The sequence below is a fragment of the Diabrotica undecimpunctata genome, chromosome 10, assembly GCF_040954645.1.
Source record: "Diabrotica undecimpunctata isolate CICGRU chromosome 10, icDiaUnde3, whole genome shotgun sequence".
In the NCBI taxonomy this organism is placed as follows: Eukaryota; Metazoa; Arthropoda; class Insecta; order Coleoptera; family Chrysomelidae; genus Diabrotica; species Diabrotica undecimpunctata.
In genome coordinates, this window is record NC_092812.1 from 55,372,559 (window position 1) to 55,575,442 (window position 202,884).

Here is a 202,884-nt window from a genome sequence, read left to right on the forward strand (position 1 = left end):
GAATTTTTTTTTATTTTGTGTATCTGATCAGAAATTATATCTCTGATTTTTTCAGATTTTCCCGTATGGTGCGCCATCTTCAAAAATCCGAAAAACTGTTTTTTAGTGAATTTGATATATTTTGAAGTCTGTAAAATGGAGAAAATCCCCTTAAACCCTAAAAATCTGAAAAAAAAATTAAAGAGGTGTTTCGCTCAATTTTTAAATGTCTTGACGGCCTCATTGAATTTAGAATATATATAACCTATAGAAAGCCTCGATTTAATCCATTTTGAAGTCTATAAAATAGTGAAAATCTCCCAAAATTATTTTAAGATGGCGTACCGTACAAAAAAATCTGAAAAGAATCAGATATATAGTTTTTGATCAAAGTTATACGCTTTATTTTTCGAAAAAAGTACATTTTTAGGTTATGAACACTTAACTTATGGGCCTATAAAAAAATTACCAAGTTTTTTGAAACTTCAACTATGCGTGTCAATTTTTTGAAATTTTTAGATTGATTTCATCCCACCTAAAAGAAATAAAAACGAAAAATGGACGTTTTTGAGGGTATGGGTGGGGAGAGGGGGGTAGCGGGCAAAAATTCCACTTAGCCTTATTTTTTAATCACATAGAACGTAAAATAATGAAAAAAATTGAATTATGGGAGGGAGATCATGTTGCCGTTTTGTCAACGTACCCTTTGAAATTATGAATTCAGTTTATGTAATAATAAATCGCTTCGCTTTTAAACACTTGGACCTTTTAATGTTTCAAATGATGCTTTTTAAATTCCTTAATATTTATAAAGAATGCCCTGGTGAATTTTTGAAAATATAATAGTCACTTTTATGGATTTAAAACAAACGACTGATAAAATATGTAAAGTAGATACTGAAATAATACTATTACATATTCGAAACAAATATTTTTAAATGCCCATTTTATGTACCTACTATGTAAACATTAAACAACATGTAATCGGTGAAGGATTACCTTTGGATATAGGGAACTTCGTTAAAACTACAAGCATGATATTTCATATAAAATTATTGACTAACTTTGCTTATCATTAGACTTCGGCAAATATGCATATTGCATATTTTGCATATTGTGCATATTTTATGCAAATATTTCATATTTTGGCATATTTGTATAAAAGTTTGCATAAAGTGCATAAAAGTTCAGATTTTTATACTGTATTTGAAAATTTTTAAACATACCAATTTATTTCAATTCTTGTATAAAATTTTGTAGTCATTTTAATCAAGAAATGATCCAAGTACGTAATCTCTACAGGTACAAAACATTTACAATTTCAAAGAAGATCAATTTAAGTAGCCCTCAACATTCTTAGAAAGTCTCGGTCACTGAGGCATTCAGTTATTGGATAATCGCTAAGGGTTCGCTCATTTGCATTTTATGATCTAATTACCAAATCTATCTACAATTTATTGTATCTTAACAGCAGGTAAACGGCTAATAGTTTTGTTCCTAATTTAGGGATTTTCCAAAATCTCCCAGTTTATTGAATTAGGTACCTAAACATTTCTAATTTGATGCTCAGATTTGTAAATCATTTTTGTTTTGATATTCAAAGCGTAAACACTCGTTGTGCGTAACAAAAAGGAAGATTGTGATTTTATAATGCCTAAAACAACCAGTGCTTCAACTTGGATTAAACCTTATAAAGAGCTGTCTATGGATATGGGAAAAATCTACTGTTCAGTCTGTGGCAAAATTGTAAGTATCTAATATTTTCTATTAAATATCTAATATTTCATACATACAGGGTGTTTCCAAATGACACTTACAACGTTTGACTGTAGATACTTCTCGAAAAATTGAACAAAACGATATAGTTAATGAGGGGTCAAACTTATTTACTTTTCGAGATACAGGGTGTTAAAATTAAAAAAAATTAAATTCTTTTAGTTAATAACAACAATAACTTTAAAACCAATAAACGTATTTACTTGAAATTTAGTACTCGTAGGTTGTTTTTAAATGAAAAATAGCTTCCTTTAGTGAGAAAAAATTGTCCATGGTACAATACAATGGTGTGTATTTAGAAAAATTTTTCACCTTTACTTTTTTTTTATGAAATCAGCTATTCTAAAACACAATTATTTTTATTGTAATTGAATTAACAAAAAAAAAACTTTTGTTGAATTTTAAAATAAGTTATATGATGTATCTACTAATGGTTAGTAACAAAAACTAATTTGTGGATTAATACTGCATTTAAAACACTTAGCGAGTGTTTTTTTTTCCAAACCAGTTATTTGATTAACCAAAAACACCTTGTATATTTTTATATTTTAAAGGTTGGGTTAAAATAAAGGTTTTTATTTTTATTTATAGATAGCATGTGAGAAGAAATTTCAGATAGACCAACATGTGAGAACTGCTTCACACATTGCAAAAAAAGGAAAAATAGGAGGAAAACATCAAACTTCAATGGCTAAATGTTTCCAATCTACTTCAAAAAAATTAGATGAGCAAGAAACTTTTAATAAAGACTTGTGTCGCGCATTAGTGTCTGCAAACATACCGCTTTCAAAATTAGCAAATGTAAATTTTAGTTCGTTTCTAAAAAAATATTGCAAACTTAATGTTCCAAGTGATCGGTCTCTAAGAAGAAATAATGTGAACGGGCTATACTCGTCGGTGTTAATTAATATTAAGGAAGAAATTGCAGATAATTATTTTTACATATCTGTAGACGAAACCACTGATTCCCCAGGAAAGTATATTGCTCATTTATTGATTGGTGTTCTTAAAGAAGATACCTTACCAAAATCTCATCTTATTTCATGCCAGCAACTTGAGAAAACAAATGCTTTAACAATATCGCGTTTTTTTACAAGAAACATTAGCAACTTTTTTTCTTCCGACAACTATTCCTTCTAATAAATTACTGCTTATTTTATCGGATGCTGCTCCTTATATGGTGAAAGCAGGACAAAATTTAAAAATATTTTTCCCAGATTTAATACATGTTACTTGTGTAGCGCATGGATTAAACAGAGTTGCAGAGGAAATACGAAAAAAGTTTCCTCTTGTAAATACCATGATATCCAGTGTCAAAAAAGTATTTCTTAAATCTCCTATAAGAATTCAACTTTATAAAGAAATGCTACCTAACATTCCTCTTCCACCACAACCTATTTTAACGCGATGGGGAACATGGTTAGAAGCAGCTAATTTTTATGCAGATCATTTTGTTAAAATAAAGAACATAATTGATACGTTAACAGATGAAAGTTCCCAATCTCTTTTGGATTCTAAACAAACTTTTCAGAGTAACTTGCTTCAACAAGAACTTTCATTTATAAAATCAAATTTTAGTTTTGTTCAAAAAACAATTACTCAGAATCACCAAAACTGTCATTGTTCGAAAGTACAGCATTAATAAAAGAATTTGCGTCATGTTGTCGGAACGTTAGAGGTAATATTGGAAAAGATATTTTAAAAAAATTTGAAGCTACTATGGAAAAAAATAAAGGTTACCATATTCTTTCTGAAGTAGTCAGTGTTCTAGCTGGAAATATTTCGGAAACAATTAATTTAGAACAAAATGTTTTGGTTAGTTTGAAAAATGCTCCCGTTATATCAGTTGATGTTGAACGAAGTTTTTCCATATATAAATATATGTACTCAGACAGAAGCCACAAGTTTTTGTTAGAAAATTTTGAACACCACTTGGTCATTTATTGTTACCATAATTCTAAATAAGTTTATTCATACTTAAAAATGATGTAGTTACTTAAAATAAATGTAAATCTTAATGAATAGTAGGAAATATTTAGTTATGTACACTTTTTTTTTTAAATAAAATTGTTACTATTTTACGATTTTTTTATTTATTTGTATGCATATTTTGTAAAATATTTGCATATTTTCGGATAAACACGTGCATATTTATGCGCATATTTTCTACATTTTTATTTGCATATTTGCCGAAGTATTTTCAAGCCGCTGGGATAGGTCATAGGAGTTAGTTTCCTTAGCTACCTTATGTTCCGGATTTCAATTAAATAAATTTCTATGTTTGAGGATTCCATTGTTTACTTTAAAACAGCAGTTGCAAGGTCGGACCTCACCATTTATTTTTTTAAGAAAATCGGTTGCCAATTGACTAAAACATTGAATAATTTCCATTCTTAGTCACCCATATGATATACTCGTAGATAACCCAATATTGACCCTACAGGGCGCGACATGTGTCTAACGGAGTAGTGATTCATTTTTATTACAATTTAGTCACCAGTCATTAAACAAATTTATTTTATAGCACTGTAGGACAGGTAGATGTACTCGTACATAAGGTCCCCAACTTCCGGAAAGAAATTCGTAGAATTTTACCTGCTTCGCTTAATGTATATCTAGAATCAGCTGACGCGACGTTTCAAATGTACAGAAGATTTGTTAAATTATCATAATTAGGTGGTCTAGGCACGTAATTATATAAATATAAACAAAATAATTCCATTGGAATCCGCCGACCACAGTCCATCCGATGAGAGGATATAAATAGGCCTGCACTTGTTTATAACGATAATTCATTAATTAATAGTTCAGTTAATTGTATTAAGAGCGTGTATTTATATTTCGGCAAATAACTAGTTTGTATTATATTTTGAAAATAAAGTTTTTAAAAACAAAGTGTCTACAAAAATAAACTTAATTGGCGCAGTCAGTAGGATTCCTGAAGGTTGAAGCAGTTTCCTGAAGGCGAATTATTAGAAAATTCCCAAGAAAAGCAAAAATCAACCGTTGGTTTCCACCATTTGTCTGGAGAATCTACGTACCAGCATAACAAAGTAAGTTACTGAGAAATTTTATATTCCTGTCTTACTTTCCTTTTACTGGTTATTCTTTTTATTGAGTATAGAATTTTTAATTTAACTAAGTTTTTGCCGAACAAGAATATTTTCTTTCTTATATATACTCTTGTTAGAGATTTCTAATTTTGAAATTCTTTTTCTACAGAGTAGATTATTTTAAAATATATTTGTATTTGAAAGTTTAATAAAAAAGAAAATTTTTATATATATTATAGAGAATATTTTTTAATGCAAACTGATATTGAGGATCTAGTTGTAAATCTAAACAAAATGGCACTTAATCAAACACCTACTATTCAAGCAGCAAAAGCTCTTGCAGACTTTTTACCTACATTTAATGGCGATTCTCTGAAACTGGAAAGTTTCGTACAAAGATGCGACAAATACTATCTTACGTACGGACAAACCACAGATAATACCTTAAATGATTTTACTTTCAATGTTATTTGTTCAAAGTTACAGGATAATGTTTTAAATTTTATTATGTGCCGACCAGATTTAAATACCTGGCCTCTAGTCAGAGAAACGTTAAAAAATAATTTTGGCGATAGAATTGATAGACAAACGCTCACTAAAGAATTTTTACAATTAACGAAAAGTAGAAACGAAAACATTCTTGATTTTGTTGCAAAAATTTCTCAACTTAAATCAAGAATAGAAGTTAAGATTAATTCAGAAACAGAATTAAATGCGGATAGAAAATTAATATTAATGGATCAAACTGAAAGCAATTCTATCGACATTTTATTAGCAAATGTAGACGAAAAAACAAGAACAATATTAGAAATTAGAGAACCTAGAACATTTATTCAAGCTTCAGATATTATATCTAGACAATTTTACAATGATCAAAGAATTCAATCTTTAAATCCTTTTAATAAATTTAATAAAAGTAAACCCAATTTTCAAAATCATAAATATATGCAAAATTCGAACCAAAATTTCAATTCTAATCATAATTCTAACTTTAAAAATTTCCAAAATAGTACAAATAAACATTTTCAACAAAATCGACCTAATTTTTCAAATTTTAATCATCAATATACAAATATGCATTCTTATTCACATAATCCTAATTTTAACCAACCCAGTCATTCGAGGCAAACATTTCCTAGCCAACCTATAAATATTCAATCAAAACCAATTCATAAAAAGTATTTTACTAATGAACAAGTATTCGGTAAACCCAAACATGTTTTCGATCCAAAAAATGCCCCAAAAAATACATATCAGCCAGAACCAATGTCCACCACATCGAGAATGCCGTCCGTTAAACAAAAATTCCAATTTCAACAAAGGGCTCCTCCTAATTTTCAAGTAGAAGAACTTTATAATCTATCAGAAGATGAAATTGAAAATAATCCATGTTCATGTTCCTGTTCTCAAAATTATCATTCCTATTCTCCAAATTCGAAAAATTACAAATACGAATCTCAAGATCAAAATCAGTCAAATTTTCCCGAGCGTATTCAGCAAAGTCCAAACGATTAGCAAAACAAATCGATTTAAATAATATAGTCCCTAATTCACTGCCATACATTCAAATAAATTTTCCAACTCCAATAAAATTATTAATAGACACAGGATGTCACCCATCTCTTCTAAGACCTTATGTTGCAGAAAAATATTTCCCTGATAAAATTACCCGTCATACTACTCCTATAATTACTTGTGCAGGATCAAGAGAAGCACAATTTAAAGCCAAAATTCCCCTTCTAAAAGAATATAAATTATTAGATTGCTTAGATTTTGTACTATTTGATTTTCATAATTATTTTGATGGAATTATCGGAATAAGAGATTTACGAAAATTACACTTAAATTTAGATATAAACAGTGGAATTCTTTTTAACAAAACCGCAATGATACCGCTGAACTATAGGAAAAATTTTAATATTCAAAAAATAGAAATTCCCGCTTTATCTACGATAATAAAAGAAATTTATACCTCATTGCCTAGTGGTGATTTTTATTTACAGGAAATAGAAAACCAAAATAAAACAATAAAAATTCCATCTAGCCTAATAAACATAAACAACGGAAAGACCAAAATTGAATTTATCAATAAATCTTTCCACACTGAATTAATCAGTATAGATGATAATTTTTTAAATAACTTTGTGGAAAATATTGAAACAAACAAATACAATTACTTTTCCATGGAGGAAGTTATGAATATTTCCACAAGTAGTAATGATTTTAATGTAGAAGAAATAAATGATAATATTGAAGAAAATTTTAGAACAAAACACTTAAACGAAGAGGAAAAGAAAGCACTTCGGTTATTAGTTAGAGAATATCGAGACATATTTCATCATCCTAGTAATAAATTAACATTTACAAATGAAGTAAAACATAAAATTAAAACTAGTGATGAAATTCCTGTATACTCTAAGACTTATAGATATCCCTTCGTACATAAAGAAGAAATAAGAAGACAAATAAGTAAAATGTTAGAAGATGGAATAATACGACCATCTCAAAGTCCGTGGAGTTCCCCAATTTGGATTGTTCCAAAAAAGCTAGATGCTTCTGGAAAACAAAAATGGAGAATTGTAGTAGACTACAGAAAACTGAATGAAAAAACAATTGATGACCGCTATCCTTTACCTTCAATTCAAGATATATTAGATAAATTAGGACGATGCCAATATTTCACTACATTGGATTTAGCCTCCGGTTTTACACAAATCGAAATGGATGAAAATTCAATTCTGAAAACAGCGTTTAATGTAGAAAATGGTCATTACGAATATCTTCGGATGCCATTTGGTCTTAAAAACGCACCGGCTACGTTCCAAAGGGTAATGGATAATGTACTTAAAGACATATTAAATAAAATATGCTTCGTATATATGGACGATATAATCATATTTTCAACTTCTCTTCAAGAACATGTTAGTAATATAAAACAAGTTTTCAAAAGATTAAGAAAAGCTGGATTAAAAGTACAGCTCGATAAATCTGAATTCTTTTGTAAAGATGTAGAATTCTTAGGACATGTTATAACTCCTCAAGGTATTAAACCAAATCCAAAGAAAATATATGCAATAAAAAACTTCCCAATTCCAAAAACAGCAAAACAAATTAAATCATTCTTAGGACTTATCGGTTATTATCGACGATTTATTAAAAACTTCGCTAAATTAACTAAGCCATTAACTTCTTGTCTTAAAAAAGGTGTCCAAATTAAACATACTCCCGAATTTATTGAAAGTTTTGAACTTTGTAAAAATATTCTAATGAATGATCCCATTTTGCAATATCCTGATTTCGAAAAACCTTTTAATGTAACAACCGACGCCTCTAATTTTGCAATCGGTGCTGTTCTCTCCCAAGGTCCCATAGGTAACGATTTACCTGTTGCTTTCGCATCTAGAACCCTAAATCCCGCCGAATGTCACTATAGCACAATCGAAAAAGAACTTTTAGCCATAGTTTATGCTGTCAAATATTTTAGACCCTATTTATATGGTACAAAATTTAATATTGTCAGTGATCATAAACCTTTGCAATGGCTTTTCTCACTAAAGGAACCAAATTCCAAATTAATAAGATGGAAGTTAAAATTAGAAGAATATGATTATAACATTATTTATAAAAAAGGTAAATTAAATACGAATGCAGATGCTCTTTCACGAGTAGAAATTCATCCTCTCGAAACTGAAGATGACAATCTCTCAGTCTTAATGAACTTAGACCCTAGCGAGTTTATCAGTTATGAAACTGAAACGCAACTAAGAAATTTAGACTCTCAAGAAATTATATCTAGATCTCCTTTTAATTTTGATAACATTTCATCAGAAAATATAGATATTAATCCTTATCAAGATATAACACAAGAATTCATAGATGAAATCATTGATACAGAATTACCGACATCAAATAATGTCTCAGAAAATATGAAAAATAAAACATTAACACCTGAACAAACACCTGAAGTAAATTCCAGTCCAAAAATCAAAATCCTACAAGATATTGTTATTTCTAACAAAGAAGAAAATAAAAAAGATTCAGACGACTTAGAAACTGTTCATACAAGTCTAGAAGATCCTATATTAAAAATACCTTATACAGAAAAAGCTATAAATGTATATAAAAATCAAATTATAATCTCCTCTAGTAATACTACACAACCAAAAAACACATATGTAAAAATATTTGATAAAAATAGATACTATTGGCAAATACCTAAAGAAAATTTTGAAGAAAAACAATTTTTATGTTTAGTAAAAGAAATTATAAGACCCAACAAAACATATTGTTTATTGTTTAAAGATAAAAACCTAGAGATACCATTTATTCGTTTCATGGAAAATAACTTTAAAAATAATGCATTTTTCCTTATTATTTCAAATAAATTTCTAACAGACATAACAGACGAAGAAGAAAAAGCAGAAAAACTTAAATTCTATCATGAAACTAAAACAAGTCACAGAGGAATTAATGAAAACCTCGCTGCGTTAAAAAAGCATTTTTATTGGCCAGATATGGACAAAGACATTTCAAATTATATTAACACTTGTGATTTATGCCAAAAATCAAAATATGAAAGGCATCCCACTTCTCTTGTTTTTAAACCAACACCAATCGGAAACTCTCCCCTAGAACATCTATATATTGACACATTCAAATTTAGTAGTCAAAATTTCCTAACAATCATTGACAGTTTTTCAAAATTTGGTCAAGCATATCCTATTAATTCCATAAATGCTGTTGAGATAGTAAATAAATTAATATTCTTTATTAGTCATTACGGAATTCCTAACAGAATAACATGTGATAATGGCATAGAATTCAAAAATAAAACCTTCCAAGATCTCTGTCTTCTTCATCGTATAGATATTCACTATACAACTGTGTATAATCCTAATAGTAATAGTCCCATTGAAAGATTCCATTCTTCTATAATTGAAAGTTTAAGAATACTAAAAGAAGAAAAAGAAAATATTCCTATTAATATTCTAATGAGTTACGCGATACTAGCATATAATAATAGTATACATAATAGCACAGGTTACACTCCTTTCCAAATTATGCGAGGAAAACTAGAATATAAAAATCCTTTTGAACTAGATGAAAACGAACGCATAACACAATACATATATGAACATTCAAATAACTTAAATATACTTAATGATTTTATTCGAAATAAACTAACAAAAACAAATAAATTCAAGTTTATACAAACACCACACTGTTCTAGTCGAAATGTCAAAATCATACGCAAAAAGCTTTAATATTCTTAAAGAAAATCAAAACCTGATTAGTAAACAAATGACAATAATGGCACAAGAATTAAAAGAAATAATAAATGTTGAAAAAGCTTTCTCACTAAATATAGTAATCGATAATCTAATAAATCAATTACATGATTTGCAAATTGTTATTAATAATATAGAGACCGCAATATCATTGGCAGAATTGAATATTCTTCATAATTCTATTATTAAACCTTCTCAACTAGAATCAATAATTACAAGTCTAAATACAGTATATGGAACACAAAATATTCCAAAACTTAAAAATTTTATGAATTATTATAATCTCTTTTCTACTCAAGTTCAAATTCACAAGAATTTGGTTATTTTTAAAATTCATACTCCAATTGCCAGTAATTCCTATAGATATTTCCAAATTTATCCTATACCTCTAAATAACCTTACAATTATTCCTGGCCAACCTTTCCTACTTCTCAGTAGCAAAGAAAATTTGATGACAGCCAAAAGATGTCCCGAAATTGAAAATTATTATTATTGTTTAAAGAAGACTTTACAAGAAAATTCTCAACCATGCTTAAGTAAACTTATAAAAACTGGAAAAAATGAATGTAAAAGTACGAATATACATTTAAAGAAAACCACAATATCAACTATTAATTCGAATCAACTAGTAATCATTCCTGTTAATTCAGCAACGTTAGAAACCAATTGTGATAAAAATGGAATATATAAAATAAGCAAACCATCAGTCATCACTATGGGAAAATGCCAGATAACAATCAACAATCAAATATATGAAAAAGAAGAGACAATCCACGAAGAATATATATTCGACTTACCAAGATTTGAATATAAAGAAAATATAACGAATCTACCCATACTAAAATTGAAAACATTGGATAGCAGCGAAATTAAGAAGATACAGAAAATAGCAGAAAATATAGAAATGCCCGAACTAAAAGCAGTCCCAACATATCACAACTGGACCAACTCAAGTTTAATTATTATAATTGTACTAATAATTCTTGTTTTAGCAATCTTTAAGGTGTTCAAAAGTAAATTCAAAGAATACTGTACCAAAAGGAAAACCCAGAAGACAAAAAATGGCTCAGAAAAACCAAGTCCCTTGTTTTCAGAGCTTAAGGAGGGAGGAATTATATAAATATAAACAAAATAATTCCATTGGAATCCGCCGACCACAGTCCATCCGATGAGAGGATATAAATAGGCCTGCACTTGTTTATAACGATAATTCATTAATTAATAGTTCAGTTAATTGTATTAAGAGCGTGTATTTATATTTCGGCAAATAACTAGTTTGTATTATATTTTGAAAATAAAGTTTTTAAAAACAAAGTGTCTACAAAAATAAACTTAATTACGTGCTTTTAACAATATTGTGGCTACTGATCTACAAGAGGATAATATTTTGTGGTTTATTTTACTAGGGTTTCAAGTGTTCTAATAACTCTTAAGAGAAGTAGATGTTTAGGAATTTTACCTTTGTCAAAAAATAATATTTAAATGGACCGAAACGATTTTGTTATCTTTTAGAAATCGCAATTCGGAAAATACGTTATAAATTCACTCAATTTATAGGGTTGGAAGGAATGTGTAATATGATGGTAATAAAAAAAAAATAGTTACTTCACGGAAGATCTTCCAATATACTGAAAGACATTATTTGGTTTAATCCCAGGAAAGCTATTTGATAATGTAGCAAGCGGGTTATTTATTTTTTTATTTATTTATTTATTAAAACTTACAAACACCACCTAGGTAGTAATTACATGTAAGAGTGCTCATTACTTGGTATAAAAATATACACACAAAAAATACAATATACTACAATATACACACAAGTACAAAATAAAAACACAGAAAGTAAAACACATTAAAAAAAAAGATGCAAGTTAATAAAATTTTAAAATTCAGTCCATTACTTATCTATTCATAACATTTTTTAATACCCCTTACACTACAGGTAAAGAGGTCTATATCAGAGATCTATATTAACTCATTACACTGATATTGCATATAGTTTATTATTGCACAAGAATTATATGGACTACAAGAAAATAGGTCATTACTGTTTACCCTTAGGTTGACCTTTGGCACATGAAACCTAATAAAGTTGATCAAACCACATGTCTTATATTTAACATTGTTAATGACATTATGAATAAACACAACACAATGCATGTTTCTTCTTTGGTCTAATGACTGCAAGCCAAATATTTGAAGCAACTCTTTTGATGGCGTAAGGTGAATATACACATTGTATTTCTTAAGGTATAAATACCTTAGAAATCTTTTTTGTACCTTTTCTATATGATTAATATGAACTTTGGCCTCAGGAGTCCATACCACTGATGCATATTCCAAGTTTGGTCTGACTAAAGCGTTATATAGTCTAATGGTTGTGTTTATACTAAAGTGTTTGGAATTTCTTATTACAAATCCGAATATTTTGTAGGCCTTATTAACAATATTTATATAGTGTTCATTAAATTTCATGTTAGCCTGTAAGTATATTCCCAGATCTTTACATTTGGTTTTCCTAGCTACTACACAATTGTCAATTCTATAATTATTTTGAATGTAGTCGATTTTGCGAGTAAAAGATATGACTCCACACTTCTTAATATTCAAGATCATATTGTTGTTCCTAAACCATTCCACAACTGAGGTCAGGTCCTGCTGTAGTAACTGACAATCATTTGAAGTATGTATAGTCTGAAAAAAAGCTTAAAATCATCAGCATAGATCAAACTAGAAGAAAATTTAAGAGATTGTGGTAGTGAGTTGACAAAAATTAAGAAAAACAAAGGCCCTAAGTTGCTCCCTTGGGGGACACCAGATGTAGCCTGAAATTTATCTGATAAACACCTACCAATTTTGACTCGTTGAAACCTTGAATCCACATACGATTTTATAAATGTACAAGCATCATGCGAAAAACCAAACTCATTCAATGTCGATAAAAGAATGCCATGGTCAACCATATCAAAGGCCTTTGAGCAGTCAGTCATTATTAAATATAATTGGAGTTTATTATTTATTGCCTCACTAGCAAAATTAGACAGAATGCACAGATTACTAGTTGTGGATAACCCAGGCAAGAAACCATGTTGTTCTGGAGCAAAATCATTTTCAAAATTTTTCAGTATATTCATATAGAGAATAGATTCAAATATTTTAGCCAGTGAATTAAGGATACTTATAGGACGATAGTCTTCTATATTGTTTCTATTACCTGATTTAAAAACTGGAGTAATGGTAGCCTCTTTGAGTTTGTCTGGAAAGGTGTTAGTTTTAAGAGATAGATTAAATAAATGTGATAATGGCTTTTGAAATATATCAGAAAATCCTTTAAATATATAGGCAGGGATATTATCACTACCTGTGGCCTTTTTTGGCTTTAATTTTTTTATACTAACCTTCACATCTTCTTCACTAATAACTGAAAAGTTAAAAGATCCCTGTGAACTACCCTGATGTGTGGATGATACCTGATAAATTGAGCTAAAATGATGAGAGAAAGCCATGGCAATATCCTGAGGGCCTGTATATGTATGATCATTTAAAGACATCTCGTGAGGAAAACCGCTGGTTTGTCTCCTACTTCTTATGAATGTCCAAAAACTATTTGGGTCATGCAAAATGTTATCTTCAATATTATTTTGATGCTGCATAAATTCATTTTTGATTTGCTTTTTAATAGTATTTCTAAGACTCTTGAATTTATAGTTATCGATAGCACTAGCTTTCCTTATTTTTATATGTTTGCTTAATTTGTTTTTTTGTCTGATTTTTTTAATAAGGTCTATACTAAAATAAGCTGGATATTTCTGTTTTTGTCTATTCTGAATAATTTTTTTTGGGATGGCTTGATCAATGCAGTCATACAATATATCGTAAAATTGATTAATACAATCTGTAGCAGTTATACAATTATACATATCTGACCAGTCAGGTCAGATCAAACAACGGTATGGGGTGTCACTGAGTAGGGCAATGTAAGTTACCAATGAAAATACGTGTACAAAAAATACATATATAAAAAAAATATGTCGCAAATACATTGAATTTTACTGAAGTGAAAGACGAAAGAAACCTCGAAACCAAAATATCGGAGTGGACCTTCTTCTTTTTGTGATATTGGCGACCACATTAACCGATCTATTCTTTCACATATAATTAGTAATATAAATTATATAGTTACATACCTAAATACATAAGTTGTTTCCTTCCGATAAGGAGGCCTGTCATTATCAGTTTCTTCATTTCCCACAGAAATAATAATTGGTTCTATTGTCTCCTCTATTAACATATCGAGTTTCCAGAAGCTTCCTCTGATATGACACGTCTCAAAGCTTTTTGCCAATTGTCAGATAAAATTTATGATATGGAGTCAGATAATAGTTGACGAACGATCTTTTATTTAACTTCAATTTCCAGTTCAGAATTCGTTATCAAAATAAAAATTCAATAAATTATTTATTTTGTATGATAATGATTTCTTAAGTGGAAATTAAAATGTCTAATAAAAAGATTATTTTACATCACATTCTGGCGTATTCCTAGTAAATATTATTAGTTAATGTAATGTTACAACAAATTTTAGGTATACTGCTACAATAAATGATTATGAAATTAAATATCTTACAACACAGATGTGGTGTTTGTCAAAAGGTACTTTGAGAAAACTAAAAGTAAATTATATATTTTTGTTGATTTTTAATGTCCAGTCCAGAACACATTACTAAAATATTTTGAGAATGAGTTCGGGACTGGCAATAAGGTCAATAAAAGAGTAATTTTATTTTGCCTTTACTTTTTAAATATTGCTTGTAACTGATATAGGCTAATTGTGTCTTAAGGTTTTGATATGAAGTTAGGAATTACTTCAGAAATTGTCACATATTAAAGATCTATTTCAAAGGACACTACCACTAATACATAAGAAAGGAAATAAATAGTATAGTAAAGAAATATATTTATTATTAAAATCTACAAACTACTATTACTAAAATTATAAATTCTCTTCATCTCCTCTTCTTCCTTTTCATAATCCTCTTACAATTGTTGTACAATTTCCAAGGTGCGCATTTTCGCTTTTGCTTGATTATGCCTGGGCAATTGTTTCACTAATAGGTCAATTATTTCAAAAAAACAGTCAACATAATCCTTTTCCCCACTTTTGACATTGCCTCTATCAGTTTTAACCTATTATTCTGAGAATTCTCCAATAAGCCCAGTTTATTTGTTGTGAAGGTGTTTTCTGCTCCAATTTGTCCCGTGGGACAAAATGCGGAACAAAGTGCTGGAGAAAGTCCGGCGTGCATCCCTAATATCGACTCTCTAAGTTACTTTCATCAACCACTCGCAACTAGTTTGGAGAATAAATTGAAGCGTTTATTTGAAAAACAACACTTGTCCAAAAATTAAATTTTTTTGGCAAATCAAGAAAAACTGCCCAGCTTCAATTTATTTCAAATCTTACTCTTACTAAGATATTCATTGGAAGGAATGTGGATATCAAAATAATTATACAAGTTGATTTCATATTTTTATTGATATTTTAAACAAAAATCGGTAGAAAGTTAGCAAAATATATTGGAAAATGAACATACACCATGCGGTCCATATGTATGGAATAAATTCATTTTTAGCGTTATTATGTACTATCTGAAAAAAAAACTGAAACAGGTCAATTTTTATTCTTCAATTGACAATTTGCAGTATGAAAATATTATCCCCTTCCAGCACCCCCTTTGAATTATAAGCACCCCCTCGAAAATTTTAAATAACAAAAGGGGTCGTGTGGCACCTTGTTAGAAAGGGATTTTAGTCCTCTGTTTAGCAATATAAAGTTTTTTGAGTTTGTGCGATCATAACTGAGAAAATTGATTTTTACAATTAAATTAAATGTTTAACTTGACCACCATTATTCACCTCTTGACAATAACCGAGGCGATTTTGGAATTCTCGTACAACATTTTTTATGACCTCGGGGGTTATTTTGTTAGTTTCTTCCGTTATCCTTACTTTTAAATCAGCAATATTGCCTGGTCTATTAAAATATACTTTAGAAATAATCAGGTATTTTCGTATCTGTTCTGCTAAACATTAGGGGAAAAACTTTGAAGATAAAAATATTAGTCAAAAAGCCAAATAAACAATTGATATGAATCTAGTAGGCTGCTGCCATTTAGGTATTTAAAGTTACTAAAAGACGTAAGTATAATATTTGTGCGGGTATTAAATTTAATTATGGCTCATTGGTCCGAGACTCATAGAATAGACATTTTAATTATGATTGGTTTTCGTAATAAAACAAGAACTCAAAAGGAGGTTTGTGAAATGTTTAATAATAAATACCCTGGTCAACAAGTTTCGCAGTCTACAGTTAGAAAAATTGAAAAGAAGTTTCGTTATACTGCACATGTAAAAAATATTGAAAAACCAGGTAGAAATGTTAAATTTACTAATGAAAGAATGTTAGATGTACTTCTAGAGATTGAAGAAAATCCGCATAAGACAACTCGAAAACTGGCCACCGTCAATGATGTAAGTAAATCATCTATTTTGAGAGTTTTGCATAAAGAAAAATACCACCCTTACAAAGTTCAGTTGGTTCAGGAGTTAAATGAAGATGATCCCGATAGAAGGCAAGAATTCTGTGAAATGATGATGGACAGAATGAACGCAGATTTGCAGTTCATAAACAAAATAGTTTTTTCTGATGAAGCGCCGTTTCATTTAAAAGGAACGGTTAACAAACTCAGAGAAAATCCTCACTGGGTGTGTGAGACTCACGCAATATCCTAAAAAATTAACATTTGGGCTGGTATCATTAACAATAAAATTATTGGTCCATATTTTTTTGAGGGCACAGTTGATGGTGAGATTTATCTAGATTTTTTTATTAACTTTTTAGTGCCTACATTACGAAGATTTTTTCCTGATGTTAATCATCCAAATTAGATAGATCGATCTATTTACTACCAACAAGACAGAACTCTTCCGCATTTTGCACGTATAGTTAGAAATTATTTAAACGAGGTTTTTCCCAATAGGTGGATTGGAAGACGTGGAACGATCGAATGGCCGGCTAGATCCCCGATTTGACTCCTCTCGATTACTTCTTATGGGATTATTTAAAATCGAAAGTATATTTTAATAGACCAAACAGTATTGCTGATTTAAAAGTTAGGATAACGGAAGAAATTAACAAAATAACCCCCGAGGTCGTACAAAATGTTGTGCGAGAATTCCAAAACCGCCTCGGCTATTGTCAAGAAGTGATATTTATGAACAGAGGACTAAAATTCCTTTCTAGCAAGGTGACACACGACCCCCTTTGTTATTTAAAATTTTCGTGGGGTTGCTTATAATTCAAAGGTGGTGCTGGAGGGGATAATATTTTCATACTGTAAATTGTCAATTTAAGAATAAAAATCGACCTGTTTCAGGTTTTTTTCAGATAGTACATAATAACGCAAAAAATGAATTTATTCCATACATATGGACCGCATGGTATAATATCCTTAAACAAAAAATTCTATGAGGCCAATTCGCCACCACTTCTTATTGTCATCGCTAAATAGTTCTACGACTGGAGTATGGTCGTTGGTATCCCCGGATTCTGATTCTAGATTAAGATAAAATTCTTTATTAATAGGATTCTTTAGATATTTAGCTAACTCCATTAGATCGCGAAACATTGGTTGACTTATTTTATTTTTCGCTTTATTTGAGAGTTTTTATTATTTCGCTCTTATCAGAGTTATTTTGTTTTGGCGTTGCTTTTCCAGTAGTGGCGTGGAACGTCCATGGACCGTGATAACTTTGAACTAACTATTAAAACTTGTCCAGAATATTTCTCAGATATTCGGTAAATTCTTGTTGGTTTGAATTAAATTTTTGGTTTTGGATTCTTAAGTTTATATATAATACAACTAGTACCTAATTTTTGTACATTTTACCGTTAATATACTTGTATACAATGATTTATTTGCTATTATAGGAATGATAAGATACAGCTTTTATAAAATCTAACCTACGTATTTGTTGGGATCGTAGTTTATCCATCATTTTCTCCAAAAATGCCAATTTAGCCTTAACAGTAGTATCTTTGATTTTTGCTGGTATATGTAAACTATTGATTTTGACATAAGTGTCTACTTGAAATTCTTTTAACTTTTCAATAAAAATAAAAATAGAAGGATGTGTTGAATAAAAAGAAGAATTAAATCTCGAATGAAAGGATTCACAGGCATTTGTGGTCCTCGCAATAGACGGATTCTGATTAGACCATATGTGTAGTGGAAATAGAGCGCTATCGAAAATGTAATTTTCCAGTAAATAATCTGCATATATATCAAGTGTTGCGTTTATAGGTTTATATGACATTAAATCATAAAGAAAGCATTCTTCAACTTCTGCTGGATTTAAATAAGCTAAACCAAACGTATGCCTTAACCATTTTCCAATTTCTGAATTGGTATCCTTATATTCTTGTACCAAACCCAAAGATTGAATTTTTTTAAACCAGTTTTGGTGTAAGTGAAAACGGCATCCACTAATTTTTGCATTGGACCACATATACAATAAAGCACAGTGAATTGCTTTTTCAAAGTCCACAAATATTTCAGTTGGCTCTAATGATAATTGAAATGTTTCAAAAATCTTAGACCTTAATAAAGAAAATAAATTTTTGTATGTCATTGACAATTTGTCCTTTAACAAACAGTATGCTAAAGGAACATAATGTCCATTTTCCAAGCCATGTATAGTAAATAATTGTAGAAAATATTTGGTACTGTATGAAAATGTACCATCCATATACAAAGTTTTTAATTTACACAACAAACGAATATTTGTCTCGCATTAAAATACAATTACATTTAATTCAGGATGATTTAAAAACAAAAAACTTTCATTGCGACAGGTTTTAGGAGAATAATTACTAACCGCGTTATGGACTTCTGATATGCTTCTTGGTAACGGACCTGGTAACAGTTTACGACGACAGTTGTAAATGTTCTTTCTTATGCTAGCTATGTCAGGAACCGTCAGCAAATTGGCATCACACTCAGCAACAGCAGTTCTTGTAATTTTGGCAGGCTTTTCCGATATGTCCTCTTGGGCTTTTCTTTTACATGCATTGGTTACCATCTTTACTTCAAGCTTTTTTGGATCGGCTTCATGATTATGTACCAAATCACTTCTTGTGATGGTGAGGTCCTCACAGCCTATTGTAAACACTTTTGCGGAACACTTAGTTTTTCTTTGGATGCAGCGCCAAAATATCTCGCCGCTTTTTAACACTTTCTGTTTCGAGAACGAATGATGCTCCACCACTAATAAATCTCGACCACGGGAACTTTTTATCAAACTCATTTTTTAAATATCCGTATACGTGCACAAGTCAACGTCAAACAAGAAATAAATTACAACTGAAATAATTTAGTCACAAGTACACAAGTGCCACGCCCCCCGCCGTGACAATAAATATTGGGAAAACCCGCTTGTCCTGCTTGGGTGCAAATGTCCATCGCCGCTAATTACCTACCTACCTGCTTTACGCCGCGGTGTCGAAATTTCCTATAATAAAATTTGACCCTTCGATTACCCCAGGTACAAAGACAATTTGGTGTCGAAAGTTCGCCCGCCGCTTTCGACTGTCCCAAAATCAAATATAAAAAACATAAAATCAAATTTTATGTTTACCTAGAACCATGATGCATTTACTTGATAATCTTACTCATTTAACTACAAGCAATTTTTTAAGTTGAGTATTTTCTACTAGAATTTTCATACGAAACCGATTGTGAGTGATTTGCTCAGGTAACTCATCCGTCCCGTTTTTTTATATAAATTGTTTCTGGTGCATGGTTAAGAAACTGGAATAAGTCATGGCCAGTAGGCATTTCACAAGAAATAAATAATAAGGCATTACTTTTTACTTGGTGGTTTTGGTTTACGTTTGCGTTATGAAATTTCGATTACTAAAGATTGTTGTGCTTGCGAAGTATTTACAGTGCGTTTCAAACAAAGCACTTCCTAAAACTGGTATATTTATGCAATAATAGTTGTTATTTATTTAGGAAACTAAACAGATGTAAACATATCTTTTACTCTGAGCGTTTTTAGAAATATTTTATAATAGAAGTACCTATTAAAAGTTAATGATGTCATCATCATATACAAGGCGTTTAATTAGTATGTGTAAATATTTTACCTGCACAATTTTGATGTTAAAATATGACTATGTATTTAACCCAAATCACACAAAAAATATTGTTACATTATGAAATTGAGGATATTGCATTTATTAGTTTATTTATTTTCTTTAATTTATTTTTATTTTATTTTATTTTACAATAAATTTGAGCAGGGGTCGCAAAACCCATATGCCCATGTGAATACAATGTTATGTAGTGTGCAATTAAATGGTTACATTACAATAGTTACATTGCTAATAAATATACAAAAACATAGGTATAATAGCAAGTGTTTAGTACAAATTAAATGTTCAACTATGGAGCAAATGGTCATCCAGTTTATTTTTGAAAATATTGACAGATGGAGCATCTATGATCTCAGCCGGAAGGCTATTCCATATCGAGAACACTCGATTACAGAGAAAAAATTGTCTAGTTAATGTTAAAAACATTTCCTTTTTAAACTTAAATTTGTGGCCACGAAGACGATTGTCATTGTCTAGTATAAACATATCCCCCACATTTCTAAAGTTGTATTTTACTATCTGAAACGTAATAATTAAATCTCCTCGAAGTCGACGTTGTTAAAATGTAGTGAGATTGGCCATATGCAGTCTTTCTGTATACGTAGGTCTTGAGCGATCAAAAGACATCCTAGTGCACTGCCGCTGTACGTTTTCGAGAATATTACGATAGCGCATTAATACCGGACACCAAACAGTTCCGCAATATTCTAGACCTGGACAAATTATAAGAGCCTCGGAATGCTAATTCTGTTTACAAATACATAATACAGAACACTTATTAGATACTATGATTTGCTATTATTTACTATTGACCAAGACGCCCCATTAGATAGTATTTCAAACATTGAATCTCCCGCTTCAAGTACAAATAATGGTAGCGACGAAGAAAATGAGAATAATGAAAATTACGAAGTCGTCATGATTGTAGACAATAATTCAGATAGTCAAGCAAACAATTGAAAATATTTAAGATTTATCTTTTTTAGATATGTAAACAACTGACTGAAAAAAGGATTAAGAAGAAGCGAACATCCGAAATCGAAGAGTTTATGAAAGTTTTAACCAAATCACTATCCGCTCCAGACAAACCTGATGACGATCTGCCGGTAGCCAGAAAATAAAATTTCTCATATGCCCCTCAACAAGGTTTAATAGATGCTTAAATGAATTTTCTTGTATAGATTTCGAAAATCACTTGGATAATTTTCCCGCAGCTCTCTCATTAGAAACATATGAATAGAATCTTTTCGTCGTAATAACCACTTTTTTACCCACATTTTTCTCATTCTTTTTTTGCGTAAATGTTTATTTAAAACAAAAATTCCTGTACAAGCTTTTTGCTTTACGTTTGTTGTTTTTAGAAAACATTTTTAAAATGTCAGTCCGCGCTCAGATCTTTTAGCCTGATTAAAATACCACGAGCCAGATCAAATCTGCCTAAAATGCAAGATTTTACTCCACTAACGCGTGAATTTGATACGTCGAGCCAGGCACGCAGATCTGATTCGTATATTTGGTATGTTGGTTAGTGGTTCATCCGAACGAGATTTGTCGCTCGTGTATAGGGCCCTAATTTCAAATTAAAACGAGCTTGATAAAGCTTATTATGCTTGGAAGACTGAGCGGGACTTTCATCCATCCGCATAACGTGGTACATCCATATTGGGTGGTTTATTTTGATTGTTTTCACGATATCTACATCACTAAAAAGTCTATAGAGTTCTTCACATATCCTGGTTGTTAACTCCGCCATATATAGTCCTCAATACTTTTCTTTCAAAGATTTTATAACTTGTTAAAGTATTTTTTTTTTCATCACTTTTAACATCCTTTTTATAAATTTGTTATAAAAATCCTTTTTGTTATAACATAAAGTTTTTCTATTGCTCGACCGTTTATAAAGGTCTTTTACTGGAAATTGTATAGAATTTCGTCAGAGTTGCTCGATTAAAGCCATTCCAACATTATAAGCGTAGCCGAGTTTAACCAGAAAAAGTATTTTTAACGCATTTGTTTAGAGCAGGATTTAAAAATATGAATAATAGCAGTTGCTCATTATTTTTAAAATGCAGGGACGCTGGCAATTCATGGGGCCGAAACAAAAAAGTATAAAGGATTTCTTAGTACAAAACAAATAAAAAATGGCAATTTAAAGAACTAGTCAGTAATTAAGACTGCCATGATATACGAACTGTTAAGAAAATTAAAACGGAAATTAAATTTCTTTCAAACCAGTGGCTTAAGAAAAAATTTCAAATTGTTATTGAAATTAAACAGTTTGTTAGTTCAATATGGTTAATACACTGCTCCAAGAAATTAACGCACCACTTTAAAACTTACTATATAACATGGAAATATTGACTGAAATGAAATGCATTTTATATCGTATTACTTTATTTAGTAAAACAAATAGATTTGGTGAAATTGTCGCTGACCATCTTCAATATTCATAAACTTAACACAATCTTAAAACAATGAACAACAAAATCGCCAATTCTAAAAATTAAAATTGTTAAAAATTTTTCGACCGTCTTCCAAAAGACGTATTTTGGCCCCTGTTACGGATGACACGTTGGCATCGACGATTCATACTCCAAATAAACGGTATTAAAGTATTCTCATCCAGTTCATTCCAAATTTGGACAAGACCCATTTCCAGTTCCCTCAGAGTGTTTGGTTGATTAGGAAAATTCTGCAGACATCTACCAAGCAAGTCCCAAACATTCTCTATAGAATTGAGATCTGCACTATTCGCTGGACATTCTATAACGTCGATTACAACTTCTTGACAATTTTGCACTATATTGGCAAGGTGCGACTTAAAGGTTTTCACTCACGAAGGTACTTTTTAAAAAGACCCTTTTTAATAACTTTTACAACTATACTGCACTGCTTTATTGATTGAAAATAAGTGAACTTAATTACAATAGTATTTCTTTTATATAAAAATTAAATGCTGACAAAACTGCTGATTGGGATTGCTAACCTCCGGGGTTAATGGACCACAATTTCTCCATCCCATTTGGAAGTTTTGTGAGGGATGAACAAAACTGAAGGTATAGATTCTGAATCAGCTGTATCTTCTTCTTCTTCTTCTTCAGTTTTCTTCTTTTTCCATAACCTTCGTAATTTTTAAACCAAAATAATGATAAGGGCTGTTGCCATGATATATATTGGTGGTGTCCATAGATGATAACGATCCATTGTTTTTAAAGACACGGGTTGGAGTCTTTCTTCTTCTGTTGAGAGTTTATGTAGTTCGTCTAATTGGATTCTATCTAATTTTAGAGGCTTTATTGTTGGATCTTCCCCTTGAAACTTAATTTTTATCTTTGGCAGGGTTAACGGTTATTCCTTTATTGTTGCTTTGGGGTTGATATAGACTTCGTTGTTGGTTCTAAAATCACATCCTGGGGTAAATGTTGGCTGTCGTGGTCTGGACGGTCCTGAATTACTTACAAAAAATGGTTGATGTAACTGTGGCCTGGACATACGTTGTTGCCATTGTGGTGTTGTTATGAACTGCGGCTGTCTTTGGGGTTGTATGTGGGGAGAAATATTATTTGGTAGAAAAATTGATTGTTTTCTGCAAGTATCTAACATTGTCCATTCTCCATTCTCCAGCTGATTCTCCAAGGGAAGGTAAATGGTAAGAGAGGACCGGGAAGAAGACGCATTTCCTGACTTCAAAATTTACGAAAGTGGTATAACACGACTACCACTGAACTGTTCCACGCTGCAATAAACAAAGTAAAGATAGCCGTGATGATCGCCAACATCCGGAACGAATAGGCACTTTAAGAAGAAGAATCTAACATTGTGCTCCTCCTGGATGAATTGAAGAGCGAAAGCAAGATTTGTAGGCCTCATTGATCGTAGGGTTGATCACATTGGTTCTCGTAATGTCTGTTGTTAAAGAAATTCCTTTTTGTTTCTCTTTACATCTGCATTGTCAGTATGTAGTTCGATGTGATTCGAAATTGTGTTTAAAAGTGACATAGCTTTCTCGTGGAATTGTTGAGGAATTTCATTGGGCCCTTGCTTCAAGTTTACCATGTCTCTTGTAAGTGTATTTTCATTACTTTGATCAGCAAAATTATGAATTAGTGTGTAACTTCAATGAAGTTGCAAAGTTCATTAGGGTTACCATCGTAATCAGGTACGATAGAAAGATCTTTATTGACATCAAAAACGAGAGCGGGAGCGGGTGCCATGGTCATAGTATCTAATTGACTAGCGGGAGTAATAATTATAGATGGTATATCTAAGCTATTTAAAGTATTACTTAGAGAACTAACGTTGGTTTTTAAACTAAATTGAGAAGTTGAGTTATTTTGCAAAATAGAAGCAGCACCAGGTTCGACAATCGATTCACTAATAGTTGAAAGAGAATTACTAATTCTAAGAGATGAAGCTTGTGAAGCAATTAAACTATGATTAGAAAAATTTTTAAATTTGCTTACAGATAAATGATGATGCTTGGGTGCATTTCTTTTCGAAGGAACTGGTTTCTTTTCTTCTTTCGCTTTCTTTTTATTGGTTTTGGTATTGGTCTTTCGTCGTATAAATTGATTTCTACACTTCAACCGTGGACTTCTGGGGTTGAAGCGCTGTAGTTTCCCCTGGAAGTTGTTTCGTAGCGGGTAAACGTTTGAGAACGACGAGGATCTTCTACTCTCCCACTATCGTACTGCAGTGTGTCACTTAAAGGTTTTCACTCACGAAGGTACTTTTTAAAAAGACCCTTTTTAATAAATTTTACAACTATACTACATTGCTTTATTGATTGAAAATAATTGAACTTAATTACAGTAGTATTTCTTTTATATAAAAATTAAATCCTGCAAAACTGCTGATTGGGATTGCAGACCTCCGGGATTACTGCACCATAATTTGCGGTTGTGCGATATCGTGCATTAGAACAAAATTTTCTCCAATATAAGGGGCAAATGGAACAATATGGTCTTGAAGAACGTCAACGATATATCGGTGACCGTTGATGGTATTGGCGTTATTCAACACTATCAAGTCTATACGAACCGTTAAAGAAACGCTACAGTCAAGGCTGGCCCTCTGGCAGGTATACGATTTACCAAATTACCTTCCTTGGGGCGTTGGTGAACAGTTTCACAGCTGATTTGAACATTATGAACATCTTTAAGTTGGGATTGTAAGTTTCTGGTAGCTACAAAACGTTGTCTTAAGGTGCGTTTTCTTAAACGTAAAAAACGGACTTGAACAGGAGTTGTTACACGATGTCGACCATGTCTTGGATGCCTGTCTCTATGTACCATTCCCATAAACATCTGCAACTCCAACCTTCTTCGTGCGAAATCACTATTTGAGCACACTCTTCATTAGTCAAATTTCTCATTTTGCTATTAAAACAATAGCAAAATGTTAATAGTTCATACAACGACTTAAAAATTACACTAACCTTTTATCGACATTAGTGACAAATTATAGCACCTTTGTTTTCTGTTCCTTAGAAACCGGTTGAAATAAAAAACAAAACAAGTACCTGATAAAAACGTTTCAAATACATGGTACATTCAATACAAAATGAATACAATTAAATTTAAAACCCCAATAAATCGCTTTTTTTTTGTTTTTGTAAATCGTTCGTTAGTTTCTTGGAGCAGTGTAGTAAGCTTTACTTTAAATTTTTCTACAGGTTTGTTGAAATTCTTTAAATTCTCTCACAAGAATAATCATGCTTCTTTGTGGGATCTTACTTATTTGCAAATAACTTTTCGGATTTACTAGCTAATTAAACAACATTACTTGTTCTACAGAAACGAGTTATTTATAAAAGATGAAAAGTTTAAAATGAAAAGAGAGAGAACTTTTAGATGAAAAAACTTTATTAAAGTCGACTTATCATTATCCGGCATCATTTATAAATAAAGAACTTTTTAAAATAGAGAAAAGGGAATCACAAAAAATAAAGAACACCCTTAAATGATTTTTCCTTGTTTTACGTTTTTTTAAATTATTTCTGTCTTTTCATTAGTTATTATATTGGGCGTTTCTGATAGGATTCTTCATTATTTTTAAACATTTATGATAAGCCAGTAAATAAACGTGAAATACGGCGATACCCTGTAATTTTCCGTGTCACCACCGAATTGCATGAACATTTGGATTTAGGTTCTGCTTACCATCCACTTCACTTGTGTCATTGGCTGCTTTTTGTTTGTTAGGGGTGAAAACTATCCCTATTAGAAAAAAAATCGCATAATTATAAATTAAAGCCGGTAATTGATTCAAAGCGTCTATTAATTAAGTGACTAATTGTCAAATAAAGTTTTACAACATAATTTAAGATTTTGTTACAGTTTAACCCCTAAATGTCACCTCATAGATTAGTTACAATTAAAACAGTGTCATTTACTACCTTGTCTTAACTGCTTTGTAAGGAAAATTTGGATTTAGTTTATACTTACCCTTAACTTTATTTAATTATACAGTGACATCAAATTGAGATTTCTTAAATGTTTTTGAAATCTTCTAAAATATCTGATTAGTTTTTTACTTATAACTCGATTAGCTTCTAAGCTATGAAGTACTTAAAAAAATCATTTTGTAGGTTTTTTAAGGGCAATAAGATTATTCAAATTAATTTTTTTCAACACTTATTTTTAACAGGGATGTAGTTGAAAGGGCTTCAACGAGTCACGAATCACGAGTGTATGCAAACTTTGAACAGCAACATCTTAATCAATTTTTATCTTAAAAAAACCAAGATGTTCAGAAAAACAATGCCTACTTATATTTTTTTACTTCTCAAATTTTTTTAATTAACTGTGATTAAACCAAAACGATAATTAACTGGCGTATTATTTTAGCTTATTTTTATACTTGATTATAATCCAATTGCAAAGAGGTTTAGAAGGAGGAGAAAGAAATCTCCTGAATTTATCGACATTCCATTAAGGTATAGCAAGGACAAGTTTTACAAATACTTAAGAAATCTGTTCCAAGACTGTTCAAATCGAATAATTATCAGATCAACACAAATTACGTATTCACTATATCTTAAGTCATTGAGAAAAATTGCATTAGATTATATTTTTCATAAGATCGTATTATAGTCGTATACAGTTCAAGTCTATTCTTCGCTTAGACAAAAAAATCCAAACTGTAAGATCCTTCGTCACATGGTGCCATACCCACTTTGAGCGTAGGCTGCTCATCTGCATATCTGTGATGTTTATGATTAAGTGTGCACATTTACAGGGTGAAGCACTAACGACGGGATGGAAATTTACAGCATCTGAGTTCCGTCCGACAATATGAAAAGTTGCTTGTTTGTCGAAATCTAGTTATAAATAATTTGATTGCTCCTCGGAGCATAGGAATATGAAGACTTGAGTGCAGCCTCAAATTCTTCATATTCCTCGGCTATCGGATAGAGAATTTGGTCTTGAATAATAATTTTTATTCAGTAGTTTATTAACAAAAATTTCAAATTTTGCTGATGGTACTGATGATATTCACAAAATTATTTGTTTGTTTGTTTATAAATAGAAGTTTACTTTTGGCATGAATCTATTTGTATTGAATATAGTTTTCAAAATTTGATACTTTTATGTAACTGTTGTATGCAGGTTATCGTGAAATGATCATATTGACGTGACAACGTCTTAAATTAGGTTGTGGCTCGGAGTCACTCATGAAAAAGTGTAACGCCCGCTCACGTCTGTTACGATGAGTCACCGAACGAGAGAGAGGCCCGCCGGACCGGCGAATGCCTTGCGTCTCTCTCCCACTCAAACATGATCGGTCCGCTGCGCGCGCAGCAGTAGAGAATTAGGCGCGTTGAATCGGTGCGTGCTTGTGTTTCTGTCTTTCTCGAGCGTTCTTGGCGTTGGAAAACCGAGAAAGCGTCATAAGACAAGTTCACACGTGTGGTTAAAGTATCGTCAGCTGTGTCTGTAGTGAAAATGTGGAGTGCTTAGATTCGTCATTTACAATAACTACAACAATAAAGGTAAATAATTGTACACTAATATTTCATTATCGTAAACTATGATTGATTGATTAATTGTTAGATTGACACAAAAGTTGAGAAACTGAGTTTATAGGTTATGTCATACTATTGACAAATGTTGATAGTGTTAAGTAAATTATTAGTTTAAATCACTCTGCAATCAATCGTAATTCAGTCGATTGAGAAGAAACAGCGCGTATTGGTAGTCAAACATTTAAAATAACAAATTATAACCTCTAACCTGTCAAAACAGGGCGACCAAACAAACGAACTAAACCGACCAATCACCACGCGCGGAGTTAGAATTTAACTGTGTTTAGCAAGAATTTCAAATTCCAATTTTAGTAAATGTTTTAATTTTCAACTTTACCATTTACAATTACAAATTTTAATTAATTTCAAATTTATTTAGCAAAAATTTGAACCTTCGATCTGAATAAGTGTTTTGATTTTCAAATTGATTCTTTAAAATTAAAAATATTAAAATATATATAATCAGAAGTGAACGTCACATAACATTATCTGTACTTATTATTATTTAATATGTAGGCAAATACATGTGACCATACTTGGTAGACACAATTGGAAATAGTAATTTTTTATAACTGAAAAAAATAAATATATAAAATACTGGTAGCAAACAATAACTTCAATGATCGATATCTCCGCAACTAATTGATATATCGAAAAAATTTTCAAATAAATTTTGTAGAAAATAATAAGATCAATAATATAATATAAAATAAATAATATATAAAATAATATATAAAAATATAATATATAAAATAATAATATAATAATATATAGTATATAAAATAATATATAAAAAATATAAAATAATATATAAAATAAATATTAAATAAAATAAAAAAGACGTTGTTACGTAAAATCTTCGCCCGTAAAACCGACTTTACAGGCAACCGATTTTTTTTGAATTCATAATCCCACCAGACCGGAATTCGAGATTTTAACCAAAAAGAATGTTTGATATTCATAGAAAATGAGGCAGCATCGTCAATTGTCTTTAAAAGGAAGTCAAAACGTTCCGCTGAAGTGATATTCTCGATTATATTTTCAGACAATGTTTTTTCTAAATGACATTTAAAGATATATCAGTTTCTTGAAGACTCTTTCCATTTAGAAGATGGAATTATTGTGCAGGGGTGATATTTCAAGTCAATAGTGATTACTACAATTAAGTGAGTTGAACCCAGGGTATGAGGAACAGGATTCCATGTAGTGTATCCAATTAAATTGGGTGTAACAAGGGATAGATCCACCATTGATGGAAGTTTATTAGGTCTTGTTACTTTGGCCGGTCTACAGACATGTAGAAAAATTAATGACTATTATCTAGAGCGTCCGCTATACTGTTCACTACTCACGGGTTCAGGCATAAACACTGCGTACCTCATGTATATGTCTTGCTTTCCAACAAGGAAACCGATTCGTACGTACATATGTTCCAGTTTAAGTGTACATTTTGCGATTGATTTTGGAGCAATCTTAGCCAGACATCCAGCAGTTAAAAAATTTGCAGATTGCCTGGTGGAGAACTACATCGCTGAAGACGCCAAATTTCCACCAACCATGTCGGCCGAGAATATTACATTTCTACAAAGAGCGACGAATGCGCGCGAGAGCTTTTATTCAAAATTCAATTCTTTGTTTTATAATTGCTTTCCAAACATTTTCCAATTTGTGCAGGTTATTAAAAATTTTCAGGTAGATACTTAGATTTAATTAAGAAGTAGTAGTGTCACTAAAAGAGTATACTGAAAAGCAATACGTCTTAAAAGAAATTTCATCAAATATCAAATACTTCTTTTACAGGAAAAACGTATAACTACTTTTGAGTTGGTAAAATATATGTCAAGAAGGCCACTAACTGTTTAGTCTGTAAGTTGCAGTTTCTTTAACAAATAAATTATTTACGACTACATTTCTAATTTATAGTGTACATATATTATACCTGTTTTCCTCCAAATCCAAGTTTCAGAATAAGATTTAATTTCTGGGAATTTAGTAATGAGCGGAAGCCACTTCATGTATGGGGTTGGGAGCTAATTGGCATAAAATTAAAGTGGTTTTATAGAGCTCGGGAACCAGTTAACCCTTTTTGCCCAAATTAAGATTTAAAAAAAACAAGTTTTTTTTTACGTGTATCGATTTAATAAGATAAACCTAGCATAATTTATTTTTTTTTGCTGCAAATACTCTTTTTCCAGAGATGTGACTTACAAGTCCCGTCAGGAATTAGAATAGAAGATTCTGTCAGGAGATAACTATTAGCGATTTCTGTTGCTATAAAAAAAATGCTAAAAATAAAAGCTTTTATTATTTTTTATAGATGATTACTCTTAGATAGAACTTATAACGAAATAGGAAGGTTATGGTACATTTATTTGAATTACAATACAAATAGGCACCACAAAATGAATACTTTGATTGAGGTGTAGACTCTATTGCAAGTTAGAGCAATATTTACATCTTCCCCTTTTGGTGGTAAAAACAGGCCAGTATTTTCTCAAATTTCCCAATCTAACGTCATCCAACGCGCTGTAATTATACTTCCTCCTTTTGTTAGGTATAGATGACTCCACACTTGGGGAGCCTCGCTTCTTTGCTTCAGTGGCATATGTTAAAAGTCCCATAGCAACCGATCTTCTTGCCTCCAGCTGGCTGATTTTTTCGAATAATTCGTTGTATATAACTATATATGTTTTGACAAAGGCAATGTCCAACATGCCCCAGAATAAACGGTGCCACCATTTACGTGATTTTTTATCTACACAGTATGAACTACGTAGTTGGTCGGCAAGATCAACGCCGCCCATATTTTTGTTGTAGTCCTCCACAACGCTGGGGCATGGTAAGCTTATATTCGAACCATCTCTGTGTTTTCTGGAAACATGTTTTACTTCTGACCCATGAAAGTTAGTTGCAATGTGAACTGCTTTGTTATCCATGCACATAAAATAACCAATGTTAGTATTAGATAAGTTATTAGAATAGCTATAATCAAAATCTACGAGCTGCAATTCCTTTACTTTTACATTTCTATGTAAGTTAGTTGCAATGTGAACTGCTTTGTTATCCATGCACATAAAATAACCAATGTTAGTATTAAATAAGCTATAATCAAAATCTCCGCGCTGTAATTCCTTTACTTTTACATTTCTAGGCAAGTCCTTCCTGTTCTTACGAATTGTGCCACATGCTAATATATTTTCTAGTTTTAGTCTTTCTAGTAATTTTACGCTCGTAACGAATAAATAATTCTTCCTTGATTCCAGTTCATCTTGGTTAATGCTAGGACTACTCTTTCTTCTAAACCATAGTTCTCGAATTCGGTCTGCAATTTTTCGTTTTTGCCATAAGTCAAACTGTAAAATAAATCCATTTTGGTCTGCAATAGATCATAATTTGTAGCCCCTTTTGATGGAATTTATCGGATTATATTGTTTAAAGCTATGTACTTCGTCCTTTAACAATGATCATAGTTTCATCCACACTAAGTAAGTTTTCTTCTACCCTGATAACATGTAGGAAACTGTTTGTTTAGAGTATCTAACATCGGTGGAATTTTAAGTGCCTTATCTTTATTGTCGTTGGAAATTTGATGGTTATCATTGACATGTAGATTTGCTAATATTATCTGGAAACGATTCCTTGACATGGTTTTCGAAAAAAGAGGCACATGTGAGTCTTCTGAAGTATTCCAGTACATTTTCCACGAGGGAAGTTGATGGTAACCCATTAAAAAGTTCAGCCGATAAAGGCTAGTATTTCACCATATTCGGTATCTTGTTGTTATTCACTGCATACAAATTACTTTGATAGCTAATTTGTCTTCTCCACAATATCTCCGAGTAGTCTAACAAAAACGTATGTGGGTGTTGTGCATCTGCGAACTCTGGACTTACTGCTCCTTCTTCTAAGTGATAACTTTGAATAATTTCGATGCCATTTTTTTTATGCTATTTCCGGTTAGCTTCAAGAGGTTCAACTCTTTCATTTAGGTCGTCTTAAACTACAGCTTCTCCTGGTCCTGATTCTTCAATATCACCAACATCTTTTTCAACTAATTCACTTTCTTCAGCTGCAGATGGACCAACATCTCTTATTTCATTATCGTCAGAATCGCTGTCTTCATATTCACTAATTTCGACATCATCTGGTAGGTCCAGAATTTGTATTGCCAGTTCTTCTAGTTCCTTTTGCCTTTAGAAACTTTTGCCGAAATAATAAAATCATAACGATTTAAAATTTTGGGACTTCAAGACTCCCGTCGGGCAAAAAGGGTTAAGGTGCGCCGTTCAAACTTACATGAACCATCTGGTATATTTTTGGATAATTTTCTTACGATTTTTTCAAGCCGCCGTCACTACAGTTACGGGAAAGTAATGTAAAACCAAAAATATTTATAGTAGGCGAGATTATACGTAGTTTTGGACATATTGTGTTAAGACTGCTACCTTACCATTATAAATTTAATTCCATTGAACATATTTGGGGAATATGCCAAACTTACTTCGAACTATATTGGACGTAACAGTGGCTCAGCAGTTTTGGAAACATGGTAAGAAGCATTGAAGACTGCTACTCCTGAAATTTGGGAAAAAAGTGTGCGTAAACGTGAAAAGTTAATAGAAGAATGTTGGATGCGTGAAAATCGTATCGAAGAGGTCATCATTTACAATCCAAATGAAGATACTGACGACAGTGATTATGAGTACGGATTTAATTCTTGATTAGACGGTAAGGTAATGTTTTCATTTTCTCATTAAAAATTTTTTGAGTGTTATTGTTATTATTTTATCAAAATACTTATCACTACAATTAAGAAACAATTCAATTTGTAGTTTTCTTCTATTTTTGCACTAATAATATTGTATAGTTCTCTAAATGATGTAAAATAAATTATCAGTCAAAACTGATAGGCTTAATATTGAACTCTGATTTTTCTAGTATTCAACATATATATTTAATAAATAAAAGATTTTTAAAGTTTCAAATAAAGCTCCTCATTAAATTAATTACCTAAAAGAACACAAGGATGTTGCGAACTAGACTACGTACTAGGTTCTTCCTCTGCAGGTTGCTTTCTGCACAGATGGCAATAATTGACAAATATCAGACCAGGATCGGAATAAAAGACAAAAAAACTTGCTATTAGTTCTATCAAGATCTTGGTAATTTCTCATTAAAACTAATTAACAATTAAAATTTATTTTTGTACATTTTGTAATTATATTAACTAAAGTACCCTATATTTACAATTATAAGTACAATCACAATTATTTTTAGAAGTGTTTTTACGACATGGATCTCCGGTATCTAGAACGGAAGTCTTTGGCAGAAACGCTAGAGTTTCTGCAAACTAAGAACCCCATACAGAGTGAGCTACCAAACATTTTTTCCTCTTGATTGTGTTCTTATTATTAAAAAACAAAAAAAAGGCTCGGACCTGTCAATTCTTATTTTTAGGGATATTTTAAATATGATCATTCTCAAATTTCAACTTCCAAAGTAGGGTTCCCTACAATTTTAAATGGAAGAGAGTATATTGTTCTAAAGGTTATTTATTTATTTTTTCAACAGCATCTTGTATTTTTATCTTGGACATTCAGTTCTCGAGAAATAAATTCCAAATATCCATATTGTTCGAATCCAAAAATAGTTAACTAATAAAAATTTTAGTTACGGGTAACAATTGCAATTCAAAATAGCAGGTACATTGAAGAAATAAATACTTCGGTGCTTATTTGTTTCTGTAAATTTAATTATCACAATGGTGTATATTATTTAACAAATAGTTGAAATTGTTTCTTTTTTCTTTCTAAATAATGATAATGTTGAGCAGCTGCAAATGCATTTAATGTCGGACGAACTAAGTAAATGTCAGGAAAATTTCAAGTACCTGTATTTGTTGATTCGCTATTTAATTCATCCATCATATTTTGTAATTCTTCCCTTTTATCTGTTATTAATACAATGTCGTCTGCATATCTCAAGTGATTCAAGTATTGGCCATTTATGTTAATACCCCGTTTTTCCCATTGTAACTTCGTCCTAACGTCTTCCAAAGCTTGATTGAATAGTTTGGGTGATATAGTGTCACCCTGTCTGACTCCTCACCGTATCTTAATGGGCTCCGTTTGTTCAACTATTTGGATAGATGTTGTTGCTTGATCATATATATTGGAAATTAAATCCGTATATCTATATCTAAGTCCGTATAGTATAAAAATGAGAGACATTTTTAAAACAAATACCCCAATTCACCTGAAAAGGAAGGCATTTAACCAATGCATCTTACCAGTCTTGACCTACGGAGCAGAGACCCTAACTTTAACGAAAACTACTGCCGAAAAACTAAGGGTAACACAAAGGCAAATGGAGAGATCAATGCTGGGCCTGACCTTGAAAGATCGCGTGAGAAATGAGGAGATACGCCGACGAACTGGCGTAGACGATATTATACTGCGAATCAATAAACAAAAGTGGAGGTGGGCTGGACATGTTGCTAGAATGGAAGACGGAAGATGGACGAAAAGATTATTGGAGTGGAGACCAAGAGCCGACAAGCGAAGTCGAGGCAGACCACCCACCCGATGGACCGACGACCTAAGGAGAATAGAAACAAACTGGATTGCAGCAGCTAGAGATAGAGAGAACTGGAGACGTTTGGAGGAGGCCTATATCCAACAATGGATGTGAAAATGGGGCTGGATGATGATGATGATATCTATAGTCTATTCTCCCATTTTGTAAAGACTTCTTTACTGCCCAATGTTCCACCTTATCCAATGCTTTTTCAAAGTCTACAAATGCCATATCCATTGGGATTGGATATTTGTTGGCCTTTTCAATTAATATTTTTTATTTTAAGCAGATGTTCGCTTGTACTGAATCCTTTTCTAAAACCGGCTTGCTCTCTTGATTGGTAATTATCTAACTTAGTTGTTAATTTGTTTGTTAGTAGTTTAGTTAATAGTTTGTACATTACATTCAGTAGCGTTATGGGCCTATAGTTTTTCAGATCTTTTCTATCGCCTTTCTTAAATAGTAATAGTGTTATTGCCTCGTTTCATATGGTGGGTATTTGTTTTGTGTTCAATATTTTATTCATTAGTACATAAAGGACTTCCACTGTAGTTTCCCCACATTTTTTAGCATTTCCACAGTTCATCTTTCGCAGGAGATTTGTTATTCTTCATTTCTTTGAGTGCCTTTTTTATTGTCTGTGCTATTTCTTTACCCACTTTCAGAGTACCACAGAGTTTCAGTAAATATCATGTTTATTTCATCGATATGTTTGTGTTCTATATCTTCCTTGGTCGGCAATATTTCCTTTTTTCTCTCTTCGTACGTCTGTTTTTCTTGTTTTAGTTTTTCCTGTTACGTCTTTAACCATGGATTTTTGCGTTGAAAGAATATAATCAATTTATATTTTTATTATATTCTCCTCCATGCTATAAATACTAAATACAAAAACTAAATAAAAAAATACTCCCGCTTGACAGTCAAAAATGTTGAACCAAAGTAGCAGTACAAAGTACAACACTGTATAAAGGAACACCTTGTTGGTTGGTAATGCGGGGTATATCTCAATTATAGAGTAGATTTGTTTTTTTACTACCTGAGTATTTCGACTTCCGGTGTTTACAATATCTTCATTCAATAATGTTCCAAGAACAATTATACAATGGAAGAGAGACAGCCTTCTAAGTTTACTCACTAATTTATCGATTTATAAGTACCCACTTAAGCGTAAGCAGATAAAATCTATCTTTGTGGCCTTAAACCTACCATTCTATTATTGTTCAAATCACTTCCTATTTATTAAATGTGAATTTCAACTTTTAGAAAAGGAACTTTTCTAAAAGTAAAGTATCGTAAAGTAAAGATAATATCTTCTGACAAATGCTCTTATCATTTATATACGGTGGTCTCTCTTATATATTGTGACAAAAAATAACAAAAATAATTTTCGTAAGTTGTTAAAAATGTTAGTTACACATGAATAGAATACTAAATTTCACTGTTTTATACATACATTTTTTAAAATCAATTACAAACATAAAATCTCTGGCTTATTCCGAAATACTCTCTCCCTTATCTAAGGCATCTCTTCTTTCTCCCATGTCACTTCCTAAATGCGATTGACGACTATTATGCAATTTTTCCCCTGCTCTGAGCTTGATTAAGTGGCTTCCTGTTGGGTGGTCCAATCTCGTATGTTATATATACCGTATTTCAAGAAATTGCGACTGTTTTGGATTATCGCTAAACACTCGACTGCCGATGCATGGTCCACTATTATACTGTACAGCATAAGAAATACGAAAGTAAATTACTCTAAAGTCTATTTGTGTGCAACTGGCAGCTCATTACAAATGCAAATCTTTAAATAGAGGTTAAGGGTTACCGCCAAGACCATAAATCCAGGCCCGTCCAGAGGGGGGGGGCAGGGGGGCAAAATCCCCGGGGCCCGGCCGTTAGCAAATTTAAAAAAATTCCTTTTATTAAAATATTTTACAACAGATTGAAGAAAATAACTGGGACAAGATATTGTCTGAATGCAAACATGTTGCAAATGCTTATGGTATCGAACCGGAACACTCCACTTCCCGTGCGAGAAAGAGGAAGACTTTTCACAATGAAACAGCTACAGAAGATGTAATGTTAAATTTATCCCCGGAAGAACCCTTCAAAACAGAAGTTTTTTACACAATAATTGATGTTTTGGTGGCCAACCTGAAAACGAGGTTCACAGCACTGAGAGAAATCGAAATGAAATTGTCATTTTTATGGAAGTATAACGAAATGGACGAGAATACGATCTCAGAAAGTTGTGTAAGATTCGCCGAAGAGTACAATTCAGATGTAAGCAGGGATCTAGTTGATGAAATGATTTACTTGAAAACTGTTAGTAAATCAAACATCTCAGATACGTCGCTGAAACCAGCAAAACTTTTGAACAAGCTCGTGTCCCTTAATGTTACAAATCTTTTCCCCAATGTGTGCATTGCTCTTCGAATATTCTGTTACCTACCAGTATCCGTTGCTCAGGCCGAGAGATCATTTAGTGTTTTGAGCCGGATTAAGAATTGTTTAAGATCTACTTTGGGTCAACAACGATTATCTGATTTGGGACTGTTAAGCATAGAGTCGAAACTTGCAAAAACTCTTGATTTCGACCACGTGATCCAAAACTTGCAAGAAAAGTTATGTTGTAACTAACAGTTCTATTGTAAATAATTAAAAATAAAGTTTAATTGTTAAAACTATTTTAATTTTCTTCCTTCCTGTGTCAATAGCATGAGTGTTCACTATTACATATCCCAGTTTATGAGTTATCAGATTTTTGGGAATTTTCGTTCAACTTCATCCCCGGGGCTCGGCCTGGCTCTGGGTGCATAAATCATTGCTGTACGGATGTAGTTGAAACCAATAAAAATTCCGAGTTATGCATTAATTTGTTTAGTTACTATAAAAAAAGACTCGATGAAATTAAAAACTCTTAACACTAATAATAATAAGAAAATAGCAAGCATGAATATTGTAAAAGTTGTATCTTAGACACATAATTATCTATATTTTCTTTCCGCTCTATAATTTTTTTCACGAGCCATCTTCTCTTTTTTAATAGTAGTACAGTGAAACTTCTCCATAACGGACACCAACGGGGAAATAATTTTCCGTTGTGCAGAGTTGTCCTTTGTGTAGAGATATCGCTTAATGAATTGAAATAAAAAAGAGGTTTCGATTTGCTTCATCTTTAATTATACATCTTCGTACATATTTGCATAAGCATATACACAAATAAATTAAACAAAATACTAAATAGGTAGGTAGGTATTACTTCTTAAAAAAATCATCAATTTTGGTATATTTTTTGTTTTGAACATTATTTTTCACAATTTCTGATTCAACATTTAGAATTACATCAGATATTTTTTGAGTTACTCTTGCATCACCTTTATATATAAAAAATAACACTAAGTCTCTTAATTTTAGGTAAGCATCATTTAAATTACTTACAGTTGTGGTAAGTTCTAGTTCATTGTCACTCTCGTTGTTGGAAATTAATTCAAAATTAAATTTTGAATTTTGAATTTTGAATTAAAAAATTAATTCCTCTGTAATTTTCCGGCTCCGATTTGTCTCCCTTTTTGAAGAGAGGTATTAGGATGCTTGATCTCCATTCTTGAGGAATTCTGTTTGGTTCTATTATTTTTTGGATTAGTTTTAATAGTTGTTTTGTCAGATCTGGTCCTTCGTACTTTAGGAATTCGCTCGGTACTATGTCCTCTCTTGGTGATTTTCAATTTTTTAATTTCCTTAATGCTTCCTTTAGCTCTTCCTCAAAATGAATGTAAAATACATTATCAGTTAAAACCGTTTTTTGTTTGTCTTCGATAATGCTTCAAATATTGGGAGAATTTGCTATTCACTTTCTTAGCACAGCAGATCGTTTAAGCGAGAGCTTTCATTCCTAATCCAAAATAGTAGCAAATTCGTGAAATGTACTATATATTACCAAATTTTCAAATAAACAGTTCATTGGTAGTTTGTAGTTTCTGTATTATTTATTCTGCTATTAGCGTAAATAAAAATACAATACATTTTTACTTTCATAAACTTAATTATTACGATTCAGTAAAATGCACTTTACGGACAACATATTTATAGGAAGTATTTGGACCTAAAATGATTTTTAAGAGTGCAATATCTCTACAGTGTAAACACTACCGTTTTATTACTTTTCCTGCGGATTACTATTGAAAAACTATAACGCTTCCTTCTTACAGCAATGAAGCTTTTCCAGGTAGTAGGGACATAACCTAAAGCAATGTGATAGAGTGCGAGTGAATCCAAATATTCGTTACGGTTTTCGTTTGGGAAATTCTTGCAGAAGTCTGTGCCGCCAAGCGGAAGTATAAGTGGCAGTGAAACATTGACCTTTGACCTCATCGAAAATGCGGCATTGGTGAGAACAGATTAAGTTGAACAACGATTCACAATGCATTAATTATTAACAAATTTTCACTATAGCGAGTTGACATTGTTTATACGTAAATTTATAATACATGCAGAGGGTAAGTCATAAGTAATTGGCCAATTTATAACTCTATATTCAGAAAACAGGTTGCTTTCCAACGCTTTTTTGCTTGAATAAGATTTATGTTTTTGAAGATGTTGCTATTTCGAATATATTCTTCATATAAGTTTTTAAATTATTTTATTTTCGTCTTCTCTTTTTTTGTTATATGTGTGTAACACATATACGTGTGTAACACGAAATTCTGTCCAATAATTCCAATTTTATTGGTACGATTTGTAAATTTTTATAATTTTGAAACACAATTTACTTTCAAGCAAAATATAAGAAATCTTTCCTTATTTTGGTCAAATTTCGTTCAAATATTTTTAATGATATAATTTATCGCTCAGCTCTCTTGTCGACTGCTCAACATTTTATCAATCTATTCGAATTTTTTGTACTCAAAGCTGCCTAAAAGTTAATGCCGTCAGTTTTGATGTGGTACATCTAATGCGGTGGGTTAGACCGGCTGACGCAGTTGCGGCAGTTTTCATACGTGTTTAAGGTATCCACTATCGCCGCTCCGTTTAGGCTTCTCACTTCCTCCGCGCTAAGCTCGTATATCTAACTTTAGCGTAAGGTAGGTGACGGTAATAACTCCAGGGTGGTAATAACTCCAAGTTATGATTTCTCATCAAGTATTGGTGCTAAGTAAAATGTGGCAACACAGATTCATTCATTGAAGTCTAACTCGATATAACTCAAATTCAGTGATCTATAGCTTCCTCCTGAAGAACAAAATAGTGCATTCAGATTGTTATGATAGTGTTGGTTACTCTAGTAAACTCGATAGATAGACATTCAAGTACTTTGGTAATATCGCCAAGCCTAATACACGGTAACAGCGCCATGGCGTTATCACCATACGACAGTAGTCATAATACGAGTAATCTAAATGACTAATTAATAGGGACTTGGTGTTCAAATTATAAAAACAGTTTGACCATGTCGAAATACAAAAACCGAGGAATAAGAGGAAAATGAAATAAGAGGATATGCGGAATGCCTTATCAGCTGTTAGGTGGATGGTCTGTTAATAAGGCAAGTAATCACTTTTCAGTTCCACGTAGATTTCTTAGGAATAACGTAAAAAGAAATAAAATGACAAAATACACAATGGGACGTAAATGTGTTTTAAGTTCCGATCAAGAAAAAGATCAGTGCAGAAGGATAGTTCGTTTAGCAGAGATCGGATATCCGTTGACGAGTAGAATTTTGCGACGGTGCGTATTAAATTTTTGTAAATTAAATAATATGAAAAATCCTTTTTCTGTGGAAAAAAAGATGGAAGAATGTTATAGGCTCAAAGGGTTCAGAAATCAGAAACCAAAAGGAACAAAATATGAATTCTGCTAGAGCTCAAAAATTAAACAAATTTATCGTCAAAGACCATTTTCAAAAACTTCAAAAAATACTCACTGATGAGAATCCTCTGGATAAACCCCAAAGTATATATAATATGGACGAAAAGTGATGTCGGCTGACGTTGCATCACTAACAAACAGTTTTAGCAAATATATATATATATATATATATATATATATATATATATATATATATATATATATATAAATATTAGCACATATTAGGTAAAAGCACAATTATTACCGACACACCTGAGAAAGATGCGTTGCTAGAGAAAGAAAGAAGAAAAGGAAAAGCACTAATTAGCAAAAAGGTTAAAGATCGTTAAAAGGAATTCCCTTCAACAACCACATTAATTACACGGCAAAAACAGGGTCTGACTCCAATGAAGAAAGTGATATCCAACCAGCCAACTCCTCAGATGATGATTTCGTGGTGGTATATTTTTCTAACAAGGTCCACTATGTTGAAAAGCTACTTACCGATGTTAATGGCCATAATGATTATGAAATTTCATATTTACAAAAATGTGTTTTGTTTTTTTTTTCATTATGTGAATTTTTAGCGAATTTCGTTCTTAGAATGTTAAGAAAGTTAGTGTAACATACTGCTTTGAACAATTTCCTTTTCATTCAAAAATAAATTTTTTGAACTCAAAAACTTTTTTTTGTTTCACTGTGTATTAATCTCCACTGCGCTGTAAATAATAATACAGGCACCCATCCTGAAACTGACTGCTTCCACAATTGTATTACTCGGCGGCGATTGCGAAAACACTATAGAGAGAATACTGTTTTTTTACTGTTGTTTTAGGAATTAAAATTGTCCATTGATAAATAAATAAAAGTTAATCTTGATCTAAATTTAAAAAAAGTATTTTTAATTTTTATGTTAATATTATTTTTAGTTGACAATCACTTTTTAATCATAACCTTGTTTAGAAATTCGTAATATTGCACCCAATATAAATTTGAGAATATACAGCAATGGACAAAAGACGCAAATGAACAAAAAAAATTCTGGTTGGTGAAATAAACTAATACTATTTTCACAAATAAATGGGCTATAAGCCTATATGCAAAGTAATAATGGAAATAGTAATCCTTTTGAATAGGAAATGAATGGCGCCAAAGTTGCATAATCCGAAGGGCCGGCAAAAGGACAATTGTGGGGGCGCAACTTAGCGTATATTCCGACGAACCATGCGCCCTTCTATTGATTCGATTCCAACTAAACTCTCGCCAACAACGAAGCACTCTATCTCGAATTCGCCAAGGTGGGGCTCGGCATGTCACACGATTGTTCGACTTGATTACGACTACAGTCGTCCAGTGCCGTTCCCCCAAAAAACTGGGGCCCTGCGCGCATCTTGGTGTATGGCTTCCTGGCCCCATTTCACAAAAAATTCAGTGTTTAAACGCTAGAACTCATGATTGGCTCGTTTTGGAACTTGTGCCGTGCTTGCCCCTCGATGCCTGTCGATAAGGTAAATTTTCTGTATATATCTGCAATTATAAACATTTGCATGTGATGCAATTGACTTTATGCCGGTCGTAGAACACTCTAATTAAACTACCGGTAATCTACAAAATCCGACAGCTACTAGTTACCGAAATTCATTACAAAAATGAACAATTTACTTTCAAATTATACAACAATCGTTTAAAAAATGACCCATATTTAATTTTCCTATCCTATAACATATAAAAAAAGTATAATGTTAGCATTTCTAATGCTAATAAACTTACTTTTATATTGAAGTTATCCGAAATTAAAATGGGATTTTATATCTTGGTAAAAAAAAGTTCGATTATGAAAAATTTTAGCTTAATTGAGGTTATGTTGAAAGGTCAATAAGGGTTCATCAAAGGGATCAAATCAAGGATCAAGGGATCATCTAAGAAATGATAACACATTTGCGTGAATTGGGGTATAAATTATACAAAATTTTAAATTAGGGAATACAAAAAAATAAAAGAAATAAAACATTCTAAAATTAATTAATCGATACAAAATGCGGAGATTGAAAATTTTGGTGCAAAATTTACTAAAAAATTAATTTTAGGGTAAACTAAATATATAAAATTTTACTCACTTATCTAATAATAAGATATTTAAATTTGAGAAAATTAGTAAATAATTTAATTTATATTCACTTAATCTACTAATATTAAATAGAGTATGATTTCAAGGAGAACTAAAATAAAATCGTTGAAGTATATCATATCGATTGGCCTGTTCTTGAAATTGCCTTCCTTTTTATATTGTAGGGTTTGTGAACAAACATGGAATCAATTACGAAAACTGATTAGGTTTAGTATTACACTTTTCTTTAAGTATATTACTGACTTTTTACTTCGACTTTTTGTCATATCATGTCTAGATTTTTCACTTATTCAGACTTTAAGTACCAGTGTGAGAACTATCTATTCCGTAATTTAGAGTCGTAGAAAATGTTATCCCTTAGTTGACTCCAAGACTGTTTTTAATTTGCCAAGGATTAGTGTTTGGCCTTATCATTACAGCATTTGGTGCTCTATCAACTCTAGATTTCTACACAAAAATTCTTCTTATTATCATTACGAACCAGACTTAAAATGTCTATCAAATTTTAGCAGGGATAGTAATGAAGACCGTGCTTTTCAATTACGAATATAGGATCCTCTTGTAGTAGAGAGTAGTTCCATTCTCTTTTTCTCAATTCATTGTATTTGGTATTTGGTTTATATTGGAGATATTTAGGTAGATATTTCTGTTAAGGAATGATTCCGCAAGCAGCTGGTAAAACTTTAGAAGAAACGTATTCCATCCTATGACCATCCTTTATCCCCCGGAAATGCTGGTAAAACAGCTGGTAAAACTTTAGAAGAAACGTATTCCATCCTATGACCATCCTTTACAACCCGGAAATTTACATCTAGAAGCGAAGTCTTTTCCGTCATGTTCCGGTAAATAATCCATTCCATCCAAACGTACTTCAGTAATGGTTTTAATTTTAAATTTTTGTACTGTATTATTTTTTACGAATATATTATAGTTTTTAAGTTATTTTGAAAAAAAAAGAACAATTTTATAGAAATTTTCAAAATAGACGATATAATTTAATATAAATTTTTTCAAAAATAATGCATTTTAAACCAGTCAAACTCCTGGATCTAATGAAGAACACTAAAATAAAATGTATTGTACAAGGAAAACGATTAATTTTATACTGCCATGTTACCGTAAATCGAAGAGGTCATTTTTAATGAGCTGTAACTTACTCAGTTTATATGCAAATAACTTTTTATTGTATTCATCGTAAACGTTTTTTAATGGACTATAAAAAACTTTTATTTCCTTCCCCCTGAAAAATCAACCCTTTTCTTACTATTTATCGTTGAATAAATTGATTCAAGTATTCGCAAAAAAGTCTCATTTCACCGACCATATCCCACTTTGTATTCTATCTAGAATATATTGGAAAAAATGAATCTCATTCTTCTTTTATAAGCTTCATTCTTGTTTTACATACTTTTTCGATCAAATGCACATTTTTGGGTTATTCATGAAAAACCGGTTAAAAAACTTTTCAATGAAAATTCGCTGTTTTCAACCATAAACAACACAAACAGTATTCACTTTCTGAAAAAATTCCATCGAACAAAAGTTGTTAAGAATTTAATCCTTTATCGATTACCGAGATTATTTTTAACAACAGAATTTCCACCCTCTAGAAGGGATGGCAACCAACACTAGGGCGGAAGCACACATCGGCGTTATTTGAGTTTTTCATCAACATATAAACTATACAGTATAGATACATTTGTGCCACAGATAATGTAATAAATTATAGTTGGAAAAATAATTGTGATGAAATAATCCATACTTTCTAACATTTATCCTTTCCCAACCCAAATACATCTAAATGCTCTTGTGGTAGTTACGAACAGGATTCTTAATAGATAATAGTATGAAATCATACCTACATAAAACCATTACTGCCACATAAACAGAAAAGTTTTATGCCCCATGGTGTGGGCTTATTTTTAACATACTTTTTTATTTTCAGGCTTCCATTGAATGGGAGCCTGAGATCCTCTCTTTTTTCTTCTACATATTCTCCTTGCATTCCTTCTTAGTCCTTCAATTTCCTTGTATTTAATCGGGAATTCCTTTGTAGACATTTCTGCCTAGCTCTATTTTTGCTATTTATTACTTGTTAACAGTCTTGGTCAAATCATTCCTCGTTTCTTTTGCTAGAGGTTGCGCCTAATGGTTTCCTTCTGTATTGGCAATTGTCGTTTGGATGATATTCAATTCGTCTTCGATGCTATTTTCTTCTCCTCTTTTATTTAATATTAGCTTCATTTCCTGCTGGTACTCATTCTTCTTCTTATGATTTTTAAACATATATGTGTTCCATTTTTTTTGTTTGGTGCCTTTCACTTTAATTTAATTTATTAGGACCAGGTATCATCCAGGTTCTTTTATGAATATAGAAACATGTGAGGGAAACACGTACTAACTACTCTCAGTTTATTTGCCATTGCCAACTGTCCAACTCATATACCGCTGTTGCTAATAATATCATATAAACCAAAGGATTCTGCATATATTGGCTCATTTTCAAACTTAGGGTTCATATTTCCCGTACTATAAGTGCATCTCCCTTTTACTTTTACACGTTTTCACATTCTGCTTATAGTTTGTCGTAGAATTGATTGGTTACAAGTTCATCTGCTGTTTCTGTTGGGGCTTAGATATTATTAATAATTGTAATATTATAAACTTACCTCTTGGGCGTATTTTACATATTCTTTCATTAACTGGAGTGAAACCCAATATTGACCTTGCGGCATCTATGGTTTACTATAAAACCCACTCCAAAGTCTCCTTGTCTTTCTGCTCCACAGTAATATAAACTGTAGTATTTTTTATTTATGCATCCATGCTCTTTAAATCTGATATCTCGGGGAGCGGCTATGTCTACTTTGTATTTCTGCTGTTCCTGGCCAGTACTTTTACATTTTGCCTGCCTGCAGCATGGTTGGGATACTTCAGGTTCCCAATCGTAATTCTATAATTAAGACCTTATTCTGTAGCTTTAGTCGTTGTCCATTAGCCCGTCCGGTTTCCATAGCATTCATGATAGCTGAACAGGTTATTGCACTTGATTCCAATGCCAGGACTGCTGGCTATAGCTTATAAATTAGCCTCGGTTAACTTCGGTTATAGTAGTTGGGCATTTCCTGCAGGGCAATGGTGTTATATTATGTGTTAAGTTAAGGTTATACCGGTCATGTTCGTTCAGGGGTTGGTGAATATGAATTAGGGTTTGGGGATTAGCAGGAGTGCTGCTGCATTCAGTCGTCCTTTACGACAAGTAGGAGAACCTGTGGAAATATTCTTCTTTGGTGGCCCGTACCTCACACATGGGGGTCTTAATGGAATTACATTTCCTTAATTCCAGCTGTTCCAGATATTCCGCTAATACTTGGTCGTCAAAGCCTCGCTTGTGATAACATGGTTCACCGACGTAAAGGTAAGGTTGACTTTTAAGCAGGAGAGGCTATTTGAAACGCATCACTACCCTATTAAAAACCCCAGGTACATTTGTGACTAGTTATTGAATTTTCTCCTAATGTTGAGCTTTGTTCTTAATGACGTTTCCATTGCCCTTCTCTGCTGATAAGATTATTATGAACTCATCTTCTTTTAAAGATTTTTTGAGAATATCATATTTTGTACCCAAAAAAGATGCAAAAAAATTTGCCACTACTACCCCTGGCCTTTCCTAAAATCCCGTCGGTTGGTGAGAGGGGGCTTGGGGGGAGAAACGGAAAATATCTGATAAAAAATTCAAAATCGCCGGTCGCTTCAAGCGTTGTTTCTGAGTGAACCGTTCATTCCACAGAAAAATGCTTAAAAAAGACATTTTTGTTCAAAATTATCTTAGCTACATTTCTTATTTCAAACATTTTTTCCTACTGCGGTCAGATTCTTAGTAAATCGATGTTTTCCGTTTTTCCTACGGAAAAACGTTTATTTTTTTTTACGTTTTTTTTTTCTACGGAGGGTTTTAGGGGTAGAAAGGGGGTAGGAGTAGCAAACTTTTTTGCATCTTTTTTGGGGTCCCAAAATTAACATTCTCGGCAAAATTTATCTTCTTCGTACAATTGTTAGAGGTTCAGTGGCCTTTTCGTCCCTGACGACTGGGCTATTACATTTTTGTCAATGTTGTGACTTTTTTAAATGTAATTTTTATTCCAATTCATTGCTGGTTATTCCTTCTTCTTCTTCTTCTTCTTTTTATATAGAAATGACTGTCTGTTTTTCAATGTGCCTCCAGTAAGTTTTCGTGGTCTTCCTACTGATCGTCTTCCTATTGGGGAACCGTCTCTTGCCGTCTTTACTACTCTATTTTTTGTCATTCGGCTTATATGATCGTTCCATTCTACTGTTCTATTTCTTATCCAGTTCTTGATGTTCTCTAGCTTGCATCTACGTCGTATATCTGTACTTCTAGCTCTGTCCCATAGTGTCTTACCATCAATTTTTCTAAGTGTTTTCATCTCTGCTGTTTCTAACATCCTGTATGTCCTCTCTGGGTCAGGTCTTGTTTCTGCCTCGTATGTAAATCAACTTCACTTTGAGAGAGTAGTATTGCGTCGTCTGCATTGCAGATTATTTTAAGTGGTTTTTCTCCGATTTGTTATCCTTTTTTAGTTCTTACTTTTTTTATTATTTCATCCATAATCAGGTTGAACAATAGAGGACTTAGAGAATCTCCCTGTCTTACCCCATTGCCAGCTTTAATAGTGTTGGTTAGTTCTTCTTCTACTTTTACTTTTATTATGTTGTTTACTTTTATTGTGTGGTAGATATTTTTGATCGTTTTGATTATTCCTAAAGGTATATCTCTTACAGTAAGTGGATAACGTCTTTTAATTCGACCCGGTTAAATGCCTTTGTAAGGTCCATGAGACATAGATATGCCGGTTTTTTGTATTCTAATGATTTCTCTTGCCCTTGCCTGATTATAAATATAGCGTCGGTGCATGATCTTCCCGATCTAAAACCTTGTTGTTCTTGTGCTAGTGTTCTAATTTCATTCAATTTATTTGTTATCATTTTGGTTGTTAATTTTAGTGTTGTGTTTAATAAAATAATTCCTCTGTAATTTTCCGGGTCGGATTTGTCTCCCTTTTTGAAGAGAGATTATTATTTTGTGGTTTAGTTTTAGTAGTGGTTTGGTCAGATCTGATCCTCGGTACTTTAGGAGTTCGTTTGGTTATTCCCGTATATAAAATTGTGTTTTTTTATTTTTTTTTTAATTTGTTCCCAAATTTTTTTTTAAATATTTCATAAATTCTGAATGAGCAAAGTCAAAGTGAAATTCAAGCAGCTATTAAAGCTTAATTTCTACAGCAGCATAAAAGATTTACAACAAATTTACTATCTATTGTTAAAACATGCAATTTTTGTAGATTTAATTCAACTCAGTGAATTTCATGGCACTAATTTGTATTAAAGTCTCTCTTGACGTGTCGCGCATATTTCTTCTCAAACAAATCACTTGAGCGTAAAAGCTGGCCTGAAATGTAAATGATAACACCGAACATTGCCTACATATATTGTTCTGTCAACCTGTTTTTTAATCGCAATAAAACCCACTGTATTCCCTTAAATAAGCAGACAATAAAAAAAGGGTTAACCGAAACTAAAAAGATACACCATAGTGAAATTTTGTTGACTAGTTTTTATCTAATTAACTTTAGAATTTTGCATTAAAGAATATTCTTCTTCTACTATTATAGTGCCTTGGCAATAAAAAGGTTAAAAAACAACTTCTTCTTCTGTTGGTATATTATTTTTCTCCGTCTCATCGTCTACGTCTCCATTGTGGTCATTTATGTCATTCACTTCTCGGTTGCCTATATTTAATTTCTCAGCAAAATTCTCCGCCCATCTCTCCACTATTTGATCCGGCTCATTGATAATTTCGGCTTCCTTACTTTTTATTATGGTTATTCTAGGTTTAAATTCTTTTCTGTTGTGGTTCACATTTTTATAAAATTTTCGCGCTCCGCTTTGTGAATTGAGCCGTTCTAGTTCCTGTAGCTGGTTTTCTAAATGTAATTTTTTTATTTTAGTATCTTTTTCTCTGCTTTTCTCATCTGTTTGTACTCCTCTTGATTTTGTCTTGTCCTTCTATTTTGGACAGATTTTCCCATACGCCTGATTCTTTTTTTGAGTTGCCTGTGCACATTCCGCATCATACCATTCTGTCCCCTTCCTTTCTTGTTTCTTATTTCCTAAAAGTGTTGTTGCTACTTCTTTCAGGATATTTTCGCACTCGTTCCAGTAATTATCTTATATTTCTTGTACAGAATAATAATTGAATGATTTAAAACTAATTAATTACTATTAATTTGGGTTCTAGTAACTATGAGAAATACATCGATTGTATTGCTAGTATCCAAATATGCTTTTTAGAACAAAAGCCATACAAAATTTTGGTTATAGTTACCATAATATTGTTGACCTTTCTTAACATTTTTCTCAGTGAAAGCAATGATTAGTAAATCAATCTCACATTCCCGGTGGTCTCATATTTAAATATACAAATTAGTATGATGGTTTGATTTACTAGTTACTAATCACTTCTTCTTCTTCTTGTGCCACTCCTATCGGAGATTGGAAATCATCAAGGCTATCCTGACCTTGTTTACAGCTGACCTAAAGAGTTTATTAGTGGTACATACTAATCACTATGGATCCCTTAATTATTGAGCCATACATTACGTGGGCTTATTAATCACGATTTTTGAAATTCCGAAATTTGCTGCCATAGAGAATGTGGGTTGTATTTACTAATTACTATCGTTGGACCTCCTAAATATGCAGCTATAGGGTCTTAGCGATATCTTTAAAAGGCTCGAATATATGTAATCCAATTGAAGACGCTGCTTACTGTTTTGTTTGTCGATGTTTTGAAATGAACACTTACAGTTTTACGGAGGGAGTTATAGAGACCTTTTTGTTTTTCTGGGCCCTCCTCTTGAAATAAAGCTGTAGAACGATTAATATTTCATCAAAATATCACATACCACGTCAAAATAAGCAAGACAATTGACAGACAACTTGACGAGCATAAAGAAGTTAAACTAAAAACTTGAGAAAAATAGCGCCAAAAAATGTATTTTACTTTTAAAAAAACTTATTGATAATATTCGTACGTTAGCCAAGGAAGCAAAACCGAGGTCATGATGAACAAAAGGATAGCAACGAAAGAGGCTAAAAAATTTTACATAACTCAGTTACCTTATTCAGTTATATAACAGTTATATTATAACAAAACGACATTCTAAAAGCTCTAAAAAAGTTATATGCCGATACATAAATTTTCCTAGAATTGTCAGAATTGGTCATTGATCTCGAAACAATTTTGAACAACGTTGAAGCTGTTTGCTTCGATTGATCTTCGACCATGTCAGGTAATTTTACTGGAGTGCAAACACGATGAAGAGAAAGCATAAATTTATCTTATACGTTCAATAACCTGGTCACTGACAACCTTGCTATTGTACGTTCATGTGCAAATCATAAGCAGAATCCCTTAATATTTGATTTTTTTTGGGTTATACAGCTTATGGTTATTCTTGAGCCCGTCGGACCTCCTAAGACGGATCCATTGTATCACCCCTATCACACCGAGTAGGCCTATAGGACCTAGTATTCGGTGTTTCTGGCACCAAGGCTGTTCCGGAATCCCATATCTGCTATAAGCAGCAGGAGTTGATTATAGCTCCAAAGTTGCAAGCTCCGAGCGTCTTTAGTCACGTTGTGGCCTCACAGAAAGCCACAAGTATCTTTAAGGGTAACTCTCTCATTTGACTCGGTTGCATAATGGTGGATCCCAGGATCTGCCACCTTTGATAGGTCAGTACCGGCCACTTCCAGAGGACATGTGAGGAGGTTTCCTCCTCCTTATTAACCAGAGGGCATCGTGGACCATCCGCAAATCCAAGCAGATGAAGGTGCCGCTTGAGTTGGGTTATACAGTTAATATATAGTTTTATTGAAGGAATCCCGAAAAGGTACGGTGTACTCGAGGAAATTGTTAAATCAACCAACAGTCAACTGAAAACCATAAAATCGTTATCAGAGACACGTTGGGCTTGTCGTACGGCGGCAGTCTCAAAAGGAATTTTATTCTAAATAAAGTCTTTTGATTTAATTATACCTTTAAAGATCATGCATCCTATTATACAGCTCATTGTAGTGGTGAGTAAAATGCTTCAGTCACAGCAAATCGATCTCTGTTGGACTGTGGATGAAGTTCAAAGTTCAGCTCTCTCTTTGGAAGAATTAAGAATAGAAGAAAGTGTTGATAATACATACTCTAGAGCAAAAAATACTTCCAATCGTCTTGGTATAGGAATTCCGGAAATAAGAAAACGTAAAGATCCTTGAAGGTTGGACGGTAATCGTAATACGGCTTTTGTGGTTGAGGGTAAAAAAATAAACAAAATTATTTGATTTTTATCCAGTGATAGACAAGATGATTTAATATTTAAACGATAGGTTTAGCAAATAAACAAAGAACAAAGAATATATTCACTTATACTCATCAGAAATACAAAAGATCGAACACAAAGTGAAGGCTGTCACATAAATTAACAGACTGTCGATGTAAGTTCAACATTTTTTCGGTAAAATATTCGTTGAAATATATCGAAGCGGAATTAGAGCTAAAATGTTAATGTGAATAGACTCCTTTATTAATTTTATTTCAGGGTACTGAGAGCAGAGTAACACCAGACCCTAGACATTAATTTTTGAAATGTTTATGATCAAATTACATTAAATTTTTAGACTTTAATTTTAAATTTTATTTCAGCTTCATTCCGAATATAGAAGCACATATCGATGGCATGAATATACGGGGCCAAGACAAGAAGTCGTTAGAAGACCGCCTCAAACTAATGTCCCTGAAAAAACTAACGATATAAATGAAGCTAAAATTAACGAGGATGACTTCCATGCTTCTGAAGCAAGTAAGTATACATATATATGACTATAAAAGGTTCATTAGTACTTTATCCCGTTAAAGGTTCCTGTTATACAGCGCTAGTCGGTCTAACCGGACGACATTGCTGTTCGTATAATTTACTCCATGGTAGTGCCATTGTTCGATTGGGCTGGCGCTGATGCGGTGCTGCTAACGCGATGACATTAGGGCTCCTATAACAGGGTCCTAAGACAACGGTGCACGAATTGCTTCTTTATTCTTATTTAATTTAGCTTTATAAATAACGTTTTTTTCTTAGTATCGACTCTAAACAAGTATAAATTTTTTATTGGTAATTTCACATAATTGGGATATATTATGCTTTAATGTTTTAAAGTCTATTTGGTATGAAATGTGTCAAATGTCACGCAATAATTTTAACACGGAAAATGTGTTGTAACAAGAAAATCGCAAAAAATTGTACTGATTGTACTAAATTCCATTGAAGAGGACCCAAAACTTATTGAAAAGTATAAGAACATATGCCAAAGCGCCTATTAATGCACTGGAAATGCCAACTTCACTCAAAGTCACAAAATAAGCAAATCAACATTCAAAACAATGGTTATTGTTTTTTTTTTTTTCGATATTCATGGGATGGTGTATCTTCATTTGATTTCTAAGGATGTTTCGTCTGGAATCTTATACATGATTGCTAAGTAATTAATCCATATCTTTTTTTGTTGTTTTTCTGTTTCACAGCACCTTCCACGCTTTTTTCTGCGCATCTTTTCGAAGATACGATTATTAAATGTAAATATTTCTCGAAAACTTTTTAAACGCAAAAAGTTTTATTAACCCACTGCACACTGTCATTTTTCTTCGAATCACTAATTATTGCACCTATCTAATTATACAGTAAACTTTTGGGTTTGTGCTGCCAATTTTTATCTCTAATACATTCCAACACCCATAGCATTAATATAAGAATCATAACAATATAATACACCCCAAGAATATAATAGATGTGCGCACTCTATCTTCCGCCAATGTAGGATCCGACCATGGCCTGGTACTAGGAAAAATAAATATAGCAATCATCACCCACGGCAAGCGAAATACAAAAGTAGAAGAAAAGTTAAACATAGAAAGCTTAGAAGAAGAAGGAACACAAAACGTATAGAAACAGACTAACAGAAAAGCTAATCAGCCATAACCTAGAGACTAAAAAGAATATAGAAGAAACCTGGAAAATTATTAAAAAATGTATCCTACAAGCAGCGGAAGAAGCTTTAGTTAAAAGAAAAGTTAACAGAAATAAACGGGAATACAAAACTCCATGGTACGACGAAAGGGTGAAAGCACTAGCAAATGATAAGAAACAAGCTTTTCTAACATACAAAGGAGTGAAGACACCGGAGGCACGAGAAGACTACGTGAGAATCAGGAATAGAGTAAACCAAGAAATAGATAACATCAAAAAAGAACCCTGGGAGAAATTTACCAAAGATATGGAATACGAGCTCTATGGATCCCAGAAAAAGGTGTGGAAGATGATAAGGAGACAAAAAACAGAAATGAATGAATTTGTACGCATAGATAACATTACGGAGGAACAATGGACTGAGCATTTCACGAAATTATATGGAGAAGGAGAAGAAGAGAACAGAGAAAGAATCATTAACAAAACTCACGATAAAGTACTAATATCAGAAGAAGAGCTACGAGAACGAATAAAAAAATTAAAAAACAGAAAAGCACCTGGTCCTGATAAGATAATGAACTGCTAAAATATGGAGGAACAACACTACGCAAATGGCTCCTAAAATTATTCGTCGATATAATAAATACCGGAATAGTACCAGCGGAATGGAAGGAAAGTCTCCTGCTACCGATACTTAAAAAGAGAGACTCGAGAAATCCTAAAAATTATAGAGGCATCAGTCTGATGAATAGTACCTTAAAATTGTTAACAGCAGTCATAAAAGATAAAATCGAGGAAAAAGCGAACATGGCAGATGAACAACAAGACTTCCGGAAGAAGCGCAGCACAATAGACGAATTTTTTATTATCAGACAAATAATAGAGAAGTCTATTGAATATGGAAAACCAGCATACATGTGCTTTGTAGATTTAAAAAGTGCTTTTGACAGGGTGAAGCGAAATGACATCGTAAATTTATTACAAGCTGAACAAATAGACCATCAGATAATAAGGACAATTAATGAAATTAACAAGAACAACAAGACCAGAGTTATAATGCCAACAGGGGAAACAGTGCATAGAACTAAAAGGAGGAATCCGCCAAGGAGACTCGCTCAGCCCATTGTTATTCAATATGGTGATGAATCAAATAATTCACGAAGTAAGAAAACGATACGGATACCACATGGGAGCGCATAAAATAACGATACTATGCTATGCCGATGATGCAGTACTAATTGCTGATAACGAAGATGACCTACAAAGGCAGCTCCACACCTTCAATATCACAGCAAACAAACTTAATATGAGAATATCAGTAGAAAAAACTAAATGTATAGTGATCCGTAAAGAGCCGCGTAGATGCAAACTAGAAATAGACGGCAAAATTGTAGAACAAGTAATGAAATTCAATTACCTAGGAGTAGGTAATCCCTATCACTAGTGACAGGGATATAAAAACAGAGATTTCAAGGCAAGCATCAAAAGCATCAAGAGTAAGTGGTTGCCTCCGAGAAATCATATGGAGAAACAAATAACTGACCACGGAGAACAAAATTAAAGTATACAAGACAACAGTAAGACCAATCCTAATATATGCAGCGGAGACAAGGACCGATACAAGAAAGACGAAATAACAAATTAACAATATCGAAATGAAAGTATTAAGATCAATAGCGGGCATATCATTAAGAGACAGACAAACCAACACAAGTATACAAAATATTAACAGGTGGATAAAAACAAGAAAAAAAAAACTGGAACGAACATGTAAACCGAATGGGACCTGATAGATTAGCGAAAATCTGTAAAAACAACAAGCCGTATAGCAGAAGACCCGTTGGAAGGCCGCCAAAAAGGTGGAAAGATAATGTAGAGTCAACAACGACTGAAACGGAATAAGAGGCAGACAAACAGGAGTAATCCTAGTCGCACGAAGACGAAGAAGAAGAAGACAATATAATATATAATATGCTATTTAAAATTTAATAACAATTGGATGTCTTATGCTTATACTAAGTTTTAGAATAATCCTGTGTAGGTATTTATAGAAATCGATAGAAATTTTAAAGGTTTCTTAACAGATAAATTACAATTACTTCATTTTAAATACACCGACGCCCTGTCAGTACAGTTTCTAATTTCGTTATATACTGACTTCTACAATTCTACAAAAATCGAAAAACCCAGTAAGTGTTGATTAATTTCAATGAATTTTTACAGAATGTGCGGTATGAAATGTTATGAATGGCTATGAGTGGATCGGGGGTGGTAAATTAAGTTGTTTGGTGGTTGGATTAAATTATTATTCGAGTGCGACAGATATGCCACAAATATCACCAATTGGTGATAATTGGTGATAAATAGCAGTGCAATAGTTGCACTACGTTACATATGTACTCATTCGCATTTAAATTCCCATTTTCCTGTTCTTGCATTAGCAGTGTGACCTGTGTTTACTGTATTATGTGTAATAATATTTGTGCCTCCGATGACTAGCTCGTAATCGCTGTGGTGGTCTTCGTATTAGGAAACTTCTTACTGGCTTTTCGTCTCTTATAATCTTGACTATTCTATCATCTTCCCATTGTGATTAGTTTGTTGATTGGTTTCAGTTCCTTCTTCGTCCCTTTCCCCTTCGTAATATGTCCTGAATATTGCTTTGTTGTCTAAATCCCTGTTTCTTACTCGGTTCCACAAAGTTTTCTTTACTAATGGGTCTCATTTTTATATTGGCTGTTCTTAGGGACTGATTTATATTTTTATAAGTGTATCGCTTTTTTTCAAATCAGATGATTGTTATAACCATAACGATTGCAGCTTTCCTTATTAAATTGGTTGTTTCTCTATAGATGTGTCGGTGACTCGTTACACCGACTCCTAAATATCTGAACGAAATTATCTGGTTTATGATTTTTCCTCTGTTTTCCAGATTGGATCTTACTGGTTTCTTGAAAAAAGTTGGGAATTTTGCTGTGTTAGTTGAGATTATTAAATTATATTTTCATCAATTTGATTGAATTTGTATAACTACAGTAGCGCCTTCGTAATATATAATATTATTGTTTCTATTTCCTATGTTTTACAAATAGTCTTACTACAATTGAACAGGACTGTACTCAAGCGGCCACCTTGTATTATCCCTGTATCTATTAATATTTTTTTAGTTAACCTTCCTTTAGTTCCTGTTTTAGTTATATATTACGAAATTAAAAAAGAATATACTTAAGCAGTCATCTTGTCTTATCCCTGTGTCTTCTCTTAGTAATTCGTCAGTTTTTATTTTAGTTAAATAGCCAGTATTGTTTTTCCATAATCCTTATTATTTTTGGAGGTATATTTTTGCCTTTATTACGTCGCTGAGTCTTACTTTATCGAATGCTTTTGTTAAATCTACGAAGCATATAAAGGCGGGACTTAGAACCAGACGATATCTGATATCCTCTGATAAGGACTCTTCTTGTAGCCTAATAATAGAATTTTCTGGTTCTCTTCACGGCCACTTCTCTCAGTGATGGGTACTAGAGCCTTTCTTAGATAGTTATACGTAACTCTGTTCTGCCATTGATATCTTTTGATGAGTATGTAGTACACCGTCTCGGTTTTTATCATATTATTCCGGTTAGTGTCTACTGTAGAATTCCTTATTGGTATTATTCAGGCCTGGTATTACTGTATCTTCTTAGCCTGTAATAGAGGACTGGTCCTGAATATATAAGGTTGGATCATTCTTTTTATCACTGATACCTTCATTTGTATTTTTTGTCAACGTAGGTCTTCTGTCGAGGTGAACTCCCATGTACTAAATGACTTCTCCTTGGATTCTGTTCCCTCTTATTCTAATTTCTTCTCTTGGTGGTAACTAACCTGCTGATTTAAGGTTATGAATTTTTATTTTCTATTTATTCATAAATTGTGGTATTTTCTCCCTGTGGTTCTCTAGTTTCTATCTACATCTTCACATGCCATATCAGAGTTATCCGACTTTGCCTCATTAGTTTTTCTTGCTGCCCAAGGTACCTTCAGCATCCGTCTATGAATTTACATTTCCAATGTTTTAGTTCTGTTCATCTTCTTCTTCTTTATGTGCCATCTCCTCTAAGAAGGTTGGTAACCATCATGGCAATTCGCACTTTCGATCCGCTGCTCTAAAAAGGTCAGCAGAAGTGCAGTTAAACCAAGCTCTCAAATTGTTTAACAAGGAGATGCGTCTTCTTCCGCGACTCCTTCTACCCTGTATTCTTCCTTGGATTATTAATTGCAGCAAGTTATAACGCTCGCCCCTCATGACATGTCCCAGATATTGTTCTGTTCATACTTGATACTTTTAGTATCCACACTTACATCCATACAAAAGTACAGACCAACTATATCACTTATCCATTCTTTGTCTTAGTTCTAAACTGAGATGATTATTGCTAAGAAATGTCATGTTCATTTTCATAAAAGTTGTTTTAGTAATTGCTATTCTTCGTTTTGTTTAGTCTCTATATGATTCTTTTTTTGTCCTTCGCTGCTATGTAGATTGCTGTGTCGTTAAAGGACTGTATTGGTTCTGGTTCTTGCATCAGTGAGCATATGTGAAACAAAAATGTTATATAATAAAGAATATGAGTTATAAGGGGAGGCGTATTCTATCCATCTTGAATATTAGTGCTTTATTTCAAGGTGTATCATAGGTTTTTCTATGCCCCATATGGTCATTCCTGTTCTTCTTTTCCTGTTAAAATTGATTTTTGCATCACTGATGACTCCTGCCAGTTGCAACTCAATTTTTTCCGTTTCTGAATCCAAATTGGTCTTGGATAATTCTTCTGCTTGCTGCATATGTATGAAAACTTGTGAATATTAGTCCTCCCAATATTTTTCCTAGTGGTTCCAGTAGGGATATTAGGCCTGTAGCTTTCTGATCCATTCCATCTTTTCTTAGCTTCAGGATTGGTATAATTTTCGCATGTTTCCAGTTGTTCGGAAAGACCTAAATATATAATCGAACACCTCTCTACCCTAAGGTGTAAGGTAAATTACAAATACAGGTTACAGATATACATTACATCTCAAATCCAATGAAAATACAGATTTTTTTTTTCTATTCTGTTTATATTTAAATGGGAATAAGCCTCAATTAAAGGTTAAAATACGTTTATTGAAGTTTCAATTTTCACTTCGGAAATCGTTCTCAAAATACAAACATTAGTAAATTAAACAAATTTTTTTTTTTGTTTAATTTACTAATGTTTGTATTTTGAGAACGATTTCCGAAGTGGAAATTGAAACGTCAATAAACGTATTTTAATCTTTAATTGAGCCTTATTCCCATTTAAATATAAATTAATTTAAAATGCCACAAGAAAATAGCTTCAGAACAATATTCTATTCTGTGCACGAATTTTGTCCATTCTTTCTTGTTTTTTGCCTTATTTTAAGCTTCTGTCCATTCCATTCCCCTACTTTTCATAATCTGCCCTACTTCGTCATCACAGGTTTTCCGTGGTCTGCCTCTGGTTTTAAACTTTTTCACTTTAGCCTTCCAGACTTGCTTAACGGGTCGGTTGTCGCTCATTCGGCACAGATGACCAAACCATTTTATTTGTTGTGTTTCAATAGCATTTCTTATTTTGTCTCGTCGTGTTATTCCTTTGACTCGTCTTAGATATTTCATATCAATGGCTTGTATCTTGCTTTTTAATTGCTTTGTTAAAACCCAGCTCTCGCTTCCATATATCAAGATTGGTCGGAATACTGTCTTATAAACTGTCATTTTGGTTCTTCTGCTGATTTCCGGTTTACCTATGAATGCTCTACTAAGATTATGGTACACTTTTGAAGCACTACTTATTCTTTATGTTATTTCATTCTGCATGGTATCTTCTCTGTCTATTGTAACCACTAAGTATTTGAATGCATCTACTTGTTCTATGAGTTGTTGGTTAATTTCTATATAAACATTTCGGTTAGTTTTCGCTATTAGCATCACCTTGATTTTCTTAACATTAATCTTCATGTTTCTAATTGCCAGCTCATTATTCCAGCTATCTATATTTTTCTGGAGGTCCCTTTCGTTGGAAGCGAATAACATGAGATCATCTGCGAATGCACACTCAGCTATACCAACCGGTCGTATTTTACTATATCCGATATGTACTTTGTGTATACTTGCTTTTGTTTTCTTAATTATGTCGTCAATAATCAATATGAACAGTGTGGGGCTCATAACACCTCCTTGTCTTAGACCCTCGTTTATTGCAAACATCTCCGATTCCAAGTTATCCTTACGTACATAACTCTTGTTATTTTGATACAGACTTTTGATAGCACCTGTTAGTTGATGGTCAATATTTCTATTTTGCAGACTTTTCTAAACTGCTTCCTGGGACACTCTGTCAAATGCTTTCTCAATATCTAGCAAAGCCATATATATTTCTGTGTTCTTTATTCTAGCTTTCTCAATTATTTGTTTCAACGTAAATATATGGTCTTGCGTACTGTGTCCCTTCCTAAACCCACTTTGTACTTCATCCAGATGTGGTTCAACGATGTGTCTTAATTTCTTTTCTAGGATGCTTTCATATATTTTGGAGACGATACTGAGTAGATTAATTCCTCTATAATTTTCACAAGAACTTAGTTCATTTTATACCAATTCTAGAAGCAGGATTTGCCACTTCCACTATCCACAATGTACCGCAGATGATATTTTCCACCGTGGCTGTCATTGTGGTTTTCACCCGTATCCCTGGCAAGGAAGAAGTAGTATATCCAGCAACATTATATTCTAGAACTGGGTCATCGGCTTGGCAATCCGATCGATCTCCATATGCACCCGCTGAGGTTAAAGCTTATGAATGTATCCCTAAGTACAGAACTCTTTAGGTTGTTATAAATGTCTCTTTTAATAATTTTATTTATTTTGTAGTATCTTTAAAAATTGAATGACCAAATATTAAATCACGAATGTTCATTACAGTGCATAAGCCGGAACCTGCCATGCCTAGAAGAAAAAAATATCCCGATTTAGCCTACCGACACACCGAGTTCATATCCAGTGACCGTGCAAATGATTTTAATAGTGCAGATAGAGCTAGGGTAAGTTCATAATCGTTATTAGTATAGTATTTAGATTTAATATAACTTATAGCACGCACTGCAAATTTAGTATTGTTTGGAACGCGACTGCTAAAAGTATTATACAAGGAGTTCACACCGCTAGTACCTGCTTTAAACTTACCGCATATATTTTCCAGTTTCTTTACTATCTGGATCCATAAAGTGTTTGTAGTATTGATTTTAAATATATAGTATTTTTAACATCTTCTATTTTCTAACGATAAAACGAAAAATCATATTTTATATGTAATTAGATATAAAAAACTAAAAACATTTAGTATTATATTCTCTAATGTCGTCTTTACACTACCATTTTTTCTAAAATAAAGTAACAACAAAATGAAATAAGTATCTAAGGACATATCCACTATTTCTTACTCCCACCGTTACTCTAAGGAATTCACAAAACACAACTTTTTAACAAAAATTACAAACATTTTGTAACGTGTGCGTGATCAAAAAAATTGCCGGAGTAAAACTTTGACTTAATAGACTGGAGCCATGACTATCCTTAAAATACTAAGTCGTATGTCATTTAACAAAGTTGATTGGTTTTCTGGGGACATCTTCCGTGCTGCCGGCTTCTTAGGAAATATATACTTTGACTTACGACTAAAAGAATTTAAAGCCACGTTGCCGTATGAATGAATATATACATTTGTCATACGGATGTCTCTGTTGGGGTCCTCCTGTATTCCCATTTGCAAGATAGTCGGCAAGCTTTTAAAAGATTTTAAGAGCCACTTCCAGACTTACTCCCACTTTTACAATTATATCGATCTTGGATTTATCCGTATAATTTACAAGTAAATCTACCTTAAAATAATGAATTGGTTGTACAATGTACATGGTACTCCAATTTTCTGATCATCTTCAGGTCTCCGAACAAGTTAAACTAAAATGCTAAAACAATTAAATATCGCAACTAAAAGAATTCTATCAGGCTTGTTGTAAAAAGTTCCAATATTATGTATGGTTTGAGGAAGTATATAAATATTACTTACATGCCGATGCAGGAATTGTTGTTAGAAAGGCGTGTACAGAACGCTCCTGTATGCTATAGTGTTGTCTATAGGTCTTCCACTAGTGAATTCTACTACTTCAATTTTGTAGTGATCAAAACTGGTCTCTTAAACTAAATAAAATAAATTGTAAGTCTAAAATTTATTTCTTCAACCCTGTTTTAAGTCTACCTTTTACCTATAACCACTTCAAATAGCGTATCAAAGTTGAACTTTACTACAATGGTATAAGTTGGTTGGATCAAGGCTTCTAATAAAATGTTCCCCTTCATCCCGAAGTGACCAACCTTGTAAACAGGTTTCATTTTTTGTATCTGGTTTAGTTTTTAACCACTAATTGCTGGAGGTAGGCTCAGTATAGGTAAAAATGTTTCATTTAATCAGCAAATGTTGCGATGGTGCCATTTCGGGAGATTTATCGCCTATTTCGGATGGTAAAAATCAAGTTTAGTTGTTATCACTTAATTTTCATCAAAGTTTGCTGGAGTTGGACAAAGACAAATGGAGTTTTAATTCTTTACATTAGTTATATTGCTGCAGCAGTGACTCCCTGTTACTACTACTATAACGGATAAACTAAGTACATTTAAAAAAATAATGCTAATGAGGGATTATACTCACCCTCATTATTACATTTTATTTTTCAACTTCAAGATAATTTTTTTCAGAAATGTGGTAGCGTTCATGACAAAGTAGATCGATATTTAGGCATTTCAATAATTTCTATCGAATTTTTTAAAATAACTTAGAGCGGATACGTTGCACTTGTCATTAATCATAATAAAAAAAGTCATTAACAGTGTATTTCGCTTCAGTATTACTGTCTTAAAACTAATATTTTTCACTTGGATCACTTTATTATTATCATTTTACTACTCGTCCTCAAAAAGCATTAGTAAGGCAAGATGTTTTCAGAGTATACGATAAATAGTGCTGGTGACAGTATGCAACCCTGTCTAACTCCTTTTCCGACTGTGAAGATCTGGAACAGTTCATTTTCGAATTGCACTGTAGCTTTTTGTTGGAGATATAAGTTTGAGATTAGTCTTATATCCTTACCATTGAGTCCTGATATTTTTAGGATATCGATTAGTTTCCTATGTGGCACTTTGACAAATGCCTCCTCGAAATCGATATATATATTTAGGGATTCTACAGTATTCACTGCCTTCCCTCGCTCAACCGTTTCCATCTCTCTCTGTTGTTCCATTCTCCATCGTTTAGTCCTCTCTTACTCATGGCGTCGTCTACTTCGTTCCTCCAGGATTTTCGGGGTCGTCCTCTTTTCCTCCTTCCTATGGGGCTCCATTCGGTTATTCTCTTTATCCATCTGCTGTCGCTAGTTCTTCTTACATGTCTATACCACTTTAGTCTTTTTTGTTCTATATATGTTAGTATGTCTGTTTCTATTGATGCTCTTTGCTTTATTTCGTCATTACTTCTCCTATCCATTCTTGTTACTCTGCAGCATCTTCGCAGGCATTCCATCTCTGTTGCTACTATCTTACTGCTGGTTTTCTTGTTTATGATCCAATTTTCAGCCCCATACGTCATAATACTTCGCACTAATGTTTTATAAATCTGCGTTTTTGTCTTCATATTTACGTGTCTATCCCACCATACTGAGTTAAGTTGTCGGATTGCTGTTCTTGTTTGTCCTAATCTTTGTGTAATTTCTTCCTCTGTTGTTGCCTTTTTCGTGATTATAAACCCCAGGTATTTGAATTTATCCTTTCCTTTGATTGTTACGTTGTCATCAATCTGTAGATCTTCTATGTCTTCTTCACTTGTAGATAGGTACTCTGTTTTCGCGAGGTTAATATCTAGGCCAGCCTTGGTATATTCTTCTTGTAGTTTCTTCATCATGTAGCTGAGGTCGTCTTGGTCTTGTGCAATCACTACTTGATCGTCTGCAAAACTTAATGTATATAGGTATTCGTTCCGTACCGGTACCCCCATGCCTTCGCATTTTCTTTTCCATGTAGTCAAGGCTTTCTCTAAGTATATTTTGAATAGGGTTGGAGATGTGGAACAACCCTGCAGGAGCCCTTTTGTTGTGGTGAAGTCTCCTATGATTCTTGTTCCCATTTTAATGGACACTTTATTTTCTTTATACAGAGCTTTTGTAGCTTCTATGAGTTCCGTCTGTATTTCTAATTTGTACATTGCCTCCCATAGTTCTGACCTTGGTACAGAGTCATACGCCTTTCTCAGGTCCACAAATGCCAAGTGTATATCTCTATTTTTTGCTTTTTTCTTTTCCAACAGTTGTTCCAGTGTGTATATGTGGTCTATGCATGATCTTCCTGCCGTGAAGCCTGCCTGATCCTCTCCGATTTTGCCTTTTATCGCTTGCTCTATCTTTTCTCGCAATCGATGAAATATGCAAACATATCGCAGTTAAATTATACTAGAGCTCGGTATTGCTCTCCTGACTGTCTATAAAACACAGTAGAACAATATTTACATTTAGGAAAATCTTAAAAACATATCAATCATACCACAATTGTCTTCAAATCTTGAATGAGTACCAAATACGTTGTTTTTTGAGTTAAGCTTCTGCTCAGACGCAGGCGTACACCTACATGCTTGCTTCATTGAATATCACAAAGGAGTCAGTAGTGTTTATCATCACAAATTTACACAGATTAACTCAAAAAACAAAACCGGGAATGAATAAACTTTATTTTAAATTTTTGTGATGTTCAAATACGAATTGTTTGCCTCTTACATAGAGAGCTTATTCGAAAAAATATTGAAATTTTTATAGTTGGTTCTAATCTTGATTTTACCGATAAGATTATGATACTGATTCTCAAACATTACCTTTTTCAAGAATTGCTTTCTGGAACCAAAACATTAACCCTTATATAGCCAACAACAAAGCAACACACGATGTTTTAAGCATTTGAAATATTGATATATTTCCGGGTTATTGTAATTTTCTGGAAGAACTGTATTTCCAGAATTTTGGGATTGTTTTCTGATAAGATTCTGGGCGTAGAGCTACTTTATAAAGAAAAAATATTGTTGAAAGCCCCAAATTTATCAACCAGCAGTCCAAAAAGTCCAAAGGAAGAAAAATAAGAACGAGTACTCTGCGCATCTAAATATTCTTCTTTAAGTGCTGTTTATACTAATAGATACAAGCCGTAAAATCGTGTCTGTTATCATCTATTCTTATTAATTCTTTAAAGTTAAATCTTGTTCGGTTCCTGATGTTAAGCAACAAGGACAACCTCTTTCTGCCTATACTATCTATTAGTTTTAGTTTTGGATGAAATGATGTTACGGCATACCTCATACTTCTTTGTGTGGCACACAAAACAGTCCACGTAGTTTTCTGAAGGTATTACTATTACTCGCTGCAGAAATTATGACCTTAGTCTGATTTTTCGGACTACATCAAAGAACGTTTTCGGACGAAAGTCCATCGTCAGTGTTGTTACCAGGTATACTAGAGTGAAGCCACTAAATATGTGGGTCAAAACCCTTTCAATGGTATTAAATTTGTTATTTATTACACCGTCGTTGATAAATTCGTAAGATGGTAAAGTTTAAACAAATTTATTCATGGCAAGGCAAGACTCCCAAGTGGGGTTGCTGGCCCTGAGACGTAGTCTCTATATGGACCCTAGGTAGCAACATTAAACAAGAAGTTACCAATAGAATAAAGAACACCGAAGAATAACTAGAAGATCCAGAGGGACTATGGAATGAATTTAAAAACCAAGTTAACGAAATCTACACAAACAATGATTTTAACAGTAATTTAATCAAGAAAGATATCGAAATCGATAAGAGAAGATCTAAATATTATATTCTTTTTGCGCCAAATATTCTATTACAAAAATACTGTGGTCAAATAAAAGAAGTATTTGCATGCTTCGAAAAGACATTTGATAAAGTACAGCAAAATGAATGCAGTTGCTAAAAAAATATAGGAATATATGACAAATTCATGTTATTAAAAATCTGTAGTGGAATTACACTGCTATCGTAAAAATTGGAGATAACTACACTGATGTGGGGTCCATACAACGAGGATTCAGACAAGGTTGCTTTTTCTTCAAGCTTCAACATTGTTGTTTAAGAATCAACAAAAAATTACTGAGATATGCGGACGATACAGTAGTTCTATCAGAAAATCGTGAAGGTCAAGGTTTCATTTTCTCCGAGCTTCAACATTGTTGAATAAAAATTAACAGGGAATTACTGAGATATGCGGACGATACAGTAATTCTGTCAGAAAATCGTGAAGGTCTACAAATTCTGCTTGATTATATTCACGAGAAGAGGAAATGGGCAATAAAATAAACTCAACAAAACCAAATTTTCCGAAACACACATCCAGATGGCTTCAATTAAATGTAGTCCAAGTTGAAAAAGTTCATAAAATTACATACACACATCAAAATAATCTACGAGGACAAAAACAAAATGCGAGGTTACAGAAATGTTTCAAATAATTTATTTCAAATGTTTTTAATACAAAGTTATAAACAGTGTCCCGAATATAAAATAAACATTTTTTCTTAGAATTATCGTAACAGCTCTTAAGAAAATTAGAACTAAATAAGTCAAAAAATGGTAACAAAAACTCCCAACCCAACTTAATACCCCACAAAGTAGTTTTTAGGTTAAGTTAGTATAGTGTATGACCTCCACGGTTGTTGATTACTATCCTACATCTGTAAGTCAAACTCATAATCAGATGGTCAATTTCTTGCTGCTTTATTCTGTTCCTCTCCATTGAAAGACACTCAAACAGTTGCTGTCTTGTATTGAACGCAATATTTTTTGTAAAATGCATCTGCCCAATATGTCCCATAGATGCTTAATTGGGTTTAAATCTGACGATTGTGTAGGGCATGGTAAAACCTCAATTTCATTATCTTCGAGGAATGTTCGCACGAGCTTGGCAGTACGCGGACGCACATTGTCGTGCAGTAATTAAAACCAGCGCGTTATGCAAAGGGTACAACAGTAGGTTCAACAATAATATCGCGGTAGTCTGTTGCATTTAGAAACCTTTCCAGACAAACGAGGTTCTTCCACCAAGAGTGATGACACCCCATACTATTATACTGCCGCTTTCCTGTCTATAAACCTCCTGCACGGTGGCCAATCGTTCAGCATTGCCAGAGCGTCTCCAAATTCTTGTCTGTCTTGTATCTGGTACAAATGCAAATCGGGACTTATCTGTGAACAAAGTAGAGGCTCACTCACGTCTAACCCAATTTCCGTGTTCTTGTGCCCACTGAAGTCTATGAGCGTGATTTCATCTGGATAACACAGGTACTCTTACAGCTCTTCGAACATTTAACCTTACTTTATGCAGTCTATTTCTAATGTTTTCTAGGGCAATTTTTGGGAGTCTATTCTCATCCATTCGTCTTACATGATTGTACCACATCCTCTTACGCTGCCTTCCCCATCTTACAATATCTTGAATTTTGCACTGCTCTCTGACGTTTGTATTTCTCACCCTGTCTCTTCTTGTTTTGCCCACTATTGTTCTTAGGGTTTTTATTTCGGCAACCCTTAGCTGTTTCGTTTTGTTGGTATCTTCGCGCACTTTTATGCCATATGTCATGATCGTATGCAAGTCTTGTAGATTCTAATTTTACTATCTGTGCGCATATACGGATTTGACCAGACTATCTCGCGATAATGCGGATGCTTTGTTGATCTGACTCCTTAGGTCCTTTACTGGGTCGTGTGTGCTTGATATATCTATACCCAGATATCTGAATTGCATCACCTGTTCTATGGGGTTGTTCTCAACCACTAACTTACATCTGAGCGGATCTTTTGCTGTTGTCATACATTTAGTTTTGTTGGTAGAAATGGTCATATTGAGTTGGCAGCTTATTTGAAGGAACTGAAAGAGCTGTCAGCTCTTTGTTTATAATTTTGCCCATGAGTAGGTTAAACAAGAAGTGGCTTATACTGTCGCCTTGTCTAATTCCTCCCGGTGTTGGAATATTTTCAGTGAATTGGTCTCCTGCTCTAACTCTAACATCAAAAATCAAGTACCAATAAAGAATTATTACTTTTTGTCTTATAGACAATTACAGCATTACCGTCCAAGTTGGTACAAGAATCGACAAAACAACAAAAAAGATTAAAAACATACATTTATTTGTGTATTAGCAGCTATTGATTTAAAGCTATTTATAAGTGTCCCCTAGATTATTTTGATGTGGTATAAACTGTCAACTAAATCCAGACATAGAATTTACTATTTTATTGGGAATAAACCCAAACAGTAAAACAAAACAGAGATTAAACAAATGAACGAATTCCAAAGAAATTAGGAATAGAATAATTATTCAAAGATGATAACAAAAATGTAACGTTTAGAATGTTATTTGTCTGGCCATAGCATTCTAGCATGCAAAAAATGCTTCCCGTGTTCCCAATCGGTTTTGAAACCAAACTGAGCCTCTCCCGACCTCTTGTCACATTTATTATAAATGTGTCTGTGAATTACCTTTAGAAACACTTTGCGTACGTGACTCATTAAAGTAATTAGGCGGTGATTTGCTCAGCGACTAGCGTTTACTCCTTTGTACTTCCGACAAAGGTTGATTTTATCCAACCTGATTGTACTTTCTCCGGTTTGTATACCTTGTTAAGCACTTTGCATAGGCGTTAAATGCTAAAGCGTTTAAGTAATTTTCGCATTGACTTTAGACTCTGATAATCTTATTATTTTTTAAACTTGAGATTGCATATTCCAAAGTTAGTTGTGTTTTAATTATTAGCATCTAAGTTACGATCGACCTAGAGTAGCTTTTTTAATGTAGGTAATTATGTTTTTAATTTTAAGCACCAATATTTTTCAAAAGAGACGTGCGGTTACGCATACCTGACGACCAGTACCATAGATAGTGTGGGACTCACCGGCCTTTCATACCCAATAAAACACCCCTTTTTCACCACGTATTAGTCACCCGCAAATATAATTTCTGACGTAACTCTATAGGCTTTGTCTTTACCTTTCCTCGTCTTTTTTACTGAGCATGATGCGTCTATTGTCCTATATATTGTCCGGAGTTTGTTACTCCTCCAAGAGCAGGTTGATTTCCTGCCGCTCTCTGTGCCATATCTCGCACACAATTGTTGTTTGTTATGTAGTGTCACATTCATTATTTGACTCGCCTACAATTATTAGTAAATCTATATTTTGTTTTAAACATTTTGTGTAGGCTAGGTAAAGAGGTATTCAAGTCTCGGAACTTTGGACACTTATTTGGATCAGATCAGTGATTTCTTTGTTTGCATATATTACAGAAGGGATCTACAACTCTTCGACTTGTGTCCTTTCTCACCATAGTTCAGGCATTCATCAATTTTGCCCATATCATCATAGCATCTTATTAGCTTTACTCTAGCTAAAATTCTACAGTTGCTTCATCCAATTTTAATCTTAAGTGTTCTGATCATGTCTATTGCATCCTTAACCTTATGATCCTCAGAATGGTTTAGATGAGGACCGCATCTATGTCGTTTACTTAATACAGACGTCCATGTAAGGTACTTCATCTTTTATGGTTTGTTTTAATTCTTCTGACTTGTCTTGGTCTACACATATCTCTAATATTAAGACGCCTTATGCTGTTCTTTAGATGTTTTTTATGGTAATATCCATTTGGCTTGTGTCTACTTTCGACTTGATGTCCTTGAGTAATTCAGCGTATGGTCTACCCACTACCTTTATCTGTTGCTCTTCTTGGGAATATGGGGAGTTTTGTTGATCCTATTCAGTTTTAGATTTTTATTTTTTAGATGTTCATAAAGGATCATTATCTCACATTCTGTATCTCTATAGGCATGTTATACGCAGTACCTTAAGAAATTTGGTACATATCTGCCAAGTGTTTTTATCACGCGTTTTGTTGACGTACTTTCAAACAACTGTGGGATGTCATTTACTCAACTGTCTTTATATTTATAAGGTATAAGGAAAGACACTTAATTTTTTCAATCGCTTCCACTTTACTGGATACTGTGCTAGTAAAGCTAGAGGCGTACCCAATCTGTCCTTAGTTAGACTTTCTTTGACAATGTTGTAAAAACCGTGGTAGTGTTTAAGAGTTTCTAATGTCTCCTAATATTCTGGGTCCACAATGAATACGAATTAATTATCTCTCAATGACATCGGATTCCCAGAGCTTTACTTAGTTATTTTAAACTAGTTTTTTGGTCATTCAAGGTTAATTATCTTAGAGAGGGTGCCAAAATCTTGTTTTTCTGAATTTAGGATCAACAATTTTTGACTGACCATCGATTTTTTAGGACCTTTACTTATAAAATTTAAAAATAACATTCGATGAGTAATGTGTAGTGTGGAAGATGATGCAGAACATTGCCTTTTGTTATGCAATCAATTCAGCCAGGAAAGGAGAGAACTGTTAAAAAAATAGGAAGGATCACACAACAAAGAGTAGAGTATAAGGGGATGCTACAACATAGGCAAACCTAAAAGATTAAAAGGAACTGAGCAAATAAGGCAGAAAGTGATATACTGGAAGTTACACTCGATAAAGTACTCCCGAGTATGCCGTAGGAGATAGAGTTTAGTGGGTAAGGTCTGGTTAGCATACCTGAAGTCTCACACTACCCTAGAACGAAATAACAGGCACTAGGGTGAGCACGAGCGAGACATCTTAAAAAAAAAGTATACTTTACATCCTCGCAACATATATATGCATAATAACTTTCTTTACAATACAACATTACGATGAAGTCTCACGATTTCCTGACGTTTTGTGACGGTCACAATATTTTTACTTGCAAAATTCTACATAAGAAACATTTTTGCAAATTTGCATAAACTATTCCGCCTTTACCGACTTTAATTAACCTACATCTTATTTACACTTAACGAAAAAATAACTCTTCATCCAAATATTTTTATAAATCCGATTCTCTTTTCCTAGGCCACTGGCTGGATTAAAATAATATTATTTTCGTTTATAGATTCATTAGTCTATATATATTAGTATAAACCAGACCTAAATTTTTTATTATTATACATTATATTTTATTAGTATAATTATAAAAACGATAGAAACGGAATGATAATGATGATCCATGGGAATGGTGGTAGTAAGCATGTGTTTTCTCCACCTAAATATCGCAAAAGCCACGTGGCAATCACTAGACGTCCATTAAAAAAACCAAATTGACCGTTTATTTATTGATAGTCGATATTTCTTCGAAGTATTTGACGTAAGAGTATTAGACTCTGACCACTAACGTATAAGAGCAAAACTCATATGAATAGGGGCATGTAATCAGGCTAGAGAAAGATGCAACAGTCACAAAAATTTTTGACAAAAGGGAGCCTATGGAACAACGACTCAGGGGAAGACCAAGACTTCCGAGGTATCAAGACAATTACGACGGTATATAATCTGTTGGAGTTGAAGCATGGAGAAGAGTTACCAGAAGAGTTGCCTGTGACGTCACTGACGAAGATAATAAACATTTTATCCATTAGGAAATATAAAAACCTTCAAATCACCGTATTATAACATTTTATAAATTAATTTGTTGCTCCAAAAACAGCAAAATAAGGCCAAACCATCAATTATTTATAACTTTTGTAAAAATGAACTTACACTTATATTATCGCTTTCAAAGAGGGTCTTAGATTGCTTAACAAACCTTCAAAATTTATGAGGAAGGGGGTAAGGTTTATTTTCAATATTTTAAACATATTTTTAATATATATTTTTTGAAAAATTGTTTAATATAAATGTATTTATAACATTGGTACATTATAGTACAACATTTCAATACTATTATGGGAAATATTGGTACAACAAAATTAAAAGTTAAGAAAATGACAGCTAATTTTTCAAGTTAAAAAAAAGTTACTTTGCGGTGTTCATCATAACTTATAACTGCATCATCTTTTGACAAAAAACCAAAAATATTTCGCTAGTTTATGAGTTTCCCTAGGTTCTAACGTCGACATCCTGTTCATTTTGTCGTTTTTTTCAAATTTTAGAAGTAAAAAAACAAATATATTTTGAATTTTCGAAAAAATTTTGTTAAAATATGTAATTTATCTATAAAAGGAGTGTGTGAAAGTTATGTAAATTGTTTATTTAGTATAAATAAGGTTATTTTTTAATATGCAATAAAAAAAATTTAAAAATTTATTTTCAAACCAAGAATCGTTTTGCAGAGTTACTGTTATTTTTAAATTATAAACAATTTGAATAACTAAACAAAAAAAAGTTATTCTGGCACGATTACATAAAATTAGGGAGTTTTTCTTTAAATACACATTTAATTTGTTTATAATAATTAAGAAACGTAAGTAATTTAGTACAGTGAATGAAGGTAAAAATCAACTATTACCTTCGATTTCGGTGAACCTCCATCGATTTGCATGAAAATTTGGAATTGAGTATATTTTACCCTCAGCTTCAAAAGTGACATATGCTCAACTTGCGTTTTTTGCATTTTAGAGGTGAAATCCATCCCTTTTGTTAAAAATGGTAAAAAATGCAGATTTAAGCATTCTGGCATAAGTAATCTCGATTAGTTAAATAAAATAAATATTTTGCAACATTTATGAGCATGATTTATGATTTTAATTAATTTTTCAACCCTTTTAGCAACTATCCCTTAAATCGAAAATAATGGAAAAATCATTTTTTATATTTCTGAAATATCAAATCGCATATTAATATTACCCAAATACTTTCTTTAATGTTTATGATATAATTTTTGATTGACTGTGAAATTTCAACCCTTAAAAACCACCCCATTAAAGCAGAATCATTGAAAAAATTAATTTCAAGAAACTTTCATTATTTGAATAAAACATTACTAAATTGAAATCTCACTTACTGAGTATTAAAGTATTTATCTATTTATTGCGTAATTTTGCACCCTTAAAAACTACCCCTTGTCATAAAAATAATGGAAAATGTTTTTTTATTAGCTTTAATAGCTTTAATCATTTAGAAACTTTTTTATTGGTTATGATAAACTTTATTAATACATTCCAAACTTTATTAATATTATTCTTTCCACATTTCCTGAACAATTTTTGCAGTGCTTATGTGACTGATAAAAATTTAATTTATTAGTTAAGAGGAAAACGTATTAAAATAAATATTAAAATATATGAAATGTTCATTTACTTTTTATTTAAGTAATGTTTCATAAATTAATCAAATATTAATAGTGATTTAATTGATAATTTTTTACTCTTCATCAGAATCAGAGCTCTCTTCACCAATTTCTCCTTTTTCATTAATTAGAGGGCTATTTTGGCAATTGTCCCCACTGCCTGATCCGCAGACTGCATTGCAAAATAGCCCTATTCTTTGACACCCGCAAGAAGCGAGTTTGGAGCGGGGAAATGGAGTTATTCTCAAAAGAAAATGAAATTTATGAAAATTTGAAAAATTCTGATTTTTTTAAATCAAGTTTTTTTCAAAAATATGCATTCTTAACCGGTCAAAATTTTTGAGGTCATCACTTGTGCTAAAATAAAGAAAGTCTTATAGGGATTACTATAACTTTTAATTTTTGTGGAAATGGCTTATGTTTTATTTTTCACTTTTTCCAAAAAAATTCCAAAGGGTCCTCTTATTTTCATCATAATTTGCTTAACATTGATGCTATCAACTTCTTCTAGAGCTCATTTTATAGGTATTTCTGGGTACTTTGAAAATTGTTCAATAAATATATTTTATAAAATGTATTCTTTTCCCGTTATTAAAGGTTGAATATTCAGATTTGAGTACTCGCTGAAAAAAAAAATTACATTTAATTACCTATAACTCACTCTAAATTAATATTAAAAGGTTTTTCAAGCAAGGAATTTATTTAATTTTTTATTAGCTTCAATTTTGGTAATGACAACTTTTTTATAACAACTTATATTCTTTGAGTTATTTATGAAAAACCGCTTTAAAACATGCATTTTTTCACTAAAAATCAAAATCATTGATCTTCAGTAACTCAAAAATTATTGATTTATTTTAATAACTTTATAAGATAAATTTTGTTTAGATTTGGTCCCTCTATCGATTCCTAGGGTTATTTTTAATAAAATAATTTTCACCCCCGAGAAAGGGTGGCATCCACCCTCAGGGTAAAAGCGCAAGTTGACACCATGTCACTTTTGTTTCTTAAGGTATCGTCTAACTATTCACCAATTTTAATAAAAATCGATTCAGGTTCAACGAAATCGGAGTGAAAACCTTCAATGACTGTACTAATTAGTGTCAATTAAAGTTTCATTATACTGAATGGTAGATTAAGCTCAAGAAGCATTGTCTGTGCTTCAAAAAAAATTCAAATTTTAATTGTTGACAAAACTTTTGTATTTAAAATGAGATCAATTACGTTTCTTATTATTAAAGTTTCTTATTATTTAAAATTATAAAAAAATTAGCAGCAAATTATAAAATATCCCTACATTTACCTAATCGTCCTAGAATAACTTTTTTTTTAAATTCGTGTAAAAATCGTCAGCTCTTAAAATATGAAAAAGTATTTCATCTACGTGTAATAGTTAAAAAATTATTCTAATTGTTTATGTTAAAAATAATAATAACTTCGCAAAACGATTTCTGATTATAAAAATGATTTTTTTTAACTTTTTTCGATGCACATTAAAACTAAACGTCGCGTCGCCACCTTTCATATGGTACCCGTAGAATTATTATATCTTTAATATTTTATGTCATATTACAAAAAAAATACCTTTGGGATAACTAATTCATAGATAGAGCTGAAAGAGCGTTTGTTAAGCACTATAAGACCCCCCTGTAAGTTAATTTTAACAAAAGTTTTGCGTTATTTTTCAGTTTTTGGGCAACACATTAATTTAAAAATTTTTATATTACACCATTTTGAACGTTTTTATATCTCTTAATAGATAAAATGTTTAGGTGTATTTAAGTATAAATAAAATTTATTTATACTTAAATACACCTAAACATTTTATTTAATACCAGGTATTTAATACCTGGTTAATGGCAAGCGAATATTAGAAAAAATCGCATTTTTTGCACTTAATTGTTAATAAATAGTAAAAAACTAAACTATTACGATGTCCAGAACATTGTCAAAGTTTGTTTATTTGCCAAGAGTACTATTTCCAAATTTCTTTCTTTCTTTTAGTTGTAATTTCAATTAAGTATCACCTCTAGTAATATAGATATAAAATTTACCAACAATACAATGGCAGTAAAAACGACTAAGACATTGTAAACTATATTATTTTTTTAGAACTTTTCGAGAAGTAGTTAATAAATATTAAGGAAAAAGGAAATAATTAAAATAATATTATTAAATAATCAATCCGTAAGGAAAAAGCATGTTTTAATCTAACATTTGGCCTTGGGAAAAAACTTTTGGTCGAAAAAATTTGGATTGATTTTACAATTAAATTGAACGTGATTTTTCAGTTTTTATTACTTTCACTTTCCACTTTCATTCTGGAATTTACTTTACTCGTATATTATCACACGAAATAGCATCAGGTTTATGGTAAATATTTGGTAAAAATTAACAGACTTTTGTGTCAGTTGTAGTGGTAACTAGCCCTGTGAATTTTAAGTAGATAATTGGTAGTCACGTAAATTCATATCACTAAGAGAAAAAAACAAAAAATTAGAAAAATATATCAAATATCTGCTGAAATCAGTTGACTGAATGTTTTTCTGATGGCAAAAGACCTTGTTTTTTTAACGTCAGTAAGTTTTTGTATCCCTTAATCGATAAATGTTGTCATTTGATATCAGCAGAGGTCAAGAACGAATAGTGGTTTAGAAGATAAATTCTTTTTGATATAATCAGTTCATATTTATCGGGCAGTATGAACTACTAAAAGTTGTAGTGTCACACTAGTAGGTGGAGCTGATGAACCTTTTCCAACATATTAAAATTGAATAGTTTTCAAATTTTTTAGACAAAAAAGTATTCGCATTGACTATTAAGTGATAATTATTATAAATGTTTAACCAAAATTTTATTGTAATATCTACAAGAAATAGTGATCGTTTCTTAAACAATAAAATGATTAATTTTGTTAGGTTAATATGCAAAATTTTTTAATTTAAATTTCTGATTTTATAAATATTGCTTTAAACTAGATTAATTAAATCAATTGTTAGGTTTAACATACACTAGCCCTAAGGACCATGTAGGTCGCATCTCCTGAGTTCTTTACGAACATTCTATCGGACACAAAACAGAATTAAGCTCTTGCAACAAATCACAGCCATCCTATATTATGGTTCCAAAATGCCACCTCTTTCAACCTTATTCCAATTCTTAAACAATTTTAAAATATTTCTCTTAAATTTTTCAGTATGGTTGAAGTAATATATATGAGGGGTATAGATGCAAAACCCGCCATGTTACATTTTTGTAAAATTTGCGTTTGATACGGGAATTTGTTCTTTATGTGTATACATAAGTTCAAGGTGCAAGTTCCACCTTAAATCGAAGTAATTTAAAGGAGAAAAGACGCTTAAGCTGCCTTGTCCAAAAAAATTTAGTTGCAAAGACCGCCAAGTCCGACCTGACCAATCGCGAAACGTTTGGACTGACACGTGATTTATCCATTTCCGCGAAGTGGCAGCATCTAGCCATGTAACGTTTTTAGTGTTGTTTAGATGTTTTTCAAAGTATGTTCACGTAAACTTCCTTTTGTTTTGTGGTAATGTAATGGATAACGATAATATTGGTATCTCTATAGAAAAAACGACTCCAGAGTGTAGCCGGAAAGAATCATACAGCGTGCTAAACACAAAAGAGTATTCGTTATGAAAAATAGGTAAGCATAGAGAGCTAGATAATGCATCGAACTAATTATGTTTTGTTTTTATTAGATATTCGGCTAAAGGTTTGCCTGAAAAACCAAGTTGTGTTCATAAAAATAAGGTCATGAAGTGCAATTTATTAACTATGAGGAATCTGCAATTAGTTCATGAAAGATTTTATAAAATTCCATCAAAACTTAAACAAGATGCTTATATTAAAATGTTGTGAAGCTAAGACACCACAGAGAGACACTTGTCTAGTCTCTCTTCCATATGCCAAATGCCAGACAGGATACCCGATTACCATTTAAGAATTCACGACAGCTATTCGACAAACTAAAGATGGTAAAGCTGTAGGGCCTGACAAATTTTAAATTAAATGCAAAAACATGCAAAGACTACAAAATAATTAGCCTAATGAGCCACTTACTTTAAACCTTTTTAAAAGTGATACTTCTTTTTCAACCTTAGTAATCCAACTTTGGAAATAGGCCTCTCCCAAATCAATCCAGTGTTTTCTATTTTGCGCCAGTTGCTTTCAGTTGTGTCCTCCGATTGCACAGTGCCCTTTAGTAGGGCATTGTGTTCTGCGAAGCTACATTTTAATTTGGCAGCATGTTCTCCTGCGTCTTTTACTTTGGTTTTGCTTCTAATCCATTTGTTTGTTTTTTTGTCTATAAGTCTCACCCCGAGCATTGATCTTTCCATCGCTCTTTGTGCTTTTACTATTTATTCATATTAGACTTGGTGAGTGTCCACGTTTGTGAACCATACTTGAGTATAGGGAGCATACACTGATCGTAAATTCTGGTTTTCAAATATTATTCTATTTTAGTGCTTTTCAACATCCAACTCAGTTTTCCAAATCCTGCCCATGCTGACCTTATTCTTCTGGTAATTTCGGCAGTTTGATTTTCTTTGTTAACTTTCATTATCTGTCCCAGATAGATGTAGTCGCTTACTGTTTCTAAATTGATGTCATTATTTTTGTTTTTTCCAAGTTCATCTTAAGACCTACTTTTTCCGAAGCTTGAAATAGTTACGTCATCATGGTCTGTGGTTTTCTTCCATTAACATTTATTCCTTTATCTACCCAGTTAATCTCTTTGAACACGTCTTCCAGTCCAAGCGTAAATAGCTTTGGTGAGATAACATCTCCCTGGCGAACTCCTCTGTTGATTGGTATAGCTTTGGTTTTCGCATCTATTTGTATTTTCATTGTAGCTTTCTTGTAAATATTATGTATGAGCATTCTGTATCGGGAGTCTATCCTGCGGTTGTTCATAGCTCTCTCTATTGCCCAAAATTCTATGGATTCGAATGCCTTTTTATAATCAACGTAGCCAATTTATAAGTTTAAGTGATATTAATCCTGCCTGCTCTACCGGTTGATAGCTATCGACCTTAACCTCTTAGTTATTACTCTCATAAACAGTTTGTACATTTTTGACAGCAGCGAGATTGGCCTATAGTTCTTCAGATCTCCCCTGTCTCCCTTTTTTGAAGAGAGAAGTATTATCAAACTTTCATTCCAATCATCTGGGACTTCTCCTCTGTGAAGACATTCGTTGAAACAATTTTTCAATTCTTCGAGAATAATATCACTCTCCTCCTTCAACATTTCTACAAGTATTCATTCCATCTGGGCCCTGAGCCTTATTGTTCTTTAGTTGTGCCATAGCTTGTTTTATTTTGAAGGATTCTATTTTAGGGAGTATTTCTGAGTTGACATTCATTATCTTTCTCTTAAGAGAAAGAAAAGTGATACATAACAGAATATATATTAAAAATGTGACACAATGGACACAATTTGGATTCCGCGATACCTTAGGCACCCGAGAAGCTCTATTCGCTATACAAGTGCTTATCCAGAGGTGCAGGGATGTCAACTGTGATGTATATATTTGTTTTATCGACTACAAAAAGGCATTTGATAGAGTAAAACATGGCAGGATCATATCCATCTTGAAAAAAGCAGGTTTGGATGATAGAGACTTGAGAATTATATATAATTATATTACAACCAAATTGCCAACATTATAGTGGATAATCAGTTGGCAGACACAATTTCCATAGATAGAGGAGTGAGACAAGGATGCATTCTGTCTCCAGTGCTATTTAACATGTACTCGGAGCGTTTCTTCGAGCAAGCACTGGGACAACTAGAGGAAGGCGTCTTAGTCTTTTGCGTCTCTTACCTGTTCTCGCAACCGGAACAACCCAAATTTCTCGTTAAACCGCTATCACATCGCAAAAAGACCTTGAATCAAACAACTTTTCAATTTGTAGAAATAACACTTACAAATCAATAAAACCATATTTTGAAATTTTTCTTATTTTACCTCACAATGTAAACGGGGAATATTTATTACTTGGCCCAGTGACGTACTACAAATTTTTATACTTGAATATAAGATAGTTTTCAAAGGATTTTCTGCATGCTACAAGTTAACAAAGTGCGTCTAAACAACTTAAGATATGCTGACGACGCAGTAGTTGTTGCAGATAGCCTAGATGGTTTACAAACAATATTGTCGCGCATATCAGATATAAGTCGAGAATATGGGCTGGATCTCAATTCGAACAAAACAAAGTACATGGTAATTAGTAAGCGCGAAATATTAAATACACATCTTTTAGTAAACCAACAGCCAATTGACAGGGTAAACAGCTACACATATCTGGGTACTAACATAAACAGTCAATAGGACCACTCTACTGAAATAAAACAACGCATAGGCAGAGGACGACCACCAACACGCTGGATGGACGACATTAGACGAATATCCAAGAAATAGCAACAAGAAGCACAGAACCGTGAAGAGTGGCGAAAAATGGGAGAGACCTATGTCCAGCAGTGAACAGAAGAGGTTGTCTCTTTCAGAAGTCACGATTTACCACTTAGTACCAAAATCTCTATCATCAGATGCTATGTATTTTCTACATTATTATACGGAGTAGAGACATAGACGTTCTCGGAAGCTTCTTTAGGAAAGCTCGAGGCCTTCGAGATGTACTGTTACAGGCGCATCTTACGAATTTCATGGAAGGATCGTGTGACTAATATTGAGGTCCTACGTAGAATGGGCAAGGAATGCGAGATCACTAACACAATCAAAGGGCGCAAATTAGAATATCTTGGCCATGTTATGAGAAATGAACAGAGATATGGCTTATTGCAACTCATTCTTCAGGGCAAGGTATTTGGAAAGAGAGGACCAGGGAGAAGAAGAATTTTTTAGCTTCAAAACCTAAGGAAGTGGTTCAATACGTCTACAACCGGACTATTTCAAATAGCTGCAAGTAAAGTTAGGATAGCTATGATAATCGCCAACATCCGGAACGGAAGAAGAGCCTTTATGCAACTTTTGGGCGTGATAAGGCGATTTTTGTTGAGGGAATAAGTCCAATAGAAAAACAAGAGGGCGACCGCGTTCTAGAAAAGAATGATCAAAAAAAGTTCTGAGTAATTTTATTGAGAGTTTTAAATGTCTGGAATCTCATTACTGCAGGAGTTAAGTAAAGAAAAGAACCTATCTACCATGTGATCTTAATATAAGAAAGCTCTTTAAACTTTACATTACATCAGTGGATATTTAGCTCTCTTATGGTTAAATTATTTTCGTTCATATTTTGCAACGCACTATAATATAGGTTTTGGAACGCCTATCACAGACTCATGCTCTCTTTGTTTAAGATATAAGGAAGAGATAAGGAAGGAAAAAGATAAGGAGCAAAAAATAACTTAATGTTTTACAGGAATTATATAAACTTAAAGCAAAAGTATTTTAATCTTTATTCTTAAAGTCAATGCACTTCTTTTCACAAACATTACGAGTAAAGTTTGTAAGTTTTTATATGTATAATTATTATATAAAAGTTTTTTGGAAAGGTTCATAAACTCCACATCCACATGTGACGTCTGTTTTTTATTAGTCCATTCGCTTTAGTGTTTTATTAATATTTTAGCGGCAATTTTAATTCATATTTATCGCATTAGTTTTGTCTAAATTTTAGAGTAATAATTAATATATAAATGAAGTGTAGTTAAAGTCAAGGGTCTTACAGGGCATTGGCACGTTTCCTTTTCCTTATTTCGCATCCACACTCAGATAAATCATTAGAAAAGTTCTATTTTACAAAATAAATCGAGTAGAACGAAAGATACAAAAATAAGTTAGTTCCTCTCGGATTTTCATTTAATTTCAATCAATCTTATTATATTTTTAATTCTACATAATTTATCATGTAGTTGTAGTATTTCCCTTGCTGTATTTTTTTAAATTACTGGTTATGGTTTGTTTGAAAGCCTCTTCCATTGTCGACTCTACTTGTGTGAGTGTTTTCCCCTTTACGGCTATACCAAGATCGTCAGCGTAGACAAAACTCTCAGTCTGAGGGTGCATTGGTTGGTCGTTGGTGTAGATGTTAAATAAGGACGGCGCCAGAACGCTTCCTTGAGGTAGGCCATTTTTTGGATTCTCCATCTGCTCTTCTTTCCATTTAGCACAACGTAGAAACGTCTATTACACAACAGTGATCTAATGATATTTACCAGGTCATAGTCTAGCACAGTGTTATAGATCTTAGTCACAAGGTTCTGTGGTTTATCGTATCATAGGCCGCTGTGAGGTCTATCAAGGCTACTCCCACTATCTCTTTCTGCTCAAATCCCTCCTCTATGTATTCTGTTAGGTTCAGCACTTGGCCTGTACATGATTTACCTGGTTTGAAGCCTGCTTGTTGTGGGATTAGTTTTGTATCTAATGTTTCCTGGATGCGGTTTAAAATGAGGCGTTCATACAATTTATACAAATGGCATAGCAGAGATATCGGACGGTACCTACTCGGTAGTTCAGGGTCTTTCCCAGGTTTCAGAAGGGCTACTTCTTTTGATTTACGCCACAGTTTTGGAATCTGGTAGGTAGAGCGACAGATGTTAAATAGATCGAGCACCCATTGTCTCACTTTTTGCTCGAAGTGTTTTATCTGCTCTGTTAGGATTTCGTCCACCCCAGGTGATTTTCCATTTTTCATACATTCAATACCATTTTTGAGCTCTTCGATGGTAAATGGGTTTCGCAAGAGAGTTGTTTCTTGGTCTTGAGTTCTTATAATCTTTGGCGTTTTGCAACAATTGTTTGTTTTGCCATTCAGAAGCAGTTGGTGGGCTATCTTATTTGGCGTTATTGCACATAGCTCTTTCATCTCTGTGGGATTACCATTAAGTTTTTTGATCATATTCCAAGCCTGCTTACTACTGTGCGTCATATCCATTTTACTTAAAGTCTCGCTCCACCGTTGTTGTCTGGAGGCACTTAGTGTTTGCTGCAGTCTCTCAGCTAGCTCTGCCGTAACTTCGCTAAATGGGTCTTTACTAAATGGAGAATGAATCTGGTTTTTTGAGAAGCGAAATTTTTTGGAGGGGAGAAAACAAAGTCTCTCCAGTGTGGTTTATACACAGATGTCACTGTGCAGGCTTCTATTTTGACGGTCAGAATTTCAATGTCGTTGTAGCATGTTTTTTCAGCTGATGTTACATCAATATCTCTTCTCACGAAGATGGCGCTTCCATGTTTTGCACTTGGATGTTCAATGATAAGCTGCATTCCCGCAACGCTAGGTCTATGTGCTGATATGTCACGGTGAGTCTCTTGTATACATAATATTTCACACTTGTGGATTTTACACAGTTCAGACAAAATTTCCGGTTTATTACAAGTAATACCCTCAATGTTTATGGTCATCATTGTCAGTGTAGGCTCTGAGAAAAGCCGTTGATTCTCGTTACTTTGTTCGGATCCAGTGGTGGAAGGATTGGCCGCCCGAGGAGCGTTTCCAGGGAGCGCCAGTGACATTTTGTTCTTATAATATCACTTGCGTGGGGGCTCCTTCCGTGCTCCCCGTAAAGACAAAATAGTTATGCGTTAAAATAACCGTTGACCTACCCGAACGGACGCCTATGACCGGTACTAGAATTTCGCAATTGATGGAATTGATTCAACTCTAGATGAAAAATAATCGTACCAGTTTTCGTTTTTTTTTTACTAGAAGCGTTCTAAAGGAATTAAAGAAAACTAATTAAAAGGAGCCGTCTTCAAAGAGCTCTAGCTCCCTTAGCAAGTATTTTTGGACTAGGTGAATTGAGTTAACTTGTCTCAAAATTATGAGGAATCTCCGGTCTTCGTTTATCAGGAGAGCTTCTGGGCACCCTGTATAATCCTTTTGAAAATGAAAAGTGTCGGTCATTCATTCTATTTGCTGTATAAAAGTAGTCTTCGGAATTTTGTTCCTCTTTTTTATTCATTTAGAAGTTTCTCAGATTGTCATCCATTTATGGCATGTAGCTTTATTTGTTTTCTTTAAGCCTTAAGTTAGTCTAAAGTACCAAATGTATTCAATGGCAGGAATCAACAATAATGGTAAGCATGAATACATAGTAACGCATACATGAAAGCTGAAAGTAAATGTCGAATATAATGATTTGCCAATTTTAAAAATGTAATGTTTTATGTGTTTGTGTTAAGAATAGCAAATAACATTAGACAAATGGAGTTTTTGCAAAAAAATAATATAAAAAAGATTGAAATTTTTATACTTAATTCAATAAACTCTCATTAAACCTAACCAAATGAAGTTGGGATACTTAAGTAAGATATTAACTACTTTTTCGATATTTAACTGTGACGTTAAAAATGCAACATCCATAAAGCATCAAAATATTTTCATATATTTTTAATATGTTTTTTGAAAATGTTATATATAGGTATATTAGGCTTTATAAAGCAGGTATGGTGGAAGAATAGTCCCATTGAGAGCAGCAGCAAACATTTCGAAATCGAATCGAATCCTCTTCGAGTTATAACCACGGCCCGGATCATCATTAGTCAGATTTTTCTCATCGTAACAAATAATACTGCTTGGTTTTATATCTTTTAACTCAGTCTCAAAATGGTTAAAATATGTATCGATTATTTCTGGATTTAGGGCCGCCCTGCACCGTTTAATATTCTGATACAGACGAGCTCACACCTTCTCCTTGTGTCGTTTTATAAAGCTTTCCACATATTCTTGAATTCTATTAATAATTTGAAGAAAATCCTTAATTAAAAGTTTTAAAGTCAGTGAATCACCTAGGTACCCCGAATCACTGCATGTGTGAATGCAACTTCAAGAGGTTTTCATCAGCTTCTGATAAATCTGTCTTGCCACCTTCTTTTTAGTCACATTTAAATTACCAAATTTTTTCAATCAAGAGTTTTATAATGAAATAAATGTCATTCACTTACACTTTTTAACATTTGCGTAATTCCGAGGCATGTTCAGCGACGTCCAATGGTCCGATTCAGGAAAGATGAAAATTAACAATAAAACAATATATTAATATGGAAGTCAAGACATTTTACACGGATATGGTGTCAGAATGATACTAAACAAAAACATTGATCAAGCGGCAGGAAATTTCACCCCATACTCAAACAGAATTATACTCATACGATTAAACCAGAACACACCCAAAATAAACAATAAACAAGTATGCTGGATGTTACAATTGAGGAGCAACTGAGCAAAACCTATTAAATCTGTCTAAATGGTAACTGTTACCAGCTGAAGTCTGTTTGAAGAGGTTTACTCTCCGGACGCTGGAACTCACTTAAGGCATGGGTGTATGTTACCTAAAGTAAAATTTAATTAAATATTAAACATCAAATATTAATAACAACATTATGTACAATCTTTGTTAACCTTATGTATTTTAAAGGGTTTTTACCCTAATATTTTGGTGGCTCAGGCATGTTAACCATTATTTTTTAACCTGATGATGGAATTATTATTCCGAAAGCGTTCGTGTTATTTGATGTAGCCCTTTTAAGGCCTTTTAAATATACCCATTTACAAAGATTTAACCTCTTTTTTGTGATACGTGGTATACAGCCAGCTGCAGGAATTATTTTCCTTGTAAATTTTTATTGTTAAGGTGTGAACGAAGCAGCTATTTTACCCTTCGTATTAACTCAGTAGTTATCTCAGTTTCATTTGCTTATGGTCAATCTTCTGCGCTTGCTTTATTTCGCGGTATTTATACATATCATTTTCACCCATGGTCTCGATATTCTGGCCATTTTTCACATCGAATCCGCCGGGCTGAACCTTTCCTTTTATTATATTTAAGACACGGCACTTGTCAAGACCGATGTGCTAATATCATTAGAAAAAATTTCTACTGTTTTTAGCATCTGATCCAGGTGGCTTCGACTGAAAGCCAATAGTTAAATCATCCATATGCAATAGATGATTAAGTTTTGCAACAACAGTAGTGTTATTCTTGATGCTAAAACCTATGTCAGTTGAGTTCAGTAGCTGGGAAAGGGGGTTCATCGCTAGACAAAACCACAGTGGGCTTAACGAATCTCCTTGAAATAAGCCCCGGTTAATTGCAGTATTTTCAGTTTCGATATTGTTTTCACCAGGTATTTGGAGGTGAATTTTTGTCTTCCAATCCAACATTATATGTTTTAAAAAGGTCACTATGTTATCATTAACTTTATATATTTTTAATATATCTATAAGCCATTTATGCGGCACTAAATCAAACGCTTTCTTATGGTCGATGAAAGTAGTAAAGAGATTCCGTTTTTTGCTATATGCTTGGTCAGAAATGACAGAGTCGATGATAAATTGTTCTTTGCAGCTCATGGAACCCTTAGCGCATCATTTCTGTTGAGGCTCTATGATATTGTTTAGAGCACAGTATTGGTTGATACGCCGGGCTACACAGGATGTGACCAATTTATACAGAGTTGGAAGACAACTAATTGGGCGGTACTTGGTTGGATCTTGGGTGTTATTTTGATCTTTTGGTATTAAATAAGTTGTTCCCTGGATTAGGAAAGATGGTATTTCCTGCGGATTAGAAATAGTGTGATTAATTATTGCTGATAAGCACTCATGAATACTCCAGAACTTCTTAAGCCAAAAGTTCTGAACACCATCTGGTCCAGGAGATTTACAGTTATGACTTTTTGATAATATTTGAAACTTCTTCAGTAGTAAAGGGTTCCTAGGGAGCAGTAACGTAGTGTTGACAGTTGTGCGCCGTGTCTTCGATCCATCCAGCATTGGTGTTAACAGCAGCTGGGGTGGAAAGTTGATTGTGTTAAAGACATGTTCGTTAATAGTTAAATTTACATACAATTTCGTATCATCAGCGTAAATGAAAACTTTACTTTATACAATGAGCGGAAGATCACTAGTGTATACACAAAAGAAGTAGCGGTCTAAGTACTGACCCTTGTGGGACTCCACTCTTGACTGGCTTATCTAGTGAGCGGGCTTCCCCAACACGAACCATGAAGTATCTGTCGGATAGAAATTCTTGAATCCAAATGTTTAACTTTCCGCGGATACCATAGTGATCCAAATTAGATAGTAATCGAAGTTTTGGAACACGGTCGAAAGCTTTGGAGAAGTCTAATTAGACTTAATTTGAAGCAATTAATCGTACGAATTTGAGGCGCTGTCACTTTTGCCTTATTAAAACAGTTCAATTGACAGATTAATTTACATGGCTTACCTTGGTATGTAGGGAACAAGTTTTCAAATCGAATGATATGTATTAACAAAAAAGTTTGTAAGTTTTTATTGAAACAGATGGAATAAAAATGGTGTTGATAGTTTTGATGTGTGTATATTTAATTTACTGTTATATTCGCCTGAAAAATATAGATTGGTAACAATAGTATAATTAGGTTTTTTATAGAAAACAAAACCCGTATTCTGCAGTTGTTTTATACTTTTTGTAGGAAATATGGATGTTTAAAACCATTAATGTCTTTTAAGCTTGGTAATACGATTGACGTGATTTATAATTACATAATATAAAATAATGAAGTTAAATTATAATGAGAAAATTTCATTAACAAGACTGACTAATGGCACAATTTATATGCTTATTACCCAATTTACATCTTAATGCTCTCTTAAAATAATTGTATTTTATGTTTTTAAATTCCTATGATTTATAATGAGATGAAAATTATTTGCGATATACATAATAGAAAGAGGAATGATTGGTACGCACACACAAAAGATGTAGGGCAAGCGTAAATATATATTTCTGACTTATTGATTTTTATCACTGTAACACAGTAAATTCAGAATAAACAAAACTGTTTTCAGAACATATAACTACAAAATAATACAGTATATTTCACGAGTTTACGACTATTTTGGATTAGAGATGAAATCTTTGACTTAAACGGTCCATTGGGCTGAGAAAGTTGTCTATCCTTTGCTAAAGTTGTTGCCATATGGCAACTGTAGGTCTTTATGAGATGGCACAGACTATTTCAGAAAATTACTACAAATGCATGTTAAAAACATTTATTCAGGCTTGTTACTCATTTTTGATACAATATAAAATTACATTCCAAACATAGCTCGACATTGCATTTTTGCAATAATTGACGATCATCCTACACCTGCACATCTCTTCCTTTTTTTTTGTATGAAGTGGGTATCAAAAGGTGATCTCTTCCATAATATCTCAAATCATCACTAATTCTGTTCAAGGAAATACTATTTCTTGGTGTAGCTGGTCTTCCATCCCCTTGAGGCGTAGTTCCATATCGAGATATATTAATTGAAGCATACTATTTTGGAAGAGGCCTTTACGAAGGCCTAGGAACGCGAAGCTCTTTTTTCATATATACTGATACAAAGATGCCTAGACGTCAATCAAGATATATACGCATGTTTTATTGACTATAATAAAGCATTCGATAAAGTACGACATGAACAATTAATGAATGTCTTGAAATCAAAGAAGATTGACTACAACGGCCTCAGGATCATATCAAATTTATACTATAAACAGCAAGCAAAAGTACGTGTTAACGAACAGCTGTCAGAAGAAATTGAAATTAGATGTGGAGTGAGACAGGGACGCGTATTGTATTTTCCACCAATTCTTTTTAATGCCTACTCCGAGGAGATCCTGAAAAAAGTTCTGGAGGGTGAAACAGCTGGAATAAAGGTAAATGGAGTTCCCATTAACAACCACTGTGAGTATGGAAAAGAGTACGGTCTAACAATGAACGTCAAGAAGACGAAATTTATGAGAATATCGAAAACTCAAAGAAATAACGAGAATCTTCTAATCAAGGGAACCAACGTCGAACAAGAGGACAAAATGATTAACTCCACAAATGATTACATTCAGGAGATCAAAATCAGAATAGAAAAGGCTAGAGTAAATTTCAACAAAATAAGAAAAGTGCTATGTATAAGGGATTTCAAATTGGAACTAAGAGTTAGGTTGGCGAGGTGCTATGTTTTTTCGACTTTGTTTTATGGAATGGAATCTTGGACCTTGAACACTGGAATCATTCGAGCTGTGGATATATAGAAGAATTCTAAAAATATTGTGGACAGAACACGTCACAAACAAAGAGGTTCTGAGAAGGATGAATAAAGAAATAGAAATTTTAAATACAATTAAAACAAGAAAATTGGAATATCTCGGACATATTACACGTGGAGAGAAATACACCTTGCTCCAACTGATATGTAGGGAAAGATCCAAGGAAAAAGAACCATAAGTGAAACATTACAGCTTAAAATAATGAATGGATTTTATCAGCACAAAGATATACATAAATTTACCTGGGAACAACCAAAGAAAAAGATAAAATCTATAATCGACTATCTCATCCAACCAGAAAACAAAAGGCTCCAAACAAATGACGTAAGGGTGTATCGTGGTGCCGAATGCGGATCTGACCACTATATGGTGGTCGCAAAAATAACCATACACTACAGGAAAGTAAACAAGAACAAAATTGAACAGGAGAAGGTAGCAGCTCCCACAAAGATAAGATATAATATTGATAGCCTCAAAGAAGAATCAGTACAATTCCTCTACAAACTTAGACTAGCCTCAAAACTAACTCACTTAACTCGAAGAGAAACAGCCGAAAAAGAATATCAAGATATAAAAAATTGCATTCATCAGGCGGCCAAAGAGGCATTGGGGTACGAAGAAGCTGACAAAAGAAAAAATCCTGAGTGGTGGAACGAAGAAGTAGGAAAATTAATTAAAGACAAAAAAAAAGCTTATCAAACATGGCTATCCACGAAAGACTCAGAAGACCGCAGAATTTACAGCAGACTCAACAGGGAAGCAAAGAAGGAAGTCACTAAAAGAAAAAACGAAATGTAGGAAGAGAAATGCGAAGAGATGGACCGATGCTTAGGAGGAACCAAAGTGACACAAGCTTGGAAATTCATAAAAAGTATTAGAAAAGAAAGAAAAGATGAGGGAAATATAAAGCTGATTCAAAATAAAAAGTGGGAAAAATATTACGAAACGCTATTAACAGAAAGTAGGCACGAATTTATGGAAAGACCTGACCATATCTCAATGACAGAAAACTCAGAGGTGCATAAGATAAACAAAGAAGAACTGAAAAAAGAATTGAAACAAATGAAAAATGGAAAAGCACCCGGGCCTGGAGACATTCCCATCGAGTTGGTGAAACATGGACCGGATGCTCTTTTGGAAAGCATAGTGAATATTTTTAATAAATGCTTAATTGAAGGCCAAACGATTCCAGACGATTGGAATTTGGCCCACATTAGCCCCATTTATAAAAAGGGAGACAGAAAAGAATGCGGAAATTATAGAGGCATTAGCGTAACTAGCTCGCTGGGAAGGTTATATGGTCGTATATTGAAAAGAAGAATAGAAGAGGAGTATAAAGAAATTGAAGAACAAAGCGGCTTCAGAGCAGGAAGATCGTGCGTGGACAACACATTTACCCTTCAACAAGTAATTGAAAAACGAACAGCTCGAAACCTCCCTACGCATCTGGTATTTATAGATCTGGAGAAGGCTTATGATACAGTTCCTTTAAAACTCTTATTTAGTGTCTTGACGAAAACGGACCTTAGTAAAACATATCTAAAAGCAATACTGAACATCTATAAATGTCCTCAAAGCACTGTAAAAACAGGAAATACTTTCTCAAGGGTATTTACAGTAACGAAAGGCTTGAGACAAGGATGTTGTCTTTCCCCCACCCTATTCAAAATATATATCCAAGAAGCACTGCACCAGTGGAGACAAAAATGTGCGGGAATGGGGTTGAAGCTTAACAACCATTATCTGACAACGCTGTTCTTTGCAGATGATCAAGTACTAATTGCAAGCTGTGAAGAAGATGCAGATTATATGCTTAGAAAGCTCAAAGATGAATACGAAAAATGGGGGATGAGTATGAATATGTCTAAAACAGAATATATGCGAATAGGCAATGAAGACGAAGACCCGGATTTGGAAATTAGACAAATGAAAAGGTGCTACGTATACAAATATTTGGGAAGTATTATCTGCAGTAAAGGAACAACGGAACGAGATATAGACTATAGAGTGCAACAAGGCAGGAAGAGTGTTCAAATTCTGAATTCGATACTTTGGTCCAACAAAGCTACTATGAGAACTAAAATGACTATCTACAAAGTAATTGTAGAGCCCATTCTTACATATGGAGCAGAATGTTGGCAAATGACAGTAAAAGGAAAGAAAAAAGTTGACACGGTTGAAATGGACTACCTAAGAAGAGCTTGCCGTATATCAAGAGTAGAACGTATACCTAATGCTGAAATTAGAAGAAAAACAGATAGAGTACATACAACTTCTGAAAGAATAGAAACTAGACAGCTAATATGGCGTGGACACGTACAGAGGATGGACGACAACAGATGGCCAAAAAGAGCTATGGAATACAATCCAAGTAATAGAAGGAAACGAGGAAGACCAGCCAAGTCTTGGATACAAGGTGTTATGGAAACCATGAAAGATAGAGCCATTGATGAAGACACCTGGAGAGATAGAAAAAGATGGCGATCGAAATGCGGGAAGCGGCAGAAGCTGTAGGATCCCCGCTTATATATATATATAAAAGAACCATAAGGAGGTGTAGAATGTCATGGCTGCGCAACCTGAGAGAGTGGTACGGACGTACATCAAATGAACTTTTTAGAGCAGCCGTCTCAAAAGTCCGAATAGCTATGATGATTGCCGACCTCCGCCGCGGAGATGGCACTTGAAGAAGAAGAAGAATTTTGGAAGAAGTTCTTAAACTAGTTTTCTTTGGCAGAAACCTCGTGGCCAAGAATAAATGAGCATGAATCATATTTAAAAACAGAGACTTTTGAGATCTTTCGAGATCTATCATCTCTTTATTGATCTTTAAGTATACATTATTGTTGATGCTCAATATTTTAAGTATAACACTGTTTTGCCTGTGGAGATTTGATTTCTGTGTGGATTAAAATCGAGAGCAATGGAAGTACAGTACTTTTTAGGCACCAATAGATTGAGAATTATGTCTACTTTATGGTCATAGGAACTATAACACACATTGCTCTGTTGTAGAGAAGAAAAAGAATTTTTTCTTAAAAAAAATTCTCCTTGACCATCTGGTTGTTTAGGTTTATAAATAACAGGTTTCAGTTTCTATGGTACTCGGGGTGAGTCCGGACTTTTAGAAAGAAATAGCCTTGATCTTCTACATAACTGAATTTCCTAGATGATGTAATGGAAATATCCGCACAATGGAGGTTTAAAAGAAGATCACTGACTCTACACTTACAATAAATCTCGGGAGATGTATAGTATCACTTAAGAATAAATCTGTAATTAGCTTTGAGATTGATATGATAGTATTATGACTATAGATTTCTTTAACAAAATCAAACAAATCCCCAGAGAAAACACGCCTTGTTCCCCAAACAGTCCAACCAGAAGTAAAGCTTTTTTATTCAGAAAATTACCAATTCGAACACAAAAAAGGCACTAAGTTTTATGGAAACTGGAAAGTATGTGTGTTTGTGTTGTGTTGTTTGTGAAGTCATGTTGTGCTTTTAGAATAGAATAGAAATTGGCTTTATTGTCACTGAAAATTGTACAATTTTGTGGACAAAGCTTACAAAAGTCAGAAAAGTAACAATAAAAATTTTAAATTTACTAAAATTACATAAATCGTCAATATCACAAAATAAAAGATAATAAAATACACAATCCATTGCAAAATTTAAATAAATTGCAAATTGCATAACAAAACCTTAAGCACTAATAAGTTTTAGTTGCTGCATGTGACACACAAATATATATTAAAATACTTTGGTTACTTGTACATGCGTTGTTACATGTACAGTTTATAAAAAAAAAATAAAAGAGGTCCTAGGTCTTTTTATTTACCAAATAAATATGAAAATATTTTGATGTTTATTGAGATACTTGCTTACACTTTATACCATGAGTAATTGACTAACCTAGTAGGCAACAAATATACAAATGAACCCAATATCTCAAACAAATAGTAATCATTTTAGTTTTGTTATAAATGTTTGTGCTCTTACTATTATTATCATTAAATATTTTCGCTTACTAAAATTACATAATTCAGTTTATATTTCTATGGTAATCTGAGATCGAGGGACTGTTGCGAATAGGAAATGCATATTATAATGAAAAATATTCGTAATAATATCTGCTATTAGAATTGGTCGACAAATTTTATTATTATTAAAAAACAGTATGTAGTCGAGTGAAGTTAAATATGGTTTCAAAACAAATTTCTCCAAATGTCGATATATTTTAGGCTCAATTAAGTTTCCCAAGTCGATATATAAAATTATCGTTATTTCTTCAGTTGATATGACATTAAGAGCCGACATTTATGTATTTTGATACGTTGGAGAAAATGCTTTAGATTTATGGGAATAATTTATATCGTAAAACAATCGAACCCTTCCAGTACATCTGAAATGAAAATATTAAGCAATAAGTCCTAGTTCTGGACGAGATACCATTAATAAATATACCTAAAAGGAATAATAACGTTAAATCAGTAGATATGTATCGGTGTCATGTCTGAGTTGCAATTATCAGACTAAATAATTCATTTATAATATAATTTTGATGTATTCATTAAATTTTCAACGAACGCAACAACAAACAGGTTACATCTGTTAATATCATTAACAAAATATTTGATTAAGTTGCTTCAATGTTAAAACAACAACCGTGTTTATTGTGGTAGGCCAATCCAAGAGCATTTTAATATTCACCAGTGAATGTTATAAATTGAACATAAATAAACTATATTTTTACCACTTAATAGTGTCGTTCAGGAGGGAGGAGTGGAATTTCTAAATAGGATATACATAAATCTATAAAATTTTATCTTCTTAATTATTTTGTGTAAAGTAAATTTAGGTTGTCGTTTAAATATTATTTGTATTATGCAATACCTACACAATACTCACAAACTCATAAAATTCTCATAATTCTAGCTTTTATTAAATTACGATCTGGTCAATTAGGTTTATTTTCGGAATCCTTTCAACTCAAATTTATTGCACTATTTATTAGTATTCACGTACTAGTTTTATCACCTCTACTCCTTTTTCTCACGTGCTTATCCACTACCAACGTTAGTTGTCAACACGGCGAGTTAAACTTTATTTGCTACATATCTGAATAACTGGACTGTTGTCATTTCACTCCACTATCGTTAGTTGTGGAGTCACGAGGCGTAGGATTTGTCAAAATCTCTGGCGTTATTGTATGTTTCATGCTCATTTAACCTAACACTTAATGGTCTTGAAGTTTCTCCCGGATAAAAATTGTAGCATTCACAAGGTATTTTGTAAATAAAATTATTTGATCTCTCCTATGTGTTGTTGGGTTTGGTTTTGGAAAGAATAGATCTCAGTGTGTTAGTTGTTTTTAAATGCTGTTGTGATGTTGCATTTATTTTATATTAATATTAAACTCAACAGACGTAATACTTAATGGATATATTATTCTGCTAAATCATCAACAATGTATTTTGAAGGTGGCTTGTTTCTAAAAATAAATATTGATAATCTGAACTAAACTCTCATTATCCGTACTTACTGCGCCACAATCTGCATTGTGCATATTATACATATCCGTGCCATGTCCGTTCCGTGTCAGTGCCGTTGTAGAACGTATAGTAATGCTCAAGTGGCAATGGGTCGGACATGTTGCCCGAGATAATCCCGAAAAATGGGCACAGAGATTAACAAATTGAAGATCAAGAGAGAACAGGCGAGGAGTGGGCAGACCACAGAAAAAGTGGGCAGATGATATCAACCAAGTTGCGGGCAAGCAGTGGATGAGAATTGCCAAGAGTAGAAATCAATAGAAGCAAATGGAAGAAGCCTATGTCCAGCAGTGAACGAATACAGGCTGAAGAAGAAGAAGAAGAAGCGTTGCCACTCCTCTCGATTCATCCATAAGTCTTCTTCTATGTCTCTGTCTTTCATTTCTCTATTGATGCCTTCTCCCCAACTAAGGCGGGGTCTTCCCCTTTTTTTTTCTACCGTGAGGGGTCCACATTAAGTACCATGAGTTATTGGGTACCAATATCGGCTACTATTGTATGTTTTACTTTCATAATTTCTCTTATTCGTTACTCTTTCTATAGTAAAATTCATTAACCGATGCAGGAAGATGTAAATATTACCACGTGTAGGCCTGCAACAGGGCCGCATTTCTAATTATCTTTTTGTTTAGTCAGAATATATATTATTTTATAAAATACGAAATTTATATTTTAATTTTGCAAAAGTGCTCGACAAAGAACCTTTAGTTGATATCCGATAATAGGAACCATTTATACAGGGCGAAAAACCCAAATAATATATATATATATATATAATTATATATAATTATATATAATTATTAATATGTCGTGACTCGTCACTGTTAAATTATCTAAATCTGAAAATTTTGGGGAATGCATATATAGGTACTATAAATATGTCATCAGAACAAAACGTAAAGTCTATAAGCTTTTATCTTTTGAAGATATTCTCTTCGCCACATTACAATGTCGTCTCTATCTAGTAAAAGAGCGTTTCTTCCCCTACGTTTGTAATGAAAATTAAGTTTTTCAATATTCGGTAAAATGTGGTTTTCGAAAAATTTGGCAAATCAGGGTCATAGTTCACCTTCTTTAAAACCTTATCAACGGTGGGTATTTCGTTGCCCATAAAAAAATTATGAACCAGTCTTCTAATGGCAAAAAATAATTTTTGTCAAAATCATCAATTTTGTCAAACTTCTTTTTCCGGGTCAGACATACTTTTGGTCCAGCGAATTGATGATTCGTTTTGTATTCCTTTATCACCGTAAATACACTTCTATTACAAACTCCAACTTTATTAGCCACTTTTTTCACAATATCTTCAACCACCAACCCGGGATTTTCTTGTCTTTCACATTTAAAAACATTTAAAATGATTTCTTTAACTTCGACGCTAAGAGGGTTTCTTTTACTTCGTTTTCGAGGAGGATTCCATGTATTTTCAACCAATTCATCAGCAGAATCATTTTTGGTTTCAATATCAGTTATTGAAATACGTTGTTATTGTTACAGTAATCACAATCACGTATAGATAGGGTCGTTATACAAAAAAATATATATACCTAAATAGTTTTAAATCGCACAATAAATAATTGCTAATTCAACATTAACAGCATAAATATAATTTATTGTCCTTTAACCATCAAGATGACTAAAAATATACTCACAAATCGATTCAAATTACAAAATTTCAATACCGAAATATAATACCTACTTAAATCGTATCCGAACCTGTATGAGTTCCGACGACGTCGGCAGTAACGAAATAAAGTTGGACATTTCAGTTAGTTTTTAAATATTCTTGAAGAACTGTTACTGCATGTATGCATAAAATATTCATTAATTTTATGAATCGGATTATTTTTTTACTTACTATGTATTCAGTGATAAAAATAATTTATATACTATGCAATAAACACTAATAGTTCAGAAAATAAAAAAATTAATAAAGTGTCATAATTATACTGTTACTTATCGGAACGAGTAGACTCATTTGGAACATCTTTAACAATCATCTGTTAAATTTATCTTTGTTTATACGCCCTGCATCGCTTAATGAAAGTAGGTATAGTCTAGATTTTCCAGCTGAACGTCTCCAGAAATCCATTTCCGTTGCCTCAAGTTTTCTCTTGTATATTTCCTTTACTTGCCATACTTCACTACTGTAGGTAATTATACTTTGAAGGAATGTGTTATATATCTTGTGCTTGTTATTATTAGAGATTGATTGATCCCAAAAGATACTATTGAGAAGGGAAATTGCTTTTCTTGCTTGGTTGTTTTTCTCCTCAATTGTGTCGTCTACGTTGCCTTCTTTTGTGATGATCATACCTAAATATTTATATGTGTTGCAATGTTTGATAACTTCTCCATCTTCCAATATGAGGTCCTGTTGTTTCCCGCCGATACACATATACTCGTTTTTTTTTGGTATTGATTTTAAGTCCTCATTTTTTATCATCATCATCATCACTGGCTCGACAACCCTTTTTGGGTCTTAGCCTGTTCTAGAATTCTTCTCCATTCCGATCTGTTTCGTGCTTTTTTTCTCCAGTTTTTTATTTTTAAGGTTGTTATATCATTTTCTATTTGTTCTAAGAGTCTCAGTTTCGGTCTTCCTCTTGTTCTTTTTCCTACTGGCATCTGTTTGAATATTTTGTTTGGTATTTCGCCTTCTTCCATTCTTTCTACATGTCCTATCCAACGCAGCCGTCCTATTTTGATGAATGTTATAATATCCGGATCCTGGTATATTTTGTATAGTTCAGAGTTGTATCGTCTTCGCCATATTCCGTTTTCTTTTGTGCCCTTATATATGTGTCGCAAGATTTTTCTTTCGAAGGTGGCTAACAACGTTTCCTCTCTTTTAGTAAGTGTCCAGGTTTCTGAGCCATATGTGAGTACCGGTCTTATTAGGGTTTTATATATTTGGCATTTTGTCTTTCTTGCAACGTTATCTGATCTTAGGTGTCTAATTAAGCCATGGTAACATTTATTTGCAATAAATATTCGCCTCTTCACTTCCTCCGTAACGTTATTATCAGACGTGACTAGGGATCCCAAGTATATAAAGTTTTTTACTTCCTCTATGTTGTATTCTCCTATTGTTATATTTTGTGGCTGCCTTATTTCTGCGTTTTTTCTTACCTGCATATATTTTGTTTTGATCTGATTGATTTTAAGACCACTATTTTGTGCAGCTCGTTCTATTTGGTTGTATGCCTCTATCATTTCTCTTCTTGATCTTGCGATTATGTCAACATCATCTGCAAATGCTAGTATTTGCACGCTTTTATTAATGATTGTTCCTCGTGTATTGACTGTTGTGTCCCTCAGTATTTTCTCGAGCACGATGTTGAACAAGATGCATGATAGAGCGTCTCCCTGGCGTAGTCCCTCATTTTTTATACTCCTCGATTAATTTTCTAGTCATATACTCAATATCTTCATAATTTTGTGCTATCACTAGTTGATCATCTGCAAATGACAAAGTGTATATGCAATTGTTGTTAATCGGCATTCCCATATTTCTACATTTGCGCTTCCACAGTTTTAGAGCTTGTTCTAGATAAATTTTAAACAATGTCGGGGAGAGACAGCAGCCCTTCTTAAGGCGTTTATTAATTTGGAATCCACTTGACAGATTATTTCCAACCTTTACCTTTGAGTTAGCATTAGCGTACAGTTCCTTCGTCGCATTTATTAAATTCATGCTTATGTTTGTTTTCTCTAACGCTTCCCATAATTTATAATGTGGTACGCTATCATAAGCCTTTCGTAGGTCTACATACAATAAATGTACTTCTTGATTAACGGCTATTTTCTTTTCAATAATCTGTGTAATGCAAAACAAATGGTCAACAATAGATCTACCTGCCCTAAATCCTGCCTGTTCCTCAGCCTCTAAGTCTTTATATTTGCTTTCTATTCTGTTTTTAATTACTTTTTCGTATATTCTACTGATCGAGTTTGTCACGGCAATGCCTCTGTAATTGTCACATTCATCCCTTCTGCATTTTTTGTGTATAGTGGATATGAATGATGTCTTCCACCCCTCCGGGGTTGTCATTCCATTAATGCAGTTTTGGAACAGTTTGGCTAAACTTGTATATAGTTTGGTTGTACCGTGTTTAATTAACTCTGCAGGAATGTTACTTGGACCCGGTGCTTTGTTATTTTTTAGAGATCTACATACATCTTCCACTTCTTTCGTTGTTATTCGTATGGGCGAAGCTAAAATATTTATATTTTGTGTTTCGTTGCTGTCTTTAAATTGTAGTCTATCTTCCCTTAGGAGTTTTTCAAAATATTGGTCCCAGTCATCCATTGTTATTATTGACACTATGTCTCTCTTAATATAGTATAACAGACTACCCTGTTATACTCCCAAAGCCGCGACAGCGGTATAAAACGGGAGACTATTATTATAAAAGGCAGTTTATTGTTAGTTAAACAATCTTTTATTTCAGTTTTGGTTAAAGACATGTTTGGTGCTTTAACAACATGTTATGGTATGGAGCATTATCCATTATGATTAGGGATGGTTCGGACAAACTTTTTAATAGTTGACTTTAAAACTACGATAAAAAATTTGCTTAATTCATTTCCCTATGTTCGGGATTTATACTGTACCAACTGTGTATATATATATATATATATATATATATATATATATATATATATATATATATATTCATACAATAATACATTTAATCCACAACTCGAAAGAGTGGCCAAATAATCAAATAACACGGTACGATCGAACAAATATTTACCGATCTATAAATTATTTGACGATTTCTACGTCAGGAATTCATTTATTATTTGTGGGGTAAACAGATACCATACAGTAATTAATTAAATTGACCTTGAGATACATTCTATTGCCATTCTGAGTTATGCTCGGGGTCCATATGATATATTTTTCTAATCGATTAGAACTTTTAGAGAACTTTTATTCTTATTACTATTTAAATCGTTTTGAAAGTTTTAAGTAATTATGAAATAAAGTCATATAGAAGTTTTGGATCAGTCATGTGTATTCATATTCTATGGAAAAGCATAACTTCTTTAAGATCTTAGAATCACACTGTCAACTATAAATTAATAAAGAAATTGTTGTTACTGGAACAAGAGAAGTAAGAGGTACTAATATAAATGTGCCATTGAAGCAATTATTTCACAACAACAAAGATTGAATGAGATCAACATTGCAGAAGACAATGCTAGTTTCTTGCTGCAGCTGAATAATGGTGGAGAATTCGACAATGAAGACATCAGAACTATTTTAAGAGAACACGGAATTACTCAGAGATTAACCGCTCCGTACACACCTAAGCAAAGTGGTTCTAGTGAACGAGAAAATCGTACCATTGTTGAAATGTCCAGAACATATAGGTACTCTAATTCTCAAGTACAGTTTCCTGAATCTTTATGGACAGAACTAGTTGGTATAGCAATTTATATCCTCAATCGAACAGGAAAGTCAATGGTGAAAGGGAAAAGTCCACATGAGCTATGGATAGGTAAGAAACCTAGAATAAATCACCTAAAAAGCATAGCTACAACCTGCTATGCCCATGTTCCAGTGCAAACAAGAAAGAAAATGGACAAAAAGGCAATCAGAAGCTATTTGATTGGTTTTGATGGAGAAGAAAGATACAGAATTTGGGTTAAGGAAGAGAATAAGGTAATCTTATCAAGGGATGTTAAATTTTTGGAAAGACTAACTAATTGTTGGGAACGAGTTCAATTGCCTCTACAAGATAATACCTCCCTATATATCTCAGAAAATTTTAAAAATGACAATGATGATATAACTAATTCTCAATTAGAATAAAATGAAATCGATGATGAAAGAATCTCACAGAATGGTGAAGAAGATGATAAAGTAATCTCACAGAATGCTGAAAAAGATGTTGATGAAGAATCTGCAGATGAAGTCATAGAAGAAGCAGGAAGATATAACCTAAGAAATCGTGATCAAATTAAAAAGCATTTACTTTTGCAGCTAAGTGATTTAGCTTTTTTTTCTCAAACCAACCTATGATATTCCACATTCCTACAAATACTATTATATAAAAGTATCTGAAATTCGATTATATATACCTCAAAAGAATGCTCCAGAGAAAGTAATTTTGATTAGATTTTGTGTAAAAGCTGTTGTTTTATTAGTCAGGCCCGGTGTGGTAGTGAATATTATATTGATGCGTTAATTTCGATCACCCTGTATTATCTAATTAATTTTATATTGCAACAATTTTCAATATGTTTTTTTTTTAATTTCTAAATATTTACACAGACGAAGTGATCGAACAAATTTTTCAATTTTGCGCGTTTTTCTTAGTTCTCCGAAAAAGAAACTTGAGTACTCAAAATGCTCAATATAGTTTCAAAATTACGTTTGGTAAAAGCAAATTTATTAAACATTCCTTGATAACAATCACTTTCACTAATTTTAATATCTCGATTAGAACTTATATTGTACTGAAAAAAATATCTCAATCCTGACATAAACCAATGTGAAAAAAACTCAAAATAAAAAAAATACTTACGCTGACTAAATAAATTTTAGATGCGAAATGAATCGACTCAATATAAAAGATAAAAGAGTAAGCAGTGTGTGAAATATTCAAACGTTGAGAATTGAATTTCTAAAATTAGAAGAATTGTTAGTATGATAAATTTTATATACTACTTTTAGGTCACAGTTATTTACTATAGGAATATTAACGAGATAAAAATTGATTTTCTTGAAGTTGCTAAAAATAAAAGTGTAATAATGACTAATATGGCTGACAAAATTAGTAGACAAAATCATTAAACAAAAACTATTTTAGTGACACTATCCTTGAGCCATTTTATATGGGGAACAGTTAATTCTTCTAATAAGCCATTGTTTGTTCCTTTTGATACAATTTAAACTGTTATATGATTTGTACTATTATTTATTGCTATTTTAGGCTTTAATTACAACTTATATATTATTCACAAATTATATAATTGTAGTAATTTAATCGAAAGCAACATAAAATATTTTCTGACGTATACAGTAAACAATTGTCTAATCTATTAAATAATAAAGAAAAATCGTCCAGATATAATCCATACGACTCTCACTTTATCTAAATGAAAAATTGACATATCGCAGATACTTACAGTATGAAAAGGATTGAGCTCTGGGGGGACTTTTTCCATGTTATCGAGACCTAGATGACCTCATGTCGGAGTATCTCTCAAAAATTTTCCATTTGGACTTTGCAATCAGTACTACTTTTTGCATGCTCTTATAGAACATAGTTGTTTTGGCAAGATCACTTTCATCCATCCGCATAACGTGGCCCACCCATCTTAGACGGTTTATCTTGATCGTTTTCACTATATCTGCATCATTTACATTCGTTTATGGAAACAATCAGATGTTTTATGTTAACCGATATTTTTTTTTGGCTATATAGAGTGGTACTTTTGTCATATGCTCTGAAATTCGCATGACAAGAATCATTTAACTTTTCATCTACTCAATATGACCGAAATCAACCCTTCATCCCAAACAGATAAGGGTTCAAAAATATATTATTCCTCTGAAATATTTAACCGGAATAATCATTGATTCACACATATGTGCAGAATGTTATGAGGAGAAAAATTTTAATCACGTTTTCTGTATAAGTACAACATTTTTCCGCCTTTCAGTATGGTTTATCTTCAATCACCGAATCAAAAATTAGTTTATGATTATCTGAATAAGTTTATCTGTATTAGATTATCTGCAATCCCTAAAATCAGAAATGGCTAAACAATTAAGAATTCTTTATTGAAATGCTAATGAACTTCTACAACACCAATAAGCGTTGCAGACAGTTCTCGATATGAAAAAAATTAATATGTGCCTCACTGCTGAAACTCATTTCACTAAGGACCCATTCAACAGATTTATTGGATTTAATCACGATATTATATCATATTCATTTCATTGTCGTCTTGTTCTGTCCCTGATTAGTTTTTCTTTTCTTTGGCGTGTTTCTGTTTGTTCATTTTAGGTGTCTATCATCTCTTCAGGATGTGGTTTGTTTTGTTGGATGTCGGCTCTGGGTCTCTGTGTTATATCTCACTGGTGGTTTGCATCGGTGGATGTTGTTCCTGCGGAAGAGGTAGATGTCCAAGGTGGTCGGAGGTGGAACAGTTGGAGCTAAAACAGAAATTATTAGTAGGTAGTTTTGATTATGTTTTGGGCTCTGATGGTTTTGATCGTATAACTCCTGCTCAGAGAGGAGAGCCTCGCATTTATGGGCTGGATGTTCGATAGTTAATGTATAAGGGCGGACGGGTAGTCGTGTCGTTGTAATTTACTTTACGCAGGATTCTCCTTTGCAACCCTAGCAGTTGTTGGGTAAGGTCGCGACTGAACATGGCATATATTAGCCCTATATTCAATCACGAGCCTGATGGATGTTTTGTATGTCTGTATAAGTATACGTGAATGTGTCCGTCCAAATTTACCACAGAGAGCGTTGCGTAGACCGACCATTCTCCTTACCGAGTTACGGGTTGCGGCTAGATCAAGTCTCCAATGTAGTGTCTCTGAAAACACCACGCTTAGATATTCGATACGGTCACGGAGCTGGAGTCGATTTCCCCATAGTCTAAGGTCAATTCTTTCGGCAACATTGAGAATTATGTGTCTGCTAAGATTGGGATGCCCGAAGAGAGTCATTTGTATTTTATTTATGATTCATATGATATATATTATATATATATATATATATAGTCGAAACAATAACCTCTGTCACATGTGGGCATGCACAGACCCATTACTGCTACATAAAATTAACGTTATTAGTCAGGAATAATTTGTGCGAAACACGCAACACAAGTTAAGATTTAAACCACATCTTTCGTTACTGTTTAAAATAAAGACCTGTTGGGATTTTTTATATTGATGTTTTAACCGCGAAATATCGGCAACTGACGCCACCGTCTTCCGCCTTAAAGTGATTCGAGATGGTATGTCTGCTGGGGCCAAGTCGAGTCACAATCAAGAGAATCACAACTGAGAAATAGTGTCTGAAATCGACATGTATATCCTTCATAATATTCTCTGTGGCTATCTATATAGTCATATTTCTACTTCTTATCACTATTTTAAAAGGCATGTGCATATAGCTACTGAACTGCAGTGAAGGTATATCTAAATTTATTAATATTTACAAAAATAGTCTCTGTTTGTGGAATAGTATTAGTGCTCTATACGCGAACCGAATGTGCGGAAAACAGCCCAACAACACCTCCTAAATGTGATGTTGAAGTTTTATTTTATTTTATTTGGCGTATGGATTTAGCACTACGATGAATACACATGTACAAATACTAAAATAAAATGAGAATTTAAAAAATATATATATTAATGTCTAATTTCCATAGTCATTTAATTCTTCTGGGGAACACTCCACAAAGTGCTGGAGGTTTTCACACTAGGCACGATTTGGGCAGTCTGAAACACAGTGGTTTATGGTCTGTCTAGGTGCCCCGCAAACTCACTGTCGATCATCCGTACGACCCCATTTGAACAGCTAGACAGCACATTTACCATGTCCCGCTGAAGCCTTCAGTTGGGGTGGATATCTGGATATAGTCTGATTCCATTGTTGGCATCCATTCCGGCAAGCATGAGTGAGACTGAACAACACAGGAGTGTATTTTGTCTTATATGCTCTTCAATCTCTATGCGGAGAACATTTTTGCAGAGGCACCGGAAGGCTATGAGTGTGGAATTAAGGTAAACGGGTTCCTGATAAATAACATTCGTTACGCCAACGACACCGCGATAATGACAGACAACGAACATGATATGCAGATGATGTTAAATAAAATAAATACCATAGGAAAAATATATGGCTTGAAGATAAATGCTGGAAAAACTAAATGCATGGCAATAAGAAAAAACGCACTTTTAAGAATACAACTGCAAGTAAATAATGCTCCAATCGACCAAAAAAACATTTAAATACTTAAATACTTGGGAATGATGATGAATGACCAATGTGATCCTCAACAAGAGATAGAATGCCGTACCGAACAAGCAAGACAAGCTTTTATCAAATTTAAACCGCTACTATGTAACCGCAATCTTTCCTTCAATCTCCGCTACAGGATGGTTAAATACTATGTATGGTTTATATTGTTATACGGCATGGAAACATGGACGTTAAGAGTACCTTCCATTAATAAGTTGGAGGCCTTCGAAATATGGACGTTGCGAAGAATGTTCCGCATACCATGGACAGATAGGGTGAGAAACGAGGAAGTCTTAAGAAAGGCAAATACTGAGAGAGAACTACTTAATTTGATCAAGGTACCAAAAATTGAATACCTCGACCATATTCTGAGATGAAAAAAATACGCAATCCCTCAACTAATCATCCAGGGAAAGATTGAAGGCAAGAGAGGAGTAGATCGTAAACAAATGTCGTGGCTACGGAACATAAAGAACTGGACAGGCATAAATAACACTGGCGATCTTTTGCATGCCGCAAAAGACAGACGTCTGGCCTTAAGATAATTCGCCAACGCACTATATATGCACGGCACTACAAGAAGAAGAAGTCTCGATTTTTAGACTTACAACCCTAAAGAAGATTTTAGACTTAGATTGTAGTCTAGGTTTGCATTGTGTGACCTCTACTTCATTATTTACGAATTGAGTGGTCGCAAAGGGCGTCCGTTGACTTTTTCACCAGTAGAAGAAGCATACAAATTGAATATTATTCGATTTATACCTAAAACACGTCTCGCTATTTTTGCTGTCAATACAAAAACTGTTAATTTTTTTCTTATATATATATATATATATATATATATATATATATATATATATATATATATATATATATATATATATATATATATATATATATCTGTGTTCTCGTATTATGTCATATTTTAACATCTTATTAAGTCTATATGGGTTTGTCTCGCCTCTAGAGACACTGAGAATTCGTGTTTTGGAATCTTTATGTTAGGGATAAAATGATGACCAGCATAATTTTGCAACTCTTCACAAGGACGCTTGTTATTTCTATGCGACAATTTATGTCTAAACGGTAGTCCGGTCATATCATTTTGAAAGGTATGCAATGTACCATTTCCAAGACTACAATTCTTTTTCGGACAATATTTATTTTTCATTATAATTTACAGGTTTGTTCTATTAGAAAGGCGTATAATGTCAAAGTATACTACTCCAGTTACACAAAAATGTATCTATATTATCAAATATTTCTTTTTATTTTATTATAAATCATATTTTCATATGACATGTAGAAACATAATTTCCGCTGAAATTTGTGACAGTAATTTAATGCAGTTTTCTCGTATACATATATTTTCTCGTGATCAAACCGAAAAATTTACCATGACATTTTCCTATTATAAAAACAATGCATTATCCAATAACCTCTTTAGTTGGTTCATAAATCTTTTAGTATTTTATATTTTTGTCTGATTACTAATCACAGCATGATTGAAAACATCGCATGTTTTTATAATTTTCATGACGTTGGAGTAGGTTAATTGCGATAATTCCGGTATCCTTTTCAAGATATCCTTGTGCAATATCCCTCCATTTTCATTTATCAAATCCTCTTAAATATTAAATAACAGGGCCTTAGCACATAAATAAATCAGTATTGTGAATCTCAGATGAGTAGAAATAATATTCTGATATATTCTGAACCTACGGGTTGATCAATTTCAAATAACAATCCACTCTATTATCTATACTTATACTATGAACTAATCGAAAATATAAAATATCATACTTTTGATAGGCTGTTCTTAATTATTTTTAAAAACTACTATTATAGATCATTTATAAAAAAAATATCATAACGTTGACAGATATTTTTTGTTTTAAAAAAAGTTCTGTTTTTTAATAAATAAAAAATTAAAAACTAAGAAATTTATTTCTAATTAAAATGTATTTAACTGTTTTGATACCGTGTATTTCCACCACAAGCATCGATTAACCCTGGATTCGAGCTCTAATACTGCTCAATCAATCATTTCCTATGCCAGATTCTTCCATTCTTCTCTACAGGCAATTGTAAGTTCATGATGAGTTCCAGAAGGATTGAATAAGTCTGGAGAACACATCCCATGTATTTTTAATGGGGATAATGTCTGGAGACATCGTAGGCCACTCCAAATGGCGAATACGTTCCGTCCCAAGATAGTCATTAACTGCTTGAGTCCTATTTGAGCGGGCGTTATCATCTATAAATACAACATTTTTACCCACAGCTCCTCGCGTAATCTCACATGAGGTTCTAAAATCAGTATGACGTACCTCTATCATGTTAGAGTCTCGTCAATAACCACCAATTCCGAGCGTCCACTTGTCATAATACCTGCCAAAAACATAGCACTGCCACCAGCGAAAGGAAGTATGGGACGGGCATGTACCAGTTGTGTAGCTCTCCTTGGCTCTTGCCATACACTTATTCGCTATCACAATTTAAACAGTTTTTAGTCTCGTATGAAAAAACACAAAATTCCGAAACTGTTGAGGGAACTGTATGTGTTCTTGAGCCCAATGGAGGTGGTTCAAAACATGTTTAGGTTCGCTGAGAAATTTTTACTGGACGACAACTCTTCAAACTTGACTCTAAAATTCTTCTTCTTATTCTAGCCAACGATATTCTGACTCCTGCAGCATCCCTCAAGTCTCTTTGGAGGGCTGGTACAGACATAGAATTTCTCGTAATGAAAATTCTGATATATCAATTCTGTTACTCGTTAGTAACTCGGGGTCTACCAGAGCAAGCTCTATTCTGTAACGAATTTGTCTCCAGAAACCTATTCCATATCCGTGAGACGTCACTCTGAGAAATATCCACTCTTTCCACCACGAACCGCTGTTAATGACATTCTTCAACTTAAGCGATAATTCTTGTACGGTTCAACTCAGAAATTACTTATAGACCAGAGAACTATGGATTTTCCCGTGACATTCGTTGATACAGGTTTCTAACAACTGCTTTTAATAAATTTGGTGATAACAATATGTAATAAACAAAATATGCAATGAATTAAACGCCATTTTTACTTATAAACAATATATTTATAAACAATGTAAGATCGGTATATAATTAGAGAGTCAAAAGTCAACACCAGAGGAACAATAATAACCAAATGTGTACAAATATTGGCATTTGCAGATGATGTTGATATTATAGCTAGAAGCGAAAGAGATGATAGAAGCATTTAATGCGATAGAAAGAGCGGCACAAAACAGTGGCCTATATATATATATATATATATATATATATATATATATATATATATATATATATATATATATATATATATATGAAAATTACTGAGTTCTCGGGAAGAACCGCGTTGAGAATTTAAAACTCGACGTTTCGGCACCCATTTTGGAGCCATTATCAAGAGTGATACGGTTCGGTTCGAGTTCGGGGTCTCAATCTAGTATCGTGTTCTATATTGCAAGAACTGTCTCTCGGCACTCAGGTCTCAATCTGCCTACTCTTCAGTGTCGAGTGACAACCAGTCTTACCCTGTGTGGCTGCTTTTATACTCGCTGTATGAGCGGGAACGGTATGCGCTGACGTGGTCTGAACTGACGTTGCCTGAGCGGTGTGGGCGGGAGGTGTGCCATGTTGCCGGCAATCGTTTCGCGTCATCGCGCGTGTTCAAGCTGTTAGGCCGTTTTTCAATTTCGATAGCTTCACGAATGATTCTCGCTTTTAATGAGCGGACGGGAGCGATGGTTTTTGCTTTTTCGAAATCTATTTTATGGCCTGTCTGAATATGATGTTGGGGTAGGGCTGAAGTGGTATCGGAATGTTTGACTGATAGAGAATGTTCGTAAATACGGTTATGGATTCGTCGGTTTGTCTGTCCTACGTATGTACGTGGGCAACTGGAACAAGGTATCTCGTAGACACCATGGTCTTCATTGGGGATTTGGTCTTTTACGGATCTGACGAGATTGGACAATTTGGAGTGAGTGGTGAAGATGGTTTTGATATTAAGAGAGATAAGAGTTCTACTGATCTTGTCAGTGACACCTTTAATGAAAGAAAGAAAGATTTTGGGTTGATCCGGCGGCAAGGTTTCTTTTTTGGATGGAATGGGGTTTAGAAGTTTTTGAATGCTCCTATTGATTTGGGTTTTGTGGTAGCAGAGTGTTTGTCTTATTGAATTGATTTCGGATGACCTGTGATTGTTGTCGCTAAGTCTTATGGAACGGGAAATAAGAGTGTTGATGACTGAATTAAGTTGGGCGGGGTGATGATGTGACTGGGCATTGAGATAGCGGTTTGTATGAGTGGGTTTCCGGTACACGGAATAGGAAAAACTGTGAAGTGGATTTTTCTGAATAAGAACATCAAGGAATGGCAAAGACGCTTCAGACTCAACTTCCATCGTGAATTGAATGCTGGGATGTATTCCATTCAGGTGGGAGAGGCAGAGATCTAATGTGTCTTTACCATGGGGCCAAATGACAAAGTTGTCATCAACGTACCGTAACCAGCAGGTGGGTTTGAGATTTGACGAGGACAAGGCTACTGTTTCGAAATGTTATTACGGGAGAGAGGGGCGATCCCATTGGGGCACCTTTGATTTGACGATAGAAATGATTTTGGAACGTGAAATATGTATTAGACATGCAGTGTTTTATAAGAGATAATGTGTCTTGGGGAATTTGATGTTTAGAGTCCAAGATGGAAATGGTTTCATCGATGGGAATGTTGGTGAATAAAGAAACAATGTCAAAACTGACTGGTATGTCTGAGGGTGAAATAGAAAAGTTTTTCAGAAGATTAATGAAATGAAAAGAGTTTTTGACAAAGGACGGGGCGTTTTCGGCTAATGGTTGTAAGGATGAAGCGAGATGTTTTGCCAATTTCTGAGTGGGACAGTTGTATGCACTGACGATGGGTCTTAGGGGAACATTGGGCTTATGTATTTTTGGAAGGCCGTATATCTTTGGAATTCGGGATGATTTTTCTCTGGGTATAAGAGATTTTTTGAGGTCTGGAGGTAGAGTAGACTTATTTATAATGGATTTGGTCGTTTTTTCCAGATATGTGGTTGGATCATTTGGGAAATGTTTGTATTCTGTGGAATTCAGAAGTTCGGACATTTTGTCGAAATAGTTAGAAGAGTTGAGAATGACGGTGGCATTACCTTTGTCGGCCGGAAGGATGACGATGTCAGGGTTGTTGTAAAGTTTGAGGGCACGTCTTTCTGAAAGACTGATATTTGAAGATGGGGGTTTGGAAGTACGGAGAATTCTGGCGACAACTTGTCTGGCAACTTCGGCTTGGTCGGAAGGAAGATGGGAAATAGCTTCTTCAGTTTGACAAATAATTTTCTCAGTTGGAATGGAAAGAGGAGTGACAGAGAAATTGAAGCCTTTTGACAGAGCTTTGGTAGCTGAATCGGATATATATATATATATATATATATATATATATATATATATATATATATATATATGTATATATATATATATATATATATATATATATATATATATATATATATATAATAATTTTTTATTCATTAAATGAGTTAATTTGAAAAATTAAGCCTTTCTGTTGAATTTGGTGCTTGCGGATAAACAATTTCAATTTTACAATAACTTTTAAGTGAAACTTCTTGAAATTTTTATAACTAAGTACATGTAATATTTTTAGAAAAGTTTATTAATAATTTTCAAAAAATCGACTTTTAAAGCTATTTTTGCAATAGTTAAGTAACAAATTAATTAAAATAAATGTACAAACTCTTATTTTAAAGGATATTCTATACTTGTTAAGTAAAATTGTGTCACTTTTTCATATAATTTACCGGTCTTCACATTTAGTAGTTATTTAAAATAAAATGGTGATCTTACATTGTTTATAAGTAAAAATGACGTTAAATATTTTGCATATTTTGTTTATTACATATTGTTAGCACCAAATTTATCAAAAGCACTTGTTAGATACCTGTATAAATGAGTGTCACATGAAAATCCATATCCAAATCCAAAACCAGATCAATTAAATGGGTATTTAAATTAAAGAAAAATACCCAAAAAGGTGTATTTTATATTAAAAAAATGCCTAATATATGATAGGGATACAGATTGATAACAGAGTAAAAATTGTTAATACAAGGGGTAATGCGTAACTTTTGAAAATATGTGTATATTTAATTTTAACAATTGCGCCTCTAGCTATTTCAAGACTTCTGCTCATTTCTGTATTAGGCAATGTTTCTGTTTATGAAACTGTCCAAACAACCACGGTTGAAACGTTGTCATTTCCACTATCTGTCGATCTTGTCCTAATGAGGAATTCACCTGTAGGCATGGTATGTCTCTTCAATGTACGTTTTTAAATAATTGTCTTCGCATAAATAACTCATGAGTTTACCATTCCGGTCAGTCATTATATTAGGCCAGTAAAGAAAAATATTAACAGACGACTACTACGAATAAGTTGGGTCGATAGAGGAGGTCCTAAGACGCCCGAACCAAACAACAAACCTGGTTATAATAAAGAGACGCAAGCTGGAATACTTCGGTCATATTATGAGACACCCTGAAAAATTTGAACTTTTACATCTGATCATTCAGGAAAAGATCCAAAGTAAACGTAATCCTGGTAGAAGGACATCATGGCTGAAAAATCTAAGACAATGGTACGGAAAATCAAGTATCATTATTTGTACATATATATGTACAAATATATGATGTACATATATATATGTACATCATTATTTAGAACTGCTGTCAATAAAGTCACGATAGAGAATATGGTAGCCAACATGATATCTAACGATAGATAACGGTCGTCTAACTAGAAAAAAAAGCTAAAAAAATCTGATACAGATTTTTAAAGGTTCTAAAAGGTATATGAGGGATAGCTTAAATCCTTGAAGGCGTACAGCTGATTTTGCTTTGTTTATAATTAAATTGTATATAATTAAAAAACCGAATCGGGCTATATTATAAAGACAAAACGTTTTCGGAATCCATATTCCATCATCAGTGTCTACGTGTACATGTTTTGAGCCACTAAATATCTGGGTAAAACCCGTTAAAAGTTATAGGTTAAAATCTAGTTCACATTATTCTATCTTATATATTAAGATGTTCAAGTTACCAGTGCATTTGACAACATGGCAACGTACGACTCTACATGAAGTTGCTGGTCCTGAGACAAAGTGTCTATGAGCACTTGACGATAGCAATTGATATTATTGATTAATTAAGTAGATGTATGAAAACTTTAAGTTATGTATACCGCTCATTTTAGATACCTTGTTATTTGTTTTCCGGTCTAACCTTTAAATTAATATAGGCGGCAATTATGAAATAGTATTCCATATTACCCTAATAAAAATGTAAATCCTAAAATTGATTTCTATTAGTATAGAAATAATACATTAAAGCAAACCGAAAAGACGGGCGGGCCACGTACTAAGATCGAGTGACGAAAGACTCCTGAACACCACATTCTGGGAAAGGCCCGATGGCAGAAGGTCAGTTGGTCGCCCAAGAAAGAGATGAAAGGACGCAGTAGCCAGTGATCTACGCAAAATGGGAATACAGCAATGGAAAATAACTGCTCAGGACCGACAACAATGGAGGGAAATAGTAAACGCGGCCAAGACTCCCATAGAGTTGTAGAGCCAAATGATGATGATGATTACAGAAATGCATCAGAAATTTCACATCGTCACAAGGCAAGAAGTGGAATGTAGAAGACATGAGAAAAGCAGTGATAGCAGTTGTTAGAAGCAAAAAAATTGGTTATTTGAAGGCATGCAAAACATTCAACGTGCCTCGTGTCACCCTTTTTAGGCTTTATAAGAAAGGAGCTGCTGGTGAGGAATGCCAAACAAAATTAGGGAGGAAACTAGATTTTTGCCAGATCTTGGCATTGTCTGGAAATGGAGAAAATCTATTAGGATTAGCCAGACAGAATGTCTGTAATCTTGCATTGCAGTTAGCCAGGAGCAAAAACATTCCAAATTCCTTCTCATTACTTAAAAAAACCGCTGAAAAGGACTGACTAAAAGGATTTAGATTAAGGCATAACGACGTGTTAAGCATACGAAAGCCTACGGGAAGTTTATTTTCACGGCCACTGGGCTTTAACAAGAAAAACGTTGGTGAGTTTTTTTATCTGTTAGAAAAAGAAATAGAAGAAAAAAACTTTTCATCTAACCAAATATTTAACGTCGACGAAAGTGGCCTTAGCATAGTTCAACCAAAGTATCCTGAGTTTTTTTCCCAAAGGGGAAATTGGCAAATAGGACCACGTCTGCAGAGCTGTCTCTGATTACTTGTGTTTTGTGTATGAGCGCAAGTGGGATTTATGTGCCCCCTTTGCTTATATAACCTCGCAAGAATGCCAGCGAATTGTTAAAGAAGGGAGCTCTACCTGGAAGTATTTTTGCCTTCCGTCCATCAGAGTGGATTCATTAGCCTTTTCCAAATAGCGAATACCGAAAACTCTATACTTTTGATTTTAGACGGGCATCACTTGCACACGAGAAACCTAGATGTTGTTAACGCTCCTAGAGAAACCCACGTAGCTTTATTGTACTTATGGCCACACACTACACACAAGATGGAACTGCTCGACAAATCCGTAATGGGGACTTTGAAAAGTTTCTACCATGAAAAAATTCGTTTATTTTTAAAGCAAAATAATCGCCCGATATCTCATTTTGACTTCATTGACCTGCTTGGTAAAGCTTAATTGAAGATCAAAACTGGCAAAAGGTAATGAATTTCGAAAAACAGGCATCTTTGCTAGGAAACAGCCAAAATTTTGACTACAACCCCAAACAAGAATAACGTATCTGACTGATTTTCTGTATCGAAAATCGAAAAAAATAAATTAAAAAAAAAGTTGGGTTCGACGAAAAGAAAAAGCCAATTGACGATGCAAAACCTGGTAGCAGCAAAATGGATGTTGTGGCAGCAAGTTTAAGTTGTGTCGGAAAAAGCGAGAAAGAAACTAGTAGAAGATGACACATCTTCAGATGATTTAAATGAAAGTATCCCACCCCTAGATGACTCGACTGGTGAGGAAGAACTCCCGAATATGGATCCAAAATATGATGCAGAATATTTTTTCTGTTCAGGACGTTTTACGGATGATTTAAGGGGAGAAATGTGGGTTTTGGATGAAATGAGTTCTGTGTTCAAGAGCCATGACCTCACCCTAGAAACAAAAATAAGGCTCCTTAAATGTTATGTATACTCAGTGCTTCTGTACGGAGTAGAAACGTGGACATTGAAGGCGGAAACTCTATCAAAACTTCAGGCTTTTGAGCTATGGTCATACAGAAGGATGATAATAACTAATAACCCTGCGCGGTTGATGTGGTTTTGTGTTTAAATAAAAAAAATAATATTTCATAGTATTCCATATTATCTGATATAGGTATACAAACATAGGTAACACAAAATATATTTTTATGTATGTATTTTTAAGTTTGTTACAATAATTTGGTATAATAAACCTTTTGGGCACGCCTTTATCATTTTTTTATTTATATTTATTTCAATACTTTTCGAAATAATTCGAAAAATAAAAATGGTATTCCATAATTCCCGACTTCACTCTAATTATATTACATGTCATTATGCAAAAAACAAGCTTTATTAAAAATAAGGTTTTCTGCAGTTATCGCGCCCAATTGCTATGTATTTTAATTTAGAAACTCGAAAATTAAAGAACTTTTTAAGATCTACAACTTTTACTTCAACCATTTTTCTCTAAAATGTATAAGAAACGTTTTATAGTCAAAAAATGAATTTTTTACTTTTTATGATTGTCTAAAAAAACAAAGCAAAATCAGCAACACGTCTTCAAGATTTTGTCAGCTATCTCTCATGTACCTTTTAGAACTTTCAAAATCTCGTATAATATTTTTTTCTTTACTGGCCTAAGTTACCTGAAATGTAAACCGTAAAAAAGTAGTTCAGCTGATTTAAAAGGTGCACCTTCCGAAGTTGAAGCGTTTATCTCGTCCTGGGACGGACCCCCAGGGCTAGTTTTATCATAAATGTCGTTCTAATTTGCTACCAATTTGTGAAAATTGTTTATAATGGATATATTGGATTCTTTCAAATAACTTTTTTTAAAGTAATAATTATTAAACATTTCTAAATTACTCATCTCCTGTTAATCCCTTAATTATGCTCAATTTGTTTCTAAAGAGATTTTGGAGCCTTACTTTGACTTGTGTAGTGTAAGTATATGCAGATAGATTATGATGTGATTAATACTTAAATGATATAGAGTGATATGATTGATTGTAGCGTTATAATATTTGCAGCATGTATACTACATATTTCTTATGAAGTAGTCTTGTTTTCCACTTAATACCTCCTACAGTTTCTCATGGTCGCTTTAATGGTACTTTTAATCCTGGTAATAATAGATATTATAAAACACTGAAATCTTTTATTTGAATTCACTGTTATAATAAAGGAAATAAAAGTTAGAAAATTATTGACTCCAATCCTGCACAAAACTGCATTAATTTTTTTTGTAATTTAATTTGCTGGCTCCTCGAAACATCGGCGATTTTGTATGATTATCTAATTAAAATGGCTACGTTTTTGCAGGTAGACGCGAACAAATTATTAAGAAATATGCCAAGTGGATACCTCATTTCAGTTTCCTTTTCACCACCACTAATTAAATTCACCTATACACATTTTCAAAAGTCGAACAAATTACATTCTTAGTTACCTGGATGCCAAATGTGCAGGTAAATTAATGGCTTTGCCCAATATATCTTCGAGAAAAAAATGTTTGACAATTAACACGATAAGTTTTGGTTGGTTCTTTTAATAATATGGAAGAGCTTTGTAAAAAACAATTTAAAATTAAAATTTCTATAATTAGAATACACGACAACATTAAAAATATGTAACGACGAACAATAAATGTACACAGGGTATCCACAAAACGCTCTTTACAAAAGAAAACTGTAAAACTCATATTTTTATTGATATCGTAAAATACGATGAAAAACCCATTGATTAACCCAGTGATCTAAACCAGTATCTAAACGTATTTCAAAAAAGCTAACAACCAAGCTTAGTCTATACTTTCTCCCCTCCCCCTCCCACTCTTTTTCTCTCTGTTAATATATATATATATATATATATATATATATATATATATATATATATATATATATATAAACTGGGGCCAAAGAGAGAAAAAACGAAAATGATGATGGATGAATCACGAAATACAAGAATGGATGGGTCAAGAGAAGCGTCCTAGAGGGGAAGAGTGGGAAACGAATGCAGCATTGGATAGCTGAAAGTGTCTACTTTTTCAGTACAAAAACACGTTTTTGTTGAAGTAGTATTTTTTCTGTAGAGTTTAGAAAAGAACGTGTTTTTTTCTCGTGCCGATAATAATGTGTGACGAAAAACATGAGCAACGGATTAATGTGAAATTTCTCGTTAAATTAAAAAAAAAACTCCGACTGAGTGCTATAATTTGTTAAAAGAGGCCTATGGTGAGAATTCTCTATCTCGTACGCGTGTTTTCGAATGGTATAAACGGTTTTCTGAAGGTCGAGAGAGCTTCCGAAGATGACCAACGTCCAGGTCGACCTGTCTGTTTCAACTCCGCAAACAGTGACCAAAATAAATGAAATTGTGCGCGGAGATCGTCGTATGAGCATTCGGTTGATTGCTGAGACTGTAAACGCCGATAAAGAAACTGTCAGAAAAATTTTACATGACGAATTGAACATGAAGAAAGTCTGTGCGAAGTTGGTCCCAAAAAATTTGACCCCTGACCAAAAGCTCGTCCGTCAACAGATCTGCTCAGATTTTTTTGAGAGGTTACATGAAGAGCCTGAATTAATGGAAAACATCATCACTTGCGATAAAATCTGGATATTCAAATACGATGTTGAAACTAAGCGACAATCCATGCACTGGAAAATTCCTGGCAAAAAGGATGTCGAAATCAAAATTTAAAGCCATCCTAATCGATTTTTTCGACATTAACGGCATGTGATGACTGAATGGGTTCCAGAGGGTCAAACTGTAAACCAAACTTACTATTTGAAAGTTTTGGCAACGCTGCGAGAGCGAGTTCGTAAGAAAAGACCGAAGTTGTGGAAAAACAAGCCGTGGATCTTGCACCAGGACAACGCACCTGCCCATAACGCGCTGTCTGTGAAGTGTTATTTAGCCGCTAGAGCCATTCCAGTGCTCGAACACCCGCCGTACTCGCCTGATTTAGCATCCTGTGACTTTTTCCTGGTTCCGAAGATCAAGTCTGCCTTAAAAGGAATCCGGTTCGAGTCGATAGAAGAGGTGAAGTGAAAAACGGAGCTCCTAAAAGCTCTAACAAAAGAAGACTTCCAGCATTGCTTTGACCAATGGAAAAAACGAATGGAACGGTGTGTGGCGAGGGAAGGGGAATATATTGAAGGAGAGTATTCGATTGTAGAATAATTTTTAAAATAAAACTCTTTTTCATAAGCAGTCTCGTTATTTAATAGCCAAAACGAAAAGGATGCGAGACAATGGATGAATCACGAAATACAAGAATGGATGGGTCAAGAGAACGTAGCATTACATATACAGGGTGTTTCAAAAAGGTATGTCATAAATTAAATCACGAATTCCGGGGACAAAAATAAATTGAATGAATCCAACTTACCTTAGTACAAAAGTGTACACAAAAAAAGTTACAGCCCTTTGAAGTTACAAAATAAAAATTGTTTTTTTGCATTATCTCCTAAACTACTTGACATTTTGTAATAAAAATGGACACGTTACTTTCTTGTTCTGAAAGGATTTTTCATACAAAAGAAACAACAAAATCTAAGCGCACAAAAAAATTTTAAGGTGTGCAGCCCTAAATCCCCCCAAACTTTTGAGTACGTTCAAATCAAATGAATTTTGTAACACATTATTTTTAAAACTTATGATTTGCTCAAATGCATGTTTTTACAATTTATTCGATCTTATCTCTACTTAAATTACCTTTACAAAACAAATATATTTTAATACGATATTTCAGGGCTCTTTTACTATTTAACAATAAAAACGTGGCTTGAAAGTATTTTTTATAGTTGCCCTTGAGGAAAGAGTAGACAATAGGAAAATAAATTTACAAAAAAAACTACGAATATATATATATATATAGCAAAATAAATCAAGTATTATAATTTTGGAATATCAAACAAAAAATATGCCATACACGATAATCAGTATAAAGGAAAATCATCATACAAACAAACATCCATCAAATCATACATCCAAACTTATTAATAAAAAATTAAATAAACTTATATCCAAATAAAAGACCTCTTATTTTATTTTTTCATTTACTCTTTTACTAGTGACTCAAAAATTTTATATTTACTTAAATTTTCAATTAAGAAAAACAACCAATTATAAACAAATAACTCTAATCTAAATAGATGTTTGTGGTTGATAGTTTCTGTTAACCAAATGACAAAACTAACCTTTTGTCTTCAGAACAGCTGTCACCACCTTATTCTCCTTCGATTGTGACCTGTACACCTCGCTCGTAGTTCCCAGTTTCTCCAAATACGCCTGCTCTCTCCTCTGCCTATTGTTTTGGATAAAACAATTCTACAACTGCATTAATCTTTGCCCAACTTCTCGCTAAAACTCCTAACTCCAGGAACAACTCCTTCTCTTCAGACACAAGTATATCTCAACTAATCGACTTGGTCAAATATAAACTATACATCTGTTTTTTACTTACAGTATGTCATCTATTTCTTCAAATTCTTTTGCCTGCCACCACAGTTGGTACTCTTTCCACAAACTCAAAACACAACTTTTCACAAAATTTACTTTTTTGAAACTCTTCTAATTAGCACTGTCGTATCAGAAAAATTGTAGTGTCGTGTCCGGGTCTCCAAATCACAATACCTATTTCTTCTTCTGGCAGGGCTCACATCGACCCCTCAAACCTCTCTCTATATTGTTTAAACCAATCAGAACGCACAAATATCTCTCTCATTCCAGCCGTTTTCTATACATTTTCTAATCGTTCGTCGTACGCCTTACAATACAAAAGCATCTTAATATTTTATTAAAATTTTTTGTTAACATAATTCTCATCTGCATAAATACTCGAACAACCGCTATTGTCCTTTTCCCCATGAATGTCCCCTTTGTCTATACACAATTATGATTCACTAATTCAGAAAAACACTTAATATCCCTCATACCTTGTTTATATTTTACAAACTTAATATTACTGTGCATAGGGTGTTGAGATTTTTTTCGATCGGTGTATATTTGTTTGTTTGTGCTTCTTTTAGTTTGTCAAGCTTTTTGTAGCTTTTTTGCAATTTTTTTGGCTGAACTGCCATGGTACTTCTTCGTACATAATTAGGCAATGACACTTTTATGTTATGCTTTTTAACATTGATGTATTGTCTGGGGTTTACGTATTCAGCAATTGTTCCAATCTGATCATTGCCTATATTACTACATATTTAACATTTTATTATTAATAATTAAAATATTAAAAGAGAAAATTATTTTAAAATTTAAATTGTTATGCTATGCACTAAACCATTATCTCGCCTGTTTTGGAACAATCTTACTTTTGTATTCGTAAAAGTTACTGCTATATCAATGCTTATACTATGTATTTGTGAAATGGTGAAATATTAAGTTCTATACCTTTTATTCAACTCAAGTATGGAACTTTTTCTAAGGTTGCGCAATTATTTAATGATTTATCGTAAGTTTTTAAAATGTGTACTCTGGTCTTGGTAAAACATATCTGATACTATATACGTTATTGGGAAAGTTACAATTTTCTTATTGACTTCTGTGTAGATCCTTTGATCCATATTTTTGTCCTTTGCCTGAAATAAATAACAACAATATGAAATATGAAATGAAGTATAAACGATGGGAAACTTTACTATATTTTAAAAAAATGGCAGATCAGACGATAACGTAGATATCAATACAATATTGGTCAAGATATACAACCAAAAGTTATAAATATAGTACAGTTTTCCAAATAATTAAAGTGTTTGTTATATAAGTTTTATTATGTATATTTTTATATGTACTTAGAAATAATAATGTAAAAGTAGAAGTAAAAATAGAAAATATTGTTAAACAATTGTACATAAATTAGAATTAATTCCATGCTAGAACAAAAACAAATAGTCCCCACAAAACATCTTGCAACGAAAAAAACGGACATTTTAGTTTTAATTAAATACTAACTAAAATAATTTTTATATTGATATATTGGTTTCCGGGTTTATAGGTCATATTCTGGAATTATTCTTGCAGACGTTTAATCCGCGGCTGCAGCAGACGTTATCAAAGGCTATAGTGCCTGATACAACGTCTTTGATAATGTTTGCTGCAGCCGAAGATCAGACCAAGCAAAAATAATCGGAGATTGCGTCTCATAAGCTCTGAAATCAATGTATTATTACAAAATACCTACAGTGAAAGCCTACACTCATTGATAAAATAATTTTATTAAAAATAACCAGGGGAATATTTGTTTGTGTAGAACTCCTCCTACAAGACGGATTCTATATAACGTAAAAGAACAGCTTAAACGTTAAAACTGCTTAAAAAAGTAAAAAGTACTGAAAATAAGTAGATTTTGCATGCGGGTCATCAAAGCTGGACACATCAAACTAGGGCATGTTTATTTTTTTAATTCCAGTCGGAAGAGCGAAATGGGTCCGAATGGAAACCCTCGAGACGTAGCAAATCGGAAGGACCTGCGCGGAATGCAATCCAGGTCGATGGCACTGTCGAGGGGGAACGGGAACGACGACGAGAATCCGATCCTGATACGGAAAACACGAACACGGTAAACATTGCCAAAAACAAGGATACATGTCATCCAGGCGACTATTTTTGACTGACTACAAAGAGATAATAAACAATTATTTTCCTGATGAAAGTTATTGATACATAAATTCTCTGCAGGCCATGTTAGCCTTGTTCAGGACTAATGTTACTTACAATATATATTTCTTAACTAAATAAATATTATTTTCAACTATTTAATACATAAACATATAATATACTCACAGTTTTGCCATTGATATCACTGCTACTTTTCTCCAGGTTCTTATGTTCTCGTGTTTTGGTTTTTCAGTCTATTTTATTGTCTTAACATTTTTGCGCGCACTTTATACATTGTTTGCTTTTTTATTTAGCACCATTTACCATCTTTTATTTTTCATTTTTTACATATATCCCAACCATGTTTTTTCTGTAGTTTGTTAGTATCTTATAGATTCGTTATACAGAGTGGACCAAAAGTGTAGAACCGCCTAATTATCTCTTAAATGGATGGTCCTAAGTATACAAAAACAGGGAGACACCCATTTTAAATATGAAGATTTGAAATTTGATATTTTTTACGTTGCCAAATTTACCATTTTTCTGATATCATTAGTTTTTAATTCAAACTATGTACAACTAAATTTGAACATAATAATTAAAAGTTTACTACATTGCTAAATTAATTCTACTTTTCAAGAATTCCCAATTAATTTTGTTTAACTTCCCAATTATTTACAATATGTAAATTGTGTAATAAGTAAATTGTGTAATTATTTTACAAGTAACATGCAAGAAGTTGTCGTCTGACAATTTCCTATTTATATGTTAATTTTAACAAAAATCATTTGTGAATTTGGGATCTACACTAAAAATATAGTGATCATAAATTGGTATTGTGCAAAATCCGAATGAAAACACATATCTGTGATAACAAAACCCCAGAGTCTACCACAAAAATAAAAGTCGAAAGCTTACAGGATGACTCCACAAGATACCTATTCCAAAAAAGAATAACCGAAAAAAGCAGAAACACATTTATCACAGAAAGTGATTGAGTCGAAGAAAGCTGGACAAAAGTCTGATATCTTAGGATAGATAGAATGTCTGATAGAAAAGGATACGTGGATTGGCTACGTAAAAAAGCTCTATGCAGAGGAAGAAGAAACGACGATAGAACCAGAAACACCAGAAATTACCACAAATGAAGAACTTAATATAAATGTACAGGAAGTTCGGAAAAGACTTGAAAAGCTGAAGAACAGAAAAGCAGCAGGTAAAGACGGGATACCAAACGATTTACTGAAATATTGTGGAGCAGCAATGACAAAACAATTAACAACATTAATTAATAAAATTCTTCTTCTCAATGTGCCTATCTTCTAGAGATGTTGGCGACCACATTGACCCATCTTATTCTATTCACAGCAGCTCGAAATAGATTTGTTGATGTTAGACCAGTCCACTTCCTAATATTGGCCAGCCAGGATGTACGTCTACGTCCAGGACCTCTCTTACCCTCAATCTTGCCTTGTAGAATCAACTGTAGAAGGCTGTATTTATCATTACGCATGGTGTGTGTGATGAATAAAATTATAAAACACAATAAAATACCGGAAGAATGGAGAACGAGCGAACTAATTCTACTATTCAAAAAAAGGAGAAAAAACAGCCAGAAAACTACAAAGGTATATAGGTACTTGTTAAATACTACGCTAAAACTTGCAACTAAAATTTTACAAGTGCTAATAAATGAGAGGATAAGTTTAGCAGATGGAACAACAGGGTTTTCGTAGTCGAAGATCGTGTACAGATGCAATATTCGTTATAAAGCTAATTATTGAGAAATCACTAGAGTATAATACACATGCATTTTTGTGTCTGATTGACCTAAAGAAAGCATTTGTTAGAGTAAGACTCAAAGATGTAATCCATATTCTGTATAATAGAGAAGTTCCCCTAAATATTGTAAAAACTATCGAAAACATCTACTAAAATAACAAAATGGAAGTCAGAATAGATGGACAACTTACAGAACCTATAGAAATAGGCAGCGGAATAAGATAAGGGGTTTCATTGAGGCCCATTTCTCTACCGGCGCTCTACCTTTATTCCCCTGCTCAAGAAAGTCAATGCAAAAAGATGTGAGGATCACAGACTCATTAGCCTGATGAGTCACACTTTAAAGATATTCTTAAAAATACTACATCAAAGATTATACAAAAAATGTGAATGGGACATCAGTGACTCCCAGTTCGGGTTTAGGCAAGGTGTAGGAACACGAGAAGCAATAGTAGCAACACAGGTGCTGGTCCAAAATTGTTACGATCAGAAGAAGAATGTGTTCCTATGCTTTTTAGATTACCAAAAATCGTTTGATCGTTTGACCAACACCACCAGTTAATGCAGATCCTCAAGAAAGTTGATATAGGCCAAAAAGACATAAGATGCATTGAAAACTTGTACTGGCATCAAACGGCACAGTTAAAAATAGACAATTCTATATCCAAACCCATACATATAAGAAGGGGCGTTCGACAGGGATGTGTGCTTTCCCCTCTTTTATTTAACATTTATTCGGAAGCCATATTTCAAGAGTCTTTGAAGGATGTAAAGATGGGAATCAAAGTGAATGGAGTATTGATCAACAACATACGATATGCTGATGATGGTGTCTTAATTTGTGACAACATAGTCGATCTTCAACAACTTGTCACTATAATCGGAGAATACAGTAAGCGAATGGGATTAGAGATTAATACCAAAAAAAACAAATTTATTATCATCTCCAGAAACTTGGATGCACTTGAAAACTCCACCATAACACTGAATACTAAGTCCATTAAAAGAGTGAGTAAATTTAAATACCTGGGATCGTGGCTTTTTGAAGACTGGGCATCGGACAGGGAAGTAAAATGTCGCATTGAGCAAGCTCGACAAGCTTTCGTAAAATTCAAGAAGGTACTGACTTGTTCAGAGTTCGATCTTCAACTGAGACTAAGGTTTACTAAGTGCTACGTGTGGTCAGTGCTGCTATATGGCGTAGAGGGCTGGACACTCAAAACGAGGGATATAAACAGATTAGAAGCTTTCGAAATGTGGCTCTATCGCCGTATCCTAGAAATACCATGGACAGCGAAAATCACAAATATAGATGTCCTTAAAAGAATAAACCAAGAACGCCAACTTTTCGAAACCATCAAGAAAAGGAAAACGGCGTATCTAGGTCACATCATGCGAAATGAAAAATAAGAGTTCCTCCAACTTATAATCGAGGGTAAAATTGAAGGCAAGAGAGGAATGGGACGCAAGAAAATGTCCTGGCTCCGAAACATAAGGCGATGGACAGGAATTAACGACATACAATCTCTGATACATATTGCAAGAAATAGAGAATTAATGGAAAATGTGATCGCTAACATCCATGAGTGGATTTGCATCTGAAGAAGAAGAAGATTGAGGCCCATGCTCTTCAATTTAATCATGGATAAGATCATCAAAAGCGTTAATCAAGGAAGAGGATAAAGAATGGGAAACAAAGAAATAAAAATACTCTGTTACGCAGACGACGCAATATTGATAGCCCGAGATGAAGATAGTCTGCAAAGACTGGTCCATAGATTTAACATAAAAGCAAAAGAATTTTATATGACAATCTCATCTCAGAAAAATAAAACAATAATAGTCAGCAAAGAACCAACCAGATGTAAAATAGAAATTGATGGCATCAGTATTGAACAAGTAATGGAAATAAAATACCTGGGAATTACACTCCAATGAGACCTGGATATGGAGTTAGAAGAAAGCAAGGCCTTACTGGGCCAAACTGGCCACTACTGGACACTGGAAATGGTCACTATAAAATATTTGTTTATCGCCGTAGCTCCTCATAATTAAAACAGTAATTCGCTCTTTTTCATTAAAAACCATCTGTATTAGAGCTTTTAAAAACACATAAAACAACTGTCAGCTTTAGTTATGAACACAATTTACTTTACAAAACTTTTCAAGAAACGTCAAGCTATTGTCAGTTTTATGAATTAATGTCAAAATCAAAGCATTCTATATTTACTGAATTACTTTAAAACTATTTGGCACTGGGAGAAAACCATGGCTAGACAACATAATAAGTGTTACATATGGTCAATCTTGTATTGAAGTGGGGATTTCAATAATAATACAATATATAGTGTTGTATTTAAAAAACCAAAGTGACTAATGATATCAAAAACGTGGTAAATCTGGCAACATTACAAGTATCAAATTTGAAATTCGGACCATCCATTTAAGAGATAATTAAACGTTTTCAAGCTCTTGGTTCACTCTACATTTATCCTTCTTCTCCACCCTTTTCCCATACGATTCCACATCTCAATATTTTATGTCCTATTATTTTAATTCATTTTTAAAACCACGTTTCGGTTGCATAATTGAATGTTGCTCTGATACAGTCCTGTGGATTCTTCTATGGATTTTCTCAAGATATACCAATACTATGAAACCAGCAGTACGAGATTTACAGATAGACTGACTGTCACCCTCCATTATTTCTTTCATATGGATCGCCTATCGGACCTTTTTGGCCTAACTCTGATTTGTCGTATAGTATTCTGATTTCATTAATTCACCAATTAATGTATTTATGCATTTAGTTTAGCAACCATTTCCTATTGAAAGTATTTAGCAGATGTTTCGATATAATATAGCAATTTATATTCAAATTATAATACAAACTTTTATTTTAGTACTGTAATAGTTGAATTATAAACACTTCTTAGACACTTAGCTTCAAAACTATTTTTATGCAAATGTATGTAGCACCAGTTCTGTAATCGATTCATTGACGCAAAATTGATACAGGTACAACAAATAAATATTAGATCATGTAATATTAACAGTACACCTTTGTGCGCCAATTATATCAACAACTGACAAAGCAATAAGATTGAAAAAACAAGAGCCGTCTTCTATAGGAAAAAAATTATTAGTTATAAAGATATTACACTCAAACTAAAATCCAGATTAATTCTTCCTCTAGCGCTACAATACTCTGTGAAGTTTGGCCTGTTTGACAATTGCATTCCATTCCCTTCTGCCATTGGCCACTCGTCTTCAATTCCGAACTCCGATAATCCTTAGATAATCCTCGACACTCTAGACACTATTATCGACCGGCCTCCATACCCAGCCAACGAATTCTATGAGATTTAACAAACTTTACTATATCGGCGTGTTTAATTAACTCGTCGAGATCAAAGTTCATGAGGATTCAGTAGTTCCCATACTGCTCCCGGACATACCCAAAAATCGCACTGATCACTTACCTTTCGAAACTGTTCAGGGCATCTTCGTCTTTCTTTTGCAGGTCCATGTTTCATAGCTGTAGCATATAATGGGTGTTATTAGTGTTTTGTATAACTGATCTTCGAATTATGCCCTAGGAATTCAGAAGTTTAGTATTTTAGCAGGTTTTTATTTGCTCTGTATATCTATTCTTTATTTATACCCTTACATCATTACTTTCGGTTACTAGGGATCCTAAGTACTTGAACTCTGCTAACTTTTCAAACCTTGTTTTCATATTTTGTAGTACTGTAGCTACTTTGGTGGTAGTGCTGACTAGTTTTTTGGTAACACCCAGAAGCACCAGGCTTTTTTTTAGTTTTTCCTGTTTCTAGTGTCAAAAGCTTATTTGAAATTATTAAATGGACTATTTATGTCGATTTTGTGTTCGTGGCTCTTTTCTAACACTTGTCCTAGGCTGTTTATATGATTAGCAGTAGATCTGTGGGGACGAAATCCGTACTGATAGTCACCAATGATCTCTTTCACAAAGATCAGGTATTTAGTTTGTTATTTAGGAAAGAAGAGAACACTTTGTATGATATATTGAATAACATAATTCCCCTATAGTTGGAGCATTATTGCCTATTCCCTTACTTGTAAATGAGGTATATAAGGTCCCATTTACATTCTTCAGGGATTGTGTCATCGTCCCATGTTTGCGTGGTTATATGAGGTTCATCATCCCATAAATGCACCATTATTTGTTTCATAGTACTGGTCCTCCATTTTTTAATAATTCAGCTAGTATTGCGTCAGTACCAGGTGCCTTAAAATGTTTTAAAGAATTTATACTTATAAATATAAATTCATCTTTGAAAAGTCTTTCATCTTCTGATTCATCTGTTCTTCGCTAACTGAAGGCTTAGCTCCGCAGTAAGTATCAAAAGCATAACAGTAACCAGTAGAACTGCACAACATCCATTCCTTGTAGCCAAAACGTACAGGCTTTGATTTGATGAATTGCTCCTCCGAATGGTGGCCAAAGTATTTGACCATTGCCTTATCGATGGATAAATTTTTATGAAAAATGCCCCATTGCTGAAATTTATCATTCAGTAAGTCCATAAGCGGTCATAGTTTCGACATTTTATCAGTTTTTTTTTTGAGTTCAGTATTGTCTGCCCAATGTATATACTTTTTAATTTCTGTCAACACATTTCTGCTCATAGCGTTGAAAATAAATCGAACATTTAGATCTTCATCCGAATTCCAATACATCCTTTTACAGAGTAATTTATAATACCCGATAAAAAGAAGATTTCCAACAAAAATTTTGATCTCATCTTTTGTAATTTTAAAATTTTGATTATTGGAGGCTGTTGCGTACAGATTGGTTTGCTCTACAATATGATTTACAATTCAATCATCAAATAACTCACTAAAATTATACCGTAGTTAGTTCTGCAAGCTCCGCTTTTATTCCTTCCATTCGTTAGAATGTCAACATCTGTTTCATTCGGGTCATCTCTATTATCAAAATCATTATAGTTAGGGTCATCCACCGTTCTATAGTCATCCTCATCTTCGGACTCGTCAATAGTGACTTTAAGTTCTCTAGGAACATCGTTAGAAATTTGGGTTGTTATCAAATCATTTTCATCAAAATCCTCCTTATCCGTTTTGTAGTCAACATTTGGTGGAATTATCACCAAATCTATTTCTGCACTATTGGTAATCTCAACACTTTCAATATCATTTACAGCTCCTGCAAGCATTTGATATCTTTTTCCATAAAATACAGATGTGGACTCAGGAAGACTCATCGTAAAATTTCAGACCTAAAAAAAATCCCAAAACCTATTTTATTTTATACCCTTTCTCTAGGTACAGAGAAGTTTGGGTTGTTAAAGCTCCGAGGTAAATCAAATATGAGATAAAACTATATTCACTTAATATTCTTACATATATATAAAACAAATTTCAGGCATGCAACAAAATAAACTCATGAATACAGAACAATATTGAGAAAAATGTTCACTTACTACCTCTAAATCACAACTGCAATGGCCATTTCAAAGGGTTCTTAAAACTACTTGAAAAAATACAGTAATCTGTTACACCTTCTGAGAGATGAAACTATGCAGAAGTGTCTGGTGCCCCAAACATTAGGATTTTCAACCACAGATGGCGTCAGTAGAAAATTATATTTGTTATATTTGCCGTACTCGTACAAGTACGCTGGGCGTTAATGGGTTAATACTAAATATGTTATTAGGTATATATGATATGTATCTTTTTATGTTTATTCTTAATTTTTATTTATTTTGCTGGTGTTCTTTTATTTGTATATTTTTTATTTTTTATCAATTTTTAAAATTTTTTAAAATAATAATTTAATTGGTTATTCTTATTTTGTGTTCTTTATTCCATTATTAATATTTTCTTTTATTTATTTTTTTTATTTACTTTTTTTTTTTTCATTATTTTACCATTTTTTGGGATCGACATAGACACTGATACGGTTATGGGTTTATGGAAAATGGCTTGTGGGTTTATTAAATTAGATGTTTGTTTAAAAAAAATTTAACTTTTTGAAGAAAAGTTACATTTTTTTACATCGACAGTTCACTTTGCCATTGATTTTTTAATTAAAAATTAAGTAATCCTGCGGGGGAAAATAAATATGGCAATTTAATTGTCTATTTTTAGAACGAACTAATTTTTTAAAGCCTAACCTGATTTTTTAAGTTTGAATAAATCAGTTGATTAGGTGATATTAAATTAACGTTTGACCAAAATATGAGACATCGAAGTTATCGTTCAAAAGTTATGAAAGATAAAAATTTCAGTGAAAATTTACAACTCGCCCTGTATACTAACTATTAAACATTGGTGACACTTTTTAATGGTCATTTGGTATTCCTCATAGGGTCCTCTTTATGAGATAGGAGTGTGTACAGTACCTCATGACACACCCTGTATAATTTTCGGCGTTAAATGTGCTCTTAACAACATAACCTATTTATTTTCGAAAAATCTGCCATTCCAAGACTTTTAACACTCTTTAAACAAATTTCTCTTTTATTTTATTTATTATTGAATCTAGTTTGACCACCTCCAATTCTCGTTATTCTTGAATGTCTTTCTTTTTTCAATTAATAAGATATTTCAATTTTAATTGTCTACTATTTCTCCAAATTGTGTCATCTCAGTAAATGAGAACAAATTTTGTTTTTCTATTTTTGACCTGAATGAACTTTCTTTCACAGCTTTTAGCTTAGCACCTAGAATGGTTCTTTCCAATTCTTTCTTATCCATTATCTTACAGTTCTTTTTCGGTATAACTTTTTTCTGTGCATAAAATAATGTATCGATAGACACTTATTTACTTTTCACTCTAATTTTTGGATCCATCTTTAAAACATTTTTATTTTTTTTTCTGCAGCTTCTGCATATCTGGAAGGAGCTTCTGCTAGCTCTGAGGAGACCTAATAAGGTCGAAATACATATAAGCGGATGGCATTAAAATGAAATCTCAAACGTCTTTCTGCTTTATTTATTTTTTTATTTTCGCATAGATCATGAATATTTTGTTCACATTTTAATTTAATTTGTAAATTTGATCGTAAAAACGTAAGAAACTTTATGTCTACATATTTGTTTATTTGTTATAGTAAAAATAAATAAAGATATTTTAACAATTTGATATGTAAAATATTATAGCTAGAACGGAAAAACCAAAATAATACATAATATGGTACATTTGTTGTATAATTAATTATCGCATTACTCACGACAATTAATTTGTACATGTTCCCAGATGTCAGAGTGTATATAAGAACAAACAGTTTCATTGGCAGATTTTTTTTAATAATAAATAAGTACAGACAAACTAAGTATCTATACTAAGTCATCCCCTGATTATCACTCAATTATAGTGTTAAAATTGTGGGTTAAAACAGGCAAAATGATGTGATTTTAGTTTAAACTATACTCATTGGCAAAAACATTTATTTAGGTAATTTTTACATAGTATTTCTTATATAACATTTATTATATTTATGTCAAACATATTGCTATAATTTTAAACAAAAAACAGGAGTATATTAGAGAAACAAATATCTAATAAAAGATGGCTTGTTTAGTCAAAAATGGTCGTTTGTATTTATAACATCATGGAGTTCATTTTCAGCTGTGTGCCAAGGATCTTATCGTGCCATCTGTGAAAAACAAGTGTGTAGGCTGAAGGAAATTACTATTGTTTACATTTTAAATTTGGTTTTGTCAATGTGATAGTTTTATTACATAGTGCTTTAGTTAGTTAATGTTATGGTGCAAAGAGTGTAATAGTGAAAGTCTTTGCACGGATTGATTAATTAGTTTTCTTAAAAGTCTGGTTTGTATTTCAATTTCAAAAAACCTAGCCGTACTTTTATATTTAATTTAAATGAAGAAACGTGACAACCTTTTGATAAAGTTAATAATATAGTGGAAAAGACGCGTTCCCAACACACCTCATTTTCACAAATCTCACTAGTTTGTGCCTTGGATGACGAAAAACACTATTAAAGAATAATTGTACAAAAAGCAGTTGCCACAAATATAGTGTTTGTTATAAATGAATTAGTGTTTTGGTCAGTCCAAATACCAATTTGAATGCAGGTAGAACATTTTGCAATAGTTATTCATTTCATATTTTCACTTAAATATAATTTTGGATCGTCCGTATAGTTGCATTCAAGTTGAAGGTTTTATTCCTTAAAATATACAGGTAATACATCTGGTATGTTTTAGGGAAAAGACGGCAGTCTTTTAAGAAAAGCTATTTCAAAATTAAGTACTGAATATAGACTGCAATTTGCTTGGCCTCAGGGACACACTTCACGTCGGGAAGCTGCTGGGTCCACACCACGTAAGAGTCATTCTATGGGAGCTTTGAAAGCACGAGCCCAAGCTAATGCCATGGTTCAAAAGAATAGGATTCATCTAGAAAATAGAGATGGTAATATATTATATTTTTGTTCTATCATTAAACATATAATGAAAATCCTTCATACAAATATTAATTACAGGATAATCTATAAGCAAGTAAAGTAGCTTGGTTTCTTACGGCTACATCTTCTATTTTAGTTTATTCATACACACTTTATTGATCTAAACTTTCTCCCATATATAGGAGAATTTGAATAAATCAAAATACCTCAGTATAGATGAAGAGACAACAGAGGACCCTTAAGCTAGCAGGGACACATGAGTGGAATCCAATTTAACCTACGCCATATTTTTTCACCCTTTTTTCACTAATTTATTACCACCCTAATAATTTTTCGCTCCTAAACCACCCTTAAGGGGAGCGATTCTGTTGACTTAAGGTTCAAGCTAGCAGAATTAAAAAAACTTTTTAACAATGGCATATTTTTTCACAAATTTTTCACTAATTTATTACCACCCTAATGATTTTTCACCCCTAGCTCACCCTTAAGGGAAGCGATTCTGCTAACTTAAAGTTCAAGCTAGCGGAATTAAAAGAAATATAAAAAAACTTTTTGCCTGTGGCATATTTTTTCACCTATTTTTCACTAATTTATTACCAAACCAATCATTTTTCATCCTCAAACCTACCCCTAACGAGAGCGAATCCGCTAGCTTAATATTCAAGTTAGCAGAATTCCAAAAAAAATTATTTATGATATACCACAGTGTTTTGCTAGAGTTTTACGAATTTATTGTATAGTTTTTAAGAACAGAATTATTGACTTTCCACAAGGGGTAGTGTAGGGGTGAAAATTACTAGGGTGTTAATAAATTCGTAACTACCTAGCAGAATACTGTGGTACTTCAAAAATAATTTTTTTTAATGCCTCTGGCTCCAATATTAAGCTAACGGGAACGTTTAGAAATAAAATTGGTTTAGGGGTGGATAATTATCGAATAATATTATAGGTTAAGTGGGATTCCGCTCATGTGTCCACGCTAGCTTAAAGGTCCTAGACAACCGACCTCTTAGAATTTATAGCACATTTTATTTATAATGCTTTGAAGAGTTTTCCAATTTCTTTCTTATTATTTCTATTGTAGGTATTTCATTGCTTCTGTAGTCACATCGCTTCTTACGATGATAAAGTTCATTTCTAACTATTTTGTATATGGTTGAAAGTGGAATTTATGTTAAATTTGCTTGACAACAGTTTTTCATCGAAACCGAATTTCTTATGCAAGTTTTTTTACACATTATATCATACTTGCTATGTTTCAGCATCTAAATGCATTTTTATGGGTACTTTTTTTATCAGGAATTATCATATTACTATTTAAAATAATTAAATCACATCAAACAACACTCTACACTGTACTAACGATCTGCTTCCCAACTAAAATACTTTGCACAGGTATCCGGTCGGTTGTAAAAGAGAAGGGATAAACCTCGCCGCATTTAAACCGTTCTTCAATATATGCTAGCTCGACTATTTATACCTTTCTATCATTGAATCTTCTAAATTAATAAAAGGGTTGATATTTTGATCAACTTTCCTTTTGAGATTGATAGGTTTTTTAATACAGGCTACAATTGAATGGCCAGTATCTTAATCTTTCATTATCTAAAAAATATATTCTATCTTTTATACAAATATGCCGTCTTTAAAATCTTATTTGAGCTTTAGAAATTTACATTTCTATATATTTTATTTTAGTTTCCACGATAAATAGTTGAATTATTTTATTCTTCATAGCTAGTGAATTGGAACCATTGGTAGACGACAAGAACAACCGAGAGAGATGCCGAGAAGAGTTCAACACCGAATATAAAAAGAAGTTTAGACCATTTTCCCAATACGAATATACCGAGAGAGGATTTGCGTCAAAGGGAGTCGACCCAATAGAAGAAGTTCACAAGACTCTTACCGAAAACGATAAAAATGCTTCTTGGTACAAGGAAGTTGTAGAGCTGCGCAAGAAAGCTGGAGAATACAAGGTATCGAATCTCTTCCCCTAATCTAGCCTTACTATCATTTTAGTATACTGCAATAATTGTTGTGAATTAAATTATTTTTAGCACCGCGGTTGGGGAAGTGAATTGGCACCAGAACGTCTTAGTGATATTTACAACAAACAAATAGAGCTATGGAATCAAGTTTCTAGACGAAGTTCTTTGTCAGCTTTATCTCTAGCTTCCATGCCTCATAAGAATTTTACCAAAGAAGAAAAAGAGGATGATAATAATAGAAAGAGTTCTCCAACTAAAGCTTATAGGAATGCCGAAAATTCTGCCAGGATGATCAGAGACATTATACGACATCATTTAGAAAGGACCACCGGTGGTTCAGGTATGTATAAAATTATATTTATTTGTAAATACTGAAAAAACTTTGATTTTAAGTCAATAATTATCAGTCTGTAGTGAAAATTTGCTAACTACTCTACCTACTTCTGTATATTGAACATCCTCACTTGACGATCTGGACTATCGAATCTTACATGACTTTCAATCCAGACTTGCTACAGCTGTCATCGGCATACAGACTGAGCATGGTTCGCGGGATGGTTGGTGTTTCCGTGGTGTATATAATATACAGAAAGGGAGACAGTACTACTCCCTGCGGTACTCCAACCCTAGCCATTCCGACTTCAGACAGGACGTGTCCTCTCTGAACCCTGAAATTTCTGTTGACTAGGTACAGCGAGAGAAGTAATGCCATTGCCTTGCTGTATCTAAGTTGGAACATTTTGTGAATAAACCCTTTATTTTACACTTTGTCAAATCATCAATACACGTACCTACGAAGTACTGAAGTCAAAAAGAAATGGCGCAAGGAGTACAAATTTCGAAAGAAGCTAGGTCCTGGCCAAATTCTCTGACAGCATCCTGATAATATTAAAAGGGGCAGTCAGAAAAAATTCCGCTAAAATGAATCAAGAAAAAACTAAGTAAATGATTAAAATTTTGTGCATTTAGTTACATTTATTAAATAAAAAACTATTTGAAAAAGGACTAAATCAAGTCTTCTATTCAGATTTAGATGGACTGATCCTTTCGCCAACGAGGGAAAAATTGGAGCCTACGATTCCTAGAAAAGATGACGACTCAAGAGGATCTCAGAAGAATAGCCCTAAGAAGAGTTCTCCATTAAAGTCATCATCATTGAAGAGGACTAACCAGAAAACCAAACAAGGTGGGCCAAAGAAACGTAAGTAACCCTAAGTAGGTTACTTTCATTATATTTTAATAATTAATTTGTTATTTATAAATCAATTTTTTAAGTTTTAAAAATTGGCTTTCGCAGTTCTTACCTACTGCATACATCTGCTGTTTCATCCACGATAATATACAAGAAATTGCCCTCGAACTCCCGCTTAATTTTGGAAATATATTCCACACAGCATTTCTATTACCACTCTCCTCCGGTAAGGATTTATTAAAATTTTGTTCAAAAAAGTACTTAAAACTAGGGTGATTAACTTTATAGAAAGAAATGTTGAATAGAATCACCATCTGGCATAAATTATATTTAAATGTGTCTTCCTCTTTTTTTAACTGTTTAAAAATATCCTGCAGATGTTTGGACTAACTTTAATTTAATTACAGAAATTTAATTTTTCCAATTTACGTTTATGAAGTGAGTTTCCGCATTGCTGTTCAATAAAGTACTTTTTACTACTTGAAATGTGATAATTAAAAAAAATAACAATCATTATAATAATAATATCACTTTAAAATTTAGTTATGGAATCAGAAAGAGGGAGAAAAAATAAACTTACCAATTTGCATCACGGTTTATAAAATGCTCCTTCTAGAGAAAGTTGATCCAAATTATGATCCGATCCATGAACTTAACTTAGAAGTCATCTTTGTAAACAAACATTTAAAATTTTTTAAAATGTGTTTTCTTTGCTTTTCGGCACACGTCATACACTACAAAACTCTGATACGGTAACCGACTGTACAACTCATAATTGTTTTATTAAACAAGGGAAAAAGTTAGAGATTTCCCAATAGTTAAACCTCAAGTCTCGATCATGTATATTTCCTAGAAATCTATTAGAAACAAATCTGACAGTTACGGCGGGCGAACTTTCGTCACCAAATTGTCTTTGTACCTGAGGTAATCGAAGGTTCAAATTTTATTATAGGAAATTTCGACACCGCGGCGTAAAGCAGGTAGGTAGGTAATTAGCGGCGATGGACATTTGCACCCAAGCAGGACAAGCGGGTTTTCCCAATATTTATTGTCACGGCGGGGGGCGTGGCACTTGTGTACTTGTGACTAAATTATTTCAGTTGTAATTTATTTCTTGTTTGACGTTGACTTGTGCACGTATACGGATATTTAAAAAATAAGTTTGATAAAAAGTTCCCGTGGTCGAGATTTATTAGTGGTGGAGCATCATTCGTTCTCGAAACACAAAGTGTTAATAAGCGGCGAGATATTTTGGCGCCGCATCCAAAGAAACACTAAGTGTTCCGCAAAAGTGTTTACAATAGGCTGTGAGGACCTCACCATCACAAGAAGTGATTTGGTACATAATCATGAAGCCGATCCAAAAAAGCTTGAAGTAAAGATGGTAACCAATGCATGTAAAAGAAAAGCCCAAGAGGACATATCGGAAAAGCCTGCCAAAATTACAAGAACTGCTGTTGCTGAGTGTGATGCCAATTTGCTGACGGTTTCTGACATAGCTAGCATAAGAAAGAACATTTACAACTGTCGTCGTAAACTGTTACCAGGTCCGTTACCAAGAAGCATATCAGAAGTCCATAACGCGGTTAGTAATTATTCTCCTAAAACCTGTCGCAATGAAAGTTTTTTGTTTTTAAATCATCCTGAATTAAATGTAATTGTATTTTCATGCGAGACAAATATTCGTTTGTTGTGTAAATTAAAAACTTTGTATATGGATGGTACATTTTCATACAGTACCAAATATTTTCTACAATTATTTACTATACATGGCTTGGAAAATGGACATTATGTTCCTTTAGCATACTGTTTGTTAAAGGACAAATTGTCAATGACATACAAAAATTTATTTTCTTTATTAAGGTCTAAGATTTTTGAAACATTTCAATTATCATTAGAGCCAACTGAAATATTTGTGGACTTTGAAAAAACAATTCACTGTGCTTTATTGTATATGTGGCCCAATGCAAAAATTAGTGGATGCCGTTTTCACTTACACCAAAACTGGTTTAAAAAAATTCAATCTTTGGGTTTGGTACAAGAATATAAGGATACAAATTCAGAAATTGGAAAATGGTTAAGGCATACGTTTGGTTTAACTTATTTAAATCCAGCAGAAGTTGAAGAATGCTTTCTTTATGATTTAATGTCATATAAACCTATAAACGCAACACTTGATATATATGCAGATTATTTACTGGAAAATTACATTTTCGATAGCGCTCTATTTCCACCACACATATGGTCTAATCAGAAACCGTCTATTGCGAGGACCACAAATGCCTGTGAATCCTTTCATTCGAGATTTAATTCTTCTTCTTATTCAACACATCCTTCTATTTTTATTTTTATTGAAAAGTTAAAAGAATTTCAAGTAGACACTTATGTCAAAATAAATAGTTTACATATACCAGCAAAAATCAAAGATACTACTGTTAAGGCTAAATTGGCATTTTTGGAGAAAATGATGGATAAACTACGATCCCAACAAATACGTAGGTTAGATTTTATAAAAGCTGTATCTTATCATTCCTATAATAGCAAATAAATCATTGTATACAAGTATATTAACGGTAAAATGTACAAAAATTAGGTACTAGTTGTATTATATTTAGATATTATTACAGTTATAAAGAAATAAAATGCACATTACTTTTATTAAAATAAATAAATTAATTAATTATGGTATTTTATTTATGTCGCAGCTATATTTATTTGGTGTCGAATATACCTGTAAGATAAAAACGGGAATTGGGGCTGGTGTCGAAAATTGCCATTAAATTTTAGTCGCTACCTGCTTAGTGTCGAAATTTCCTACGCCCGACAGTTATCATGGGTAGTAGCATAAAATTAAAAATAAAGACACAAATAGGCGGATTTTACGAAAAAATTCATATTGTCCAAAAAAGCACCTAGAATTGGTAAAATAAGCAAAAAAGACCATTTTGTATATAATCTCAGCTTTATTAATAAGTAAATACTTCTTCTTCTTCCTCTTTATAAGCAATTCTGCTTCTTCATTGGCGGATTAATACCTCTATGGAATGTTGTCACTCCATCTTTTGCGCGGTCTTCCGATACTTCTTCTGCCGATTGGTGACTTATCTCTTGCTATTTTTATGACACGGGTCTCCTCCATTCTGCTTATGTGGTTATTCCATTCTTTTTTTCTTTTTTGTGTCCATTCATTTATACACTGTAAATTATATTTTCTTCTAATGTCTTTACTTGTCTTTCGATCTCTCAGCGTATTTCCTGTAATTGTTCTCAGTACTCTCTCTCTCTGCCGTTTCCAGTAACTTTAGCAATGTGACTGTGACAAGTACTTGTGACTTGTTTCTGAGGCATATGTCATTATTGGTCTTACACTGGCTTTATAAATTCTTGACTTCATCTCAGTGTTAATGTGTCTGTTTCGCCATATAGTGTTATTTAGGCATCCAGCCAGTCTATTTGCTTTTTGTATTTGATCTCTCACTTCTTTGTCCAGCTCTCCATAGCTAGACAGTGTAATTCCCTGGTATTTAATTTCCATTACATCCTGTTCAATACTGTTTCAATTTGTATCAATTTCTGTTTTACATTTAGTTGGTTCTTTACTGACTACTACTGTTTTTAGTTTTCTGAGATGAGATTTTCATATTAAATTCTTTTGCTCTTATGTTAAATCTGTGGACAAGTCTTTGCAGACTATCTTTATCTTGGGCTATCAATATTGCGTCGTCTGCGTAACAGAGTATTTTTATTTCTTTGTTTCCCATTCTGGATCCTCTTCCTTTGTTAACGCTTGTGATGATTTCATTCATGATCAAATTGGAGAGCATAGGGTTCAATGAATCCCCTTGTCTTATTCCGCTGCCTATTTATATAGGTTCTGCAAGTTTTCCATCTATTCTAATTTTCATTTTGTTGTTTTGGTAGATATTATCGATAGTTTTTATTATATTTAGGGAGATTTTTCCATTATACAGAAGATGGATTACATATTTGAGTCTTACTCTCAAACGCTTTCTTTAGGTCAATCAGACACAGAAATGCTGGTCAATTATACTCTAGAGATTTCTCAGTAATTTTCTTTATAACGAATATTGCATCTGTACACGATCTTCTACTACGAAAACCCTGTTGTTCATCTGCTAAACTTAGAATAGTAGAATTAGTTCGCTCGTTCTCCATTCTTCCGGTATTTTATTGTGTTTTATAATTTTATTAAATAATGTTATTAATTGTTCTATCATTGCTGCTCCACAATATTTCAGTAATTCGTTTGGTATCTCGTCTTTACCTGCTGCTTTAAATTTATTTATATTAAGCTCTTCATTTGTGGTAATTTCTCGTGTTTCCGGTTCTAACGTCCTTTGTTCTTCCTCCTCTGCATAGAGCTTTTTTAGGTAGTCAATCCACGAATTTTTTTCTGTGTTTTGGTTCTATTAGTTCTTTTACCTCCTTGATTTGACCTCTTTTGAAGCGCCATATTTCCTTTTGCAGACCATAAAAATCATGTTCCATTTCTTTCGAAAATCGTTCCCAGTGATCATTTTTTATTTTTCTTGTCTTTTAATTTTGGTATGCCTCTTGTGTTTTGGTTGACATGTATTTCAGGTAAGCTTTTTTCTTTTCTTTACATTTTTCCTTCACTTCTGTACAAAACCATGGAGTTCTTTGCCTTGGGAGCGATTTATTTTTATTTGTTTCTTTTACCAATGACTTCCTTGGCCGAGGCTAAGATATTAGACTTAATTTTTGCCCAGCTTTCTTCACTCCATCACTTTCTGTGATATATGTGTTTCTGCTTTTTTCGGTGATTATTTTTTGGAATAGGTATCTTGGAGTCATCCTGTAAGCTTTCGACTTTTATCTTTTTGGTGTATTCTGTTTTTTGTTATCACATATATGTGTTTTCATTCGGATTTTGCACAATACCAATTTCTGATCGCTTCCTATTTCTGCTGATGTTAGTGCTCTTACATGCAAGATTTAAGAGAGCTGTAACTCTCTATTCGACAGAATATAGTCTATCATAGATCTTTGTCCTCTACTGTTTTCAAAAGTGTATTTGTATTGTTCTTTGTCAAGGAAAAATGTATTATTAATACATATTTAACGTCAGAGCTATATTTACATTCTTATACTTGGTGTAACAATTTCTGTGTACTAACAATGCGACTCCTTCTTTGCCTCTGGTTTCTTTCGCAACACCACTGTTAATCCATCTAACATAATTTGACCCTTTTCTTTTTTTCGTCTTTTGTAGTGCACATTATGTTTATATTTTTTTCTACAAGCTCTTTTGTAATTTCCTGCTCTCTTGTGTTTAGAGACTTTACATTTCAAGTACCGATGCGAAGTATATTTCTCGTTTCCCATAAATTCGTTGTCCTCTTTCTCGCGTTAGTCGTCGTACTGAAATCATTCCTGTTCCGAGGCATAATCCTGTTTCTATGAACTGTATAGTTTTAAAGTCTATCAGTAGGGTGCTAAGCTGGCTTTAGACCCCCTCCTTCTTTATCTGAGCTTGGGACCGATAACAGTTCTGTCGAGCTACTTGATCCACCCAACAAAACTGCATGCGGAGTTAAGTAAGTAAGTAAATACTTAACGTGTTAAAAGATGTTAGAGAAAGTACAGCAGAGTTACAAATAGTTTTTATTTTTGTTAGGTTATAAATTCGCTATCAAAGCAATATAAAGATGTTACAAGTAATTTTATTATTTATATTATAGTTATTAGAGCGTAGACGTAAGCTTCAATTAACTGTGAGATATACTTAATATTGTTTCATCACATTTTTTTGCAGTTCGATCTCAGTCAGTAGGGCCGATGACCGAGAATAATGTAGAAAAACGGTCACCAAAACGTCAATCTAGATCTACTACAGCCAAAGAAGGAAGAAAATCTTCTAGCGAAACACCTTCGAGTAAAAGACCAAGACCTTGTAAGATTTATAGTACAGGGCCACTTCTAATCTGAGACAGTTCACTAATTAATGATGAAATCAATATTTTTCATGGCATCTATAGTAATTTGACTTTACTTTTTAATGCGATTCATTTAAAATAGTATATTTAATATTTTTATGTTGTGTTATCAGGATTATGCCTGAATTGATGCCTGTTTTGACTGGAGTAGATATGACTCAAAATAGAGGCACAAAAAAGTGTAAACCATCTGCAAAACTTGTTCTACCTATAGGAAAATAACTTATAAATAGCTAAACGCTAGCTTAAAAAGCTATTAGTTCGTGGGAGATGTACAAAAATTGTAAAACATCAAACCATCTCATGTCAATAAAATGCAATTTAAGAAAGTTTTGAATAAAGGACTTTATTATGGATGCATTATATTTTTTATAATCAGACTGTTAGAATATTAAAATGTTGTATTTATAAACTGTTTCAAGTTAGAAATGGCTAAAAATTTAACCAGTGTGTGCCAAGACTCGTGAGCTTGCTTTTGGCTAAAAACATTTGCTTTCCTCATCGTTGTCCTTTCCCAGCCTATGTCTTAGTATTACCGAGAATGTGCGATGCATAAAACCAAAGGAACTTTTTGTCTATTAAATAAAATAAAATTTAAGACTATCCTAAGAATACCCATATAGTTGTATGGAAGTCTGTTTTATAATGTTACACAATATGTTATAGTAAATTTTGCTAAATATTGAATTTGTTTATTACGTGTATAGGGAAAAAGATCTTTTGGGTGTTTTGGTTAGCTATTACTGAATGGGCGGCATAAATCAGTGTGAATTTGTATTTGTAACAAATGTTACGGTGTTTTAGCATCCCTCAACACCACTGTTTCATCCCGATCTAAATCCACTTCGGTAGTAACAAAACACGAAGACGATAGATTGGCCAAACCGTTGCAAACCCAAAAAAGTATAGATTCATCTAAGCAAAATCAAAAAGTAGCTACTAAAGATAGAAAAGGAGTTAATGAAGGTAAGAATTCGTGTTATGGCACGATCCTTGGCACACGCAAAAAAATTAATCACTCTAATATTAAATAAATAACTAATTGGTTGCAGGAAAATCGTGGAGCATATCTACCGTCGAAAATTAATTTATCTTTAAAATCGGTTAACCCACCATTTTTCCAAATCAACGTTTAGTTTTTGGTTTATATATTTAAGGTGTTCAATTTTTAGGTAATAAAATTTTAACTTGCTTTTTAATAATTCAGAAAAGACAGGAATTTTAATTATGGTTCCAGATATACATTTACTAAATTTTATATCTATTTTTCAATATTTCTATCTTTTATAAAAAATATTTCGTGATGTCCTGGCTTTTTTTTATTTATTTTAAATATATATATATACAAGGATTTCCACAGTTTTCACTGTATTCCTTCACTCAACCGTTTTCTCCAATTTTTCCTGTTTAGCCAGTCCCCTTCCCGTAGGTTTCTTCTACTCATTGCTTCGTCCACCTCATCTCTGAAAGATCTTCGGGGTCTGCCTCTCTTTCTTCTTCCTATCGCGGATCTAAATATGCGACTTAAAAATATAGCAACTTTTTTATAACGAGAGTCTTTTCATTATTACACTTGTAATTTATCGGAATATCAATTGCACAAAACAACAATTAACAAGGAATCACTTAAAATACTTATACACTTAATTAATTTTCTCCTTTCGTTTTTTCTGTGTCACTATCATAATTCAATAAATTCAATAATAAATTTATTTCGACCATTAATGTGGAAGTATTATCACCTTATCCTTGGTTTTAATTCTCTAAGTCTCAATAGTCTACAAAACATCAAATACTCCACAATTCCGAGATATCTATAGAAGAATGCGAAATGAAAGAAAGCAGTTGGTAAGAAGAACAAAAAATGAACAATGGGAACAGTTTACAAAAAGGATGGAAAGCGACTTCTACGGTACACAAAAACAAATATGGAGATTCATAAGAAACCAATGAAAAGAAATGGCAGAATTAAAGGAATACAATAACATACCAGCAAACGAATGGGAAAGATACCTGACGGAACTGTTTAAAGCTCCTGAAACACGGAGGAGAAAGTATAATCCTAGAGATGACAAAACTTATACAAAAACTAATATTGCACTGCAAGCTACCAGACGCATGGAGAAACAGCACAATGATACCAATGTTCAAGAAAGGAGATAAAGAAGACCCCAACAATTATAGAGGTATAAATCTACTAAATACTGCACTTAAACTTACCACAAAAGTCAACCAACAAAATCAATAAACTAATAACTTTATCAGAAGAACAACAAGGATTGTACTAAGAAAAATAACAGAAAAGACCATCGAGTACAATAAACCAGCATATCTATGTTTTATATACCTGACAAAGGCTTTCGATCGCATCCAAGTCGAAGAAGTTTTACACCTACTGTGTAAAAGAAACATACCAATCAATATTATACAAACCATTAAAAACATCTACTTTCATAATCGAATACCGGCAAAGATAAATGGAAAACTAACACAGTGTATACCAATACAAAGTGGAGTCAAACAGAGTGACTCGTAAGCCCACTTTCCTTTAATATAATAATGGACGAAATAATGCAAGCACTACGTAAACTATATGGTTACAGAATGGGGAACAAAGAAATCCAAATATTATGTTATGCAGACGACGCTGCATTAATCGCCGAGACAGAGGTGCTCCAAAGAAATACAATATCATAATATCAGCAGAAAAAACAAATGTATGACAACATCTAAATACCCACTACGTTGTAAAATCGAAATTGATGGGAAAATAATAAAGCAGGAAGCAAGGTTTAGATATCTGGGAATAGATATAACTAGTTACGGAGATGTTGAAGAAGAACTACGACAACAAAGATTAAAAGCAAGTAAAGCGGAGGGATCTGTTAATGACTCAATCTGGAAGAACAAATATCTAAGACAAGATACAAAAACTCTATAAAGCAGCAATTATACCTATACTAACATACACGACGGAGACAAGACCCGACACATCTAAAACGAGACGACTACTAGAAATAACAGAGATGAAATTACTTCGACGAATATCAGGGAAAAGTTTGTTGGATAGGGAGAGAATAGAAAACATCAGAAGAGCATGCACTATAGAAGACATAAATGGATGGGTGACAAAACTGAAACAGGAGTGGAACGAACACATTAGTAGAATGCACAGAGGATAGAACAGTACGAATAGAACAAAATAAGTCACCAAATGGACCAAAAAGTATTGGCAGACCAAGAAAAAGATGGTGCGATAATTTAAACAATTTAGGAGGCTAATATTAAAAAGAAACAGGCTTTAAAGTCTACATACAAGAAGGAAGAAGAAGAAGAAATTTCCAAGCAACCAAAGACTCGATCTGCAAATCAGACTGTAAAATGAAAATCTGTAAAATGTTAAATCCACTTTTGGATTGTTAATATTGACTTAATGAGAAAGCTGGAAGCTTTTGGGTTGTGGAATTTTAGGAGAATTTTAAAAATACCATGGATCGATCATATTACGAACAAAATGGTGTTGCATTTGACAGAGAGCTTTTGACCACCATTTAAAGAAGAAAAACAGCATATTTAGGGTAATGCTTAAAAATGATGTAGTATGCTGAAGTAGAAGTTGTTGCAGCTGATTATGAAGGGTAAAAGCGAAGGAAAAAAAGGTCCTGGTAGACGATAAATATCCTGGCCGAAAAATATTCGCGACTGAACCGGGTTAAAAACACAAACGCTTGTAATAAAAGCAGAAGAAAAAGACGAATTTGTAATGGTTATAGTCAACCTTTATTAGTGAAGACGGCACTAGAAGAAGAAAAAAACTAATGTAGGTTTCATTTGTAAAGTTTGTTTCAGAAATGAGAGAAATATCATTTTTTCTAATGTCTAGGACAGTCTGCAATTCTTCTTGACCTTTCAGTAGTCCATTTGCATTACACAGTGGCGCACCTAGAATTTTCCTGTGGGGGGGGGGGTTTGGTTGGGCTCCGAATTTTTATGCTACCTCCATTTTGAGTCCTTACAAAATTTATGAGTAACAGTGTCGGAATAGTGCTCTGGGGGGTTTAATCCCCAAACCCCTCTTCTGGGCACGCCACTGGCATTCCATTTCATTATCTGGCATTAAAGTTCTTAGGAAAAGGTCATTTTCCTAAGAAATTAATCTCAATGTTAAAGCTATGTTTTGGGTTAGTACTTTTAATTTCTACCTAACCTATAGCGGCGTCGCTGTAGGATTTTTTATCTTCGTTGGGTTTGGATGTTTCTTTATGGCTGTTTAGGTATGGTGGTTTCTTATTTCGTATATCTTTTAGCTTCGGCATTTATTTTGCTACTTTTAATTTTAATGTTTCTTTTAATTTGCCTAAAATTGTTATGTAAGAAAAAATTCCAAATAGAAAATTATCTTTTTGTAAATTTGAAAACACTAAAATGTTTTACGACCAGCTATTAAAAACCTTTTTAGTGAGGAGTCTAAAAATAGGACCATAAATCAGGCAGGTGTATAAAATGAATCGATTTAAATTATTTTACCCTGATAAAATAAAGTTTGACTTATCGCATTTTTCTTAGAATATTATGAAATTATCTGATTTATGAGGTAATAAAAACTTTAGAAAGACATGTAGCGAAACTCGAATTTTTTGTCAGTAGGGTTTTAATAGTACGCCTCTGTACTATCGATAGGGAAATAAAGAAATGTGATATAGGGTTGTAACAGGTGTGACTTGTCTTTATTATAAAAGCCTTACTATTTAGTACAAGTAAATCTGAACAACAAATTAAATTAAAAATAACATTCTTTATTTTGACATACCTTAAAAATAATAAACCAAATACTCCAAATAGTAGTAAATACTCCAAACAAATACTTTAATTTCCTACTTTTATGTTTGTCTTTCATGCCATATTTAAAAGGTACATTTTCAAATTAACACTGCTGCATTTTTAATTTTACTATTCTGAAATTGCATGCGTTTTAAATAATTTTTAATATTATATCTACATATAAAATTTAGCTATTCATATATTAGGGCTTTTAGAGGCATAGAATAAACACTTGCATACATATCATCATCACATTTGTATGAATAATAAAACATAAATAATGCTTGTTTTGATATTTGTCCTGCAGCTGATCAAACAAAAACCGATACTGTGGAAAATAAGGATAATTCTACAAACGAAGAATACGACAGTTTAACTTATGAGCCCGTCATAAAATCTCCTCCAGAGCCTACAAGAGTCAAATCACCTGAACAGATCATAATGCGTTCCCCTGATCCAGTAAATTGGACAGTGCCTTTGGATACCGGAAAAACATTTACTGTTACTCAAAATGTTCGAGAAGGTAAAATTAAATAATTGTAATAACGCTTTTCCGCATCTATTTATGGTGTAGATAAAAGTACCCAGTTAGTTTCGCCAAAAATTTTAAAGTAGTTTTGATTTACTTGTCATCTCTATCGCTATAATACTCAAAATTTAAATGAATGTGAATATGAGTGTGAATTCATAATTTCTAATTTTTCCATTTAGAATTGTAGAGCATATTATAATAATATGTATCGAACATATGATACGCCATTTTCTGCCTTAGACGTAAATGAAGCGATGTTTTTATTTACTCCATAAATGGGAAATAGGGGAGATGTCCAGAACATCACCGTTTCTTCTTTTGTTTTATCAAACAATTATACAGTGTGGGATAAAAGTCTCCTCCCCCCCCCCTATCTTTTGAATGGTTATACTTGTAATAGTAAAATTTGGAGGCAGGAAATAAACGGGCGTATGCCTCTTAACTAGTCCTAACAGGCGACGTAATAATGATAGATGACGTTATAGAGCCACTGTGGTGTGGCCCATAATTTTAAATGCAACCTTATGACTAGTGATATTTTGTTTGAAAGATATTGAACATATCTATTCACATCTACTAATTTTGTTTGGATTTAATCTGATTTTGATGAATAAATTAAATAAATACTAAAACTATATAGTTTCAAATTTAATTAATAAAGATTCTAACGTCCGCCTCTGGGTATTTATCAAAAAAGTCGACGTTTTTCAATTCTCTAGTTGTTTTTGCAAAAGTATTTATACCGTAAATATTTAGTTTATTTATTGTTTAGCGAGACTTTTAAATGTTTACATAGGCAGAATGGTACGTACTGTTGCCGACAAAGTAGCGGCTGTCCTAATAATTGGTGAATGTAGAAACAAATAAGAGGTAGTTCAATCGCTCTATAACGAAACTTATTTGAGAGACATCTTGGGAAGTTTCAAGAAACAGGTAGTGTTCAAGATGTCAAACGATCTGGTCGACCATAAAAATAATGACATTGCAGAAATGATAGCTGCGTCTATCTGTGGAATCAGTCAAAGAATAGTACACCGAGTGTTGGCTAAAAACAAATGTCATCCAAACAGTTGAAAATTGTGCACCAACTTTCAGATTATGACCCCGACAGAAGACTAGAATTGTGAAATGTGAAAATATGTCCAATCAAATTAACTCCAGTGCAGTTTTCCGTGCCTTTTACTACAACGAAAGATTTTCTGCGAATTTCATTAATCGTTTAGAGGTGTAAGTTGGTTGAATGTACTGTAGCGTTATTTTACTTAAATCTGCGACGTAAAATCATTGCAGGAACATTGTAAGTTTTGGCGGCTAGCTGCCATCCCATTGTTTTTTCTTATAAAGCCTATATTGTCTGATGCGTATTTATTTCCTCCCATTCTTGCCTATGCTTAATAAATAGCTTGTTTTGAGACATATCTAAAAAAATATGTAGTTTTACTCAACAGTTCCTATGATGGCATACCTATGCAATCATTGGATAACAAAGATCTTAAATCGAAAGATAACCTCAAAATAACGAAAACAAACATACACTCGCTATACCATCATATCCACTTTGCCATTATAGGCGACTTTCACTTACATCCTTACGCAGAGCTGCACAAATACATAATGTAGGTGATTCTTCAGTCATGCGTGCATTACATAAGAATTTATTTAACCCTACAAAATCCAGTTATGGCAAGAATTAAATGAAGATGACTACAACAGTAGATTACAGTTGCAATTAGAAACATCAAATTTCAAATCTTCAGGCGATAACTAGGCGTTTCCACACTTTTAGTCAAGTCTGTAATGTACATCATCTACATACATACCTATATATTATTAACTACCTGTTTTTGTTTAGGGGATATTGGAAGTAGACCCCACAGTGAAGTGAAAGTCTGGACTCCACCAGATATACCACCACCTGTGGCTCAGTCAGCTCCTCCAGCCCTGACGGAACAAACTAAGGAACCAGCAGGCTTGTCTTAATACGACCTGAGTTCTGCTTCCAATATTTGATTTGATTATATTGCTTTAGGTATTGATTTTTCAGCAGAAGCTAGAACTCGGGCGGATGTAATGCCATCATAGCACAGGCAAGTTTGATAATATTTTATGATTGTAACAAACTAATTACTAAATTTTTTAATAATTGCATCAAAAATACATAATAAACACAACAAAGTTTTTTGATAATGATGTCAGCAATGAATTCATCTTAATTTTAGTGTAATCTGATTTCTATATGATGAAAATCGAACAAAAGTTACGAAGTGCACTAATTTAATGAAAATTCTTATCATAAAAGTCAATATACAACAGAAAAATCTAACAAGGGATGTGTTTAATATTCTGTGTTTCCTCCAGTAGCATTTATTACAGCTTGATACTACCTTGGCACGCTTAAAATGAAATTATCAATTTCGTTTCGAGGCCATAGGATACATTCCCGGGTAAGAACATCTCGAAGACCTCGTCTAGTATAAAAATTGTGCAGATAATTAGCAATCTGTCTCTGAAGCATGTCCCATATTCGATGGGATTAAGATCTGGCGACTGTGCTGGCCACGGTCCAAGAGTTAGATCCTCAATATAAATCCAATCTCTTACTATTTCTGCAGTCTGTGGCCTTGCATTATCCTGCACGTAACATGTAACGCAAATCAGGATCTGTAGTAGTGGAAAATGGAAGGACAACAGATTCTAAGATACGATCAATATATTGATATCGATTCGATGTTCGATGATGAAAAATAATTCCCGCCCACATCATAACTTGTAGACCTCTATATGGACGAACAACCTGTACATCCTTGAGTCTCTTGGCGATCAGACCTTATCTGGCTTTGCATACCAGCTTCATGTAATTTATTCCTTAAAGTTTGGTCACATATTAATGTTGTGGGTAGTTTTTAAGGCCCCACAGAGTTCACGTGATTATGCACATACCGATCCTGTCGAGCAGTAGTTGCACATTGGCGACCTCCAAGTAGCAAGAGCAAAGTATTTATAGCCCATCACTAGGGTGCTAACCTTGCAAAGACTCCCTCATCCTTTTTTCGGACTCTGGACCGGCAACAGTATTGTTAAGCTACTCGATCCACGAAACAGCAATGCTGGCGGAGTTTAAAATTTACTTGAAGGTAGAAATCTAATGAATTGACGATTTACCACATGTAAACCCAGTGTGGTATTTTCCAATTTTTTCTGCGTATGGTGCCATACAGTTTGATAATATCACCTTTCTTGTATATTGTGCAGAGTATGTCCATTATTGTATCTTGGCTACGATTTTTATATAGTTCGACCGGAGATTGAAAAACTAGCCAGAAATCTGATTATTTTTTAGAGATAATGAGCGTTTTGTTTATTACACCGTGTATATTCATGGCGCTTTTGTCAGATGTGATCACCTACATTTCAACATAAATATTCTATGAGACTTTTATGCTCCTATTTACCTAATTTATAGAAATATAAACAAAGTAAATATTTAACGTTAAAATATTTTCAGGAGACCGTCGTTATTTTACCAGAGCCTAGGAATTAATTAACAGAATATTGGAAACATCAGTGAGAATTAGTAATATAATTGAAGACTTAGAAAGCCCGCAAGACTCCTAACAGGGTAGTAGGCAGAACTTTCGATACCTACTTTTATCAAATAACCATTTTTGTGAACGACACCGTGCTACATCTTTGTAAAGACCAACTTTATTATAAAAATGTAACATGGTACATATTTGTTAGTCTAACCGCAGGATTTCTCTTTAAACAACAACCCACAGCTGTAAAGATCTTTTTAATAAAGAGAGTAATCAGTTCTACATAAAATCAATTGACGTTTTCTATAGTATAGTATCAAAAGTGTAGGCATAAATTCTGAGAAATGATAATTGAGTTTTAACGACAACACTGTTGCCAGGTTGTAATTATAGATCATTTATAAACTTCTACATTAATAATTCACATACAGTCATATAGCCATAGAATAACGGACTTGCTAAAGTATCTCATAAAACATGACAACGTTGACTAGTAGAAAAGAACCATAGATAATTGAAGTCCCCAGTTAGAAAGAGATATATCACTAAGTCTGGATGTTCACTGTACACACAGTAGCATATCGTTTACGTTGTTAAGTGAATTTTAAAAATTTATATGTAGTAAAAAAAGTGTTTTTACCAAAATCATGTTTTTCTATGTATTTATACATAACGAAATCGTTACATATATTTACAAAGCCATTGACCAATATATTTTCATTCCTTTCACGGAGTCCACAATACACGTTATATATCATAGGTTATATGCATATTTGCCTTCCATATTTGTTAGAACTCTATAAAAACGTATTAACCGTGTTAGGTTTACTATGGTACTGATGTATTTCAGTAATAGTAACAACAAAGTCGTTATCAATAAACCAGTTGTTGATAAACAATGTAATGGGAATTCCCAAACAATTAAAAAGGTGAAATTGTGTTTGAGAGCAAACTAAAGCATCTATTGTTTTATGTTTAAATGTAAAGTTTGAAAATGACATTGAAGTTTTTAATTCTATAAATTTTGCCAATTAAAAAACTAAAATATACCAGATCTTTTGGATCATATGATATATGGCTTATCACAAAATTTGTAATTGATGAAACTAAAAGACCAATAATAACAGAATGGTCATCGCATTTCCTGGAATTTAGAGTCTACAATTTCGAAGCTATAATATATAATATATTTATTAAGCCCTTAATATACCGCTCAATATGATATCAAAAATGAAATGTCAGCCGAAATATGTGTTCTAGAATTTAGATCTAATAAGTTGGTTAAAAATAGTTGTTAAATCCACTTAATATCCAAAATTATATGGACGAATTTTTTATTAGATAAGAGCTTTCTTTGAATGTGGGTGCGGTTGTAGAAGATGTGCCTGTAGTAAACTAAAACTATTTGCAATCCTTATTTAGCTAATTTAAGCTCAGCTTACCTTTGTAATAATATAGTAGTTCAGTATATTTAGGGATATGAGTGTGTAAGATCATACGCTATTAATAAAACAAATATGTTTACTATCTCTTTTTACCATATAGTCCTATTAGAAAAAAAATAAATACATAGAATAAACATATATAACCGCGTTCAGAATTTCTATATCTCTGTGTAATTAAAGAATTCACTATTTATCCTCAATTAATTTTACAGTAATCTACGAGAGGAATTGGTGAAAATTCTTTTAAGAGTTTTTCAAACTCCAATTTTTTGCTAAGAGCTAATTTATGTAAGGCAGTAATATGTTAGTTAGTTTTATACCTAATGACCTTTGGACAAATTGTGATTTTTTTCTAAATATACTGGTCTACAAATGCTTAATGACATATTTTCCTTGCGTCCAACAGTCAAAAACCGAGTCCGTCATAATTATCGCAGGAATCTTTTTTCTTTTTCAATTTGTTAATCAGAACTGCGTAAGTTTCTAAAAAGGTGCTCAACATATTTACGAAAAAAGGAAATATGAAATAAAATCATGTAGCAAAAACGTGAAAATTCAAAACTTTTACCTGTACTACTATTTATAGGTTGTTTAATAAACACACTTTTGAGCAACGAAGTATTTTGTTCATCAAGTTGGTGATTAATGAGATATCTTATAAAAAAATTTATTACTTGAAAAGAAATTACTCGCAAATAAAACTTTAAAAAGCTTATTACGACAAAAGAAAAATCATTCAAATACATTGTTATCGAGATATATAGACCATGTTCCGTAATTGTTTGTTAATGTCATTTCGTCTGTTATTGCGGCAGATGTGACATCGTTTCAAAGCCTACACTACTTCAAAAGAAATATCTCTAAATATTTGAAAGTAGAATTCATATACCTATACCTAATATTAAAAAAATACCTCCCTTATTGTTGTTATTACTATATTAGAATTATTTAATTATATAAAGCCTCGTATTTTTGAACTAAGTATATATATATTTATTTTGTCTTTCATGTAGTCATTCACATACATAACAGCCACTGATGATCATTCCGATCTAACATGGCGTGTCACAACTATTATATCATAGAGTTGCAGAAGGTTTGCGAAAGTATTTTCAGAATATTTTTCTGAGTTTGGTATTTTTAAAATAGCAGCAATATCTTTATCCATATTGGTAAACTTATTAGTACCAATTCTTTGGGCAGCTCATTTATCCTTCAGGGGTAAGTCACATGTCACGTTTTCTGTCAAATGTCACGTTCTGTGTTGAATGTCACCGGTCTCCAAACTTACGTCACGATCGGACTAATAACATTGCATGATATCTTCAAATAGTGCATTCGACCCCATTTTTCATCCCTTTTTAACGATATGTCACACGTCATCCTACTTTAAGCCGTTTGGCATTTACCACCGGGGGTTACGATGTAGGGTAGTGGACCAGAAAGGCCCTTGTCTATCTACTTACCCTTTAAAAATAACAAATCACTTGTGGGAGGGCGTTCAAGTACTACTAACACATTTTTTAGAGGTATTTGACCCTTTCACCCCCTATTTAATTTTATAATCTTCTAAATATTTTTCTAACAATTCGAAATTTTTTTTACTTCATCGTGATTCATTGTGTGAAAGCGATGAAGTGAATTGCCTTCCCATTTTCTCGGTGACAAATCAGTTTTTCAAGATAAAAACAATTTTGGCCAGTTAATGGAAAACCGCGATTTTGAGTATCTTTTAAATGATGAACAAGCCTGCAACCGTTGTCTTTCCAGTCAGCAATCATGGCCCATTGTTACCTTTGACAAGATTTCCAGTTTTCATGCGTTTTTCTCGGAATTTCATAAGTTATGGATACATTTCTTTTAGAAGAACCATTTTCAACAGCTTGGACGATACGAAGAAGATTTTCTTGAGTCCAAAAAGCTCGTATGAAATTATCTGGTGTCCAAAAAAATACAGATTAGATACCTACTATGGCCACCTTACCCAAAATTAGGATGGCTATCTCACCCCATTTGTTAGATAAAGATGCGAACCACTGAATTTCTAAAAAAAATGTAAGTAAACGAGACTTAAGCTAACATCTCTCCTAGACTGACTTTAATTGTTAATTACCAACTTGACTAATGTCTAGAAACTTATAAATATGTAGAAGAAAATCACCAACAAAGACAACTTGCTTATATAGGTAAAATTCAGAACAGATTTTCAGACTTGAGCTGCGATATTTAGGAAAATTACGATGTATATAAGAACAACATATTTGATTTAAATAACAAAGATCTTACTATGACAAGAATAATATTTGTTTAGGTACGAATGTAGTTAAGTATTACAGTACAATAACATCCCTCACAAATATTAGAAATTGAATAATCAAACTAGGATAAGAGAAGGGAGCTTTTTTTATGTTTGGCCTATAAATTTTCAGAATATGTAATATGATGAAAAATTAAAATATTTGAAAAGGTGATGCGTATTAGACATCATCATAAATATACGAAGTAGACACACTTTATATTAGTTTGTTAGCCTAACTCAATATTTGATAAATCTAATAATATAGTCAGCAACCACTTTGGCAAGCCAAATTCCTGTTTGTAACAAGATTTTTACTTATTTCGTCCATCGAAGATTAAATGTAGGACTTCAACACCGCTCGACATTTTACTAAAAATTGGTGTGGTTGTTCAATAATTTTATTGTTGCCAGAAACTATTAGGTTTAACTCTAAGGAATTACCACATTAGTCAAATCTACGGCTAAAACTTAGCTTTGAGGCTTGTTAAGTGATATAAAAATATTACTTTGAACAGGTTCGTGATTGCTCTAAGACTGTGGTATATATTGGAAATATTTAACTTAGCAACAATTATGTCCAAACATTTACTCCAATCCATAACTTCATGTCCAATGTGAATACAAAAATTGACCATTCGTCCGATGTTAATAGTAATAATATTAATAATAATGATAAAATAAGACATTTGAGTATTTAAGTAGGCTTAAAACACATGTATAAAGTGGTTATAAAGATATTGTGTTATTAGTGGTTGACACGGTACCTCTTTTTGTGCATGAATCACTACATACAACATCTAAGACTGAACAGGGTCGTTCTTTACAACTTGTCCTTTCTATTTACACCAACATTCAAAAAAATGACAGAAAATGTCGAAGAGACAAAATCAAATTGTAGTTGATATTGCAGAATCCACAACAAACAAACAAACAAGAAGATGAGTCACCTTTATTTTTATTGCCTTTATACGTCGTAGAGGCTCTGTGAAAATAGAATCACAGGCCTTGGATTTAATTAAATATTATGTTTGTATTAACAATAAACTCTTCAGCAATTGAAGTTAGAGTATCTTGTATCATTTGACATTGTTAAAATGCGTGTGCCATGTTCATCAACGTACATGATGTTTCTTGTACTCTTTTACAAAATACAACGTGTTTTCAAAGTTCCACATTGTGGAATTACTAATGGGAAAATTAAGCAACTAACACACAATAGCAATCCCCATACCTGAATGAGAATTGCATATCCATAAAAACATTTGGGCATACAATTCATTGAGGTGGAGAGGATCGATCCAAGTAGATCAAGGACGAATCATTAGACCTCAATGCTCTCCAGGTACTCCTCCATAATCCACTCATAGCACGCAGATGCACTATTCTCTGCGTAAAGTCGAGGACAGCATGAGACACTTTAATCCTTCTTGGTCTTCTTTTTCTTGTCGTCTTTATTGCTTCCGCAAGTCTAGTAGTCTGGTAGACTCCATCTAATCATACGAAAGTTAAGACTCCAGAGGGTGGGAAAATGGGCTTAGATGGGTTGTAAAACACTTAGCCCCTCGCTTTGCTTGTCTTTCATGGCAAGCACAGTTGTATGTTTCCTTCTCCGTCTAGATGTCTGACTCAAGTTACATGGAAAGAGATACCGTGTAAACGCGCTATAATCTATATTTACGTAATTACGTATTATATAAGAGGGATAAGTATTCTATAACTAAAATATTAAATGCGTTCAAATCTGCTGAAAGCTAATGTTCTGATATTTACTTAATAAAGCATATGTACTACTTTTTTGGGCTCTTAAGCAGTTCTGTATTTAGCCAATGCCACCAAACGTCCCATTTTTTACAAAAAATAAATTGTGATCTCTCAATCAGTACATTCGTGTTTCTGCCAAACAAAATCTAAAACATTGTGGTTGATATTCATACATTTTGTGTAGATGCGTTTGCTTGCAAAGTTTTAATTCTTCTAGTGTACATCGAACGCACTTGTGTATTATTTTATTACTATATAAGTCGAAAGTAAAGAGTTATATAAAGTTTCTGTTAAAAATAAGGTGTTTTATTTCAATTTTAAATATTCCTGTCTTCGATCCCATTACTATCATTACCGAAATCAAAGAATGGAAGAGAAAAGTATTTTTAAAGTGTGTAAACACTTATTTCCTTGCTCAACGCTTTCGGCTTATATCTTCAGACTATGCTACAATAGAATAATGATATAAATAACTAATTTAAAATTTACAATGTCTCAGTTACATCAAGTAACTGAGAGCTGAGCAGAATATTTTGAGGAACTACTAAACCCAGAGAAAAATAAAAACGAAATACAATCATAACCCGGACCGGAGCAAAGCAATAATGAGGCCGAAATAAACGAACCATCAGATCAGGAGAAATAATAAAGCAGCTAAAGAATAACATGAGCACAGAAGAGAACGGTATCACAGCAGAAATATTCACGACAAAGCAACCTAATAAAACGAATTTGTAAAAATGAGAAATTGCCACAAGGCTGTAAAAATGCATCTATATGCCCGATCCACAAAAAGGAAGATAAAAGCCTATGTCAAAATCATAGAGCAATTTGGGTTTCGCATAAGCCAAAATTTAACTGTCAAAACCAGAAATAATTTCCAACTTCATGACCATCCAGGCGATATAAAATATATCGCCTGGATAGGATAATACAGGATATAAATCCTATATTATCTAAAGTGAACGGTTTTCTAAATATTTTAAATTTAATCCGTCTTAATAAGATCGGCTTTCCATATACTGAATTTATTGCGCCATAACCATACGAATAAGAGTATACATAAGTACCGGTATTGTGCATAAAATAAAAGTAAAAAATCCATTATTTGGAAACCGATTGCCTTTAGGAAAAAATCCTGAAACAGGCCGATTTTTATTTCCAAGTGAGAGTTAGTTATAGCAGGTTAAAATTATTTTGTTGGTGCTACAGATAAACCAATTAAACGTAATTTTAAAAATTCGGGGAACGCCTCCGCCAAAATTTAGACTAGACCAGAAATAATTATTATTTCCAACTTCATGACCTGCTTTACCTCCAGGTTGGAATACTAAAATCTTTTCTGCAGTGAATCGCTTTCGAAAAATTAAATTTAACCCGTTTTAATAAGATCAGCTTACGATATACTGATTTTATTGCACCATAATCGTATGATTGAGAGTGTACATACCGGTATTGAGCATAAAATAAAAGTAACAAATCCTTTATTTGGAATCCGGTTGCTTTAGGAAAAAATCCCGAAGCTTGTCGATTTTTATTTCCAAGTGATAGTTATACCAGGTTAAAATTATTTTGTTGCTGCTACAGATAAAACAATTAGACTGTCAAAATCAGAAATAGTTTCCAACTTCACGATCTGCTTTACCTCCAGGCTGGAACACTGAAATTTTTCTAAAGTTAACGATTTTCGAAATATTGAATTTAAATTCGTTTTAATAAGATCGGCTTTCGATACACTGAATTTATTGCACCATAATCGTGCCAATGAGAGTATACATAGCGGCTTTGTGTATAAAATAAAAGTAAAAAATCCGTAATTTGGAAAGCGATTGCCTTTAGGAAAAAATCCTGAAACAGGCCGATTTTTATATCCAAGTGAGTTTTTAACCAGGTTAAAAATATTCTGTGCTGCTACAAATAAACCACTTAAATGTAATTTTAAAAATTCGGGGAACGCCTCCGCCAAAATTTAGACTGTCAAAACCAGAAATAATTATTTCCAACTTCATGGACTGCTTTAGAAGCATGTAGAAAATTGAAATCCACAACTTTGTGACCATTTCTCTAGTTGATGTAAAAGCGTTTGTAGCATATTCGTGATGTTTTCCACATTTTGACTTCTCGCATAAATAACAAAGTCGTCTGCGTATAAGAGACCTTTCAATGGTGAGTTCATACTGGCTAAGACATCATTTATTGCCAATAAACAAAGTTTAGAGAAAGTTTGAGTTCACCGAAAGTACAAGCTGATAATAGCTGCAAATGTCAAACATGGAACACAAAATTTCGGTATAGCAGTGTTGGCATGTTTTTATAATGTAGATGCTGTACTCTTCAAATATAAAAAGATAAAGCTTTAGAAAAGTACATTTTGTTTATATTATGTTATGAATTCTGCAATTTTTGATTTATATAAAACAACAATGAGTAAATATTTGTTTCTTTGGAGATTTATTGCAGTTAATTATTAGACATTTTTTTAGCTATAACCCTTTGATAGATTTGGCAATCGTCAAATGAGCAGTTGCCAGATTACAACAGATGTTTGCAATTAATCTCGAAAGAGACAAATATCTACTCGTTATTGCTTCATATAAATTAAAAATTGCAAAATTCATAAAATAGTATAATTAAAATGTACTTTTTCAAAGCTTTATCTCTTTATATTTGAAACATACCACATATGCATTATAAAAACATGTCAACACTGCCAAATCGAAATATTTTTGACATTTGCGGCTATATTCAGCTTGTACTTTCGGTAAACTCATCCCAATTCTCTAGTTTTATTTTATAAAACTAAAAAGGGGAGTTTATAGGACTTTGATCTATTTCGTCGAAGTCAATTAGATTATGTTCCTCATATTGCTTCAGTATGATAAAGCTCTGGTTATACTGCGTATCAATAGATCTATGTTTATAAGCGTTAGCCATTTCTTCTGCGATTTCGTTAATAATAACCTTATCTATTTTATAAACACGTTTAACTGTCTTTATTGTCAATCTAGTTGTGGATCGAGTTCTCTTATATTCTAGTTGGTTTTCTAGTGATTTATTTCTTTTATATTTATTAAAGGCAGTTTCACTTGCTCTAATGACCTTTAACAAGACTCGTTCCACCATGGAACTGGTCTGGTATGTTTCGTTAGAGCTGTTTTACCGATTGAGTTTTCAGCTGCCTTAAATACGTGTATTTTAAAACATAAACTATAAAACAAGATAAAATATGTGTCAGGTGAAAAAGGTGGAAATTAAAAACAAGAATAAAGTGCTTTATCCTTTATTTAATTATAAAATAGCATTCATAAACTATATATTATATGCTATTTAACATGGAATTTGTCATAAATAAAAAATAATAATGTATTAGAACCAAACAGATAATGGGTATTGCACAGGATATGTAGGAATGCTAGCAGTTTTGTTCGCCAAGAGATGATACAGTCGACACCGTGGATGGCGTACCAGTTCCTGAACCGAATTTCTGATCACCGTCACAAATATACTTTCCTGAAACGAATCTTCGTTTGACTAGAGATAGCCGGTAGCCGGGACCTACTAGTTGGAAATCAATTCCTGAGAGAGTTGTTCCTTCGCAGTTGAACTGAATAATCACAGTTTGTGGAGACCCAGGACCGTTTTCAAGATCATATCGAGCGGCAACTGAACCTACACCATGATTCTCTGAGTGTTGGGAGAGCTCAGTAAACTTCCAAATAATCCTGTTATGTTCATTAGGCCTGAAAGATACAAACAAATAATTATTCAAATCAGTTTCAAATAATAGGGAGAAATTGTGTTATAATTTCAGGCACAAGATGCTATTACATCTCGGTCCCACTGATCCCCCCTCTTCTTTTTGACTAATTGCTGTTTTTGATTGACCAGACCTTAAAACAACACTCTATACTATTGGATTTATTAAATATTTTCAAAAATGTAGAAAAATGTAGAGGTTAAAGTGATTGAAAAGATTAATTTTCATTAAAAGGTACATTTACAATTACCCCGGATTCATTGTTGTGTTAAGAGTTAATGTTAGATGCTGTAAGTTAGCATGATATAATAATACTTAATGAATGTCTGCTATTATATTAATTTTAAGCAAACACCAATCAGAGATTTAATTTTCTTATAAACTTTTTGAACACATCCTTACCACTGAGCTGTAGGCTTAGTCTGCATAACCTTTACTGTTCCTGGTACAGGTACTGCTATAGTCACGTTCAATAAAGGAGTAGGTGAACTCATGGCATGAGAATTGTACTTATAATCGATTTTTAGATCTGTATGGGCACTTGAACATTTCCAGTAAGCGACTAGTTGGAATGGACATGAGTTTGCTCCTGGCTTTGGTTTGATCTGAAAATATTAAAACATATATACATACTGTTTGTTTCTTCAATCAGCAAAGTTTTATTACTAAAACGCAATTGCGTTTCTCTGCAAAAGAAACATTTGAAGCTTTTAACTAATATTAAAATGACGGCTCTTACGGTAGTAATAAAAATTAATATTGACTGGTTAATAATTGTTTCTGAACAAAGTAATGACTTTACTTTATCGAAAGATTCTTGACATTTATTCGACCAGATGAATTCCACATTTTTTCTTAATAAGTTGTGTAGTTAGTCTAAAATGATTGTAATATGCAGCAAACCTATGATAATAATTTATTTTCCCCAATAATTGACGTACATTCTTTCTTGTTTCTGGAACAAGGAACTTTTTCACGGCAATCAGATAATGTTCGACAGGTTTGGAGGAATTATTTTTTATTACGTGACCCAAGCATTTTACAGAGTTTTTCGTGAAAGTGAATTTAGAAAATTTTAGTTTGAATCCGTTTTTTATTTTTTAAAAGCTTCCTCGGTCCTCCACAAAAAATAATGGTGTAAGTTTATAAGTAAAAAATAACAAATTCATACAAACAAAATTTGTAAATTGTAAATTTAAATTTAACAGATGGCTGGCTTCATCTGGCTGCGTGGGAGGTCCATAAGGATTTAGAGAATTACGCGATTGCCAAGGACATTCAAGATAGAATTTATAGGGTTCCTGGAATAATTTGTTAGATATAGAAAAAGGAACAATTTTTGGGATATGAAGTTCTTATTATTTGTTATGTATGATGTGATATATCTGGCTCAAGTTATCAATGTCAGTTCTTTTATGTAATGTTTTATGAAATAAAAGAGAAGAATAAATCTTAGAAGACAATGGCTGACTGCAGTGGAGAAATATTTATAGAGACTAAACGTCACAATTAAGTATTATTATTACTTATTATCTATTACCTACAATTAAGCTTACCTGATATTTCAAAATATCAACATTGAAATATGAAGCACTAGGATTCTGCTCAGACTGCTTTTTTAGTAAAGAACTTAATGCAAACATATTAAACTCAATTCCTATATGGTCAGTTGCAGATTGTCCACTGTCTCTGTAATAAATATTGTTGTATTTTCTTTTAACTCAACAAAATTATACTTACAAATAAACTAATTGGTTATTTGGTAAAATGCTAGTAAGCCTATGAGTATTCTTAACTCTAAATACTAATTTTGCTGGGTTTGGATTATTAGCGAGAATTGTGACTATCCCAGCAGGGAACGACAGCATCATTTCGCCAGACATCTTTACTTGACACCTAAAATGATAAAATATTTAATATTTTTTACAACACCGATATATACACTTATATTCACCTAGATTCGTCGGCTCCTCTAAAGTACGAATGAACAATTTCATGGAAGGCAACAGCAAGTGGAATTGTATCAGCCATGCCAATGGTTAAGGGAGAGGGTCCCCTAGATACTCCAATGGGAACTGAAGCAGTGCGAAATTCTAAACTGTTAATACTATCGGCACGGGATATAGTATTTTGATTCAACAAAGTTCTGGAAGAATCCGACCTGCGTGAGGGTGGTCTTGGAATTGACATATAACCAGATGTTGGAGTTGGAGTCTGACGCGGAGGGTGCTTAGGTGGGGGATGTTGAATTTCACCATCCTCAGAAAATATTTCTCCTAGTTCTAAAAATAAATATATTATATTTACAAACTTTTAATTATCGTCTTAGTAGAAAGTGTTAAAAACCGTATTTGAATACGCGCGTCCACACACGTATCACAACGATGAACTCGTATCAGCAGAACTCGTCTCCCATGATCATCGCTTTATTGTCATTGTGCCTTACGTACGTACGTAAGTTTTCTTCTGGCTTGTTCCAGAAAGTTTAATCGCGCAAAAACACAGATGATGCTATCTGAACATTCTAATAATCACATTTTATGAAGAACTAATGAAATTAGTACCATTGCATAATACATAGCCGGCTCCAAGCCCGGATAATATGTGAAGGGTGATTGGTAATGTTAGCAACCTACCAATCGTCAAAACTAATAATGCTCAAAGAAACAATGTACAGCCCCGGAACAGGATTGATACTGTGAAGATGACCACGGCAAGAAATAAGGACAAGCGAAAAATATCCACATCCCAGGTAAGAATTACTACATGGAATATCAGGTCGCTCAGCTCAAGGGACCAAGAAATAACCTAAGTGCTGAAAGAGACATTTCCGCTGTAGAGGAAACAAAAAAGAAAGGAAAGGGGCAATCAAAATAAGGTGAATACATACTAATCTACAGTGGAGTAGCAAAAGAAAACATGACCAAAGAAGTACACCAAAGGTACCAAAATCACATCAAAGAGTGTCAATACATATCAGAAAGGATTGTAACAGCAAAGATAAGAATGGAGAAGGAAGACCAAAACATCATCGGACTATACAGCCCAGAAAATAATAAGCCTCAAACAACAAGGGAAAAAGTGGTAGATCAAGTCAGAGGGAAGATGATAATATTGGGGAATTTTAACGCTCGAATAGGCAATCAAGAAATACCCGGAATTAAGCAAAAACATGACGAGAAAGTTAAAATCGAAAATGGAGAACTGATGATAAACTTCTGCACGAACAACGAACTTAAAATAAAGAATATATTTTTTGACCACAAAGATCAACACAAATATACATTCAATAACACCCATGGACAAATATATATGATAGATTATGTTATAACCAACACAGATTCTAGGGGTTAGAAGATGGAGGGAAGTTGCCAGGAATCGACAGGAGTGGCGACTTCTTTGTGAGCAGGCCAAGATCCACAACGGATTGTCGAGCCACTTATGATGATGATGATGTTATAACCAACAGAGATATACATCCATGAAATATAATCGACGTAAGATGCCTCAATTCACTAGATGTAGGAGAATGGAGATCAAGCATCATAATACCTCTCTTAAAAAATGAAATCGGACCCGGAAAATTACAGAGGAATTAATTTATTAAACACAACACTGAAATTAAAAACCAAACTGATAGCAAATAAACTGAATGAAATTATAACACTAGTAGAAGAACAAGGTTTTAGGTCGGGAAGATCATGCACCGACGCTATTTATAATGAGGCAAGTGCAAGAGAAATCATTAGAATACAACAAACCGGCATATCTATGTTTCGTGGACCTTAAAAAGGTCCTTGGCCGATTCAAATTAAAGGACGTTATCCACTTATTGTACGCAAGAGAGAAACTTTAAGGAATAATCGAAACGACCGAACAACACAATAAAAATAAAAGTAGAAGAACTAATTGACCCTAATGAAGTTGGCAATGGGATAAGACAGGGAGATTCCCAGAGTTCTCTATTGTTCAACCAGATGACGCAATACGCGTCGCTCTCAAAGTGAAGATGATTTACAACGTATGCTGCACCAATTTAATATAACCGCCAGAAAATTTAACATGTTAATTTTCCCAAAAAAGACAATATGCATGGTTACAACAGTAAATTTACTAAGATGGAAATTGGGACAGGAAGGTCAAATAATAGAACAAATAGGCACCACATTATCTAGCTACGGAAAGCTCGAAACCGAAGTGGAAGATCAAGTGAATAGAGCAAACAGAGCCGCAAGCTGCCTAAATGAAACAATTGGAGAAATAAAAATATCGGGAAAGAAACGAAAAGCAGAATTTACAAAATAATCATCAGTCCAATAATGACATACGCGACAGAAACAAGACCTGACAAAAAGGATGTTATAAACAGCAGAGATGAAAACACTTAGAAAAATTGATGGTAAGACACTATGGGACAGAGCTAGAAGTACATATATACGACGTAGATGCAAGGTGGAGAACATCACAAACTGGGTAAAAAATGGAAAACTAGAATGAAACGATCATATCAGACAGACGACAGACAGAGTCATGTCTACATAAAAAGAAGAAGAAGAAGAAGCATAATACACCAAATGGAGAGGTATATTTTCAATACTGTTTACGGACATCTACAAAAGTGCAATTTAGTTTTGTCACAACTCTGTTCCGTTGCAACAGGCGGAGCTCCTTCCATGACTGGAGTAACTAACCGTTTTATTAAAATATTACAAAGATCACACCAGATTTTTCATCAAGTGCATTGTATAATACAAAAAGAAGTTTGATAATCAAAAGTGATCAAGTTTTCAGCGACAAATTTTTGCGTGTTTACTGGTAAAGTGAGTACACTGGTTTATAGTTCTGGACCGATTTTGGAAACTTAAAAAAAAAGTACGCTTTTCATGGAAGTGAAAGGATAAGATGTCAGTTTATTATCCAATGTAACTTTTTACAATAATTTTAATTTATTGTGGTCATCACAAAACTTTTGACTGGCTTAAATACGAAATTGCAAGGTCCCTGTCAAGTTATAACAGATACCCACGATCATGTGAAAACATTCAAGTATAAGATGGTGTTGTGTAATCCTTCGCACCTATAAATTTTCTGGATGTCAAATATGTTTTAAAATTGAACTATGTTTGAACCAGACGCGAAAATTGGAATTTAGGTTAAGCTTGCTTAAGTATTACTATATAAAAATCAATATTATGAAATATATTAAGAAGGTAAACATATCGATGGCTTGGTTCCAAATGTGGCAACTACAATTTTTCCATTTTTGAGCTATTTACACAGTAAACCGCATAATTATTTTAAGTTTTGTTCCAAATGTGGCGAATTGCATTAATTTAAAAATTGACGCCAGAATATATAGAACCATTAGTATCTATGTACACAATGAACGTAGTTCGCAATTCCATATGTAGCTAGTAACACACCTTTGGAATGGACATCTTTCGATGTAGGTGAAGTTATTCTAGGAAAAACCTTCAGTGATAATCCAGTCGCTGGCACTCGTTCCACAGTGATATTCGACGCCTAAATGTTTTGGCAGAGACCTAAGACTATTGTAGATGACACTAAATCTTTCTTCTGGAATATCAGTTATCTCGACTTTAGTAGTTCTTTATCTTAGACGCCATTTTCTTATTATTTCGTCATCAATAATATTAAATAAAACAAGGTTCAATTTATCTTCTTTACCAAATTCAAAATTTGCCCAACAGATACTCACACACAGCTGGTAAATGGCAATCTCGAAAAAACCTTCAGTGATAATCCAGTCGCGGGCGCTCGTTCCACAGCGAGATCCGACGCCTAAATGTTTCGGCAGAAACCTAAGGGTGGTATAGATAACACTGAATCTTTTTTCTGGCATATCAGTTATCTCGGCTCTTTGTGTAGCGTCTTTCCCGAGAAAAATGAAATCTTCGAAACATTTTAGCAATTCCAGAAAGTTATGGAGTCTTCTAAGTAGGTGAATTTCTTTTTTTTGTAATTTCTTAGTTTTACTTTTATCTTATCTCTTTGATAGATCTTTTGTGGTGTCATTCGTTCTGTTTTAAACGCGTAGTTAAGTTGGATCTAATATATGGAAGTAAATTTATCAAGAAGTTAGCAATTTCAAAACTTTTGTCCTTCGTTTTTTATAGAGGCCTTTAATTTCACTTAGTGTTATGTCGTAGCACATTCTTTATAATGTTAATAAAGTTGCGTGTTAGGTAAAGAAGTGTAATATTTGCCTTTTTTAGTTGATAACGATTTTGTTGACTTTATGATCTTGTTGACGTAATGATTTTATTAATTTTAGCTTAGTAGTTTTACATCTCGGTAAGTCAAGGTTTTTTAACTCCGCCTACCAGATCATTGAGTAGATTTACTACCTCAATGCTCTTGTTGCCGGTCCTAAGCTCGGGTTCTTGGGCGATATTAGCACTTTAGCCAAATTAAAAAACCTTGTCTTTTTTAAAAAAATATATCCGGTTTTCGGTACAGACTATTTATTACATTTTTAATATTTCACACTGTCCGATCAACAATGCTGCTAAAATATTCTATCGTGAAGCAACTGCACGAACAGCTTGACGACTGTGATGAAGTTTCTAGTGGTTTTAAAAAGATCAAGAACGATCTAATTGAGAATTGAGACTATCGCGACCCAAAGGCATTCAAATTCCAGTCAGCAGACTAGTACTCATGAAAATAATCAGAGAAATGTTCCGTAAAATCGATGAATCTTCTAGTAAAACCGATGAAAAATCATAAATTTCCAGAAAGGGTAATTAAGAATTAAAAAATGTTTACAGTAAAATCCATGAATGAACATGGATCCACAACAAAACAGTTACAGAAACTCTCAAAGTATCTATGTAAGCAGTACTTTTGAAACCAGGCCATCTATATATGGTTTTGGGATTGACTTACCAGGATACGGGAGTGGTAAGAGTACAGGTGGAGAGTCAGGTTTAATAGCTAAAAATAAATATTAGTTATACTTATTTGAAAAAAATATAATACTATATGTTATATATACAATACTAATTTCATCATCATCATCAGTGGTACTAGTCCTAATTAAGCCTGGGCCTTCCCCGATCGATTCTGTTCACCCGCAACTATTGTCAGTTTGCTGTGTCGATCTTCCTTGTGTCTTCAATACATCCAATCCAAATCGTCAGCGTAAGCCATAATCTGCGTTGCCTTATTAAAGATTGTTCCCTTATTGTGTGACTCCGAGTCTCTTATAGTTTTTCCACTTAATTTATAGGGTATGTTAAGTTCATTGATGGCTTCATACAATTTATCTCATAGCACGCAATCATACGCTGGCTTAAAGTCAATACTGATTTATGTCCACAAAATCTTTTTGTAGGAATCAACTTTGTGGACGTCATACATATCTTGAAGCTTAATTCTGACCTGATGATATATTTTAAGAGCAAATAAAAGAACATTTGGAAAGGTATACATACATGGTTTTAGGATTGATTTAAGAGGAACTAGGCTTGAAGGAGGTTCAACTGGGATTTCTTCAAAATCTAAAAATATTTTTTTCATGTTTATTAAATTCTTATTATAATCTCATAGATTATAATAAGAATTTAGAAACAGAAAAGCTAAAACCTGATTCTATGGCATCGAATTCCTTTATATATATCTTCTCAGAGAAGGTAACATGTGGTCTGGTGATCTTGGTCTCAGGAAATTTAGGATGAGGATGAGGTTTACCGTCTAAAAATGGATATTGTTACATTATTTTTTTATTTTTATTATATTCTACTAGAAATTGAAAATAAAAGTGCAAAGATAAGGTAGAAGTAAGAATTAGGGATGACTTTCTGTTCCATAATCCTTCGCATTTATCAACTCTTTGGGGGTAATATATGTCTTGAAATTGAAAGATGAACAGTTCGAGAGTAAAGGCGAGATATATAGCTATAGCGAGATAAGATGGTAAAATCATCACTGAACTGGATTCTTATTTGGTATAGGGTACTTGAAAAGTATATAATTTTTAATATATACTTGAAAGTATATATTAAAAAAAAGCGTTTTAGACAAATTTTTAGCTCCCCAGGTAGCCCCAGGGTCCTCCTAAATAACAAAAATAAGGGTTTGTCGTATTTTGAGCATGTTCTGGACTAAAAATGGTAAATTTGATCAGAAACAGAAAAAATGTCAAGCCATATGTCCAAGATGGTAAAAATGACTATGGATAACACAACAAACTAAATAGCATGGAAGGGTCATAAATTAAACAATTTTGGAATGAAAAGGATGAAAGGACAGCGTATATGAAGTCTTACAAAAAATATTGAGAATTGGAAAGAAAAAGCATTATACAGAAATCAATGGAAGGAAGTGGTAAAGAAATGTGTGGAAAGACTATAAGAAATATTAAATGTATTTTATAGTTATAATTGTAATGGCAAAATAAACTTTTCAGCCCTAGGCCTTTAAGGCCTGTTGAGCTTTTTAAAAAAAACTGAACACATATAGATGTTGGGGATATAATAAATAGAACATTTGAAGCAGAAAAGCTATGACCTCATTTTTGGTATGGAATTTCTTTATATCTGTCTTCTTAGAGAAGGTAACATGTGGTCTGATAATTTTGGTCCCGGAAAATTTAGGATGACGACGAGGGTTACCATCTAAAAAGGGATACCTACTGTTAAATTGTTTTAATTTTTATTATATTAAAAGTTGAAAACAAAAATTGCAAAGATAAGGTATATAAATTTGAAAAAATATAGTAAATGAGAAGAAATTTGAGTTTTTACCGGTACACAAGTACTATAAACACAGAATATCAAGTATCTAGTTCACACTCGAGGTTATAATTATATATTTTATTTTTATCGTTAGTGTTTAGTATGTTGCAGACGTTTACATGCATCAATTCATGTAATTGATGTCTTGTACGCTAGGGGCGCTACATCGCTATATAGAACAGTCATCATTTCGGCGTCAAATGGAAAAAAAATTGAAATACTTATTAAAAATTTCTCTTTTTCAGTCTAAATATATGGTTTATGAAAATTATAGTAGATTTAAGAATGATTGTAAAGGCATCATAGTACAGAGTAAAAAGAATTGTAATTATAGTCTGTCGACTATAATTATAGTACCGTTGATAACACTAGATAGAAGAATTAGGGATGACTGACTGTCTGTTCCATAATCCTTCGCATCTACAAACTCTTTGCAATATGACTTGTAATTGAACGATAAACAGATGTTACAGTTTATCATTTAAAAATAAATAAAAAAGTCTATTCGGTGAACTCACAAACTAAAAAACAATATTTACGTTGATGCTTTGTGTGGGCAGCGGCAATTGAAAACTCAAAAAAACTAAATTATTTGTGACTTTATACAAAACAATTCCACAGTTATAACTCTTGACATTCCCACACTAGCCTAGAATCTAGCTTAGGGCTTATGAGAGGACTTAGGGAGAATTGGGATTTCAAGCAAGATTAAATTAAAATATTAATTTTAGACTAACGGCTAGCTTTTTGCGGTCGTTATCCACTGAAAGATACCAACCTATATACAGAATCTTTACAGATGGTGAGTTCAATCGTTGCCTATTTACTTAATCCGAAACCCGTGTAAATTCACCAAATAAACTTTACATCATATTTATAAAATTTTATGTACGAAGATGTATTGATATTTCGTTAGCCTAGACCAATTCCATAGATAAATAATATATTGGGTTACTACAGTAATGAAGAGATTATTAGAAGTGTCACTGTAAAGTTCCACACGTCAAAAATTCAAATCAGAGTTCAAAAAAGATGTTAAACCTGCTTAGAATGAATATGTGATGACTAAAAACGAATTAATCGAGAGTAGTGAATCGATATTGACGAAGAGCTATTTTATGACGCTACCCGTGACAACGCCATCTTGTGGCGCCGCTAGTTCCGTGATGCTTGCCTCAACATTTTACTGCAGAGAGAAAAATGTAATAAAATGCCAGTATAAAAGCTTCGTTCAAAAACCAAGCCTCCACGACTTTAAATTTTAGGCTAACAATTTTTCAATACATCCTCGTATATTCTGAAAGTAAATAAAAATAACTTAAAAAGGTAAAATAAATATAGGATAGGTAAGACCTGAGTTTACGGTGCCAAAATCCTTTGTATCTGTCATATTTCTGGACGAAACAGATAATCTTAAGTTCTTACGAGGAGGAACTTTAGGTGGTGGAGGATAGATGTTAGCATAGTTTCTGGTCCTAAAATCCTCTACATCTTCCTTATTTCTGGATGAAACAGATAATCGCAAGTTCGTGCGAGGAGGAACTTTAGGTGGAGGATGAGAGGAAAGACCTAAAACTGTGGTGTCAAAATCCTTTTCATCTTCCATATTTCTAGATGAAACAGAGATTCCTAAGTTCGTGCGAGGAGGAACTTTAGGTGGTGGAGGATAGATGTTACCATAGTTTATGGTCCTAAAATCCTTTACATCTTCCTTATTTCTGGATGAAATAGATAATCCCGAGTTCGTGCGAGGAGGAACTTTAGGTAGTGGAGGATAGATATGACCAGAGTTTATGGTCCTAAAATCCTTTCCATCTTCCTTATTTCTGAATGAAACAGATAATCCTAAGTTCGTGCGGGGAGGAACTTTAGGAGGATGAGAGGTAAGACCTAAAACTATGCTGTCAAAATCCTTTTTATCTTCCATAATTGTAGATGAAAGAGGTAATCCTAAGTTAGTGCGAGGAGGAACTTTAGGTGCAGTGGGAGAGGTAAGACTTGAGGTTATGGTGTATCTTCCTTTTCTATCTTTCATACGTCTGGATCTCTGGAAGCTTGAAATCGTGCGAGGAGGAGGAGGTAGAAGAGGAAATGCATCTAAATAATAAAATAATAATTATACTCTGAATGTAAACGTAAAAAACTTAAGAGAGTTAAAACCTATAAGAAGGTTTTACCCCTCCTAATAAGGTACTTATAGGTAAAATAAGGTAAAATAAGGTAAAATAAGGTAAAAAATAGGAGAGGTAGGACCTGTTAATGGTGTCAAAATTCTTTGTATTTTTTATATTTCTGAAGGAAACAGATAGTCTTGCATTCGTCCGTGAACGATCTTTAGGTGGAGAAGGTAATTCATCTAAATGTATCTTAATGCTAATCATTTTACGTAAATTCTGCCATTGTTGCATTTTTTTATTCTTCTTATCAGCTCCTTTGTTTCATTTGTTATTTTTCTATAGACTTCTCTGGATATATATTTAATTTGAATTACTAAATTTTACATGCCATATTATAAAACTGTCCTTGGACTGAGCTATATTTAAAAAAAAAACGGCTTATCGATTACAAAACAGATTCTGATTTAACGATAGCTTGTAACATTGTTATCTGTAACATTCATATTTGGATTTTTAAGGAAATAGTTTTTCTTCATCTGTCATGTTGACCTGTTGTGATAGATATGGCAGGCTCGAATTTTTATCAGCACTGACTTGCTGAATTTTTTTTTAGGTTAGGTTAGGTAAGGCAGTTTTCATGTTAAAGACAAAATTCTGATGACGAGACTGATGACAATTATGACGACAATTTGGCCTTTTTTCAATTTCTATGGCTTCTCGTATAAGCCTTGGTTTATAGAAGCGGATCGGGTCTATGGTTCTGGAGTTATCAACATCAATTTTGTGGCCTGTATTAAGATGGTGTTGATCTAGAGCTGAAATTGAATCGGAATTGCGAACCAAAATGGAATGTGTATTGTTTAAGAAGTTTGATAGCATTTTCGGCGATAGGTTGTAGAGTTTTGGCTAAGTACTTGGCCAATGGTTGAGTAGGGCAGTTGTATGCACTAACAATGGGACGTAGAAGAATATCGGGTTTATGAATTTTAGTAGGCTACAGAGATGTTCGGAAAGACTTTTCACGCGGAAATCGAGATTGTTTTATGGCAATAGGAAGAGAGGTTTTATTCATAATGGTTTTTGTTGTTTTCTCTAGATAGATTGTTGGATTATTAGGAATTAGGAATGAGTTTTTAGAGTTTATTAATGTAAGAAGAAGTGTTTAGGATGATCGTGGCATTTTTTTTATCGACAGAAAGAATGACTAGATTTGGATTTGACTGAAGTTCTTTCAGGGCTTTTTTCCCGAATTGGCTAATGTTCGAAGTAGGACTTTGATTATTTCAGCATTTTCGGAAGGTAAACTGGAGATGGCTTCTTCAGTTTGACAGATGATTGTCTCAATTGGAATGTGATTGGGGGTAACAGAGTAATTGAGACCTTTTGCTAAGCTTGAGCGGCAATGGTCGAAATAGGGGTAGACGCGCACGCTTCTGAGTTTCAGTCTTAGATTCGAAAGTGTTTAGGGCTGCTTATGTGTTGATACAGTCAAAACTGTCCCATAATATAGAATGTACATTGAAAGAATGAATAGATGACCAGATACCAAAAATATTGATATTTGTGACATCTAGTTTTCGTCTAGTGGAATGAATAGCTTTACAGAGAAGCGCAAAACTGGTCTTTCCAATGATTTGGAAGATATAGTATAGTGTTTCGAGTTTAGAAATTTGGGAATAACTTTATGAACTCGGAAAACCTTAAGGAATGTTAAATCACAAAGAAGACGATTCTTACGTAGCAGCAGATTGCTATATGATTTAGTGAGCTGGTAAAATTCCTCCCAGTAGAGGCGAATAAAATGTTCCGAAAGATTTTAGCGGTTAGTACAATTAAACCTAAAGTTAAGATTAATACTATTACAAGATTAATATTAAACTCGGAAATCCTGAAGAAGACATCAGAGAGGATGTCGAAAGCTCGGCGCAGTGATAATCGACGCGGTTTAACCTGGAAAACTGTTGAGTTTAATATTAATTCTTGTAATACCTTTGTTATTTTAAATGGAACACCTTAAATATTATTGCATTTTTAGATTCTGCGTAACATTCTAGATAAAGGTACTGTAGGTCAAAACTTTACTACTCATTTTTTTTAGGTTTTCATCTTTTTTCAAAAATTTTAACATATTTTTAAAGTTAATAGCGCGGGTCAACTAGAGAGGTAAAAAAAGTACCCACCCGTTACAAAGTAACGGGTATTTGTCCAATACCCAAAGTACCAATTCATCATTGTTAGAAATACTCGTTGCATTTGGTACAGATAACCAAGCTATAGTAAACAAGTTATAATATACTAAGCGAAATACCCGGATGTCGACAACAAAACAAAACAAATTATTTGTCGATTGGCATGTCAGTAATCAGCACTTCGAAAGATAAACCGAGGCGAGGCGACGCCGTGTAATGTAAACACTTCTGTTCTATTCGAAAGCATATTTTCCAAAGCCGGTCAGATAGTAGCCGAATGCAAGAACAGATTAAAATCAAAAAATGTAGAAAATCTACTATTTTTACATTGTAATAACAATTTATAAAAATAAAAAACTTTAATTTTTTCGATTTATCGATTATTTTTTATTTTGTATTTTTCTTTTGTTTTGTGAAAATAAAGTAGTTTTTATTATATTTAATAAAATCGCAGTTAACCAAGCATGGACTACATTTTTATATTATACAAGCACCGAAGACCATTCCATAATTACCATTACGTTTTAAATACTAATGACTAAAGTCACAAATATTGTACTCTAACTGAAGAATAAAAGTTCCGAAAGTACCGAGTATAAAGTACTTGATATTAATATTTAAAGTACCGAATCGTTACAAATATTCAAAAGTAACGAAAATTTACATCACTGGGGTCAACGTTCCACCTGAGGCTTCGATGGAAGTTCCAGAACAATTGAATATGTATAAAAACAATTAAATTTACAGTTAGTCGGAATTAAAAATTCGTATTGTAAAGTCTAAAATAAATACTGTATCGTCATAAATAAAGGTATATTATACATTAAGTAGTTGCGTTCTATAGTGTTGGTGTAAATAAGTTAAAATAAGTGTTAGAATATTATAATAATAAATTAAAAATTGTAAATTAAAAGATAATAAAAACGTTACACTGTGTTGTATCTGAAAATTTCAGAGAAGCATTAGACACCATCTTCAGACAGCTTAACTCTAATGGCTCTCTTGTAAAGGCATAATAGCTTACAATCAAACTTACCAGCATATCTAGATGAAACAGATAATGTGGGCGAATTTAAAGCAAGCTGTGAAGGACTCTGCAGAGGTGCATAGGGATGGGAGCTTGTTGGTGTAGAAGCATTCGAGGCTGTGGGACTGCGAAGAAAGTTTAGGCCCAAAAGGTCACTGCTAGGTTTTCCTAACTGTTGAGATACAGATTGTGATCTTTTCATAGCTGGATCTGTATCCAAATTTGATCCGCGTCTTGTAAAACTTCCCGTGGGAGACAGATAAAGATTCTCAACTGTTGCTCTTAGCTCATCAACAGAAGCAGACATAGGGGCAGATCCATTGTTCAAAGGCTTAATTTCTACATGTATTTTGCGTTCTCTCTCATCGTCTGAAATTAAATATAATCACAATATATTAGATGATTAAATTAATTTATATAAAAAAAACGTACCCGAGTCAGAGTCAGACGATGAATAAAAACTTCCTTTTTCACCAGTCCAATTGTGAGTAACTTCAGGCCGTATTACATATCCATCTTCGTCTACTTCTTGCGTTGAAGTGTCTGTTACTTCAGCAGTTCGCTGACTTTTCTGAGAATCATCCTTTTCCTCCCTAAAACAATATACATATATTTGTGTACTGTTATCTAAGTTTGAACATACAGTACGTTCAACCAACTTACACCTCTAAACGATTAACGGAATTCGCAGAAAACATTTCGTTGTAGTAAAGGGCACGGTAAACTGCACTGGTGTTCTCCATAATGTTTAACACTTTGCTAAATTTTAGGTATAAAATAAATATATGTTTCATTAACCCGTTGTTCATAGTTTTGCATATTTTGTTACATTTTTTTTAAATAAATAGTATTCTTGCATAATGTAATTTAACGTAAATTTCTTTCACCTACTTGTTTAATATTTTTTTTCTGAAATAAATACTACCGTGTTAAGGATAATTTATATTCAAAGTAGATATATAAAGTACTAAAATATCACTTTTAATTTTTGTTAAAAAATACTTCGGAGTAAACTAGAACATTTTGTCAATTTAAATAGTGGTGGTGAGATTGACCATATGTCTGTTAAGAGTGTACCGTTTTTGAGACGTCTGCGATTACAGGTTAAAGTTAGGGTTTTGGTAAATATATTTGACTTTTTATTTTCAAATGAAAATACTTGTACTAAAAATAAAATAATTATGGGAAACATTTTAATTTGTTTATGTACGGTTTCCAACCATTTCTAAACTGTTTATCAAACATAATTAAATTACAATCGGCATTCCTAATCATCATTAAGTTAATTTGCTTATTGTTTTTAGGATCTTTGAAAATATTATATTTTACCTCTCAAGCACAACAGTTAGAAAGTTTTTGTCATATTGATCTAAACTCAGTATATTGTAATTCAAACGTGTAGTTTCAAGTGACCATCATGCCTAGACGTAAATTGGATATTAATGAATTAATTGCAAATGTGCATAAATACTTTACCATGGAAAGAGACAATGGTGGACCTTTAAAGTCATTATTATGTGACTCAGGACACTCAGGATAAGTGAAAGTAAGCTAAAAACTGTAATGAAGACTGTCAGAAATTGTCAAGAAGTCTTACTGTGACTGAGTATCACGAATACAAGAAAACAACTCGAAAGACAAGTTTCTGAAATTAAGAGGACTAGCCTTTGGAAAGTGTTGAGAGATTTAGGATTTAAATTTAAAATAGAAAATAATAGGTACCTTTTATGCGAAAGGAATAGTGTGGTTCACAAAAGAATTAAATTTTTTAGAGAATATACTAGAGTTAAATCTGAAAATGCAACATTCGTATGCTTAGAGGAGACATGGATATTTGCAAAGGGTGGAATTAAAAGAATTTGGCAAGACGACAGCATAAAATCAATAAAACACACCGAAAGCGAAGGCAAAAGACACATCATTCTTCATACATGAGGGAAAGAAGGCTTTATAGAAAACGCAATTTTGATTTTTTCTTCAAAATCAAAATCTGCTGATTACCATGAAAACGTGAATGCAGATATGTTTGTTAAATTGCTTGAGGAGAAACTGTTACCTAGTCTGAGTGAACCATCGGTTATAGTTTTAGATAATGCACCTTGCCATTCCAGAAGTATGGGCCAAAACTGTAAATAAATGTGAAAGTACACTATTATAATGTTATTTACAAAATAATTGTACAGCAGGTTAACCAATATATTTATACATGCATTTTTAGCCAAATAAACAATAATATTTAAAATTCCATTTGAATTTTTGCTCCTTATTTTATACAAATTAATTATAACTGATAATACAGGCAAAAATATTCTAAACAAAGTAATTAAAAAGATTATGGAGAACTCCAGTGCAGTTTACCGTGCCTTTTACTACAACGAACGGTTTTCTGCGAATTCCATTAATCATTTAGAAGTTTAAGTTAGTTGAATGTACTGTATATATGTGTGCATGACAATATTAAACTTACAAATCTGACTTTTCTTCTTTATTGCTCTGGTTGTCTACACTATCCTTGCTCTTTTTCTTGGCTTTCTTCTGCTTGGTTTTGTCCCTTCTGCTCCTCAAGAACCCTACGAAGATAATACTTTACTAAACAAATACTGGCATAGCGAAATATATAGAGAAGGTATGAAAGCTCTGGTAAACATATCAGCAACAAGTCCGAAACTAGGTGGAGGTGCTTAAGCAATTAGTTTAAAGTGCTAACTACATATGTATATAATTATACAAATTTTACTTAGTTTCGGTTATAAGAGACTGAAGTTTTAGACATTTCAAATTATATTTAGTCAAATATCCATTATAAAAGTTCTACAATTTTTAAATGTAAGGTGAAACAGATATAATTCTTGTAGTCATGTAAAAACGTTATTTTATCCTTAAAAATGATGCTGTTCAAATGTATGAAATGGCAAAAGTATTATAAGAAAAAGCTAATTAAATTTCTTCGTGAATACACACAAAAGTGTTCATTGAAATGACTAAAAACCTGGTCCCTAATTATCATAATGTGAGAATATCAATGTAGAATAAGATTACTACATTTTAAGATTTGCCAACACAACGCCATAGAATTAACAGAAAGATGCCATGCGCCTAGATACAAAAATGAACGAAAGTAAAATATAAAAGCCATCTATAGGTCAAACTTAGGGTGTAATGCTGAAAAAGAAATATAAATAAAGAAAATAAACCTTCACCAAAAATTAAAATAGACTTTGGGGCCCATTCATGCACCTCTGATGTCAGGAATTGTAGAACAGATAAATATAAAATTCCTTTTTGTATTTTTGAAATTAAAAACTCTAATATATGGAAAATTCAAAGTAATCACTTTACTAGTAGTTAATCATGACAGATTTTAAGCAATATTTATTAAAGGAATTTTATATGTTTGTCCCGGTCCTGGTACATCTAAAAGGAGAGAAAAATTTACACTTGGATCCTCTATTGGAGTGCCTTGTCAACTGTTGCTCCCCTTCTGGAGTTGTAGGACTTGAAGGAGCGCTGCATGGACCCGCTCGACTTTCACGTGATCCTAAAAAATAGCCCAAGCCCCCGTTAAATAGTAAAATAGCCACCCAAAGGCCATAAACGTACCCTGGGAGTTAGACATGAAGAGGTTTAGGAGAGAGGTTGTTCGACGAGATGTTTTGGCATGTGTTGGCACTGATTCACTTTGACCATTACCTTCTCTCTTTGTTGTTTTCGATTCTGCTTCCGTAGTAGTGGGAGATGTTAGTGGGTCCTCCAAATCCAATGTACCTACAACAAGTTAAAAGCCATATTAACAAATAAAAGTTAATTTCAAAAGATATGAACTTATTATAGACTTATAAGGGTGAAATGTAAAATTTAGTGTTAGATTTAGGGAATGTACAATAAAAAATTAGTTTCTTAGCAAATATTATGGGAAAGCCGTTTCAGTTTTCAACGATCTTGATAAACAAAACGTAAGGGATTAACAATCTCTTTTGAGTCCCGTATCAGTTTCAAAACTTTGGAGAATTATTTTTAAAAAGTTAATTACGCAGAGTCCATTGTTAGATTGTTTATAGGGAACAAAATTGGGAAATTTAAAAGACATTTCTTGAGAACTATGTATTTTTAGCTAGGAGAAGGAGATTTTTGATTTCACTTATACTTAGAAGATGAGAATTCGGTTATCCGTTGCTGAACTTTGAAAGAACATCCAATCCGGTCAAGTGAACTAGTGCCGGTAGTTTTGAATTTTCGGCAAAATGTTTTTTCTGATTAAATTTAGTTGAAATATATATATATATATATATATATATATATATATATATATATATATATATATATATATATATATATATATATATATATATATATAGAGAGAGAGAGAGAGAGAGAGAGAGAGAGAGAGAGCTTACCTGGTCGTTCTAATCCAGTAGATTTACTGTGAACAAATTGTACAATCAACTTGTCCACAGTTAACTCTATACACTGTTGCCGGAATTCTGAATGCACAGTTCCCACCTGTTCATGTGTTGATTCAACAACATCTGAGTACTTTGTAATAAAATCTTTCATGTGAACTAAATGATTAATTTCTAAGTCTTGAAAATTTTTACAAGTCACTGACATTTTCTTTTCGAAATCTTCTTTAGCAGTACTATATTTGTCAACAAAGGATTTGTAATCTTCCTGCGCTTTTTTCAGCTTAACTTCAGCCTTTTCTATTTCTTTAGCAGAAGCGCTTTCTTTGCGTAACTTTTCTAATTCAAGGTTACGTTGGGTGTATGTGTCTCGGGATTTTTGAACGTTTAACGTTACCGTTTGCATTGCCTGGACGGCTTCCAGTGTTCCAGATTCTTCTTCCTTAACCTATAAATGAATGTACAAATGTATTAATTACTTTATTCAGACTAGATAGATACCTTCCAGAAAATTTTATATTTTTTAATCTTATTACTAGAGTTCTATTTCAAATTTGTGTACAAGTATCAATGCTTTTTATTAACTAAACCTTAGGACCGAAATAACAATGGCTAATGAATTCTCATTCAAGCCAACACAAACTTAAGTATACTTTTTGTATGCGATTAATAATAGAGAAGAAAGAAAAAGCCTTATAGTGTATTTTTATGTATGAGAGAGTAATAAAACAATAAATTATGTATGCAAATCCCTAAACTGTTGATACGGGTGACTCAATGAAAAACAGATATTTGTCAACAAGTTTACAGAAGTATATAGGAAAACAATTTTAAATTGAGTATGACCACCAGGTATAAAGGTTGAAGCAGAATAGAATACAATAGTTGTGAGGGTTACTAATCCCTAAATAAGGTTGCCAGTGTCGGAGTGATGGAGGTTAACAGGTACTAATGAATTTGCAAGAAATGTAAGATGTTTATTTTATTGGTTATATATAACCAATAAAAGTTTAATAAGTACCTACCTATTTGCAAAATAAAGTTTAATTCTTTAGATAAAATAAAACGTTTTATTTTATCTATTTGCAAAATAAAGTTTAATTCTTTGCCTATTTGCAAAATAAAGTTTAATTCTTTAGATAAAATAAAACGTTTTATTTTATCTGAAATGAGTGCATTCCACGAAGTAAGGGTTTCAACAATCAAACATTTAATTCTTTAATTCCAGGAATCTACGACAGTAATTGACTAGATAATTAGCTTCTAAACTTATTCCACAGAAAATGTGATAGTGGGTTTTTCCATTTTGTATATAGGAAGGTCCAAGTGGCGTATTCAAAATTCTTAACAGTTCACTAAAAGTAGGTACTTCAGTTGCAAGGTGCAGTTTATTGTGTATACTAGTGTTATGGAAAATTTGGAAGTGCCGTGTAAACGCCGAAAAATTGGTCCTCTAACAGTTAATGAAAAAACATTAATATTTAATTGTTTTAAATCATTTACAGACAAACGTTTATGTGAAAGTGTTGATGAGACCGTTGAGTTAGTTAGCAGTACACTTGGTGTTGGGAAATCTACGATTTACAGAGTTATTAAAGAAGAGAAATGTGGTAGTTTTCAAATGCCACGTAATGCTCCAGGGAAACCAAAATTTCAAATAGAATATCATTTTAAAGAAGGACTTCGACGGAAAGTGCATGAATTCTTCTTTAGACAAGAATTTCCAACATTGGATAAAGTTCTTGTCTCAGTTCGAGATGATAAGGATTACCCAGAAATGAGTCGAAGTACGTTATGGAAACTTTTAAAAGAAATAGGCTTCCGCTGGAAAAAGAATCCCAGAAAGTCTATTTTATTAGAAAGAAGCGATATTGTCATATGGAGAAGACATTTTCTAAGAACCATAAAGGAAATGAGAAACCAAAAAAGAAAAATATTTTATCTTGATGAAACATGGATCAACGAGGGTCATACACCAAATAAATTTTGGCAGGATGAAACTGTTACAAGTCAAAGGCACACTTTTGTAAATAACTTATCTACTGGTTTAAACCCACCATCAGGAAAGGGACGCAGGCTGATAATAGTACACATTGGCAGTTCAGACGGATTTGTTGAAGGTGGTTTATTAACTTTTGAATCAACTCGTACCGGTGACTACCATGAAGACATGAATGAAAAGACTGATGTCTTTCAAGAATGGTTCGAACAAATGATAGATCTTCTTCCTAAGAACTGTGTAATAGTAATAGATAATGCAAGTTATCACTCCAGACTTATAGAAGGACTGCCCACAACCAAGTGGTTAAAAAAAGACTTGCAGAATTTGCTGAGTTCAAAAAATATTACGTACCATCCCGGATCTATAAGAAAGGAACTTTATTCGTTGTGTGCCCTTCATAAAGAAAAATTTAAAAAATACGAAATTGATGAAATTGCCAAAAATCGTGGAATGACAGTACTTAGATCCCCACCATATCATTGTGAATTAAACCCGATTGAACTGGTATGGGCACAGATAAAGAGTGAAGTTTCAAGAAAAAATACCACTTTTAAAATTCATGATGTTAAACAGTTGTTTTTGGAGGCCGTAAATAATGTAAAACCTGAAAACTGGGAAAAGGCAGTAAATCACACTATTAAAGAAGAGGAAAAAATGTGGAAGCTGGACAATATTACTGATAAAATGATCGAGCCAGTTATTATAAATCTTGGTTCTGAAAGTTCATCTTCTGAATCTGATTTGGATTTGTAACAAGTAGCTGTAAGTTTTATATTAATATTTTTATTCATCTATTTAACATACCTTAGACGGTTTTAAACACTCTTTTTCTCTTTTGTAATTTTTAAAAATTAAAAAAAATGTGAATTTTTTAAAACCCTTTTTAATGTAGGCCAGTCAGTTCTAATATAGTGTGTGATAAAAGAGGTCACTTTTGTTTACATACACATAACACTTTATAACACTGAAATAATTCATTTATTTTTTACAATTATTCAAAGTAATTTTTCAATTAATCTTGAGCACGCCCATGGAGTGGTCGGAGCTACCAGTTAAAATTATGCTAATTACTCTCTCGTTCATAAAAATAAACTATAACAAATAATTGTCCTAAAAACTAGCAACAGTGATCTCCTTTTGGTATAGTACAAACGGAATTCGGCCAGAATGTGCAGACGTTATATAAGGTTTTAATCCCTAAGTCATATTACCGATAACAGCGATGAATGGAAATGTAAAGGTCCGGACTTGCTCTCACTAATTAATGAAATTACGTGTGTAGATACACCTTAAGCATTTTTAATTTTTTTTTAACAAATGAGATGATTAAAGATATAGTTTATCAAACTATATTATTCAGTGGAAAAAAGACCTCAAAAACCTTTGAAACTTTCTGAAAATTAGTTAGAACAGTTCTTAGGAACCTGTATTTATATGTCAATAGTGCAATTGCCAAACGCTAGAAGTTATTGGAACTCCAGCCTGAATCATCGATTGATCTCAGATGTTATGTCATGCAATAGATGGGAAGAAATAAAACTTTTTTTAAATTTTGCGAACAATAACGATGCTATTGTTGCCGGTAATCCTGGTCATGATAAACTTTTTAAAATCCAACCGATACTAAATAAACTAAGGAATCAGTTACTTAAAGTTCCGAAAGAGGAATTTTTAGCCATAGATGAGCAGATAGTTCCAACAAAGGCGCGTTTAGCTATAAAACAATATAATCGGCAAAAACCCCACAAATGGAAATATAAGGCGTTTGTTCTTAGTGGTGTCAGCGGATTTTCCTACGATTATGAAATTTTTGTAGGAAGCCAAACTAATGTTGTACCCAATGGTTTTCCTGATTTAGGGGTAAGTTTAAATGTGGTTCTTCGGCTAACTCAAACAGTACCAAGACTTATAAATCACAAAATATTCTTTGATAATTGGTTCAACAGCGTCCCATTGCAAATTTATCAAACAAAACAGAGCCTGTTACCACTAGAAACAGTTAGAATAAACAGAGTGCCAAACAGCAATATGCCAAAAGAGGCTGAATTAAAAAAGAAAGGCTGAGGAACTATGGTAGAGAAAGTTGCCACAATTGATGGTACAAAAATATCTGTTGTTACATGGTATGACAACAAATTAGTCAACATTTTATCAACATATGCTGGGAGTATGCCAACAGTTGAAGTTAAACGGTTTTCGAAAAAGGATAAGATCCATATAATGGTTCCATGTTCAAAAGCTGTAACGATCTACAACAAATATATGGGGGGAGTAGATCTCCTGGGTTCAATGTTGGGATATTATAGGATCAAACTCAGATCCAAAAAATGGTACATGCGTATATTTTTTCATATTATTGATTTGATGACTGTCGATGCGTGGATTATTTGGAGAAGAAGTGACAATGAGCATAATAATTTAGCTCTGGCAGATTTCAAAATGGCAGTAGCAGGGTGTTTATGCAAAGTTAATAAAGCTGGTTTTACTACAAAAGTGGTCGTCCAACTGGAGATATGGAAAATTTACAAAACAAGAAAAGAAGGGGTCCAGCAACCAATATTCTAATGCAAGATGTATGAACAGATGGATATGGTTATCTTCCATTATGGTGTAGTGAAAGGCAAATATGCAAATATCCCTGTGGTTCAAAAAGCCTCATATATAAGTGTAATGTTTTTCCTTGCTTAAACAAAGATAGAAATTGTTCTTACAACTTTCACACTGAATAATTATTATAATTAGAAAGTAATAATCGTCATTTTTTTTATTAATTTTAGTTGAATCTTGATTTAACGCATAGTGTGCCATATATGACACACACAAAAAAATAAAAAAATACAAAAAACTAACCAAGTAGGATTTTTTTTATTTTTTCACTGTAATCTTAAGTTCCAGTTTGTAATCATAGATAAAAAATAAATAAATTCATGCAGTAAGAGGTTAACTAATTTAATTATAACTGTAGACAATACCAATGATGACAGTGATATGTGTGATAGTGATTCTGAATAGAGTTGTAAGTAAAAACTGAATTTACTTATTTTCGGTGTAAATTATCTAGCCGAATTCCGACTCGACTATACCTAGATATTTCATGTATATATTTGTGAAGATTGTACATCCTCGACGTCCTGTATATGTACAACAAAATTGTGCGAATGAAATTTTGATTATCCGTAATACCTTCCGCCCCCTTTATTTCTGATAACAGTGTTTCTACTAAATTGACATCTCCTATAATGAAATATTCCGGAAATAAATTATCAAAATGTTCGGATTTTCGAATAAGAATTATTTCACAAGTAAATGAAATTATATGTGAATAAAATCAAGATAGTTTATTGATAATTTGGAAGCCCCTTTAAGAGTGCCAATTAGTGTAAGATAATGTGTATTCATCTGATTAGTATTTTTGAAAGATTTTAAATACTTGGAGAAACGGCAGTACAATATTTCAGAATAAGACATGTTATTTGTCAAATGATACTCAAGAAAAACTAATTGTAAACAACAGAGTAAATATGTAAAACTTGCAGTATACAAAAATAGTACTTAAGCAGATTGTAAAAAAATATATAAATTGATAGATAAAACACAGAATTTGGCAACCTTTTTAAGATTTGGTTGTATGAAGCAACATGTTTTTATAACGAAATTCAGTTAAAGTTCAAAACTTAAAATTGAAAATATTAAGAACTTACCAACTTATGTTTCTTATGTAATTCTTCTGTGTACTTATGTACTTCTTTTACCAGATCTGTCACTTTTTGTACAGTTTGCATATGCAGAACTGATAATCGTTCTGCTGATGTCTTCAATACTTGCCATAATGGGGCAAATGTACCATGTACACAACAACTACCTGTTTGCTTAGCTAACTTACTAAGTAATTTTGAATTATTTTCTTCTATGTTTGACCTGTAATATTTTTTGTCATGATATTATTTAATATATATGAATTACATCATAAATGTGATGTAATTACACTAAAATTGCAAATATGCTTTTCAATTATTCTCTAAGATAACAGCTTCAATACAATATAATTACTATATACTGTATGTGCAAAAACATTTTTGTATTTCAGTCATTTTTGTATGTCAGTGGGAGCCTCCAAAAATTGGTTATTTCACAAAAAAGATTAACAATGTTTACTCTTTGTTACAATGTCTTGAGTTTAAAACATAACAGAGAAATTAAAATTCCAGAAATTAACAGAGTAATAGAAAGAAACAGCCAAACTGATTACTATCACTGAAAATCATCTTAAAACTATTATTAATACTAAGAAGGTTTTCTGATAGATTTAATTATAGGATAAATCAATAATTGTCCAATAATTGAACTTAATCGAACAAAATAATAAAAAACCAAAGTTGCGCAACGGATGAAAGAAAAAAAAAGAAAAAATCATGGGAACAATGAAGTGAAAAATGTTCATACAAGGAAATTTTAAGTGATAAGAAAGCTAAAAAGGTAAAAGTCAACAGGCCCAGAATAAATAGAAAATCTTCATATAATAAAAATTGGGGAAGAAGAACTAATGCCCCTAGAATGGAAAACGGAATAGACCTTATTTCTAAGAAATTGGTAGAAAATTAGTTAGGTAAAGCAACTATAGTTGGTACAGTATAAACCCCTGTAATAAGTGACATCACATGATACCAATACAAAATATATGTCATAGGTATGTTTCTTTTAGAATATTTTAGCCAAGTACACTAGAACTACAGCCACTAGACATATTTTATTATATACGAGTAGAAATATTATTTGAAGATTTCTATTAATGTAAACTTGAAGAAATACACCTAACTTGTTTCATTTAATTTGTATATAAGGATTCTGGTGACATTTTAGCATAAATTGGTAACACTTATTTGACAGTGGCAGTTTTGTTTTTATTATTTACTATTAATTAAACTCTGTTCTTTTTAGAATAAAATTAGTGTGATTTAATTACAAAATGTCACCTAAGAAGTTAAATAGTCATTGTAAAGAGATGGTAGCTTCTTTCATTCATTATTTTGAACAGGAATGTGATAATAACAGCTCCATTCTAGTGTTGACTGCTGTTAGGAAAGTGTGTAATGTATTTTTTAAATGTTTATGTGGATGCTTAAACTATACTTTCTAGTTTTAGGATGTAGTTGCAGCTTTAAATTTACATATTTCAACTGTAAGTTCTATCTCTTAGGTCTTAAAACTAATACACCTCGTGCTAGGCCTAATAAAGTTACCAATACTGAAATAATAAATACAAGCGAAAATCAGAATACAGTTTACAGTATGTATGAATGAAGTAAGTATACTTTTCGTTAGATATCATAAAGTGTATTCAGTTAAACAGATTTTTTTAACAGGAAACCAAATTTAATTATATTCAGAACATGTGACTTTATGGATTCAATTGAAGGAAAAAGAACTGTTGAGTGGTTGTCATATGTCACTCAGTATTGTACTGAAAGACATTGGTTTTAAATGGCTAAACAATGCTCCAAGGCAAAGAATAATAAGGGAACGGTCTCTGTGAAGAGAGCAGAATTTTTGAGATATCAAAATATAAACATGAAGAACTGTACAAGTTTGTTTTCAATAAAGAATGTATAAGAAGCTTTTTATAAGAATAAAAGAAGTGTCAAATCGATTAAAACTGATGGAAAACAGTATTTTCGGCTTTAATGGACTACCATGTGGAAATGAATCAAGCCAATGTTTTATAGTTCTTTGAAAATCAACTATTAGAAAGTTTGTCTGAACCATTCCTAATTTTAATGGATAAGGCTTCATACCATAGCATGTTGTTCGATAAAGTACAACACATGTCTTCAACTAAGACTGAAATAAAAGATTGGATAACTAACTATAAACTGCCTTTTAATGGCTATCAGCAGGTTATCAATATTTATTTTTAGGAACAAACCACCTCCAAAATGTATTGTTGATGATTTAGCAGAGCAATATGGCCATAAAACATTACATCTGCCACCATATCACTGTATTTTCAATGCTATAGAATTAATATGGGGAATTGCCCAAAACTATTATAACTGACATATTGGTGGTGATGGCTATAAAGAATGTGATGCTTTAAACATGTGGAAAGAAGTTCTACATAATGTTACACACTAGATATGGCAACATTTTATCAGTCATACAAAAAATTTAATCAAAAAGTGGTATGACTGAGAACAAATACTAGATACGTAGGAAATTCTACCTATTATAATTCACACAAACTGTGACAGTTATTCCAGTACCAGCTGTGTCATAGACAGTGATTATTAGTAAGTAAAGCATCTAATTGCTCTTTGAGCATTAAAATTAAGTCTCACTTTTAATAGGTTTAAACTGATAATGAAACAACAATTTTCTAAAAAAAAACCATAAGATAGATGAAAAAGCTATAAGAAAGACTAGAATCTGCAAACAGAAGCATGGACTACTGCATAACATTTAAGCACCACACTTTTTTAAATTGTTTACAAATTATATAAAACCATCATATGCACATTTAAGTAATGTATTGCAACTTAAATAAAGCTGAATTTTAAAATCTAGTTGTAACAAAACATTTTAAAGTAAATAAGTAATGAAAAAAAGTGTTTTTTTTTTAATTCTGTTTTACTTCTCTATATATATATCACATCAGGATTTATACTGTACCAACTGTATATAAAGCTGTTACATAATATTAACTTCACTGATCAGACAATAACTCTCAAAATCTATTGAAGCTAAAATATCAGCAGTATTTCCAGAATGGAGAGGTGAATTGTGTAATACATAATCACTGTGTGATTACCAACAACACTAACTGACAAAGAGAATATGATACAACAGAAAGTTTTGAAGTGGAGACAAAACAATCAAAGGAAACAGCAAATAAGTACCAAGACGAAGGAATAAAGAATATGAGAAGACAAAAAACAGAGAGGCAATGAAAAAGCACTGTGGTATATACAGCCACAAATACTTTGAATTCCATTATATATATATATATATATATATATATATATATATATATATATATAATATTTATAATTTAAAAGTTTTGAAGTGGAGACAAAACAAAAAGAAAGAAGAAGGAATACGGAATATAAGACAAAATACAAAAAGAGGAATGAAAAAGCAATGAGGTCTACAGCCATAAATGCTTTGAATCCCATAATATACATAATTTAATCTATGGCTTCTGATCTGCACATTTCAAAGATCAAATTTATTTACAATTTGTTGTTTCGCACAAAATTTCCAAAAGCATAATTGAAATAAATGACATTTAATGACTCTCTACAATAGCTATGGCTATATTAAACTATGAAGACCTCAATAGTAATTTACTTTGATTAAAACTTATTAACCTGAAGCAGAATTATATGACTAATATATAAAGTATTTAAAGTTATCTACATGGGTTAATTAAATAGCAAAACAAATTCACATTGAACTGCAAATCACATAGTGGTCAGTTTAAAACTGGATGAATTTGATTTTGAATAAATATAATTACTAATATGTTATGTAAACCTTACCTTTCTCTTAAATATTCAGTAAATTCTTTGCTTGCCACCAAGCCGTACTTCATGTTATGATATAGTACATCAAACCCATTATTTTTTTCACCCTAATCAGTTTAAAAGTATAATTTGATTAATACACATTCTGTATATGGTTATTTTCAAACACTTACCCAAAAGTAGTCCTTAAATTCCATCGTCATTTTAAATATGTAGTCATACCAATTTCTATTAAATAATTAAGACTCTTTACAAAGGGCACAAGAGTTCAACTTTTGATGTAAACAATTAATTTGACAATGTTATATTGTCAGTTCATAATCTATATAAACTACTTCTCAACCAAATCACTGTCTAATTATAAATATTTTTCAGTACCACAAACTAAAAACTTAAAATCTAGCACTACAATAACTAAAATTTGGAGTTGGAGCTAACTAGGACTTTTATCATTTTATTTTATGACACATGAAAAATAGGGGGCGGAACCACAAATCTCCTTCTTCTTCTTTTTTTGGAGTGACATTTCCGTTGAGAGGAGATTTACCAGCACATTTTCTCTTTTTAGGTACTATTTAAATAGTGCAGATTTTAATGTGATTTCATTTACATTTCTTGTTAATTAATAATTAATTATGTTTATGAAGTATAATTTGTTGTGCATATTAAAATAAAAGTACATTTTAAGCCAAAATGTTGGCTGAGTTGCGCCAAATGTAGGCAACTGGAGGGACTTCAGTTCTACAACTATTGTATGATTTTTATTCGCCGTATAAGGATTTGACTTTACTTAACTATATTTATTTTCTTATTGTAGTATAACGTGAAGAAGAAAAACTATTAATGAATCCTTTCAGGCCAGTAAAAAGAATATAGATAAGCATGCAATAGTGTATATAATCGATTCAACTTGACCATAAAGTCTGTTTATTAAAGACTGTTTAAACTGTCTGCAAAAATAACGGTGTCATCTGTATAGCGAATGTTGTTTAGGCGTTCTCCATTTAAAAGGATTCCATGTTCGCAATTTTCCAAGGCTTCACTAAATATTTCCTCTGAATGTAGGTGAAAGTATACATCCTTGCCTAGCGCCTCGCAGAATCTGGATCGCTTCCATCGGTTCATCTCCAAGATTTGTTCTTATTGTGGCTGATTAGTTCCAGTATAAATTTTGTATTATACGCCGGTCTTTATCATATATTTGGACTTTTGTTAGAACATCCATCATTTTTCGGTGTTGGCTGTGCCAAATATGCTTTTTGATAGTCCACAAAGCAGGTGTAGATATCGCAAGTCATATCTCTGCATCTTTGGAATAATACCTGTAGACTAAACACTGCATCTCTCGTACATACGCCTTTCATGAATCCAAACTGTATGTCTTGTATTCTCTTTTCGCATAGCTTGTATATTCTGCGATGTATCATTTTAAGAAAAAGTTTTAGTGTATGGCTCATTAGACTTATTAGCCTATATTCTCCGCACTTTTTCGCTCCGTTTCTTTGGTAACGTAATAAATTCCGAAACTAGCCAATCTTTTGGAATATTTCCTGTATCATCAAGAAGTTTAGGAAATTCAGACTGTACTCCGTCTGGTCCTGGAAAATATTAATAGTACCTATTAACATAAAATATATGTAAATGATTCTACATTCCTAGGTGACCCTTAGTGTCTGAGGGTCTATGCATCCCTACAACATCTTAGAATAATCTTCGGCTTTTCCCATTATGAGTTCGCCGTTTTCGTCCTCCACATGACTCTATTTACCCAGTCATCTCTGATATCTCTATCTATCATAGCATTTCCTATGTATGTTTTCCATCTTAGAGCAGGTCTTTCTCTCCCAGCGGGTCCCAGTTCAATATTCTTTTCTGCCACCTGTGCTCTGGAATTCTCTGAAAATGCCCGTACCACTGCAGCGGTTTATTTTCAAATTTTTTGTAATTGAGAATTCTACTTCCATTCTGTTTCATACTCTGTGTGGGGTATTAACAAACAAATGTACTATTACGAATTACTTAATAGTACTTAAATTAACAGAACTATTCTTTCGATAACTCTGGCGAGAAAAAAATGGACTTTTCCTCATAGGTGCAAGTAATTATTAAAATTTAAATGGTTGCAATAAACAATAAAAAAACAATTTATAGGTTTAGGTAAAACTTACCGCTGGGTCTAATTACCAGGGTTTGCACTACGAAACAACGAACAAAACCAATTCAATATTGCCATGCGTGCATGGGTTCACTTGCCGGGTTACGTCTTTTCTTTTCAACGACTCGTGCTCTTCTCTCTTAAAGGGAAGCATTCCACGAGCCCGATGGCGGTACTTATAGGGATCGTAGGAATACAGGGAGGACAAATGTTTTGATTAGTTCACACAACCATATATGAATTTAAACACTCTGTTTTTATTCTATACGCTCTGGTAATTGTTGTGAAGCGATATTATTTCGATTTTATTATTAGTAAACGGCGTATTTGATTTGCGCCTCGTACAAATAATATATCTTGTAATTAAGTAATGATAATAGTAAATATAATGACTTTAATTGCTTCGCTCAAGGTTTAGTTATGTGAGATGTACATTCCCTAGTAACTGTTAGAGCACATAACTCTGTATAATTGTAATCTGTGCATATTATTTAGTGGTAAGTCCCTCTCCCTTTTAAATGATACAAAAAGAGGACAGCGTAAACTAAAATACTGTTACTACTCTAGGAGCCAGGTGGAGTTGATTATGCACTTTTATATCCCCTCGGTAACCACCATTATTTAATCCAAAATAAATCTTCCTACAGGGTAAAAATTACAAATTATTTCTGCTAACCGAGATGGTATTTGGAAATTTTTGACTAATTCTTCAACTAAAATATCAAGAGATACACTATCATATGCTTCCCCTTTATCCATACATATTGCAGGTAAGTAAGTTATTCGTAAACGTGTTCTGAATATCTGTCACTAAAGTTGTAAAGGCATCTAAAGTACTTCTTCCTTTTTTGTACCCAAATTGATGACAGAAAGACCACAATTCCAATCTCTGTTTAATCAGTCGTTCTAAAGTTTTAAGAAGGCACGACATAAGAGGTATAGCTCTATATGACTGCGCCAAATGCAATTTTTGCCTAGTTTAAGTATTGGTATGATAATAACATCTAGAAATTGAGGAACTACACTTTTATTGTTGACTACTTCATTAAATATTTCCAATAGAAAGATTTTAGCTATTTTTGGAAGGCATTGCATCATGGAATATTTAATATTATGCAATGCTGGGCTTGTGTTATTTCGTATTATTTCATATTCTAGTTCTCTAAAATTAAAGGATTCTAGCAGAAAATGGTTTTGCTCATTTGAAACACCGCTGTAACCTTTAGGTAGTTGAACTGATGGAGGAGCAATTTGGTCAAAAATTTCATCGACTAATGTATCGTTTAGACATGTTGTATTAGAAATAGGTTTTCTATTTATCTTTCTGGCTTGATTCCATAATGATGAAGGAGTATTATTGTTCAAGTCGGAGACAAAATTTTTCCCACTTTCTTTAGCTATTGCTTTTAATTTTTGCCATGATATCTTGACATTTCAAGTAATTTTCAAAGTTAGAGTTTTGTTTATAATTTGAAAGTGCTCCTTTTCTCTCTTTGATAATATCATCACAATGTGTATTCCACCAAGACGCAGAATTTCGAATTTTGCCTTTAAAAGCTTTATATTGTGGAATTGACAGTTGAGCTGCATAATTTATACAATCAATCAAAAAATTATATTTCTCTGACGTATCTTCTATTTGGTGATAGTTATTGAAAAATTGCTCAGCTGAGATTTCGTACACGGACCAATTAGCCTTCCTTATATTTCATTTACTTTTCGGAATAATTTCTTCAGGTAAATTAATGTTTTTAATCTCTATATAGATCATAAAATGATTTGATCCCCGAGTATCTGGGTATACAGACCAATTAATTTTATTGACTAGATCTGCCGTAACAAATGTAATATCGATAGCTGACTTATTTTGATCTGGTTGGGTTAAAATAGTAGGTTCTCATTCTAGGTTCTATAAATCATTATAACTAGATCCCGAAATGGTATGATAAGCATTGAAATCTCCACCTATAATTAGTAAGCCTGTGGGAATATGTTTGTCCAATCATTTACTGTGCTTTTAGATTTAGGAGGTTTGTATATAGATAGACACAGACTTCTATTTCGGTATTGAAGTTATAATTTAGTTTTAGTTCACTGAAGGTAATTGTATCGTGAATTAGAATAGCTACGCCTCCATAGCTATCGTCCCTATCTCTTCTAATAAGATTATAACCATTAAAAGAATATTCATAGTCTCTTCTAACCACGTTTCACTAATGAGCATAACATCGATTGTTTTATTGTTTAAATATTGCACTAAAATGCATTTATTTGAGATAATAGATCTAGCATTCCACTGACTTATTTTTAAAACATGTTGTAAGGCCATTAGAAGATAGTATTGTTTATTGTTTCTAAAACTTGTTCCAAACCAGTGATTATTGTCTTATCCTGTAACATTTTTATATCTTCTATGAACAAATATGTTTTAAACTAATAATTATAAAAGTTGTTACACTTTTTTTTAATTGGTTTTCTACATTTGGTTTATGCGGTAAAGGTTGGTATGTCCGAATGTAAAAGGGAAAAAGGTTTATGTATTGGAGATTGTGTGCTAGGAGAGTTTGGTTTCGTTTTCTTTCCTGTGGACACATCTGAGCTATTAATCGATTGGGGGGATGTTAGAAAATGAGGTTTGTAGGTAACTGCGCCTGACTGAGTTGAAGCAGAATTTTTATTACTTTTTGGTAGTATAGGATATTCTTGTTCATTATTTTCAGGTAAATAAAAAGGATTTTAATTCGTAAGACTAGAAAATGACTGTTGATAGAAATTTTTTGCTTCTAAAAAAGTAGTTTTTTGTTCAATCATTACTTTTAACCTTTTTTTTGTTTTTCATAAAAACACTTTTTCGATATTGTCAAATGATCATTACTTTTACAATGTATACAATACATAGCTTTATCACAAGTATGATTATCAGTTTTAGTTTGACCACACTGAATACATAACTCCTGGGAACTTTTGCACTGGTTTGAGACATGTCCAAATTTCAAACATTTATAGCATAGAACAATCCTATCAATAAATTGTTCGACAGGAAAATAAACTCTGTTAAAAGCTATAAAGTTGCGTAAAATATTACCCTCAAAAGTTAAAAATAGAGTTTCTTTATCTATATAGTCAATTTTATCTACTCTTTCTACCCTACGCTTTGTCCTATAAATATGTACAACCTTAGACGTGGATTCAATGTTTTCCCTGAGATAATTAATGTCATATTGAGTATCTACATCCCTAACTAAGCCTTTAATTTCTAACAAACAGTTTGGTATGTATGCTCTTAAATTTTGATTTTTTAGTGATTCATTTATATTAGCTTCTAATAGTGATGATAGTAAAACCTTAATAAGACTTCTTCCAATACTTTTTATTTCTAGTTTGTTAGTTTTTTTATTTCTAGTTTAGTAATTTGTTAGTTTCAAAATTTTAAATAATATATGGCCTACTGTCGTGGAATGTAGTCTACCCAAGTTTTCGCTTCCAATTTTTTCAATATATACCCAAATATTATATAAATTGTACTTATCTGAGACCAGGTTAAAACATTTAATATCCTTTTTATTTCCTATAGGCAAAGTAGCACTTTTAATTATATCACTTGTTAGAAAATTATTATATTCCATCGCACAATGTTTAATGTTCACATCAATAAAGTGATCTTTCGTCTGAGTTCCCCATTACGGGGAAACAATTTAGTTTGTTTATCTAGAAATTCACTTTATTTAAATTTATTTATTCACTAAGCTATTAAATTTACACTAAGGTACTAAACCACTATAAAATTATCTTTTTCGGGAGCTATTTTAGATTAGACTCTATTTGACGTAATTTGTAAAAAATAAACAATATTCACTACAACAGAAAAAATTGTAATGACTGTTGATTTGTTATTAAAAAAATAAAATTATCAATTTAAATAAAAAAATATGTACTTACCTACAATCTAATAAACAAAATTAAATGACTTTCAATCAAACTAATTTATATTATTTTGTTTTGTTGAAAAGTAAGTTTATTAAAAATTCTGCAAAAGTAGAATATAATATCTTTAGGTATACTACTAACCCATAAACAATATTCTTCGAACATACATCAAAAACAATTAGTAAAAATGCTTCAAATCATCTAAAATAAAGATTTAGGATTTTTTAAGGGACCGCATATTTCCTAATAAACTTGATAAATTTAAGAGGCTAATTTTATGATGTGTTATAAATTATAAGTTTATAGAATTCGTACCGGCACAGGTAATAGAAAAGAATCTAGCCGCAAAAATCATTTTAAGAAAAGTCCAGAAATTAGTCATGGTCCAGTGGATAATGCTTTAAAAACTGAAAATGGGTTATTTAGTATGAAGGACAAAAGGGGAAGGCAGGCTCTTTAAAATAAAACTAAAAATAAACTTGTACAGAAAATAAGGACCCCACTGAGAGCTTTTGGACTATAATAATCACACTATTGTCAGAAAAGTTCAAATAGGTCCATCAGCAAAATGTTTAAGCTTTATATGGAACAGTGCAAAAGTCGTGCTCAAGCTCATGTTACTGAAGTCACTTATTGTAGAATTTTTGGAAAACATTATATGTCATTTTTTAATCCAAAGAAGGACTAGTGTGAAATTTGCAACCAGTACAAGGACAAAACTATTGATGAAGTAGATTATAAGCAACATCTACGAAGAAGGAACGAAGCAGCGGAGGCAAACAATCTGACCAACTTTGAGCAGCTGAAGAAAAAACGTTTTTAAGTGCTTCGTTCGATTTATAAAGTATATTGTAAATACTATCCTCAGATATGTCACAAACGTATTATTCTCATGGAAAGATATTAATGGTCAACATGGCAGCTCCGAAATTGGAATAGCATTGATAAAGTGGATAAAAACTCTGCCAAAAGGCATCACAGAGATCAGTGTCAGTTCATTGCCGCATTATTTTTGTATGTTGTAACACATACCCAAATTGAGATTTTACAGCATAATTTTATGGAGAAAGGACATTCGTACATGGAGGTAGACTCAATGCAGTGCCATTGAGTCTGCCAAGAAAAATGTTTTTATTTTTACCATGAACGATCTGTTAAATATGTTCAAGTTGGCCTGTTCTACAAGACGCTACACAAAGAGCGGTGCCTACAAAGTTGAAGAATTACGGTATTCTGACTTTGTCGATCTTAATTCCTTAGCACAGGTGTTCTTAAAAAACAGAGTCAAAGATGAGTATCGTGGTTAAAATTAAAAGTAATGCGTTGTGAGAAAAGTAAACCTATCTGTATTCTTTATAAGTACAATTATAGTGATTCTAACTATAAGATTCTTAGAATATATGACAGAGGCAGACCAGCTGTTATTCCTAAGAACATTCCAATGTTATACAAAGAGTTTTTATCTATACCAAACAAAAAAAAGCCCCTTTTAATTGTGTAGAAACAAAATTATTCCGTCAGAGTTCCATGAGTGGTATAAATCGATTCCAGTGGACAAGATAAAAAAGGTTCTCATACCGGAACCAGCTATTAATAGATTTTATACAGATTTAAAATTTTTTTATGACTGATCATAGTTGTCCACAATATTTAAATATGGTGGTTAAAAACCAACGTTTTTAATACACAGGACATCAACATTGCAGTCACAGAAAGCTAATATCCGATTTTATAAAAAAATTCCAAGATAAACTTTAATTTCTCGAAAACAGTAATTTTTGACATGGTCAGTCTTTGCAGTATGCCGACGATATGGTTTGACTCTTCTCCAAAACCGCCTCTGGAGAGTCAAAGAGACTATTAACATTACCAGAAAGAGATCTATAGCAGGTTAACAATACTATTTATAAACAAATACTATTTATACCATTTATTTCAAAATGCTTATCAGTAAAATATTTGTCAAGGCTTATTACATTACACGACAAAGTGTTTTTTTTATCCAGGTATACAGTAATGAATGATAGACGCTAAAGGGTTCCATATTTAAGAAAAAAAGGAAATTTATACAATTAAAAACTTCAATGTCATTTATTAAATCATTGATTTTATCAACACTCACACTTTACATTTAAACATAGAAAAATAGACGCTTTATTTTGCTCCCAAACACAATTTCACTTTTTTGAATTGTTTGGGAATTCCCATTATGTTGTTTATCAACAACTGGACTATTGATAACGACTTTGTTCTTGCGATTACTGAAATATATCAGTACTATAGTTAACCTGAAGCGGTTTATACGTTTTTATAGTTCTGACAAATATGAAAGGCGAAAATAGTCAAAGGAAACGTCACTGTACGAGAAGTGTTTACAAAATTCTAAAACAATTTAAAGAACGTAAAGGTAAGTCGGATAAGTCTGTTGAAAAAACAAACCAGAGGAGAAAACGTATTCAGCTTGAAGAGGATATTAAGTACGATTTTCGCAGAAAATTCCATGCTTTCTTTTCCTGAAATAAAAGTCCAACCTTAAAGAAAGTAACAGCCGAAATAGATTCAGACGATTTGATACCCAAAATAGCACGACGTGTACTATTGAAGATATTATTTAGCGGCGGAGATATTACCTGAAAAAAAAATTTAAGAGTATCGTCGTAAATGAAGAAAATCTTCTATTTAGACGAAACTTGGCTAAATTAAAGCCATGCTATCCCAAAGGTGTGGCAAGATTTGTAAGTTAGGAACCGTCGACAAGCATTTATTGAATGGTTATCATCTGGTCTGAAAACAGCAGCGAGCAAAGGGCAAAGACTTATTCAAAAACACGCATTTTGGATTTTTCAAAGATTTTATTAAACCTTGAACCAAATTTTGTCGTTGCTATGGACAATGCATCTTATCATAGTGGACAATTGGAGCAGTCATGAACAACTGCCAGTCGAAAAACTGACATCATGAACTGGTTCTCTCAAAGAAATGTGTGTTCAAATAAAAAATCGAGTAGCGAGATTAAGGTTAACTTTTAAAATAGATTATGTGAAAGGTCTGCTAGCTAATGCTATAAAAATCGTCACGCCAGACTCATGGAGAAATTGCTTTACACAAACTATAAAAGAAGAAAGAAGAATGTGGAATCTAGACACTAGAGTGGATGTTTCCGTTGAACCTTTAATTCTCAATGTGACTAATAGTGATTGCAATAGTTCTTTATCATCCGACATGTTTTCTTCAGACGATAGTTAATACAATGACCTTTTGTGGATGTCAAAGTTAATTTTGCTTACATACATGTCAAATTAAAATACTTACGTCTTCTATAACTCCTACATACGTTACTAATTTTAAAAGCTAAATATGCTTCAAGTATGTTTTAAATACATAAAAAAATATAAATTAGGTAAAAATACTTTTTTCAGTACATAGAAATTTTTTTAAATTCACTAACATAAACGATACGATACTGTGTGTGCAGTGTACGACCAGATTGAGTGATATATATCTCTCTCTAACGTGCGGCTTCGATTATGTACTGTTCTTTTCTACTAGTCAGCGTTGCCACGTTTTATGAAATACTTTAAAAAGTCCGTTATTCTGTGACTATTTGACTGTATGTGACTTATTAATATATAAGTTGAGAAATTATCTATAATCACAATTTACAAACAGTTTTATCGTTAAAACTAAATTAGGATTTCTCAAGAATTTAGTGCCTAGACATTTTGAGTTGTAAGAACGTCATGGCTGTCTTAATATATCCAACTAAATCATCAAATGAAAGATATTGCCGGTGTGTGTATTAGAACAGGAAAATAAAACAAGAGTTTATAAAAATATCCTTTTATTTATTAATGTTTTATTTGAAACTGTCTGAATTTCACATATACTAGAGTAAAAAATATCTTAACATAATATCACTGTTTGCAAAATAGCCTAGAGCAGTTAGTATACTAGAGACGTGAGAGACAATCGTTCTAAAATAAATTTTTAGAAAATACACCAAAAAGCTGAGGAAGAAACTGTAGGAAATAATTATTAATTACCAAAGATTTGTCGGTGAAATATAAGAATCCAAACAAAATAAACAATTGAAGATAAAAAAGTAAACGACTCGGGCATCATTTCTGTAAACCAACGAAATAATCAAATTATAAAGACAACCAGTTACTCTGGAACCATACCTCTGAAACCTGGATACTAAATAGGAAGGACGAGAAGCTGGAATTAATGATGGCTGTAAGAATAGCACACCAAGAAATGTACATTTAATTCCTTAAAATTACTTTCTTAGATACCACAAAATGTCAAGTGAAAGAAACATTTACCCGATGTTTCCATGAGATACAACATAAAGATGCAATAGAAAAACCAATGACGTATAATATTATAGACTCAGTGAATGCTGTAGAGTGTCATAGACATGATACCTTTGTTTACATTATTATTATGATACTAAGTTACTTAAAAATTCACGATTATTTATAAAGGGACGTTGTGTTTTCATATTTTATGTGACACGCAAATTTTATTTTAAATTTTTGAGGGTCATTTACTTAATATTTTAGTAAAATGCAGTTTAAGTGTCCGCGGGCTTTCGAAAAGCCAAACATCACTTTTCAGGTAAGTCATTATTGTTTTATGAACATTAGATTGTGTTGATAGTCAGTGAAGGCGTTTAGTTTATTTAATAAATAAATTATTATACATTATACTGAATACTTAACCATTTCAATTAAATGTTTTGTTTTTTGTTATTAAAATCATTTAAATATAATTTTTCTAACAAGGTTTTTTTTCATAGGTTTCCTTTTAACAAAGAAAATAAACACATTATAAAATAAACGTGCACGCCAGTGTTTTAGTAAACATAATACCTTCAAGCAGGTCTTTATGACACCCGATTATATATGTATCAAGTATAGAAGGCTGAGGGGTCTATTTATTATACGTCATTGAGAAAAACAAACTGTAAATATATCGAAAAGGGATATAATACATACACGAGACGAAACATATCGAAAAATAGGAATAACCAAGATGAGGAGAGATGACAGTACATAAACAAACAATTTAATAAAAAAAAATGGTTAAAATCCACTTTAAATAATAATAAAACTTCCGGTAAGTACTTATAATAGCTAATATGAATTAACATAAAATTATATTTAACTGATGATATAAAACATACATTAAGTTACACAATTTTTAAAACGACTCTTTTAAATAAAAACACTAAATTGTTACGAAAAGAAGATTTTAACCGATTGTTTTTATATAATATTTCAAAGATAAAAATTACACAAATAGGTATAGATACGGTCACTGAATAGTTTACACCTTTATTTTTACATGCAGTATCGTACGGATTTGCTAAAAGTCAAAAATTTCGCGCCTATTGAAAAATAAAATAAAAAGTTATTAAAGATGTCCAAAATGCTTAGAATGCACGTGAATTATGCTAAAAACAAGAACAATTGCCAAACACGAAGAAGGTTAGTCACTAAGGCAAGTTGATGCAGATTTGAACGTGAGCCCTATCTGCATATGGAAAATCAAACAAAGATGGGATCATTTTCACTCTATAGCACGGTTGGAAGGTTCAAGAGGGCAGAAGATCTCCACATAGCAACAAAATAAGGTGTTTGCAAAAACACAGCGTTTCCGGGCAGCATTCGCACTGCACGTAGAAGGGTCAAAGCAAGTGAATTGATAAATTGTGCAGATGCAAGGCAACCTTTTTTTGACAGAGGATTACAAGAGTAGACGAGATGCATTTTATAATGAATTCATAAACCGTGAAGACAACTTTTGGTCAAATATCTTATAAGAGTTTATAGGCCGAGAAACTATAGGTTTGATGAACGGTAGATCATTAAAGAAATAGTGGAGGATTCTCGGTCAATGAATCATGGATGGATAAGTGCTGAAGGCAAGGGCATTTGAAAAATTAACAGGATTATATTACAAACATAATGTTGAGAACATAATATTTTGCCATCAGTGATCCAGAGATTCCCTAATAATATCTTCATCTTCCAACATGACAATTGCCCGGTGTATACGAGTAGAATAATTCTACCAATTATTGGTCGAGCATGGTTGGAAGAAAACCATGTTAATGTTCTTCCGTGGCCTTCCCGGAGTCCAGATCTCAACCCCATTGAAAATATTAAAGTTAAATGAACGAAACCTGAAGCCACGGAGTAGAATGGAACTATGGGAAGTAATTGAGCAGGCATGGGATGAGTTTGTTGAATATAATATGAGAAGATTGGCGCCTATCTATGAACAGAAAATTGCAGAGAAGTTGTGTTGACAATAATGGGTGTTAAATATCAAAATATTAACCAGATATTGATATTGATGTTTGTTCACGTTTGGCTTACTATAAGATACGAGAGTGTTTTGATATTATCGTTGCAATACATATCAACGCGTGGAGGATGATCTCAAAAGGAAAGACAACTTTGAACGTATTGTAGTCTGGATAGTGTCAATATTATGATCTTTGGGATGTGGTGAGTTTTATTAAGCAAACTATACTTGGCAAGCCTTGAAAGTAAGCCAATTAGACGATTGAGCCTGCAGTTACCTTCAATTTACCTTATAGAAGAAATCAATATATAGTCCACGAGCTATCGAAGAAGCAAAAGAACCAGGGGGCGAAACTATTCCTGATCCTAAGCATAATCACCCTACCTTATCTTATACAATGGTGCTTCCACCAAATATTAAGTGTTACTGTTTCATTATTTAATATAAAATATATTTAAAATAAATTTAAAATATTTTTAACCCAGAATTCCTTATTTTCTTATTAAGAACATAATCCGTTTTGGTAAAAAAACTTCTTTCTATAATTTGTATTTTGTTACATTTTGTAAAATAGATTTATTTTAACATTTTAATCAACCTATTATGGGTCCGCCACTGGTGATTAACGTCATTTTGACGTAAAATGTGCGTTTAAGCGAGAAAAAAATTAAAAAAATCAGCTACTAGATATGTAAGGGTGTAAAATATTCAATGGCCACAGCTGTACATAGAAATATTACAATTTAATTGTTTATAATAATATAATATCTAAAACGGCTGTTCTGGATTCCTGTTTATTTTCCAACGATTGAAGTACATCATGTATTCGTTATCCCCTTACAATCTAATTCTATATTCATTACTATCACAGGCAATTTATATAATCACAGATAAAAATGTGGTTGCTATACCCCACAATTGTCTTTTGTAGTGTTAAGGAAAAATTGTAACTAGAAAAACGTGTATCAAAGACAATTTTTCCTTCACCTGAAAGAGTACAGTTATTGTCGGAAAAAATGTGAAATCGTGAAATATTACAAATGCGATGGTTTAAAGGTTTAAGCAAAATAAAATAAGCTATGTAATCACATTGCTAAGTTTAAGTAAAAAAAAATGCACACGTTAGTATTACAACATAAAGACATAACATGCTTGCAATTTAAGATGTAGACAGTTGGTCACGGTAGCTTAAGTACAATTAATACACCAGGGAAGTAACGATTATTCCAAGACACTCTTTGGTACAGATATCTAACAACTGCTTTTCATAAATTTGGTGATAACAGTATGTAATAAACAAAATTTGCAAAAGATTAAGGCGAAGACCGTTAAAATGACACAATTTTACTGCAAAAGCATAGAAAATCCTTTAAAATGATAGTTTGTTAAGTTATTTTTGTCAATTTGTTGCTTAATTATTAAAAAAAAAAACTTCAAACGTTGATTTTTAATACTTATTAATAACTTTGCTAAAAATGACAAAAACCTTCGAGTAATTTGTTTAAACGATTTAAAATGAATATTTATTCTGCAAAATTTTACTTTTCTCTTATATCTTTTAATAATAAATTTTCCAAAAAAATTAATTAATTAAGTTTTTTTTAAATTATGCATATTATTTTTAAACTACTTTTCTTGACTCAAAAACATTACAAATTGTTATAAACTTTGTATAATTATAAATAAAAACAATCAAATTAAGTATGCAAAATGTAATATTTTAATGATATACTTTCATTAATAATTGGAAATATTTTAACTCTAGATTCCTGAGCTCAAAAAAGTAAGACTTAACTCAAATAAAATGTGGCTCCTTACTGAGTTACAGGGTGTTTTATTCAAAAATTAAAAAAAAATATATTTTTAACCAGTAGTTTAAAACTATTTGACATATCCTTGTCATATATGGAACGAAGTGAAGGTACTGTTCACTATACCAAATTTGTTTTAAATTAATTTTGTAATGTTTTTGAATCAAGAAAACTAATTCTAAAAATAAAACGATAATTTAATCGCTTCGCTTTTAATCCCTTCATTTTTAAAGGAATCGTTTTGAATTTTTTTTCAATGGTACTTTTTAAATTTCTTAATGCTTATAAACAAAGCTGCGGTGAATTTTTGAAAAAAAGGTCAACTCAAGTGTTAAGGGTCTTAAAGCAATTTTATTTTTTTTTAAATTCGTGTAAAAATACCAACATTTCGTATAAAAGAATTAACTACTTTTAATTTGATAATATAAGCCTTTCTCTTAAACTCGGTGCTTTTGGAATTCATGTAGACCCAATAGTTTACGCATAATAACGTTGTAAATAAAAGCTTTCTGGGATGAAAAATCTCAATTTTGCAATAACTCATAAGTGAAACTGCTTGAAATTCTTATAGCTGAATATCTGTGATATTGTCCCCATTTTTACGCAAAATTAACATTTTTTTATGCATTTTTAGAAAAGTTATTAATAATTTTCAAAAAATCGACTTTTGAAACTATTCTTGCAATAAATAAGTACCAAATTACCAAAAATAGCTTTACAAACTCTCATTTTAAAGGCTTTTCTTACCTTTGGTATTTAAAATCAAATAGCGATCTTACATTGTTTATGAGTAAAAAATGACGTTTACTATTTTGTTCATTAGATATTGTTACAAATTTATCAAAAGCAATTGTTAAGATACCTGTATCGAAGGGTGTCACGAAAAAGGCTTTTTTTACCAATTTCTCTGGTCTATAATAACAAATTATTATTCCCTCTATGCCCCTTCGATTTTCTCTTTTTCTAACCCTTTTAATTCGTTGCAAGTCTGGATTTCTCTTTGTCAATATTCATTCTGTGTTTTTGAAGCCTACTCACATTTCTTTTTCTTAAAAATCCGAAATTTAGGGCTTGTCTCGTAATATTGTTTCATTTTCCAAGGGTGTATGCAATACATTTCCAATTGTTTCTTAAAATTGTTGTTTTACTAATTATTTCACTGTTAAAACCTACATATTTTTTCTGAGTAATCGAAGCTACGCTAATTTCTCCAGCGTGATAAAAAATAGTACGCCCTTATTTCTTCGGATTTTGTGAATAAAGCAATAAATCGCAATCTGGCCTTTCGACGAAAGACTACTGAAATTTGTGTATCAAAAAAGTTACTTTCTAACCTTCCCAGAAGGTAAATATTTCAATCTTAGTTGTTTAGCTTCCTCAACAGAAGATTGCTCGCTTGTCGCATAATTCTTTGTATTCGCAATTCGCTTTAATTTGAAACGTTCAAACTTTTTAAATTTAGGAAATACGAGGACTAGTGAACGTGCTAAAGTGTGTGGTTCAAGAATTAAACACAAGGTGTAAGAACTACCGCAAATATCATTAGTTGTAAGTGATTAAGTATAAGTTATTGGTATGTTTTGTTTTATATCTTATTTTATCATTCCGGCAGTTTATGCTGACAGTCTTTCGACCTAGCTCCTGAGCCGCCAACGAAGTTTATAAGAACAGTTTATCATCTAGTATTTCCCATAGACTAGTCAACTGCCCGCAACTTGTTTATTCTCCTTTTTTCTGTGTGCCTAAAGTACCTGAGTTACTGTTATTGACGGTCTACATTTTCATCAGTCACGATAAAACATACAATGTTGGTTATTGGTTTTATAAAATCGAAATAATCGAATCATAAATTTGAATATCTTTTCAAATGTATTAATTTAGAAAAATGTGATCACCCTAATTAAATATATAATTAATAAAATAAAACTCACCAAATATTTAGCCTTCTTTCCATATTACTCAGGTTTCTATTTCCCAGTCTACAATTTCCATAATTCCATAGGAACGTTACTTTTAAAACAGATGCCTTTATATCTAAACCAATAAAAACTACTGTCTTCTCAAAATTTTTAATAAATTTTCACACATTATACTAAAAAACTCACAACACATGTTTTGGTATTACCTCTAGTTTCAATTGAGTAATTTTACTGTTGATTCAAAGTTATCATTAAAATACTTGGTTTGTTTTCAAGTATATCGAGTTTTTACTAATTTTTTTACTAATCGTTTGGGAGCAAATGTTTTGTTAATTTTGGCTAGTCTATCCACACTGGATCACACAAACAAAACCAAATTTTATTCTATGATTATTGAAGTAAATATAGGAGATTTGCAGCTTGTTTGTGATAATTAGAATTTTTTATTTCATTAAAAATATACATTTGTCAAATATGAGTCAAAAATCTTTTCTCCACTGATCCAATTGTTCTCATCGGATACATTTTTACATTATAGCCATATAGGGTGAAGCGGGGCTTAAAAGTACGCGGATATAAGGTCCACCATAAGAATCTTAAAAACTAATGACCTATAGTTCTTTTTATATATGTCCGCGAAGAAAAAAAGACGTGGGAGACATAATGTATCGCTAGTATTCGAGATATACGAAAGAGTCTCAAAATTTGTATTACCCCAGTTTATCTGTGAAAGAATTATTGATTTCACGTAAAAATCTTATACAGGTTTTTGATGGTTCTAAAAGGTATATCAGGGATAACTGATGATCACAAGTCCTTGAAGACTTACAGCTAATTTTGCTTTGTTTTTTTTTTAACAATCATAAAAAGTCAAAAAATCATTTCTTATATATTTTAGAAAAAACAGTTCAAATAAAAGTTGTAGATCTTAAAAAGTTCTTTCGTTTGAGAGTTTCTAAATTAAAATCATAAACAATTGACCGAGATAATTGCAAAAAAAACTTTTGATTTTTGAAGTAATTTACAAATGTCAATAAGTTTGTTTATAAGACATGTAATATAACAACTTTTCGTTACTTTGTTAACGAGTAATTGAAATGTGATAAATCCGAGCTATATAGACCAAATAGTTTGTAAGTGATTCAATTTGTTTATCCAAGAGAGCGAGTATTTAAACAACTATGATTGCCTAAGCAGTAAGAAATCAGAATTGTTATTAAAAACAGTTTGAAAAAAGGACTTTTAGCTTATAAACATTTATAATAACTTTGATATTTTTATGTTACGCGTTTGTAAGTAGGCTCACTGAAAAGATGGTGAAAATAGACAATCTTAAAAAAATCTATGACCAATAGGAACCAAGATGAGATTTTTTTCATAAAATCATATTTCCATTTTTTATTAACATTAAAAGCTGAAATATGAACAGATTATTTATTTATTTCACAACTCATTTCCAAAATAAAATATTAAAATGTAATTACAAGTATGAATTTTACATACACACATATAGAAATAAATATACCTACATGTACTGTACATAAACACATCCATATCTCAGTGTATCTATGCCAGAGGTACGCACTAAGATATAGTGATCGAAGTAGGTTGAAAGCTAGATTTAATGGCTTTGGTGTTGGTGTTGGAGATATCTATGTTGCTATTTTTTAGAATTATATTGCACTGCCTAATCATGTTGTTTATGGGCGAGCAATGTGTCTCACAATTACAAAACAACCCTCTATAACTTAACCTTAAGTTAATCTTAGGTACCAATAACTTTATATAATTAATCAAGAATAAATCTTTATATTTTAAGTTATTTACAACAACATATATAAACAGCATTGCTTGCATTCTCCGTCTCTGTTCCAGTGTTATTAGAAATTTAAAATTATAAACAAAGATCTAAATTTTATAATCCATTTTATAAATGGCATATATTGAGAGGGAGTAAAAAGGGATAACCCGTTGAAGTGATGGTACTGTGGTAACTCGAGAAAATAATAAGAACTGGCCTACTTTCACCTGGCGGAAAAAGACGGACAAATAAATTAATTTTTTTCCATAAGAGTTATTGAATTTTACTATTATTTCGTAAGAAATATTTAAATTTTAATAGTTAATGTATGTTATCTATATAAATATATAATATTAATTATACATAAATAATACAAACGTATTCATTTAAATTTAAATATGAAACGACTTATTTTTTAAGTTTTTACATTCTTTGAACAAATGGTTTTAAAATAAATTATGAAACAAATTTTTTGTACTTTACATGAAGAATTAATACTAATTATTACATATTTGTATAAATAATATAGGTTAATCAATAAAATTTAAATATTTCTTACTTACTTACTAATTG

The 202,884-nt window shown here is 32.6% G+C and overlaps 3 protein-coding genes across 10 annotated transcripts; 2 read left to right on the forward strand and 1 right to left on the reverse strand.

Moving 5' to 3' along the window:
- The first annotated feature begins 33,630 nt into the window (after positions 1–33,630).
- LOC140451719 (zinc finger MYM-type protein 1-like) lies at positions 33,631–37,554 on the forward strand. Its single transcript, XM_072545564.1, has 3 exons — positions 33,631–33,706; positions 35,580–35,596; positions 36,856–37,554. Exons 1-3 carry the CDS (start codon positions 33,631–33,633, stop codon positions 37,552–37,554), a joined length of 792 nt encoding a protein of 263 aa, XP_072401665.1.
- Positions 37,555–42,034: 4,480 nt separating this feature from the next.
- On the forward strand, positions 42,035–152,912 carry LOC140451826 (uncharacterized). Of its 6 annotated transcripts, none has more exons than XM_072545719.1 (13): positions 42,035–42,269; positions 51,669–51,825; positions 59,951–60,069; positions 118,650–118,799; positions 128,858–129,065; positions 130,795–131,036; positions 131,118–131,388; positions 132,076–132,249; positions 138,038–138,175; positions 139,023–139,184; positions 143,347–143,562; positions 145,424–145,658; positions 147,077–152,912. In XM_072545719.1, exons 1-12 carry the CDS (start codon positions 42,213–42,215, stop codon positions 145,549–145,551), a joined length of 2,022 nt encoding a protein of 673 aa, XP_072401820.1. In that variant the 5' UTR covers positions 42,035–42,212; the 3' UTR covers positions 145,552–145,658; positions 147,077–152,912. The 6 variants fall into 6 exon arrangements, with proteins under 6 accessions (XP_072401820.1, XP_072401821.1, XP_072401822.1 ...); XM_072545720.1 differs by having other exon boundaries at positions 132,076–132,234; XM_072545721.1 differs by having other exon boundaries at positions 128,936–129,065.
- Positions 152,913–155,876: 2,964 nt separating this feature from the next.
- LOC140451987 (F-BAR domain only protein 2) lies at positions 155,877–184,860 on the reverse strand. Of its 3 annotated transcripts, XM_072545985.1 has the most exons (14): positions 184,557–184,860; positions 184,399–184,490; positions 180,565–180,781; positions 174,856–175,309; positions 174,062–174,226; positions 173,898–173,999; positions 172,929–173,031; positions 170,894–171,054; positions 170,471–170,830; positions 158,324–158,651; positions 158,110–158,265; positions 157,926–158,058; positions 156,772–156,974; positions 155,877–156,352 (listed from the first exon to the last, which is right to left on the reverse strand). In XM_072545985.1, exons 1-14 carry the CDS (start codon positions 184,584–184,586, stop codon positions 156,025–156,027), a joined length of 2,832 nt encoding a protein of 943 aa, XP_072402086.1. In that variant the 5' UTR covers positions 184,587–184,860; the 3' UTR covers positions 155,877–156,024. The 3 variants fall into 3 exon arrangements, with proteins under 3 accessions (XP_072402086.1, XP_072402088.1, XP_072402087.1); XM_072545987.1 differs by lacking the exon at positions 173,898–173,999 and having other exon boundaries at positions 174,152–174,226; XM_072545986.1 differs by lacking the exon at positions 173,898–173,999.
- Between the last annotated feature and the right edge of the window lie 18,024 nt (positions 184,861–202,884).

Excerpts from the sequence above, each read along its gene's own strand:
- LOC140451719 (XM_072545564.1), top strand. The coding sequence starts at position 33,631 with ATGGATCTCCGGTATCTAGAACGGAAGTCTTTGGCAGAAACGCTAGAG.
- LOC140451826 (XM_072545719.1), top strand. The coding sequence starts at position 42,213 with ATGATTGGCTCGTTTTGGAACTTGTGCCGTGCTTGCCCCTCGATGCCT. Across the intron at positions 42,270-51,668 it reads CCTCGATGCCTGTCGATAAG|CTTCATTCCGAATATAGAAG; the intron begins GTAAATTTTCTG and ends ATTTTATTTCAG. Across the intron at positions 51,826-59,950 it reads CTTCCATGCTTCTGAAGCAA|TGCATAAGCCGGAACCTGCC; the intron begins GTAAGTATACAT and ends TGTTCATTACAG.
- LOC140451987 (XM_072545985.1), bottom strand. The coding sequence starts at position 184,586 with ATGACGATGGAATTTAAGGACTACTTTTGG. Across the intron at positions 180,782-184,398 it reads ACTGAATATTTAAGAGAAAG|GTCAAACATAGAAGAAAATA; the intron begins GTAAGGTTTACA and ends AAAATATTACAG. Across the intron at positions 171,055-172,928 it reads AAAGAAGAAAAGTCAGATTT|GGAGGAAAAGGATGATTCTC; the intron begins GTAAGTTTAATA and ends ATATTGTTTTAG.